We start from the raw sequence: 288358 nt of genomic DNA on the forward strand, positions 1-288358 counted from the left end.
ACATGGCTTGAATGAAGCTATAAGGAGTTTTCAGAGGTCAGCAGTGGGGCGAACTGTTGACAAGTCTGCCATACAAAAGCAGAGACATGGGTGATGCGTAGGCCCTAAAGCTCCCCTGAGATTCTTCTATTTGTGTTTTCCAAGAAAGGCAACAAGGGTCATTATTCCATACGGTAAGTTAACACGTTCACTCTTTCATACTTGCCTCTTCTCAACCTACTTCCCCCCTCCCCATGCTTCTCAAACTTTCTGGAACTAGATCCCCCCTCAAAGGTCTTTCTTTTTTTGGGGGGGGGCCCTCAAAAGCTAGGCCTGGCACCTGATTGATAGATGCACGTGGAACTTCTTATATACTAAAGCTACCCATCTGAGAGTGTTACAGATGATATCTCTGATGGGACAGGCAGGCATGTAGCTGTATGCCCGGTTTTCCTTTTCATGTTTTTTTTTTCTTGCCTGTGCTTCCCTGCCTTTCCCCACATCTCTAACGAAGGTGGTTTTGTATTTTCTGATTTATCTTCTAATCCAATGATGGAATGGATGATCATAATAACAAAAATCTACTTTGAAAGGAAGCATAGTACATGACCTATAGATCAGGGGTGGCCAAACTGTGGCTCTCCAGATGTTCATGGGCTACAGTTCCTATGAGTCCCTGCCAGCATGATAGGGGCTCATGGGAATTGTAGTCCATTAACATCTGGAGAGCTACAGTTTGGCCACCCCTGACCTTTAGGCTACCCATTAGTTATATAGCTAAGATATGACTAGGAAGATAAAAAGCAAAGATAACTTCAAAACAATTGTTTATTTGATGATCACTTGCCCAGTACGTAAATTTGGCGACAGGCAAAAAAAAAAAAAAGGTAACATGGCATTATTTAGCAACAGGCTATAATGCACTCTGATTCTACTGAGATCAATTACATTTTGATCATTTATTGTACTAAGATCTGGAAGCCAAATTGAATTTGTCTTGCCAAATGTAGTCTCCAAAGAAGCTGCAGTATAGTACCACCGCTTGTACTGTGCGTTTACCTTTTTGTCAATCTCTGTGTGATGCCTTGAATGAAGTTTTCGGAATTGAGAATGAAATCACACTTTACCGTTATGAGCCATTTACATGTCTGTCTGTCTCTTAGATTTTGGAACAATTGTTAGGCATCTTCCTTGCATCTGGTGGTTGGCCCAATGAACTTCCAGGGGTCCACCCTCGCTCAATCAGTCTGGTTTTGGACATGGGGCTGTAGTTTGTGGACAATGACATTCCTTCTGATGTCCTCCTTTACCTGTCCACTATAAGGCTTCATCAGGGAATCTTGATTCAACTTGACTGATGGCTTGTATTTCTGACTGGGCTGATGGCTCAGGTGTGGGAGGTTCATTATCAGGAGATGTACCTTCTGTAGAATGTCTCTCCACTGCCCTTTGGGGGGTGGCAATAGTGACACTGTCTGCATTTGGGCAGAGAGGGGGAATAAATTCTGTATGATGCCCTTTTGCTGCAAACGGGCATTAGATTGGCACCACCAACATGGCAGCTTTTTTTTTAAGTGGAGGAGATGCTTCTATTCTTCACATGACACATGGTATAGGAGTCACTACCATAGACAGCCCTATACAGACATCTGTAATAATTGAATAGTAAAAATTGCTTTTTATTTACCAAAGTAGCATGGTTAAGCCGTGGAATTAATTTCTCAGCACTCAGATCTTGCTCTCTCCCTTCCCCCCCTTCAGGCCAGTACTTGCCAATATTAGTTCCTGGTTCCGACTATGGGAAGAATGTTTTTGGCTCAAATCAAATAGACACATGTTATGCGATCTGTTTTTTATTCTGAAACAGGGAGATTTGGGGGAAACTGTCTCATCCATGGAGGAAAAGCTTTACAGACTTTTAAAAGAGAAGTTGACACCATGCTTTCTGATGCTGTATTGTGCAGATAGTGTCTACTATTGCCCTCTGCAGGATATTCCAAGAGCTACAAAATCTTTCATCAGAGTGGAGGGAGGTGAGCAGTGGAGTGCCACAGGGCTCAGTACAGGGTCTGGTACTTTTCAACATTTTAATCAATGATCTGGACAAGGGGGTAGGGGGCTCCTCCTTAAATTTGCAGATGACACCAAATGGGGAAAAGTAGCAAATTACCCAGCAGACAGAGTTCAACAAGATCTGAACATGTTGGATAAGTGGGTAAATGAGAACAAGATGCAATTGATAAGGAGAAGTGTAGAATTCTATACCTTGGTCACAAAAATGAGAAGCATGCATACTGGTTGGGAGATACACTTCTGGGTAGCAGTATATGTGATCTTGGGGTACTTGTGGACTGTAAACTAAATAAGAGCAAGCAGTGTGATGTGGTGGTAAAGAAGGCAAATGCAGTCTTGAACTGTATTAACAGAGGCATCATGTCAAAATCACAAGATGTCATAGGCTCATTGTATACTGCATTGGTCAGACCCCACCTAGAGTATTGTGTGCAGTTATGGAGGCCTCACTTGAAAAAGGATGTGGACAAAATTGAGAGGGTTCAGCGGACAGCAATGAGGATGATCCAGGGCCTGGGGACCAAGCCCTATGAGGAAAGGCTGAGGGATTTGGGAATGTTCAGACTGGAGAAGAGGAGACTGAGAAGGGACATGACTGCTGTCTTTAAGTATTTGAAAGGTTGTCACCTAGAGCAAGGAGTGGTTCTTGTTGGCAGGAGAGGACAGGACTCACAGTAATGGGCTTAAACAATATGTAGAACAATATTGGCTAGGTATAAGGGAAAAAATGTTCACAGAGTAGTTCAGCAGTGGAACTGGCTGCCTAAGGATGTGGTGAGCTCCCCTCACTGGCAGTCTCCAAGCAGCAGCTGGACAAATACCAATCCTGGATGCTTTAGACTGATGAGCAGGGGGTTGGACTAGATGGCCTGTATGACCCCTTCAAACTCTATAATTCTTCCCACTCTGAAATTCAAGTTTCATGCCTGTTCTGACTATACTGTTACAGCTCCAAGTGCATGATGCTCCTCACCCTGCAAGTACTGGTTCAATGTGCTCATTTTTTGGGATCCTGAACTTAGCATTTTAAAAGCAGCAGTAGACCACACATCCAGAAGGCACTCACATTCTTCTGTCACTGAAGCAGTTGACTTCCTCTGTCCCAGTTTCATGGAGGTATGGTATGATTATTCCTTATGTCAGGAGTATTCAAAGTTTTTATCTTTGAGAAATGTCCACATAAAATTAGCTGAGAAGAAACCCTTGAATATTTGCAGGGGGTGGCTTCCAAGGATTCTGGGAAGTATTCTAGGAAGCACTCATTGTGTGCTGTCCAGGTTTGCAGGGCCTCATTATCATGGCCAGTCCCACCCACCAAATTGTTGTTACCGGCAGAGATTTATGAGTTCTCAAATCAAACTGGAAACCAAGGAAGGAGCATGTCTGTGTAGTATTTCTCTCCATTCTGGTTCCCACACTCTGCATCCAAACCATGCCCTGAACTTCAAAGCTGTCTCTTAGCAAAGTTAGCTAAGGCAGTAGGTATGGGCAGGAGCATCTCCTCCCAAGAACAACCTGTTCCAGACTTTTTGCTTGTTTGCTTTTGATCACCGAGGCAACAGACCACTTTCTGCTGACTATTGTAAATGGACAGTGTGTTCTGCAGCACACCTAGCATTGTAGTTGCTCATTTTATGGAAGATATAATTAGGCAAACAGGGTTGCCAGCCTCCTAGTGGTGGCTGGCGTTCTCTTGGGATCAGATCCCCCGGCAACAGAAATCCATTCAACTTGGAGAAAATGACTGTTTTGGAAGGTAAACTCTGGCATTAGCCCCTGTCGAAGCTCCTCCTCACCCCTCTCCAAACCCCGCCTCAGCAGGCTCCCCCTCCTAAAATCTCCAGTTGTTTCCCAACCCAAAGCTGGCAACCCTATGTGAGACAGTGTCTTCCTGGAATTTTTTCTGCATTTTTGATCTTCTCATTGATGAACTCCTGATAAATTTCCAATTGCTGCATGATGTTGTGTGGAGACTCCTGAGAAGCAAAGTTCTCCAGAAAGGGAATAATAGAATCATAAGATAATAAAGTTGGAAGGGGCCATAGGGGCCATCTAGTCCAATCCCCCGCTCAATGCAGGATCAGCCTAAAGCATCCAGGATAAGTATCTGTCCAGCTGCTGCTTAGACTGCCAGCGAGGGGAGCTCAACACCTCCTTTGGTCCTTCAGCTGATTCCACTGCTGAACTACTCTGTGACATTTTGTCTGGTATCGTTCTGGTTGTTGTTAGGTGTGAAGTCGTGTCCGACCCATTGCGACCCTATGGACAATGATCCTCCAGGCCTTCCTGTCCTCTACCACTCCCCAGAGTCCATTTAAGTTCACACCGACTGCTTCAGTGACTCCATCAAGCCACTTCATTCTCTGTCATCCCCTTCTTCTTCTGCCCTCAATCCCTCCCAGAATTAGGCTCTTCTCCAGGGAGTCCTTCCTTCTCATGAGGTTTCATCTTCAGGATCTGGCCTTCTAAAGAGCACTCAGGGCCGATATCCTCTAGGATTGGTTTGCCTTCCAGTCCAAGGGACTCACAAGAGTCTTCTCCCGCACCAGAGTTCAAAAGCCTCAATTCTTTGACGCTCGGCCTTCCTTATGGTCCAACTTTTGCAGCCATACATTGCAACTGGGAAGACCATAGCCTTGACTAAATGCACTTTTGTTGGCAGGGTAATGTCTCAGCTTTTTAGGATGCTGTCTAGATTTGCCATAGCTTTCCTCCCCAGGAGCAAGCGTCTTTTAATTTCTTTGCTGCAGTCCCTATCTGCAGTGATCTTGGAGCCCAGGAAAATAAAATCTGCCACTACCGCCATTTCTTCCCCATCTACATGTAGATGTATTTACATGTACACATCTACATGTATCATTCTACATGTAGTTTAAACCTATTACTGCGGGTCCTCTCCTCTGCTGCCAACAAGAACTATTCCCTGCCCTCCCCTGACAACCATCAAGACAGCAATCATGCCTCCCTCAACCTATAGAGGTTTCAAACCCAGGAGTTGTGATTCTGTGACACTCACAAGGGTCACGATCCATGGGATAAACACCATTGCTATCGAGGAAACACTGACAGTCATTAAAGAATGGGCAAATTTTTACATTTCTTTAGGGATGGCCTGGTCACTAGCAGGAGACTGGGTAAGGCAGGAAGGACAAAATTTGAGTGCAAAATCATCTACCTTGAACAAAACTTTGTTCTGTTCCTGGGTGTGCATGAGGAACCTGTTTCCCACCACCATCTTTTGAAAATATTCTTGGGAATAGTTCCTTATGTAACTCATGGAGTTACTCATGCTGAGATTCAATATGTGTTTTCTAATTATGTTTTGACTCTGCAGCTAGAGTGAGGGAATGATTGAAACCCAGGTTAGCCACAGTTCAGCATACTACCATTTCTCAGGGGCTTTACGCACCGGGATCTTTGTAGCAAATTGGTCACTGAATGAAAAATCGCCATTTAAAATAGTGGAATTCGTCGTTATGCATACCTGCCTTTGTAGTGGAATCCAGTTGCGTTTCGTAGCGTTTCCCACAGGCTTCCGGTCTCGGCAGAAATCGCTAGAAAGGAAGCGCTATTGCCGAGCTCATCCCGCCCCTGGCCGTCAAGCAGCCAATGGGCAGCCGTTAGCATGCTCCCAAACAGCCCCTTTCCCTTTAAGGAAGGTTTTTTAAAAAAAAAAACACACCCATTGTAACGAATCTGTGTAGATTCGTTGCAACGGAGAGACCCATCCAGCTGCCTGGGGTGTTTGAGCTGTCGTTTGATCGTTAACACACTGCCTCGAGTGGGAAAAAAAAATCCCCCCTCCCCCCCTCTCATGGGCCCGATTTTCGGCTTAATGACTGTGTGAAATGTGTGTGCTTAGTGACTGAAGGGGAGGGACTGAAGCCGGGGAAGCCTCTGTTTGAGCTGTCATTTGATCGTGGCCACGCTGCCTCCAAGTGGAAACCCCCCCCTTCCCCCCCCTCTCACGGGCCCGATTTTCGTCTGAATGACTGTGTGAAATGTGTGTGCTTAGTGACTGAAGGGGAGGGACTGAAGCCGGGGAAGCCTCTAAACTGAAAGAGGCTCGCTGGTGCGTTATCCCCGCTCGCTCGGAGAAAAAAAAAATGGCGAACAGTTCGCCGGAAGTTTGGAGGACAGGCTCAGGAGGAGGGACTTTGAAGAAACCACAACAATGTTAACGCACAGGTCTTTTTCGCTAGTGTTGCAGATTGGTTGCAGGAGTGTATCGCTTTCCGGAGGGTGAATCCACTTTTGGGGATTCCCCTGAAAGCGCTACAAGGAAGCGCTTTTTGCAGATTGGTTTCAGATGTGTGGCAGATTGTCGACGACGTTGTGCAAAACAGCAAATCAGTAGCGTTTTCAATTGGCAACCATTGTGCTATTTTGAAGGCGTGCAAAAAGCCCCTCAGTGTGGGCTTCCTTATAACACAGAGATAGACAAGGATTACGCTTCCATCCAATCACATATACATACTCAGCTCCTTGGAAGCCATTTCCCTGTGGCACAGTCTCATCCTGTTCTGCCCTGGATAGCCCATCAGATCTCAGAAGCTAAGTAGGGCCAACCTTGGATAGTATTTGGATGGGAGACCTTCAAGAAACGTAAGGGGTCAGGACACAGAGGCAAGCCATGGCAAACCACCTTTGCCTGGCTACCTGGCAGTCTTTGGATCTCTTGGCTACATTACACATGCTGTATGATAAATAATAAAATAGTAATGTCTCATCTCACTGAAGAATGAATCTCACTATTCTAATTATGTTGGCAGGGCTTTTTAGACCATTAGTCTCCATACCTCATCTCAAAAATCTTCAGTTCTTTCCTGGGCCCATTCCGCACACAATAGATAATGCACTTTCAGTGTGCTTTGGCAGCTGGATTTTCCTGTGTGGAACAGGAAAATCTACTTCTAAAGTGCATTGAAAGTGTATTATCTATTGTGTACAGAATAGGCCCTGGACTTTCTGAACTTTCAGAACTGGGAAGCTACTGAGAATGGATCCCATAGTATAAATTAACCATCATTCCTCACTTCTTGCAGCTTCACTAGGGTCCCTAAAGGTCCAAATGTATACCTGAAAGGTCTGTCTGCATCTCTCCTCCCAACTCAAAACTGGTTTATTAAAACTGTATATCATGATAACCATGAAGGCCAATTCCTGTCTGGCACAAAAAAGCCTAACTTCCAGTTTTTAATGCAGTTACAGAACAGAACGATTGTACTGGGGATGTGTTATATGGAACATTTCAGTGTTCGATTGCCAACAGTTCAGGAGATGTGTTTCAGGCTGTTTCTTGTGTACAGAGCGAAGGAAAGCCATTGCTGCCTTGCATGTGAACATTAATGGGCTCTGTGTGGGCCAAGTCTTGTGTGTAGCCATCATGGGCAGTCCCACAACAACCCAGTTCTCTTTTGATGTGACAAAATAAATAAAAATACAACTGCTGAGGTAAAATAAAATTGTTTTTGCTGTTAGGAATTACAGGACAAGTACATATTCTTGGTAGCAACAGATTATTCTCCCAACTATATTTTGCCATATCACCAGTTGGGTCTGATTTCAACATCTTGATGTATTAACAGAGGCAGGGATATGTCTGACCCATAATCTATGAAATGCTAATTGATTTCCATTCAATCATTGACCCAAATAACTTGTTAAGAATCAAGCCAAACTGCATATGCAATATCCACACTAGCCTACATAAGGTACCTGTTGCTAGACCCTAGATGTTTCCATGCTACATTGGTACTTTCAGGCACTTTGTGATTGTACCAGTACTGCTGGGCACTCTGTATTAGCTCTGCTACTGGTTCTACTGGACACTAGTACATTGCATTAGTTCTGCTGGGCTTCTAATCCCCCTTGCTTGGATTGTGATTCTGTGTGTTGTGAGCCTAGGTTCTCAGAGGAAGAGTCTTGCCTGGAGCTATCAGCTTTACCTGAGCTTAAGCTGGATAAGAGCTTACCTCAACCAGATGTTTAATAGGCAGAGAGCTCTGACCAGCAGGAGAAAACTAAGTTGCGGACAACCCAGGACTTAGATTCCAAAGTTGTTGCAGAAGCCCCTCATTCCTCTGCCCAGTCTCCAATTGAATCTCCCTGTTCTGTCAACCCACCTGGTTCACTCGAGCCAATTAAGCAATGCTTAAGGTCTAAATGCCTGAAGAGAGCTTCATTCTAAAAGGCATCATGCCAGTTTAGCAAGGCAGTTACTTACTGCAGAAGTTTGAGTCATCACAGGATGAGTACTGAGAGGCTACTGAGATCTTATATTAACTTGGGGCTAGGAGGCCTCTGTTGTGGAAGGTGGGTTCTATGGTATATTTACCTTGTTGAGGTTGCTTCCCTCCCCAAACCTCACCCTCTGAAGGCACCATGCCCAAATCTTTAGGAATTTCCCAACTTGGAGATGACAACCCAACAGCTAACTAATCTCTATAGTTGGGAGACACATTGTAATTTCAAGAGATCTCCAAGTTGGCAACTGCAGAAGGAGAGATGGAAACAGGAAAAGGCTACAGGGGCTTGCAGAAAGGGAAAGAGGAAATAGTGGGGGATTTGGAAATGAGATGCCTCTTACAAGTCCTTGTGGGGTACCACTTGTTAAACCTCGGTTACAAGACCAGAACATTTCTTCCCCCAGACCGTTGGCAGCCCTGTTTATATTGAAAGAGTAATCTTTAAGGCAGGAAAGTAATTAAAAACCCATATTCTTTGAAATGAAATTCCGGTGAGGTACTTCTGCTATGTCCTGACTTGGATGGCCTAGGTTAGCTTGATCTTGTCAGATCTTAGGAGCTTAGCAGGGCTGGTCCTAGTAAGTACTTGGATGAGGAACCACAAAGTCCAAGGTTACTACAGAGAGGCAGGCCAGATGTTGTGCAGGCAAACCACCTCTGTTTTTTACTTGCCCTGAAAGCTCTCTGGTGTCCCTATAAGTCAGTGGAGGCTTCATGGCTCTCGCCACCCGTCAGGAACCCAAAAGTTGAGCTGCAAAACAATATTAAATATCATTACAAGTATTTATTAAACAAAGTGTGCTGATACAATATATTAAAAACAAAGTAAAAACAACACATACCTAAGTCTGTGGAGGCTTGATGGCTCTTGCCAGCACTATTCCTGCTGCAGCTGGGCCTTAAACTGACCATCCCTTCGCTGGTCTGAAAACCATTGAGGCATCTCTTATCTGCTTTTGCTTTCAAAATGCTCTAATGATTCTCCTCAATCAGAAACTTGGTTAGCATAGCCAATACAGGCGGGTTGCTCAGTCTACTTTCAAGGGGCATTCTTTCGGTATCAGTCTGTGGTTTCTGCATTACCCAGAAGGACAGATTATCTAGGCTGTCAGCTATTTTTTCTTGTACACAGAATGCCAGGCTGAGGCACTTTTATTACTGTCTTAAAAGGTAGCTGGAAAATCATGCGCCTTTTTACTGCGCCAGTAAAAGGATTTTTATTATAAGCTACTGCTCACTTTTCATTTGTCTTTCAGTGTCTCCATTGGCAATGCCATCTGATGTATTATGAATCCAGCAGTAACTCATTCATTTCTGCTTAGCTTATTTTATGAATTTGACAGGGTTCCAGGCACGGGGGTTGAATGGGTATAGATATGTGCCAGTGTCAGGGATGAGATAAATACTAATGATTTGTCCAAAATGCTTGATTTTCTTTGGGGTTCATATCTGCAAAAATTTAACAGAAGTTAGAAGCAGAAAGATTTATCAGGCAATCCCAGCATCTTGAACTGTTTCAGTTATTATTTCCCGTGGAGTCTGAATAGATGACCAAGGATATGAACTTTTTAACTGTCAAGAGGAGACAAATATGCTCTGTCTCTCATTAGAATGATGGGAACTAATTTGAGTCTTAGTTTTTGACTAAGCTTGTAAAGGCCTGTTGCACCCAGGAATACAGCGGGTGCTAGAACACACACCTGCGCTGTGACCTTCCGGGTGGCTGGCCCTCTTCCCTCCCGCTCCTCACTCGATCTTGCGATCCACTGTTGTAAAGTGGTTAAAGAGCAGCAGTCTCTAATCTTAAGAGCTGGGTGTGATTCCTGACTCCTCCGCATACAACCAGCTGGGTTGCCAGCTTCCAGATGGGGTCCTGGAAACTTTGAGAAGATGACAGAGAGAAAGACAGGATGAAAGAGCGAGGGAGGGAAGGTAGGAAGGAAGGCTGCTTTGGAGGAGCCCTGGCCTTTCTACCCCCATCCTGTACAACAGTGTCTACTCAGGTCCCCACTGTCCCCATCTTCCCATACAACCTCACATCTTCCTAAGGTCAGGCTGGGCAGGCCATAGGGGGAGTGGGCTGCCACTTTCCTGCCCACCCCAACTCCCAAAGGCCAGACTGCTCAAGGAAGGCCATAAGGATGTGCTGCCTCCTTCCCAGCCACCCCCATCTCCCAAAGGCTGGGCCAGGCAGGGAAGGCTGTGGAGGGGTGGGATGCCTGCTTCCCATCCCTCCCACACATCTTCCAAAGATCAAGCTGGCTGGGAAAGGCCAAGGGGAGCAGCCTCTTTCCTAGCTACCCCGCATCCCCCAAAGGCCAGGCTGTTCAAAGCACATCATAGTGGATGGGATGCCCCCATTCCACCCACCCACCCCATCTCACAAAGGGCAGGCTGGGTACAGAAGGCAATGGGGGATCTGCCTCCTTCCCTTCCCCAGATCTCCCAGATGACAGGCTGGACAGGTAAGGCTGTAGGGGAGGCTGCCTCCTTCCCATCCCCTTACATCTCCCAGGCTGGGTGGGGAAGGTGCTGGATGCTCCCTTTGAGGCGAGGGAGGGTGGGTGAAAGAAAAGAGTGCTCTAATCAGTAGCTACAGGGCTATGGAGAGGTGTTGTGAGTCCAGGTCCTATTACAGAGGAACCCAGCCAGATTTTCAAAAAGTAGAGAGCTCTGACAAGTAGGAGGGAATGGAGCTGCAGACAAATCATGGTTTAGATTCCAAAGTTGTTGCAGGAGCTTTTCATTCCTCTGCCCAGCCTCTAGCAGGAGGTCCCTGCCTTGCCAGACTACCTGGTTCACCTGAGCCAATTAAACAATGCCAGCTATATGCCGGAAGAGAACTCCAGTCTAAAAGGTACCACACCATGTTAGCAAGACAGTTGCTGACTGCAGAAGACAGTGAGTCATCACAGAGTGAAAACTGAGAGACTGCTGACAGCTTATATTAACTTGAGGCTGGGTGGCCTATGTTGTGGACCTGCCCCTTGCAGATGTCCTTGGACTTCCTGAACAAACCATTGGCTTCCTGGACTGAATTAAGACATTGATTGTATTTTGTCTGTCCCTTGGCATTCTGTTTTTGAAATACTGATTCTCTCTGCCTTCCTGTGCTAGCTCATCTTGCTTCTTTCCAGTAGAGAGCTGAATCCTGAGACCATCATTGGCTTTGCTCCAATGTCTGAGGGAGATGGAAGGTGGTAAGAGGCTGGGCAGCAGAAGAGCCTTTCAGAGAGGCTGATACCTTTTCCACCCAGCAAGCAGCAGGAAGAGGACATATAAGCCCCATGATTGGCCCTCATTGGGAGAGAGCTCTCTCCCTATTGGCAGCACACTCCCAAAGAGGGCCAATCAGGTAGGAAGTTAGTTGTCTGCATGTAATTTGAACTGATTGGCCTTCATTGGGACAATGCTTTCTCCCTAATGGTGACACCCCCAGGGAGGGCCAATCAGTGCTCTCTTCCTATCTGCACACAATTTGAACTGATTGGCCCTCATTGGGACAGTGCTCTCTCCCTGTTGGCAGCACATCCTAAGGGAGGGCTAATCAGGTAGGTAGTTGCCTTCATGCAACTTGAGCTTTATTATGTTTAGTGATAGTGATAATGATTAGTGATAATAGTGATAATTTAATATTTGTTATTCTGTTACCTGGTTATCCAGTTTAGAATTTACATTGATCAGGAGGAGAGAGAGGGCATCTCCCTCTCCCCCCTTTCTCTCTCTCCTCTCTACTTCCCTTCATGGGATGGCTGGATGCTGAGGCATTGTGGGACTAGGTGTAGCATCTTAGGTGCCTCAGGAGGCACTAGGGCAGACAGGGGAGCAAGGTTTTCTTCTTTGTCATTCATGTGGGCCTTCTACAAGGTCAGCCTTATACTACCAGTGTGGTGTGGTGGTTGTCAGACTAATTAGCAGAGTTTAGATATGTAAAAAGGGGTGAAGCACCAAGTTGCTTAAAGAATAAAATAGTTTGTATTGTGATGAGAAACAACTATATATAGAAAGAAGAGAGGAGAGAAGCCAAGGGTCTGTTGTCTGCAGTCATTCTGCCTGTTCTATTCTGGAGGCAAAATACAAAAGGTACTCTAAGGTAACTTCTGTGCACAAAAAAATCCAATGTTATTAAGTAAGTTATGCAATTAAAATATATTTGAGATTTAGCTGAAGGTTTCTAAAGTCCAAACATGAGAAAATTAGTTGCATATACTTATACATATTTTTATCATATATGTAAGTGAAGAGAATGAGAAACAATTATGAGTTTATCTAATTATAATAAATCCAGTAATAATACTGAATGGAAACATTTTTAAAAAAATAGCAGAATAATTATACTGTGAAAATATAAATAGGTCACACTTAGATTAAATTTATGATCTGAAATATTTTCCCCCTATTTTTTTTGTATGTGCATTTTAGTCATGCTCTGAGCCAAACATTTTTACATGTACAGGAAAGCTTAACATGAAGAGCTTTAGAGAGTTCATGTGTTAAGCTGAACCCAACATTGGCTTCCTTTGTGCACAGAGGTTATCAGGGTACCATTTGTATTTTGCTTCCAGTCTGTGCACTCCCTTTTCTTTTTTGTCTGTTCTGGAAACAAGCAGGAAGGAAGTATGCTCAGAGGAGCAGGAAGTCTCCAATTGAGCTAATCAGGACACTGAAAGAGAATATTTGAAAAATACTGGGAAGTTCCTGATCTAAATATGATAACTACACATCTCCCCTGATGCCCCCTGTAGGATAATTTCATGTATGCTGTTGAATCATAGACACTGCAGATCTTGCATATTACAACAAGTCAAGGATCTGGGATACTCAGGTTTGAATCTCTACTCTGCCACGGAAGCTTGTTGTGTTATCTTCAGCCAGCCACCCAACCAGCTTAACCTACCACAGTGCATTGTGGTGAGGATGAAATGGAGGAAAGGAGAATGATGTAAGTTGTTTTGGGTCCCCACAGCGGAGGACATTGGGGTATAGTGTGGTTTAATGGTAACAGCATTTACAGTGAACACATGTACAATTTGAGTACAGTCTATATGGGCATTGAGTAGTTCTCATGTTATGTTCAGCACATGTGAACTGAACCTTCCCTCCCCCCTTACTGAGGTACTGGTCTTTGGTTTCATTGCAAAGTGAAATTATGTTGGGTCTCACGGACATCCACATGTATATGTAAGATATGTGCACTCAGTGTAACATGTGCATGAGGCTGGTGTCAGATTACCTTCTGGATTCATATCATGGATTCTTTAGGCTAATGCTGCCTTGAGCAGGGTGTTGGACTAGACAACCTGCATGGCCCCTTCCAACACTATGATTCTATGATTCTTTGTTAGGATCTGGAGGCTCAGGTTAAAATTTCCACTTTGCCATGGAAGCTGGTTGGGTGTACTTCGTCTGGTCACACATGATTAATATCCTTTACCTCACAGAGTTGTTGTGAAGATAAAATGGGAGACTGGAGAATGATGTAAATGAGGACAATGATCCCCACTGAGTAGAAAGGCAAGGTAGAGATGGAAAGTAAATAAAGTAAATAGGCCAGCAGGGTCAATAGAACCTTGTCCCATACAGTAAATGGATGAGGAAGAGAAGGCGGAGGAAGGAAAGGAAACTGAATAGTTTTGATAACAATCTAACAAAAATGATTTTTTTAAATTGACTAATTGGGAGCACATAGAGCCACCAGAGGGCTCAGTGGTAGAGCATCTGCTTGGTGTGCAGTAGGTCCCCAGTCCAATCCTGGGCATCTCCAGTTGCAAGGGCCAGGCTGTAGGTGGTGTGAAAGGCCTCTACCTGAGACCCTGGAGAGCCACTGCCAATCTTAGTAGACTAGGCTTTCCCAACCAGAGTTTCGTGAAACCCTGGGGTTTCTTGATGGCCCTGGAAGAGTTTCCCAAATGGGTGGGAGTTAATTAATGTTTAATATTTTTAATGTGATAAGCATTTATCAGTGAAGGGACGATATATGATCATGTCAACCCACCTGCCCCCCCCAAACTGGCCAATGATGGATCTTGAGGGGTGGGGAGGGGCCCTGGGTAGACATGTACATAGCTATGCTTCCCAACCATATTCTGCATGATCGTGCCACTTCTGGGGTTTCTCGAAGCCTGAGGAATGTTTCAGGAATTTCTCAGTGGTAAAAAAGTTGAGGAAGGGTGGAGTAGACCAGGGGTAGTCAAACTGCGGCCCTCCAGATGTCCATGGACTACAATTCCCATGAGCCCCTGCAAGCAAATGCTCATGGGAATTGTAGTCCATGGACATCTGGAGGGCCGCAGTTTGACTACCCCTGGAGTAGACAGTACTCAACTTGATGTGCTACTCCTCTGATTCAGTATAAGGAAGCATGTTCATCATCGTATGTAGGAATCTTGTTTTTAATGGTATCCTTGCTTTCTTACAAACACGGCAGTCTTGTTGCTCCTCTTCTTCCTGCTTAGCCAAGAAAGACTTTGTGGCTAATATTAGTAGCCCTAAGCTACTGAATAGAGCAAAATAGCTGAACATGCAGTTGTTGTTGTTGTTATTGTTGTTGTTATTATTATTGGATTTCTAGCCCGCTGCTCCCCTAAGGCTCGCGGCGGGTGACAACATGTAAAAACACCATAAAACCCGTAATACATAAGAGCACCTAAAAACAGTTCCAATTCTTCTGGCAGATTATTCTCATCTTTCCAGCATCTTAGATATCTTGTGCTCTTGAACAGGTTTAAAGCTGTTTTTAAAAGTTTAATAAGACTTATTAAAATTAAATCAAAGGGGATTGGCTGAGCAGTGGGGAAACATCGTCAAAATAATGAATAATCAAGGGCTCACCCTGTGTGTGTGATTGTGGACGGAACAAAACAATTTCTTTAACACGTTTCCTCCCGCAGCCCTGCAAAATCTTCTGTTTGAGAAGGGAGCTCATATTCTGAAAGGTTTCTGTGGCAAGAAAGAAGTCCCTACACAGATGTAGAGACGACATTCGAAATGTTTCACAGATCCCTGCTGTTGCTATGGAAATCAGCCCTTTTTAAATCTATGTGCAAATGCAAGCCCTGCAAACTGTCTATGGAAGCAAAAGGTGTGCAGGAGTCAAATTATTTGTTGTGCATTATTCCCTCATGACCTCAGTGCCGTCAGGGGGTAGAGAAAGATGATTAACGTCTCTAAAAGGAGCGCTGTATCATCAGGAGGGGATTTGCAAGCCAAAAAGATCCAAGCCAAGAATATTTGCCTGGTGCCTTTTCTGTGTCATGTATAGTAGATTAGTTGTTAGAAGTAGTTAAAAGGCACTATCAGATGAGGTGGAGTAAAGTACATAACAGCAGTGACCAGCACATAGTATTGGATATGGGGAGAGAGGAAGGCAGAGATGTATGGCTGTCAGTGGTTTTTCTCAGAAGTGCAGGCAGGAAAGGACAGCTGATGCACCACCCCAGTGGAACACTCATTCATCCAACCTAGGGATAGTTTGAAAAACAGGGCTTTCCATTTGTGATGTGACATGGCTCTCTCACTTGAAGAACCTATGACTCAAAGCCTAGAAGGAATATTTCTATTGTGCAAAGCACAGTTCCTCTTTTCCTGTATGGTAGATGCTGTAAAGTCCACTGGCCTGAATCTCTCCAGCTCTGTCCCCTGAAGGTTCTCCCTGGCTTTCAAAATGACCATTACCCTTATTGTGTTTTTGTGTTTGTATGCACAGCAGAGTAATTGAAGGGGAAGAGAAAAAACAGAATTAAGGGACTTGCTGTACCTTTGTTTTTGCCCAGGTTATAAAGTTCCTGATACTAATACGTGATAGACAGTTCTGCTAGACACTAAAGTGATTGGCTACTTCTGTGTTTCCTTGAATATGAGGAAATAACTCTTAGATCTCAATCTGGGACTCTTTTAGAGATCCAAAAGAACTTCAGGATTCAATGTTTCCTTTGTCAGACATAAGACAATAACTGATTGACTTTGAATCAATGAAGCCTTCCTATCAAGCAAGGCTGGGTGTCCCCTTCTGCAGGAAGCAGGAGTGAGGGGATAAAGTGCTGTTTTTTGCTTCTCTGTGAAAGTCGCAGCTGTATTAAGGCAACCCTTGCAAGGGGCTTTCAGGGCAAGTGGGAAGCAGAGATGGTTTGCCATTGCCTTTCTCTGCAGTCTTCCTTGGGGGTCTCCCTTCCAAGTAGTGAACCAGCTTAGCTTCTGAGTTCTGATGAGATTGGGCTACATAGGGTTGCCAGCTCTGGGCTGGGAAATACCTGGGGACTTTGGGGGTGGAGCTGGGGGTGGGTGGGATTTGGAAAGGGGAGGAACTTCAAAGCCATACAGAGAACTGACCTCTGTCACCTGCTGGAGATGAGCTGTAAAGCTGGGGTATCCCAGGTCCCACCTGGGGACTGGCATCTCTGGAGCTATAGCATGCCACCTATCTTCACTCTGGATCCTACTTAAAGGAAGCAAAATAGCATAGCCTTGGGGAATAATATTAATAGCAACAACAATTAACTGAGTAGTTATTTACTTCTCCAGAATGTTCAAAGACTTTCCCAGGCACCGCCTCAGAAAACCCTGCTATTCTCAAACTTCGACTGGGGACAGGAGGCTGTGACTTGCTTGTTACCCTATTTCCCTGTCTAACTTGGGTGTTGCCAGATTGGATGTGTGCTGGATTTTTGAGTTGAAATATAATTCTCAGGCATGTGGGAGTCCAATTTAGATTTGGAAAGTAGACTTAAGCTTTTCTCCCATGCCATTTCCCTTATCTGAAAGGTTCAGAGACCTTCTATTTGACCCCTTGTAGAAATTAACACATACCCCTTCATTACACATATTTCCCTAACAGAGGAAATAAAAATTCCATGAGTTACTTTCATGTCAGGAAAGTGGCGTGTGTGTGTGTGACTGAGGGAGAGAGAGAGAGAGTGAATGAGTGACTTAACCCCCCTATTCTCATGAGTTATGATCCAAACTGGGCTAGAAGCATCAAACGTGGAACTTTCAATATCTGTTTTACCTGATCCTAGATCAACAGGATCCAGGATGGACCTAGAAAGGTCTAACAAGTAGTTAGGTCCTAGAGAGGTCATGGTAGGAGAATTATGGACAGCAGGGACTTCCTGATCTATTTCATAGTCATAACTCTACCAATTTCCTATATAGTAACAGGAAAGGTAGAACAGAGCTACCTGATTGTCTTTGTGACATCTGCTATGTGTAGCTGAGCAATATTTAGACACTTAAAAACAAGCTGCAAGAAACAGACCACATTTAAATTAGAACTGGGAAGCCATCCAACTCAGTTCCACAATTTTTTCCCACTTGGGACTATTTCATTTATTCTCAGTTTTACTCCTAGCATCTTAGTACTGTTTTGCTCCTTACTGGGAGAAGGTGGCATTTACATCTTCAGACACTCTTCTACATCTTCTCTGCAATGTCTGAAGGGGAGATACCTATGCAAGTGTGTAAGAAGCCTGTATTCAGGAGGCTGTGATGGGAGACAGATGGTCTTTTGAAAGGAATTCAAGTCAGCATGACTGAAGCATTATCCGTCACATACAAGTACATAGGTTTCTTCTGCCTCACTGCCATCTCTAGTCAACCAGGCTATGCAAATTTTTGACACAACTCAAAAACCTACCGAACCTGTTTGCAGGGGGAGCAGTGAGATAAAAGTACACACTGCTGTGCACAATTGCATCTTTTCTTATCTGTTCCACTATATATGTCTGGTAAGGCCTTGGAGGAGGAGCATGTCTCATGGCTTAAGTGCCACGTAACACCCACTCAGGGCAGCTGTCCCGCCTCTGAGTGCCTCCTCCTCCAACTGGCTTGCTTGTCTGTCTAATGGCCAGCCAATTACCTTCTGTCCCCCACCCCCTCCTCCTTCCATTTCCCTCTGAGGCTTGGAGGCTGCAGATCCCTGCCGCATGAGAACTGCTCATGCCAGTGAGTTCCCTAACAGCTGCCTGCAGCCTTTCCAGGTCCTGGGGGGAGAGGGAAGCCATCCACAGAGTTCTTCCACCCGACCCCACCCTAATCAGGCACCTATTGTATTCCTGAATGCAACAGGCTTGTCCTCTAGTGTTGCTATATTTTTGGTAGCTGCTTTGTGGCCCCTTTATAGCAGTTTACTATATGAGGAAAACTCAGAGACAAATAACTTTCAGTTATGACCAGGGTAGACTTCAAGGCTAGCTGAAGAACAGAGAAGCATTTGTTATATATTTTAAAAGTCTGAGTTTTGCCCACAATCAGTCACATATTGGTGGGGTGAGTGTTAAAAAGTGAGTTTTACCTAAGCATGGATGGGTCTATTTGGTGTGTTCTTCTCTCTTTCTACCTTCTCTCTTTCTACTTTCACTAGTCTAGAAAAATCCCTGTCTTAGTGATTCCTCAGCCAGTTGTGACTTTTTAGTTTTCTGTGTAAATGGAGCTTTGAAAAGAGAACCCTTCAAACATGTGCCACCCACACCTGCAATCTGAACGGCACAACCAGGGACCGCTGCACCAGGGAGTCTGTTTCTCATGGCTTTCAGTATGGACTACTCCGCATTTTCCTTTATGGCACCAGCCCTTGGAGGAAAAAGTAATACTACAGCTCCTATTTTGGGATGCAGAATAAATGAGGAGGTGCAACCCCCCCTCACAAGATTACATTCCTCTTAGAACAATAATCTTGCTGATGGTGCACTTCATGTCAGAGAAAGTTCAGCTGAAATTAATCAGCAGAGAATTTTTACCACTCAGTCTTTAAACTTCCTATTCACACCCCTCTCCATAAATCACACATTTAGATGGTTTCCTAGACTTAGCAATGGCACTGAGATAGAAAGTAGGTCATACTCTGTGCACGTTATTTATTTGCAAATGTGTCTCATTGGTAACGAGGAAAATGGAGGCTGTTTCTGTGGTTAAAGTGTCCCTTTTTGTGCCTCTCAGAGATATTCTGGGATCTCACAAGGCAGGAGAGCAGTCGCCACAGCAAGATTTGGACTGCAAGCTATGACATGGGCAAATGAATGCTAATCTATATATATTTATTTAAAAACCACCTGCATATAGAGAACTAGTTATCTGAGAGGAAGATTCCAACCTAGCCTTTGCTCCTCTCCCAAACATGGCAGTTTTTACTGCGTTAAGATGGAAGAACATGTAATTCCCCAGTGGCAAGCTGATACTGAACAATGAAGAAAGAAGTTGGGCTTGCCCAATGCCATACAGGATATAATTTTAGAATTATTATTCTAAAGTATCTCACCAGAAATGTTGACCATTCTGCAGAACAAGGATAAGGTAAACAAAGGGACCGTGTGCCAGCTCCTATTAAACGACAGTGACCCCGATAGTACAAAGATGGTTGCCAGATTTTTAGAGGGTGTCGTCAAGGCTAATTCCAAATTGTTTTCTTAATAGTGTTTATTTGTTACTTTATACTGTCTGATGCGGAGATTTTTGCATCCATCTTTCAATATATACTGTTTGTTCATGTTTTACATTAAAGGTTTCAATGAATTGATTGATTGATAGAAGTTTTAACCATCTGACCGTAAGGGAACTAAGCCCAAGGCTACATTATTATTATCGGAAATGGTGCTGTTGTTGCAATGTAGGCATCATTTGAAAATAGATATTTCTCCCTGGGCAAATGTGTCCAGTTGCAAATTACTGCTGCAGGGCAATAGTAATGCAATATCCAATGATGCGCAGGTGCAAGCCCTGAAACCTGAAACCAATGCTGTGTGAGTCAACTATGTGAATAGTTGAAAATCTGTGATAATCGAAGGCTGCAAATTTCACCACATTCAACAGTTGCACTTACAGATGTTCAAAGTTATGATCGGCTGTGATCTGAACAACCATGAACACTGCTTGAACAAGTTTGCACTGGTGTTTTGCAAAATGGCACTTGTGCAGATGCTGCCAGTTCAAACCGATCAGCGGGCATTTGTATCACTGGCGTCTACTTAGATGAACACCAAATGGTAGGATTCTATTAAAACATATAATTTACGCTTGATTGATTGATATGATTTGTGACTGATTTAATTGTCTACCGAGTACAGCAGTCATGCAGCAAGAACTTGGGCTGTGTGGGAACATGCAGACAGAGAATACTGACTGCAATTTGCTGCACTGCTAGGAAGCAACCTGCCAAACAACTGTGAACAGTATTTACTTTATTTATTTTTTTGTGTTGATCATCAAAAATTGGCTGCCTGTTTGAATATCCTTAGTGACTATGTGTTTCATGATACTGTTGATCTCTCAGTTAGTTGTAGTACAATTTGCTCAATTCCTGATTGGTCAATTCCTACTTCTCTTCAATCTTCTCTTACAAGGGAAATCGTGCTCAACATGGCAAAAGCCAGCTTAGTGTAGTGGTTAGGAGTGTGGACTTGTAATCTGGTGAGCCAGGTTTGATCCCACGCTCTCCCACATGCAGCCAGCTGGGTGACCTTGGGCTTGCCACAGCACTGATAAAGCTATTCTGACCGAGCGGTAATATCAGGACACTCTCAGCCTCACCTACCTCACAGGGTGTCTGTTGTGCGGAGAGGAAAGGGAAGGCGTTTGTAAGCCACTTTGAGACTCCTTTGGGTAGAGAAAAGCGGCATATAAGAACCAACTCTTCTTCTTCAAAATCATTTCATGTGATGAGGGATGGGAGTTGTGGCCGAGGATCACTGTAGGGTTAGTCCATAAACATGTCGTTTCTTTAAATGAAACCAGATCTTCTGGGCAAGATGAATTGCATCCAAGGGTACTAAAAGAACTTGCAGCCTCTGTCCATTATTTTTGACAATTCTTAGAGAACAGGTGAAGTGCCAGAAGATTGGAGGCAGGCAAACGTTGTCCGCATCTTCAAGAGGAGGAAAAAGGGGGATTCGGGTAACTACCGACCCGTCAGTTTGACGTCTATAGCTGGCAAAGTTTTAGAACAATTTTAGAACAAATCATCAAACAGTCAGTCCTTGAGCAGTTAGAGTGGATGGCTGTAATTACTAAGAGTCAGCATGGCTTTCCCAAGAAAAAATCATGTCAGACTAACCTTTTCTCTTTTTTTTTGAGAAAGTTACTACCTTGCTGGAACATGGGAATGCTGTGGACATTATTTACCTTGATTTCAGTAAGGCTTTTGATAAGGTTCTTCATGATATCCTTATTGGCAAGTTAGTAAAATGCGATATGGATCCTATTACTGTTAGGTAGATTGAGAACTGGTAGACAGATCACACCCAAAGGGTGCTTGTTAATGGTTGATCATCCTCTTGGAGAAGAATGACAAGTGGAGTGCCATAGGGATCTGTCCTAGACAATCTGTTGTTCAACATATTCATAAATGATTTGGATGAAGGAATAGAGGGGGTGCGTAATAAATTTGCAGATGATTCTAAATGGAGAGGGGTAGCAAACACTCCAGAAGACAGAATCAGGATACAGGGTGATCTTGACAGGCTGGAAAACTGGGCTAAAATGAATAAAATGCATTTTAATACCCTGTGAGGTAGGTGAGACTGAGAGAGCTCCGACAAGACTGCTCAGCCAGAACAGCTTTATCAGTGCTGTGGCAAGCCCAGGGTCACCCAGCTGGCTGCACGTGGACGAGTGGGGAATCAAACCCAGCTTGCAGGATTAAAAGCTGCTGCTCTTTAACCTCTACTCCATGGCTGGCTGTCTTGCAAGGAAAGGAATAATCTGAGGCTCAAATTAGGTGATATGGGAAATCCCTCTTTGCTGCTGTGGCCAGCATCCATGCATCCAATTTATTATTCTCTCATAGCAACAGAAATTTTAGAAATGTGTGATGTGCCATCACCAAATTGGGCATTGTCTTCCCCTATAGTAGCCAAGGATGTAGGTTGGGGGTGGAGGGAACCCAGTGTGGGAATGTCATGTGATGTTTGCCTAACAAGACATTGCAGTGGGAGGGAAGAGACTGATTTGTGCCTTTACCCTTCCAAGCTGGAGACCTGAGGAGAAGGAGCGAAATTGCATTGCTTACCGTTATGTAGTGCAGCATAGGTAATGTGCTGTACATCTCATGATTATACTCTAATCTGTCACTTTTCCTCATCCTTTTTGTGATATTTGTACTACCCGACATGCCAATGATCTGGTTTTGCATTTGCAAATAAAATCCCCATGCAGTTCACAAATGTAGGTCAGAGTATATGACTTTAAATTAAAGCTTGCTTTGCCTCCACTAGGCAAAGCTTGAATTGTCCCCAGACTTTATACATCTGAACATTCTTGCTCAAGGGCAATGGGGTTTTTATACAGTTCAAAAACCTCAAGTGTGAATGTTTCACTCCCTTTCATTTTTGTATCCATTTTTATTTTGTAATTGCATTTCTCTCTCTCTCTCTCTCTCTCTCTCTCTCTCTCTCTCTCTCTCTCTCTCTCTCTCTCTCTCTCTCTCTCTCTCTCTCTCTCTCTGTGTGTGTGTGTGTGTGTGTGTGTGTGTGTGTGTGTGTGTGTGTGAGAGAGAGAGTGCTTTAAATAAGATTCTTGCACAGAATTGTGCCAAGAAGTGCTGAGCCCCACCAATGCCCTCTGGATACTATTTAACTATTTAGTATCCATTGGCTTCAGTGAAAAACATGTACAGCTAAGAGTTGTATCTTCCTCCCACATTGGAAGCAATTGTTAGAGAGCATACCTCTCATTCAGTGGATTTCCTGTGGATAGGTGAGTTTCTGGGGGAGAGAATGCTTATATGCAATGAGATGCCTGTCATTGTCTGAAACTCGGTCTTGCCTCTTTGGAGGCTTCCCAAGTCCAGCTTTCTTTCTTCCTCTCCTTTAAATCTGTTTTTTTTTTGGCTCATCTTGTTCTCCCCAAAGTATTAATATTTTTTCACTCCATGTATAATGCTTTACATTTCAATAAACAAGAAGTTACGTGAAAGTAGCCACAGCTAACCCTTCGGTGCCCCAATGTAGCAAGAGAGAACACAGAAAAATAAGAGCTCTATTTTATACCCCGCTTTTCACTTCCTGAAGGAATCCCAAACTGGCTTACAAACACCTTTCCCTTTCTCTCCCCACAACCGACACCCTGTGAGGCTGAGAGAGCTCTGTGAGAACTGTGACTGGCCCAAGGTCACCCAGCTGGCCGCTGGGTGGAAGAGTGGGAAATCAAACTCAGTGCTCCAGATTAGAATCAGCTGCTCTTAACCTCGACACCCATCTGGCTTCAGGAGAAGCACATGGAGTTACAGGTGGTGGTGGATAACCTGCAGGCACCTGCAGGAAGGCTGGCAGTAGAGTAAGCAAGGACAGAGCCTAACATAAACTTCCATTTCTTCTGCGTATTCTTCTTATACAGATATTATTCTTATTTATATGCATATTATTTTTGAAACTTGATGAACAGTCAGCAAAGGAGGGACAGAGAGAGGATGCAGAGTTGGCATTTGACATATCCAGAAAATAACGTCAGGCTAGGCCAGGCCAAGCAGAGTGGGTGGATGCCTTAAGAACAGCAGGCCAATGGTCAGGAGGGGATACATCCTGGCTTACCTGGGAAGCCAAAGCAGGTGAAAGTGAAGACAGTGAGAGCTGGTTCATGTGCCACAAGACTGACCAGGCCCAGTTACTGACTGAGGCAAACGTGCACTGAGAGAGGGAGAGAGGGATGGCCAAGCAGGCACAACTACTCCAAGGCAGGCAGACAGGCAGCAGTATAGTGTGGGCAGAGTTGACAATTTGGGAGTCTCTTCCAAATAGGCAAGGCAGCAGCAACAGATGAAGCCTTGGGAGCGCTAAAGTCAGCATGGCAGCATTAACAGAATGGACAGATCTGACTTACGGGAGACCAAAGAAAAGGCAGTCAGAACAGTCAAGTGAAGGTGGCACACCAGAGGAACAATGCCAGCCCTCAAATTAGCCATTAGCCATCACGGGTGGTCTCATGGCCCTCACTTCTTCATCTCACAGGGCAATCCCAGCAGTTTAGGAAGATGAAGAGGTCTACCAACTCACCTGCCTGACTTGAATTTAGGGGCCTCAGGGATTAGAATTGAGTGGCTTCTTTCCATCCTGGTGAAAACCCGTCTACACTAGCATGGTGCCAGTGGTTAAGAGTGGTGGACTGTAATCTGGAGAACTGGGCTTGATTCCCCATCCCAGTCCTCCTCCACATGCAGCCAACTGGGTGGCCTTGGGTTAGTCACAGTTATTTTAGAGCTGGCAGTTCTTTCAGAGCTCTCTCTGCCCCACCTCCTCTGCTGTGGGGAGAGGAAGGGAAAAGTCTTTTCATTACTCCTTTAGGTAGTCAAAAGCAGAGTATGAAAACCCCAGCTGCTCCTCCTCCTCTTCTTCTTCTAGTTTTGCAGCGGCTTCATTTCCAGAGTGTGAAGCTCACCTCAGCCCATTGAGCCATGAGGAGAGGCCTGCACAGCTGGAGAGATGAGGCACCCAGCTAGGTCTCCTGGGGGTTGCCAGGCCTGCGTGGCCACAGACTCCAAGGGCATAGGTAGGAGGTGGTGGGGGCAGCAGGGACAAGCCCTCCTTCAGGGACACCATGAACACACCTCTCCCTCTGAATTCTACCCAGCCCCACTGGGTACACCACAAACACACCTGCTCAACAGGTGCTGTTGCTGGAGGTGGAGTCCCCCTACTGAACTTTGGCTCCCTGCAGCAAGGGCCTTCTTCCTCTTCCCTCTCACCTCTATCCAGCTCCCCAGACTGGGAGTGGACTGTGCCCTCAGCCCCTGTCCCCCATGGCCTGTGCCCTCAAAGCTTGCCTTGGGGAGGCCCAGCAATCACTGTGGCTGTCCATGGTGCTGCAAAGGCCGCCAATTCTGTTACTGGGAATGCTAGTGGTGATAGAGGAGGCTCTTCCAGGTTCACTGGCTTATTCTCCCACTTGCCCTCTGCCTCTGTGCTTTATGTACCTCTTCCCCACGTCAGACTTTCAGTGGCTCAGAAAAGAAGAGAAGCCCTGAAGTTGCATGAGGCCCCGAAGTCCATTCTTCCTCAGTGGTCCCAGTGGCTTCGCTACTTGCTTATGCAGCAGTCTCTGCATCATGTCCACTATCTCTGCCATGTAGTGTCGACTCCCCTGACTTACTGAGGAAGCCTGCCATCTCTTGGCTCTGAAGCTTTACTACAATGACGACCTTTCACGGATGCATGAGCAGAACAGCTCTTAGAGTTTTCTCAGCCCCATCTACCTCACTGGGTATCTGTTGTGGGGAGAGGAAGGGAAAAGATCCTTGCCAGCACCTTTGTAACTTCTTTGGGTAGTGAAAAGCATGGTATATAAAAAAATCAGTGCTTCTTTCTGTCAGATGAGATCCCCGTATTGTTCATCCTGAAGGTTGTGCTGAGGTTTAAGTGCCACGCAATCTACCTGCCCATCTTGATTTTTTCATGCCAGGTAATGCTGCATGAAAAGCCCAGAACATCTTTCTCTGCTATGAAATACGTAGGCGAAGCTTTCAGCATTCAATTTTGTTGTCATTATATGCAATGGCAAAAAAAGAGAGATAATTTCTGAAATATCCGCCTACAGGGAACTGATAGAATCCTACTCGTTATCAAATAGTATATTGGATATTCCAATTTCTCCCATGTTTTTGCTGAGTTACTAGGTTGGATTCTATACTTTGAGGATGCAGAATTCCCATTCCACATTCTCCATTCCATGGTGGTTCATTGCACTCCTCAAAATCCTGCTCCTGGGGCAGTGGACCCTCAGGGACAGCTGCATGGGTCCTGCAGAGGGTGTGCACATGTGGGTTTGGTGGGAAGGGTAATCTCTGGGAGTCTCAAACAAGTGGAAGGTTCTCTTTAGCAATCAAAATGAACCATGGGCTTCAACTCCATCTAAACCCTGGAATTTAGTTTGGAAGGCATTAGTTCATTATAAAATAACATCTCCATCCATTCTAGTGTGGACATTTAAGCAAAAACAAGCATATTTTTACTGCACATTGCAGAGTTGCACTAAAAAGATCATGGCAGGAATAGTGAGGACAGTGTAATCGTTGAGGTTAGATCCTGACCCTAGGTTATCCTGCCAACAAGGTACCAGTTCTGGGGCAAGCTTTTTAGGCACAGAGAAAAAAATCCCCAAGGAAAAGGCTCAACAGCAGAGCTTAGGCATCATTAAGGACTGTCAGCCATATGGCACTTGACCACGTAAGATTTTGGTATGTAGTTGATAGGCTTTGAAGAGTGAGTCACCCCCACCAGCAATAGTGGTTGCTCCTTCCCCTCCTCCGCTCTCTGACTTCCTCCTTATTCTTATCAATGGAGTGTAAACCCTCTTTTCATGTACTTTTTGGCATTTAGTAAAAGTTCACTCAGGAACATTCCAAGTAAAGCCAAAAGAAGAACTTTAGCTTTAATCTCTCTCTCTCTCTTTAGATATATTATCTAATATGTATGTGCATGTGCATGTGCATGTGCATGTGCATGTGCATGTGTGTGTGTATATTGTTCTACTATGTTGCTTGCTATTACCACTGCATTACTGTTAAACTGAGTTATCTGTATCATTTCTGTTTTATATGAACCACCCTGAGCCTTCAGGGAGGACGGTATATAACTATAATAAATAAAATTTAAAATATCATTATTATTTTTTTAGAAGAGGACATAGAAATGAATAAAGGGGTTGAATGTCAGACTTATTATGTATATATGTGAGTGTCCTGCATAGTGCAGGGGGTTGGACTATATGACCCATGAGGTCCCTTCCAACTCCATGATTCTATGATTCTATATAAAAATAAATAATTATGTAACACAAGGTGTGTGAAACAAAAAGCATTTATCCCCAACACCACCTTCAGTTTAGATTCTGAATTCCATAACTAATGTTATCCATCTACCTTATTTACATCTACATTTCATATTTACTACATATTTGGTATTATATATTTTTCCACCTTTACCCACTCAGTGTAACTTGTTAAAAGTTAAAATATCAGACTACAGAAAGAAAATCTGTAATATGTCTCATAATAAGAAGGCAGGGGATATTTCTGCTCAGGATCCACTTCTTTAAACATTTATATTCAAAATGTTACATTTAAAACTTATTCTTGTTCTGCTTCTGCATATCAATATATATGTGTACATTTTTTGAACTACTTATTTTAAATTTGTCTCCTGCTTGCATAATATTCAATCAATCTCTCCTCAAATTTTGTGATTGATCTGTTTCTCAGATGAGTTGTTATTTTTGCCATTACTGCATATTCAGTGAGTTAATTTTCCCATTCTTCCACCCTGAGTCTTTTTGAAAAGGGTGGAATAAAAGTTGAAACACAAATAAATAAATAAATCTAGTTTCCACTTTGCTGCATAGATAATTCTAGCCACTGTCACTGTACATTTCAGTCTGCCATTTCCACAGAAGTCCCCACAGCTTTAATACCTCAACTGGCTGCTCATGCTGTCTGTTAAATCTTTGCCATGTACTTTCATGCAAATGCACCCATGCGCAACATGCAATTTCTCTCTCTTTTCTTTAGCAATCTTATTGGCAGCCATTTTATAGGTAAGATTTTTCTCATTTTAGAAATACCTGTCAGAAGCAGAATAACAAGCCATACATTTACAGCACGAGCAAAAGAATGTGTTTCAATCGAGCAGTTCATCTTGCTTAAGAGCAGGGGAAATGGCCTTGAAGAAAGGAGTAGGGCTAGAATTCGACATCTCTTGATTTCACATTGAAGTTAATGTTGCTGGGACAAACGATCCTGCAGCATAAAAACAAAGGCATTCTTACTGAGCTCTGCACTGGGCTGTTTATCATTCACATTGAACTTGAAGCCTTGAAAGGTCATGCCAGAGGTCACGTCGGTCTTCTTACAGCAAGGATGATACGTGCAGCAATGTCATTCACAGCTATTTGTGACTTTTCCCACTCCAGTAATGTAAACACAGATACACGCACCAAGCTGCCTTCTAGGGAATCAGACCTTTGCTCCGTCAAGGTCAGCATTTTCTGCTGAGACCAGGGGGAGTCAACCTGTGGTCATCCAGATGTCCATAGACTACACTTCCCATGAGCCCCTGCCAGCAAACGATGGCAGGGGCTCATGGGAATTGTAGTCCATGGACATCTGGAGGGCCGCAGTTTGACTACCCCTGCTTTAGACTGTCTGCAGCTCTCTGGCATCTCAGGCAGTGGTCTTTCACATCGCTGAATGCCTGGTCGTTTAACCTGAAGAGGCCAGAGATTGAACCTAGGTCATTCAGTATGCAAAGCAGAAGCACTGAGCCACAGCACCCCCTCCAAATCACAAATAGGAGTTATTCCTTTAAATAGCAGAATCCATGAAGAAGAAGGAGAAGAAGAGTTGGTTCTTATATATTATTATAAGGAGTCTCAGAGTGGCTTACAATCTCCTTCCCATTCCTCTCCCCCCAACAGACACCCTGTGAGGGAGGTGAGGCTGAGAGCCCTGATATTACTACCCAGTCAGAACAACTTTATCAATGCTGCGGCGAGCCCAGAGTCACCCAGCTGGTGGCATATGGGGGAGCGCGGAATTGAACCCGGCTCGCCAGATTAGAAGTCCGCACTCCTAACCACTACACCAAGCTGACCATGTCTAGATCCATGGTGAGAACATGGGGGATGGGTTTCACTGTGCCAAAACCACTTTTGGGAGAAGAAGAATCAGCTTTGGCCTAAATGCTATCTCTTGGTCTTAGTGTTGTTTGGAAAATAAAGAATAACTCTGAAAACTGCCGCCAATATGTTGGATTCATCCCCTCCCCACTATGTAGCCCTCTTTGTACTTAGGGGTACCCATTCAATGCTGCAGAGACCCAGGGATTTCCAACTAGGGTGCCCTGGAGCCCTGGGGTTCTGTGAGCACTCCCTGTTCTTTCATATCCTTCCTTAATGAACTCTGCCACACGTCTGGCTTAGTTCCGGGGCTCCTCAAAGCCTGAAAAATTTCAAGAGCTTCTACATGGTCAAAAGGTTGAAAAAGGCTGCACTAGACTCAGCCACACTTCCCAGTCCTTAAACCACTGCATGCTTGCCTCCTTCCTGGCCACAGTTCATAAGCTTCCTTTGCTATACGGGCTCCCCCTTTCCTGTTTCCACTAACCCGCTTCCTGTCCGGTTGCTGCTTTTCAGCCATATTCATTCACATGTTGGCAGATGTAGAGTTTTTCCAAATACAAATTTCAGCTCTATTTGGGGAAGGTAGTATTTAGAACAGGAACTAATAGCAGGTGCCACAAATGATTCTAAAGCACTTCCACAGCAGTGTGGGATGGTCTAATGTGGCAAGACCAAAAGGGAACAAAAACCCAGCCTGAAAGATCAAGCTAGCAAACTGAAAACTAGAATAAACTACAAGTATCTATTGGGCTGGGCACATAAATAGGATTAAAAACCATGAACAAAAACAACATTATAACAAATCCACATTTACTGCAATCTATAAAATGTTGCACACACATTTGCCAAGATTGACATTAATGATTTACATACGTTATGACCAGTGACAAATGTATTTCGATTCAAAGGGCCTTCAGCAGTCAGGTAAACAACACACACACGTACACTCTTTCAACATAAAATACATAATTAAGGCTCGGCAGATGGTGTATGAGTCATATAAAGTGAAACCTCAAACAATATATATAATTCAGTTCTCAAAGAATATGGAGATCATTGCCAGAAATCCTAATAGTTAAGAACCACCATTCGATTCTGGGTTGAAGTCAAATTCTCAGTGTGTGCTCTCGTGTGTTATAGGTGTGCATTTTATGCGCACACACAAACAGAGCGCACACAGTTCTAACTATACTGAAGACCTCAAGCAAGTTCAGCCCCCGTTTCCTGGAATAAAGAAGCCAGCAGCACATAGTGAAGCACCGACAGTTCAGTGCACCGCGGCCAATGTGGGGAATGCACAATCGTCCCCATGTGACATGAAAACTGACTCTGTAAACAGTGCACAATTTTTAGCAATTAGATATCTATTATGAATACCCAGCAGCTGCAGCTGGGAGTAGCTTCAAGCATGAAGTATTTGCATTCTCTATGTATAGGCAGGTTACACGAGAGAGAGCCGACAGCTGCTTCGGTCAGGTTTATTTGTTTATCTAGCCAAGTCCCTTCTGTTTTTCTGACATCACATAGCGGGCTTGGACTTTGTGGTTTCATGCTTTGATGCAGACTAAATGAATGCTCCTTGCAAAAAGGATCCAACTCTGCTCATGATCTGCCTCTTTCCCTTCCAATAAGAGGAGGGGATGCCGTGTCCCCCCCCACCCACTCCAGAATTGTCAATTTCATTGGAAAGCTCTTTGACTGCTTATATATTGACCCTACAAAGCCATAGTAGGTGGAAATATGGCAGGACCTTGCATGACAACTATCAGGAGCTGAACCATGCAGTCAAATAATGCACCCTTTCTTGGACTGCACCACTGCCAGCTTCAGCTGGGGAATGACATATTTGAATTCTTAGCCATACCAAACAAATATTGGTGGAGGGGAGCTTATGGAAAGTATCTTAGCTGCTCTACCATTCTGCTCTCCCAGTTTGATGTAGTCGTTAGGAGTGCGGATTTCTAATCTGGCAAGCCAGGTTCAATTCTGCGTTCCCCTACATGTAGCCAGCTGGGTGACCTTGGGCTTGTCACAGAACTGATAAAGCTGTTCTGACCAAGAAGTAATATCAGGGCTCTCTTAGCCTCACCCACCTCACAGGGTGTCTGTTGTGGGGAGAGGAAAGGCAAATGCAAGCCGCTTTGAGACTCCTTTGGATAGAGAAAAGCAGCATATACGAACCAAGTCTTCTTCTTTCTGCAGTCCCCTGTGCCTCTCTAGCCCCAATCCACTCATAAGAGTAGAGAAACTCTTTGAAATGTCATGGAACATGGTGGGAAGTATGGACCAGTGGGTTCCCATTTGTTCAAGAATTTGCTGCAGTGCTGCAGCCCTCCCCTCCTGCATTCCACACTCTTCCTTTGATTCCTCCAGTGCCCTGGGAGTACAATGGGGGGGGGGGGTGGAACTTGAGGAGCTGCAAAAATAAAGGATAGGTGGCAAAGATTTCCTCTGTAAACTCCATTTTGCTACTGTACACTGGCCCACTCTATGAAAATATGAAATAACTCAATTCTAAACAAGAATATTGACTTCAGAATATGTTTATTGCTAGAATAAATGCAGTTTGCTTATGAGGATATCTGGAGTGAACAGAACAGATGGCTTAAATGTATAGTTATTGGGGGGGCAGGAATGGCATACTGGGATTAGTGGAGAGCTGCAGCTATTAGCTATGACAGCAAAATGAAACCATCACATTAAAAAATAGTATGTGTTCTCATGCTGGAGTGGATGTACCCTAGGCCTGATAGGGCAAAGACATTACATTCCTATGATCCCATTCAATTCCTATCAATACTGATAGGAGACACAAACATTTAAAGGAGCGGGATAGGTTTCCCCAGAAGAGAGTTCTTGGATTACAGCAGCACTTCAGTGAAATGCATCCACAAATTTGACAGAAGGGATGAGAGTTATTTGCAACAACTGCTCCCTATAAACCTCAGCAAGATCAAAGAAAATCCAATCAATTACCCTGCCCACTCCTACCATTACAAAAATGCGTAATGCTTAACCCCTTCATAACTGGAGCTTTAAGTCCTCTGTTTTTGTTGGCAGATAGCCAGTCTGTAAATGTGTATTGGCACCAGGGGGAAATGGTAGGATGGCTAATATTCTGACGGTGGTACAACCAGCAAGCACACCTATCAGTGCTTATCTTTGTTAGCTAAAAATACTGTTTCCTGAAATTGTTCTGTAGCATTGCAACCAGTGATATTTCAGTGGCTGTTCTGGAAGTGTTAACCACTTCTAGAGGTTTTGTGTTCATTCACACTGTTATGTAGCCTAATAGGTTTTACTTTGCAGCACTGTGATCACTGACTGGCTGGAATCCCCCATGATTAATCCAGAAAGAAGACATGACGCACCGCCAGCGGCCCAGTGCAGCCGCCACCGTGTGGAATTCTTCCCCCCCTTGTTCAAAAAGCATGTAGACTTCTGGATGTAGAGATTTCTACCAAAATGTAAAGACTTCTTTATCCTGACAAGGAGAAAAATATCCTTATAGTTAAAAAAAAAAGTAGGCTTGCCAACTGACCTGGCTGATTCTGCACTTACTTTGTTTATTCCGTTGTGGATCCTGCTGAATTCAGATTGATTTGAACTCAGGTCTTCCTCTACCCCCCCATTGAAACATAAAAGTGTTCTGCACATAGGGAAGCTCAAAAGGGGGGGGGGAGAAAAGCACAGCAGAAGCCTCTTTTTTTTCTTGAATGGTGGTGGGAGAGGTTGGAGACAGCAGAGGAGGAGGAATAAATCCAAGAGGCAAACCTCTGCCAAGAGAAGTTAGGGCTTTCCTTTTAAGGGAAGCCTTGCAACCTGGGAACTAGGAAGTCTTTGAAAAGCCCTGGCCAGTCAGGGCTTTTCTACAGCATTGGAGGCTCTGCAACAAGTTATTTCAGGGAAAGCAGAGAGCTGCACCTTTACTCATGCCATTTTTTCAAATATCGAGGGTTATATCCACTCCAGGATATCGCGCGGGAAAGGTAGGGTCACTCCAGATCAATCATGCTTGTTGCAGAGGAAAAAATTAAATTGCCACAAATAAAAATGGAAATCGTATTCAGTGTAGATGGCAGGGATTGAATCTACCTGGTATTCGAATAAAATGTCCTATCTCTTAACAAGAAGTGTAATAGTATGATATTTACTTCTATACAATGAAAAGCTTCCACTGCCCATTTCTTCACAATAAGCCTCTATTTAAAAGACAGATAATTTATTCTCATGGCCTATTTTCAAATTCTGAAATCAGTGGAAACTGAAATGAATTTATCTTATCTAAAATAAATAAAAGCAAGTAGTTTTTAATTGGTGTCTTTTTATACAATCAAGTTTTAAACTTTTTTGCTGGGGGGTGGACTCTGAAAATTATAAAAAATGTTAAGGCCCAGACTAACCTTTCTGCATAATTAAGGTGACCAGATTGTCCCACTTTTGGAAGGGAAATTGTACCTGGCAAATTGTACTTGTTGAAATTAAAAATATATATATATTAAAATACTATTTTTGCATTCTATATATTCTATGAAACTTTTTGTTGCTCCATATAGACCAAATTTTTAAGCAAGCGCCCCCCCCCCCCCGTCAGTGATGTCCCACTTAACCAATGTTTAAAATCTGGTCACCTTATGCATAGTGGGAGAAGATACAAAGCAAGTGGTTGATAATGTTAACATTAATTTGATTGAACCTCATAATTAGCAACCAATAATTCAATAATATTCATATTAGGTTACCGAGATTTGAGGAACTTTACTATGGCACTGTTAGTTCCTTCTCACTCCCTGTTGTGACAGAATGCATAAGTCAAAGACGTGCCAGGGAGCTGGTGGTCTCAGGATCATATGTAAAAGCTTAGAAATTGGTGTAGAAGGTGTTTTATTTGCTTTAGTCTTCATTCTGTTAGTCTTTATTGTTTGCAGAGTTTAAATATTCTACAGGAGCAAGGCAACAGGCTGCTTAAAAGAACAAAATAGTTTTACTTAGAAGAGAAACAGCTTTGTGGCAAGAGAGGAGAGAGATAGTCCTGGCTAATTGTCTAATTATTGTTCTGCATTCATTCGTTCTGTTCTGCCTGTTCTGGGGGCAAGCAGGGAGGAAGTGTGCTCAAAGGAACAGGAAGTTTCCAACTGACCCAATCAGGATATATAAGGAGGATTATTTGAAAAATACCAGGAAGTTTCTAATCTAACTGGGCCAATACAAATCTCCTCCGATGCCCTCATACGCTTTTGAATCATGCACACTACAGATCTTGCCTATTCCAACATTGATCAGTGAATGAAGTAAGATTTCACTCCCTATTTGCAATATAGGAATATTGAAACTGGCCTACCTTATTGGAGTGTTACAAAGAATACAGAGATAATATGTCCACAGAGAGCTTTGGACATTTAAAATATGTTATCAGAAAGATGAGATGTGTGGTGTGAAGTGCAAAGGAGCATGGGGAGTGTGGGAGACAGATGGCTGGTCTTGGGGAGTGCAGAGATTAGTGGGTTAAATGTGTATTTTAAGTGTTAGAGAGTGATGGATGCTGGCACATGGTTTGTGGCCGAGGGTTTGTCACTGTGAAGGGTTAGGGGTGGTGCGTCCTGTATACTGATATCTGAAATATCAGTTTCAGATAATCCTTTATCAGGGCAAGCATCTTTTCCTTGGGCTTGGCACAAATGTGTAACATCCCCCAGCTGTGCACCATTCTGCCCCATAAGTACAATCCCATGAGATGGATATTTCCCATTTTATGCCTGAAATGTCATGGAGTAGACCATATCATGCTACCCTTGCAGACAGCTTGAGCATGAGCCGTGCCTAGGTCAGCCAACCTCCAACGTGGCCTGGAGTTTCCCAGAATTATAGCTGATTTCCAGACCATGGAGATCATTTGCCCTGGAAGAAATGGCAGAGTCCACAGCATCACATCCCTGCTGAACTCATTACCTTCTCAAACTCCTCCCTCCTTCCCAAGCACTGCTGCCGGATCTCAGAGATATCTCAAGCTGAACTTTGGCGGGTGCACTCTATAGCATTATACCTCTTGCATTATACACCTTGGTCCATTTTGCACAGGTTTAATGTAGCAGGAGTGTGGCAAATTGTAATCGCTACTAATATGCAGTTATGCACAATGTCGTACACAATCTGCCACACTCCTGAAACCGATCAGCAAAAAGCACTTCATTGTAGCGCTTCCAGGGAAATCCCAAACAGTGGATTCACCATCTGGAAAGTGCTACACTCTTGCAACCAATCTGCAACAGTTGCGAAAAAGTTCTGTGCATTACCATTGTTGCGGTTTCAGCAAAGTTCCTCCCCCTGGCTCTCTCCTCTAAACTTCCTGTGAAGTGATCACCATGTTTTTTTCTCGGAGTGAGCGAAGAGCAACGAACCGGTGAGCCTTCATTCACCCAGTGAGGCTTCTCTGGCAGCAGTCCCTCCACAGAGCTTTAAAGCTCGTCTCAAGTCACCAAACACCACACAGCCTTGTTTGCAAGTTCCCTTTACTTTCGGCCGAAAATCGCGCCCGTGCACAGGGGGGGGGGTTCACTCGGGGGAGCGTGGCAACGATGAATCGGAAGCTCACGTGCCAGCTGCCAGCTAGATGGGTCTCTACGTTAGGAGGAAGCAAGGAATCAAGGCATATTCGTTGCAACGTGTTTTTCTTTTTTTAAAAAAAAACATGTTCTTAAAGGCAAAGGGGCTTTTTTGGAGCATGGTAACAATCGCCCATTGGCTGCTCGTTTGATTGATGGCCAGGGGCGGGACAAAGCACGGCAAAAATCGCTTCCTTTCTAGCGATTTTTGCCGAGGCCGGAAACCTGTGGGAAACGATTGAAACACAACTGGATTCCACTACAAAGTCAGGTATGTGTTATGCCAAATACCACTATTTAAAATTGCGTTTTTTCTTTCCATAATCAATTTGCCACATTGATCCTGGTGCGGAATGGGCCCTTGTTTTCCCCAGAGTCCACCCATAAATCTCTAGGAGTTTCCCAAACTGGATCTAGCAACCCTACCCCCATCTGCTGCCAGTGGCCAAAGGGGACTTGGCAACCCTATCTGGTTAGACTCTAGAGGTGCACTCATTCTCCCTCTTTCCTGCCATGCGTCATCATTTATCAAAAACAAAATTACTTAAATACATTCTTCCATAATCTGGCCACAAGAAAAGCTCACCCCCCCCCTTCTGCTCCTTGTAACGATGGTTGCTTAAAACAAAGAAACAAATGTTTTTGTTCTTGAAGAGCTACATGGACAAATATCACTGCAGCGGATTCAGTACTCTTTCAGATTGTGTGACCTTAAAAACTGTCCATTAAGTAAGAGAATGCAAGATTTTTGTTTCTAGGTCTTTCCACCTCAAAGACTGTAATCCAAAAAATATTGTCCTGAGAGTCATAAGTCATCGAATGAAATGGGACTTACTTCTGAGTAGACCCACTCAGGCATGCTCCCTACGTTTCATTGTTACGACAAGGGCAATATTTGTCTGCACAACACAGCTAGCAAGTAATTCAAGTGATTTGCAAGCAACGTTCAATCAAGTTTTATTTGAAAATTAAGTAGAGAGTTGTAATCATCATAAACAGTTATTTTTATTTATCCCGGCTTCTTGGCTGGAGCCTGGAGATTGGTTATCTAACTATATGTGTTCCCAAGTGAGCAATACTTTAATTCTCTGAGAGCCTTGATTACATGAGCAAGAATTCCTTTAGCATGAGATGATATTCTTTTCTCGTCACTGTAAATGATTTATAGCTGATAGCCTATTCTTTCCTCTAAACATTAATAATTCTTTAGGGAAACTTGAGCTCTAGAGCAGTGGTCCCCAACCTTTTTATCACTGGGGAACACTCAACACCTTTTACTGAGGCCCGGTCGGGGGGGTAGTTTACTCTCAACCACTGCCCTAGCACTCTCTGATCGCTATGGTAATGTTTAAACATCCCTTCAAAATAAGATACAGCCACAACAATGAAGTGTGTTGTAAAGCAGTGGTCCCCAACCTGTGGGCCGTAGCCCGGTGCCGGGCTGCAAAGGCTTGTGGCCCGGGAAGCTTCTTACTGCAGGAGGGCAGGGAGAGGGAATCAAGGCTGCGCCCGTGCATCGCGCATGCACGAAAGTGCCGCGTATGCACAATTTTGGCCACGCATGGCGCATTCACAGACCGGTCTGTGGATCAGTTGGTACAGGTCCGCGGCTCCTCCTCGTCCTCCTCCCTGGCTCCTGCCTCAGTGGCTGCCCTGCCACTCTGCTGCCAGCTCACCTTTGGTGCTCTCCAGCAGCCGCCATGGCTGGGGCTCCCCCTTGGCATGGCACTGTGCAGCTGCTGCTGGCAGCGCCCCCAGCAGGCAGTGGGAAGTCAGGGGCACCAGTGGGAAAGCAAGTGGAGCAGGGGCTCAGATGGCGGCGACATCCCTCGGCAAAAGACTACCCCCCCCCCGAGCCTCATTAAAATTATCAAGCATTGACTGGTCCCCGGTGATAAAAAGGTTGGCGACCAGTGCTCTAGAGGACAACAATAGTGAAGGGCTTAAAAAGAGGGCTGTGCCCAGAATGGATCCATTGGGAACTTTGATCCAAATCCTCAAACTAGTCATAGAATCATAGAGTTGGAAGGGATCTCCAGGGTCATCTAGTCCAATCCCCTGCACAATGCAGGAACTCACAACTACCTTCCCACCCAAGAGACCACAATTCCATGCCAAAATGATCCCCCCATCAAATGTTTAACAAATTTTAAAAATATTAAGTAATTAACTCCCTCCCTTTCCAGGTCTTCACGAAACCTGGCTGAGAAAGCCTGCCCTAGTGATTTCCTTTCTGCATGTTTTCATTGTCCTTATGCCATTATCAACAATTTTATTAACATGAAAACACTATGATAATCTCGCACGACAACCCAAGCAAGTTGCCCTTTCAGGCACTGACACCTCAGCCTGATCTAAAGGAGTCAAATGCTCTTCCCACTCAAAGCCTTGAGCTGGGAGTAAGAGCATACATTAATATTTTGAGTGCAATTAATTAAGAGCATGTTAAGGGAAGATGGTTTTTTTCCCTCAGAAAGTACATCCCACATTGAGTAAGGAGAAGGGAAACCACTGCAATTTTCTGGTAATGGAGATGTGCATTACTGTTTTAGATGTATTACTCAACATTTTTGCATTTGCCAACTCATGGGCTCCCTGGGCCCATTAGCCCTCTCCCCCCACCTTCTCCCAACACCTTTTCCTTTCTAGCGTTGCTTACCTATGAGTTGCCTAGCAACCTGCATTAATTCCAAAGCTGGTGACGGTGTTAGTACAGAGTCCTCTGCTGGTTTTGGACTGAGAATGTAGTTTTTATCTGTATCAAACATGCCCTCATAAAGGAAGAGTTCAAAAGGAAGGCCTGTCGACTGCATTTCATGTATTCAGCGAATGTATACACCATCTTTCCATTCCAAATCAAATCCAAGACAGACTCCAGAACAGAAATTTTTAAAAAAGGATGTCCATTAAAAACATTCAGAAAAATACAGCATGGACATTTCAGACATAAACATAATCTTTCCCCCCTTTTGGAATGAGCATGTTTTCAGATTCACACGTCACACATGAAGCTGCCTTCTATTGAATCAGATCCTGGGTCTGCCCATCAGTATTGCCCACTCAGTCTGGCAGTGGAATGGAGACTACCAAGGCAGTCCAGGGTCATGACACAGAGGTAGGTAATGACAAACCATCTCCGTTGATCTCCTGCCTTGAAAACCCTGCAGGTTCGCCACAAGCCCACTTAGACATGGCAGTTCTTCCGCCACTCTTGTACTTTTAATAGTAGTCTAGATGTACAAAACTTTAATTGGCAAAATTTTAACTGGCAAAATGTTTTCTGGCATGACCATAAAGTAATGGGGAAAGCATCAGCTGCAACATGCTGTGGTTATATGCCAAGTAATCATACTCAAAACACGTTCAAGAGATATACCATAAGATGACTTATAGTTGAGAGCCAGCTTGGCGTAGTGGTTAAGAGCACTGGCTTCTAATTTGGCGAGCCAAGTTTGATTCCCCACTCCTCCACATGCAATCAGCTTCATGACCTTGGGCTGCTCAGAACTCTGTTAGAGCCATTCACATAGGGAGCAGTTCTCACAGAGCTCTCTCCGTCCCACCAACCTCACAGGGTATCTATTGTGGATAAAGTGCAGTGAGAAGTGGCGTATAAAAACCACCTTCTTCTAAGCCTCTGAAATCTCCAGAGACCTGTCGTTTTTTTCTTTTTTCTTTAATCCTGTGTGAAAAATGAGGCAACGTAATAATTCACTTCTGTTTCAGGGACTTGCCCTAAGAGAATGGTATTGTTCAGGACAGACAGGTACTAGATCATGAGATTTTAGTAATGGTTTTATTGTTACCTGTTTGTCATAATAGCCTAAGGCTTGCATACAGACACATTGTTATCAATAACTCGCTGACCAAACCATGCTGGAAGATAAGACTTGTATTAAATTGGCAAGCGGTGGCTGCTTTTGTGTAATGCTCATCCAGAGCTGCGTACAACAAGACAATGGGCATGATCCAGCTTTCTCTGTTCACAGTGAGTAACAAGGAGTGGCATTCCAGCCCTGCCTTATCAATTGCTCTGTGTTAACATTGATCTGCCACTTTTTCTGTGTGGGTGTTGGACTATAATGCTGCCAGTTCCAAGTTTGGGGGCAGTCTTTCCATACAGTGCCCCAGAAGTCCCCTTCTGCCCACCACCAGCCCCCTCCCATCCCACCTATATGTCCACACCTGCCTGTGCACCCTTTCTGGAATCACAATCCCTCCCATCACCTGTGCTCACAGCCACCTGGGCCACATCCATGTGGCCCATAATGCTGCTGCTGGTTGCCAGATGTACCACCCCTTGGTGCCACCCCCATGTGCCCCATTAATGCTGGAAGCTGTGAGCACAGGTGGTGGAGCACCTGCAGGAGAGTGGGCAGGGAAGGTCACAGGGACAGATAACAGGGGATTCGTGTGTGTGTGGGGGGGGGGTCAACAGCAGGGGGCCTGGCCAACTGCCACTCCTCAGGGTATGTGGATGCTAGCCCTGCACTGCGGCCTTGTATTGGCCCTGAGTATGGCTGCCAGTTTCCAGGTGGTGGCTAGATATAGCCTGCCATTACAACTGATTTCCACGTGACAGTGGAGCAAATGGCCTGGAGCAAATCGCAAATGGCCACTTTGGAAGATGGACTCTAGACATTATACTGCACTGAAGTTCCTCCCCTCCTCAAACCCTGTCCTCTTCAGATCCATCCCCCAAATAACCAGATGTTTCCCAACCTGGAGCTGGCAACCTTATCACTGAGGTCTACAGGCCTCCAGTGGGCAAGCTATACTCAGGCAACCCAGGATGCCATGGGGTCTTGAGGCAAAAAGAGCTCTTCAGTCAGAAAATCAGAGGAGATCATTAGTCAAGCTTTATAATCTCTCTCTCTCTCTCTCTCTCTCTCTCTCTCTCTCTCTCCCCCTCCCTCTCTCTCTCTCTCCCCCTCCCTCCCTCTGTCTCTCACTCTCACTCTCTCTCTCTCTCTCTCTCTCTCTCTCTCTCTCTCTCTCTCTCTCATTCACTGAGTGGCAGACACTCGAGACCAAACTTAAATTTTAAAAATACATTTCTAGTTTGGAATTGCAGTTATGGTATAGTTCCCAGCTCTGGGTTGGGGCATACCTGGAGATCTTGGGGGGTCGAGCCTGGGAAGGGTAGGATTTGGAAAGGGGAGGGGCCTTAGCTGAGCCCACCCTCTGAAGCAGCCATTCTCTCCCTTCCCTGTCATGGAAGCTTGCTGTGTGACCTTGGGCCTGTCGAACCCTCTCCGCCTCAACTGTGTCACAGGATTGCGATGAGGATAAAAGGTAGTAAAGAAGCATGATGTAAGGCACTTTGAGTCTCCGCTGGGGAGAGAGGCAGGTGATAAACGGAGTAAATAAAGTCATCCCACCGCTCTAAAGCTTGAGAATTCACTTGCTTATAAGGTATCATTCATTCGCCCAGTAACATGAAACAAAATGCTTTCAGTAAAGAGGGTGGCTCACTTTGGTTCTTGTCATGGTTGTGATGTCTGTGGGCAGAAACACAGATCCCGAACGAGTGAATGCTTAATCCCCCGCCCGACAGTGTGAAGTTGAATCATAGTTTTTCTGACTGCACTGTCTACATCCTTAAGGTTCCTGGCCATCTTGACAGGATGACTCTCAGTCTTTTCACAGGCCGCTGCCAAGAAGCAGACTTTGGCAGGCCGATGTCACTTGGCAGCAGCTGAGAATCTAGGCCCGGCTCCAGCAAGAAGCAGCCTGCTTATGTTCCCACGAGTGCCAGTTTTAACCACGTTGGCTCCAACTGAGTGCCTTCTACTCAGGACTGGAACGCTCCCTTTGTCATAACAGGGATACGGACGCAACTCAGCAATGTGACACACTTTACAGAATTATGGAGGCTCTTCTCCTCCCCTAGTTCCTAGTTCATCTAGGCTTGCCATCTTAACGTACTATGCTGGGCTATCTCCCTCTTCCACCAGCTGGACTCTGCCACTGCTGAAATGGGGGTGTATGTGTTGAAGTCTCTTATGGTTAAAACCTGGAAATGATGTTGCCAAGGTTAACAGGCAATGCTGTGCTGTCAGCAGGGGAGGGGGGCACTCTCTAGGATTTCCCCCCCTCCACTTACTCAAACCCAGAAGAGGGTCCAGCATGCTGATTTCGCCAGTGTCAGAAATAACACGGGCATCATGGGTTACACTCTGGCTTCTGGGCAAACTCTATGGTAAAACAATTGACCTCAAACCATAGAGTTTTGCTCAAAACCCAGAGTGTTACCTTTGATGACTCTGGCATGCCAACATTACTTCTGGGAGACATCAACGCATTGTTATGTCCTTCCTTGTTCTAATTTGTCCCAGTGAGTGTGGAAGAGGGATGTGTGTGGGGGAAATCTGGGAGTCACCGTGAAAACAGCAGTTTTGGGGGGATTTTCCATTTTCTGAAACCCCCCAAACAAGAGGAGCAACACCCAAGCAGGGTTTCCCCTGGCCTCAGCAGGAATCTGGCATCCTTAGATGTCACTGACGTTTTAGGATTTTACTGATCTCTACAGTAAACCAGGTTTTAGCAGGTCTCTAGGTATTAGCTGGAAATGACCTTGAAACATACATTGGCATATATATCTTTTTGCCCCATGCATGCCCCTTCCAAAGTCTCACAAGGATTGTATCCATGGGCCTGGGAACCCTAAGATCTTCCCCTGCTTGATGTGCTCAAGAAGCAGTTACAGAAGGGCAACCCCCATCTCACAATAAAGATGTAGAGTGCACCGGATTCTCCATATGCTCCAACAGATTATGTCCTTATACTGCTGTGTCTGCCCCACCTTTCCCACCATGAAAACATTGTCCATGAATCCATTATTCCTTCTCAGTTTTGCCTGCTTAGGGCAGAAGTTGGGGAAGGTCCGCCAGTTCTGTAACTGTCACAGATCTATGGGCTCTGGCACCAGTTTTGGAGCATAGTCCTTTTCAGACCAAGGACAGCCACTCATCAGTGAGCCCAGTGAAGCCCTTCATCTTTCCAGAGGTACCTTTTAATCATAGAATCATAGAATCATAGAGTTGGAAGTGACCTCAGGGGTCATCTAGTCCAACCCCCTGCACTATGCAGGACACTCACATCCCAATCACTCATCTACTATAACCTGTCACCCCTTTGCCTTCACAGAATCAGCCTCTCTGTCAGATGGCTATCTAGTCTCTGTTTAAAAAATTTCCAAAGATGGAGAACCCACCAGCTCCCGAGGAAGCCTGTTCCACTGAGAAACCGCTCAAGGGCAGCCCCCGAAGAGCGCATTTCAATAGTCTAGCCTCAGGTCAGATTTACAGATCAATGTGTTACAATGAAGTTCAGAATGGTTAATAATTAATTTCTGCCCCAAATGCAGCTGCCTGATGGAATTCATTATCTGACCTTCTGGCAAAGGTATGGCACTAAGTTCTTTACAGAAGTTGGCCACTTCTACAGTAATTATTTATATTTATTTATTTATTTATTTATTTATTTATTTATTTATTTATATTTATATTTAATTTTCTTTCTGTAGAAACTGCAGAAACCCTCACTTCTGTGGATAGAGATTTGCCTCTATCCTCCCTTCCCTGTTTTCTTCAATCTCTCTCCCTCCCCCCATTCAATAAAAGAAAGAGAGAAATAGGCTCTGTCTGGGCTTGGCTCCCCCCCTCTCCTTCTGAGTTTTCCCAATCCAGTGCAGAACACTTTTCTGTTTCAATGGGGGGGGGGGGAGAAGAGGAAGACCCGAGTTCAAATCGATCTGAATTCAGCAGGATCCACACCGAAAAAAACAAAGTAAATGCAGAATCAGCCTTGGTCTCCCTCAGCTAGCTGACCTCAGCATTAAGACATCAGGCCAGCTTGGAGATCCTTGCCTCTAATAGCTTATGATGACGCTATGATGACAGCCAACTCTGAAGCCTTGGACAATCTCTTTCAAAAGATTCACATTTCAATTAAACAGAATGAATGAAAGGACTGGATACTGTGCTTTCTGAGTACAACCAGACAGAAGAAGAAGAAGAAGAAGCATTGGTTCTTATATGCCGCTTTTCTCTACCCGGAGGAGTCTCAAAGCCGCTTACAGTCTCCTTCCCTTTCCTCTCCCCACAACAGACACCCTGTGGGGTGGGTGAGGCTGAGAGAGCCCTGATATCACTGCTCAGTCAGAACAGCCTTATCAGTGCTGTGGCGAGTCCAAGGTCACCCACCTGGTTGCATGTGGGGAAGCGGGGAATGAAACCCGGCTCACACTCCTAACCACTACACCAAGCTGGCTACTTACCAGAGAGTTAGGGAGTGGGAGCGAGAAATGAAAACTGTGTATATATTGCTCTGAACGCCAAACAATGCATTAGCCTCTTTTAGTCTTCCTTTATGGATGGGCCAGTTTGGGAGTCACCTTGTGTAATGGTTACGAGCCACGACCTCTAACCTGAAGATCCGGGTTTGATTCTCCACTCCTCCACACGAAGCCTGCTGGGTGACCTTGGGCCAGTCACCGTTCTCTCAGAACTCTCTCAGCCTCACCTACCTCACAGGATGTCTGTTGTGGGGAGAGGAAGGGAAGGCAGTTGTAAGCCGCTTTGAGACTCCTTTGGGGAGTAAAAAGCAGGATACAAAAACAACAGCTCTTCTTTAACAGGACACAGTTCAATATTACCTGACTAAGAGTGATTAAAATGTGGAATTCGCTGCCAGAGGGTGTAGTGATGGCAACAGCAACAAACAGCTTTTAAAGGGGATTAGAGAGATTCATGGAGGATAAGTCTATCAATGGCTGTTAGCCGCAGTGACTGAGGAGAACCTCCATATTCATAGGCACTAAGCCTCTAAATCCCAGAGCCAGGAGGCAACATCAGTGGAAGCCCTTGACCTCTAGGCCCCGTTGTTGGTGCTGGCAGAGTTCCTAACTGTAATAGGCTAACTACATATCTCCACCGATGCCCCCTGTAGGATATTCCTCATATGCTGTTGAATCACGTACAACAGTGGTCCCGAACCTTTTTATCACTGGGGACCGGTCAACGCTTGACAGTTTTACTGAGGCCTGGGAGGGTTAGTCTTTTGCTGAGGGATGTTACTGCCTGAGCCCCTGCTCCACTTGCTTTCCTGGCGGTGCCCCTGACTTCCTGCCGCCTGCTGGGAGGCGCTGCCAGCAGCATCTGTGCAGTGCCACACCAAGGGGGAGCCCCAGCCATGGGGGCCGCTGGAGAGTCAGCGGCAGAGTGGCAGGGCAGCCCCCGAGGGCAGTAGCCGAGGAGGAGGACGAGGAGGAGCCGCGGCCCGGTACTGACTGATCCACAGACCAGTACCGGTCACCGGACTGGGGGTTGGGGACCGCTGACATACAATACAGATCTTACATATTCCAGCAGTTGGCAGTCCAGAGAAACTGGCTGGCCGCTGTGAGAGACAGGATGTTGGACTAGTCAAACTGCGGCCCTCCAGGTGTCCATGGACTACAATTCCCATGAGCCCCTTCCAGTGAATACATTTGCTAGCAGGGGCTTATGAGAGTTGTAGTTCATGGACATCTGGAGGGCTGCAGTTTGACTACCCCTGAGAAGGACATTTTGTCTCTTCAACCCAGTAGCACCTTTTGGAGTAAGATGGTTATGTGACTGTCAGGAGGTTCTTATCTCTTCAGAGTAGGAGGGCTATGTGTTCAAAAGGAGCTCAGGGAGAATGTTTCAACAAGAAGTAGTCCAGGCTGGCTCATCCTCTGCAAAAGGGCATTAGAAAAAACTTTTCCTTCCCAAAGCAGGTATTCCTATAATCTTATACAAAGTACTGAAGCAAAGCCTGCCGATTCACCCCAGCCCAGATCTTAAAAGCACCAGTGATGAGTCACAAAGTGGCTGATCTTGTGAGGATTTGATTAGATTACAGTGACTGGTTGGGTGGGCAAGGATTGTTCCTTTCTCTCTCTTACCTTGGGCACTGTCCTGTGCCAGAAGTGTTATTCTTTAGTTTGTTAACTTGATTCAAATGAGGGATCTTGGACCACATCTACCCTACCATTCCCCCCAGATGGCCTCCTGTGCTCCATGATGAAACAGGTGAGATTTAGTGGGTGGCCACCTTTTTACAATGTGACCATAGGCTGTTCTCATTCTCAGGTAAGAGTCAGCTTTTCATGCTTCTGACCTTGCCAGTGCTGTTCGCGTTGATTTTGCTTGAAAAGTAGATGGGATATGCAAGATTTGCAGTGTGCATGATTCAACAGCACACCAGATGAGGAATTTTGTAAAACCGCATTTTAACACTGTTCTCATTTGCCCAGTTTTTTAGTACCAAGTCCTGTGATACCCTGCTGCTCACCTTCCTCCAGTCTGGTGAAATACCACTGAAAACTACTCTTTGGATGCAGTTTTCTAACCAGCTCCCTAGCCATCTAATCATCCAAAAATCCAGTCTACAGTCCTCCAGTTTACCCATCAGGACATCATGGGGATCCTTGTCAAAAGCCTTAATATAATCATGGTAAACAATATCAACTGAGTTTCAAGATCTAGTAAGCCCATCACTCGGTCAAAGAAGGAAACCATGTTGGTCTGGCAGGACCTATTGGAGACAAATCTTTTCTAACTTCCCCAGATCAACAAATTGTTCTCCAAATGATTTAAAATCTCTCCCTTTAAAATCTGCTCCGTTATCCTCCCTGTAACTGAAGTCAGACTCACTGGCCTATAGTTTCCTAGGTCATCTCTTTTTTTGAGGATTGGGATGACATTTGCTATCCTCTAGTCTTCTGACACATCTCTAGTCCCCCAAGAGGTCCTGAACTTTGCCTAGCCCAAAGTTACCCAGCTAGATGCATGTAGTGGATTGGGGAATGAAAGTTGGTTCTCCAGATTAGAGTCTGTCCCTTTTAACCACTACACCATGTTGCCTCTCTAGAGTATCCCCAGATTACAGCGCTGCTTCCTCAAGGGGAGCGCAACCCCATCCAGACTAGATGACATCTTAAATCCTTGGTCAGACCTTCTGCCCACTAGTAGCATTTCATCTTGTCAGGATTAAGTTTCAATTTAATATCCCACATCCACACCAGAACTGCCTCCAGACACCAGTTCAGGGCTTCTCCAGCCTCCCAGGGATTAGATGTAAGTGTGAGAGAGATCAGAGAGAGGTCATCAACATATTGGCGAAAACTCAAATCTCCAGATGACCTCGCCCAGCGGTTTCATGTCGTTTACTCAGTAACATCACATAATCCTTTCAAATGGTCAGCAGGGCATCTGGCACAATTTCCCACTGGAGAGCATAATCAGATCTGTTGTGAAAACTTGTTTGAAAACATTTTCCTGTCTCTGAAAAGCAAAAGCTGAAATCAGAGCCATCGTTTTTTACTTGGTCGCTTTTCTGAGATTATTTTCTGTTCCAAGGTCTTGTTGGATGTGGGAAACTTTTGTATGTGTGCATATGCCACAAGTCCTTCCCCACCCCCCTAAGAAAGCTGTGCTCCACACTACCTCTTCCAATCAAAAGTACTATGAAGACAAAGAGTGGAGTCTTTTCTGCCCCTGAACCCACATGGTACACCACCCTCCCAAAGCAGATCTACCTGGCAACTAGAAAAGCAGTGTGTGGAAGAAGGGTTAAGCACTCTCCCACACATGTACGTGGCAAATCATTGTATCCCGATGCTTGCAGTAAAGGAAAGGTTGTTGAACTAACATTATGCGTGGTTGCATTCTAATGTGTAATTTGATGTGTGGAGAGGGTTATGGGGGCCACCATCTAGAACTGAAGATGCTTTTATGACTATTTGTTAGGTTGTTTCATTAGACATCCATCAGAGAAGCGTTTTTTAGTTTGATAGTTTTACATGTTCTTGTGTTACGTTCCTTCAACATCTCAGGTTCTTTGGAACAGAAAGCAGGGCTTGTCAATACAATAAATGACTTAATTAATCTGTAACTTGGAGATAGTAGTTACCTGAAAGTAATATGACCTTGATTATAAATCAACACCCCCCCACTCAAAGTGTTATACATTAAAAATATTATTGTGCATACATGGTGCAGTAGTTAAGAGTGGCGGCCTTTAATCTGGTGAACCAGGTTTTATTCCCTGCTCCTCCACATGCAGCCAGCTGGGTGACCTTGGGCTAGTCACAGTTCTATCAGGGCTCTCTCAGACCCACCTACCTCACAGGATCTCTGTTGTGGGGAGAGGCAGGGAAGGTGATTGTAAGCCACTTTGAGGCTTCTTCAGGTACTAAAAAGCAGGGTATAAAAAACAACTCTTCTTCTGTATTTTGTATGTTAATTTAAGATGATTCCCTATTTTTGTAGATGGTTTCAGAGGGTAGCCAAGTTGGTATGCAATAGGAGACCTAGACTGAAATCCAATAGGGCCTTAGGACCCAAGAAGATTTCTATCATGTACACTTTCAAGAGTCAAAGCTCCCAAAGGTATTTGCTGAAGGGAGTGTTGACTTTTAAAAGCTCAACACCTGAAAACCTTATTGGTCCCTAAGGCACTAATGGACTCAGTTGATAGCACTCAGGGGAGAAATTCCTGGTCTTCCTTTCAGGAAAATAGGGGACGTAGACTGAAATTTTATTAAGGACTGTGCACTAGCCAAGGCTGATTTTTTCTCAGCTATAAATTTTGCATATATTTTTGTTACGGCCGAAATTTCAGCATCAAGTCTACCTTCCACAGGCATCATCCATAGGTCATTTACGAAGACTGTTGTGATTTCAGATTTTAGTGGGATTTCTATAAGAGGGCTGTGTTTCGCCTTTCCCCTTAGAATCACAGGTTGTCATTCATTCCTCTCTTTATATCCAGTGACAGATTCCAGGAAAAATGCAAAGCGAAGCGGTTTGGTATCGCAGTGTGTCACAAAGCCTTTTTAGCACCAGAGACATCATTCTGGCTTCGTAATCCCTTCAGAGAATTCCTTCCAACAAATATAGACAAAGGCCGTCGTGACGGAGGGAGAAAAGGAGGGGCGAGGAGCCCTTTCCTCCAAACTGCTTCCAGTCCACCAAGAGAACGTGATAAGAAAAAGGAATGACTTCCCATAACAGAAAGGATTGCATGATCACTTCTTAGAAAATGATGCTGCAAGCACAGCACACAGGTCATTTGTCCTTTTTCTGGAGTCTCTTGCTCATGCGAAAGTTGGTTATGATACGGTGTGGTTTTTACAGACAGCTGTCCTACTGGCCACTGGACAGACAGAATGGCTGGCATTGCTGAGCGATGTAGTCATTACAAATGGAATGAAGCTCTTGGATTTCACACCGATTCACTTATGCAGTGTGGTTACACTGCGAGAGACTCCCCCCCCTCTCCCCCCTCCCTTCCCCATTCCTATCCTTGACACTAGATCTGGCTAGTTAACATGTCTGGAATGAGAAAGCACCTAGCTCAGAGCTGGCGCGGCTGAGGGCGTACTTGGATTCCCAGGTTGGAAGATTATCTCATTCAGAATAAGTTCTCCCAGAGATATATAAGCTAAACTAGATTGGCGTGTCTCAGCAAAGCTGCCCTTGAGTCTTGGGAGGCATCTTCCCTTAAAGGCATCTTCCCTACACACCCCAGCACCAATGATGATGATGCTGAGAGTAGAAGAGCTGGTAAGTGCTCATGTCTTTTTTGCATCTACTCTTATTGTAAGGTTTGGTAAGACAGTGAATTTGTGTAGAGCACTATGTGTAAACTAGTGCGGAGTCCTGTGGACTGGACCACACTTGGCTTAGAGGAGATTTGGCCTGTTTGGCTTTTGATTTCAGTTGTATATTGATCCACACTTTAGTGGGATATTGATCCACACTTTAGTGGGTTATGGCATGGGATGCAATCGGTATTGGTAAGCATGTGTGGTGGCTCCTGTTCACACTTGAGTTCAAATCTCAGTTCAGCAGGGAGCTGCCTGGTGGCCTTAGGAACTGGCTCTTCCACAGCCACAACCCCCTTGGTGTTACATGTGAATCGCAACAGGGACCTACCTTACAAAGTCGTTGTGAGGATGGCTGATATGATTAAGCGCTTTAAGCACTGAGAGTAAGGGCTATACAATTTTAAGTGTTGTCAGAGGGGGAAATGGCTTAGGTTTAGAACAACATAGGAAGAAAAAGTGACTCTGTGTAGAAACGTGTCAGGCAATGGCTGCTAGCTCATGAAGGGGGCTTTGACTCTTGTAAGCTTGTACCCCCCCCCCCCAAATCTTCTTGGTCTCTAAGGAGTTGCTGGACTCAGATCTAGAATCATCATTGGAAGGGGCCATACAGGCCATCTAGTCCAACCCCCTGCTCATTGCAGGATCAGCCTGAAGCATCCATGATAAGTATCTGTCCAGCCACTGCTTAAAGGCTGTGAGTGAAGGGAAGCTCACCACCTCCTTAGGCAGCCGACTCCACTGCTGAACTACTCTGACTATGAATCCCCCCCTCCCCCCGATATCTAGCCTTTAAACTACTACATGTAGTTTAAAGCCATTACTGTGGGTCCTATCCTCGGCTATCATGCTGTAGTTGGCTCTGTAAACTACATATGGCAAAAGCAAAAGGGTTTGATTCTCCCCCACCATGAGTCAGGGAAAACATTTTATTTATTAGGCTGGTATCCAGCTTTTCACCTTAGTTAACAGGGTAACTAAGAAGCAGCCATTAAGATGTTCTATTTCGCTCTGAAATAGCATCTTGAATCTTGCAAATGTATTTGCATTTGCTGTGCAAAACATGCAGGTTTGCTCCAGATGTAACTGGGAGCAATTCTCGACAGGACAACAAAGTATAGGGAGAGGACCTAAATGAATTAATGGGCTTCTCTGAGATTTATGACCATGTTGTTGAAGGCAAAAGAGAAAGTGCAAAACAGTAGTCTACTGGACAGTTTGATTGCTAGCCCAATGAGTCAATTAATTTATTTTACTGTCAAGTCACAGGTGGCTCATGGAAACCTTGTGGTGTTTTTTGAGGCAAGAGATGTTCAGAGGTGGCTTGTCAGTCTCCTTGTAGCAACTCTGGTCTTCATTGGTGGCCTCTCATCCAGGTTCTACCTGAGGTTGACCTGGCTTAGCTTTTGAGATCTGATGAATCCGGCTGGCCTGACTATGCAAGTTAGGTAGACCAATGAGCGCATTTCCTATAATTACTCTGCAGGGATCTCCTCCAAGCCGGGAGGGATGTAAAAGCTGGACTTGTATTATCTGCCCTGGTTGAGTAGAGGGGTTCAAAATTCTGTCTCAACGTCTGGAAGAAGTTCCTGACAGAGCGGTTTCTCAGTGGAACAGGCTTCCTCAGGAGGTGGTGGGTTCTCCATCTTTGGAAATGTTTAAACAGAGGCTGGATAACCATCTCACAGAGAGGCTGATCCTATGAAGGCTTAAGGGGGTGGCAGGTTACAGTGGATGAGCGAAAGGGTTGTGAGTGTCCTGCATAGTGCAGGGGGTTGGACTAGATGACCCCTGAGGTACCTTCCAACTCTATTATTCTATGATTCTATGAAATGTCCCTGGACATGATCCATAATTATTTCCCATTGACTTTAGCAGCTGGAATCAATGGGTATGAGAAGATCCAAAAAACAAAAACAGATCATAATGAAATTTGGTGACTTCTACTACTAGTTCTTACTGTGGCTTCCAAAAAAACCCAAAAATTGTCAAGATCATAAGAACGGTAGCATTGGCTTCTCATGCCCACTGGAGCTTTGGGTTTGTGTCTCTCAGCTGTGGTATCCACAAAGTGCACAGCAAGCTTCTTTTGAAGTGAAGAGGAGTTTTGAAACTGAGGTTGGAGATGAGTGGGAATAAAACACCCCACTGGACTCAGGGGGGTGCTTGGGGGTACCCAACGTCATGCACAGGTGCTTGTTCACTAACCCATTGAAAACAATGACACTGATATTTAGTCACTGATGTCCATGCTTACAACAAGAGTTAATCCTGTCTGATTTAAGCTGTATCACAGCCTGTGGAATGTGCTAGCCCAGGGGTAGTCAACCTGTGGTCCTCCAGTTGTCCATGGACTACAATTCCCATGAGCCCCTGCCAGCGAATGCTGGCAGGGGCTCATGGGAATTGTAGTCCATGGACATCTGGAGGACCACAGGTTGACTACCCCTGGGCTAGCCGACTGATGCATGTAATGATCACAGTGTACTCATAGGCTAGTCACAGTCCTGCTAAAGCTGTTCTTGAAGAGCAGTTCTCTCAAAACTCTCCCAGCCTCACCTGCCTCACAGGGTTTCTGTTGTGGGGAGGGAACAGGAAAGGTGGTTGTAAGCCATTTTGGGATAGTGAAAAGTGGGGTATGAAAACCCCAGCTCTTAATTTGAAATGAATGGACTAGTTACCTCATTCCAAACATATATTTTGTTATCTAATCAATATGTTACATTATGTTACCTAGATTTACATTGCAATGCTTACGTGTAACCCACCCACCCCAATGCCTATTCTGAACGTTTCACTAATAGGAGAAATCGAGTTCATACATACAAGTGTCCTTTTTCATCCATTTCCACAGAGATTGCATATTACTAGAAACCTGCAGCCAAACAATTGGTTGGTCAAAACAACCCATGAAGCTCAGCTGCCTGCTATTGCTCTCTGACCTCCGTTGCTCCCTGTAGTGTTGCCCGGTCACAATGCAGCAGAGTGACAGCAGACACAAGAATTCCCCTGTCAAGGGATGTATGAGGTTTTAAACTGATGCCTTTCCCTTTCTTCACAAAGTCCGGGCTGCAAACATTCGAGCACTTTGTTCCCGGGACATTTGGAAGGCTCGTCAACAACATTCTTCATCTTCTGTGTGGTCCAGCCAGTTGCCTTTCTCAAATCCCGGATCATCCGTGTTGTCATTATTTCACCTCCATCCCAACATATTCCCTCCCACTCCCCCTTCCTGTTGCTCATGAGTTTTCTCCCTCTGTAGTTTGACAGGGGACGAGACTTGTCCTTGGAATCCTGAAATCTCAGGTGTCCTTTTCCCCCCAACAGGTAACAGGCAAGAAGGCAGATGGCAGAGAAACTGGAGATTTCCTCCTAGAGGATTTCAAAAACGGAGAATATGAAGCTGCTGTGAGGTTAGAGAAACAAGAGGATTTGAAGACGCTGACAGATCACTCCTTCACACGGCGCAATTTGACCTACAAAGAAGAAAAAGAGCTAGAAGCACAGGTAAAAACAAAAACTATTATCTTAGACTTGTGTCACCTTTCAGATAATAATGTAGACAGTTTTTTATTTATTAATTAAAATGTTTTAACCTTACCACCTGAACATTTTTAAAAAAATGTTTTTACCCTGCCTTTCTTTTTGGCTCAAGGCAGCTCCGGTAGATATACTTTGGGAACCAGAGGGAAAATTCCCTTTGCTTATGGGTAGAGTCATAAGACATTACCAGTGTGGTCCTTAGATTCTCAGCATCAACCAATTAGAAACATGAGTTGGACGAAATGAGAGGGGTAGAAGGATGAGTGATCAGAAATGTCTGAAGCACCTTCCCCCCCAAATGATACTCCTGAGTTTATATGAAATAACTAGCAGAAAAGCCCATTGTATCCCTGAATACAATAGAGGTTGGCTACCCCCCCCCCTGCTCTAAGCAGGCCAGCCAAGGCCTGGGGAGAGGCACTCAGGGGCAGTCCGTTCCTGCCCCCTGCTGCAAAGGCCTCAGGCCCTTTTGGGGTGGGAGGAGGTGCTGGTGGGCAGTCCCCCCCTCCTGCCACCACAGCAGCTCTATCAAGCCTCATCATCCCCTCAGGTGACCCTCCAGCTCACAGTCCCGGACCCTCCTCCCAGTTCCTGCTTACCAGGCTGTAACTTCTTTCAAATGGAAGAAGCTGGAGGGGGATGCAACCAGTGGCGGGACATCTTTCCTGATTGGCGGGACATCCTTCCTGAGAGCCAGTTTGGTGTAGTGGTTATGAGTGCGTACTTCTAATCTGGCATGCCAGGTTTGGTTCTGCACTCTCCCACATGCAGCCAGCTCGCCACAGAACTGATAAAGCTGTTCTGACAAAGCAGTGATGTCAGGGCTCTCTCAGCCTCACCCACCTCACAGGGTGTCTGTTGTGGGGAGAGGAAAGGGAAGGCAACTGTAAGCCGCTTTGAGCCTCCTTCGGGTAGAGAAAAGTGGCATATAAGAACCAACTCTTCTTCTTCTGTTCTTTGGACAGATGGCCAATCAGGAATGGGACAGCCAGGATAGCTGACCTGAGTGGTGGTTAGGTGGTTTGTCCCAGCTCCTCCCAGCACCCCTTACTGTCTTAATTAATGGTTACAGATAATTAGTTGCTTTTTCATAGTACCAAACAGTCAAGTCTCTGAACTGGGTGTTGCTGGCCCTGCCTTTGATCTGACTTAGTATTGAGCAGCCATTTATACATTCCTAAGCACAAACTTAAAGTAAAATCCTATGCAGACTTACTCCAACGTGAGCCTTCTGAAACTCTGCATAGGATTGCACCGTTAATTGGCTTATGGGTTGGGTATGCCCAAACTGTATTTCTCTCATGGGTCTATTCATTTAGAGAGTGGCTGAGGGTGGTTGCTATCCCAGTGTAACCTCCCCACCCCAAATGCCTTTCTGCCAGCTTGGGGTGGTTTTGTGCCAAGCAGTCTGCTTTCCCCATCCTCATCACAGCCACTGTCAAGGGCAGCCTCTCCCTACCCTGGATTTCAACGCTTGCCATTGCTTACATACTTGTCTCATGCCTTCTGCTCCTCCTCCATAACTTGATGCTGAGAAAGCCACATAAACGAGACCCTCCCGCCATTGCAAGCTCGGAATGCCTTACCAAAAACAGCCCCCTTAGACTCCCCCGCCCTCCCGTTCCTCTGTGCCTTGTTCACAAACTGCTCACACCATTCTGTGTATTCCTTCTGTGACTAGAGAGCAGGATGGTTTGCTGCTGACAACGATGTAGTCATGTGATCACAACCTAGTCTAATAAACGACAGGACTGGGTACCAAGATTCAGTGACAAACCCAACCATTAGAACAGAGCAAGAGTCCCAGATGAGATGAGAACAAACTTGCTAAAGCAATCCAGGTTCCATCTAGTCTCGAGTCCTTTTCTGTTGGCAGGGTTTAAATATGCACAAGAACAAAATAGTTCTACTAAGAAGAGAAATGTAATGTAATCTGACCTGAGTCTCCAAAGATAGGGTCATAGATAAATAAATTAAATAATAAAAACTATCTATAGAAAGAGGAGAGAGAAGAGACCTAGCTAACTGTCTAACTGTTGTCTGCAGTCATTCTTCTACTTAGGAGGCAAGCAGGGGGGGAAGTGTGTTCAAAGAAGCACAAAGTCTCCAAATGAGCCAATCAGGACTCTGGTGGAGATTATTTGAAAAATATCAGGAGGTTCCTATTCAAATTATGCTAAATTCACATTTCCTCAGATGCCCACTCCAGGACATTCTTCATATATTATTGCACTATGCACCGTAGATCTTGCATTATTCAACCTTTCCCAACACTGACCAGCCAAATGTCCCACAGAAATTCTCTAATGATCAAAACACCCTTCACTAACATACCTGACCTCTGCCCACAGAAGGTCAATAGCCATTGATAGCCCAATCTTTATGAAGCACATGCTGCTGAACCAATGCTAGAAGCACACTTGGGATGCTGTGCCAGAGCAGCTGCATTGTCCAAATCCCCTTACAATCTTTGCAGAAAGTCCTTACAGGGCGGAAGGCAGAGAGGGCAAAGCAAGAACTGGGCATGGGAAGCTTATACCTTTCACCCTTCTCAGTTCCATCTAGGATGAAAAACCCCTACTTTCCCAACTTGAACTGGCTACAATGAACAGAGAACATTGCAGGACAGGCTTACCGTCTGAACCAGGGGTAGTCAAACTGCGGCCCTCCAGATGGCTGTGGACTACAATTCACATGAGCCCCTGCCTGAGGATGCTTCATGGACAACTGGAGGGCCGCAGTTTGACTACACTCTGAACCCATCCTTGAGATTCCTCTGGTGCTTTATTAGAACAAGCAAAACTTGTTCTAATAAAGATATGGGATTGGGGGGGGGGAGGGCGAGAACATAAAGCTATAAGAGTAAATCACATCCATTGCAGACTGAGATCTGTCTCCATAAGTCTTAGTGTAGGAATGTTTTCTTTTAACTGGAACTGCTGGGGATGGAATGTGAGACCGGGATGCCGGCACACCATCTACATGGCAATGAAACAATGACACCTCCACTAATAAGTACATTTTGTAACACGATCATTGTGATTATTCTTCCCACAACCTGGTATTTTTCTCCCAGTGGATGAGAATGATATTAGTGCCTGCAGAACTAAGAGTGAACCAGCCTTCACCTGCAAAGATATGCGTAAACGGCGAAAGCATTAGTAGCGTTTAGTTTCACGTACTTTCCACTTTGAAGTTGCAGATTATCCGAAGCTGTAAAATTAGCATTCTACAGCTTCAGTGTGGATGGATTATCCAACTGCAGAATTACAACACGGTGTTACATCTGATGACAGATCCAAATCCTACATTTCTTGAAAGGGGTAACGTGAAACGACTTCATTGAGAGTCACTTAAAAATAGCTGGGGAATTTCTGCCAGGGTGCAATAATCATTCATCATTTGGGGATAGATTCTCTCGCTCTCACTCAGATTTTAATACTGCCAGATGATTATCCCTAAAGAAGTCTTACTCCTGTGAATCTTAACAAATGTGCAACACTGTCTCATCCGGGTAAGCTATTCCTTAATCATTCATTGGCACCACAGTTTAAGGACCAGTGGCATTAGGATGTATCCGGATTCTCTCATTCAGCACACCCTGTCCCCACAAAACCATAGTAGAATCATAATATTCTGCAGTAATGGGGACAAGATGAAGTTTGGAGGGTTAATTCTCACAGATTATGTACTTGCCATGGGAATCAGAAGTCAGCAATAACGGCGACCGCTGGTGGAGATGGGGAACACTAACTAAAGAGCCTGTGTACATGCCTGAGGGGTTCTGGGAGAGCCAAGCTTAAACCCCCACTTTGTTGTGGAGTCGTGCTTTGTGCTGTACAATAGGATTTGTCCCTGAAAACATGGTGAACTTACCCTGCAGAAAGCAGGCAGCTTGTCATTCATGAAACCATAACATTCTGAAAAGGATAAATGGCATTATGTGGGTGGGAATGTTGTTCCACCTGCTGCATAGAATAACACACCACACAGTAATTGGTAACTTCTCCATTGTACTTCAGCTTCATTATCCTTGGAGCTACATCTCTGCAGTTCAGGGGCCTTTACAGCCTCCAGGCACCTTTGGAGTTCTGGCAAAGGGTGAAAAATGGCTGCTGCAGGAGGAGGAGCCAGCCACAAAATTGCTACCACAAAATGCCAGGAAGTGAGATCTTGGATGACTCTAATACAGGCTCTTTGACATTTCAGGCAGAAGCTCAATTTAACAGGATGCCTTTTAAAATTAACATATTGTTTAAAAATATTTCCTTCCAAACACACTGCTTACTGTCAGTCAGACAGTGAAGATCCATGTACTGTGGTGGCAGCTGCTGCCAAAGCAACTCAAAAAAAATCTACATAGCCATTCAGATCTCCAGTCACCAATCAGAAGTCCAGCTGGCCAATAGCCCTACATGGCCCCACCCACTTTCTCAAAACACCCAGAAAGGGGTCTGTGTGTGTGTTGCCATGAAATTGGGGCACCCCTGCTGCAGTCTGTAGAAATGAACTATTTATATTTATTTCTGTAATGTTTCCACTGCCTGTTCAGTACCTTCACTTACTGCCATGTTTTAGGAATTTCTTTAAATATGACCTTTAAAACAAAACCTAAACCAACAGCAAAAATGTCACTTTTGAGTAGACTGAAAAATATATCAGAAATGCATATTGTATACACACACACACACAAGTGGAAGCTGCAGCATCCAGTGGCACTGTCCAGTTTTCAAACTGCCACCAACACAGGGAAGGCCCTGTCCTTGGATTTAGGTGACCTTACCTCACTCTAGCGCTTGGACTCCAAAGCACAAACTCTGCTATTATATTTTTGTTGTTAATGTTGTTTTGTTTTTATTAATATCACTGTGGTTATGATTAAATGAAATTTATGTCCTGCCAATGTACCCTCACAAAGGCCCCAAAGTGCCTAACAAATTAAAACACACATAAGAAATATACTGAATTGGCAAGAGGACTCTAAGGGAGTAGTAGGGTTGGTCACCTCTAGGAAGTAGTTGGAGATCTGCCACAATTACAACTGATCTCTAGATAAATCAGCTCACCTAAAGAAAATGGCCACTTTGGAAGGTGGAGTCTATGGCATGAAATCTTGCCCCTCCCAATTCCTTCCTCCTTAGGCTCCACCTCCCAAATCACCAGATATTTCCCAGCCTGGAGTTGGGAACCCTAGGAAGTAGGGAATCTCTGAGATCGATGTATCAAAACTGATGTTTGGTTTCGTTTCTGGATAATCAGAAGGTTGCTGTTTCTATGCAGCTGAAGAAGAAGAAACTAGAGGAGAGACCAAAACTTGAAAACTTGGAAGATCTTGAAAAAATCATTCAACTGAAAAAAAGGAAAAAATACAAAAAAGTCAAAGTGCCTATTTTAAAGGAACTGGAACAAGAAGTTATAGTAAGTTCTGTAACAAAATACCTTATTACTATTTTTATGGCATTCCTCCTCCCCTCATAAAAATACCCTCACTGGTCTAACCCTTATTTCTGTTCTCCATCAGACAGGTCCTGTGGACATTCCTATGTTTTTAAAGGCTTCCTTGGAAAACAAGATGCCAGTCATTGAAAAATATTTATCAGACAAAGGGGACCCAGATGCTTGTGATGAGGTAAAATGTTAATTCATTTCTATTTCAGTAGAGAATATATGTAGCTGTTTAATGATCTGGCATGACAGTCCCCAAAGCATCCTGGGAACTGGAGTTTGGTGAATGCACTGAAGATGAGAGAGGGGGGGGTGCAGTCTCCTTTGAAGAAGATTGGATGAGCACCTGTCAGGAATGGGGGGGGGCTAAGAAGGTGGGGGCTGGATTGGATGACCCTTTGTGGTCTCTCCCAGTTCTGCTTGATTTGGATTCTGAATAGAATGCAATGCTCTAAACCCCCTTCTGTTCCTCTAAAAAAAAAACCCTCCAGTTCTCAAGATCCTTTGGGAAAAAGACTGAACAATCCAACCAGTTTGAATAGAGATACACCCTTTTTCTTATAAAATTGCATTCAGAGACTAGCAGTTAAACATAACTTTCTCTGCACTTCTGTCGCAGGTTTCTCCTATGTTTTTTCACAGCTTTAAAATACACCGAAATGCAGCCTTAAGCAGTTCTTTAAATGGATATTCATTTCATATGTCATGTTTATTTATGGCCGTGCTCTAGGGCTGCTGACTCCCACTTGGGAAATATCTGGAGAATTTGGGGATGGAGCCTTGGGGGGGGGCAGGATTTGGAAAGGGGAGGGACCACCCACCAGAGCAGCCATCTTCTCCCGGGGAACTCTTCTCTGCCACCTGGAGATCAGTTAGAATTCTAGAGAATCTCCAGCCCATACCTGGAGGCTGACAACCCTACCTTGTTCTCACAAATAGTAGAAGAAGTGGTAAACCTGTGGGTTCAGATCCAACAGTGTGTGGCCAGGAAGGAAAATTCAGCACAGTTCTGCTTGAACAAGTGCTAGTGCAAGGTCTTTAGCAACACGCAACACTGCAGCACTATTTTAAATTAAATAACAAGGTGCACATGGAAGGATAGAATGTACAACAGATGGTTCACATTATTTAATAGGCTTTTGAAATTGTAGCAGAAAAAATACCTTGCAATATGTCTTGAGCACATGGAAAATATGGAGGGAATATACAGTCACTTTCCCTTACAGCAAGTGGATGGCAAGGAGTGATTTTAGTTCAGCGGTAGTCAACCTGTGGTCCTCCAGATGTCCATGGACTACAATACACATGAGCCCCTGCCAGCAAATGCTGGCAGGTGCTCATGGGAATTGTAGTCCATGGACATCTGGAGGACCACAGGTTGGCTACCCTTGGTGCTATCATTTGAGCAAGGACCGCTCCATGCACAGACATGTTCCATGGGTTGGGGTTCACAACCGAATGCTTGAGGTTGGGGTTCACTTGAGGTTGGGGTTCACAACCGAATGCTTCCCATTCTAAAACTTTGCCATAAATTAGCACGCCAAAGAACCATTTCTCTCCCTGACATGATGTTTTTCTGCGTCCCAGAACAGCATTCACGTGAACCTCCAGACACAATAAGGGATCCGTTGCATTCAAGGCATTGAAATGTAGGCTTCCCTTGATAAAATAATGTTCACAATAGAGATTCAATGACAACAGCCCACAAATGCAGGAAGCTTTTTGTACAGTTATAAAATCCAAGGCACAAACATGCCAACATTAAGCTAACTGAATCCAACTCGAGAACTCAAAGCTTGTGTGTCATTCTTCTGTTTCAACCAGTGCTACTCAAAGACGCTTTGTTTTGGCTCTTGAATGTTCTCATTCTGAAGATCTGATGCTATCCTGACATTCGGAATGGGTGGGAAGGTGGCATGGTACAGCCTGATATTGTCAGATCTTGCAGGTCAAGCAGGGTCAGTACTTGGGCAGCAGACCACTCAAGCAGACTCCACAGAGGAAGGCCATGGCCCAAACCACCCCAGCTTCTCTCTGGCCTTGCCACCCCTTTGCTGAGGCTGTGGGGGTCCCTCGGAATTACAGCTCATTCCCTTACAACAGGGATCATTTCCCCTGCAGAAAATTGCTTCTTTGGAGAGTGGAAAACATGGCACTGTCTACCACTGTGATCACCGTCCTCCACAAGTTCCATTCCCAAATCCCCAGGAGTTTTCTGCCCCGGATCAAGCAACCCTACTCACTCCCCTTCCCCTGCCTATGGGGTTGCCACTGGAGAGCTGACAATGCATGTAAACATATAGCTTTAGAGTCAGCACAAAAAAGATACTTTATCTGATTTGATTACAGCCATAGGTCAGCAATAACACAATCCACAGTCAGCAATGCATAAGAGGAAATACGCACTTTTAGTGGGGAAAAAAAGCCAAATAAACTTTGTTATAAACTGAATTCCATGTTATGGGCGTAGTTAATTGGGGTTTTTATGGGGATTTTATTGCGTTTTAACTATTTATGTTGTAAACCGCCCTGAGACCTATTTGGAGAAGGGCGGTCTAAAAATTAAATAATAATAATAATAATAATAATAATAATAATAATAAATAATAAATAATAAATAATAGTTACTAAAACAATGTGCACAAAATCTGGCCATCTTTAAAGTCATTCCTTGTAAGATCCAGTGAAGCATCGTCTTGGGATTTCAAAGGACCAAGTGTAGCACTTAAAGAGCAGCGGCCGCTAACCTGGAGAACTGGACTTGATTCCCCACTTCTCCAGCTGGGTGACCTTGGGCCAGTCACAGTTTTCTTAGAGCTATCATCACAGAGCAGTTCTCTTAGAGATTTCTCATCCCCATCTACCTCACAGGGTATCTGTTGCGGGGAGAAGAGGGGAAAGGTGTTTGAAAGCCACTTTGAGACTTTCTTGGGGAGTGAAAAGCGGAGTATAAAAACCCAGCTTTTCTACTTAATCTAAAATGCCAAATTGCAGATGATTGTCATGCTTTTTTTTTTAAATGCCACAATTGGCACCTCTTATCAGGCAGGGTCCAGCTATGACAAGAAGCAGATTTTAAGGCTCAAAGCATCACAGCCTGAAAAGGAGCAGGCACAGTGCACGTGCCCTTGGTGTTCTGCAGGGGCAAGAGAGCTGGAATTTCTAAATCCAAACTATGTCTCAGCAGCTGGGTTGAGACCAGGAACTCTGACAGCTCAACTCTATAAGTGTCATCAGCCCATGGATTTCAACAGGCTCGGGGGAGAGAAACTCTGCATAGGTTTGCACTCTTATTCTGTCATCCGCAGTGCCCCCCCCCCACATGGCCCTATGGAGTTAACAGGAAGGGGTAAGAATTTCTGGGATTACAAGAGTGCTACAAGAGTGCCTGAGCCTTTAGACAGCAGTATAAGCAAATGGCCCTGACTTAAGGAGCTTATCACATACATGTGGATGAGAGGGGAAGGGGGGCAGAGGCAAGAGGAGACAAGAGGTGAACATAAGCAAATGTCATTCATAGGCTTTGTTTCAGCAGGGGACGAAGACAAAGGGCTTAATTGTGTGTGTGGAAGAACTCCTCCGAGCACATTAGATAATCGGCAACTGCTGCTTGTTTTCCTCTAATGCAATGAGAACCAAGTGCGAGAAAAGTCCTTTCTCGATGCATTTTATATCTGACATGGATTTCCTCTTTAAACATGGGAAAGCAAACCATTTATCGCTCTTCCGATTCACAGTACAAGCGCACAGCATTACACCGAGCGTGCTCAGAAGGACACCTGGCAGTGGTGGAAAAGCTAGTAGAAGCCGGAGCCCAACTTGAATTCCAAGATATGGTATGTACCTTGTGTGTTGGCACATGTGCATTAGACCCACAGAGAGACACTCAACAACTTCTCAGGGTCACCTCTCACATAGGTGCTCAGTGTTTCCTGAGGCAGCGACTCATGACTTGCATGGGCTATCAAGCCATCCCAAACTAACCATGGAGATCTCAGATGCTAGGCTTTCCATAGAGAATACTCAAGTTTGCATTATCAGTTGCTGGACTCAGGGGACTGCATGCCCCGGCGTGAAAGTCTCGCCATTCTAGCGCTGTGCATTCTGAAGATGAAAAGTGTCCTTGCTGCAGCACATAAAAACAGGGCTGGTTTATCCATGTAGCACATGTGAGCACATACTGCTTGCCTGAGTCAGGTAACAGGACTATCAAAGTCAACATTGTCTACTCTGACTGGCAGCGGTTTCAGGTAGAGGACTTTGCATCACATTTATGTAGCCATGTCAGGGATTGAACCTGAGACTTTCTGCACGCAAAGCGGATGCTTTACCTCTGAGCCATAGTTCCACCCCCCAATGTCTACTTCTCTTTGTCTTATGGGCCCTTTGGGAGATCTGTTATTTGTGCAATGTTATAAATCCACCTGGAAGCCAAACCACATCTGCAGAAAGCCTTTATGTATTCTCACAGCAGCAGTAGAACCATGGCGGAGTGGTCACTCCGCAAGGGAAGTTTTCTGTAAAGGAGGTCTCAGGTGGCTAGCCGTTTGTTGGTTTCTTTACTATTTGGGCCTGTCTCAGACAGTTGTAGTGCTTACTGCAGCTGGAGCACAGTAAGTGCCAAGGACTCCTGTTTCTCAAATTACTGACTGGATTCAACTGTTCCCCTGGAGTAGACCCTGGCTTGCATGGCAGTGTGCTTAAGTTGCTTGAAGGAAGCCCCAGATTATAGCTCCACTTAAAGGAACTTAGACAGCAAGTCTGGGAAAGAACCTTGTTGGAGACCCCGAAGAGCCATTTTCTCCTAGAGTTGTGAACCTCCAGGTAGGATCTGGAGAGTTCCTGGAATTAGAACTGATCTTTAGGCAACAGAGATGATTTCCCCTGGAGAAAATGGCTGCTTTGAAGGGTGGCCTCTGCAGCATTATACCCCACTGAGGCCCTTTCGCGTCCCAACCTCTGTCCTCCCCAGGCTCTGGACCTCAAATTTCCAGGTGTTTCCTACTCGGGACCTAGCCACTCTGTTTGCTCAGGTTGTCAGTCCTGGGCAAGATGCCCCAGTGGTCTTCTCTGTGGAAGGTGCCTTTGTACAAACATTGCTTGGACATCAATGAATCTCCACTAATGTGACCTTTCTCCTTGGGCATAGCTCGAATCAACAGCTATTCATTGGGCATGTCGTGGTGGAAGTATAGAAGTCCTGAAGTTCTTGCTGAACAAAGGAATAAACAGAAATGCCAGAGACAAGGTAGCCGTTATATTATCACAGGACATGATGTGGAATTCCTCCTCCATTCCTTTCATAACTGTTTGTATGTGACTCTGTTTTAGGACAAAATGTTTTGGGGTGTTTTTTTTTTGTTGAAAGAAAGGGAATAGACAAAACAAAAAAAAAGACAATGATAAATATCAAATTAAGGACTATTATATATTGTATCCGTTCCACTTAATATTTCTGGGAAGGCCTTAGAAGAGGAGTATGTCTCATAGCTTAAGGACCACTTAGTGCTTAACCCCCATTCAGGGTGGCTGTCCTACCCCTGAGTGCCTCCTCCTCCAACCGGCTTGCCTGTCTATCCAGTGGCTAGCCAATTGCCTTCCGTCCCCCACCCCTGACCACCACCCCCTCCTCCTTCCATTTCCCTCTGAGGCTTGGAGGCTGCTGATCCCTGCCGCATAAGTACTGCCCCTGCTGGTGAGTTCCCTAACAGCTGCCTGCAGCCTTTCCAGGTCCAGGGGGGAGGGGGAGGCTGTCTGCAGAGTTCTTCCACCCCACCCCTCTACTCTAGAGCCTGTTGGATTCCTGAATGCAACGGGCTTGGCCCCTAGTTCTATAATAAAAAGATAGAGCAATAAGCAACAAAATTTTCCCCCATCTCCTCCTCATTAAAATCTTCACAATTATTATTTAACAAAAGGCTTACTGCTATGTTTGCTACTACATTAACACTTTTCATTATTACAACTTGTTCCATTAAACATCTTATTACCTTTACATACCCACTGTAGCACATTATCATGTAAGCCATAATCAAATATACGATTATACCGTAATTCAAGATCATTAAGAAGGAAACAACAATCATGTACGAAGCAGGATAAGTAGTGCCGACTATAATTTGACTTGGGTCTGTTAGATGACGTTGGATTAAAATGTTAGAACATTATATCAGTATTGTGAGTTTTTAATTTTATATCCCATTTGGTAAGCTGTGACCTTGTTCTGCTGTTAAAAATTTTAAAAGAGGGAAACAAGAAAAGGCATGGATTCCAATTATTCAGCTTCTAGTTCTTTATGAAATTATATATTGTCTGAAATTGTTGCTCATTGTAAATCGAACTTCGCCTTTCATGGCAAGCTCTCGTCTTGCCATGAGTTTGTTGTTGCAACAAACAACAAGCCGCCCTGCTTGCCTTGATGATGCCTTCTTCCCTCCCCCAGTTGCTGAGTACACCGCTGCACGTGGCTGTGAGGACCGGCCAGTATGACTGTGGAGAACACCTCATTGCCTGTGAAGCAGATCTCAATGCGAAAGACAGAGTAAGTGAGTCACAGCCTCCGGCCATCGTGTTCTGCAGCATTTCTCCCAAGAAAGGCAATCTCAAAGTTCTGAGGAGAAACTTGGAAGTTTATCCAGAAGACTACAAACGGTGACACAAGACTCTTTGTTGCTGAAGCTAGGGCTAGGCAAAAGCTTGGAATTAGGGTTGTGTGCTCCAGCGTGCTTCGACGAGCACCGCAGCCTGATGTGGTGCTGGCCGCCTCGGGCTGCAGTGTTCACCCAAGCGGCCGAAGTGCGCCAGAGTGCACAACCCTCCTTGGAATAGGTGCAAGGGCAACCCCCTCTGCAGGCTCACTCTAAGTCAGTCGCAACGTGACACCACTTTCTGCTGTGAACCAGGGAGGATTTCCGTGATGTTGCTCAGTGGGATTATCATAGAAGCGCCCCTGAGAGATGCCGAGGACCAAAGAGCACCCTTTCTCGGAAACATAGGCTACCGATGCCAAATAGAAATTTCCCCCAGATGAAGCGCCTGTTGGGCTGGGGTCATTTCGATGATCTTGAGAAAGCTAGGTGCTGGTTTAATACACACGTCTGAGAAGGCCTGTCAATTGGCCTTATAAGAAGCTACTCACAAATTAGAAATCCATACACACAACTGACAAGCCCACATGCCTGAGCTGCAGATGAAACAGCGAATGGACGCATAAGCTTTCCTTCCTGTTTCCTACTTTTTTACTAGCCACCAGTGACTGGGTCAATGTTTATGTAAAGCATTTACGATATTTCTACAGAGCATCATCAAACACAGGGGTAGCCAAACTGTGGCTCCCCAGATGACCATGGACTACAATTACCATGTGCCCCCTTCCAGCTGGCAAGGGATCATGGTAATTGTAGTCCATGGTCATCTGGGGAGCCACAGTTTGGCCACCCCTGATCTAACATCACACTTGGTTGCAGGCCAAGGAAAATACTATATCACCACCTTATTGCTAGCTTCTCAGCTGCCCCCTCTCCAAAGCAACCTTGGTAGTGCTCAGAGGCCAAACAGAGCTTTAACCAAGAGAATTGCACACAAGGCAATTCAGCGCTGTGGCACTTAGGGTGGAAAATGGTGCCTGATTGTTTAAGTGTTTTCAAGAGGATGCCAAGAAGCAGATTCTGTTCATTCCTTCTGCTCTGTTCTAGGAAGGAGATACTCCGATGCATGATGCGGTGAGACTGAATCGCTATAAAATGATTCGCCTCCTGATTATGTACGGAGCCAACCTAAATGTGAAGAATACCGTAAGTAAACCCTCAGTCTTTAAAGTTATAATAATGCTGAAAATACATAACACTGTATAGGCTGCACTGCACGATAGAATCCAAGATCACACTAATTCATTCTGCAAATCAGAAATGATGATGATGCCCCTGCTGTATCTAGCTTCAGGAGGGTCGCCAAGTTTGTCTACAATAGAAGAACTAGGTTTGAAACCAATAGCACCTGAGGGATGGAGGCAGCTTTGCCTCTCGCCAGCTCATTCTCTGAAATCTTCTTGGTCTCCTTCCTTTCCATTGTACAATTTCTCTGATGGACGAATCTGGCAAAAGTATTATTGTGTCTTTATTGTCTGGCGTGTGTGTAGTATAGTCAGGAGATCCCAGGACTGCCTGGCAGCCAGGCAAGACATTCAGGGGTGGTTGGCCATTCCCTCTCTCAGCAGCATGACCGATCCAAATATGAGCCAGGGTTGACTCTGCTTAGCTTCTGAGATCTGACAAGATCAGCCTTGTCTGGGTGATCCATCTCAAGGGCCAGCAAGAGTTAATTACAGTTTACAGCTAATTTAGACCTCTGAAGAGTTTCTGATCACTGCACTGACTATTACAAACAGCATTTGCATGCCAGTGAGGCTAGAATCATCAACTATGTACAGCATGAGAAAAAACAGCCAGGGAGGTTAGGACCCTCTTAAGCTGCACGTCAAAACTGTGAGAAACCCAGCCCAGCAATGTTCCTGCACCTGAACCAGTCCTAATTGAATTGCAATGAATGCAGTTGAATTTATTTGTGTCTTTCAACTGTGATTGATTCTAGGGAGAGTCAGAACCAAAATAGACGAGACACGGAAGTAAACAACAGCTGAAGGATCTCATTTGGATTGGGGATATGTAGGATTCCCCCAATGAGGCAAAACAGCAGCTCCATGGGAAACTTTAAACTGGGAAAATAGCATTGGAAAGGGGAAGGGTTAAAGCCACAGAGCAAATCAGTCATCCGTGAAAGCATTTAGATTGCTTCTTCAGTTTGGGCCTTAATTTTAAATATCATTGGTGGTATTGTGGCCTGTATATTTTGCTACTGGGCTGGTTTTCGTGGTCTTGACCATTTGTGCTAGCAAACCTGATGGATGGGCATGGCCAGGTACAGGCGAGTGTGCTGCAGGAGTGGATAGAGGTAGGTAGGACCCAGTGCGAAAGCAGAAATGGGCCGAATCGGTCAGCGCTCATGAGGGGATTTGCCCATAATATCGTTCCAATTGTATCTCATCATCACCCCAGAACTTCTAGAAAGGCTGGTCAACCAAAACAGCCAGTTCTAAGTTAAACGAGTAAGTGAAAATTGTGAGGTTGGAAGATTAAATCTCATGTTTATGTGTCCCGTCCCGTCCCCTGGCCCCCATACAGGAAGGGAGAACTCCCATGGATCTCGTTCTGCAGTGGCAAAATGGCACAAAGGAAATCTTCAACAGCCTGAAGGAGAACTCGTACAAGAGCTCCCCCATAGACACATTCTGAACTCTTCAAGACTCAAGTACCAGCCTTGTAAATGGCACCATTTTCACCACGAAGGAGCAACAACGGATTCAACAGGTGTTTATATTGCTGGATTACATTAAGTCACCTTTGTTAGAATTCAGAAGGAACCCAAAAGGAAAGCAAGGACAAAACCATTTTTAAAGGCACTGCTTGAGCATTCGAGTTCCGCAGATTTCAAGTTGCTTTATTTATTCCTATTTATATTTTATATTCCATTCCTTTCTCCCTCTCCCCCTTTCTTGGATAGTGTTTTGTTGGCTGATATTCTCTGTTGATCTTTTCAGTAAGTCAAGTTGGCATCACAGTTAGGGAGAAAGAGAGAGAGAGAGCGCTTGGGTTACTGATGTGCTAATCAGAATCAGCCAGGAGCATTAAAGCTGCTTTTTTAATTTAAAAAAACCAGCAGCAGTTCCGCGTATGTTAGTAGCTTCCCGTCAAGCGCTCTTTTCATTCGAGGGTGTTTGGAACCATTACCCGGTTTCTACTGATTTGTTGGTGTCCTGTTAGAAGCCAGGGCTGGAGAGACAGCGGGAAGGCAGAGAATGCCAACTCCAATTAAGGAGAATTAACGAGGGAACGGTTCTTCTCTTTTGTTGACACTCAAGAGAAGCAGCAACCAAGTCTGCCAATCAAATGCGGCAGGGTTGTTTGGACTACAGATTTCAAAATGGAACGTTTATGCAGGTAAGAGAAGGGCAAGGTAGAAAAGACGAATGAGGGAGAACATGGCTATTCTTGAAAAGGCGAGGTATATTTGTACGGCTCTTTATGCACATTTTTGTATTAAACCATGTTTTAAGATTTCAAACATCATCCTCCCTCCTCTTTTGTCTCAAGAGAATCTGGTTTTACTCAAGTCTTTGTTGCAAAAGAACACAGAGTTCTAATGGCCTTGTTAGTTCCCATTTCCAAAATGCCAGACCGGTCACCTATTGGTCCCCAACCCTCGGTCCGGGGACCGGTCCCGGTCTGTGGATCAGTCGGTACCGGGCCGTGGCTCCTCCTCGTCCTCCTCCCCGGCTGCTGCCTCAGGGGCTGCCCTGCCACTCTGCTGCTGGCTCACCTTTGGTGCTCTCCGGTGGCCACCATGGCTGGGGCTCCCCCTTGGCATGGCACTGGGCAGCTGCTGCTGGCAGCACCCCCCCAGCAGGTGGTGGGAAGTCAGGGGTGCTGGCGGGGAATCAAGTGGAGCAGGGGCTCAGGCGGCGGCGACATCCCTCAGCAAAAGACTACCCCCCCCCTCGGGCCTCAGTAAAATTGTCAAGCATTGACTGGTCCCCGGTGATAAAAAGGTTGGGGACCACTGACCTATTATACTGAGAAGGATCCCCAATGGTTACCTTCTCCACTTCAGGAAGCCACATCACAAACCAGGGACCCCTGCCGTGCTCCTATCCCTGCAACTGTCTACAGAAAGCTCCCAAATGCAAACTGTTTCATTTTCTGCAATCATAAAGCACACGTGTGATTTCTTAGTAACACTCCTGAACAAAGGTGAACAGCAAAAAAGGGACCCAATGCAACACCCGACATCCTCCAGGGGATTTAAGGCGCAATGGTAAGCAGAATCACACCTTTCCAAGCCCGCTGGCTTCATGGAAGGGTGTTACTGTGTACAGGATCACACTGCAAGTTGACTTAAAAAATGCAAAATCCGAAACGGTTGCAGAGACCCTTGACTATCTGTGGCAAACTAAGTTTGAAATATCTTACAGCCATAAATGGCTAAGCAGAAAAGTCACTTAGGAGCTCAGCCCCCCATCTCTCCTGCCTGCTGATGGTAACATTACCATTCATGGTTTGCTGGTTTCAAGGTTACAGCCTGCAAAAAAAAAAAGCATTTCCTCATCTTCCAATAAACAGCCACGGTAGGCCTTTGAGAAACAGCATGCCTCCGACACCAGCCCCTTCCGAGGGTGGATAATTACGTTCCACTTCCCTTCAGGGCCTCATTAGATGGGGCCACAGCCAAATGCAGCCCCAATGGCCTTCCTGAAAAGGCACACAACAGTGGGCAACGCAGACTAAAGAGGGTCCCGGGTTCTTTTCCTTTCACTCCAAGGCTAGTGCTGTTCTTTTCTCCTGAGTGGTCTTTGCTTCTCCCAGCTGAGAACAAAACACTCCTTGCCTCCTGTGCGTAAAGTGCCCTCGAGTCACAGCTGCTTCAAGGGGCTTTCTAGGCAAGCGAGAAGCAGAGGTGGTTTGCCATTGCCTTCCTCTGCCGTCTTCCTTGGAGGTCTCCCATCCAAGTTCTAACCCAGCCCTGACCCTGCTCAGCTTCCAGGATCTTACAAAATCTGCCCATACATTGCCACCTTCCCACCACCTGTCTCCTACTCAACCAGTTTCTGCATGAATTCAAAACTACTCTGTTTGGCGGTGACTCTTGTTCTGTGAATCCTGGTTAGACCTCCAGCTGAAAGGTAGCCAAGAATAGATCCAGGACTCCCCCTGCACCCTACCTTTTTCCCACAGTGAGCGGCAAGAGCAAACAGCCACCTGAAGAAGCAAAAAATGCTTTAAAGGCAGGTCGCTGGAGACTGAGGAAGACAGAAAAGACATCCTGTGTCAGAAGCCAGAGGCCTTATTCCACTTATTCTTGTAGGGGAGAAGCATGGCTGCTATACTGCTGGGCCCCCCAACGGTAGCCTTCCAGTCATTGCCGTAATGCTTCTCGTTAACGTCCCCAGGAATTTATTTCATTGCTCGACTGTGTGTTCGTGAACTGATTAAAAGCCACCGGGGTGCGAAAGCGTTCTGAGTTACAACCATCTCTCGGGAGATTCCGTTCCCAGAAATCCTGCAAGGCAGATGGCAAAAAGGAGCGTGGCGGAATCCCCTCGGTAGAAGGCCTTTATTCTACACGGAACGGAGCCAGACAAATGGTCTTCTGCCCGATTCGGAGTCTGTGGAGTCTCTCCGAGACGCGGCTGACCCCCCCACCAGCAAAGTCACAACAGTATCTGCAGCTTCCGATGTCCACGGTCAGGCACTCCGCAATCTCACTGACGATGCTCCAGCCATGCCAGAGTCTCGGGCTCGGGAGGGTGGGCTTGATGGAAGCCACAGAGAAGACCCGACTTGTCACAATTCCATCTTGGCTTTTTTGGTAGCTGGAGTGGAGTCGTCTTCATCCGGGGGTCGAGGTTTCTTCATTGTGTACACGACTCCACAGGCAGTCTTTCTGGCTTCTGCAATTCAACAAGGGAGGGGGGAGAGACGTAAAGCCCCAGGGCTGAACACTGCTGGACTCACAAAACACCCCCTAGAATGAGATGAGAACTCAGCACTGCAGTGCTTCTAATCTCCTTGACTGAGGGACACAACCTGAAGAGGCCACTGCTACCCCTGCCGTGCAATGCAGAGTCCCAGCAATGCACACCTTGTGGAGAAGAAGGGAGCATGAATGTGACATTGGGAGGGGCAACTTATCTACAAGGCTGCAACCCAGCCAGGGACCCTGTATAAAAGCTGCTTTCCCAGAGCACTGAAATTAATGGGCAAAGTAGTAAGACAGAGATGTCTTGTGCTGGAGTGCCTATCAGAGGGACACAACTGAATGGATAACATAATCATCATTCACTTTATACTTGGTATAAAGGTAAAGTTATCCCCTGTGCAAGCACTGGGTCATGTCTGACCCTTGGTGTGATGCCCTCCAGCGTTTTCATGGCAGACTCAATATGGGGTGGTTTGCCAGTGCCTTCCCCAGTCATTACAGTTTTACCCCCCAGCAAGCTGGGTACTCATTTTACTGACTTCAGAAGGATGGAAGGCTGAGTCAACCTTGAGCCAGCTGCTGGGATCGAACTCCCAGCCTCATGGGCAGAGCTTTCAGACTGCATGTCTGCTGCCTCACCACTCTGCGCCACAAGAGGCTCTGTTATACTTGGTATAAGGATACCTTTATGATCGTTTCTATTAGGGTTATAACAAAAAGGGAATATTATATGTTTATGAGGACTGTGACCTTTATTCCCTTAATTTCACTTTAGCTTTGGCAAAGAGCACTGGAAGCAAGTGTTAAATACCGGGACCCTGTCTAGTATCTTTGTTACATTATGTGAAAATTTGTGTAAATATTTTTGTTTAAGAGCAGAAGGTTTATCAGAGTGATTTGGAACTGAGACATGCAACATAACTATAGCGTTTACACGGACCTGCTTGTTCTGGGATACTTTCACTTTCCCCGTGTACTCTTTTTTGGTTTGGCTTTTGTGGTTCCGGAAGCCGTGGGAAGAAGGCCAAACACAGGAAGACTTAGAAAAAACAATCTTCTCCTGTCTGATGAGAATGTCTAGTTTATGCCTGCAATAACCTTTTTTACTCTGTTTGTCTGAATTAATCTGTCACTTTGGAATGGTCTCTCTGCAACTTTTTACAGCAATTATTAGAATACCAACATATACCACCCAATGGATTCTCTATGCCAAATACCTCACTCCAATTATGTTCTTAAGTTTATTTCCTTTAGGACATAGGGACATGTTAAATCCTTTCCTTGATTTTTTTTCCCCTGGGAAATGCTATAGCTTGGGCTCTGTTTTACAGGCAAATTATGTGTAAAAACATACTGTAAATGTTTTATTGTATTATCATTTTTAAACAATTCCTTGGAAAAATTTCAATCTTAGGTTCCTTCTTTTTTTTCTTTTTAAAAAGAACATATTTTAGACATACTGATTTGTATCCTGAGGTGGAGATTGCAATTCTCACTCATCCCCCTCCTTCCATGGTAGACCTCTGATTCTCCTCTCATTGGTGTAGCAGTTAGCGTGATATAGTGGTTAAGAGTGGCAGCCTCTAATCTGAAAAGCTGGGTTTGATTCCCGGCTCCTTCACGTACAGCCAGCTAGGGAACCTTGAGCTCGTCCAGCCCTGATAGCGCTGTACTCAGAGCAATCCAGTCAGAGATCTCTCAGCTCCACCTGCCTCACAAGGTGTCTGTTGTGGGGTGAGGAAGGGAAAGTGATTGAAAGCCACTTTGAGACTCCTTGGGGTACAGAAAAGGAGGGTACAAAAACCCAGCACTCCTGAAGCTGCCTTATACCAGCCAGACCACTGACCTACGAAGGTTAGTTTTTACTAGGAGCTTCCTGGGGCCTTCCCCATTGCCCACTCCCTGATTCTTTTAAGAGAAGGCCCTAGGGGGTGGACCTGGGATCTCAGGCCTGCAATGCGATCACTGTGCCACTGAGCAACAGCCCCTCAGCTCACCTCCATGAAGCAGGACCGCTCTGCCGTTGGTGGAAACAGCAGCTTTGGCGTTGCTTTCAGACAGGCCGAAGAGCCACCCTCTGCTCGATTCATTAAGGATCCTCACGCTCAAGGAGGGCAAAGAGCTTAAAGGCTCATGGCCAAGCTCCGATCCATCAAGAAGGGCTGCTCTGGCACGGGGGACATTCCTCAAAGGAACCAAATTCCACTTTGTGAACTTCGTTGCTGGTCTTGAATAGTAAAGCAGGCTCCAGATCTCTCAAAGAGCATCCAGCCATCAAGAAGCCAAGTTTTGAGGTGTGGGTGCAGGACTTCATTCAGCCATTGACTGCTGCCCACGTTCAGCCTCCGTTCCCCCCTGGAGGGGGGGGGCGGAAGAACCCAGAATAATTTGCCTCAGAACGGCCAGGGGAGAGGCTATGAGAGGACAGATTTTAAATCACCCAAGATGTGCTAAACAAAATGGGTTTAAACAGCTAATGTCAGAAATGAATCTGGATTAGGCCAGAGAGGAATCTCAGTATGTTGACTCAGTAAGTTATTTGATCCTTCTGTGCCCTGAAGTACCTTCATCCATAAACCTTCCCACCCTACAAGTTCCTTTGATACTCTACAGGCCAAAGTCCTGCCCGCCCTCTCCAGACCCATCCTGTGTCTCCAACTCCTACTTTACTTGGCCTTTTCCTAAGTTCTGTGCTCCCTCTCCACCATCCTCCCCACAAAACTCCAATTCTCAACTCACTGGTTACCCATTCTCCCCACCTTCAGCCACCCTCTCTCTTTCCTTCCATCATCTTTGCCAGCCTTCTAAAATGATTGCTCTCTTGCATCCCTTTCTGCCCACAGCATTCTTCCTCTCTGGGCTCTAACTGAGGTTTGTTCCATGAGACCTTTCACTTGGCAGTCAACCAGAAGTGTTTACTAATATTCTGTTGCCAATGGTTTCTCCTAAGTGGGAAGGCTAGAACAATGCTGCAACACGTTCCCCCCACAAGGCAGTAGGATTTTAAATATCCCCGCAAGCATGTGTGTGTAAAGGATACAGGTTAGCCACATCATAAGGACCTCGTAGTTGTAAAGGCTGAAGCAAAATAAGAATAACAACAACACAAGTAAACATGCAGTAGTAAACTAAAGGAGAATATTACAAAATGATTGAATGCAAGGTTACACAGACTAAATTTGGAGCCCAATCTACCTCCAGTGACATGGCTCCTTAGTTTTAAGTTTGATGGTCAGGAAGCTGGAATTGTGGGTAACAGGCTTCTTTTGATGCTGCTAGAAAAGCCAATACAGCAGTCAATATTAATGTTCTTCCAAATACACTAGAATGTGTGTGCATGCACATGCTCTGGGGGGACGGACCAGCATCAATGGGATGAAATTAATTCAAAAGAAATTCCGTCTCAACATCCGGAAGAAGTTCCTGACAGTTAGAGCGGTCTCTCAGAGGGACAGGCTTCCTCGGGAGGTGGTGGGTTCTCCATCTTTGGAGATTTTTAAACAGAGTCTGGGTAGCCATCTGACGGAGATGCTGATTCTGTGAAGATTATAGGGGGTGGCAAGTTAGCGTGGATGAGCAATAAGGTTGTGGGGGCTGGACTAGATGCCCCAAGAGGTCCTTTCCAACCTTTCCAATGATTTTTTATTAAAACGAAGTTTGAGCTCAGTGACACCTTTAAGACCAGCCAAGATACAAAGTCTGCAAGCTTAACCTTGAGAAAAACTTGGATCTTAAAGGTGCCACGGGACTCAAACTTTGTTCTGCTGCTTCCGACCAATGTGGCTACCCACTGGAATCTATCTCCTTCTTTATTGAAAAACAAAGAAGAGACTTTTTTTTTTAGTATCATTTCCAGCATCTGTTACGGATAGATAAGTTTCTTGTTTTGGTTGTGGGGTTTTCAAGGCAAGAGACTTTCAGAGGAGGTTTGCCCCTGCCTGCCTCTGCATCCTGACCCTGGACTTCCTTGCTGGTCTCCCATCCAAATACTAGACAGGGCCGACCCCACTTAGCTTCTGAGATCTGACCAGATCAGGCTAGCCTGGCCTCTCTAGGTCAGGATAAGGAGCATTTATTGTGTGGAATCAAAGGCCATTTCAATTACAATTAGGACCCACAAAAGGGACCACAGATAAACTGCAGCAAAAACAATGACATTATTATAAAATTAAGAGCATATGAAAACACATTAAAAACACACACCTAAACACCTTTTTTTTACAGATGATCTATTAATAATCTATTACAGATTTACACTCATTTGTGCTCTTGCAAACTTACCTTTTCTGCTGCACTGGACAGAATGATATTCTAGGAAACAAGATACTTGTTTTAGACCAAATGAGATCAATAGTTTAGTTTGAGTAGCAGAAGGCAAACATAGTTCCGCTCCTATTATAAATACCCTTAGTTTAGAAGAATTCGCTTTTCCTGCTTTTTACTACCAGGAGGAGTCTCAAAGCAGCTGACAATTCCCTTCCCTTCCCTTCCCTCTCCCCACAACAGACACCCTGTGAGGTAGGTGAGGCTGATCGAGCTGAGTGAAACTGCTCTGTGAGAACACCTCTAACAGGACTGTGACTAACCAAAGGTAACCCTGCTAGCAGGGACCAACTCTTCGGATTAGAGGCTGCCACTCTTAACCGCTGCACCAAGCTGGGGCCCCTTACCCGGAGCTGAGTGACAGTGGAGTCAGAGAGCAGGCTGGCTGCCTCTGTATTATGCTGCACAGATGTGGGAGTTCTACACTCAGGTCCTGTCCACCAAAGGGCGATACAAACATGTAGGATGCTCCCATAGGTGGAGTGGCCTCCCAGGTACAAGCGGATGCTACATGGAGCATGCCACTCACATCTATAGCACATATGCCTTTAAGAGCCAGCTTGGTGTCGTGGTTAAGAGAGGCGGCCTCTAATCTGGAGAACCAGGTGTGATCTCCCACTCCTCCTCCACATATAGCCAACTGGGTGACCTTGGGCCAGTTACAGTTCTCTCAGAGCTCTCACCTACTTCACCAGGCCTCTGTTGTGGGGATAGGAAGAATTGTAAGCCACGTTGAGACTCCTTTGGGTAGTAAAAAGTGGGGTACAACCCCACCCCTGCTCTTCTTCTTTATTCCAGTCATCAGACAGCTGCTGGTGCCTGCTGAGAAAGTGCTGATCCCTTTCTGCTGGGGAGAGGGGCAGGGAGTCAGAGGACTGATCTAGATCAGGGGTAGGCAAACTGTGGCCCTCCAGATGTCCATGGACTACAATTCCCATGAGCCCCTGCCAGCATTTGCTGGCAGGGGCTCATGGGAATTGTAGTCCACGGACATCTGGAGGGCCACAGTTTGCCTACCCCTGATCTAGACTATGCCTCCACACAGCCAATCAGTGTCAATGGCCACAAAGAGTACCAGCGGCCATCTGCTTGGCAAGACACGTAGCCGTGCACGACTCACTGTCAGCATGACCTCCTCTAGGGCTGTGTAACCTTTCCAGGCAACAGAACTGGGAATTGCTGAGGCAAGGCTGCCCTCTTCATTAGGAGATCATTAACCACACTGAACCGACTGCGTTTCCAGCCAGAGCCGCCTGTTCGTTCCGTCTCCTTACAGAACAAAGGCAGGTGATGCCTACGCTCCATTCCAGCGAGTTAACTCCAAACCGTTCCGGGGGAAGAAAGCAGGGCCAGTCCTCTCACTTCCAAGTCTCACCTTCCCACGGCAGATCTGCATCAGGCTGAGCGCGTTGGAAATCGTGTATCGTCTCATTGTGGAGTCTTTGATGGCAGGCACGTAAGCCAGTTCAAAGTAGATGCCTCGATCCATTGCCTTCACATGAAAGGAAAATAATCATAATTGGAAGGCTGTGACACCGTCAAATCTCAGAACTATTGTCTCTCACTGATGTGTTTTCATTTCTTGCTGAGGCAGCTAAGGGGACGGAAAAATGTTCTAGGAAAAACACACTCGTCATCTTCCCCCCCCCACACACACACAAAAGCAAGATGCTTTGAAATTTAGACTGCTTTGGGTATTCAGCAGAGACTCCAAAATCCAAAAGTATTTTACTCAAAAACCAGGAGGAAAACAGAATTCTGGATCTGCTACAGGAGATCTGGGCTGAGGCAAAGACCTGGCACCTCTACTGTCCCATCCCAGGACAATCCCAGGGAGAAAAGGCAGAACTGAAATCTAGCAGGCCAGGACTGCGGAGTCACACCCGTTCTGGTGTCACAATTAATGTCACATTGCCTCTGCCGCACACAGCAGCGCGCAGTTTGCTTGCAGGAAGTCTGCTGCTTCCCTCCTTCCCTGCATCCTCACAGGACCTGCTGGGGCTCTCCTCAGGCTCCCACCCCTTGCCAGGCTGCTGGCAAAGCCCTCATTGTTATGCACGCTGCCCTCTTGTTATTGGGCAGCTGGAACCAGGAGTGTTGTGGGGAAAACACCGTCCTTCTTGGCCACATTCTCATACCAGTGAAGAGAACTTTTCTTATTGGGGACAATATCTACCCCCCCCCCCCGCCCCAACCTGAAACATTCCTCCAAAGCCATTAACTGGGGGAAAAAGAAGCCTAAGGAAGAAAAACACAAATACAAGGGTACAGACAGAATACAAGTTTTCAGACCACCTTACAGTTGAACTAAGCAAGATCTGCAGCGTGCATGATTCCAAAGGACGTGCAGCATATCCTGCAGGGGGCACCAGGGGAGATGTGTAGTTAGCATATTTAGGTCAGGAACTTTCTGGTATTTTTTAAATGCTCTCCTCCTGCATGTTGACCGTCTCAATAAGAGACTTCCTGCTACTTTGAGCCCACTTCCTCCCTGCTTGCCTCCAGAACAGACTAAACAAACAGGGCAGTTAGACACTTAGGAATCCCCCCGTCCTTTCTATACAAAGTTGTTTCTCTTTGCAATAAAACAATTTTATTTGTTAAGCAGCCTGGTGCTCCGCTCCTCGTGAAGATTCAAACTCTCCCAGCACTCACCACATTAACAGAGGGCCTCTTGATGTAGAAGGGCAGCTTTTCTGTTACATTGATGCACACAAGGTCAACGTCCAAGGTCGTGCAAGCCACCTGAGTTCAACATTGGAAAAGCAGCACATAAGAGCAATTCCTCTCTCAATGACAAGCAAGCACAGAAGATTTATCTCCCGCAGCATCAATAAATACGTGGAAGGCACCCCCAAAGATACTCGGAAGCTACACAAGATGCTGCCCAAGAAGAACTGGTTTCTTGTATCCTGCTTTTTTACTTCCAAACGTCTACCCTGCCTCTCCCCACAACAGACACTCTATGAAGTAGGTGAGGCTGAGAGAGCTCAGAGAGAACAGTGACTGGCCCAGGGTAACCCAGCTGCCTGCCTGTGGAGTAGCCGGGAATCAAACCCAGTTCTTCAGATCAGCGGCTGCCACTCTTAGCCACTACACCACACTGGCTCTCAAAGAAGACAGTTCTCCTTTGGAATACTGCTTTTGCCAAAGGCTGAGTTCCAATCCAAAGAGCTGGCGGCTGGTTGCCTGGCTACAGAGGCAGGATGGCCAGTGCCACACTATGCAGCAGCAGGGCTCTCCGAGGTCAAAGCAGGAAGCCAGCATTTCAAGTGAAGAGGACTCCAACACACAGGGGATAGAGGGTGGGCTCACAAACCAGAGGAGGGTATGCGTAAGAGGGGTGGAACCCCACTGGATAGTTCCCAGACGGATGCTAACTGGTTGCCAACAGTAATCTTCTGGGTCCAGTTTGGGAGGAATGATTTGAACCAGCCCAAAGCACACCCCTTGATAACTAGTTCTGTCTCCTGACAAGATGGCCCAGCTCATTGTTTCCAAGGCTGCAGACAAACTGAGGAGCAACCTAGAGGCATGCCGCCTTTGTTGATGCTCATATGGAAGTCATCAGCTAAAGCTATGAGGCCCATCTATGTCCCCTAAGCTGATTTGAAAACAGACTGACACGAGTCCAGAGCAGATGAGTTCTCCAAGAAGTCCCGGGATTGGTTTGCTACTGTTTGCTCTGCCTAGAAAGGGCAGATTAGAGACATGGCCAGATTAGAGATGAGTTTTTAAAGTAGTGGATGGATGGTCCCGTTTGAGAGCCTTGCCTTAGTGTCTGATTTATGACAGACATTAGTAGTTCAGTTCTTACATGATTTAGAAACAAGTGTCCAGGACACTAGTGGCCTTCACAATTCCTAGGATTCTGTCAAAGAATGCGGCAACTAGAATATTAAAAAAAACCCTTTGCTTTTTAAAGATTGGCTAATTTCCCTGCATTAATTTAAAGTTCTAGATCTTCAGATGGGAAAAAGAATCTTTGGAGAGAAAAGATCGGCTGAAAAATATGCTCCATTATGGCTCATTTTCCACAGTTGCACTTCCTCTGATCAGAGGGGCAATAGCTCCTCCTGGTGGACGACAAACTCATAATCACACCAAAAATGTTGCTTGAAAGTCCAGGCTTGTTATATGCTCCGTAGATGTGGGAATAATATTTAAAAATGCTGTAAAAATTAGGATTAATACTGGTTTCTCACCTTGTCACTTCCTCTTTAAGCAGCTCATGATTAAAACTCCAAAGACAGGGAGACTCATTGGAATTACCCTTTGTCAACATTTCTATTTTAAAGAAGATTATCACTACTGGGTTTTTTGTTGGCACTTTTAAAGGGATTTGAAGTGCTTATTACTGTCCCCATACATTCTGCCAGGGAGTGCTACAATAAACCTTTAAAGTAAGTCAGGAGCTGAGGCTGAGAAAACTGAGGCATGTCTTGAAACTGGCTACTTTCCCAGCTCCACCCTAATGCTGCACCGGCCCATAATTCTCTGCAGTCAGCTAGGTGACCTTGGCCAGTTACAGTTCTCTCAGAGCTCTCTTAGCCCACGTACCTCACAGGGTTTCTATTATGGGGAGAGGAAGGGAAGGCACTTGTAAGCTGCTTTGAGACTCCTTTGGGTAGTGAGAAGCAAGGTATAAAAACATATCTCAATTCCATCACATCAGGGGGGCTCCATCAAAACAGAGGGAACCACCTGCCATTCTATTGTGGTGGGTAAAACCATTTTCCTGCTCATTCTTCAGTGGAACGTCAGATTTCTAATTTCACAGCAGCAAATGTAGCACATTATAAAGAGGGTAACAAAACAACCTCCTTTCCCAAACTAGTTGAAACATCAGTCACATGATATTCTTCATCCACAAAGGGAGGGAAAGAAGAAACTGAACTTACATGGAAGAGTTTCCCATTCTTAGGAAAGATGGCAAAGATGTCATAAAATTTGATGTTGGTAGACGTTGCTCTCTGGTACAGAAAAAAAATTAAACAGTATTATGGAAAATGCAACCATTCAGGATATTTATCATGCTAACCAGATAACAAGAAGAAATCAAACTTTATGGTGTAAAGTGTTCCAATGGCTAAACGTCTCTGTGGACAATATTTGCAGTCACTTTCATTCAGTGCTGAAGCAGCAGTGAGCATCAGGCAATCTTTCAAGACCTTTAATGGAATCTCAGTTCGATAAACACACATACAAAGACCAGGTAAGGTTCTAGCCCTCAATGATCTAACAGCAGCTAAACAGACAACTCATTTATTTTAAAATTTATATCCTGCTCTTCCTTTATTATTACATTTATATCCTGCTGTTGTACAAAGTACACAAAGGCAGTTCACAACTTTAACAAAATTAGAAATTTCAAAACATTAAGAGTTGGTTTTTATACCCCACTTTTTACTGTCCGAAAGAGTCTCAAAGTGGCTTACAATCACCTTCCCTTCTTCTCCCCAAAATAGACACCCTGTGAGGTACATGGGGCTGAGAGAGCTCTGACAGCTCTGTGAGAACAGCTCTAACAGGACTGTAACTAGCCCAAGGTCACCTGGCTGGCTGCATGTGAAGGGGTGGGGAAATCACACAGCTCTCCAGATTAGAGGTTGCCACTCCTTACCACTACACAAAACTGGCTCTCCAAATTGAGTTGCTCTCTAAATCTTACCATTAAAAACAACAACAACAACAACAAGATCACAATTAAATAAACAGAAAAACAGCACTAATCAGAACTAAGCACCCCCAAACTGTTTTGGGTTGTTCCCGACTTAAAGAAGCAGCAAAGGCCTTGCCAATTCACTCAGGCCGCTTGGTTTGCCTCATCAGACCCACTGAAACCAGGGCCTGTTCCGCACATGTTGAATAATGCACTTTCAATGCACTTTAGAAGTAGATTATCCCGTTCTGCACAGGAAAATCCAGCTGCCAAAGCGCATTGAGAGTACATTATCCAACGTGTGCAGAATGGGCCCAGGACTGGCTGCCTCCAAGTGGCCAGGCAGGGAAGGTCTGTCCTAGGCTGATGGTCAGTGTGCCACCAATGACTGGCAGGGCCATGTTACATGTTGTGGACTGATCTCTCTTGCAGAACTCTGGGCAAAGCAGGGCCAGAAGCATCAAGGATTGCTCTCCTGTGCAATTCAACCACCGTACCCAGTAATCATGGGCATCTTAACATGCCACTGAAGTGACTCCAACCTCTTTTAAAAACTCCAAACAAGCATAGATTAAGTCCTTCTTATCTACAAGGTGCCCTCGATAAAACAAATGAAGGAGGCAGCCTTTCTGCTGTGACCCCCTGCTGCGACCCATTGCTCTCAGCCACCATGATCACAGCCAAGCCCACAGTTTGCTCCGTGCATTCCGGACTTACGAGGATATTGCAGTGGGACGGGTCGGAGACGACGAGAGTTAGCCGCGACAAAATCTTAATCGGCTTGGCTTTCCCCTGCAAAGGAAGGAGGAGACCATGAGGAGAGGAGAGGAACTGAAACCACGGCAACAGACTTCCCACTCGTCATCGCAATAAAACGAAGAAGGCTCAAAAATCGATGCCCACACGGATCCTCTTCCCACCGCGGAAGACTAGCATTGCCTTTGCCCTCTCTTTAATCCTCAAGGAGTCTATTTTCAGATAGACAAAGAGTTGTAGCCATGCTGTTCACACCTTCCTTTCCACACAACTCATTAGCTCAAGGACCTGCTTCCTGCTCTAAAAAGGCAAGGAATCATCAGTAATGCCGTTTCTACAGCTGCAGTGAGGCATTTCCTCCCTCCCCCCCCCCCAGAGCTATAGGCCCACTCCACAGACAGGAGTTTAAGCAAGAATGACTTTTAATTTGCAGTCAAAGGGAACCTGAGAGGGGTGAGGTTAGTAACCTTTCCTCTCCACTTCTAAGTACCAGGGCCTTGTCCCCCTGTCCCCTGCACTTAAGTTTGTCTTTCCTTGTATCTCACATTCTTGAGAGTTAGGAGGAGGCACCAATGTAGACAGGGGAAACTTCATTCAAAGAAGAGGGACAATGTTTTGAATGAATGCCCAAGCTATGAATGAATGAATGAATGAATGACCAGCAGGCTTCTTAATTAGAAGGAGCACCCCAAAGAAACAAAACGCTCTCATTGAAGCCCAGGGAGTGAAAGGATGCATGTCTGGCCATACCTGCACCACAGGCAAAGCTGCAAACAGATCTGAGGGCGATAGAGGCTTCACAACTTCCTACAGGGGAAAAAAACACAAACACATCTTTAAACTGTCACAGTTAGGGTTGCAAAGTCCCTTGGTCCGGGCAGGAATCCCCCACTTACTGGATGCACCTCACTCCCCCGCTCCCAATGAATCCTTCCCAAAGGGACTGCTAGAGTAAGTAAAAGATGTGCAACAGGAACCCACAAGCAAGGAAAATGAGAATTCAGAAAAGCTCTGGGTCATTTCAAGTAAGTCAGCATTACCTTTTTCTTTTCTTCATAGTCAACGACATAGTTAATTGCCACAGTTGAATAACCAACTAGAAAATAAAAATACAGACATCAACACAAAAATACAAGGTTTTAAATTTCAACTTTGGGCAAAGAACCCCTTCAGAGATGCAGAACTAAGTTTGGGTCCAGTGGTGCCCTTAAGACCAACCAAGTATTATTCAAGGTATAAGCTTTCATGTGCGAGCCCACTTCTTCAGATACCAAATGTACCTGAAAAAGCGCGCACGCACATGAAAGCTTGTACCTTGAATAAAACTTTGTATCTGAAGAAGTGTGCATACAAATTGTGTTTTGCTGCAGAGAGAAAAACACTAAGCCTGAGTCATTTAAGATTATAGTCAAAATAGCCAATTTTAATAAAGATCCTTAGCGCACACACTTCTAATTTCAGTAATTTCAGGGGAGGGTGGTACACAAATATATATAATAAATAAATACATAATAAATAAATAAATAAAAACAAAATTACTATCATGTTTAAAATACACAGTTTTTTTTTTTTAAACGACATGATTGGCCTGTAAAAGGAGCACACTCTTAAAAAAGAAATCTTATGCATGCAACGAGGAGAGTTCTATCCTGATGGTAGCATCCTTTGCAGAAAAACTGAAAACCATCAGGACTATTTTGGACACGCTCAGTCAGCATAATAGAGAAGCCAGCTTTTAAAAGAAACCAAAGCCACATATGCAGAATGCTTGTGGTCGTCTGGGTGTTTACGGAAGAATGATGCTCTGTCCAGCCCAATGAGCTCGTAAGTGATTGAGTGCTTATAGCTGCTATTAAAGCATTAAATCCCTCTGTGTACGTTAGCTATCTTCTGAACAACTAAAGTTGACCAGTGGGGTACAGTGTCCTTACTAGTGTGTTGCAACAAAATCTAAAGACCTGACATTTAATGGCGCCTTAACAAACAAGACCAACAAACAAGACCAATGAACAAACGCCTTAACAAACAAGACCAACAAAATGCTATTCTAGTATGACCTTTCATAGACCACAGGTTACAGAAATGTATTCGGGAAATGCACTGTGACACTAGATCAGGGATCCCCGACCTGGGTTCCGGGGAACCTTGGGGTTATGTGAGAGCTCTCCAGAGGTTACTTGGCCTTTCCCAGATGTTTGGAGGGCTGCTGCCATCACCAGACCTCTCTGGAGCCCACTTCCTCTGTTGCTCTACAGGCCTAGTCCCTTTCTCCCGGATGGAAACGGAAAAGGATCGACCGAGCGATTGGCTGGCTCCCGCATCATACTTCTGCACCCACATCTCCCAAGGGGCATGTCACCGCTTCCGGGGTTCCCTGAAGCCTGAAAAACATTTCAGGGGTTCCTGAGCCTTCGGGGAGGGCAGTATATAAATATAATAATAAATAAATAAAAAGTTGGACGTTTGGAAAAGCCTGGGAAAAATCCTTTGCTATCCTGATATGAATGGCTTGACCAAATCTACCAAAGAGAGGCAGCTGGTTTCTGGTTCTTTCTCTTCGTCCCGAGCGGCTTCAGCGATCCCGATTGCATGACTCCCGAAGCCGCCCACACAATGAAGAACGAGGTGCCCCCCCCCCGCCCCCGCGCGCACAGGATGTGTGCATTAAAGCCCCGTCGCAGCCGGCGTTTCATCTGCCCGTCCTGCGCGCACGGAGCCCACCGGAGAGCTCCTCCAGCTGCGCATCTACAGCGTGAGCGGCGGGCAAGCGCAGGCGTTTGTCCCCCTGCCCCGGCCGCCCTCCCGACTCACGATGCGCCGCGGACTCCACCAACTTTTGCAAAGCCTCCTTGTCGGGCAAGTGGGGGAGGTTGAGGTCCACAAACCCGGCCATGTTGGATGCACGTGGTGCAAAGCCGGCAAAGAGCAAGTCCCTTCTCCGGGGCTGCGTCCGCAGGCATGCCGGGAGTGGTAGTTTCCTGCCGCGCCCTTGTCCCCCGCGGGGATCGGCGCGCCCTTGTCGTCCCCGCCGCCGCCGCCGGCGTCTGCGTGGGCCTCCGGAGAGGGGCCGGGCGCGGAGCTGAGCGGCTGGACTTGAAACCCCCCGATACTGACCCTGCGGGGACAGAGGGCGATTCTCCTATCGCGCACGGCAGGGTTTAGTAGCTGCAAAGCCCCCCCTAGTGGCGGAAAGCCAGAGCGCCGGTCCCTTTCCCTTTGCGAAACCCGCGTGTCCTTGTTACTTCGCATCATGAGCGGTTCCAAATCAGGGATTCCAGCCTCCAAGTGGGACCTGGGGGTCCCCCGGAATGGCAGCTCACCTCCATACTGCAGAGGTCAGTCCCCCTGGGGAAGGGGGATGCTTTGGAGGGTGGACCCGATTTGAATCACCCAGTTATTATAACAACAAGTTTCATGGAGAATCAACGGACCGACATCTGGAAATAAAAGCATCACCTGTCAATCTCTTGGCACCAGCCCAGTGACTTTCCCCTTGCATTCCCTTCCCTGAAAGGACTGGCCCTTCGTTCCAGTTCTGACCCAAGGCCTTTTGCTTAATTCTCGCTTCTGATCTGGCCACGTCCTCTGAGAAAAAAGGACAGCTTCCCTTAGCTCTGGGTTGCTGCATGCCCCCCTCCCTCAAAAGGGTCCCAGATGGTGCCTTTGCCTTTGGGAAGAGCAGACAACTCTTTCTGCAGAATATATTCTTGAGCATTATTGAGTGATCTTCAGCTCAGGAAACCTCCCCCCCCCCCCCAAAAAAAAAGCCCAGAGGCACAAAAAAGGCTTCATCTACTATATGGAGCGATTACTTCCCCTCCAGCATGACGGCTCCTTTGGCAGCTGGCAGGACACCTTTCCCTTGACAGCTTTACTGTTGGTGTGAGCTGAAGGGCAAGAGCCAAAGGAATCTTTGCTTGCAGCCTTGTGGGAGTCTGGTAGGCAGAATCAGCCCTGGTCTGGAACAATTGCATAACCTGCCAGAAAAGTCTATTGTGTACCTGTTCTCTTGATTAAAATTGAATTGGGGGGTGCAATACACTTTCAGTCCCAGTGTAAGTGTAAAGCGAGGTGCAAATGTTTAAACAAATAGGCCAGAAGGTTTGTGTGGCAGTGTATGTCAGAGTCTGGATGATCCACCTCTGCCTGAGAGAGCTGGGTTCAAATCTTTGTGCAACAATGAATGCATTCACCAATAATACTTTGAGCAAAACCATTTAAAAAGTTTTCAAGTGTTGCATGTTTTGAAAATAGAGATGATAATTTCAGTATTTGCTGCTACAAAGACAATGATGAAGTATTTTGAATATAAAACAAAGGTGTGTAATGGATAGTGTTAGTAGTATATCCCTTTGAAATGCTATTTCTCAGGCCATCTAGATTCAAGTGGGTAGCCGTGTTGGTCTGAAGCAGCACAGCAAAACAAAATCAGAGTCCAGTGGCACCCTTAAGACCAACAAAGATTTATTCAAGGTGTGAGCCTTCGAGTGCAAGCACTCCTCCTCAGACTAAGTCTGGACTGGACTCTGATTTTGTTTTGTCAGGCTATCTTGTTAGGGTTGTCAGCCCCTTGGAGCAAATGATGGGGATGTGTATTGGTCAAAACTCTATGGTAGAATTAGCTTCTACCACAGAGTTTTTGCCCAAAATCCAGAGCATTGCCCCTGAGGTCTACAACATGCCTACTGCACCTCTGGGTCATGTATGTTGCTGAAATGACAGGCATCCCTCTACACCTGGTGAATTTGTAAGCATCCTTTTCTATCTCATTGCTTCTTGTTAATGAAAAGAAAAAGTCCTGGCCAATTCTTTGATACCAGTTAGCTGAGTATCATTCATCCTGCATTCATCACGTAGCCAGCACCGGAAATTTGCCTTCAAACAGTTGTGCCTTAATTCCTTGGCAAACAGATGCATCTGGGGAAAAAACAGAATCTGAAAAAGAATCACGCTCATTTTGATTTCTTTGGGGACAATATTCTAGAGATTAAAAGTTATTTGTTCACGATGCATTCTTTCCTCTCCCCTGTTTTTAGCTTATATCATGACTTTAGGTGAGAGAAGAATGCTGGTCTGATATTTCTCCATCATGACTCATCTTTTCAGTATATATTTTCTGAGTCGCTTAATAGCTGAATTCAATATGCTGTGAGTGGGTGGTCCAGGCACTACCTTCCCTGTTCAAAAGCATCTTGAAAAAGAATTCAAGGCCATGTTCCCCATTCTGCACCTCTGCCTCTGTTTGCCCTGTGTGAACTGAATGCTCTGGGCTGATCCTGCGTAGAGCAGGGGGTTGGACTAGATGGCCTGTGTGGCCCCTTCCAACTCTATGATTCTATGATTCTATGAATTCTTCCCTTGCTTACTTTTCTTCTACCTGTTCCCTCACACGGGGCCCATTTCAGGCTAAGGTTGTTGACCTTCAGTTGAGGCCCACAGATCTCCCCGTGTTACAGCTTATCTCCACACAACAGGAATCAGTTCCCTCCCGTAGAGAAAATGGCATCTTTGGAGGATGGACTGCATAGGATCACATTCTGTTCCCTTTCCAAACTTTGCCCTCCTCAGGCACCATCCACAAATTTCCAGAAATGTCCTAACAGAGTTGGCAAGACTATCACTGTGACGCTTTGAAACTGGATCTTCCAGGCTCTAGTCAGCCATATTAACTGTCACACCACACTGACGTTTAACCAGAAACATGTACATTGTTTAGACTTAGGGGATATTAATATGAAATGGAATCAAAATACCTCAGGGGGTCCCTCTCTGTTGAGAGGAGTGCTCTAGCTTTTTCAGTGGAGAACTCAGATTTTACTTCACACATCACAGGAAAAACAGAGGACGGGAACTGGCTGATTTTCTGGGCTTTTATGTGCACAGCGAGTGTTTGCTTCTCATGTATGCTATGTTCGTCTTTCTAGAGGGAAGTGTTTTGGGCTGTAGAAATTAGTTTCTTCCACTTTCATCAGGTTTATGTTATGGTTTTATGTATCAGGTAGACATTTCACTTTGGTTATGTTATTTTTAACTACCCCATCCTAAGGAGCCATGCTAACAGGTAGTCTGGGAGAATTGGGGTTACCAACTGCCAGGTGGGGTCTGGAGTTATTTGTGAATTATATCTCTTGACTGCAGAGATCCGTTCCTCTGGAGGAAGGGACAGATTTGGAAGGGAAAATCTATGACATCACATCACTGCAAGGCTCCCTCCCTGCCCAATTTGTGGCCTCTCCAAGCACCAACCTCAAACATCCAGGGATTTTCCAACCTTGAACTGATAATCCTAGGAAGAACAAAACTTCCCATATCTGGAACTGGTTTCTCTTGATCCAGACATTTTGCTCCCAGGAGAGAAATGAATGTCTCTCAAGGTATCTTTACTACCAATGTGCCTTCAAATAGGCCATCCTCTGATTTCTTCCTTGGTGTTGTAGGACAAATATTCCTTCTTTCCTTGTCCCACCCAACTTTTAATCATTCGAGCCATTAATGACTCAAGGCAGGACCTTAACTTCAAACCTGAAAATTTAGTCCTGGGATGTTTATCCCACAACTAAGGTTGCCACCTGGCCTGGAGAACAATGTCCTGTTCCTTAAATAGAGCCTTAATGTGTGGAAATGGGCCGTGGAAGCTTTCCATAGCATGAAGAATGCCATCTGGCAAACGTTGTAATGTTCCTTGAAGCCCCAGTTAGAGAGAAAGAGGCACTTTTTTCTGTCTTGAACAGACTGGGTCTCTTAGTGGCAGGATCCCTATGACCAATGGCTTGTGCAGAGGAGCAATCTGAGCAGGTAAATACTAATTGTTTGTCCAGGCCTTGGCAATCTGGAGGCTTCATACCCTCTGCCAGTTGGAAGAGCCAGTTCTTCCTAACTCTCTCAAAGGGGGCTCAGAGGCCTGTCTTCACTGTCTCTGCTCCTCAGGCTTCAGCACTGAGTTACCTCATTCAAATTCCCGAATCTCTGATATCTTCACTCCATTTGTAATGCATTGCTTATACAATGGGCAGGATGCTGGACATCTGGCTGTGGTCCAGTTGCTCAGGGTAGCAGTGAGTGGTCCAAGATGGGTGGTCCAGGTTCTCTTGCACCATTTGTAAGGAGACTACAGTTTTGGGTCTGGAGTGCCAGGCCAGCCTCTGCTCTTTGCAGTTGATGGAGAAGCTTTGGGAAAGCCTAGTCAACATGAAGATCTTTCCCCCCCCTGCATCTCTGAGGTCCCACGGATGGTTTTGTAAATGATGACTATGGCCTCAAGTGATGACTTGTAAAGGTGAATGGGCTATCCCAGACAGAGTGAGTGAAAGAAGAACTTTATTCTCACCTGAAGTACATCCAACAGCCCCATATACTTTCCCCAGGTTTGTCCCTGACTCCTGCTCCAGGTACTGTCAAACAGATAGACACTGGAGGAGTCCTCAGTTGAAGTGGAAATCCTCAAGGGCATGGGGGCCAGTTCAGATACCCATGGGGCATGGGAACAGGGGGCTCAAATCTTCTCATTGCCTGCTTTCCCAACTTGAAACAGCCCCAGGGGGCAAAGTGAAGAGTGATTTCCCAGGGGGCATTTTAGGCTGGGAACCGTGTAGAGGGAGGGGCTTACCCCCCTCTCCCTGCAGGCCATGGTCCTGACCCAAATCCCTCCCCACATGCTTGCAGAATTAAGAGTTCTTACACACACTGACAATCTTCAATGAGTTTCCCATTTGCTGTTATGGTTGCTGATTTACTGCAGTGGCAATGGGGCATCCCATAGCTAGCTTCTGTGCACGTTCTCTGACACAGCCCCTTAAGGCAGCCATTTCTCCCCCAACACCACAGGGGGCAGGGGGCTGAGGTTTAAAAAAAACCCTACTTGCCATAGCAATACATTACATCAGGGTTAGTCAAGCTGTGTTTGCTGGCAGGGGCTCATGGGAATTGTATTCCATGGATATCTGGAGGACCACAGGTTGACTACCCCTGCACTACATGATATCAAGATGTCAGAAGGTCCATCAAGTTGCAGCTGAGTTTTGGTAACCCCAGCATGGGGCTTCTAGTGCCTGTGAGATGCAGAACTGCTTTGCCATTTCCTTCCTCTGCACAGTCTCCCATCCAAGCACAGGCCCTGGTTAGTCTCTGAGGTCTGACTGGGCTACTGGACCCATGCTGCTTTGCCTGCCCAAGTTACCCATAAACACACACATGTCCCTTGGAAAGATCTCCTAGTGGCGTGGGGGGGGGGGGAGAGAGAAGAGGCAAGGGAAATGGCGAATTCTTCTTTCGTGTGATTTCTATTCTTTCCTGTAGGCTCCAGTCAATTCTATCTGTTCAGGAGGCAGGAGACCCTGTATTTGTTCCCTTCATTGTGGAATGACAACACTTGACCGGAATGTTTAACAGACTTTGGAACGCTAGTCTTGTTCTGTTTCCATCTAGGATTGGATGCTTAAAGGTAAAGGTTTCCCCTGTGCAAGCACCGGGTCATGTCTGACCCTTGGGGTGACGCCCTCTAGCGTTTTCATGGCAGACTCAATACGGGGTGGTTTGCCAGTGCCTTCCCAAGTCATTACCATTTAACCCCCCCCCCCCCCAGCAAGCTGGGTACTCATTTTACCGACCTCGGAAGGATGGAAGGCTGAGTCAACCTTGAGTCGGCTGCTTGGATCGAACTCCCAGCCTCATGGACAGACAGCTTCAGACAGCATTTCTGCCGCTTACCACTCTGCACCACAAGAGGCTCTTATTGGATGCTTACCAACATCAAATTTTCTGGCCGGTCCGTGAGTTTGACAAGTACACACATTCATTCACAAAAACATTAAATGAACATTGCTTCTGAACCATCTCGACAACCACTCACAGAGAAATCACAGTTGCCCATTTGTGTTGTTAAAATGTCAAACCTTTACTCATTTGGAATATTTGAGATGGAAGCAATGACATTCACATGCAGTAAAATGCTGTTTTTTAAGTATGCTTTCCACAACCTGTGGGCAGAATCTACAATAATCCCTCTGCCTAAAACTCTTCATTTTATGAGAGACTGTCATCCTAACAATTTGAGGGTATGTACTTCACTTGTTCCCTCTGCATCCTACATAGATCTAGCATGCAATAAATGACAACGTCAGGTATATGCCAAACAGTTATTTCCTTGGGTGCCATGCAGCAGCAACTTAGTCAGTGGAGAGAAAATGAGGATTTGTTTTTTTTGGGGGGGGCAGATTCTTCTCTCCTGTTGTAGCCTCTCAATTTGATCCCTACATGTTAGGTCTACTGACCCTCAATAGCACAATTCGGGAGGTCGGGCAGAAAGATACAATGAATGAGAAGAAAGAAGAGCTGTTTTTTTAATACCCCACTTTTCACTACCTGAAGGAGTCCTAAAGCAGCATATGAATACCTTTTCCCTCCCCCTTCCCCTCCCCACAACAGACACCCTGTGAGGTTGGTGGGGTTGAGAGAGCTCTAAGACAGGGGTAGTCAACCTGTGGTCCTCCAGATGTCCATGGACTACAATTCCCATGAGCCCCTGCCAGCATTTGCTAGCAGGGGCTCATGGGAATTGTAGTCCATGGACATCTGGAGGACCACAGGTTGACTACCCCTGCTCTAAGAGACTTGCTCTGAAAAAGGTCCAAGTTCACCTAGCTGGCTACACGTGGAGGAATGGGGACTCAAACTCAATTCTTCAGATTAGAGCCGACCGCTCTTAACCAGGACACCATGCTAGCTCTCAAGAAGTCATGAGACTCCAGTCCCTCTGCTTGGAGTTCAAGCCATAGCAGTGGAAGGGGCAGTGGAAGTCACTAACTTCCAACCTCATGCTCAGTGCTGGTTTCCTACCCAGGCTCTGACCAGCTTGGCAAGGTTTCTGTATTGTGTCCCCTTAAACTATAAACATGCACATTAAGTTATAGTGTTTATTATAGGCACACATTTTATACAACAATCTTAAGCCCCCCCCCCTCCAGATTTGCCTTCCTGGCCTGTCTCTCTTTCATTCCCCCTCCTTTGAAAAAAACTATTTTCCAGTCCTACATTCCTGCACACTGACTCAGAATTTGTTTATATCAGTAAAACCTTCATGCCGCATTTAAATTGTCAAGATGCAAGGACTTTATTTTGACAGGCCCAGAGAAATTAGTTTTATCACCCTCTTCTTCTGCTACAAAATGACGGCACTTTATTTGCACGCATCTGGGTGATTTCAGCAGCAAAGACGGCAGCTGCAGCAGCTTTGCCACAAGTCAAACAAGAATCATATTTGATAAACAGTACATGCCGGGAATCAATATCATGCGAAAATATGAGATGGCTTCAGCATTTACTGAAGACTTTTTATAAAAGATGCTCAATATTTAGACAATCTCCCTCTCGCTCCAAGCAGAAACAGTTACCTGCTTTATTATTACTTAGTGGGTTATTATCCAGAGTGGCAAGATATTTTTAAAGGAAAAAATCCAAGGAACTACAAAAACCAATTTGTTTATTGTCAGAAAAAGGAAGAGGATTGGGAATGTGGCAGAAAACTGGAAATACACATACAGACTGAAGACAGAAAGGGTCCCACTGGATACGTAGGGTAAGATAGGTAAACAGACATGGAAAAAACTCCTAACTGAGGCTGGAGGGGTGGATTTTGTGTATCTGAGATATTATGCTAGAGTTTTAAAAATACAGTAGAGCAAGGCATTCTTCAGAATTTTTATGCAAAACAGATGAGGAATAGTGTATGGTGTCCCTTCTAACATGTATATGATGCCGGGCTGGGGAGGGTCTGGGGATCAGTGGAAGAGCCTCTAACTTGCAGATTCTCCCAGGTTCAATCGTCAGCATCTCCAGCGACAAGGATCCAGAGGTAGGTAGTATACACAACACTGATTTCAATGGATTAAGGGTGTGAATCTGTATAAAGTACCGTATTTGCCGGTGTATAAGACGACTGGGCGTATAAGACATTCCGCCCAACATTTCCACTCAAAATATACAGTTTGTTACATTACATTACAGTACCTGTCATTGTCATCATTGTATGGCCGCAGTGCGACCGCAGTGCCTCTGGCCTGCCCCTGCATCTCTGTGACCGGCACTAGTGTGCAAGTGAAAGTGCGCATGTGCGCCGTGCTGGCTACTGCGTGATACTGGATGGTATGTAGAATGAGGTGGGCGGGCATTGGGAGGCCAATATGGGCACCGGTCAGGCATCGGGAGGCCACTACGTGCAGCTATGTCTATCCCAACTGGTGCACCCGGCGTATAGCATAACTCACCCACTTGGAGGCATGTTTTTCAGGGGGGAAAAGTAGTCTTATACGTCAGCAAATACTGTATGTAATCTGAATGGAAGCTTCTAGAAGGATAGAAAGTGCTTTTGGCTGTCTTCCAAATCCCAGGACACGAATGGAAAGGTTGCTAGTGTCCTGGTCTCCTAGTCTTTCTTCACAGCACACTGTCCACAGAGAGGGATTTGACCACCTGTTGTTAGAAATGTCCACACAGGCTGTACTAGCAGCTTTTTTCATTGGCAAATAGGGACAACCTTCCACCTTCTGGCTTGAGCAACTGTGTTCCCATCCTTCTGTTTAGAAATGGGGGGGGGGGGGGGCTGGAGTCCGGGAAGAAAAATGCCCTAAGATAGATGAACAGGGAAAGGGAAGGATGGGAAAGAGGTGAACAAGAAGAGTAGCAATTTTATCCAAATTCACCATTATTCCTGTGCGTGTCACTCTTGGGAAACTCACTCAAGTTGTTACTGTTCTACAAATGCTCTGCTGTCTGTTCTCCTGTTCTAAAACATGCATTTCTATGCAGACTGCAAAGGCTGATTTCATCTGCGGCCTCTAGCTACGGATGACTGTCTGCTCATGTATTTCTAGTTGTAAATTCAGATGGGTGTTTGTGGATGATTTAATTTTTGATTTTTATCTGGTGAATTATTCTAGTGAAAATAGCACTCCCCCCGGGGGGGGGGGTGCTTAAAAAACCAAGGACCTGGAAGACACTGCTTCACATGGTACTGGTGGTCTTTTCTTGGCATTACCAATACATTGTTACTTCTAAATAATGAGCCATTAGATGACAAGTTATGCCCCAATTTCAGTGCTGAGAAGCTAGGGAAAAGGAATAACTTTCCCCTTCTTTGCTACTGCCCCCACTGAAAAATCTCCAGGGCTTCTTTAAGCCCCAGTAACAAGAAAACAATAAAAAACAAAGCAGAAAGACCTTTCTCCTTACCCATGCACCATTTTGATTGGATCATGGGCTTGTTGGCCTGTATCTAACCACATTCCGAAAATGTAAAGTCAGTAAGAGGGATTGGTGCTTTCTTTCAATTACCTTCGCCCACTGCAGCCCTGTTCACATGTTCAGTACACTCTTGATTTGTCTTCATTAGTTGTGCAAGTCTCACACTACATCCAATACCTGTGCTGTTGATACAAAGACCATATTTCTCCAGAAACTGATCCCCAGTTTCAGTTATCATGTGAATGTACATCGGCTTTTTCTTATAAACAAATATACTTGCCTTTATGTGAACAGGGATCCTTGCTCAGTTATTCCTCTGGCCCTGGTGCCCCCCAGATAAAGATATGTCAAGGGGTCAGCTACAAACCAGGGCCAATTGGTAGAAATGGTTGCCCCCTTTTAAGAAAATGTAAGCACAGTTAACATTTCCTCCATTGTGTGGTTGCACACAGGCCGCGGATTCGTGTTGCTTTGCTGAAAAGCAGTCTTGAGAAGATGAAATCAAGGTGCAAAATCATTCCAGAGGGTCCCTTTGATCTGTATATGGTGATTACAGTAGACAAAGCTTGATTTTGTGTTAGGAACTGCTAATATTCTTTCTACAGAGAGCTCCATTTAGCATCAGAGAACAGCCTTCTGGGACAACTGGGCATTTTTCCATACTGTCAAGAGTCTTCAGTTCCCTTCTCTAACATGGTAACGTACAGCTGAGTTTATACACTGTGGGTCGTGAGAAATCTTGGTAAATCTGCTGGAATATTAACAACATTTTCTGTATCAAAATTGTTGTGAAATAAAACAGCTGCTATGATCAGCTTACATTGGGAGACGGTTGGTTGGGGAATAACACAATGCATTGTCTGAATTCAGTGGCAACTTTAAAACCCAATTTTTAAATTAAAGATATAAGATTTCATGTGCAAGCACACGTCTTCAGATATCTGAAGCATAGATGCAAATGAAAGCTTAGAGCTTAAATAAAATTTTGTTGGGCTTAAAGGTGCCACTAGGCTCAAACTTTGTTCTGCCACTTCAGATCCACATGGGAACCCACCTGAAACGATGCATGGACTGCTCTTTCACGTTTTCTTTGTGAGCAAAGTACAGCCGAATAGGAACACAGTCTCTCAAGGGTCGCTGGTACACCTCCCATTCATTGCACAAGAAAATTTCCTCCTTTTCTTTCAGGATCCTGAATTGGGGTGCCATGAGAAGTGCAGGATTAGAGTGCTGGCACTGCAGTCCACAGACCATGAATCCACTAAAGCTGCTACCTGTTTAGATGGACTATTTTAATTTTTTGAAAAGATTTTCCTTTTTGGCTTCTGGCCTAGCTTTTCTATAGTTGAGCCTTGCTGCTAGGCAGATATTACACTGAAAGCACGGTTGGTTAATTAACAGAAACACGTGGGAGGTAGCCAGAGCTGTTGGCTTTTATGACCGTCTGGCAACTTTGAAACAGGTCTTCTTGGTCGACATCTATTTTTGCTCAGGAAAACAAATTGGAAAGAAAGGATTTAAAGACTCCTGCAAATTCACACTGTAGGAAGAACAGATTAAATGAGGAGTCTTCAGTAGCCGGTCAGATGTGGTGATCTTGTCATGACTACTGGCAACTCTCATTCCATACATGTTGGGTAATGCACTTTCAATGTGCTTTTACAGCTGATTTTTCCTGGGTGGAACAAGAAAACCTGCTTTTAAAGTACATTGAAAGTGCATTATCCAACATGTGCAGAATTGGGCCAGGGTTTACGGGCAAACAACTTAATGTGACCCTGATGGGAATTACCAGCAGACCCCATGTTTATATTGTACCGAAGCATGCCAAGCTGGCCCTGGTGCCTCTCCCTTCAGTCTTGTTGCTGTGATTCCCCCGTCTTCTTTATCCCACAAGGACTTTGTTTGTATGGGATATTCATAGGTCAAGTTAATTCTGCTATCCTAAACACACTTCCAGGGAAGCAAACCCAACTGAAATCGGTAGGACTATTTTTTTTTTTTTTACTGTACCTGCTTTGAATATATACGTTGGAACAAAGTCTTAATTATATTTTTTAAAAACCTTCTTATCAAGCAATGTGAGATTATACAGTCCTTAAAAATGCAACTGCTCTAAATCATGCAGCTGGTTTATACAGCTGGACAAGGAACAGACATATAAAATTGCCACCAGTAAATTAGCCGGAAAACAGATCCTTTGCTCATCAGGTTTCTATTCCATCCTTCTTCCATGATACTAATGGCAGAACTCAAGCACCTCTTGTTCTCAAGTTTAGCTTCACTACTTCCCTGTGAAGTAGCTGCAGTACTCAGTGAGCAACATAGACAGCTGAGACCTGTGTCTCCTCAGGTCTAGCCCAATGTTCCATATTACTATGCAACATTACTATATTTATTATTATTATTATATTGGTTTTATTGCCTGCCACTATCAGCAAAGCCCTCTCGCACCCGGTTACATAAGATAAAACCTCACAATATAAGGTTAATTTTTTTTAAAAAACAACCTGCTGCCAAAGTCCAAACCCTCATCACCGAAATTGAATAGCCCCTCCCTGAGCCTGAAGGGAAACTAAGGGGGTGTTGACAATCCAGGTACCCAGATGGATAAGCTTGCCTAGCCAGGAGGGGCCCCTCTGATCTTCCAAAGACCTGGTGGAAGAGCTCCATCTCTAAAAGATCCCGCAGGGCCCTTATCTCTTCCAAGAACTCATTCCATCAGGTTGGGGCCTTGGCCCGGGTCGAGACCAGGTGAACCTCCCAAGGGCCAGGCACCACCAACAGATTAGTACCCACAGAGTGCAAAGGGCACAAGGCAATAGGCCCCAGACTGTGAAGGGCCTTAAAGTTAAGAATCAAGAACTTGAACTTGATCTGGCCCACCACTGGCAACCAATGCACAGGCTGGATATGCACCCTCCAAGGTGTTCCCATGAGGACCCTAGCAGCTGCATTTTGTACCAACTGCAATTTCCAGGTCAAGGACAAGGGAAGGCCCACATAGAGCGAGTTACAGAAGTCAATCCTTGAGGTGACCATCACATGGGTCACCATAGCCTGGTGTTCTGGGGACAGGTAGGGCATTAGTAGCCTCACCTGGAGTAACATAGATCACTGAAGAATCAGTTATTTTGCCAAGAAGTAGTGGGATGAAGTCTATGCTCTATGTCTGTTTCCCTCTGAACAAATACCCCCATAAGGCTCTAAGGTAGCTAAGAGCTCTGAGTCTACCTGCCATCCAAACCTCAGCTGGGGAGAGGTGCTCATAATCAGGAGGGTATAAAACATGGGGCCTCAACCAAGACACTCAGAAAAGTTGAAGAAGAGTTAGTTCTTATATGCTGCTTTTCTCTACCTGAAGGAGTCTCAAAGGAGTCCTTTCCTTTCCTCACAACAGACATCCTGTGGGGTGGGTGAGGCCGAGAGAGCTCTGATATCACTGCTCTGTCAGAATAGCTTTATCAGTGCTGTGAAGAACCCAAGGTCACCCAGCTGATGGCATATGGGGGAGCGTAGAATCAAACCCGGCTTGCCAGATTAGAAGTCCGCACCTCTAACCATTACACCAAGCTGGCTCTCAGTGTGAGCAAGAGGTAGGGGGGCTCAGAGCTCTGAGCCTATCTATCATCCATACCCCATCTGGGGAGAGAGGAGTTCATGATCAGGAGGGACTAAATGAATGTGCTCTGCTTAATTGCTTTTAACAAATTCCCTGTCTCTGTTTCACTGCCAACAGCCAACAGAGGAGAAGCTGCAGAGCTGAGCTGATATATAGCATTTTGGTCCCATAGATCAGAATGGGAACTCTGTTGTTAGCCACCAGCAGTGCCCGTTAAGATTTTATAGGCTCCTATTGGTGTTTCAAAGGCCGCAGATGCCTGTTGCCCTTTGCTTTGGAGTTTTGTAAACAGTTTGAGTGCGGACAATCTGTCTGGAAATGTATCCAATCATGAATCTACATAACAGCACCAGTGTTAGGGCATGAATGTTCTTTTAGCAGGGTAAATAAGTCATAGATATGTACATGTTGTATTTTAGGATAAAGGAGATAAAAGGATTTATTTATGGAATGACATATTGTGATAGTGCAGAGGAGAGATAGGGCCAGGCGTCTGTCTACATGGCTACCTAAGAAGAGAGAGAAGAGAAGCTTCTGAGAAGAAGGAGGATATTGCCCTAAGAGTGGCAATCTAGGGACAGACAAGAAAGCACACTTAACAAATAGAAAGGTCCTGAACTCTTTGACCTATCTAACAGTCTTCTTTCTGCCCCCTTCAGGGTCTCCTTCTCTTCTTCTCTTTGTACACCAGACACTGTCTATTCCAACATATTCATGCTGGTGGCCCTTCCAGAAACATCACTTTGCAAACCATGAACCACTCCATTTTTTTAGCCCACTTGCTGGAATGCTCCAAATAGCACTTTCATGGAAGGCCTTTTGTCTTTGGCATCCAGACTGATTGACTCAAGTAACCAAAGGCTGTACAATTCTTCATTCAGCCTGCCCCGTAAGCCAATCCTAAGCCTAGACAGCCTTTGATGGACCAGTCTGAGCTTCCCCCCCCATAACTTAATTACTGCATCTAAAATCGCCCTGCTGTCCTCATTTCACCTTTTGTTCCTCTTCCTGAGTTCCAGACCCTGCACTCTTGAACTAATTCTGCTGCAGATACTAAACTCTGTTGCGCCATATCCTGCGCCATATCAAGCCACTCCAGCTTTTTAGTGGATTTGGCATCCAAGCTTTCCTCCCTAACTTTGTGGATGGCTTGCTTCCTGAACATTTGCTTTCCTCCCTAACTTTGTGGATGGCTTGCTTCCTGAACAGATCCCCACACCCCAGATCCTGGACTTCACTTCAGTTTGGACTTGTCCAAGCCTTCCTTCTGTCCTGGAACTCAGCTTGACAGACTCTTCTGTTCAACACATTTTCCCTTTCACCCTTTATTTCCTCTTAGATTCCCTGTTCACCTTCAGTCAGACAATAACCAAAGCAATAACCTCCTGATTGGTCCATTGAGGTTGGTACTATATACTCCAGCCCTTCTCAACTTTTTTTAACATTGAGAAAGCCCTGAAACAATCTTCATGCTTTGAGAAATCCCAGAAGTGGTGTGACCATGCAGAATATGGTTGGGAAGCAACCTCTCCCTGTGGCCCTCCCCTTCCCCTTCCCTCCTGGCCCAACATTGGTCATATCACCTGATAAATGTTTAACAATTTTAAAAAATACCTTAAAATTAATTAACTCCCACCCATTCAGGAAACCCTTCCAGGGCCATCAAGAAACCTCAGGGTTTCAGGAAACTCTGCTTGAGAAAGCCTGATACACCTTCAGACTGACAGCAGCTGTCCAGTGTTTCAGACAGTGGTCTTTCTTATCCCCTACTGCCCAGTCTTTTAAACTGGTGGTTCCAGGGAATGAACCTGGGACCTTCTGCATGCCAAGCAGATGCTCTGGCATTGAGCTGCAGTCCCTTTCTGAGGGGACGACACTGTCTGACTCAAGATGTGTACAGCAGGGATAGTCAACCTGTTGTCCTCCAGATGTTCATTGACTACAACTCCCATGAGCCCCTGTCAGCATTTGCTGGCAGGGGTTCATGGGAATTGTAGTCCATGAACATCTGGAGGACCACAGGTTGACTACCCCTGGTGTAGAGGATGCTTTCTTTGCCCATTACTGTCCCATACTTATTTGGATAAGGACACCATCTCCAGTGCTGTCCAAAGTTGATTCAGAGAACACCGGAGCCCACCACAATACAGGAACCCCAAAACTAGGTTATCTCTTGGTAAGTGCAGATTTTTTTCTCCCCCAGAGATGCCAGACAGAACCATTCCAAAGAATTATTAGAAATGCGACTGAAATATATAGTTCATTGCAAGTTAGCAAATTTAGAGAAAGGTTCCAGAGGCTGTGAAAACCCACACTGCTTTCCAAACAGCATATGTTATCATGTTACAATGGGAAATAAATATGTTTCATTTAAGTGTTTTCCTTTTGCAAAACTGTGTAGGAGGCTCAGTCTGCCTCTCTCGATAGCCATGTACTTTCAGCTCTCAAGAGAATTCCCTTCCACCCAGTCTTTCTTTCTTTCTTTCTCTCTCCCCCACCCCTGCTCTCAAAGTCACAAAGATGCCAAATCAAATTTTCAGAAAGAAACACTCCAGAAAATTTGGCGTCTCTGATCCGTGCCGTTCCCATGTCCTAAAAAGGGGTTATTTGCGTGGAGACAGACATCACATTTTGAAAGCATTTAAACTGACTCGGAAGCTCCATCCGTATTCCTTTACGCAAGAGCTGCTTCTCACAATAAAAGACCCCCAGCAATTGGGGTTGCTATCCTCCAGGTGAAGCTCCTGGGTAGGGGCGCTCCTGGAACTACAACTAACCTCCAGACTACAGAGATCAGTTTCCTAGTGGAAAGGGCTGCTTTGGAGGGCATTTCTATGGCACCTATGCTGAAGGAAGCCAAATCATGTTCCTCAGCAGGGCTTCATTCCAGTTCTGTCCATTTTTATGCTCAGGGCAGTTGAGCTCACCCTGCTCTGTACTTTATGATCACAAAAGCCCTGTGGTGTAGGTTTGTCTGAGAGACGGTGCCTGGCCACGGCCCTGATCCATGGGGGAAGGACCTATGTGGGGCCCCTGGAAGCTTGGGGCCCGTAGCATGTGCTACATGTATAAACTGGCCCTGCCCACACTGCATTTAACACTGTACCACTCTGGCAGCCCCATCCTACTCTCTCCTACCGGCTCTAGCAAGGGGCAAGGCACAGACATTACTCTTCTGGGCTGGCAAAAACCTGGAGCACAATGAACACAAAAGTGTATAATCGCCTGAGGAGTGAAAGAAAAACTGTTTATTTCTGAAATGATACAAACGGACTCTATATCTCTTGGGTTTGGGGAGATAACTACACAGCCCATTACAGTGGTTCAAAGAAGAAGAGCTGTTTTTTTATACCCCACTTTTCACTACCTGTGAGGTACGTAGGGGCGAGAGGGCTCTAACAAAACTGCTGTGCGAGAACAACTCTAAGAGAACTATGACTAGCCCAAGGTCACCCAGCTGGCTGCAAGTGGAGGAGCAGGGAATCAAACTGGGTTCTCCAGATTAAAGTCCTGCAGCTCTTAACCACTACACCAAGCTGGCTCTTAAGGATGCCTCAATGCTAGACAGGAGATGGCAGGGTCTCCATTAATTACTGTTAGCTTTCCACAATTAAGGATACATCCGCCCATTAATCTCCACTTTTGACATATTTATTTCCTTCAGTATGCCCCCCTAATAAACCCAAACAAATGGTAACCTTATAAACCATGCTTGTTATTCCTGTTGGTCCTTGAATCTGTTAAACATCTCCATTATGCGGTCAGCTAATTTACTGCTCACCCTTTACCTATTTGTATAGATGGTTAAATTCCATTGTATTGTATCTGAAGAAGTGTGCTTGCTCACGAAAGCGTATACCTAGAATTAAATTTGGTTGGTCCTAAAGGTGCCCCTGGACTCAAACTTTGTCCTGCTGCTTCAGACCAACACAACTGCCCATCTGAATTGGACTCCTTGGTGGTAATGGGTTTACTGGCCAGGCCAGCTCCTCTCCGGCAAACGAATGGGAAGCAGTCTCTTTCCCACCTATCCTGGTTGTGCCCATAGAGTGGCCTTCTGTCTTCTACCACTGTCAGTGTTCTCCCATCTTTAAGTGGCTAGAAATAATGGGGTACTGGAAGTGCAGTTGTAACCCTAGAAAAGAGACATCAAGGTGTGACAAAAATAATAAAATGTAATTTTAGACACTATGTCTACTTTCTAAAAAGATGTAGGATCTGTTGTACCCAGTCCTTCTTCCATTCAACAACTGTTCTGGAGGCAAGCAGGGAGGAAGTGTGGTCAACCAGCAGGAATCTCCCGTAGAGGCAATCAGGACACTGCAGGAGGCAATTTGAAAATCATCAGGAAGTTCCCGTCCTTGCTTGCCAAAAGGATTCTGCTGCTGAGATCAGATTTATGAGTGTGCTATTCAGACAATGACACTTTGCTAATTACAGTAACAGGAGGAAAGGCTGGGGACAGAGTCTGTTTGGACAGAAACTAATGCAAGGATCAAATCACCTAATATGCCACACAGACTAAATTATGCGTGCACATAGATTTGAACCCAATAGCACCTCAGAGCCCAGCAAGAGTTTTGGGGTAGAATTCCCTTCATCTAAGAGTTTTGGCTCTCAAAAGCTCCCCTCCCAAATCTAGTTGGTCTGTTAAGGTCCTTCTGGGCTCCAGTCTAGGTCTTCACTTATAGATCAACATGGCTATCTACTAAAACTGTCTGCTTGTGAAGGCATCAATGCATCCCCCACATTTTGAAGAAAAAAAAAATTATCCCCAGAACCCTTGGGTTTTCCCAAGGTAGGCAGAATCCCATAGCGGGGCACTGGGTGAGGCTGTTGTATGCTTCCTCTCGCCCCCCCCCCCAATCCAGGGGGGTGGAGGCACATTTCCTATGAGAAGATCTCTAGATGCACATCGGGGGGCGCTGAGCAGGGGCGCCCCAGATGGTTTTGCCTCTCGTGGCTCCTTCCCGGCTCCGTGTCCACGAGCCGAGGGGCCCTCCTGCGCCACTGGCCGCCCGCTGCGGGAAACAGGGGCTCTGAGCCAGCCGGGCGCCGGTCCCAGCGACGAGGCCCCCCGCCCGGGATTCCGGCCGTGGACCAACGGGAAGCAAGCAAGGCGCCCGCGCGACACGCCTCCGCCTATGCCGCCGTCGGCGAGGCGCGGGCCAGCAGCAGCAGCAGCAGCAGAAGCCGCCGCCGCCGTGTGAGGGAGGAGCCGCCGGGCGGCGAGGCGCACAGCGAACCGAGCGCAGCCCGCGCAAACTTGGCGGCCGGCCGGCCGGAGAGCGGCGGAGGGGGCGTCCGGGGCTGCTGCTGGGGCTGGCCCGGCATGGCCCCTCGGCGGCCGGACGCCTGGGCTGGGCTGACTCTTCCCGCTGCGGAGGCGGCCCCGAGGACCGGGTCTCGGTCGTAGGAGGGCGGCGAGCGGGCGGCGGGCGCTGGGGCTGCGGTGCAGAGGGGCCCCGGGCGGGCGGGGAGAGGAGGAGCGCTGGGCACCGGCGTCGCGTGGCGCGGCGGGCATGCGGGGGGCTGGCGGCTGGCGTCGTGGGCAGCCCTCCTCAATATGGTCCTGGACTTCAACGGCACCAGCAGCAGCCCCCTCCTGGCCGGCCCGCTGCGCTCCTTCGCGCCCGACGCTCCCCGGCAGCTGGGCGGCGGCGGTAGCGGCAGCGGCGCCGGGATGATCGCGGGCGCCTTGCAGCCGACCCGCCTGGGCAAGCTCCTGCAGGGGGTCACGGCCAGCCCCGGCGGCGGCGGCAGTGGCGGCGACGGCGGCCCCAGCGCGATCAGCCCCAGCGGCTTCGGCGCGGCGGCGGACGGCGGCAACGAGACGCAGTGCCTGCTCATCCTGAGCTACGGCAACGTGGAGAAAGTGGTGATCGGGGCCGCGCTGTCGCTCATCACCCTGCTGACCATCGCCGGCAACTGCCTGGTGGTCATCTCCGTCTGCTTCGTCAAGAAGCTCCGGCAGCCCTCCAACTATCTCATCGTCTCGCTCGCCCTGGCCGACCTCTCGGTGGCCGTGGCCGTCATGCCCTTTGTCAGCGTGACCGACCTCATCGGCGGCGAGTGGATGTTCGGCACGGCCTTCTGCAACGTCTTCATCGCCATGGACGTGATGTGCTGCACCGCCTCCATCATGACCCTCTGCGTGATCAGTATCGACAGGTAGGCGCCACGCCTTCACGCCCTTTCCTGCCCCGGACACGGAGGCCGTGCACCCGATCCGCATGCACGTGTGAACCCTCTGCCCCGGAGGGGTTCACCCCCAGAGGCCTTAATGAAAATGGGCTCCTGAAAAACCGGTCTGGGGAATTCCAGGGAAGTTCTGAGAATCTCTGAGCAAATATGACATGTTGCTTAAAGTCCTTTGGTTAGTTTGTTTCAGGACCCTGGGTTGTTCTCAGGTTGAGGAGGACAGGAGGGTAAATAATATTCCAAGGCTTAAAACAGAACCTGTTCATTATAGCAGTGGTCCCCAACCTTTTTATCACTGGGGACCGGTCAACGCTTGACAAGCTTACTGAGGCCGGGGGGGGGGTAGTCTTTTGCCAGGGACGTCGCCGCATGAGCCCCTGCTCCACTTGCTTTCCCGCTGGCACCCCTGACTTCCTGCTGCCCGCTGGGGGGCGCTGCCAGCAGCAGCTGCGCAGTGCCATGCTGAAGGAGAGCCTCAGCCTTGGCAGCCACTGGAGAGCACCAAAGGTGAGCCAGCGGCAGAGTGGCAGGGCAGCCCCTGAGGCCGCAGCCGGGGAGGAGGACGAGGAGGAGCCGTGGCCTGGTACCGACTGATCCATGGCCCGGTACTGGTCCCTGGACCGGGGGTTGAGGACCACTGCATTATAGTATCTTTGAATGACCGTGAATTATTCTTGACTCAACAGTGGATCATGTGCTGGTGTATCTGGTGCAACACAAACCCAATTTGCATTATTTGAATTAGCCCTTCGGACACCTGCAGTGCAGTCCAAAACAGAAACAAGCCCTTTTCAAGTCACTGAAGTCAATGGGAAGGAGGCTGGGAAGGAGGAACTCTATTTTGGACTGCACTGTCGACCCCCCTTTCTGCACACCTTTATGCAGTCTTCCAGGGTGCCTTTATTGGAGTCAAAAGGTGGCCCTGGGCTCTGTTGAGAGAGTGGAAGTCGGGATAATGATTGGGGGGAATCTGGAATAAAAGAAAGTGTAGTCTTGCTTTTATGACTCAACTCTGAAGGGGACGGCAGGGGTTCTCCCATCCGTTGTCACACACAGGAAACTTTACGTCTGGCTCCTTTAAAGATCTCACACCACATGTCCACCTGATTTTGTGGGTTGAGTGTTCACAAGCAAATGAAGTCAGATTTATTTCTCAGTGTTCCATTTTTAGCGGAGGTGTAAGAACTAATTGCAAGGTACTCAGATTCGCAGAGAGGATAGGACACGGACTCACCTAACAGGATGAAACTAACTGGGTGTGCGGTGCTGAAGTTTAAAGTTCGGAGGGAACGGTTTGGACCGTAGCTGAGTCCTCTCCATTCCAGCAGGGGTCTCCTTTGCTTTGTTTTTCTAGCAATACTGGCTGCTGTGCTGTGAAAGCCTAGAGGGAAAGAAAAAAAAGGTGACTGATAGGAAGAAAAGAGAAAATGCCAGTGACCCAACGCCTAGTGTGTTCTTATCAGCTTCAAGCCGTGCTAAGTCAACAAGGTCCATGTGCAATTGTATGCTAAACAGGATGCGTGTGTATAGTGTGGTGGACAGCCTGATTCAGGAAACAAAAGCCATTTAATGCCTTTTAGTCAGACCCACAAAAATGACACAGGATTATGTAGAAGATTTCAAGTTCTCTATTTTGTCTGACCAGACGTCAAAAACTAATAAGCAAAACTGAAAAGGGGAAGAGGGAGAGAGAAACATCTCCCCATCTCCTTTTAAGGCTTCTTGTTTTTCAAATTTGCTTTGCACCGATGCCATAATTTGCAGTTTTTTTCCCTGAGTGAATCATCCCATGGCCATTGAAATGGGTGGATTTAAGGATATGTAACTCTGCTTCGGATTCCCGAGTCTGACTATGTTTCTCCTTAGATACAGGTGGGTGGCCGTGTTGGTCTGAGGCAGTAGAACAGCATTTGAGTCCAGTGCATCTTTAAGACCTACAAAATGTTATTCAAGGTGCAAGCTTTTGTGTGCATAGCACCCTTCTTCAGACACAGCGACACGGGAATCACCAGTCCATGCCTATAGGCCACACAGCACAATGAAGATGTTTGTATCTGTTAAACATCTCCATTATGCCATGTTCCACCTTTTGCCTATATATGTAAATCCTATTTTCTTGTGAATGAGGAAGTGTGCATGCACACAGAAGCTTACACCTTGAATAGCATTTTGGACTCAGACTTTGTTCTGCATTTCTCCTTAAGAACTGTCATTTGCATAAAAGCAAAATGCTGCACACACTGGACAGTTCCTTTGGTGTTCAGCTAATGTTAGATGGCCTTGGCACTGCAATTGACTCCCTGCTTCTGACGTGGCGGGTGGCAGCTCCCAGGACCTGATGTCACTTTAGTTCGTCGTTAAGATTTCTCAAGAATCGTTGTTACTCGAACTCTGCTTTGGTTCCCAAACCGCAAACCTTGGAGACGCAGGTCATTCACAGAGGTGAGACTATACATTCATTGTGTGAAGTATCTGAAAGTAAATATTTGAAAGTCATCGACCTGTTTCATTATTCAGGATCTTTTACCTGTAACCTTTTGGCAGAATGCCTTAATAGAACACAGAACTGGCCGGCGTTTAGTCTTCATAGCAGTATGAAACCTCCCCCCTGCCCCCCCCCCATGATAACAACCTTTCAGATTATTTTCTTCTGTATTTCTCTAAATGATTTATACAGCAGTCCCTCCTAGAAAACGATTTCCTGTAAAGCTGTAAAGCTGTTTCACTGGATATAATAGTTTCAATGAAATATGGGAGAGAGAGTTTGAATGGTGTCTCCACAGAATGGTTGGTCTACCACTAAATACCAGTTGTCTGGAAGTGACATAGCACCTTACAGCTTTGTAACAGATCTATATAAGCCCTGAATGGGTGAGGAATGTGTTGGCAGAGCTTAAATATACTAGAGTGCAAATCCAGAATACCTCCCAGAGTACCCTCTGCCCCCCAGAATTAAATACATTGAGATGGAGCATCAGGGATAGAGATTATTTTACTGCAGTTTATTATTTGATATGTTCGTTGTGAAGATGTTGTACACCGACCTGAACCTGGATGCAGAGAGGGGTGGTTAACAAATCAAATCAATCAAATTTCCAACAGAACGAGGCATCATTGTGACGTGCAAGGCTGACTTGGAAGGCAGCTGAGAGGAAGCCAAGGCTTATTCTGCATACATTGGATAATGCACTTCCATTGTGCTTTGGCAGCTGAATTTTCCTGTGCAGAACTGGAAAATCTACTTCTATAGCGCACTGAAAGTGCATTATCCAAAGTGTGCAGAATGGGCTAGTTTTAGAAGCAACCCAAGAGGCTTCTGGGAATGCTTTGGTTCATTTTGTCCTTGCTGTAAGGACCCTGTGAAATAGATGTGGCAGTTGACAGAAATTTTAAAATCAAACTGGGATTCCTGAGTTGTGAAAATTTGAGAACACTTGTTTTTAAGTGTTTTAAAATTCTTAACTTTGTATACTGATTTTACGGTTGTTACCTGCCCTGAGCAAATTGGGAAGACAGGTTAAAAATAAACATTATTATTGTTGTTATTATGCTGGACTAAATTCTAGAACACCCAGTTTCAAATCTACACTGTGCCATGAAGCAAACTGTATGACCTTCTGCCAGGTATACACTTCTAGCATTACTGATTTTTTGGGGTGGATTGACCCTTATACCCCAGTGGGTCCATGGCCTGACCCTCAACCTAGGCCTGGCCAGCCCTGTGCCCAGTGTGGGGATGGCAGTACCCAGCCAAGCAAATACAGAGTAGTGAAGAAAGGGCTCAAATGAGTCATAGTGGAGTGGGCCTAGCTGGGCAGGCAAGGAGGCTTTTTCTCTGTTCCTCCTTTGTGGGGGTAAAGGGAGGGTGGGTCCCCTTTCCAGGGTCGTTCTCACAGCCTGCCCCTGCCTTAATACTTGCTGAGAGTATAAAATGGAGTGTGTGTGTGTTTATGTTTGGGGAGATATTTGTTACACTGAGCTCCTTGGAGGGAAGGGTAGGAGAAAAATATACTGGATTGATAGTTACCGTTGCTTCTCCCCAATTTTTCCAAATCTAGCCTTGGAGAACTCTCTGTACAGTCTTACAAATGACACTCCGATTCCCCCCCCCCCCCCCCCAGGTTCCTGGTACTTTCAGTCTAAACAGGGAAGGACAAGCCTTTTCTTTCACTCCTTCTGAATATATACGTTGTTTTCTTGTTTAATTCTACCCCCTTTCTTGAATGGTCTCAGGAGTCACATTTCAGCTGCCCTGGAATAGTTCAGAAGCTTCAGATTGGCCACTGTGGTCACAACCAAGTCCAGAGCCATTGCTACTGGTGTCTTCTCATCTTTTTTAAAAATCTTTACTTTAAATACATATGAGGGCTGTTTGGATTTTTGCATTTTTGGTTTGGATTTGTAAAGATTAAAAACTTTGGAACTGTGTGCCCTAATTATGCTATTGTGTTTAGGAAGTGTAGTAGGTTGAAGAAGGTCTGGCTTCCCTGCGTTTGCCGTTTACTGCATTGCAAAAACGATGCACACGGACGAATCCTGCAAGGCGAGCATTGCTCTTATACCTGTGAGCAGAGGCTGCCTCATCCTCCTGAGCTCGGCTGTCATGGCCTTCTGGTTTCAGAATGTGTGGTGGACAGAGCCTGCCGCAGAATGGATGCTGCAGCTTCCGGTCAATCACACGGTGAAGAACCTTGTATGCCACTGGGAGCTGCTTGCCAGTGCTACACATTTAAAAATATGCACAGCCAATCAGAAACCTTATGAGCAAAAGCCCCACCTGGCTCTGCCCACTTTCTTAAAAAAAACACTTGGTAGACACTAGAAAAGGTGTTGGGGGGGTCCTATAGAGCCCATGGACAACATGTTGAGGACCCCTGGTTTTAGCACTACCTGTATAGTTGTGCAAGAAACACTTGTGAAACTTTATTTAAACAATTAAGTGATGCTTTTAAAAAAAATTAACAAATCCTAATCACAGTTTTTAAAGCTGAAAACCACTCTGAGGATGGCCCAGGAAGAGTTCTTTGTGACCGTTATCCAGCCGGTTGCTCCTTTTCCTCTGGCTGGCAGGTGTTGTTCTTCCCAAAGAGAAATTCATGTGTGTGACTACAGTGTGACCAATGCTTTTTCCATTGTGCTGTGGTGCTTAGATTTTTTCTTGATTTCTCAGTCTCCTTAAGTGTGGTCAGGTGAAGGAGACTACTCCTTTTTGGAAGGTGGCACCAACTCTTTGGAACTGCATGGCCAGAGCACCTTTCTCTTTGGACGAGAGGACACTGGAAAATTCCAGCATTTTTGTAGTATTTTCTTTATTTACAAATGTACAGGTGGAAGCAAAGAGTCTCCCACAGAGAGCTGTGGTTTCACTACCTCATGGAAGTTCCCAGAAAGAGAACCAAGCCAGTGTCTGGTTCTCTCATAGTTGAAGTCTGGATTCCAGAGGAGGCTGTTGCTTCACACACAGTCAAACATTCAGCAGAGAGGGAGGGGATTCACTTCCAAGTCAAGATAGATGCTGCCTCAGAGCCATTTCCTAACACTGAGGCCCCTTGAGGAGATCTTGACAGCCATTAAGAGACAATACCATTTGCTGTAAATTCATGGCAATACACATAACAGAAGACAGAATGAAGACAGGAAAGGAAGAAAATGAAGACTGGAAAGGAAGAGAGAACATTTAGAAGTCAATCATGGGTTACTTAGACAGTTTTCCATATTGACCAGAGAGGATATCTGCTGCAGGAGATGGTTTTGACCAAGTGTCAGACCTAGGCAGGATCTTTGTTGTCTGTCTTCTGATGAAACCAGGGGAAATGGCAGTATATGGAAGCTATATGGGCAGGGCTGTCTGTTTTTCTTGTGTGGAGAGGTTGCCATCAGGCAACTGCACAGTCCTATAGGAAAAAAAAATAGTACCTAAAGCAGGGATGGTCAAACTGTGGCCCTCCAAATGTCCATGGACTACAATTCCCATGAGAATTCTCATGGGAATTGTAGTCCATGGACATCTGGAGGGGCACAGTTTGACCACCCTGACCTAAAGCCTCTGGTTTTTCCAAGCTGTGTTCTGGAGAATCTGAGATTTCTCACCAGTGTGTTGGAAGTTCCTCACCAGAGAAAAACCAGCAAAACTTGACAATCTTCCTTGAAAGATAGTCTCTCCCCTTTTAACAGTATTCCCTGTTGGTTCATCAACCAGAGGGTGTTTCTGGGCTATGCTATCGATTCTTCTGGAATCAAAAAAAGGAAGAAAAAAATCCCACTCTGTAAGTAGAGTAGTAATAAGGAATGCATCATAAGGAAATTTAAATACCCATAAAAGGATTAAGTTTACATTGTATAATATAGAACCAACAATAAAAATATAAGCTTTAACTGCAATGTCATTGGATCTGCAAAATGTCTGCTATTCAAACTATTACATGTCAAACACGCAGCAAAGCATACAAACATACATATGCAAATCCTATACACAGTTAATAAGTAGTAAAAAAGTCAACAGGTTACTACATAGTAAATAGATAAGTTAGCCAGACTAAACATGTTCTACTCTTTGCAATGTTGATGAAATGGCATGGTGGGTCTAAAGTAACTCCCCATTTCAGACTTGCCTTTATCACTTATCTGCAAAAACCTTCCTTTTAGTAGAATAACAGACACATGCAATACCCAGCTTGCTGTACCAATCTGCTACTCGCATAATTTCTCTGCAGGATCAAGTCTCACTGTAGACCAACATCTGTCAAAAGTGCTAAGTGTGTGACAAACCAAAATGTTCTTAGAAAAATATATTGATCATCTATTCAACATAGGCATTTTAGAATTAAACTCACAGGTCTTCTTAGGGAATCTAGCCACGAAGTGTATGCATAATGAATCTCCACTAAATGGCCTGGTAAGGCTAAGCTATACACCTAACGGATAAGATGTAGCTGTGTATGTCATGTTCACTTTCTTAAAGAATCACAGAATCACAGAGTTGGAAGGGGCCACACAGGCCATCTAGTCCAACCCCCTGCCCAATGCAGGATCAGCTCAAAGCATCCTAAAGCATCCAAGAAAGAGACATACAGAAGTCCAGTAAAAAATTTTGGTGCTCTATAGAAGTTGCTTATTTTTTAGAAAGACTTTGTATGTGGTATCAAAACATTGTTCCAGCTCATTGTGTTCATCATAGGAAACCTTAAGGGCATAATAGTATTTTATATAAACAATCATATTACTGTATCACCTCTGGTGTAATTCCTCAAGGCTAACCCTAAATTACCTTTCTAAAGCTGAATTACATTTTATTTGTGTTATAATTCTGCTAAAGTTTGTCCAGGATCCTGATGTGGCTATATCTAAAAAAAACCAAAATTGTAAATGTTATATAGTCCAAATTGGCTCAAATAGATGGGTTTTGAATTATATTATATGCATTAATAATAGAATGACCTCTGTATCTTCTTGTTGCTTATTTCTGGCAATTCTTGTGGAACTGGCTCTGCCTCTGGATGTCTGTACAAACTGAGTGTGATCTCTGTAGTATGTACCAGATTGGTGTTCCACAGCAGATGTCTGAAGGTTTCCTGAAAGTTTGAAAACTGAGGCATGTATGGCCAAAATTGGGATGAAGATGTTGGGGATATGGGATTGCAATTTTGTTTTGCAGGTCTAAGGAGGCATTCTAGAGCTAAGATGATCCCCCCCCCAAAATACAAACACACTGTTGGGTTGAATGAATGTTTATATCCCCTGTTTTTTTTGGGGGGCTACTTGGATGGGTACCCCTTTATCAGGGGCAAGCCTATTGACACATATTCCAATCTGGCATGCTGCTATGTTTTTGTCTATAGCAAAGCAGGACTGTAGGAGCAGGTGATATTGGGTTTTAGTTCAATGTTTAGAATTTTATTCAGATTTTTATGTAATATATTGTAATTTGTATTTTTGCTGATGTAGCCTGCCCCGAGACCAATTTTGGAGAGGGGCGGGTTAGAAATCGCCAGCTAAAGGCAGGCAGGCAGGAAGGAAGGAAGCAAGGAAAGCAAGGAAGATTTGGAGCCTGGTGTTCTGAGCTGCCTAAAGTTAGGAAAATAGGACTTTGAGTCTTCCCAAGCATAAAACAAGTTCTGGACCAAATTAAACCCAACAGCTTTCTTGAAGCAAAGATCTGTAAACAAAAACTCTCATACTTTGGTCACATACTGCATGCAAATGATGGATTAGAAAAAAATGATTATGCTTGGTAAGCAGTAGCAGAGGTAGACGGAGAACAAGTTTGGATGCATAGAAAAAAACTTAAAGAGATGTCTGCAGAGACAGAGTTGGATGGCAGGGCTTTGTTCATAAAGTCACCATGAGTTGGAAACGACTTGACGGAACCTGACAACAACAAAGCATAACAACAAAGCATAACATAACATGCTGGTTCCTTGATGTTTTCTCATGCTGGAAAAATAGCTGCTACAGGGAGGAGGGGAGAAAAGCATTAATGAAAAGGGTTACATTCCCACTCCCAATGACTATGGCATGTTCAGATTCCACACATCCCTTCAGAAGCTGGAGATCCTGGTTGTGATTCTTTCATGTCCAGTCTAATTTGGCCGAAAGGAAGGCTGTGTTATTGCAGGAGAAGGAAATGGCTCATCTGATGCCCTGAAAGGGAACAAGCAAGAAATATGTAATTAGTATCAAAGCCCATTTTAAAAATGGGCTTTGAAAGGGGCAGAAGGCAGCAGAGCATGAGAGGGTGGTCGCGGCTCCCTTTGGCCCACAAAGCAGGCTACAGGGAGTAGAAAGCCCCCCCCCTGCAGGGCTTTGCGGCCCGTAGGGAGGCTGCAACCTCCCCCCCCCAGCTCCCTCCCAGCAGGAGCCTACCTGCAGGCCGCAAAGCCCTGTTGCTGCCTCTCTCCTCGTGGGCAACAATGTGGCTGCAGCCACAAGACTTCTAGCAGGCAAGGAGGGAAGGTGGGAGATGGAGGGGGAGGGCCAATCAGGGTGGACCTGGACGGACAGGGCCCCAGACAGTCTTCTCCCAGGAGGCTGTTTCCCAAATATAAGGGAGCCAAATAGTGTTAAGGATGCATGGGGCAAGAAAGGTCAAAGAGTCAGTACCAAAGAGGTGTGAGCAAATCTGCAGATAAAGATGACATGTTGGGGGGGGGGGGAGGATGTTTCCTGTTGCTGTCATCATCTGCAGTGTGATGCTGAAGATTAGATCATTTCTAGCTGGGACATGGCTGTTGCAAAGAGGGAAATTGTGCAGCATGAGGCTTCTGTGGTTTGATCACAAACAGATGAGAAGCACAATCCATCTCCACCCAATCAAAATGTTTGCCAGACGTCAAAGCAACAGGTGGGGTAGAACTTGGAGGGCATGTAGAAGAGCATCCCCTGTGACTTGGATGTCTCTAGCTTGCACATGTTCTGTTATATTCACTCCTGAACTTCCTGTACCTCTGCTTGTCGAAATGACCACCTCTTATTTCCTCAGAAAACACTTTCCTGGGGGCACGTTATTTGGAGGGCTGTAACTCAGACCCCACAAATCCAGTCCTTGGCAGGCAGGTAGAAGAAAGTCAGCCTCACCTACCTCACAGGGTGTCTGTTGTCGGGAGAAGAAGGGAAGGTGACTGTCGCTTTGAGACTCCTCCGGGTAGTAAAAAACAGGGCATAAAAAACAACTTTTCTTCTTCCCGAGTATGGGGTCTCTAGCATGCCAGGGGGAGCATTCTACTCATTCACAAACTGAGCCATTTTATTTGGAGCTTTAAAGTTTGTGATAGTTCGTGATTCATGAACCAGGCAGGCCACAAACTGAACCGAACTGCATTTTTCCAGTTTGCGTGCATGCCTACCTGTAGGTGAATGCCTCCCGCCCCTCAGAAAGCAGACTTAAAGCAGGCAAATAGCTGGATGGTTTAATCCTCTCTCCAATCCCTGATCTACTGTTGAGGCTGATTTACAATAACAGGAAACATATAGGAGAAAAGAACCCACAGAACTATGTGTAGTATACAGTTTTGGGAATCGTTAAACAGAAGTAGGATGTGAGAGTTTTTTAAATAGTAAGCTTTATGGTTCTTCTGCTAAAAGAGAAATCATGAAACAAGGATCTTTGTGTGGTGGATTAACAGTGTTCTGAATGAATAAATACTAACATAGAGTATAGGTGGAAATCTTAATTAGTACACAGTGTTTTTTTCAGCTACAGGGAAGTTGTTAATTACTCATCAAACAAAATTAGAAGTTAATTGGAATTGGAACTGGTATTTCTCCCATTTTTGAGAAGTTCGAAACAGGTTTCTGATGTCCTTGAAATCACATTGTAGAAAAATGTGAGCCTGTTTTAAGTTTATTCTATTAAAATAGTAGGATAAAGGTGGTGAAAATCCAAGAAGGTTTTTTGGGGAGGTGGATAAAGAAAGGGTGGTTGCCTTCTTTGGATGTTTTGCCATTTGCCCAGAGTTTGTATATTGTGGTCATAAAGTTTTGGAGGTATAGAAGGAGCATTAGATATACCTGATAAAATGATGCATACCTTTGCTAATCCCTTGGGGAGACCACTTCCGCCCTCCAGCCATGTAAAGCTAGATCCAGTAACAGTCTCTAGAAAGTTTGAATAGGTGAAGCTGTGTGTCTTGGTGATCAGCGGTAGGATGTCCCTTTCCAGAGTCTCAATCTCCTCTCCTAGGACTTCTGGAGACCAGGGTTGAGAGTTCTGAGTCACTAAAGATCTGTCATTTCCAGAAATTCTCAACCTGCACTCTTCCTAGGTGCTAAGGTAGGATTTTTGTAGGCTCAGCAAGCCCACTCTTGACCATTTTTGTCTGTAGGCATTGCTTGATGATGGGTTTTCCTTTGGCACAGGTGGCTGCCAGTTATGGCCCTCTGTGGGTGATATTGCTGTTAGCATCTCCTTGCAAATGTTAACCAGACATCTGCCACAAGTCATCTGATGGTTCCCCTTGATAGGCTTTCATCTCGTTAAAATTCACACAAAACCTTTTTTTATTACCAGGCTTCTTGAAAATGTTATTCTCTACAGATTTATAGACATTCCTCCTTTAGAAATTTTTGTTTCTGCACAGATTTATAGACATTCCCTCTGCACTCTTTGTAAGTGGCATAATAATGGCACTTGGCATTTATATAGCACTTTTAACTGTTAATGGTGCTTTACATGCACCATCTTGGAATAATTCCTGCAACAACCACACTTTAAGGTAGGTTAGCATAATTATCCACCTGATCTGTAGGAGTGATAATGGCATGCCTAGTGGGATTGTGGTAGAGATGGGGGTTAAATGGGGAGAGGATTTCTGACTCATAACCTCCTATAGTGCTGTCCTTGCCTTCTGACTCCATTCAAGTCAATGGATTCAGAAGGTATAACTCTGTTTTGGATGGGTCTGTTAGCCCACATGTTACACCTACTCTGCAGAACAGGAATCCACATTGGGTGAACAATGGCTATCAGGGTAGAAATTAATCATCAGCATTAATAATTGTGCTTCAGCAGAAGTATTTTAAGATTTGAACAAATCAGTCGTTTTACTTGATGATGGTAGCCATACAGACGTGTTCAACTCTTGGCGATCCTATAGCTCAGCTGTCTCCATGTCTTTTGATCTTTCACCACTTCTTTTAATGGTATAACGCTACGGCCAGTGTCCATTTTGATAGTGTCTAACCACCATGTTCTTTGTTGGCCTGGTTTCATTTTCCCAGTGACCGGTCCTGGCATAATTGCCTTCTCCAATGAGTTGGTTGGCATGATATGGCCAAAGTAAATGAGCCGGAGTTTCATGATTTTGCCTTCCAGTGATATATCAGGCTTTATGCATTCTAGTTCTTTGTTTGTTACTTTTGCTGTCCATGGTTCAAATGAATCAATAAATGGTTATTGGAAATATGACAGATCAGACTAATCTACAGTTGGTAGTCTGGCTTATGCCCTTGCTTTTCCTTGTTTGGTTCAAGCTTATTATTTAATTAAATTGCTGCAATTAAACTAATGTGTTAAACTCATTTTATAGATCCCAAACTGTATTAGGGAGATCTTAAGGGCCATTCTGCACCAGGATCTATGTAGCAAATTGGTTGCGGAATGAAAAAACGCCATTTTAAATAGTGGAATTTGTCGTTATGCACACCTGCCTTTGTAGTGGAATCCAGTTGCGTTTCTATCGTTTCCCACAGGTTTCCGGTCTTGGCAAAAATCGCTAGCCAGGAAGCAATATTGCTGAGCTTTGTCCCACCCCTGGCCATCAAGCAGCCAATGGGCAGCCGTCATGCTCCTGAAAAGCCACTTTCCCTTAAAGGAAGGTTTAAAAAAAACACACACACACGTTGCAATGAATCTGTGTTGATTCGTTGCAACGGAGAGACCCATCTAGCTAGCAGGTGGTGTTTGAGCTGCCATTTCATCGTTGCCACGCTCCCCCCGAGTGAAAAAAAATACCCCCCCCCCGCACGGGCATGATTTTCGGCCGAAAATAGAGTGAAAAATAAAGGGAAAATAAACCAGCAAACGGGGCTGTGTGTTGCTTGGTGCTTGGTTACTTTAAACAGTTCTGGGGAGGGACTGCAGCCAGGGAAGCCTCACTGGGTAAACGGAGTCTCACCGGTGCGTTGATCTCCGCTCGCTCGGAGAAAAAAAAATGGCGATCGGTTCACCGGAAGATCAGAGGAGAGAGCCAGGGGGAGGGACTTTGCAGAAACCGCAACAATGGTAATGCACAGAACTTTCCTGCTAGTGTTGCAGATTGGTTGCAAGAGTGTAGCGCTTTCTGGAGGGTGAATCCACTTTTGGGGATTTCCCTGAAAGCGCTACAACGAAGCGCTTTTTGCAGATCGGTTTCAGGAGTGTTGCAGATTGTCAACAACGTTGTGCATAACAGCAAATCAGTAGCGATTTCAATTTGCAACTATTGTGCAATTTTGAACGAGTGCGGAATGGCCCTAAGAGTCCCACCGTGAACTGACTATTAACCCCTCATGGACTTTCTACCAAGAACACACATGGGTTTGCATGCCAGCAGCATGATGGGCCATTTGGGAAGGTCTGTGCTATATATTTATCCACTCTTTCAGCTCTGTGTGATGCAAAGAAGAAGAAGAGTTGGTTTTTATATGCTGCTTTTCTCTACCCAAAGGAGTCTCATAGCGGCTTACATTCGCCTTCCCTTTCCTCTCCCCATAACAGACACCCTGTGTGATAGGTGGGACTGAGAGAGCCCTGATATCACTGCTTGGTCAGAACAGCTTTATCAGTGCCACGGTGAGCCCAAGGTCACCCAGCTGGCTGCATGTGGGGGAGTGCAGAATTGAACCTGGCAGGCCAGATTAGAAGTCCGCACTCCCAACCACTACACCAAACTGGCTCTTACTAATGATATAGCACAAGTAATTTGCATCACATCTAGGATGGAGGTAAGAGAGTTGTCCGTGGTCCTTCCATTTGCTTGTGTGTGCATGCTGAGTAGGTAGGATTTCCAGTCTCCAGGTGATGGCTGGAGATCTCCCAATATTATAGCTGATCTCCAAGGGACATACGTCAGTTTCCCTACAGAAAGATGGATTTGGAAGATGGATTCTGTGGCATTGTATATCCTTTAACATCCATCCTCTCCCCTAACCCCACCTTTCTCAGGCTCCACTCCCAAAATCTCCAAGTATTTCCCAACCCAGAGCTGGCAAACTTAGGAGTAGATGAATGGGGCTCTGTTAGGAACCGTGCAACTGCTGTATGGGCACTTGCATGTGTGTGTGTATGTGTATAAAGTGCCGTGAAGTTGCAGCTGAGTCACAGTGACCCCACTGGGTTTTCAAGGCAAAAGACTAACAGAAGTGGTCTGCCATTGACTTTAGCCCATCCAAGTCTTGGTTTCCCATCCAAGTACTAACCAGGGCCATCTTTGGCCTATAAATTAATGCATTTTTAGGCTGCATGATTTGCATGAGCATAAATCCCACTGAGATCTGTAGAACATTTCCAATCAGACTTCCATAAGGATCAAATTGTTCAGAAACAAACAAACAAAATATCCCCTGGTAATTGTAAATTTAAGTCGGTATCTTCATGTTAGAATAATGTCCTGATGAAATGAGTTAAACGTTTGATGGTTATGTGGTTTGTTTCAGATTCAATGATAGGTAGCTGGAGAAACAGTTATTTCATGGCATCCAGGTTCTTGTTTGGTTTGGCTTCATGGAACAGTCAGCAGGAGCCTGGATGTGAAATTTATGTCTTCTTGCGGTTAGCACAGATGCAGGAGAGCGCAAAGCAGTTGCTTGGAGGGCAAGGAAAAATATATATTTTTTAAAATGTAGAATACTTTAATAGAAGGATGCTCTCACACTAGAAAACAAATTTGAGAGAGGCTTTGGAAGTAACTACCATTCACAATATTACTCATACATAATTATTCTTATTTTTTTATTCCATTTATTACTGTGGCTGGCTGCAGCTAGCTACTTTGCATTTCTGCCAGACCTGTGTGAGAGAGAGTGCATGAATGTTTGAAAGAATTAATTATATGAGTAATTCTGCCTGTGTCATTGCAAAAGCAAAAGGTTGGAAATTGGAATTCTCGGCTGGAGAGATGAAACCAAGAAAGAAACAAGAGTAGCTCCTCCTCTATGCATATGGTGAGGTTCAAGTAACACCTTGTAATTTGCCTAGGATGACAAAGCTTAAGAATAACTGTGTACTCTCAAGTAGCAACTGATTCGTGTTGACCCCATGACCACAGAGATTTCAAGGCAAGAGACAAGATGTGCTGGTTTGTCATTGCCTCTCTTGGCATAGCAACCCCTGTCCTCCTTGATGGTTTCCCATCCAAGTACTGAGCATTGCTAGTTCTCCTTAGCTGCCCTCCTAGGCTGGGCTATCAGGTTGCTGTGGTTGGTTGCCAAGAGGGCTTTGCATTTCTTCCAGACTCCCCCCCCCCGCAAGGTGAGAGAGAATACAGGAACATTTGAAGGAGTGAACAAAGCTTATGTGCCATTAAACCCCAATACTTGAATTTTGGACTGGCCCCTCTCAGTTCAGTGGCTCTAAGTGTGCTTATCAGGGAATGTGCCCCACTGAGTTCAGGAAGCCTACTTCTGAGGAAACCTATATGGGATAGGGCTTCCAGGGTTTTTGACTTTGGGCCCTGCAACTCTACAGAATGATCTCTGTTCTCAAAGGACTGTAATGCTTCCTGGATGATATCAAATTGCAAGGAATCCTGCTCTCTAGAAGGGCAGAGGACGCATTTGCATAAATATGTACTTGTAGCTTATTGAAGAAGAAGAGATTCAGAGAAAGGCAAGTAAAAGACTGCTGAAAGGGAGGCGGGGGAATGAAAGGTGAAGGGAAGGGCATAATAAGACCATGTATTATATTAAAGCAACAATAGGTAATTTGGCTGTCTTGCTAGAAGCATGCGTGGCATATATGAAATGCAAGACAGCCAACAAATGGTTTTCTTTTTCACCCCTGGGGTTTAATTTTCACAATACAGATCCCTGAATTTATATACTGTTGGCTGCTAGCATCCATGGATGGACATTTCTCTGTTTGTTTTATCACTCAGGGGAAGGAGTGAAGTCCCGCACCACAGAACTGTTCCTCTGGGACTACCTGGATTCTGAAATGAAGCTGATACCTTGCATGCAACGGAACCATTCCAGTATTCAGTGGGATAGTTTAAAAAGACCTCTAGAGAGAATGCCTTTTAGATAGCAGATGTAGATGCACTACATCTACATTGAGAGCCAGTTTGGTGTAGTGGTTAGGAGTGCGGACTTCTAATCTGGTATGCCGGGTTCGATTCTGCGCTCCCCCACATGCAACCAGCTGGGTGATTGTGGGCTTGCCATAGCACTGATAAAACTGTTCTGACTGAGCAGTGATATCAGGGCTCTCTCAGCCTCACCCACCTCACAGGGTGTCTGTTGTGGGGAGAGGAATGGGAAGGCAACTGTAAGCCACTTTGAGCCTCCTTCGGGTAGGGAAAAGCGGCATATAAGAACCAACTCTTCTTCTAATCCTACTAAGATTGCTCAGTAGGGTTGCCAGCTCTGGGTTGGGAACTCCCTGAAGACTTTGGGGTTGGAGCCAAGAGGGGGCAGGATTTGGGGCAGGGAGGGACCTCAAAGGAGTATGATGCTGCGGAATCCATTCTCCTAAGCAACCAGGGAGAGCCAGTGGCACCTTTAAGACCAACAAAGTTTAATTCTGGGTATAAATTTTCATGCTAAACCAAAAAAGGAACAAAACCCAACCTTAACAGGTAGGAACTCAAAAGTTGAGCTGAACAATAAAAATAATGTAAAATTTGTTGGTTGTTTATTATGGTGCACAATTAAAAACAGAATAAAAACTTCTTAAAAACTATACCGAATCAACAGCACATAGAACCAAGGTCCAAACGCGTTTCGACCCTTCCGGGTCTTCCTCAGTGGTCAAGATTATAATAATTCACTCTATATAGAAATATAGAACTCTCTATAATGTATAGCTCAATGGTTGAGTGGGATCTGTAATGTGTAAATTTTATCTTTTTTGCCTTTTTGGAGACAAATTCCTAAAGTCACCACTCTTCGCTATCATTAAGTTCAGTACTCAGAGTGTAATCTCATGTGCGTCAGAAAAAGCTATAGCTTTTGGTCCTTGGTTCTATGTGCTGTTAGTTCGGTATAGTTTTTAAGAAGTTTTTATTCTGTTTTTAATTGTGCACCATAATAAACAACCAACAAGTTTTACATTATTTTTATTGTTCAGCTCAACTTTTGAATTCCTTCCTATAAATTTTCATGGGCATCCACACCTGAATCTAGAACAATCTACACACCTGAATCTAGAAAGAATATTGTCAGTATTGAATGTTAAAACTCCATCTTGGATAGAGGAAACTATCCAGCCCTTTTAATGGACACTTTATGAATCTTGAGTACTTTTAAGCCTCTAATTAGTATGCTTCAATCTATGTTTTAATTGTGTTAGTTTCGACTGTTATCATTTGTACCCTTGCAATCTGGCACCTTCATTGTCAGGTGCCTTAAGTCAGAGGAGGTAAGACAAAACAAAAGAGTTCTAAATAAAGAAATAAATAATGGGATATTATTAGCCTGTTGAGAGAAGGCAGCATGGTATAGCCCAGCCGTATTAGATTTCAGGAGCTAAGCAGCATTTCTGCTTGGCTCGGAGATCACCAAGGAAGGCTCTGCAAAGACAGGCAGTGGCAAATCAATTCTGCTTCTCACATGCCTTTACAGTTCCTTGCTGGGGTCTGCCATAAGTCCGTTATGATATCATGGTACTTTAATACATATTTATCAGGTGATGCCATGAAAATATTTTAATTGTCCATTAAGGATCTCTGAAGAGATCTCCAAGCCTGTTAACAGCTGTAATTCTGGAAGAGGCTTGTTTAGAACCAACATCCTAGCCTATAACATTGCATTTGGCCAAGTTACATTTTTGCAGTTCCCAGGTTGTTCCATTAGTTAGATCTCGTGTGCATCTGTGTATTCATGTCTGTCAGCTTTGTACTTCAGTTTCACACTTGGTATTATTTTACCTATATAACAGTAGACTCTTGCTGAGCAAAGAAAAAGCAGGGTACTGTTTCATGAATAAGCATTGGTACAGACTTCTCCCTTCCAAAAAAAGATGCCAGTTTCCTACTTCTGGCTTAGGATGGGGTGCTGGGTAAAGGCAGACCTCCAGACATGACATCTGTGCTTAAAGATCTGCTTTTAAGTCATAGTGAAAAGCTGGTGGGGGTGAAGAAGCTGATCTGCAGGGAGTCAACACTGTTTTGAAGTTGAAACTGCTCACTGCTTGCTGCTTTTTTGAGATAAGCAGGGGAAGTGGGAATCCTGACAACTGTGGGGAATATTTCTTTGTCAAGATACCCAAATGGCTAAGCAGTTATCCTGATGTGAAGCTGCAGATGTTTCAGGCACATAGCCTGACAGTCAGTTCACAGGATTATAAATCGATCACTAATGAAAAAGTTATGAAAATGCGTTGGTCTTGGGAGGCCTTTGCATTGGTCTGTTTTCATAATGGAGTTTTCCCCCTTATTTTTGAGTAAACAAAGGAGGCAAAGCAGCTATTTGAATTATATTGATACTAGCAAGAAAGCCCATTGCAACCAGGAATGTAATGGGCGCTAGGACTAGGGGACACCAGCAGGCGCAGATATCTCTCCCTCTCCCTCTCAGCAGGAACCATAGCAGGTAATCAGGGCTGTTTGTAGCAGAGAATGAGGGCTCGTTTGGGTGGCTTTCTCTGTCCCTCTCTCTCTCCCTCGCAGCAAAAGCCATAGCAGGTAATCAGGGCTGGTTTGCAGTTTGGCAGGGCTCTCTGTGTCTGTCTCTCACACGCTGGTTGCTACAGCGTCTGAGAGCAAAGCGGCTAGCGTCCAGGAAGGGAAGGCGGGAGCTAAAGGTGCAGGGCCAATCAGGGTGAGGCCAGCTTTGGAGATTCCTGTGCATCATTTGTATTTGTCGTTCCAGCAGAGCTGATAACCCTTCTATATTTTCTTGTGGTTCATGGATTTTCCACCTGGAATTCAATCTACTTGGAGCAGGTGTAGAAATGACCTCAATACAGTGTTACATTGGCCAGTCACCATGACACACCTCTGTGAGTTTTTTTTGGAGGGAGGAGGAAAACCTGTCTATACATTTGCTAGTAAACAGCCAGGAATAGATTATCAAAAGACTAACAGTTATTTTTTAAATGTCCTCTTCAGTGTACACATATGAGTCACGCAAACATATACATACACAGAGATAATGTTGTCCAGACATGCCTTTGTAAGCAAACTATTGCTACACAGAGTCATAAATACACAAAAAGCTTTGAAACTATTGAGAATGGTAAACAGTTCCTGATAGAGCCAAGGTGTGTGCATTTCATTTGTATCTGCTTTCTTTCAGCTGGGCTTTTCTTGTATCAGAATCAGTACTTCGCATGGCAGGAAATGGACTATTCTGGAGTTGTCTTCTCTGCCAGTTTCTTATCTTCTGTGTCAGTTGTTTTATGAATGCTTTTAAGCGATGACCATAATGGGGATTAAAGAAAACGGCTTTCCCAACTTGCATCCATTAGAGGAACATAAGCTTATATTTCATTTCTCTGATAATGTCACTTTCAGCTGCGGTGTTCCTTTCTGGCGGCTTTTATAATATCCAGGCAATAGTGCACTATGAATAACACAATAGCGTAATCGGTTTACGGGTATATTTCAGATTATTTCCTGAAATTCCTGTGGCCGCAGTTCTCACAGTGGCAGATAATCCATTCTACATAGATGTAGGTCCGTGATAGAAGAGGCTAGCCCTTTGCTTTTGTTAACTTTAGGGAGAGGGAAATCAACCTTATCCTGCATGTTTACAAACCAGGGCTGCATCCACAGGGCAACCATTTTCCATGGTCTTTCAGTTGTTGCTCTGAATGCAGAGGCATTTGCAAACACGATGGAGTGCTTACAAGGTAATTTCCCCCAATACTTCCTTTTCACTAGCCCCATGGCTGCCATTTCCTTACCATCACTAGAGGACTTTAAAAAGGTTTTCTTATTGACCAATCATTGCAGTACTAACCTACAGCGATATGTCAATTACATTCAGTTCTGGGCCGATCATCTTTAGAGTTGGTAATTGACATTCCACTATAGTTTTAAACATATAGCTTAATGCTATAGCAGTGTGCTGTTTGCTGGTTCTTTTGGAGGGTTTTAATCATGGAAAAGTCTACTGGTGGATTTAAGAAAACGATTGTTCCAAATGGATCCTATCTAGTGAGGAAGTTTTTAAAAAGGCATTTGAATGTGCTGCAGTCAACTTAGCTGGAGCCCTTTTATTGCAAGGGGTTAGAATAAGGGCAAGTCCTTGCAGAAAAAGTAAAAACAATAACAATAGGTTTTAAGCTGTACCAAACATGGCTCAGTTATACAAATGCCACTACAGCATTTTATAAACCTTCTCTTTGTTCTGCTGTCTCTTATTTGGGGCACAACACAACTATTTTTCACGGATGGTCTCAGCAGGTCGGATTCTAGATAAATACATTCAGGTCAAGGTAACCTTGTAACATGTTTGTTATATCTTTATGGATAGCAAAGCTTCTATAATGACCCATCATGTAGAACTGGGTGTGTTAGGAACGACAGCAAAAATATAATTTTTCATGGTTCAGCATTAAATAATTTTGCAGGCTATTATTTTATCTTGGAGGTTTAAGAATAAGGGAATAGAATGGCTGATTTTGATTAGATGTACAGAATTCCTCCACTCTAGTATTCTAGTATTTTCCCTCCTCTTTTTATATATAAAAATAGGTGAGACTTCTTTGGTTTTTATCGTGTATTCCAAATGTTCCAGTGGAATCACAAACTTCTGTGGAACCATGTTAAGAATCAAAGTTCCATGAATTTTTTTCCTGGGGGGGACAATTAACAGCCTTTTGTAAAAATAGCATACACGGTACTGTTCATATTACAAGATGGATCATGTTCTTCATTGTCAAATGCTCTGCAGACAACTAAAACTTGAAAGCATTTGTATCCAAAAAGTTGGTCCCTATAAATATCTCCTTGTCTACATTCCATCTCATCATTCTTTTAACCTACATAGCTAGGACAGTTGCTATCCCAAATTGCAAAATTTCTCAATAACTTAAAAATAGTCACAAAAACTTCAAAAACTGAATACAAGGCATTGCACTCGGTGGGAAAAGCTAAAACCTGTTGTTTCCCTTACCACTGTAAAAGGTCATGATATTTCCCAGCAATGATTGCTTTATAACAGGTCTCTGCCCTTTCTATATGTATTGATATAAAGACACCCTAACTCATTTCAAAATTCTGTGACAGATAAGAAGGGGCTGCTGAATGGAGACTCTTGACAAAACTTTTCTCCCTCATGAGATTAAGGTCATCTTCTTTCAAGGTATGCTCAAAGAATGAGAAGCAGAAACTCATCATATAGTGCTTGAAGAGGGCATGACACAAAAAGGTCACATCTGATTGTCTAGTGCTGGTGACATTGATTATTTGGGTTGAGCTACTTGGTAAGAATGTTCTAGAACCAAGGAGTCACAGAGCAGACAAAGACCACAACTAAGTTAGGAACACAACATTGGGAATACCTCAGAAGCAATTAATTTAAGCACGTTTTACTTTGGGTTGAATTGTAGCTATGCTCTTTTTCAATATAAAGCTGATAGAATGCTTGATAGATTTAGTACATAATGAATGGTGTATTTGAAGATGTTTACGAAGATTTAGAAACGTGAATTTTAACAATGACATTTGGCCTGTGTCTTTTATGAGAACTGTATAACCTGAAAAAATTTAGAGTCCGGGGACACCTTTAAGACTAACAAAGTTTTATTCAAATTATGAGCTTATGTGTACACGCACACCTCCTCAGATACAGTGTCATGAAATAGAAGTAATCAGTTCAAACATATAGGTAGAGTGTGAGAATAAATTAACATACATCATAATGAAAATGGTTAGCAGGTTCCAGAGATAAATAGGGAAAAACCAGCAATTTGGATTTGTTTGCATTCGCTTAAGATTGAATTGCATGGGAAACATTTGGCCACAATAAAAATGTAACTGTCTACATTAAGAGAATAATGGACAAACAGTAAATTGCTGACAGCAGTTAGCTGAGATCTTGCCCTTTTGCCTCCTGCTTATCCCCACCCCCCTCTGGATTAAGCATATTTAAACTGGCTCTAATTGACCCTCATATTTCCACATGGCAAAGAATCCCTGTCCAGATTGGCTAGTGACCATGAGTATGTGCGTATGCTGTTCAGCTAGAGCAGAGGTGACCAAAACTGTGGTTCTCTAGATATTCATGGACTACAATTCCCAGGATCCCTGCCAAGGGGACACACTGGTGGGGGCTTATAGGATTGCAGTCCATGAACATCTGGAGAGACACAGATTGGCTACCACTGCACTGGAGCAATGGACTTACTCTGTTATTCACAGAGCCACATTCATATTTCCTAGGGTTGTCAGCTCTGGGTTGGGAAGTACCTGGAAACTTTGGGGGTGGAGGTGGGAGTGAGCAGGATTTGGGGTGGGGAAGGACTTCAGTATATAATGCTATGGAGTCCAACCTCCAAAACAGCCATTCTTCCCAGGGGAACTCATCTCCTTGATTTGGAGATGGGCTGTAATTCCAGGGGATCCCCAGGTCCCACCTGGGCACTGGCATCCTTAATTTCCCTTCAACCAGAAGAGTCACTTGGCTACTGAATACACTGTGCATTTCCTCACCAAACACACACAAAACCATAATATAAAAGGGGTTTTATTCCCCTCTTATCGCTACCCGAAGGAGTCTCAAAGTGGCAAGCCCATAATGCAAAACTCCTTGCAAGTTTAAAACTTAGAATGGAGAGATATTGGAATCACCCTACCTGCTGCAACATCGTTCAATTTAAAGGGAACTTTTAACACAAGGAAGCATTTATGTACATTTTAACCATATTATTAAAGACTTCTGGAGAACTTGAAAGTTGGCACACGGTTTTGCATCATGTTCAAATTTCCAGCCTTTCTCCTTACGGGACCTTACTTCAGATACACAGTTGAGGTTCAACTGTAGTGGTGAGTTACTATTCTATATTTTAAAATGATCTATCTTGAGAGCCAGTTAAGAGTGGTGATTCTCTGCTCCTCCACATGGAAACAGCAGGGTGACCTTGGGCCAGTCACAGTTCTCTTAGAGCTCTCTCAGCCCCACCTACTTCACTGGGGAGAGGAAGGGAAGGTCATTCTATTTCTGCTAATAGGACATAACCATGAAAAAAGAAGAGTCTGAGCATCAATTTTCAGTTGATCTTTGTAAGAATTCCATGTTGTACATCTGAGGACAGAATTTTGTTGATTCTTAAAAGGAAAAAAAATGCACTCACTAGTGAACATTTCCTTTTCTTTTGTATTTTTATTTTTTCCTCCTGGAAGTTTAATGTTGTTGCATGAACAGTACATTTTGAAAAATAATAAATTTAATAGTATCAGCATTTTAAAGTGTTCTTTTCATGAAGGAACTTTAAAATTTAAATTTAAATTGGTTGAAGGAAAAGTAAATTGTATCTAAATACTCCCATAATTTGGTTGGCTTGCCTAAACCAGTGTTTCCTTTGGGTGAATGGCTATCTTGGTGTGACATTTTTGGCCTCTTCACCAGAAGGGGGAAATCGCTAGATGATGACATCATGATCAGCTGGTTTATCTGTGGGATTGAAGTTGCTATGAAAAGCCAAAGGAGAAAGCCAAATGTAATATAGGGATTCTGTACCCAGTATGCTGCAGTCTCTTTAAAAGATATTAAAGTAAAAGAGTGCAAGCTATTGCACCCATTTGCTTTAAGAGGAAAAATGTACTTCCTGTCACTTTGCAGAACAAAACATTTGATTTTTAACATGTACACAAATTTACATAAATATGTGCACAGAACATTCAGATGCATTAATGACAGGATGTGTAAACAGCTACCATCTGCTTCCAACACCTGCCATAACTAGTATAACTTCACCTCATAGATCCTTTTCAATGTTGCCTTTTCCCATTCATGAGGTTTGAAGTACAGAACAATTCTGTAGATCCAGCTCCAAATTTTTCACCTCTCCATTAGCCTGTGTCCTGAGTTCCCAAAGAATCCTGGGTCATAAAGGAAAAGGGATCTGGCACCGGCTTTGGTCCAGTCCAAAATTGCCTTCAGCTGTAAGTTGTACTATAACTTTTCTATTATGTTTTTTCCTTATCTTTGGTTAGGACAGTGACTGAAAGAGCCCGGAAATCATTCAGTGCTTCGATCTTTGTCTTAAATCACAGTTTAAGGCAAATAAAGACAAAATTAGGGGGTACACTTTGTTTGAATACTGTAAAAGCATGTCTGGCTGAGGGAATTTTCCCAAAGGACATTTTGGTTTAAATCTCTTCTGGAAAAGCCCTCGGCAAATACAAGCAGGCCAATTATAGGCCTTTATCCAATCAAGTAATTTAATGGGTAGTGGCAGAGTAACTACAGATATTTCCAGATGACATGGATGCCCGTGACCCATTTCAGTATGGCTTCAAGCCTGCCTGTAGGAAAGGGATGTCTTTAATGACTTTAATGAACAACTTTAGCTTGTTAATGGACAGGGGGAATGCATTTCTCTTGTTCCTGCTGTGAATTTCTATGGCTTTTTATATAGTAGCCCATTCCATCCTGTTGAGATGGTTAGAAATCAGAAGTGCTCAGGGAGCCGTATTCAAATGATTCCAGTATTTTCTGATTGTATCTGGAAGGTGCTTAATCATAAAGCTGAATTTGTTATTTGTTATTTGGGATCTACCTTGTAAAGTCACCCAAGGTTTGATGTTATCCTGGATCCTTGTTGATATGGGTATTCAGCCATGAAATGGGATTGTCTTAAGTTTTGATGTGTGTGATTAGTATACTGAAGACAAAGCTGCATATTTCTTAATTAAGCCACAGGAAGCGGTTCTTTCGCTCCTGGTCCAGTGCCCGGATGCCGCAGTCAGTTGGCTGAGAGAGAAAAAGCTGAAATTCTGTCTAGGGTGTAAACTGCACGGAGCTTTTACTACAATCCCAGATTGATTCAGTCCCTGCCCTCTACACAGAATGCGATTTCCGTTTGGATTTTGGGCGATTTAAATTTTCCTTCTGCAGCAAGAAGGATTGATCCAGACTGACCCTACCTTTATTGTGCGATATCTTAGAGTGCTTTTAATGCTCAATATCCAGATTGGGAAACCAAGCTCCATGGTAGAGAACCTCTAATTGGCCACACCTGGTAATGTGACAAACTTGCCTTAAAGGAGAAGCCTCTAATTTCTCTCAACTTCTGTCAGTCCTGGATTTTCCTCCCTCCTCTGCCTTTTTCGATCTTCTCCCCCACCCCTCCAAGAAAAGAAAGAGGCTCCCTGCCTGGCTTCTCTCCCTCACCTTCAAGAAAAGAAAGAAAGAGGTTTGGCTCTCTCCCCCCCTTCTGAACTACCCTAACCACATGCAGAAGACTTTCCTGTTTCAATGGGGAGGGGGGGGGGAGAGGAAGGCCCCAGTTCAAAGCGATCTGAATTCAACAGGATTGACAATGGAATAAAGAAAGTAAGTGCAGACTCTGCCCAGGTTAGATTAGAGGGGGTTGTTAAATCTCTAAATGCTTGTTGGTAAGGCTGATTTTCTGCAGGGAATCGCACTACCTGCATCTTCTTTGACATTCTGGGTAGACACCAAAGGTTTCCCTCCCAGTTGTTCAAAGCCCACAGAAGAGACACAGTATGGCAGCCTTTCTTGTAGTAACCCAAGGGTTACTTCAGAGCCCCAGCGCTGTTACTGCATTTTGGGGGGATTTAATTTTTTAAACTAACTTGGGGAGGATTCAGGAGAACAGAGTGGTTTTCTGCTCATATGTCTGAGGTGTCCTTGTTGAATTCATATACAATGGAAAAGAAATGGGAGGGAAGTGCTGAATTTGCTACACTCCCCCCATTGGCTCCTCCCATTTCCCCCCTCTCAGAATTTCTTCTCAGAGGCCTGCTTGCAGAAAATGGCTGTAGGAAGGCTGTTGCAAGCAAAGGGATTCAATGCCGCAGAGTCCACCCTCCAAAGCATCCATTTTCTCCACAGAAACTGATCTCCTTAGTCTGGAGATGAGCTGTAATTCCAAGGGATCCCCAGGAGGCTGGCATCCTTAACTGAGAGCTACAGCACAGCCTGCACCTAGATTCCTCTCTTCCCAGGTTTCCCCTTGCCCCGGCAGCCTTTTCTGACCCTGGGCAAATGTCATCTCAGGTCTTGCTAGGATTGCCAACTCCCTGTGGGTGCCTGGAGATCCCCCAAAGTTACAACTAATCTCCAAATCACACACAGATCATTTCCCCTGAGGAGAATTGCTGCTTTGCATGGCAGGCTTTATGACAGCTGAGACGAATGCTTCCTTGTATTGCTCAGGCAAGGTACTGTACACACAGAAACGGAACTAATTTCTTATTTAGCAAGCATTCTATATTATTAGTGATGCCATGCACATTGTAAACATGTGAATTCTGGGGACATGACAGGGAAGCGTGGCCAGTCGTCATCACTTCCAGAGATATTTGAAGCCTGAAGAGTATCTCAGGGTTACTCCATGATCAAAAAGTTAAGAAAGGCTGTGGTATGTTATTGGATTAGGGCAGGGGTAGTCAAACTTTGGCCCTCCAGATGGCCATGGACTACAATTCCCATGAGCCCCTGCCAGCGAATGGACATCTGGAGGGCCGCAGTTTGACTACCCCTGGATTAGGGCTTCAGAACCCTGGAGTCAGCTCCTGGGGAGGAAAGCTATGGTAAATCTAGACAGCATCCTAAAAAGCAGAGACATCACCCTGCCAACAAAAGTGCATTTAGTCAAGGCTATGGTATTCCCAATTGCAATGTATGGCTGCGAAAGTTGGACCATAAGGAAGGCCGAACATCAAAGAATTGAGGCTTTTGAACTCTGGTGCTGGAGAAGACTCTTGTGAGTCCCTTGGACTGCAAGGCGAACAAACCGGTCAGTCCTAGAGGAGATCAGCCTGGACTGCTCCTTAGAAGGCCAGATTCTGAAGATGAAACTCAAATACTTTGGCCACCTCATGAGAAGGAAGGACTCCCTGGAGAAGAGCCTAATGCTGGGAGCGATTGAGGGCAAAAGAAGAAGGGGACAACAGACAATGAGGTGGCTGGATGGAGTCACTGAAGAAGTAGGTGCAAACTTAAGTGGACTCCGGGGAATGGTACAGGACAGGAAGGCCTGGAGGATCATTGTCCATGGGGTCGTGATGGGTCGGACACGACTTCGCACCTAACAACAACCCTGGAGTCAAGCCTCTAGTTTTCCATGAAGCTCAATAGGTGCTTTTGAGCTGTCACTGGGCACTGGCTTACTTGTTCCTTTTCCTCCAAGCTGGCAGCACTGCAACTGGTAGGCTGACACTCATCATAGTTGCCATTTTAGGGTCCAAGTTTAGAGGTCTTTGAGGCCCTGGCAGAGTTGCAGGTTCTGCTTGCTCCTGGCTGTTGCTGGGCTACCAGGAAATTTTCCTGTAGGTTCAATGGCTTGTTCAACTTATCCTCCCCCTGTCCCAGCCAATTAAATATTTCTACTACCATAGCAAACCATAGCTTTCAGTTGCATTCAAACTTTGGTTTGTTTTCATTTGCAAAAGGATTCCAGTGATGTCATCCTGGAAAGTAGACATGAGCTTATTCGTATAATGGCAAACCATGACTTAATGCAGGCTTTCTCAACTGGGGTTTCATGGAACTTGGGGGGGTTTCTCGATGACCCTAGAAGAGTTTGGCTGATTGGGTGGGAGTTAATTAAATTTTAATATAGGCGACATGACCATTTTTAGTTGTGTTAACCTTCTACCCCCTCCCCCCCCCCCCGGCCAATGATGAGCCTAGAGGGGGATGAAAAGGGGAACGCTCCCGGTCATTAAAATTGTTGCTGGCTGTGGCTTGTCACACGTCATAGCGCCTGGAGTCCAAAGAGGTAAGTACTCTAATTTTAACAACTGTATAGGGGTGGTAGTGGAAGGGGGTGATGGAGTGGCAGATGCCTGCCACAGCCTTGTTCCTGGCCCAGTGGAGTAGACTGCTGGGCTGTTTATGGCAGGGGGGTGATGACCTCTAATGTCACATCCATTGTGAATGTCTGGATGATGCCACTTCTGGCGACATGTGACTTCTGGGGGTGTGGCTTGGAGGTATTGCCTGCTGACATCACTTCCAGGGTTTGTTGAAGCCTGAAGAATGTTTCAGGGGTTTCTCTATGGTAAAAAGTCTGAGCAAGCCTGGTTTAGAAGAAGAAGAAGAGAAGAGTTAGTTCTTATATACTGTTTTTCTCTACACGAAGGAGGCTCAAAGCGGCTTACAGTCGCCTTCCCATTCCTCTCCCCACAACAGACACCCTGTGAGGTGAATGAGGCTGAGAGAGCCCTGACATCACTGCTCGGTCAGAACAGCTTTATCAGTGCCGTGGCGAGCCCAAGGTCACCCAGCTGGCTGCACGTGGGGGAGTGCAGAATCGAACCCAGCTCGCCAGATTAGATGTCCGCACTCTTAACCACTACACCAAACTGACTCATGTTATGTTTGAACCATGCCCCTAACTGAGAAGTTGAACTCTGGCTAACCTCTGGTCAGGTGACATAATAAAGAATGCTTATTTCCTTTGCAGTGTTTTAAATTTTTTTTAAAATCCAGGCTAACAGCAACAGATTTACATTGTGTTATTTTGCTGGAGAACAAGTTGTAATACAAATAATTGATCTTAGCGGAGTCTCTGTTTCCAGACATCAATAAATATTTTTAAATTAAACATGCCAGTGGTTTGTTTTAACAGTAATCAACTATTTTAAGGGGGGAAAGCTCCTGTAAGATTTATAATGTATGATGGAGGACAAAAGTCATTATGTTGTTCCATGGAAAATAGTTATGAACAAACAAAAGGAGTCAGGAAGTACATTTCCCCCAGAAAAAGATATTAAACGTTATAAGAAGGAAGATTACCCAGTTAAATAGAATTGCCAATTTATTTAATACATTTCTATTGTGTTCTTCCTCCAAGGAGCTTGGGGTGGCATACATGCGGTGCTTCTAACCTCAACCCTGAATCTACCTTCCATTTTAGAAACTTGGATTTAATACAAGTATATGTTGTTTTATGTAGAATTGCTGTATGTATATAGACCAAAGTTTTCCTCTCTATCAATGGATGGATCAATCAATTCGTATATTTATATCCTGCTTTCTCCTGGCTCAAGGTGGCTTTTAATACATAATTAAAATACCAATAACAATAAAATCCCAGTCTCCCAACCTAATAACATTATTGTAATTTATACTCCATTATAAAAACTCTAATGAACAAAATAGACTTACCGCATCTTCTGAAAGTTTCTGAAGCTGGTGCCTTCCTTACCTCCTCAGGTAAAGTGAGAACAGCCATAGAGATAACCCAGGTCCATGTCAATGCCAGGTGAGCCATCAGAAGGTAGTAAGTTGAAGGTGAAAGATTGTAACTGGCCCAGGGGGACCTAGGAGGTGATATGGTCCTTTGGAGAACTGTGTTCCAGTCCACTAAGGTATTAGTAGCACATTCAATTGAACTGGACAATAAACCAGCAGCCCTTGAACCTGTTTTAATACAGGCAAGTTGCATTCCTGATAGCTATCCCCTAACAACAGTTGGGCTGCTGTATTGTGAACCACCTGCAATTTCTGTGTTGTCTCCAGGGCAGCCCACTGTACAGCATTTTATGGTAGTACAATTGGAAAGCAACAAAAGCATGAATTAATGAGGCCAGGTCAACTGAGTCGAGGAAATGCGAGAGTAAGTGAACTAAATGCACCTGGGAGAAGGCAGTCTGTGTTCGTTTCAAACAGCAAGGCTCTAGCATCCTGAGCTCTTAATTTACTCTGCAAATTCCAACTCCACTCCATCCACCACCAGTTGATCCAAATCTTCTGAAGTCTAAGCTTTCCTGACCTGTCTCATCTGATTTTAACTTCAGCTTGTTCTGTCTCACCCATTTAACCGTGGCCTCAAAACACTGTTTCAAAGCTGGAACAGTGCATCCGAAGAATCATAGAGCTGGGTGTCATGAACACACTGACAACATTCGTCCTCAAAGCTATGAATGATCACATGACAACAGATAAGTATTGAAGAGCATAGGGGACAGGATGGAACCCTGAGGCAGCCATGGGGGCATCCCATTGGTTTTGCTCCCCCGGCGGAAGTTCTCTGCATCCAATCACACACAAAGACCAAACCCACCAAATGGCTATTCCTCTTCACTCCCTATTCCAGCTAGTGAACAAGGGTGGAATGAGCATCAGCAGAGAAGACTGGCTCCTGTCCCGTTTTCAATTAACATTTCTACTAGCACAGCCACCATTGTCTTGGGTTCCAAAGCCAGGCCTGAAATGGGTCAAGGGCAGGTAGGGGGTTGATACTGGTTTCATAATAAATCTGGCAAGGTCTGAGGGGTGGTGGTGGTGGTTTACTTCAAAAGATGTGGGGAATGCAAACCGAGAATGCTGTTGCATTGCCTCTGACATTTTTTGGGTGCTTCAAGTTCCACTGAAGCTCCCCCTCTTGCCTATTGTGGGATGCATTTGAAGACCTAATTTAAAAAGTGAGCCAAAGGACCATTTGTGCGGTGGTGCTAGGAAGTGCTGCTGCTGCTGCAACCCTTCTTCCTGCATTCAGGGTAGATGCATGGAGGATAGGCCCGTCAGTGGCTACTAGGTGTGGCAAGTGAAGGGCATTCAGAGGTGTTCTGAAACCATTTGCTAGGAGGCAACATCAGGAGATAGTCTTGGCTTCCATGCCCTGTTTTCTGGCCCTTCAGAGCTGCTTGGTTGGTCATTGTGTGACACAGGATGCTGGACTAAATGGACCAATGGTCTGGTCCAACAGGGAGCTTCGTATGTTTTTATTCAAGCTGTTAGGTAACACACCAGGTCTCTGTGCTGAAAGCTGGTAACCAGGAATGCTATATGCGGAATGGCTCAGTAATTGTCAGGCTTTCTCTGGTCCAAATTTTTTTTTTCAGCAGCAGGCAAACTACTGCCTCTTTTAGTCCCTCTGGGAATTCTATTTCAAGGGAGAGGTTGATTATCTCCTGGAGGGAGGGGGGGCTTATTCTTATATCTGGTGTTTTTAGTAGCCAAGATGGGCAGGGGTCTAGTGGGCACATGGTTGGTCTCACTGCTGTGAGCATCCTGTCCACTTCAGTCAGTATGAGTCATCTGTATTCTCTCCAAAGACAGCCAAGGGTTCTCCAGTTCACATTCTGTGTCTGAAGATGGAGGGAGGTCACGGTGGAGTGTCGAGATTTTGTCTGCAAAATGACTGGCAAAGGCCTAACACCTGATATCCAATTGTCTATTGTTTTGTTGTCCTTCCTCTAGGGCAGTAAGAGATCGAACTACCCTAACCAATGTGCAGGACATGAGTTAGCAGGTGTGATCGTAGCCGAGTAAAAGTTGCATCTCACTGACTTCACCACCATCTCATAGGCTCTTAACTGCATTCTATAAGATGTTCCCAAGGCTTCATTGGGAATCTTCTTCCAAAGTCGCTCTAGTCGTTTCAGTTCCCATTTTTTCTTGCGAAGCTTCTCAGTGTATTTGAATCCTTTATAAATTGTTTTGTGCTACGCCAGATCTGGGAGAGGGGGAGGTACCAGGTCCAAGCTGTTTTGAGTCTGCTTGAAGACCCTCAGTGTTGCATTTTCTAACTGATAGGAGCCCCTGAGCTTCAATTGGTTACAAGCAAAGGGCTGCTGCTGGCAGGGAAAGTTGGCAGTCTCTCTGTCTACACATGGATCTGCTTAGTGCCTGTGCTCAAATCTCTTTGTATCCCCCTCCTCCTGGATTCTGCTACTTTAGGTCTATTCAACCCCTGTCCCATTTTGCTCAATTATTTTGCATATTTTATAATTACTTTGTTATTGGATATTAGGTCTCAGATGCAAAGGTCCCTGTCTCCCTTTCATGCTGACTGCATCTTGGAAAGAAATAATAGTTGCAATCCTGTGTCATTTACATCTTTATAAAGAACTTATTGTAATGAGAACATAGTGCAGTAACTGGCACTTAAAAAAATATCGTGCTTTTAAGCTGTGTACACATTGTAACGGGAAAACATTGCATCCTAAAGTATAATTATCTTTAATTATTTTCTCCCACTAATGAATGTAAAAGCTTTTCGAAATTTCACATAGTAACTATGGTTGTAAATCTAATTTGTACAGATGGAGCTTTGAGTTAATTTTCCTTTTTCTTGGCACAGTTATGCTCAAAATGTGCTTTCTGTTATATTTTACTTAAAATATAATTTACAATGGAACACCAATCAAATATAGATGCAGTGCCATCATAAGCAGAGATTTACCCTTCTAAGTCCTTTGAAATCAAGGGGAATGCAGCTCTCCTTAGAGAGGCACTAATAAAGCCATGGTTCTACCTCACTGAGAGAAGTCATCCAAGGATGGTCAGTTCATTCCTCTGCTCACTCAGGTAGGGCTATTCCGCAGATCAGTTGGTACCGGTCCGCGACTCCTCCTCGTCCTCCTTCCTGGTTGCTGCCTCGGGGGCTACCCTGACACTCTGCCGCCAGCTCACCTTTGGTGTTCTCCGGCGGCTTCCATGGCTGGGGCTCCCTCTCAGCATGGCACTGCGCCCCCCCAGTGGACAGTGGGAAAGCAAGCGGAGCAGGGGCTCAGGCGGTGGTGATGTCCCTCGGTAAAAGACTACCTCTGTCCGGGCCTCAGTAAAATTGTCAAGCATTGACCGATCCCTGGTGATAAAAATGTTGGGGATCACTGCCCTAGGTAATCCACAGCATTCTAGAAATACAAAGATTATTCTTTTTATTGTGAGGCTGACATGCAGCCTAATCTAGATGGCTTTTTGCAGATTTTTTTGCAGCGTTCTGCAGTTTTTGCAGTTTCCGTGAAACTGTGCTTTAGATCACAGGGTTTCCTAACCAGTTTGCTCATATTCTCCCAGAAGAACAAAGACAAGTAATGAATGAAGCAGCATATATATTTTAAATGGGTCAGTTTCCAAAGATAAATATTGTTATAGTTTTATCATCCAAGAAATTAGGTAGGTTGAGCCGATTTTATTGTACTTCTCATTTGCATCCTAGGGAATAATTTAAAAATCTTGAATCAGGAGGGTAGCTGTGTTGGTCTGAATTAGCAGAACAAATCTTAAAGAGCCATTAAAGATGCAGGAAGTGAACACGGTTGGATATGAAAATGGCCATACAGGGAGGTTAGAGAGGGGCAGGTAGGTCTATGGTCGGGGCCAGTGCTAGAGCCACTGTTACGGGTCCCCTCCCGGTTGGAACAATTTACATCAGCTCCGAACATCTGGCCCCCTGTTGCCTCTGAAGCTATGTAAAGGATATAATTTTTCACCATCTTGAATTTTGAATTGTGTAATTTGGGTTTTTTTTAATGGGGGTTTACTGTGCTTTATCCATTTCATTGTATGTTGAATTTTTATGTAACCTGCCGTGAGCCAGTTTTGGGAGTGGTGGGCTAAAAATTGAATAAATAATAATGATGATGATGATGTCATCTGTTCAGTCATGTCTGACCCTCGGCAATTCCATAGGAAAGCTTCCACCACGTGTCTCTGTTAATGGCCGCTTCTTTTAGTGGGCTCGTGGTCATCCCTGTGTCAGCTTTGATCGTGTTGAGCCAGCGGATCCTTTGGTGACCACATTTCCTTTTGCTGCTGACCATGCCAAGAATTAATGATTTTTCTAATGAGTTTGATCGCATGATGTGTCCAAAGTAAGTGCACTTTAGCCATCATATTTTTCCTTCTAATGACATAGTTGGTTTGCTCCTCTCTAAAACTGTCTTGTTGGTAATTTTGGCTATCCATGTATTTGCAGCATTTGTCTCCAATACCCTAATTTGAAAGCATCTATTTTGCTCCTGTCTTCTTTCTTTGGGGTCCAGCTTTCACATCCATAACTTATTATGGTGAAGACAATGATGTTGACTAGCTGGAATTTTGTGTTAAGGCTGTTATCTTTTCTTTTCCATAATTGGCTCATGCTTAACATTGTGTTCTGGCCCAGTGTTATTCGCCGTTTGATTTCACAGCTGCATCCACCACTTTGAGCGATTATAGAGCCAAGAAAGATGAATTCATCAATACTTTCAATGTTCTGATTGTCAGTCGTGACTTTGGTGCTACTGCCAGTAGTTGTCATGATCTTGGTCTTTTTAATATTTGGGTAAAGTCCCATCTTTTCACTTTCTTCTTTTAGTCTCTTTATCAGGGTCTTCAGATCATGTTCCGATTCTGCAAGGAACAACAACAATAATAAAATAATAATAATAATAGGTGTTTAATTTTGAAACACAACTTTTGGAACACTTGTAGAATTTTCTTTTTGCCTGGGCTTTCCCTACTTCTTGGTCAAAGCTTATATTAAATAAATGGTGGGTTCATCAGGTCTCCAACACCCAGCTTTTCTATTTAGCAACTAGCAAACACTGAACGCCAAAAAAACAACCACTGAGAGCTTATATACAGTTTGAGGCATCCCGCCAAGAACTGTGATTGGCCCTTAATGGATGTCTTGGACTGGGCCATAAGACCGTACAATGACTGCAAGGCTTCAGGCTTCCAGTGAATCTGGACTTTCACACTACTAGTCCCTGGCTCCAAGCTTGCTGACTCTGCTAGGCCACTTACACAATGGCTTATTTATTTATAAATGTGGTGTATTTTTATCCTGGCTTTCCATCAACAACATTGTGAGATAAATTATGCTGAGAGAGGGTGGCTGACCCAGCGCCACCCGTGTGCTTCCGGGCAGCGTAGTGATTTGTTGCTGGAAGATTTGGGCAATATTCCCTCAAGTTAGCAGAGTGCAAAAGCAGCAGAAGCTCACTGGGCGGGCTGTATGCATGCAAAAGAGAAAACAACAAAACAAGCTGAGACCTCTTTACTTTCTTTCAGAGTAATATAAGCAGTTTATTAAGGAACTACATTTCTAGGTAGTGCAGGCGATTCCTCATCAATTCTGTCTGTCTGGGATGGATGAGCCACGTCTGCATCCATGGTGCCAAAAATGGGAAACTGGCTTGGTGTGCGAGGGAGGGTTGTAAAAAGGAGCAAGGAGGAAGGAAGCTCCCTGAGGAGTATCAGTCTAACAGCAAAGGGGACAGCAATAAAAGAAGAGAGGCAGGGAGGATGCTAGGCCACTGGCCTATCTCTCTATCTCTCTCTAAAACTCTCTCTTAGCCCCCTCTGAAGTCCGAGACTAAGGGACATTGCAGGTTCTTCTTCAACAATTTGAGATTTTCCAGATCCTATTCCAGCAGTTCAATCACTATCCCACACAGATGGTGACACCCGTTGTGATGGTGACGCTGTCAATTCTAATCCTAACTCTTTCCCTAACCCTCACTCTTCCCTGCATTGTCAGGGCAGGCTGTGGCAGCGTCCATGAAAACAGTAACGCAGGAAAATGACACAAAAACATTTTTGTCTTCTTGTCTTGGAATTCAGAAGTAGAGGAGAGTGACTTGATTGTTTCTCACCTAGCATATCTCATGAAGTTGCTTCTGAGCTAGGAGCTTTAACCCTGCGGGCTTTTCGGTGAAGGCCCTGCCTCCCCACCAGGCCTACAATCTTTCCTTTAGCCAGGCCCGCTCCAAAGAGGTCAGAAAACAGCCCAGCCTTAGCTTGATTCATCTCTCATTTGCTGTGTTCAGTATAGCTCCGGCTAAGTAGTCCAACTAAGTATGGCTATTGCTTAAGAAAATCATTTCTTAAGATCAATGCCCCACCATTCTGGGTATGAGTAGTACATTGTCAACTTCCTTCCTCACTCCTCCTGTAGTAAGGGAGGGCAGGGGGGTTCCGCCATGTTGGAATCTTTTTAATGGGGGTTTTATAAGGCTTAGTAACCTGCCATGAGACGATGTGGAAGTGGTGGGGAATAAATCGAAATAATAATAATAATAGTAATAGTAATAATAGTAATAATAAAAGACAGAGAGTTAGAACAGCTTCCAATGATAGTAGTTTCTTTTCCAAAAGAGGTGAAAGCTACAGATATTAATTTATAGTTCATTTGCTACTTATGGTGTGAGGAATGTTCACTAAACAAAAAAATAACCAGCTGCAGCGATACTGGTAAGAACATGGCCTAGATTCAGCCGTAATAGTATCATAAATTTTCAGGACAAATATGTGTTGGTCTTATAACCAATACTGTTACAATCCAGTAAGGGGGTGGGGAGCATGTATATATTTCACAATAAATCTTCACACGTTGAAACAATCTGCTAAATAAAGGCAGCTGTTTAAACAGCCCAGCACTCTAGGCGCGTGTAATTTGTAATGTGGGATTTTTCTCTTGGCAACCATCTGTATATCTGACATGGGCTACAATCCATCCAGTTCTCCTGCTGAATGTCACAAAGCAATTTTATGTTGTCTCTTTTTTTACCTCAGGGGAAACCATTCTGTATAATTTGTAGTGAAGGGTAATGGAAAGATGACTGCAACGTATGTGGAGCTATAAGAATTTGTACAATAAGGAGTGACAGAAACGAGTAGACAAGAGAAGGAGAACTCTTGAGGCAGAGACGGAGATGTGTGGTGACAGAACATCTGTGGTAGTTTGGGAGTTAAAATTAAAAATGGCATCAAAACGCCATGTGTGAGGAAATAAAGGGCAATGCGAAAACCTGCTGTGAACCTGCCTTCATGGCCAGCTGGAGATTATAAATTGCTTTGGAATCATAACAGAATAAAGAAGATTCTCCGAAATGGCAGGTCTAAAAGACAGACATATAGAGTGAAGTAAAAGCAGCAAGATTAATAGGAATCCATGAGCACTGAGTGAGTGGGGCATTTCCTGGGAAACAAGTCTTGTTGGATAACTTGGGACTTACTTCTGAGTTGGCCTGTTTAGGATTCTTCCCTAAAATGCAGGAAATGAGTGAGCAATAAGATATATATTTTAATGCTGTAATGAAGTAAATGTAGGAATACATCCAAGACATTTATAAATCCTTTTAAGAGATGGTTGCATAGAAATAACTTGGACTCATTATTTATAGTTAAATTATTCCCTTTCAATCTGGCTAACATAGAGCTGTTGTGGGGCTAAATTGAGCTCCTTTAAGAAAGGATAGGTTAAAATAAATAATTAGGAACCCCCTGCTACAGAAAGAAAATTACAGCATAGCAGCTATGGCTGGGATCCACAACATGGTGTGCCTGGGCGCCATAGTACCCACCAACAGCTTTCCTGGTGGTATTTTTCATAGGTGGGGTCAGATAATGCCTTTGCCCAACAAAGCTGCTGATTGGCTACTGCAGATTTGATTGGCTGTGCAGATTTTTAAAAACGTGGATTTGGCAGCAGTTGCCCCCACAGAACAAGAATCTTCACTGTGTGACTGAAAGTAAAGTTGCAACAGCCATGCGTGCGTGCGTGCGTGCGTGCGTGCGTGCGTTCGTTCGTTCATATACTGCCCTTCACAGTGATATCTTTGGGTGGTGTACGTGGAACAGCAGAACTAGTACACTGAAATATGTATAACAATATGGACAGATGGTGTAATAAACAAAACAGACAGTCAAGACCTGAAACTTTGTGCACATGGTAATGGATCAGGTCAGAAGGGGAGACAGTAGCTGGGTGGCAGTTTTAGGTTGGGGTACGTGGAGTGTCAGAGTTGCTTGACAGGGGTGCTGGGTTCAACCGAAAGCCTGGTGGAAGAGTTCCATTTTGTTGACCAAACAGAATTAGTTCTGACAGGGCCTTAATTCTGTTGGGGAGCTTGTTCCACAAGTTTGGGGCAATGGAAGAAAAGACCCTGGCTATGGTCAAGGCCAGGTGAATCTTCTTGGGGCCAGAGGTCACCAATCTGTTTGAATGGACAGAACAAGATGTTCTTTGGGGAGTGTAAGCAAGCAGATGGTCCTTAAGATATGCAGGATTCTGATCACGTATGGACTTGAAGGTGAGTACCAATATCTTAAACCTGCTCTGCTATCTAATTGGTAGCCAGTGCATCAGCTGTAGGATCGGGGTGATGTGATCTCTCCATGGTGTTTGAGTGAGAACACAGGCAGCTGCATTTTGGTTCAACTGCAGTTTCTGGAGCAGGGATAAGGGAAGACCCATGTAGAGTAAGTTGCATTAATCCAGCCTAAAGGTGAACGTTGTGTAGATCACTATGGCTAGGTTTTATGGGGCCAAACAGGGAACTAGTAGCTTGACTTGGTGGAGGTGGGAAAATGCCAATTGTGCTGCTTTCGTGACTTGAGCTTCCATGGTTAGGGAAGCATCAAGGATCATGCCCAAGTTCCTAACCCATTGTGCCATTTGAACTTGCACATTGTTTAGGTTGGAAAGGCACATTTCCTGATTTTGCCCTTTCCCACGTATCCAAAGGACCTTCATCTTCGATGAGTTGAGCTTCATGCAACTATGCTGAAACCATTATGACTGACTCTGCTTCCTATGGCAGCCATTTTGTGGCTGTACCCACCACAATATCTCAGAGTTACAAAAGTGCCCATATGCTCAAATTTTGGAGGGACCCTCAAACTATGAGAAAATTCTACATAATTAATAGAACAGATATAAAAATGAAAAACAGAAGAAAGGCCATCTCAGTATCATTGGAACGTTTTTGCCACAGGGTTTGAGAGCTTTTTAGTAGGAAGCTAATAGCAGTTTATAGCGATTTTTAAAACAAGCTTATCTGGAATAGAACACACAATTAATCATTGTAGTTCTTCAGCACTCTGGAACTGGTTAAGGTCAGAGACTGGCTGCAGCTAGGGTTGTGCGTGGCCGCAAACGCAGCCAGCACTGCGCCGCAGGGGGGGGAGGCGCCGGCATGGGCACCTGCATGTGTGCGCCGAGTTATGCACAGGTACCTGCGCCTCCCCTCCCCCTGCAACGTGGCGCTGGCTGCATCAGTCTGGAACAGCTGATTTGGACACCGCCGCATACAACTCTAGCTGCAGCCATGTACATACTGAGGGTAGACTCTATAGTATTCAACCCACTGAATTACCTCCTATTCCCAACACTTCCCTTCTCCAGGCTCTGCCCCTAAATCTCCAGGAATTTTCCAACTTTGAGAGCTCTAGTACCTTTTGCCACTGTTCCTGCAGTGCTGTGCAACCCAGTCCTAAATTCTGCAAAATGGTTGCCTTAGAAGAATTCTTTTATTTCCTTTCTTACATAAATCATCTCTTGATGACTGTCATCTAGTCCCAAGGGATTTTCTTGGCAGAATGAAAACCTTCCTTGCCATAAAGGTCTTGGCAAGTGGCTTTGTGAGAGGCTTGTTTTGTATTATGATAAGAACAAATTCAGCCCAGTCATATTCTTGAGAGATATTTCAGTGCAAGCAGAGTTGAATGTTGTTTTCAGGAGTGCTGCTGAGGTAACAGGAATGGTGGTGGTGGGTGCCTGTGGGTGTTGTATGAGAGAACTGCTGGACAGGGGAACTGAATGAATAACCAAAAAGCTTAAGAAGATCTAAATGCATAGGCCCAATAATTCTGATAACTGAGTTAAAACATTAAATATTAAAAGAGATTCAAAAATATGCATGTATTTATTACAAAGTGAATTAAAAAAACAGATATTGGCCCTCAATTAAGATTAAATTGTACAGTGACAACCCAAAATGACCATTATTGACCCGGACCATATGTAGGACTCTGTGCATGTGACCAGTCTCAGAATACAGGAACAGGGGTAAAGGAGGTGGAAATGACCCCAAATTCAAATATGTTGGAGAATACTACTACAGCACATTTTTGGTTTTGGGTTGTTTGGTGATTCTCCCCTGCAGGAGTCCCCTTCTGCCCAGTCTTCATGCTTCCCTCATGAAGTGTCCTTTCAGGTGCTAACAAGGCAGAGGGGAGATCTAGTACTTCATATGTCTTCTCGTAATTCTTGAGGGCCACTTATGCTTGAGGTAATATATGAGAGAGCTCATTTTCCACTGTATATGGCTAATAAATATATGCACTCCCTTGCAAAGTAGATAGTTTAATGAAATCCCTGTGTTAAACAAGAATCTTAATTTTCAAGGTCAATAGTACATATACATATTGAGATGAATTATGTTGAGGTCGCTTGATTGGTGACTGTTTAATCTTTCCAAACCATCATCTATAATGGGAATAAATACATTACAGGAACCAACTGGATGCATTTTATGTAGATTTAATGTATTTTAATCTCAAATGACATTTGTGGGACTGGTACAGTTTTGCACTTATGACTTTCTTAAAGGCTAATGCATTTTAATTATTTCGGTATATTTGCTCCTGTGATTTTTAAAATTTCTTTTAATTTGAACACATTAAGTAACTCCGCTGAGTACTTCAGAAATATATATTGGGGGCAAGGCTGACCTGAATTTGGGACTAAATTTAAACTTTAAGCAGTATTCATTGCTCACATGAAAATATTTATATATAAAGGACCTTGGTGCTAGGAAATAGCTAGATATAATGGCCATTAACGATAAAACCAAAGGGGCATTTGGGATGATGATTCTTAGGGTACAGCAAGGTGTGTTGGCCCTAGAACTGTGTCTTCAGATACAATCACTGCCAACCACTGGGAGATGATTGGAAAGTGAGAAATGGCTGTGGGCTAAGGCAAGCCAAGTAGCCATTGCTGAACTCTCAGCCCGTGCCACTCAGTTCAGCAGTGTCAGTCCATAGGCGTTGATTCACCCACTGCTTCCTCGTACAAAATGGCAGCAACAGTGCAGGAGGCAATTTGTTAGCTGACAATCATTGTCGCTGAAAGGTTTGATTGAAATGCCCCTGAACCCCAGCTGAGTTGCTGGGGTTTGGTTATTTTGACACCTGGCCACCTAGGACAGCAGCCCATAGAGAAATGTCCTCATAAATTCAATGACCAGCCTCTCCCTGAACTACTGTACAATAGAGGAAGTTTGGCAAGTGGGAGGGAACACTGAACCCCTCTTCTGTCTCCTCAGCCACCTTCCCCGGTCACTTTTTCCGCTTTCAGCTGGGCTGATTTCCATCCTCTAGAGGAAAAATAGCTGAGGTGAAAGGGTTGTAGTGGGAAAGCATCAAGGTAGAAGGAGCTCAGTATCCTCTCCTGCTCACTGCCTTTCAATTTCCTCCTCTTCCATCCACATAATATATTTCTGGTAAGGCATTGGAGGAGGAGTGTGTCTCATGGCTTATTACCCACTCAGGGTGGCTGTCCCGCCCCTGAGTGCCTCTTCCTCCAACCAGCTTGCCTGTCTGTCACCTTCCATCCAATCACCTTCCATCCCCCACCCCTGCCTTCTCCTTCCACCTCCCTCTGAGGCTTGGAGGCTGCAGATCCCTGCCGCATGAGAGCTGCCCCTGCTGGTGAGTTCCCTTTCCAGGGCCCTCCAGCCTGCAGCCTTTCCAGGTCCTGGGGGGAGGGAGAGGCCATCCACAGAGTTCTTCCACCACCACCACCAGTCTAGCACCTATTGTATTCCTGAATGCAATGGACTTGGCCCTGGTCTTGTACATTTCTACACCTCTACTCAGTCATAGTCTGTTTTAATTTCCTTTTTTTTGGCACTTCTCTAAAATTGTAACCTTTTCATGTGCTGATTTTTTTTTGCCTCTTGGATTTAGGGAGGCCTCTACCACCTTAAAAGTAGAGAAGAGAGGCAGCACTCTTCCCACGTTGGTAAAAATTACCTGATACCACTCCTTGCCTTGGAGTTCTAATCTCTCCCACAGATCATGCCCCAGAGACAACATGCTGCGGGAGAAGCAGAAAACTGTAGCTATTTTAACCACAGTTCTTTTTTTAAATCATTTGTGAGAAAGAATTTATATAAGCATGCTTACCAAATTTAAATTAACAGGTCTACAGATTATGCTAAATGTGTAAAGGCGCTTCAAAAAACCCTTGGAATGGTGATTCTGTGATAGCTTGTAGATCTTGAAAAAATAAATGTTATTAATTTTATCCTTCTGTTCTCACAAAGGCTACCTATTTCATAAGGCATTATGTGGTGTTTTGGGTCATGAAATTTCCACTATGTTAGACTGCTCTTATTTCTTAAGGGGAGAAAATGTTTCAACACATTTTATTTAATTTAGAGATGAGGATTAAAGAAGGCTTTCTTTCTTGCAGTGAAATAACCGCAACCTAGGTTTAAAAGTGATTCTGAACTAATGAAACCATGGGAGAGATTTGCAGGTTCTAAATAGCTCTTACATGAAGCATGACTGGATAATAGCAGGAAAATACCTTTATTCATTTAAAAAGGATGAAAACATTTAATTTCCTTTCAGATTTATTTTAACACGTTAAACACAACTAAAGCATTATAAATATCAAAGAGGAATATTTCTAGTTAAGGTGCATTGCATAAGAATGACTATGCTTTGAAGAATTTTCTTCTATGGAAATTTGAAAAGTGCAGTGTGATTGTTCTTGAAGAAAAGTACAAACGTGTTGAGTAGGATGAATGCAAACTGCTCCTGAACAAAAAAAACTGGACCATGTGTCCCCCTGAACCAGAACTCAACCATTCTGTGGGCACCTTTTGTTACTTCCAGTTGGGCATTTTGAAAAACTGTATCGTCCACAGGATTTTGTCCATTAATCATTCACTTTCTGGGGTTTCCTCTCTGCTTCAAACCTAGTTGAGTGTGATCTTTTTGGAAAGATCGTAGTCAAACATCTTGTACACTGTGTTGACAGGATGGTGTGTATTATAGAAAGTCCTGCCCAAACTGGTACCAGTTGCTATATTATGATCTTCTAGCTCCTCTGGGTGCCTAGAATTCATTAAAAAATTGTGTCTAGAAACAGAAATGTATATCCTGCCTGCCCCATTTCAAATTGAATGTTTTTATGGAACCTCACTGGAGAGCCAGCGTGGTTTAGTGGTTAAGAGTGGCAGTTTATAATCTGGTCAGCTGGGTTTCATTCCCCCACTCCTCCACATGCAGCCAGCTGGGTGACCTTGGGCTCATCCCATCTCTAGTAGTGCTGCTCTGATTGAGCAGTAATATCAAGACTCTCTTGGCCTCACCTACATCACAGGGCATCTGTTGTGGAGAGAGGCAATTGTAAGCCGCTTTGAGACTCCTTTGGGTCATGAAAAGCCTCTTCCCGCACTCACATGGGGGAGCATTTGGCCCAGTGCGCCTCATCTGCCTGGATTTGTGCTCCTGCATGGGAGCCAGGGCATCGAAGTTCCCAGTGTGGAAACAGTTGGGTACAACTGCACACATTATTGAGAAGTTGTTGCATGCCTGATGTCTGGGCAAGCAAAATGTTTATCACTTTGGCCTGTAATGTTACCTGTCATGGAGGGAGAGGATATAACATTTACTTCTATTTCCTCTCCTCCCCAATCTACAGTCCCACCTGGAATCACTGCAAGCAAAACATTTGCTACTGTGCTTAGCTGCTAGGACTCAAGAGATCAGAATAACAATCAAAGTGTAAGCAGAGTTTTAATATGCAAAGAGATTGGAGCACCAAGCTGCTTAAAAGAATAAAATAGTTTTATTTTTAAAAAGAAACAACTTGTGTGTGAGAGAGAGAGAGACCCCCTAACTAACTCTCCAACTGTTGTAATTGAGTCTGTTCTGGAGGCAAGCAGGGTAGAAGTGTGCTCAAAGGAACAAGAAGTCTGCAAATGAGCCAGTCGGATGAGAATATTTTAAAAATATCAGGATGTTCTTAATCGGACTATGTTAAATACACATCTCATTACCCATCTCCTCCAATGGCGACTGTAGGATATCCATATATGCTGTTGAAGCATGCATGCTACAGATCTTGCCCATTCCTATAAGTTTGACACACATCCCATTAATTTTTTTATTTGGGGAATGTTCAAGGCTTCTTGCTGGACACTTTTGCTGGAATGGAACGAATTACTGTAGAGCACTTAGAACATTAAAAAGGAAAGTAATTGTTACATATAAGCAAATTTGAATCAATACACACTAATCATCAGTTTATATAGGAGCTTCTATTCCAGTCAGTCTCAACAGGGGCTATAGGGGGCCTTGGCACATTTGAAGGTGGCCACAGAATGAAAAATGTGAGAAGGGTTTATGGGGGACCCTGGTAACTGAACCGATGGAATACTCTTTTTGTCATGTATGTCACCATTAATTGCTAGACAGTTCAACCTTCGTCTATGGAAAGAAATAGAAATCATGTAATCCATTCCTTCGTGTGTGCTTGAATTAATGCATTCAAGGAAAAAAAATGAATGTGCATGCTTCTCTTGGTTGAATGTCCTAGAAATTCATCCCACTTTTCTGTAAGTGAAGGTACATGGAGTATAGTGAGTTCATTCTTAGCTTAGCCCTTTTTTTAGTCTAACACAGGGGGCCAGCCTACTGCAGGGAGCCCTGGAAACCGAGAAGAACTCCTTAAACATCCATGAGAGTAGCTGTTCTGTCCTATCAGGGTGTTGGCCTAGAAGCACAACACTATGTGTTACATTTGTTTAAACAAAGCAAATAACATGCCATTGTTTTTCAGTTATTTTTTTCTTTCTTAAAACAGACGTGGCTTTATCCACAATCAGGCCTCAGCTGTGTAATAACTCAGCCTCCTTTTTTCCTTTCTTTTTTCCAGATATCTTGGCATAACCCGGCCTCTCACCTATCCCGTAAGGCAAAACGGGAAGTGCATGGCTAAGATGATCCTCTGCGTGTGGCTGCTGTCTGCTTCGATCACCTTGCCGCCTCTCTTTGGCTGGGCTCAGAATGTCAACGACGGCAAAGTGTGCTTAATAAGCCAAGACTTTGGTTACACGATTTATTCCACTGCTGTGGCTTTCTACATCCCCATGTCCGTCATGCTTTTCATGTACTATCAGATCTTCAAGGCGGCCAAGAAGAGCGCTGCCAAACACAAGTTTGCTGGCTTCCCACGGCCTGAAGAGAACGAAGGGATGGTTTCCGCAAACGGAATGGTCAAACTGCACAAGGAGTCAGAGGAATGCACAAATTTTTCGCGGCTGCTTAAGCATGAACGGAAGAACATTTCCATCTTCAAAAGGGAGCAGAAAGCGGCGACTACCCTTGGGATTATTGTCGGGGCCTTTACTGTTTGCTGGCTGCCCTTTTTCATACTTTCCACTGCTAGACCCTTTATTTGTGGAAGGTCCTGCAGCTGTATCCCCTTGTGGGTGGAGAGGACTTTTCTGTGGTTGGGTTATGCAAACTCTCTTATCAACCCCTTTATATATGCTTTCTTCAACCGGGACCTGAGGACCACCTATCGCAATCTGCTGCAGTGCAGATACAGGAATATCAACCGTAAGCTATCAGCCGCAGGAATGCATGAGGCCCTGAAGCTTGCTGAAAAACCAGAATTTGTGCTGTAAGGTCATTCGTCATCTATTACATTTATTCCATAGTTTCAGATATATGGACAAGAGGATCTTTTTAGTAAGGGCAGGTCTCAGAGAATTTCAGTTTTCTGCTAGTTTGTCATAGCTTCCCAGGAAGAAGCTGGGAGAGTTCTAGTTGGCTGAGAATTGTGTAGGAGAAAAAACTACACCCACCACCACATACACCCAGCAACAGCTCCTGAGAGTTTGGTATAGGGTTGCCAGCTCCAGGTTGGAGAAAAATCTGGGGGTAGAGCCTGCAGAGGGCAGGTTTTGGGGAGGGGAGGAACTTCAAAGGGCTGTATTGTTCTACAGCCCACCTTCTAAGTGGCCATTTTCTCCAGATCCCTGTTGCCTGGAGATGATTCCAGGGGGTCCCCTGGTCCCACCTCGAGGCTGGCATCCCTACTTTGAGGGGAAGGCGGGGGGGGGCACTACTTAACCAGTGTAAATGTAATTATAAGCATGCCCTGGAGACAATAACTCCAAACTTTGATCAGCCATTGGAGTCCTGGAATATCCAGAGTCCTTGCATTTAAGCTGCTTTCTTTTCAATGAATGCAACTCTCAAAATGTTTATAGAGCCATCAGTGTGTGGCTAGAGATTAATATCCTGTCACATATTTTGTTGACCACTTGTAATGTTATCAGATGAGCACAAGCAACCACACACCTGAGCGTCAAACTATGCGGACAGCTGGTTTCTATAACATTCTTGTTATTCCACATTTATGATTCCCATGAAAGCCGGACATTACACATGATTGTGATTTCTTGTACTTTTCAGTAAGTGGCCATGACATGGTAAGAAGTTACATGTAGGTATGGAGAATTGTGGCAGAATGATTAGATGCATGCCTATTCTGTATGGGTTTCAACAAACAAGCACTAGGCTTTAAAAAAAACAAACCGACCCTGTTTTTCTGAATTGGAACTTGGCATGCATTCAAAAAAGACGACCAGTTTGGAGAAAAACATAAATAAAGAATGGTTTATAGATCACAATTTGTGAGTGGAATTCTGATGTTATTTACACTGGAGCAGCGTCTTAGATGTGGACTCGGCCAGCATTCCTCAGAGGGTGCCCTTGCATACTGTGCTGCCTACCAGCACCTTCTGTAGTGCTCACAATGCTTTCTAGGAAGGGAGTGGGGCCATTGTAAAGTGGGGCCTGTTATTGGCTGGTCGTTTTTACATGGAAGGGTTTTCTACAGCTGGAACAGGGGCTGCAGCCACTAGAATATCAGTGGTAACTGTTTACAACTGGTAAACAGCCAGGCTTATGGTCCCATTTCCCCTTCAGAGGTTCCTTTTAATTCCATTTTACTCTTTCTCCCTTCTCTCCCCCTCACTGCCAGGCCTTCCCTTAGTTCTCTTTATTCCCCAATCTCTGCACCCTCACCCCTTGGGTTTTCCTTCATTTCTGTTCTGCTCTTCTTTTGTAAAGTGAGGAGAGAGGCCTTGTGCTTGCCTCCTGAGGCAGCTACTTCTTGTTTGGCTCTGCCAGCTGTAGGGTAGCCACCTTCAGGCAGGGCCTGGAGATCTCCTGGCATTATAAAGGTAAAGGTATCCCCTGTGCAAGCACTGGGTCATGTCTGACCTTTGGGGTGACGCCCTCCAGCGTTTTCATGGCAGACTCAATACGGGGTGGTTTGCCAGTGCCTTCCCCAGTCATTACCGTTTACCCCCCAGCAAGCTGGGTACTCATTTTACCGACCTCGGAAGGATGGAAGGCTGAGTCAGCCTTGAGCCGGCTGCTGGGATTGAACTCCCAGCCTCATGGACAGACAGCTTCAGACAGCATTTCTGCTGCCTTACCACTCTGCGCCACAAGAGGCTCCCTGGCATTATAACTAGTGTCCAAATGAAAGGCATCAGTTTCCCTAGAGGGAGTATGTGGACTCCATGTCATTAAACCCCACTGAAGGCATCTCAGCGTTGCCAAGCTTCCCCCCCCCCACCCCCATCTCTAGGAATTTCACAACCTTAGCCAGCTGTGATAGCCATTTTGGGGTGGCGCGCTCCACCATTTCTCAAAATCCCAAGGGTTGAGTGGGATAGGCTAACAACAGCAAGGCCAACCAAGATCAAGTAGCATTAGAAGGGTATTACTCTGCTGAGGGGCTTACTAAGTGATTTTGGGGGTTCAGAGGTCAGCAGAGAGGCTTCTCTGTTGCCAAGGCTGCACATCTGAAACTTTGCAGCACTTTATACATGCACTTTCCTGTAGCACTTTGGTCATTCTTCTTCCCTTCCGAATTTCCTAATTTTTTCATCCATTTAGTTTTAAAAAAAATACTTTTCAGTTTTGAACTAACTGCAAGTAATGCTGCAAGGGAGTGTTGTGATGTCTATCTCTTTGAGACCTGAGTGAGTGGCATTCAGGTCCTGAACTTTAAAAGGGTATTTGGCCTTTTGACAGGCCTGCATGCTGTCTCCTGAACAAAAAAGTAGCTTAGCTTGAAAATGTTGCTTGAAAATATTGCTCTTTGCTGCCCATGGCAGAGAGCAGGCAGCAAGAGCAGGAAAATTTATGAAGTCTCAAACATGGCTGAAGAACTGCATTCAAATCAGGACTGCCAGGCTATGTGGGGGGGGGGGAGACCCCTGGGCAGCAGCCCTAGTTGCTCACCGCTACTCCAAGTGGCAGCAGGAGAATCCCCCATCCCAGCAATAGGAACTGGCAGACATTCTATGATTTTGCCATAGCATTTTTATCAATTCCTAGAGCTAGCCTACCTCACCACATTTCCTCAGAAGTGACAAAGCTGACCATCCCAACATATTTCCATCATTGACTCCATCTAATTCAGATTTTCCCCAAAGTTAATGCTGGAGATGGCTAATACTTTATATTCCTCATATTTTATCCACTACTCGTCAGTCAAAGGGTTTTACTATATCCCCAAAGGTTTTCCTAAAAAAAATATAATGATTGGATATCTGCTGAGGTACAAGAATATATCTCGCCACCCTGAGCTGAATGTCCCAGGCTAGCCTGTTCTCATCAGATCTGGAATGCTAAGAAGGGTCAGACCTGAGGAGTACTTGCATGGGAGATCAGCAACAAAGTCCTGGGTTGCTGCACAGAAACATGTAATGGCCAACTGTTGTCCTCTGTTGTCCTTTGTCTAGAAAACACAACAGTCACCATAGGTCAGCCCTATTTTAATTTCTGAGATGCAATTATTACCCAACACCGAAATTGATTTGTGTATATCCATGCTTGAATTGCATCTGTATGTACCTTGAATGTTTCCATAAATGACTTCTGCAAGCATGAAGTTGGGGGGGGGGGGATTCCAGTGTTCACTTTTTAAAAATCAAGTTTCTGGCCCTTAAGCCTGCAGAGACAAATCTGATTTCAAGCAATGTCTGGAGGAATCCCAGAAATGTGTCCCTAGCCAAAACAACAAACACACCTTGGTTTGCTAATCTGTACAAGACAAATTATTATGAAGCAAATGGATGCTGAAAAGGACCTTTAGCTGTGGAACAGTAGAAGCTGAGGCAGGGACTCATGGGCTTAGAAGGGTGTACCTCTTCTTAGGATTGCATTTTGAGGCTACAATCTTAGGTACGTTGACTTGAAAGAAAATAGTGGCATTTATTTCTGTGTGCACTATATTGTGATGTAGGAATGTTACAGCTAGTATACATGAGTGTTTTTGCCTGTGACATGTTGGAGGCTATGACTTTATAAAGTGCCAGACAATTATGTGTTGCAACTATTGAAAACAAAACTCTGCTTAGGATTTCACTGCTTGCATGGACGCGCATGCCTTTACATGCATTGGGACTGAGAAGGCACTAAACCCTGAAGAAATACCGCTAGCACTAGTGATTTTAACAACCCGTCTCCCAAAAATGCAAAAATAGCGTCAGCAACAAGCACCAGAAAAGTGAATCAGCCGAGGACAGCTGCATATCTGTCGTTCCCACCCTCCCCTTGTTTGTTTGCTGTGTAGTCTGAGACAAAACTTTGGGGAAACTTGAAGATACCCCCACTATGTTTTAAATGGCTTACTTAAGCAAGATTCTTATTCAAGAAGACAGAAGAGAAGGTCATCTGCTTTTAATTACGCTGTTCCCTCTAGCCTAAAGCACAATTAGTCTCGCACAGCTCGGGGCACAGGATACTGCGGGGACACTGGGAGTCAGGTTAGCTTTGAGAGCTACCTAGCCATACTTGCCACTTGCTATCTCGCTTCACATCAGGGAGCAACCAGGGGCAAGCCTGTGTGGAGGGAGAAACGTGAAACCATCCCTGCAGTGTTATGCCCACCCTTGCACCCACTCTCCCCTCTCCATTTTCTTCTCCGAGAATTTTTTTTAAAAAGCTGTGGTCCATGTTATGATACTTTGCATAAGTTAAAAATGAAATGTTCCCTAACGTGTCCATGATCTTTTTGGGATCAGGCAAGCAAAACACAGTTCTGTTTGTGTTTTCTGGTGGTAGGGAATGAACGGGGAAAGGGGGGGGGGCGTGCGTGATGAAGCCCTCTACCAATCAGCTAGGCTCTTTGTTTTTAAGCCTACTGTTTACACACAATGACTCTTCAGGGTCCAGTTGCCATGTCCAGCCTCTCACACCTCTACCCAAACATAAATAGAGTCTGAAACACCACAAATCCCAAGAAGGGGGGGTATGCTTTATTGTTGTAGCATTTGTCCATAGCAATGTGGAAGTGTTAATTTTTTAAATTAAAATGCATTTACATTGTGACATTACTGCACAGCTATGAGGAAATGCACTCCCCCCCCCCAAAATGGAGGGGGGCTCAGGGGGGACAGAAATTTGAGTCCCTGAGACAACCCACTGTGCTTTGATTGGTGGCTTGCTGTGATTGACAAGCCGAGGAGCAGGGGTGGGGGAAAAGTTTGGTTTGTTTTCCCTTGATGCCTCATCAGGAGACAAAAAGCCACGACAAGGTGGAGGGAAAATGTGGGAAGTGTCTTCCATAAGGAAGCTTGCAAATGCATGGCTTACAACCACACATTTGCAATCAGGAGGCAGCGTGAGTTTTGCGACTGTGTGCAGAATCAGTTAGGAGTCATGATGTGGAGGCAGGAAATGGCAAACCACCTCCAAGCATCTCTTGCCTTACTGCCAGGCAAGCCTCGGATCACCTGGCTACCCTACACACAGGCCATCCAAAAAATAAACAATGCCTGGCTGGGCTATGGGTAAGAATTTTCTTGCTGCAGAACAGCAGGCTTCCAGGAGATGGAGATAAAAAACGAAACCAGGGTCACTCTAGCAGAGCATCCTTGGACACTGGGGCAAGTTCTAATCCTTGGTTTGCCCTGCCCAGCAGCCAGTACAGGTATGCATGGTCAAGACGGTGGTTCTACTGCTAGAGGCACCATTAGGCTTTGGGCATTGATCCATGATGCTGTCCTGCAGCTACGGATCGGTTAGTCACCCATCTAAGTGGGTGCCCAGAAATGTCCAACCCTGTACACAAAACAAGCTGAGGACTAGAAACTGGTTGAAAGAGATTCTTAGTGCTGGCTGAAGAAAAGGTGCAAAATAGTTGGTGTCTTTAAATTTCTGGGTTGAGCTGCTCCCATTAATAGGGCACAAGAAGTAGAAAGTGGAAGATGTAGAAACTTATTTTTCATAAGTTTCATCAATATGTAGACCACATAAGAGCCTAACGTTGGATTTTCTCCTCCTCTACAGATGGTATTTTCCTGTTCCGTATTTTATGGGGTGAGAGACAAGCCAAATAATTTGAAATAAATGTGCTGCTGGTAGTCCTTGAATTGCAATTGCTTATCAGTAGTACCCTTCAAATCTAGCTTTTTGACAGGAAAGTAGAAACACATCGTGTGGAAAGAATTACTGTAGTTGCATTTAACATTTGTGCACAGTTATTGTAGGGTTTGTCATGCATTGATACTTGTGGAGGTCATGATTTTGTCCTTTATGACTGTCTATGAGTAAAAATATTCAGCTCAAAGAGAACTGGAGAAATGAAGGACGCCAACATACTTTACAACGGCAGCTGTCCTGATTGAGCCAGTGTTGTGGCTCCTTCCCATTTTAGCATTATCTCCTATGGAGTAGATATTCATGTTCCTTTCATTGCATTGTGTCTCCTTGTATAAATGCTGACATTTTCTTCCTTCACATTCATTATTTATGTGGTGTTAATTCTAGTATTTATTTTGTAATTGTATTGGCTGGTTTTTGTCATGTACACATCCATCAGTGTGGCATTTATGTTACACAATTTTATGAATTTTATTTCATCTGAATAATGACTCATATTGGTGTTGCTTGCCTTCTGTTTAGAGGTTGAAAGGTCACTGTTTGTTTCATTTCCCCCTTGATTGGAAATTCAAACCAGGGGCTTCTAGATTCTAGTCCAGCAGTCACCACCACACTGCATTGGTGTGTGAAGGAACCGAGCTAGCATAACATAAAACCCCCTACAGCAGGGGTAGTCAAACTGCGGCCCTCCAGATGTCCATGGACTACAATTCCCATGAGCCCCTGCCAGAGTTCGCTGGACATCTGGAGGACTGCAGTCTGACTACCCCTGCCCTACAGATTATGATTGGTGAATTCTGCTCACTGATTGGCCAGAGAGCTCTATGGTATCTGGCCAGATCAGTCTTAAATCCAGAACATTCTACTTGAGGTAAGTTGAAGCTGTCTTCCTGAGCCTACTGCCCTTAGCTTTTTGTCCTGCCCAATTTTTCACACTCTGGAAATTGTGACACCACCCTAATTATACTGGAAGTATCCCAAGGTGGGGCTATGGCTTAGAATAGACTTTCTCAACCAGGGTTTTGTGAAAGCCTGAGGTTTCTTGACAGCCCTGGAAGGGTTTCCTGACTGGGTAGGAGTTAATTATTTTTAAATATATTTGTTAAAAATTGTTATTCACTGGATAATATGACCATATATGGTCATGTTAACCCCACTCCCCCATGGCCAATGATGGGTCTGGAGGGGTTGGGAAAGGGAGAGGCCCTGGATGGGCATGTTCACAGCTATGCTTCCCAGCCATATTCTTCACAATCACGCTGCTTCTGGGATTTCTTGAAGCCTGAAGAACATTTCAGGGTTTTCTCAATGGTAAAAAACTTGAGAAAGGTGGGCTTAGAACATCTGCTTAGTATGCATAAGGTCCCTGTTTCAATTGCCAGCACCACCAGTTATAAAGATTAGGTAGGAGACAATGTGAAAGATCTGAGACCCTGGAGAGATGCTGCCAGTTAAGAGTATACAATGCTGAACTTGATAGACCTATGGTCTGATTCAGTTTAAGGTACCTTCATACGTTCATATTGACTTGGAAGTAAATTCCATCTTCTCTCTCTGTTTTCCATCTTAGTATTCACTCTAACAATATATTCCTCTTGGGGGGACCTTGGACTACTCCTGTTTTCACTTCTCCATCCTTTCTCTTTTGCTGCCGCTGTGCCCTTGGGATTTGCTGCCTCCCAGCATCTGCACTTCTCTTTCTTTGATAGGCACTTCAGCAGTTTGAAAGTGGGTCATGTCCCCTGAGCCTTTGTCCTCTCTCCTCTGTGCTCTGTTGTCTTTTGTGACCGTCCCTTACCCTAAAGGTCTTGTTTTAGATTATTAACCTGCAAGGTTTGGATGGTTGTTTTTAGTTCATTCTGCACAGCACCTCTTAAAAGCAATTTATAAATAATTCATGTTATTTCATAGTTTATTTAAAGTATTTGTATCTCTCATATAGTAAAACAGTTACTGAGGTAGCTGCCAGTTTCCCATCATTATGACATTTAAATTCAGTCCATTAGTAATGTTTTGTATCCCATAGACCTGTTCTACTAACAGCTGGCCTTCCGGTTGGAGGAGCCCTTGCACTTGGCGGAAGAGACCCCATGTGCCAGAGGAAAGCTTCTTGTGGCACTAGTAGAGTGGAGCTGTAGGATTCAACCCAGTGTTTCTTATCAGGCACCAAAGCCAGCCAGGTACACAGCTGTGGAGAAGGAGCTCAGAAGACAAGGTACCATTACCAAGCAGATCCTGCCTCTGGTGGGCCCCATCCATAGCTGAGACAATGAAGGTACACAGATTAGAGTCTCCATTAACGGAAGCAGGTGGTCTTATACAAACATCTCTTCTTTCCCCCCCCCCTATGAATGCATCAGCTGCCAATTTAGCTTTTGAGACTGATAAGATGTTTCCTATATCTTACACCAGCCAGCAATCTTTCTACTAATTAAAAGTTTCTAAACCATCTTCAAATCTCAGTACAGTAACAGGATGTGATCAGAATATGCATGGCTATTTATTACCACAAGATATGCAGCACTCAACATTTTCCAAAGACAGTTGTTTATATCTAAAAATGGTCATTATTAAGTACAGTGAAATATAAAAAAGTAAAATATAGTGAGTGAGTACCAATAAGGCAGTAGGCAACTTGGACAGTGATTAACATAGGGTTGCCAGTCCTTAGTTGGGCCTGGGGACCCCCCCCAGTTTGGAGCCTGTCTCCCTGATTTTCAGGCTCTCAGAAACCAGAAGAACTTACCAGGCATGGGGACAAGAAGCAGGAAGCAAATGTGACATGCTGACATGACCCAGAAGCAATGCAGACATGTCAGCAACATTGGGGGGGGGGGGCGATGCTCTGGTTTTGAGGCAAAACTGTATGGTAAGAGGCTAATCCTACCATCGAGTTTTAACCCAAATTTATAGCATCAACGTCGATGTCACTTCTGGGTGATGTCACCATGTTGTATGAATTTTCAGCACTCCTCCCCGCTCCTGCGTATCCCCATCTCCTGCTGGCAATTATGAGGAACTGTTTTTGACAGATTATTCTTAGGTACCAACTTCAGCCTGGGAAAGTCCTGGAGGTTTAGGAACAGTGCCTGTGGTGGGGGGGATCATTGGTGAGAATTTCACCACAGAAATCTGAAGCTTCCATTTCCCCCAGGTGGACTGATTTCTGTGGTCTGAAAATCCTGGGGGGGACTCTAGGCCCCATTGGAGGTTGGCAAACTTATTCTTAAGTTGCGTGTTTTACAGTATTATAAAAGGATGTAACATATACCAGGGTAATGGAAAACACACACACACACAAGCCAAGCTAAAAATAAAGTTACAACTTTACCCACTGTTTTATGGTATTCTCAAGACTAAAAGTAAAAACAACACTTCTTGGTTTCACTTTCATCAGCCAATATTTAATTTCAGTATTTAATTACTTTTGCTGAGCTGGGAAAGTTGGAAATGTTTTCATTCTTTTGGTTATTTTAATGAGATCATAACGCCTAATCAGGAAGGAAAAAACTCTCAGTGATGCTGGAGAATCAGTCACAAGTGCAATTTGTGGACAGAATAAAATGGTTAGTTGTCTCTGTGGATAGACTTGTTGCTTGTATGCTATTCTTTTTATGGCTGGTCTTGGATCGCAACAGAATAAATACTGATTCTGACTTAAATTGCCTACTCTGGATTGGGAGATTTCTGTAGATATGGAGTATGGGGAGGGAAAGAACTTCAGTAGGGTAAAAGGTCATCGAATCTGCCCTCCAGTGCTGCCAGGGGAACTGATTGCTGTAATCTGGATATCTCTTGTAATTCTGGCGGCTCTCCAGAACTCACTTGGAAAGTGGCAACCCTGACATAGAAGTTGGGAAAGATAACATAGTTTGAGGAGTTCTGGATCAGATTTCCCTCCATCCAATCAGATATAAAGTCATGGAAGAGTTTTTACAGGGTGGGTGGGTCCAACATATCCCTTCCACTTTCCTTAGTACCAGGAACCTTCTGACACACAGGGCAAGGCACCTATTGCTGGTGAGAAACACTACAACCAGCAAACCAGATCTACATAAGTGCTCATCTTGTACTCTTTTTAAAGCAATTTTGCAAGACTAACAGATTCCCCTGAAGAAGCCTGTTGGCAAAATGTGTAGGGAATTTTGAGAATTGCAACTAATAAAATATTTTTTTCTTGATTTTGCCTTGGCTTTATTATTTCTTTTTAATCTCAAAGTCAGCATATGATGTACCACTCTTTAGGCAGGCTCAACAATTTCCAGTGAAACTTTTCCATTTAAACATAAGAGCTCAGCCGTGTCTGCTGCACTGACTGGCTATTAGGTCTAAATGGCATCGAATGGCCAAACAAAACTGGACAAAAGTCTGCTAAATGTTTGGAGAAGGTGCCTTCGGTAAACATTGGTTTGGCAGTTCTGAAGCAGCCTGAATTTGTGCCAAATTTTGGCCCATGAGCCTGTTTGTGCCCATCCCTACTTATATATAGCTATGCATAAAGCCATTGTGATGATTTACATAGCATAGAGCAGTAACATGGGGTTTGCTTTTTAGTTTTGTTCATTAAATATAATTCAAATACAATCTATTTAGGGCACTAGAATATCCCTCTAAATGTGAATTTTGGAATCTTCCTGCATGAGCCCATAATAAATAGGAGTTAAATAAATAGGAATTTCTAATCCATAATTTTTTGAAAACCCTCATTCTGGACTGTCATGGACTGTAACTCACTCTTAATCATGCAGGGAGGGAAGGTGATGTGATATAGTCTGATCTCATGAAACCTTGGCAGCTAAGCAGGGTTAGTACTTGGAAGGGAGCTCACCAAAGAAGACTCTGCAGGGGAAGGTAGTGACGAACCACCTCTGCTTCTCACTTGCCTTGAAAGCCCCTTGCTGGGGTTGTCATAAGTCATTTTTGACTTGACAGCACATATGTACATTCACAAGTGCACATAGGAATCAAGAGCATGAATAAGCTTGCACTGCATCAGGACAGCTGCTGATTGCCGATGTGCTTTTTCCTTTTATGGCAGCACTATGATGGGATAATCTCCACCTATGAGACTTCTCTCTTCCTTAAAAGCTCTACAGTAATCAGGATCTCTGCCATCCTGCTTGTAGATTGCTTCCTTGGTGAAGGACTTCCAATGCATTTGTTCATCCCCTGAAACTGTCAGCAGCTTAATAGCTTTCTGACTCACATCTGTGTGGGTCTCCATCCGCTATTCAGTATCTTGACAAGCGACAGGTTGCCATGCCTAATGTTCTGTGGTGGGGGAAAACACACTAAACATAAGCCGAAATGAAGCAATTTCTTCCTTTCTCATAAGCCTTGACTTTCTATTTGACCTTTCTTTTTTTCAGGAAAGACCACTCAGGAGAAACTTTTCTTATACAGAAAGCACAGGGACAATAAATCAAATAGTCCTCTCTAAAGCCTAAAATAGACTTGACGTTCTTTTCATAACTTTCAGAAGAATTTGCCTTTGTCTCTTAAGTAACTCTTATATCAGATAAATGATTTTCAAAACAGCTGTGTCTTATGGTTCTCACTGATCACTGATAATTATGGTAATAAAACTTTCTTTCTGCTCTATTTTATTTTCCTGTTTACTAACGTTGTTGTTGTTGTTGTTGTTGTTGTTGTTGTTATTATTATTATTATTATTATTATTCCCTTCCGTATGAAACTAGTTTTGACCTTGGATAAAACTACATGGTTAGTTAACTTCATTTCTAATGTTTTCTTTTTAATTCAAAAGGAAGTTGTATGCATCATATCCTGATGGGTCATCTAGTCCAAACCCCTGCACTCTGCAGGACACTCACATCCCTGTCGCTCATCCACTGTAACCTGCCACCCCCTTAAGCCCTCACAGAATCAGCCTCTCTGTCAGATGGCTATCCAGCCTCTGTTTAAAAATTTCCAAAGATGGAGAACCCACCATCTCCCGAGGAAGCCTGTTCCATGAAAAACTGCTCTAACTTTCAGGAACTTCTTCTGGATGTTGAGACAGAATTTCTTTTGAATTGATTTCATCCCATTCGTTATGGTCCAGCCCTTCGGGGCAAGAGAGAACAACTCTGATCCATCCTCGATATGGCAGCCTTTTAAATACTTGAAGATGGTTATCAAATCCCGTCTCAGTCATTTCCTCTCAAGGCTACACAGACCCAGCTCCCCTATGTTCTCTGGCATATTTCTCCTGTGGTTCTGTGTCTTCATAAGGCTGTATTTTAATATACCCTAAAAGAACTGGAAACGAGGAGCAAAATGATGGCTATCCTAACCATTTTGGTAATGTGCTTACTTACTCCCTTTTTTCCTGTAATATCTACTTCAAGTTGTCCTGTATCTTGACATCTTTCCAATATGCCTTTTCTCATTCCCAGTCATCATAATTGGCTAGCAGGGATGGAGGAAAACATATTGTAATGATATCAAGATCCAGTTTATATGAAGCTAGATTTCCCAGAGGGAGGAGTAAAGAAATGAGCTTATCGCTGCCATTTTCAGCTGAGTCTGTGTTTGGCCCTAATGTAATGTGTACATTACAGCCAAATCCTGAATCTCGGTTCTTCTGTGTAACTGGAGATGAAAGGGTCTCCCCATGCCCAGTAAATATCTGTTTCCATTTCCGAGTCTTCAAAGGTTAACAGGTTTGAATGACTGGCAAACGAGTATAGTTGACGAGATCTAACTGCATTGCTCCCCTGTGAATGAAAGAGGAATCTGATGTGTTGAAGAAAATTGCAGCACAGGAAATTGCAAGTTCCTCTAGTTTGATTCCGTACGGTCCTGTTTTTCCTACAACTGGAGAAAGTGGAAGGATTTGGCCTTAATTTTCATCACTGTGATAATTTAGAACATGCTATCAACAAGCAGAACTAAGAATATCTTTAGAATTCCCAATTGTCTCCATTAGATTTTTAGGAATCTTGCTATTTTTTCAACGTCCACAAGGAAATGTTTTAAGAAAAAGAAGAGTTGGTTCTTATATGCCACGTTTCTCTACCCAAAGGAGTAGCAAAGTAGCTTACATATGCCTTCCCCTTCCTCTCCCCACAACAGACACCCTGTGAGGTGGGGCTGAGAGAGCCCTGATATTACTGCTTGGTCAGAACAGCTTTATCAGTGTTGTGGAGAGCCCAAGGTCACCCAGCTGCAGGTTAGAAGTCTACACTCCTAACCACTACACCAAGCTGGCTCTTAAATGTATTTATGTGTTATAATTACAGAGATAAGGTTAATTTTGCTAAATGTAAGATTTTTCCTATAAATAGATTTTTATTGAACATGACCATTCTAAACCCAAAAGAAAAAACTTGGTACTTAGTTTATGTGGAGGGAAAACTTCCTTCTCACATTTGGAATGTTTTTAAAAAATCTTATAGATACAGTATAAGTTGGAGCTACTCATTGTATCAGTGCCTGCTTCCAAATTCACATTTGCTGAGATAATATGAATGCTGTGGTTATGGGAAAATTCGCACTATGTATTTGCCAGCTAACTTCAGAAATCCCCCCCCCCCGACCTTTGAGGCTGTTTTCCTTCAAGGTTGTTTCCTTACTTGAAGCTCAAGGGATTGGGGGGGGGATTAAAAGAAGGGTGAAAGAACTATCCGCTAATGTTTATTCTTTGAAAATTCATCTCTTCATTTGCAGTACAAGTAAAGCTCAGGATGGGGGACTCCATGCTTTACATGTAATGTGTGGTTCTGCTTTTAAGAGCCAGTTTGGTGTAGTGGTTAGGAGCGCGGATTTATAATCTGGTGATCTGGGTTCGATTCTGCACTCCCCCACATGCAGCCAGCTGGGTGACCTTGGGCTCCCCACGGCACTGATAAAACTGTTCTGACTGAGCAGTGATATCAGGGCTCTCTCAGCCTCACCCACCCCACAGGGTGTCTGTTGTGGGGAGAGGATATGTAAGCCGCTTTAAGTCTCCTTCAGGTAGAGAAAAAGCGGCATTTAAGATCCAGCTTTTCTTCTTGACATCTATCCTGCAAACAATGTTGTGGGGCCAATTTCTAAAAGTCCCTGCAAGTCAATACATGGTATGCCTTGACATGATGCAGGCCTGCCTGAAGTCAGATTGGCGGTGGTTTTGGTGATGGTGGTGGGGGGGGATTCTTCCGGTATGTACTCTATCAGCAAGAGCAATTCCAAGTCTGTTTTCACACTGAATGTTTTGTACATTCTATTTTCTTTGAACAGGAGGAGCACTGATTACTCAAGAAAAAAGAGCCATGATTTATGACTGAATCAAGACCCAAGCAGTCATATACAGAGAAGGAAAGGACAGCACTGAAGATCCAGTCGGCATGAACAAACTGATGGGTTAATGAAAGGCACTGTGGGAGATAATGTTGTGAAGAAGGTCAAGGAGTTTGGTATATTGTATTAAATGTACTTCTGCTGAACGCGGTGGTGTCTCTTTCTCTCTCTTCTCCCCCCCCCCTTTTTTTTCTTTTAAGGCAGAACAAATGCTCATTATAGACAAGTGCACCTTTCTTTGTTTGAAAATGGCGCTAGCAATAAGCTAGATAGGAAAGTTATAATGGTTTGCCGATTGCGCCTATCAGGAGCCTGGGCAACCTAGCGCCTGCAGTGCTGCTGATACTTATGGCAACGTTGTCTGAGAGAGCTATGCTGGTTTCATATGTGCATCAAACCTCTGCACACACTTGCATGAAACACGGATTGTGAAAATCCCTGTGTTGCCCCCTTCAGCCCACATGATGATGATGGTCGTGTATTAAGAGGGGTGTTGCTGCCAGCCTCCTGATGTGTGTGATTGTCACATCTGGAAATAGGAGAGATTTCTCTTATATGTGCCTTACTAGGACGGGCGTCCAGCCTTTGCAAACAGCCCCTGCTAATTGTTTGCAGCCCTTCCAAACAGGCAAAATGTTGCCGTATTTCTTCCCGTTGACATGACAACAGTTGGAAAGTGTGCCAGAGAAGGGCAAAGTATAAACCCAAGGAAGGGACTGGAGATGGAGCAGATTTTCACATTTAAATATCCGTAGAAATTAGAGAATTCTTTCATTTGCTTCTGAGATAAGGAAGGCAAAACAGGCACAACTTGGTACCTGAAGAAGTGTTCTTGCACATGGAAGCTTCTTATGCCTTGAATAAAACTTTATTGGTCTTAAAGGTACCCTGGACTCAGACTTTGTTCAGGTACAACTTTGTGTTCTACACTAGTTAGGATTGCCAGGTTCCCTTTGACTGCCAGCAGGGGAAGGGAGGTGGGGTTGCCAGACCCAGGTAGGGAAACTCATGGAAATTTAAGAACTGAGCCTGGGGAGGTCATAGACCTCAGTGGTGGAAAATGCCATAGAGTCCATCCTCTGCTGGGGAACTGACCTTGGTAGCCTCCCTTCCTCCTCTCTTTCCAATTACCCCTTCTTCTACGGATCATCCTGGGAAATGTAGTCCCCTGCAGGTTTCTCTTACATAAAATTTCAGGGGGCAAATATGCAAGCACAAACAGGGGGAAGATACTAGCTATCCTGGTTTTCTATTCTTTTGAGACGAGCTGTTGCTATTAATTTTCAGGAAACATCTGCAATGCAGAATGTATTTTGTGGGACTACTAAGTTGTTTTCCCTCCCATCCCAACACCAGCAGTGATGCTTTTTGGTATACTGGCCACAATCCTGAGAAAGTTTGCCAGGTATATTTATTATTGGAATTAATGCAGTTAAATTATTAGTTAACTAACTTGTTGCATTTATTTCAATGGTGCTTTGGTGCAATTGAAATTCGATGGAGTGGGGCTGATGTCTGGTTGAAGTAGAAGGGGCACAGGAATGATCAAATAGGCCAGGTGCTTGTCAGAGATGGTCATTGCATGGTCCTAAATGAAAAAAAATTCTGTTTCATTATTTGTCTTTTACACTGAAAAGGGGGTTTGCGGGAATCATTGCTTGTTATTGAACTTCTAAGAAAAATATGAGGTTACAGATAGATTGTTGCTGACTAAACCATAAGCAAAACCAAGATATATGTATACATCCATTAATTTGTGAGTCTGTTTGCCATTTTTAATGTCACCTTTGGATGTATTAAAATGTATAGAGTACTTGTTCTCTGTTAATTTGCAAATTATAAGAACAGTAGTTGGACTCCAGGAGCTATCATACTGTGTGTTTCCAGTTTTAACATGTGAAAGACCCCTTCAAATGGTTTATTTATTGCACTGAATTTCACAGGGTCAAAGGTACCATTTGCTCGTCTGGTGATTACAATAAATGATCCCAGGCACCCCTGCTGATGCTGTTAGACAATTTTATGAGGCACCCATCCTGTACTTCATTGTCAGAATGAATTACTGTGAGTCCTGAAGATTTAAATGAATGTCTTTTGTTAACTGAGACTGATTAGAACAAACAGATCTGAACAAGAGTGACAGAATGAGTAACCTTCAACTTTGATATTTTTCAATTAGAAAGAAGAGATGTTCTGATCAGATTCAAAATGGGGCTAGTTTTATTATACTAATCTTCCATATCCAAGGTGAAAGTGAAGGTTAGATTACGAAAGAGGAGACTGAGATGAAAAATTTCTGTTGTTCCTTACTCTGTGTTCAAAGTTAGGTGGAGATGTAAAAAAAACAACAATTCATGCAAAAATTAGCACTAGTTTCAGTAAAGAACTAGAGATACCTGCAGACATTTGTCTGTTTGGCAAGGACATCTGAACATACCAAATTCAGATCTAAAGATCTAAGGTCTAACCGAGGCCTGCACAACTGAACACCAGTTACTTCGACCTTGTAGGGGATCTTTGTTTTGCTGCCTGCTTGGAATCGGAAATTTTGGGGGTGGACAGAGTCAAACCATGGTGGGTCATAGTACATAGACAGCTGCATTGTGTTTGACTTTGTAGGAATGTTGTGCAGTTTATCAGAACATTTAGGATCTGGGATGGAAGCTTTTCCTTACACCAATCTCTAATTCATACTGTACTTCTCTACACTACAATTTTAAACCGGTTTGGCAATCATACTTTGGCCCCAAAGAGCCATAGTTCTGTGATTGGGCTAGGATTCTGTGAGAAAATTCTCAGCATTGTCACCAAGCTGTAGTCTCCAGGATTCTTTGGGGGAAGCTGTGTCAGCGAAACATCTGAATAACAACTATTAAAGCTTAATATCTAAAGACGGGTCCGTGCATTTCACTCCGGAATGGTCATGTCCTTTCTGTGTGTGTTGATGTTACAATTTTAAATAAAATTCAGTGTTCCAGCATTAAAACCATTCCATTCCTAAATGTTTTGAGAGGATATTTTCTTCTCCTGAATCAAAACCCTTTAACAAATATTTATTTTGTTTTTATTTATTTATTATTTGATTTCTACCTCTACCTCCTCCCAAGGACTCATGGAGGAGTACAAATAAAACCATAGAAACCCCTTAAAACACTATAATAATAGCACAACAAGAAAGGCAGAAACTCTCTATATCCCCCCAACAGCCACCCTAGGCGGGGTTCCCAAATAATATGGGGACCTGATCCCACAGAGGGGCCTGGTTGGTCTTAAACCCTGGCCTCACTCAAAGACCTCCGTCTTTCAGGCCCTGTGGAACTGTGAGAGCTCTGACAGGGCCCTCAGCTCTTCCGGGAGCTTGTTCCATCAGGTAGGGGCCAGGACTGAAAAGGTCTTGGCCTGGGTTGAGACCAGACAAACTACATTGGGGCCAGGGACCTCCAGCAGGTTGGCACCCACAGAGCAAAGAGCCCAGCAGAGGCATAAGGATACAAGTGGTCCCTCAGGTACGTAGGGCCCAAGCTGCGGATGGCATTGAAGCTTAACACCAAAACCTTGAACTTGATCCAGGCCAGAACTAGTAACCAGGGCAGCTGCCATGGTACAGGCTGCAGATGTGCCCTCCAAGGTGTCCCGATTAGGACCATAGCAGCCACATTCTGCACCAGCTAGAGTTTCTGCATCAAGGACGAGGGCAGGCCAGCATAGAGCAAGTTACAGGAATATTGCTGAAATGTTGCTGAAATGACCCAGAATTCATTTGCAAACAAGAAATAAATGCCAACTAGTTTTAGATTTGAACTTGTAGGGTAATTCTTTTGAATCAATTACTTTTGTTTAATGATTTTTTACAATACAATCTGAAATAACTCCCAGATACTTCAATTTAATGCAAAATGATGAGAAACAGATGCATTAAACATATAATTCATTAATACACAATTCCTTGCTTCAGTTATAATCCTTGGCCAAATGACAGTTTAGTTTTTCTACCCTATTGCTCATTCTGGATTAAAAGGAACATTGTAGTATTGCTTCTCAGAATGCTCCAACATACAACATTTAAATTAAATTGCCATCACTAGGTATAAAAATGTAGTAACATGATATTCTTCCTCTCTGTGGTCCTATATATGGGTTCTGCGTATAAGCAGAAGCAGTCTTGAAAATGCTCCAGACCAGGGTTTTAACCAGGAAAATAACTGGTTCGGCTGTCTCCTCCCATGAAGAAAAGAGTTTGAATATTTGAAAATGCTCAAGACCAGGGTTCTCGCCAAGAAACAAATGGTGTGAGAATCAAATGCCAGGCGAGCACTGTGCTCCGTACTGGACTTCTGGCCTCCTCATGCTCCTACCCAAAAGATGGGTCTGTGGATGCTACACAAATGTGTTTGTGCGTGTGTGTAGACTAACATGCAAGATGGTAAAAGCACCCAGTAGAGAAGAAGATGCATAACAACCAGAAATGACAGAAATGACAGAGGCTGCACCCTGCTTTTGTCCATTCCTATCTGTTGCACAGGTCCCCCCTGGCCATCAGCAGGAGAGAGGAGGGTTGGGAAACTCCTGGAAATTTGGAGATAGAGCCTGAGGAGGACAGGAATCTCAGCAGGGTACAATATCATAGAGTCCACCCTCCAAAACATCAATTTTCTCCAAGGGAGCCATAGTCTGGACAGTTGATATTCCAGGGGATCCTCAGGGCCCACCTGGAGGCTGGTATCCCTATCTGGTGCACAGGTCCCCCATGATCATCAGCAGGGGTAGGGGGGGGGGATTGCCAAAGCCAGGCTGGAAAACTGCTGGAGGAAATAGATGTTGTAGGGAGGAGGATATGTTGCATGGACCTAGGTTTTCCAGCCTCCAGGAGGGACCTGGGAATACCCTGGAATTTCAGCTCCTATCCATATTAATAAGATTAGTTGCCCTGGAGAAAGCGGATGCTCTGAAGTGGGGGGGGGGCTATGGCATGTGCCAAGAGATGCCAGCCTCCAGGTGGTAACTAGGAATCCCCTGGAATTTCAGCTTCACTCCAGCCTACAGAGATCAGTTCCTCTAGAGGAAATGGCTACTTTGGAGGGTGGGCTCTATGGCATTGTGAGGGTCAGGGATGCTAGCCTCCAGGTGGGACCTGGGGACCCCCAAAATGACAGCTCCTTTCCAGACAATTGAGTTAAGTTATCCTGAGGAAAACAGGTGCTGGGAAAGGCTCTGTAGCATTGCACCTAGGGTTTCAAAAAAAGAAAGGAGAGAGGGAAGGAGAGAGGGAGGGAGAAGTGGGGGAAGGAGTCACTGTGTGTGTGTGTGTGTGTGTGTGTGAGTGAGAGTGAGAGAGGGGGGAGGGGGAGAGTGAGCAGAGGCCCCTTGCCCCTCCCCCCAAGTAGAAACCCAGAGCCCATGTAAGTCTCCCCCCAATTTAGGAGAGACAGAGCATGCAAGAGCCCTGCCTCTTCCGTATTCATATCTGTTTTCATTTTGTCCATGTCCCGCAAAAGAAATTGATAAGATAGGAGAAGTAAGCAATATTTGAGCTTGCATAGGTGATGGGGGGGGGCAACCATTAACATTCCACTAAGATGGCTACTGGATTGTAAAAGAAGCTTGAAGAATCTCTATTTTACAATTTCAAAAAGCATGTCCAGTGTGAAACTGGCCAATAAGGAGAGACAAACCATATTGCTCAATCTAGATGATGGAGGAGTGACCTCTGAGGGACAAAAAAGGGTGTGGTTTGGGGGGAATTAGAGGCAATCATGATGCTTTTGAATTAGCTTTACCTTGGGAACGAAGTAAGGAGAAAAATGCCATAAAACCACTCTCACAAAATGCAGGGAAACAGCAAGTGGAAAGCCAACTGAATGATGGAGCACACACAGAACAAAAAAGAAAGTCTGACACATGCATCCTGTATCAATGGGGCAAAATGCAGAATGCAAAAGAAAACCTGATGGGAATATACAGTGAAAGCAAAAACACCACTGTACAAAAGGCCTCCAAGTTCCTTTTAAAATTTCTTTCTTACACAAAACAGGGTTTAAAAACTTAAAATCTAGCAACTATGTAGGATATTTTTTTAAAGGAAAGAAAACATCATAAAGACAATAGTGATGGCAGATCCGTACATAAGTGTCTATAAACAATTTGCAAACATCAAAAAACAAGTCTATACACAATTGCTATCTTTATGTCATGTTCTCAGTTTATTGATTTACTGGAGGTGAGCCTTTAATTTTTCAATGTTGTAATATGAGTCTTTTAGCTGTAATAAGGGCATGGAAGGTCCACTACTGGTGAACATTGGTTAGTCTCCAAGAGGCAGGTAAAGGTAAAGGTATCCCCCGTGCAAGCACCGGGTCATGTCTGACCCTTGGGGTCACGCTGTCTAGCGTTTTCATGGCAGACTCAATACGGGGTGGTTTGCCAGTGCCTTCCCCAGTCATTACTGTTTACCCCCCAGCAAGCAAGCTGGGTACTCATTTTAACGACCATGGAAGGATGGAAGGCTGAGTCAACCTTGAGCCAGCTGCTGGGATTGAACTCCCAGCCTCATGGGCAGAGCTTTCAGACTGCATGTTTGCTGCCTTACCACTCTGCACCACAAGAGGCTCTTCACCACAAGAGGCTCTTAAGAGGCAGGTAAGAGTGCTCAAAATCAACTAATATCCTAATACAAAATTGATATAATATTATGAACTGCCACGTGTCAGCTTGCTGGGAGTGGCGGTATATAAATTCAAATATAAATATATAATAAATAAATAAATTTATTCCCAGAAAAACCAAATGACTGAACATGCTGAAAGCACACATTTAAGGGGCACATCCTGCAAGCTATAACACCAGCAATTGAACACTTTACTAACTTTTACTAAAGTGTCACTGTCATGCCATTATAGACTGTTATCTAGTTGTAGAAACTACAGGCGACATGAGATCCATTTTAGCGTTAGACTCAAATGCATTCCACTCAGAGAGAGGCACCACACAAGAGGCCTCTAAAAGAGCTCAAGGCAGGCTTCCAACTGCAAAGAGTGATCCCAACATTTTGTACAAGTGAACAAGTCAGCCTGATGATATAAATTAAAGTAAAGGAAACCAAATCCTCTCTCATTGAATAGAAGAAATCCAAGGCAATGAGGAATCCCATATAAATTTCCAAAAAAGTATTAATTTTATGAATATATCTGCAAGCTGCATAGAATGGAATTACACATAAAATAAAAAATAATCTTAGGTGTAAATATTCAACTTGAGAGTATCTGCTTTGTCCCATTGAGACCTGTTTAAAGTTGTCCATCTGCCCAAATACAAAGATATACCATCAGTTAACTTGTTAAAATTTAGCATAGTAAATGCATAATGTCTCTAGAAATCAGTATTTCAAGATAAGTAATGATATCTGGGCACCATTGAAAATGTCCACAGTCAAATAACACTCCATTGTCTCCATGTGGCATCAATTCAGAGGGGCTTTTCGCACGCCTTCAAAATCGCACAATGGTTGCCAATTGAAAACGCTACTGATTTGCCATTATGCACAACGTCGTTGACAATCTGCCACACACCTGAAACCGATCCGCAAAAAGCGCTTCCTTGTAGTGCTTTCAGGGAAATCCCCAAAAGTGGATTCACCCTCCGGAAAGCGCTACACTCCTGCAACCAATCTGCAACACTAGCGGGAAAGTTCTGTGTGTTACCATTGTTGTGGTTTCTACAAAGTCCCTCCCCCTGGCTCTCTCCTCTGATCTTCCGGCGAAGCGATCGCCATTTTTTTTTCTCCGAGCGAGCGGGGCTCAACCCACCAGCGAGCCTCTGTTTAGAGGCTTACCCGGCTTCAGTCCCTCCCCAGAGCTGTTTAGTCACTAAGCACAGAGAAGCCCGTTTGCTGATGTATTTTCCCTTTATTTTTTACACTGTTTTCGGCTGAAAATCGAGCCCGTGAGGGGGGGGGATTTTTTTTTTTACTCGGGAGGAGCGTGGCAACGATGAAACAACAGCTTAAACACACCTGCCAGCTGGATGGGTCTCTCCGTTGCAACGAATCAACACAGATTCGTTGCAATGGGTGTGTTTTTAAAAAAAAAACCTTTCTTAAAGGGAAAGGGGCTGTTTGGGAGCATGCTAACGGCTGCCCATTGGCTGCTTGATGGCCAGGGGCGGGACGAGCTTGGCAATAGCGCTTCCTTTCTAGCGATTTTTGCTGAGACCGGAAGCCTTTGGGAAACGATAGAAACGCAACTGGATTCCACTACAAAGTCAGGTATGCATAATGACGAATTCCACTATTTTAAATGGCGATTTTTCGTTCAGCAAACAATTTGCTATAAGGATCCCGGTGCGGAAAGCCTGAGAGTTTGCCCTATTAATTGAATATCCAGCCAAGTCTCCAAAGATATCAGTCATGTTCATTAATGCAGGAAAGGAAGACTGAGGTTCCAAAATAAATAATAAAGATCATCTGCATATAGAATAATCTTAGAGAGTTATTTATTGAGCCATAATATTATTTTGCCTAATGCAGAGGTTCTGAACATAGAATAGGAAACAGAGGGCAACCCTGTGGGCCATTTCGCACGGCTTCAAAATAGCACAATGGTTGCTAATTGGAAACGCTACTAATTTGCCATAACCCACGATGTCGTAGACAATCTGCAACAATCCTGAAACCGACCCGCCAAAAGCGCTTCGTTGTGGCGCTTTCAGGGGAATCCAGAAAAGTGGATTCACCCTCCGGATAGCGATACACTCCTGCAACCAATCTGCAACAGTAGCGCTAAAGACCTGTGCGTTACCATTGTTGCTGGTTCTTCAAAGTCCCTCCCCCTGGCTCTCTCCTCCAAACTTCCGGCGAAGCGATCGCCATTTTTTTTTCTCCGAGCGAGCGGGGATAAACGCACCGGCGAGCCTCTTTCTGTTTAGAGGCTTCCCTGGCTTCAGTCCTTCACCTTTAGTCACTAAGCACAAACCACTTAAAAGCCCGTTTGCTGAAATAAAGTCCCTTTATTTTTTACACATAAATTCAGCCGAAAATCGGGCCCGTGAGAAGGGGGGGGGGATTTTTTTTTATCACTCGATGCAAACGATCATACAATCAAACGACAGCTCACATTAGGCAGCTGGATGGGTCTCTCCGTAGCAACGAATCTACATAGATTCGTTGCTATGGGTCTGTTTTTTTTAAAAAAACCTTTCTTAAAGGGAAAGGGGCTGTTTGGGAGCATGCTAACGGCTGCCCATTGGCTGCTTGATGGCCAGGGGCGGGACGAGCTTGGCAATAGCGCTTCCTTTCTAGCGATTTCTGCCGAGACCGGAAGCCTGTGGGAAACGCTAAAAAACGCAACTGATTCCACTACAAAGGCAGGTATGCATAACGACGAATTCCACTATTTTAAATGGCGATTTTTCATTCTGCAAACAATTTGCAACAAAGATCCCCGTGCGAAAAGGCCCTGTCTATTTCCCTTCTCAAGAGGGAATGGTACAGAAAATATGCCTTTAGTCAACACCCCACACTTGGAAGATGAATAAAGAATTTGAATCTTCTTCAAAAATTCATGAATATAAAACCTAGTCAATGTAGCAAAAATGAATGTCCAATATATTTTTTTTCAAAAGCTTTTGGAGTATCACGTGAAACAATGGCAAGTTGATCAGATCTGCTACTATTTAAAACAATCAGATTGGTAACCAGTCTAAGATTATCAGAGTTTTTTCCTACCTTGCATAATTCGTAACTGGTCTATGAGTACCAGAGTTGTAACAATCTTTTGGAGTCTGTTAGCAAGAATAGCAGTTAATATTTTAGCAGTTACATTTATCAAAGAAATAGGCCAAAAATGTGCACATTGACAGGCTTGGGAATCATGGTGATACAGACCCTGTATAACAACAGCTGCAAGGTGCCAGACTCAAAAATATTGTTATAATATCGATAACAGTTTTTGGGATTAAGAAATCTGTGATAAATAACCTTCTTGGTCCTGGTGATTTGTCATATTCATTATCACTATTTTTATTTTGTACATGAATAAATGTTCTGCAAGAATGTATTGCTGAATAATTATCTAAGCATGGGGAGAGAAAAATATTTCCAAATCACTTTCAGCAAATATGTTATTTAGTTCATACGTAACCTTTTGCATTTCCCAATATAGATCTGGTGGGGTGGGATATAGCAAACAAGCTCAGAAGATATTTCCATCTATCCTTCAAAAGTGGAGAAGGCATTTAAATGATCTGACCGTATTTTCCAGCTTCACTATGTATTACTTGAAAGTTAGATAGGGGAACTGAAACTGCAAAACACACACATTGCCCTTTTCAACCGAAATGGCAATTGCACATTACTGAAACAATTGTGTGTTCCCTGGGCCCCCACTGTTTGAGGTGCCAGATATGTCATGCCGGGAAAGGGCTTATGCTTTCAAATGCCCTTTGATGCTAAAGATTAAATTATATATAAAAATGACATTATCTGACTAACAGATCTTCCGTCAGATTATTCTGAAGGAGTATACATAGGGCCGAATCTGCAGTTATATTTCCCAATGCGACTTGATTTTAAAAAGTAGTCATGGGGACGCTGCTTTGGATCTGTGCCAAGATACTGGAAATGAAGATGCAAACTGCCCATCCTGATACTATTTGACCTTTTCATTTGAAGTAGTAGTAATAATAAAATCTAATATCATTGGCCAAAGGCCGTCACAATACACAAACAACCATAAAAAGAAAACACACACATGCAAAATACCCCAAATAACAAATATATATGTTAAAACAATTAACATATTAAACAATTAACATGTATGTTAACACAATTAACAGCTGGATCAGACACACAAGGATCCAGCTTACAGCAGATGTGTTAAAACAAAGAACTCTAGCTATATCCCCCAAATTCAGACATACAGAGTCTTGTAACTTTTCTTGTAACACCTTTTGCTCTAATGTCTAGTGGATCTGTTTAAAATATGGATTATTTTCTTTCTCATTGCATATTTTTCCCACTTCCTGTTTGCACACATCTGGTTTAGTTTTCAAAGGGTACAATCTTATGCAGAATTACTCTACTGTAAACCCACCGAAACAATGGGTTTACTCTGGCATAGTTCTGCATAGGATTGTATTGCAAGACAGCTATTCAATTTGCAACAAAAATGACCATGAAAATTGTATGGCACCTAACACACTTTCAGAGGACTCTGATATCAATACTACAGTTAGAGGTATTCAGATAATGTTACCTATAAACTTGGGGCCCGTATGAATTTTGTTGCACATTACTTTGTATTTGACACACATCTACAATTTCCCTAAACATCAGGACAATTTTTTAATGTTCAAAGTTGAAGAAAAATAAAGGAATATTTTAAAGAGATACCTTTTCCTGTTATCGTCATATGTTAAATTCCCCTGCTTCAAAAAGACAGGGACAATTAAGCTATAATTTGACAAGAATAGGACTCTGGGCAGTCATTGAAATAATGGAATTCATGATCCATTGTCTATAGGAACTATACCAAGAGCATCCAATAGGCGGAGTTAATGTGGAATTGAAATGGGATTTTGCATATGTTTGAAATTCATGTCCATTTAGCCCCGCTAAAATAAAAGGAAGCCTTAGTTCTAGACGTAATTGAAGAAAAGATTTATCATAACAAAAAGAAATTGCGTTGATTACTATGCATTGCATACTTTCATGTGGTGAAAGCAGATAAAATGCCCACGGCTATGATATTTGCCTATTAATCTGAAGTGGAATTGACATGTGCTCAGAACAATATCAGAGGTTGAAAAGGAAAGCAAGACAAAGAAGAGAAAATCCCATTTCCCATTTTAAGCTCCATCTCCAATTCCAGTTTCAAGACACTAGCAAGCTGGACAACTACTACCCAAGGACCTCTCCACATCTTTCAAAAGTCCACAGGTTATTTCTGGGTCAACCACAAGATCAGGCATAATGTAGGAGTTCCCTACTAAGAACTCAACTCCTAGGTGTGTGGGGGCCCAATTCAGTTGGCAGGCAAGGGGCCACTGGGAAAGAAGACACGACTCCAGTTCGTTGGCATTAAAATGGCCACAGCTTTATTTTACCCATGCAGAGGGTTGGAGGCAACAAGGGAGTGAAGCTGACCTATGCAGTCCGCTGACTGCAACGCCCGAATAAGAAAACCCACAGGGAGCCCATCAATTTTCCCCGCTGAGAATACGGGTCTCCCATGTGGGTCTGCCTAATCCTGGGAGCTGATCACAATGTAGGGCCAAGGGGCGCAAACCACCTTGGCTACCTTCATGGTCAACTGGTCATGAACGAGCTACCCAAGCCTACCCTGCAGGGTCTGCTTGCGGCTCGTTACCACCACCTCTTTAAGGAGGCCCCAGTCACCGCGGGGAGACCGATTGCACACCGGCTCCCCTCTAACAGCTTCATTCTCTTGTGCCAACATCCGCTGTGACAATATATAACTCAATTTCACAAACAGCAGAAAAAAGGGGAGGGTGGGTGGGTAGCTTGCCCCGCGCGGCTGGCAAAGAGGCGGGAAGGAGACAGGCAGCGTCCTAAAACGACGCTCCTAACCCCGCCTCTCGCTGTGCGCGCTGCCACCGCAGCGCTCCAACAGGCCGAAACAGCTCGGCCGCCGGAGCCGCACTCTTCCCCAGTCCCCCACCCGCCAACCGGCCGTGCGGGTAAGTCCACGCCGCCCAATTGCGATCTAGATGTGTGGGATGAAGATGCTGCCCCTCCAAGTCCCTTTCCTGACTTGAAACTGTCCTGGTGTGCTATGTGCCAGACTAGGGATACCTGTGAATGCTCCCTTAGTATTCATGGAGCCTGCAATTGGGGAATTTGTAATGCAAATCTGAAAGTCCTAGTGGCAGATCTGGAAAGAAGCCAGATGACTTCATGCAGTGCAGACTCCCTTACTTTTCTCCTGAAGGAGTTTGTCTTTGGGGCATTTTATATGTTCAGCCTTATCTGTAGATCTTCTCATTTTAATGTAACTATGTTTGTGTGCATATACTTTTTCTAAATTTTGTTGTAATAGGCACAGATTTCTGTTTTCCCTGCAGGGACAAGATGTGTGGGAAGGATTATAACTATCAGAATTATGTTGATGTACAGCAAAATACTTCCTTAGATTCAGGGCTACTTGAAGTGATACAGATCTCCTTACATCAGAAAGAAAGGAAAATTGAAAGTATGACAATCCAGGAAAGGGTTAAAACTTGAGATGGTAAAAGAAGATGCAGGAACAAACCGTGAGTGACAAGAAAACGTGGAACAAAACAACCCACTGGAAAGAAGAGTAAACAAGAACATCTCAACCAGGTGTCCCCCAAATTATGCTTTCCTAGGGTCCGCCAAGAGGAAAGTTTTGTCCAACAGGGAATCTGATTGGCCATTGGAGATCTGATTGGCTGTACACATTTTTAAAAAGTACAGCTTTGGCAGCAATATACCTAGTTTATATGTTCTATGATATCCCCTGTAGGATATTTCTCATATACAGTTGCATTATGCACACTAGAGACCTTGCATATTCCAACACCCCTTTCTTAACTTTAAAGGATCCCAGAGTTGAAGTGAAGCAAGTTACAGGCTACTTGTTCCTCTTTAGACTGGACTGCCACTGGTTGCCTGAGGGAATGCATCTGTGTGTTACCTTCTTTTGCTTCCAATAAAAAGACTAGGTGCATGCTCAGTCCTCCTCCTCCATTTTTGGATGGCGTTAGGGAAAATATGCCACCCTGAAGGTTTTTTATCATTATTTTTGCACAAACCCTGATGCTCATTGACCAATTGGAAATTCTGAACTACTCTAAAAGAATGTGCCCCTGTAAATCTGGCTCCACTGAAACCATCCTACATGTGTTTTTCTATTGTCTGTTCTATGCCATTATTTGTGGGCAGCTCATCAACTCACTTTTTTCTAAACAACAAGGACTTGATGATGAGACTAAGATCATTTTCCTATTAGGAAACCAAAACTCTCAAGGTATTGATTTGGTTGCCAAGTTTGTACAGCTGGCTACGAAGTCCCTTAACTGTAGAACCATTAATGTTTTATAATGTATTTTTCTTCTTCTTCTGTCATCTTTCTTTATATGCCAATAAAGGTTTTCTGATTCTGATATTACACATTACTAAGGAAGTGATTCAATTATTGCAAAGGATGTCAGCACGGGAATATGTGTGTGTGCATACAGACTGCCCTCCTGGCATCCACATAGCCTCCCCCCTTCTTTGCTTCCTTTCCAACCACTGTCCAACCTATCTTTTATCTACTGCCTCTTCAGCTACCACCTTTCTTCGCAATGGGGACCCAAAGCAGCTTGCATCAGTCTCTTCTCCATTGTATTTGACAACAACCCTGTGAGATAAGTTCAGCTGAAAATGTGTAACTTAACCAAAGTAATTCCAAGAACTTCCACAGCAAAATCGCGATTTATACCTGGGTCTTCCAGATTTTAGTGTGACTCTAAACACTGCATCACACTGTTTTATGGTGGTGGCTTCTATAGAACAGTAGCAAGCATCTAGTCCTGGGTGAGTTATGTAGGTTGTGTGGTATCAAGCCACCTGATGGTTACTACCAGGTCTGAGTCCAATGAGACTTTCCTCATACAGCCCTTCCCCCTCCCTGTACCTTTTATTGACAGAAAGTTGGAAAACTAGCCAATATTGTATTGTTGCCTAGCAATGGCCACCAAGGGGCATTTGTTTCTTAAAGCGACAGGCACCGCTTCTATTATTTGAGTGTGTTTTAGCACCCTCCACTTTTTAGTTTCAGGGTTTTTTCCTGAAAACTTGGGACTTTTCATGTTTGTAGAAAGATCTATCTTCTCAGTTCACATGTCCAGGCTCTGAATTTAAGTATCCATTGATTTGTCCAAGTTGATAATTTGATATATTGATATCACTGGAGAGAACTTTGTAAATCATTAATTAATCAAGTTGAGAGGCAAGTAGAATGCTGTGTTGCCCAATATGCTATGTAGGATCTTCCAAGAAGCTTAGGGGATTCCTTTTCTCACTCTGTTAGCAGCCAGAAGAGTGGTGAATGTCAGAATGTTGGAGCTGGTAAGTCAACTGTTAGAAATGGAGCTGCAGAATAGCACTGAGCTTTATTTCACCCTTACATCAAACAAATCAGTCTATTAAGCCTCTTGGGCCTGGAGGTGTAACTAAGGGCTAGGAAGCTGCTGGTATCAAATAACTCTAGATACCTGAAAAGAAAGACATCTGAAACTATTATTCCAGATACTGAGATGACACAAAAAAATGGTGGCTTTTATTCCTATTGACAAGCAGCAACCAGTTCCACCTCTTGACCTTGTTCCACCTCTGTATGTGCATCTCTTGGCTTTTGAACAAGATGAATTTCAAATGCACTCAAATGTACCAGTTTTGATTGCAGACTCTAGCTAGTTTTGTAACTGGAATAATGATGATGATCATAATAATAGGACCTCCAATGTACATGGTGCCTTAGAGTCCCATAAGTATAAAAGGATGTGTCCCTATTCCAAGAAGCTAATCGACAATCTAAATTTCACCAGTCACAGACAGAGCAGTGGAAATTGTCTTCTACCACAATTCTGCCTGACAAACTGTCATTGAACATGGTTATCCTCTGAATAAATGGCAATGAAATTATCTAATTTTTGGCAATTACATTTGATTTTGCTTCTCGGATCAGGGTGGGGGTTTGTTTGTCTGTTTTGCCATGTTTTCTTTCTGTACCTTTCTTTTGCTTGCCCCAAAGCTGCAAGAATGATTCATTCCCACAGAATTGGTAAAAGGGGGCTTAATAAACAACCTTGCACCATTGTTCTTCTGTTAGTTTTGAATGTGCTCATGAGAAGACTCCACTTGCTAAATGACTGAAGTTAAGTTCTATATTGCTTCAAAACCATTTTATCATTGTGAAGTAACACTGTGACCTTTTAAATAGCAGAGGCTCATTCACAGGTCCTCATCAAGAGCTCTCCGTTTTTTGGGGCAGGATCAAAATGATGATTGTATAAGAGGCACTAAGTGAATGATGCCTTATTTCTGTCACTCAGCTTCCCTCTTCATCCAATTAATATTTACACAGCAATCTGCAGAATGCCTACGTGGGAATGGAAAACCTTTCCTGTCATAATGCAAAGCACATGGATCATTGTGCTCAAATGATCCATTGACAAACCAGAGGGAAATCAATATACAGGGGGATAGGTTAATTCCTTCTAAGCTCAGCACACTTCAGAACAGGAGATAAATGAAATAACTACACAATACATAGCCAGTGAGTAGCTATGATAGGATATTCTAATACAATTTTTAAAGGTAGTCAGAGCCATACATGAACATTCCACAAATCTAATGTAATGTCTTGGGCCATAGGATAGCTTCTTCCACGGTTATTCTTCCCAGCAGTTTTAAAAAATGAAAACCCAGCTGGGTTCAGGGTTGGAGGGCTCCCAGGGGAAGTAGCTGCTTAGCAAATTGGTATGGGAGGAACTCTTGTCACATCTTGGAACCTAAGCAGGGATGACCCCAGTGAGTACTTGGATGGGAGACCAGCAAGGAAAACCATGGTTGGTGTAGTGGTTAGGAGTGTGGACTTCTATTCTGGCGAGCCGGGTTTCATTCCCTGCTCTTCCTCCACATACAACCAGCTGGGTGACCTTGGGCTCGCCACAGCACTGATAAGGCTGTTCTGACCGGGCAGTGATGTCAGGGCTCTCTCGGCCTGACCTCCCTCACAGGGCGTCTGTTGTGGGGAGAGGAAAGGGAAGGCGACTGTAAGCTACTTTGAGACTCCTTCGGGTAGAGAAAAGCGGCATATAAGAACCAACTCCTCCTCCTGCTGCTGCTGCTTCTATGCAGAGGCAGGCAATGGAAAACCAATCCTGAACATCGCTTGCCTTGAAGGTTCAATGGGACTGCTGTAAGTTGTCTATGACTTGATGGGGGTGGGGTGGGGGGAACCAAATGAGGCAGCACCTTGAACTCAGCCACTGGGAACATATTAACAGTTTGTGGAATACTGTGGAGAATAATAGAACATACATTCTAAAACTGACACCATTAAAAAAAACAGTGAGGTTCTAATTAGAAACCATAATTTGTAGAAGTGCTATCCAGTTTTAACACCATAAAAATGAAATTTATGTTCTCACTATTTATTTATTTATTTATTTATTTATTTATTGATTGATTGATTGATTGATTGATTGATTTTTAAGTTTATATACTGCTGCTCCCCGACAGGTCTCTCGGGGGGGTTCACATGATAAAACATTAAAATACAATAAGGTAAAGGTAAATGTATCCCCTGTGCAAGCACCAGGTCATGTCTGACTCTCCAGCATTTCCTTGGCAGACTCAATACGGGGTGGTTTGCCAGTGCCTTCCCCAGTCATTACTGTTTACCCCACAGCAAGCAAGCTGGGTACTCATTTTACTGACCTCGGAAGGATGGAAGGCTGAATACAACATTGATCCGGCTGTTGGGATTGAACTCCCAGCCTCAAGGGCAGAGCTTTCAGACTGCATGTCTGCTGCCTTACCACTCTGTGTGACAAGAGGCTCTTAAAATACAATAAAACCCTATAAATGTCCCAATTAACAATTAAATAGTAAGGCAGCGGTGGTCGCATCCTCTGTATCCAGTCCTAACCCACCTCGTTCAGCCAGAGGCCATGTCCTCTTCCAGTGAGAGTGGGGGCTGATCTGATGGACTTTGGGGATACACGTTGGAATGCCGGAACTCTGCCCTGGCCTCAAACATACACCTGGCAAAAGAGCTCTGTCTTGCAGGCCCTGTGGAAAGCTGGTAACTCCGGCAGGGCCCTTAGCTCTTCTGGGAACTCATTCCACCAGGAGGCCAGGCTAATGTCTCAGGGGCCCGGGACAACCAGTAAATTCATACCCGCAGAGCGAAGAGCTCTGCGGGGGGGAGGGGGCATAAGCAACAATAGATCCCCCCCCCCACCAGGGAGGGTTTTCACACAACCTTTCATTCTGCTTTATTTTGTTTGAGTTAATAAAAATCTCTTAAATTGCATAAATGCAAGCTTCATGGTTATTCTATAGTGACATTAAAAATATTTGCCTTTTTGCCCATAATGGACTTTTCTTTGATTCCTTTTTTATTACCATGCATCAGGGGTCCCCAAACATTTTGAACATGTGGAAATATTTGGAATTCTAACAGAGTGGTGGGCACAGACACACATCTAAAAAGGAAGTCCAGGTGTTAGAGAGAAGAAGGATGAGTTTTTAAAAAATGTACATGGGGAAAGAGGAGTGAGAAGAAGAAAACCAATATGGAGCTAATATTATGCCATTATTAAATCTTCTTTATATATTTTTGTCTAGGTCTCTATATTTTATCTGATATGGAAACTTCTGTTAGTTTTTTATATTTTTCATGAAATGTTTTTCTTTGCAATACCAGCTCCTAAAATTCCACTTTAGTGTCCTCTCTTTTTATACTTTTAAAATTTTAGCATAGCACTTCCTTGGCTGCAGATAAAACTGGGGATGGGGGAGGGAGTTAAAGACATAAGAGCCTAATAAAAGGGTATTAATTTTTGAATCCTATAATTTTGGAGTGCCTGACTCACAATGTTGAAAGCTTGAAGACAGTGACCTTATTAATCTCCTCCTCCCCTCTGCATTTTCCCTAGTAAGATCTAATGAAATAGAATCAGTTTCATTCCTTTTTATTGTGCTATAGGAAAAGAAACACAACTGGGAAGTGTACTGTGCTAATTCAACTCACAAGTATTTCCAAAGAAAAAGAAACAGCAAAGCTGTTAGTTTATGATCTGAGGCCAAATCAAATGTGAGCTGGGAATCAGCTCCCAAGCAGCAGTCTTAAGCTTTCCCACACAGCCCTGCAGTTTTATTTTTATGATATTGCCCTCATGAAGCAGCTACTTAATTGGTCAAGATTATCTATCTACTTCTCATGTGTGGGCCAATCTGCAAAATAGGATTGGGCCTATGCTGATGGAAAGCAGATTCTTCTCCAAACTCAGGGGACCTCAAAATCTGTACTACTAGGCAAAAACTCGGATATATTGACCGTACAATCACAAACAGACTATAACGTCTAAACCCTTTGAAATCAGTGGTTTTAGAAGAGCGTTATTTTCCTTAAGAATGCACTGTTACCCTTCCCCTCTGGTAGGCATTCACACTTTTCCAACAGAAATTGTTAAATCTCCAGTCCAGCAGGATGTCTAAAATTAGCTGCTTGCATTATCTTTCCCTATCTAAAATGTCAACAAACTTATAACATCTCTAGCTAATGCTGTGCTAAAACTGCTGTAAACCCATAAGATTTTTTAAATTTCTGTGTGTGGAGGGGGGGGGGGAGAGCTAGACTATAGACAACTGCACTCTGAAGCATTGGTCAGTAGAGGTTCAAATTTATCTCTAGTGTTTCTGTCACTTCTTACCATTTGCCAGTTTCTAAGACTAACCAGAAAATCCACCAGACTCCTCTGACTCTTGAAAGTCAAATCAGCTAGAACGATGAATAAGTTGGCCCACTTTCTCTAATATTTCTCCCCCATGCTCTAAATCTAGCGATATGAGTTCATCACTAAACTTAGAGCATGGGGTGAAGTAATTGACAGAGAAAGGCTGAGGTACAGACTGGAGTCTTTGAGATTAAAGAGAACAAATAAATTTATCACTATGACAAATCTCATTTTAAATACCTGTACTATTTAAACGGTCATGACTGGGGAAGGCACTGGCAAACCACCCCGTATTGAGTCTGCCATGAAAACGCTAGAGGGCGTCACCCCAAGGGTCAGACATGACTCGGTGCTTGCACAGGGGATACCTTTACCTTTACCTTTTACTATTTAAGCTGTAATGATTGTTATTTAAGTTGTGTCAATTGCTACTAACTAGGAATATTCTAAACCTGTCAACCCCAAAAGATCAGTTTTTTTAAAAAGAACCCAAAAAGAGGACAGATACCAAAGAGTACAGATACTTGCTAACTCTGAATGTAAGAGATAATTTGCTGCACATACCAGGAGAACATTAGAGAAAGTGGGCCAACTTATTCATCATTCTAGCTGATCTGACTTTCAAGAGAGAGAGAAGGAGTCTGGTGGATTTTCTGGTTAGAAATTGCGTCTCTTTGCCTGGCAAATGGTAAGAAGTGTCAGAAAAATTGGTTATAAATTTGATCCTCTACTGACCAATGTTTTGAGCTTAGAATTGGGACATTCTTTGTGATGATGCTCACTGGTACTGACTACCAGCACATTTTGAGGGGGGTTTCTCAAGTCCTGAAGGAGGAATTGGTGGAAATTATTTTGCGTAATGGCACAAGCTAGAGGTTCTGAACACAGAATAGGAAAAAGAGGGCAGCCCTGTCTATTTCCCCTCTTAAGAGGGAATGGTACAGAAAATATGCCTTTAGTCAGCACCCTACACCTAGAAGATGAATAAAGAATTTGAATCTTCTTCAAAAAGTAATGAAAATAAAACCTAGTCAATGTAGCAAAAATGAATGTCCAATATATTTTGTCAAAAGCTTTTGGAGTATCACGTGAAACAATGGCAAGTTGATCAGATCTGCTACTATTTAAAACAATCAGATTGGTAACCAGTCTAAGATTATCAGAGTTTTTCCTACCTTGCATAAATCCTAATGGGTCTTTGTGTACCAGAGTTGTAACAATCTTTTGGAGTCTGTTAGCAAGTTAATATGTTCGCACATTTATCAAAGAAATAGGCCAAAAATGTATACATTGACCATGGTCTTTGACGGGGAATCATGGTGATACAGACCCTGTATAACAACAGCTTCAAACTGCCCGACTCAAAAATATTGTTATAAAATTGATAACAGTTTTTGGGATTAAGAAATCTGCAATAAATAACCTTCTTGGTCCTGGTGATTTGCTGTATTCATTATCACTATTTTTATTTTGTACATGCATAAATGTTCTGCAAGAATGTATTGCTGAATAATTATCTAGGCATGGGGAGATAAAAATATTTCCAAATCATTTTCAGGAAATTCTTTGCCTTTAATATACAGTTCCAAAGAATAGAATTGAAATTGTATTTCACCAGAGGCAGTATGTATTGCATTCTTCTAATTTCTCACTAGATTCTTCCCATTTGTATATATTAAAAAAAAACCCTACAAACACATGATGGAAAATGTCAGCAACAGCGGACCTTGTACACCAATGAAGGGGAAAGGATGGCTGCAGGTGAAAAATGACCTTCATGTGAAGGGTGGAGTGACCTTCCAGGGGCGAGTAAAGGGCCAGGGCAGGGGAATCCAAGGGAATCTGTGTGCTTTGTAATTACCTTCAGCTTGGAAGGAAAGCAAGGGGGAAAACTAGCACAAAACTAATGTCAGAAAACCTGGGGAAACAGCAACCGGAAAACAAACTGAGCATTAAAGGAAGGAAAAGTTGTGCAGAATGAAAAAGAAAACCTGACAAAAGTGAGAGGGAAAGTCTGGGTCCTTATCAGAATGTTATAGCTGTAAAAAGCCCACCATTTGTAGGGACTTCCCATGGGGGGGGGGCGGAGATACCAGGGGAAGATATATGCAAAGATCTGTACCCCAAACCCCAGTCCTGTCGGTGCCCTGAGCAAGTGTACTTAGCTCAATAAAGGAAACTTTTACTAAAATAAGAGCTTACTCTTTGGCCTAGGTTCAGATTCCCTGCTGAAGAGAACAAAGCTATTTTAAATGTTATTGCAGTACTTTCTCCCAGGACCATAAATGGTATTTAATTAAAATAGCCTTTCAAAAACCACCAGTTAATTTGCTACTACAGTGTTCTTTCCATAAATGTCTATTAAATCCTATACATTCTGCATTCCAATAGGAATTTGTCTTTTGCATTATACATGGAATTATGTAGCATCTGTTCATAAACACACAGCAATTAACACTGGGACTGATGAGTGGTACCTTCTGTTAAATGGGCTATATAAAAACATGAACACATCACTGGGGACTCAGATTCTTTTGCTTGGATTGCAGCATTTTATCCCACAAAGATCTTCAGCTTTATAGCTACTGAGATGATATAAGTACATACTGCCCAAGGGAGATGAGGCATCCTAGTTTACCTGTACAACCCTTTTCTTCCAAACAGTCAGAAAGCTAACATTAGATCCTTACAGCATCCAAGAGAGGTGACAGTACATTTTCCTATGCTTCTAGCCAAAGACAGCTAATGTGAATAATAGCTAAATGTTGGCTATTAGCCTAAGAAGCTCAGTTTCAAATCCCAGCTCATCTATCAAGTTCTCTCTGAAGACCTTTGTTCTCTGTTTTTGTTAGTGGAATAATAACCAGCTTCAGAAGATTGACATTACTGGAAGTGAAGGACTTTATGCTGTCTTTTCACCTCAGATGGTTGGGAAATGGTTGTAAAGTCAGGGCAGACTTATTTTTGTGGCATGACCATTTTTAAAGTGTGCGATTTCCAAAAGCAAAAAAAAAATAGGAATTCAATCATCCAGAATCAGCATGCAGAACTTGGAAGGGTGATGGGGTAGCGGGTGAGGTTACGTCAGTTGAGTGATGGCAAAAAATTACTGGCAAAAGCCAGAACTGAACTCATAACCTCTCTGTTTCCAGGCTACTTCCCTCCCACCTAAGTCATTAGAAAAGCTGAGAGAAACATCATCTATCAGGGAAATGAGGCTTTGGCTGTCTTGTTGGGCGTGGAAGGGAGGGGGGTAGACGGCTGCCTGCAGCTGAACTGAGTCTTTTGCTGCCTCCCTGAAAATGGAAGTCGAGGGAGGACAGAGTAGCCTGTGATTGACAGCATGCAATAAAGAGGAACCCAAGACATTAAACGCATTGCAACTTTGTACAGGGTAGGGTGGGATGATCGGCAAGAACTGACACCTGAGAATAAACACAGAAACTCAAGGACACACTTTCCTGTTCGCATAAACACACCCATCGCCAACTGGACCAAACCGGAAGTTTATTTAAAATGCTAACTCCACCCCGCCCCCTGCACAACCTCCCTCCCATTCTTTTTTGGGGGGGTGCTGCATCAGAGATTATTCTCTGGAAACATGAGGGGAGGGACAGAAGAAAATGTTTATGTGCAGAGCTGTTTACACAACTACTGAATTAACTCAAGCAACATCCAACACTGTGAAAACTGAATGTAAATGAGAAGTGCAGAAAGGGCCATAGATAGGCTCAGACACAGAACATCCTTTCCCGCTCTGCTCTGCAGCTGTCTCTTTGATGCGTAGCATGTTATGCTCAGGAAATCTTCCTTCCTTCCTATTTCGACGCCTTCCTTCCACATGTTGCCCGATGCCTCCATCTTGGTTTCATAAACCATAGGAGCAGGACATGGATTCCTGCATTTCCATCCATCCTAGTTCGACTAGATTAGACCTCCATCTCTTCACTATCCTGTCCACAATGGAATTCCTTATACTAAAAGGCTCGTATTTGTTCAAAAAGATAAGAGTCTCTGTTTGTTACTTTGATTCTTGCCAGCACACACTCTGCTGTGCTCTATATCTTGAGCTCTCTGCTAGCTTACTGGAATTCATAATACTCCAACAGTCATGAGATTGACTGTGAACAGGAAAATGTCTCCTTCTGAAGACAAATGCATTCTTGGCATCAAGAAAGGCATCACATCAGAAGTGCAAGATGTCATAGTCCCACTGTATATTGCAGTCTAATTCTAATTTCATGGGCATACACAAAATCTCTTGGCAGCCTGAAAGAAGGGGACCATTGACTGATAAATTACCATTTTCCATTATATCCATTGATGGATCCATTGGGATCCATTATCCCAAAAGGTAAGTTCTTATAATTTATGTATACTGGCTGCTTTATGTAGATATTTTATCATTATATGTTTGTCTTACTTAGACTCTAAGGATGACCCAGTGAGGATTGAAACACATCAGGTCTTAGAAGTTCTATGACCTAAGATCATAAAATTTATAGGATAAATTTTCAACCATGGCCTATGGGCTTTGAATGAGTTTTTAACTTTAAGGGTATTTTGTAAGAAAAATTGCATACAATAAATGTTCACATATTTTTGTAACTTGTTGGCTTGGTTCACACAGACATTCAACCTTCTAGGTCGTAACTTTTCTAGTTAGGTTTTTTGTTCTCTGTCCCCTTCTTTATGTTAAACAGAGGAACAGTCACTGAGTCATGGTTCTGCCCCCTGCAGTCTGGAGCGGGACACTACACATTACCATCTCAGCACTCAGCCAGCTGTTTGTCATGTCGTTCGCCTGCATGCCTGCAATCAGAGGTACTAATTGCAAAGTAGGGTGACTATCATTCAGCTTCAAATGCAAGTACATAAAAGCCTGTAGTTACTAAAACATGACAGTGGCAGAGAAATAAGGTTCTTATTACCAGAGTCAGGATTATGATGAACACAATCCATGAAATACCTTAAAGCCCTGAGGCAAGCCCATAATCACGTACTAGAAGCAGTTACTTAAGTGATAATGAGTTAGTTCATGCTTAGACCAATGCATTCAATGGGGGGGGGGTTAAAGAATATTTCTTAGGTAATTCTTCCATTCCTGTGACCCTGGAAGAATGAGAGGCTTACATAAGAAGAATGGTAGGTTTTTATACTCCATTATTCTCTACCTCACGAAGTTTCAAAGTGGCTTACAATAGCCTTCTCTTCCTCTCCCCACAACAGGCACCTTGTGAGGTGGGTGGGGTTGAGAGAGCTCTAAGAGAAAAATGACTGGCCCAAGGTCACTCAGCAGGCTTCCTGTGGGGGAGGAGTAGGGAATCAAACGCAGTTCTCTGGATTAGAGGCTACCCCTCTCAGCCGCTATATGGCACTGGCTCTCATAAGGTCCTGTTGAGGGTCTTTGTGGGTGCTACTGAACATTGCTGAAAAGTGCTCTATGATGAAAGTCATTCTTTGGACAACTGCAACCTCTGGCAGAATGTCTCCATATGCTCCTAGTCTTTATCTGAGAGCTGGATTTTTACCCAGGTTGATGAGGGTGCTTGGGCCATGTTGCTCATTAGGACCGTTTATGCACTGGAGGTTTCATGCCAGGCTTCAGGCTGGAGTTTTAGTCGTGGCAGGTTGCCCCACCTCTTCCTGCACCCACATGGGGGAGCATTTGGCCTGGTGCATCTCATCCGCCCCCAATCTATGCTCCTGCACGGGAGATGGGGCAGTGAAGTTCCCAGTGCATAAACGGTCTAGGTGATGCCTAATCACAAAAAGATTTGTTTACTTACTGCTTCCTGGAATTTCCAGTGAATGGTGCTAGCACAACCCCAACTCTTGCTGTCCTTGATGGGAAGAATCTTCTCATAGTCACCAGTGTTCCAGATGGAGTGCAGCCCCCTTGAACCCATCTGAGTTATGACTATATGGAAACAGCAATGCCCAGGTACCCTTCTGTTATGGCTGGGAACTGTGTTGGGAACATTTCAGCTGGGAACTATGCTATCCTGGTTACCATCTGTTATTCCTGAGGTGCAGGCCATAGCCTGCTATTGTCAGTAGAGAGTGGGGGGCACATTTCCATTTAGGTAAAATTATTCCTGGAGGAGCAGACTGTACCTACTGACCCCACCTTGGCTGTTATCCAGGGCCTAGTCTGCACAAAATAGATAATGCACTTTCAATGCACTTTAGAAGTAGACTTTCTTGTTCTGCACAGGAAAATCCAGCTGCCAAAGCTTATTGAAACTGCATTATCCTATATGTACAGAATGGGCCCTGGTTTGAGGAAAGAAAGGAAAGTCTAAGGGGAAACAAGTTGGAACATGTAATCAATTTCCAATTTAGGATTGGTCAGTGGAAAAAGGAAACCAGGCCAAAAAAAAGGGCAGTGGTTGAACATGATTGGGGTGGACATGGGCCAGAACATTGCATAGCTAAGAGAGGCAGTATGGGATTGTCAACAGCTGTGCAATGGGATCACCAAGAGTTGGACATGACTGAATGGCTGACAACAATTTAGGGTTCTGGAAAGGGGAAATTTCTGATGAAGGGGTGATTGATAGGACAAGAAGGACATGACAGCATGGTGCAGTTGGTTAAGAGCGGCAAAGTCTAATCTGGAGAACCGGCTTTGATTCCCAGTTCCTCCTCCTTAAGGATGATGTTGGGCTGGCCACAGTTCTCTCAGAACTTTAAGCCCCACCTACCCCACAAGGTGCCTATTGTGGGGAGAGGAAGGGGAAGCAACTATAAGCCACTTTGATGAGACTCCTTGGGGTAGAGAACAGTAGGATATAAAAACCAGCTCTTCGACAAACCATATCAAAGCCTCCTTCTCAAGTTAATTTTTTTGATGAAAATTGTAGTTGAGAATGCTACAGATTTTGCATCCAACATTTTGAGCTTACCTTATTTGACTCTGACAATTAGACATGAGCTGATCAATGAGTCTTTTCGATTCAGGACCAAATGACTCAGACACTTGCCAAAAAGTTTTGCATTGTTTTCCCCAAAACTGCATATACCAAATACTTAGCAGCCTTTATTATCATTGCTAAGGGGTATTTATGCAAACACTGAGTGCAAGGGCTTTTATATATGACTGATGATGGACCTGATTTGTGACCAATTTCACTCTATATGCATTCTCCGACCCCAGCAAATGGAGAGCTTTTTTCAGGCTTAAAAAATAATCTACAGTTGCTAATGTGCTAATGCACACTAATGTTCTAAAATCTATTGCTACAATCTTCTAGCTTTTCTGAGTTCCCTGTTGGAAATGAAAGCTGGAAATTCAGACAAGTAAGTAGTTCATGGCACTTGATTGTCAGAATATTAGTGCACTTGAAAAAAGCCCCCCCCCCCCAAATCCTCCAGATGCATGGCAGAGTGCACCTTATTTAAACCCTTGTCTGCTGAGCAGACTAGTGGCAAAAGAAGGCGAAGAAGGAGAACTCAAACGGAGTTTGTGTGGTGGAGCATGCATGAAAACAAGATTGCTCTGAAAGAATTCAGTTTGATTGGGACACACAAACCAGACAAATCATGTTTGGATTAGCAGATATGCAATTATACTAACACACAAAAGGAGAAACAAAGAGAAGGAAATGGACTTGATCTGGAAAATAAGGGTCAGCAAGATTTATAATTACTGATCTGGATATAGGGCATGTTGGGAAGAAGCAGAGCAACACAAATGAACCTGCACTCCATTTGGGAGTTTGGCGGTATCCATACCAAGAAATCTGGTCACCAAAGAGGTGTTTAGGTGGCCTCAGAGGCTAGTAGCCCTAAAATCTGGCTCCCTATTTGCTACTGGAAAAGAGGGTGTGAATCAAACTGCTTGAGCAACCTGACTGCTAATTTTATACCATAAACACATTCAGTTAGCTATTATGACTATGCAATCTTGCCTGAGTTGCCTTTTTAATCTCAAGGTATCTTTGTTTTCTCCTTCTTCAGCTTCTTCTAGTGATATCCTCACTAGATGCCAGTGTAGTGATGTGGTAAAGAGCAGTGGCCTCTAATCTGGAGAACCAGTTTTGATTCCCCATTCCACATACAGCCAGCTGGATGACCTTGGGCCAGTCACAGCTCTTTAAGTGCTGTTCTTAGAGAATAGTTCTGTTAGAACTTTCCCATCCCCACCTACCTCACAGGGTGTCTGTTGTGGGGAGTGGAGGGGAAAGGTGTTTGTAAACCACTTTGGGACTCCTTCGAGTAGTGAAAAGCAGGGTATTAAAAATCAGCTCCTTATCTTCAGGACTGTTTTTGTAGTCAAAAATTTAAAAAAACTTTTTATTGGATCATGGTATGAATGTGTTATTGTGCATGTGCAGACCAAAACTAAAGGGGGAGGCATGATGGGACGTGGGATCTCCCACTCTCCTGAGAAAATGCAAAACCAATTCTGTGATTAGAGTCCTGACCGGTGATGGGAGAAAACCACAGATGCAGAATGTCACGTACAAATTCAGTGTCCATGTTTAGAATCTGGTGCAGTAAGAACGTGCAGGCAAATCAGTCCTCGATTTAGCCAGCCTTCTGCCACCTGTTGCAGTGACATGCAACTTCTGCACTTGCTTCCAAGTGTCCTAGCATTTTATTCATTTATTGTTGAAAATATTTATATGCCCACTTTTCTTGGGACATAAGACGAGTAATAATAATATAAAACAATTTGATAAAACACATTAAAGCAACAGATATAAAAACTTCAAAAACTGTGGGCTAGGCCTCTCTGTTTTACAATCTTGCCAGAAAGCGGGGTGGGGGAGAGCTTTGAGCCCCCCTGACATCTTCACTGAAGTTGTTCTAAAGGCCTCCAGAGGACATTGGGAGAATGCTGCCTTGCAGGACAAGGGTCCATATATCAGTCAGACTGTTTCTGCACTGGGAACTTTGCTGCCCCAGCTCCCAGGCGGGAGCACAAACCTGGAGTGGATGAGTTGCACTGGGCCAAATGCTCCCTCGTGTGGGAGCAGGAAGATACGGGGCACCCTGCCCCAGCTCAAACTCCAGTCTGCAGTCTAGCACTGAGTCTCCGGTGTTGAAATGGCCTCAGAGAGCCAAAGTTATTTGTGAGTAAAAGTGGGGTCGGCAGTAATCCCCACTCTGCCATGAGAGTCACTGGTTCACCCAGTCACTTTCTCACAGCGTACCTTACACCACAGGGTTATGGCAAGAATGAAATGGATGAAGGAGAGAGATGAACCTCTCCCTGAGCTCCTTAGAGGAACAGCAGATTGAGAGAGAGAGGAAATAACTCAATAAATCTGTTTCATATATTCTGTGAGTATTCTGTACCTCATAAAACAAGTTTTGCTTCTGAAAAATACTTCTTGTAGAAAGTACCCAAGAGCAGAAATTGAGGAAACTTGTCTCTGCTAGATAAGGAAATAAAAGTAGAAGGGAGGCACACTTTTCATCCTCATTGCTGTGCTTATGGTGCTGGGTTTTCAGTCACTTTTATAACCTGAGTTTTTATTGGCTTGCTAATTTGAGTGGTTTCATGGTTTTTATGATTGCGTTATGTTTTGTCTTGTGAGCCACCGCAAGCAGGTTTCTGAAGAGGTGACAAATAATTCTTTCTAAATAAACAAATGCTTTCTCTTGCTCGTTCTTGTAAGCCTGAACATTAAACACAGAGATACTCCAAACTCTAATTCTGCATAGGAATCTATCTATGACTTGCAAACAGTCAAATGTTTCCATGTCACCAGCTACGGTCCTGTGATACAGCAACCTGGCCTCTCTGCAAAGAGAACAACTGCAAGCAAAAGAAATATGAGTTTTCTGCTACTTGATCACAGAGAAGCTTCCCTGCTATTACACAAGCCAGGGGATGCGAGAACTGGTGGCTTGAAAACATTCAGCCATTAACGCGTGTCGCCAGTCATTATCAGCAGTAGCTCTGCACAGAATACTGATACTGAAAGCAGCCTCAGTGAATAATCCATTACGGGCTGTTTTCTGAATCCCCTTTGGCCCTGCAGCAGGACAGCTTTTTTACAACCAGCAGAAAAATACAGTAGAACCCTGGTTTCTAGTTCCTGTTTGCATAACTTCCAAATATTTACAATTTGAAAAGTTCCTCGTGTGATCTTGTTCAGCTCATATCAGATGCCGACTGCATAGTTACAAAGCCGCTTGCACGTAAAAAAATGTTGTATTTATATAGGAAAACATTTATAGCTACTGGTCCTCTTGGTTCACATGGACCAACATCCATGCATGCCTAAGCACATTCATGCACCACAGTGTGGCCCTTTGGCCCATTGGTTCAGCATCTGCTTTTCATGGAGAAGGTCTCAGGATCAATCCTTTGTATCTCCAGTTAAAGGGATCAGGTAGTAGGTGAAGTGAAAGACCTTTGCATGAGGCACTGAAGAGCAGCTGCCAGTCAGAATAGACAATGCTGATTGTGATAGACCTATCTGACGTAGTAGCCCTATGTAGACAACTTATTGGGTTCATTGAATGCACAGGAAGAGTAGGCACAAGCAAGCTGGCCCTGTCCTCTGACTGCACACGATCCTCAAGTAGTCTGCATGGTGTGAATGTGCAAAGGAAGTGCTTATGCTCACCCTCTCTTCCCTTGATCAGCTCGATTCCAAAAACAGTATCCCTGATAATGGGCAGGGGGTGTGCACATATACTTCCTGTGTGCTTTTGCTCCTTGCAAGCCACTTGGTGATCACAGGGAGATGGGGTCTATGACCAGCATACTCATGCCTAGTCTACTCCTGTGACACTGAAGTAACACACAGAGCCTCCCGTGACTTGGGGCGAATTGGGTTTATTTTAAACTATAAACCTTTCCCACAGTTACCAAGTATTTTAAAGGTAGTGAGTGTTTTCTGCTGTGAGGTACGTTTTGTGGAGCACAACAAAATATGGAGGTCACTGAGATAGGAACTGCGCATTACCCACAGAGAAGATTTATGTATTTGCAGACTGGTTTGCAGGAACAGATCTACAGTAGAGGACTCTGAATGAACAAAAGGAAAGCCTGGCCAAGGCTCATTAATTTAAAGAGTGGCTTAAATTTTAAAGCATAAACAGGCTTTTACCAATTAGCCACTAGACTGTATCTGAACACACACACAGGATTCCACCCATGCCAGCCTGCCCCTACTCAAGAGTCAGACTAAATGGCACAAGGTCTGCTCCATGCCAGAAACAAGCTTAATAATTGGATACTCTGTTAAGGCTGCCATGAGCCACCATGGGCCCCTGGATGAAGATTCCATCTGGATCCCCCACTGTTACTCAGATTGGAGGTCTCCTAATTTAGATGGTAAAATTAGCTCTTAATTGGAGACTTGGGGAGAGGGGTAACATTGGGATCTCCACCCATGTTTCTTTAGAGAAACCCCTAATAACCAGTCAAATGTAAAGTAGAACAGTATTTTATTGAGGGGAATTTAAAGGAGTACAATAAGCATGCAAAAATACATGAAAACACACAAACAAGGCTGTCAAGGAATATAAGAGGTGAAAAAGGGAGAGAGTATTTTAGGGAAGGGGAGCCCCTAAAATAATGTGTTGATGGGATCTTCAGTGTTTGACAATGACTTTAAGAAGCATGTGATGGAGTTGTCCAGAGAAGGACAATTCTCTGAGATAAATCCTTGATGAGTTCCCAGGAGATAAACAATTGCAATATTTGCTTTACTCAAGTTGAATTCTTGGTGTAAAGGGTTTCTTGATGACCTCCTTGATTACCGGAGGGGATGCTATTAAGTTTAGGAAGGATGTTAGGAGTTGCTAATTGAGGTGAGCAGATGTCAGGAAAGTGGAGTTGAGAAACTGACAAGGTTAGTTATCAGTTTTTGAGAAACCTATTAGGATAATAGGTTTCTCAAAAACTGATAACTAACCTTGTCAGTTTCTCAACTCCACTTACATCTTCTAGGGGTGTGGAGGACGGTAGTGAGTTGGCCTCTCATTCTCACATGATCTAGACTAGCCTTTCTCAACTGTTTTACCATTGAGAAAGCTGTGAAACATTCTTTAGGCTTCAAGAACCCAAAAGTGGCATTATCATGCAGAATATGGTTGGGAAGCATAGCTGGGTATACGCCCACCCAGAGCCCCCACCATTCCATCTCCTCCAGGCCCATCATTGGCAAGCTGGATTTGATTCCCCTCTCCTCCACATACAGCTGTTAGAGCTGTTCTCAGAGAGCAATTTCTCTCAGTTTTCTCAGCCTCACCTACCTCACAGAGTGTCTGTTGTGGTGAGAGAAAGGGAAGGCAATTGTAAGCTGCTTTGAAACTCCTTCAGGTAGTGAAAAGTGGGGTATAAAAGCCAATTCTCCTCCTCCTTCTAATATTATTTAGCATGCTATTAAAGGAAGGGTGTTTATGGGAGTCTATAGACTCCCTCTCAGTTTGAGGAGGAGTATGATGCCTCACTCCATGTGTTTCTGCTCAAACCCAAATATCATCAGCTTCTTCTGGCTCTCCATATGGAAATCCACTAAGTGGTGTTTAGGCAGGCAATATCAAACCACCTGCAAAGATCTCTTGTGCAAAATTGTGGGCACTGAATTTGTGAAGCATGTGTACATTACAACTTCATCAGTTTTAGGTAGCCTTGCACTGTGTTTTGTTTTGGCGTGCATATTGTTCCAACACTAAAGGTAAAGGTATCCCCTGTGCAAGCACCGAGTCATGTCTGACCCTTGGGGTGACGCCCCTTAGCGTTTTCATGGCAGACTCAATATGGGGTGGTTTGCCAGTGCCTTCACTGCATGTGAGTAATTAGTGCTTAAATCCCAAGACCACTTCATGTGTTCTCACCATCCATCATGCTTAGTTACTGATGAATAAGCAATATCCTAGGTTGTCATTCTGGATAAAGCTAGGAAAGAAGTCGGACACTGCCCAGTCTCAGCACTCACTCTGAAGAGACAGTCTTATTAAACTTTTATGCTTCGGTAGAGGGAGGAAAGCACTGCAGGGGTGCCTCATCTCTCTACACTTCAGTAAGATAAGTATGACTTCTTTCACGCCATTCACAGCATGTCAAACTACAGTCTTAAAGGCAACAGCCTTCCTTCCCTGTAAAAATCCATTTGTCTTGATTTTTGTAGTGTTGTTTTGCCTTCAAGGCAGCCATCAGGTTTGCAGGATCTGCTTTTTGCCTTGCCCCTACCAGGAAGACGAGAGAAGGCTCGCTCCTCAGTGGCATCGTTGGGTAAGCAATGGCTGGTTTGTCTGGCTGCCCTTTCCTGCCAATGTACGGTGTTGTCCTAAACAGAGTTAAACTCTTATAACTTCACGGATGCCAGTGGGTGTATAAATCTGATTAGGACTGCCCTGCCCAAATACATTTGGGATCCCACTTTTTAAAACTGGATGAAGTGACGAAGGAGCCAGAAGTGCAGGAATACTGTTAATATGCCGTTGTTGATAATTGAAATAATGGGGATGTTTTATCTTTCTGGAGGAGGAGAGCTATAAGGGAAGGAGAGAGCAAAATTATTTTGGAGAACATGACTTTTCAAAAGAGAACTTTTTGGTGGGGATCTGGAACCAGGAAATGAATTCTGGGAAGAAAACGATTTGAAGAGAAAATTATTGGAGAAGTTTGACATTTGGGGCTCCAGTCTCCCTTTTGCCATGCACTCATGTTTGTGGGCACATAGGCACAATTTATGTAAAGGGCTGTTGTTTCCTCTTCTGTGATATTGCTTTGAATTCATCTTCTTAATGGGCTTTTCCTTACCCCATTAGAAAACATATGCTATAATAAATGCACCAAATGATGCGTTTTCTCCAGAAAGGCAGTAAAATGATTTTGAGTTTTCCGTTTGTTTCTTGACATTCAGCTCAGGGCCCAAACCTCTCTTGGAGCGTGAGTTTTAAGGTTTTAGAGTTTAATTAGAATTTAGTCATGAGGTGCTATAAATCATGATCAGGGGAGTAACTTGGCTGGAATCCACTGAAATCCCACCAGATGACATTGGCAGGGTTTCACTTGTTAATTGTGTTTGGTGCATACCAACTTGGAGACAGCTGCAGGATATTCAACTAACTGCAGGTCTCTAGCCAATATAATACAGTGGAATGGAAAAGGTAAAAGCCCTGCCAGTGCTGAGGTGGCATCTCTTGTACCCGTTTCATTTTCAATCGAAGTTTTAAAATGTGAACAGTCAACGTGGCGTAGTGCTTAAGAGCGGTAGCCACTAATTCGGAGAGGAGGGTTTGATTCCCCACTCCTCCTCCATGTACAGCCAGCTGGGTAACCTTGGGCCAGTCATAGTTCTCTCAGAGCTCTCTCAGCCTCACCTGGTGTCTATTGTGAGGAGAGGAAGGCAAGGCAAGTATAAGCCACTTTGAGACCCGTTTGGGTAGTAAAAAGCGGGGTACAAAACCCCCAGCTCTTCTTCTTCCTCCTCATTGTTGTAATTAAGACTCCATATATGTAGGCCTTTCTGCTTCCCTTCCATTGTAGTTCTGTGTCCTAGGCTGGCAGAGGAAGGGAGAAGAAGGGTACATCTAGACTCTTTCTGTCATGACTCGTCTGGCACTAAGATTGTTAGATGTTGTTTTTTGCTCAATAATGGTTCTGATGCATCTGGAAGATGCAGAGACTACCGATTATTTGTGTTCACACAAGGGATGGCTACAGATGAGGGTAATTATTGGGAAAATGCACAATCATATGAATAAGCCAAGCATTGTAAATTGATACTTCATGACAGTGCACATAACAGTAGGGTACCACCTTTCATGTTGTGTTTTTAATTAGGAGAACAGGCACTTGACAGAGGAAGCCTTCCCTGTTAGGAGATTTCTCAATGTGGAGTGAGGCTGTTTTTTTCAACCTTTTGACCATGGAGGAGCCCCTGAAATAATTGTTTAGGCTTCAAGGAGCCCTGGAAGTGATCTGGCTACACCTCCCTGACAAACATCCCGGAAGTGACATGTCACTGGAAGTGACATCACCATCCCACATTAAAAGACAGGCTTGAGGAGAACTGAGGGAGGGAGAGACAGGAGGTGGTTTAAAGTGGGAGTAGGCATGCAGGCTCCGCTCCCTCCCAGGCATATAAACCACAAGGAACTCACTCACACATAGGCCTGATGGAAGAGTGTTGTTTTGCAGGCCCTGTGGAACTTTGACAGCTCCATCAGGGCCGAGATTTTGACTGGCAATTCATTCCACTGAACACCAGACAGGAACCAGGGCCCAATGGTCTTTGGGGCCAGAGATTACCAACCAGTGGGTGTTTGCAAAGTGCAGTGCTCTCCAGGGAACATGTCTATAGAATGAAAAACGAGACCTATGCAAAGCTTTTGGGAAATCAACTAACACCTGTTCTTCAGCAATATCTATGTTGGAGCATTAAGCCCCGTTTTAGAAAAGGTTCCTACTTACACTATAATGGGGAAGGGGTGGGGACAACATGGATATGCCTTTTCCCCCAGTGCTATTGCCCTCTCGCCATCTTCTGGGCATTTTCTCTTCGAAGATCCATAGAAATGTAAAAATATGCGAAGAGCAGGGTCTTTGTTCATTTATAAATGGTTCTGGCTGGCAGTGGCTTCAAGGCAGGAGCCAAACCTGAACTGAACAAATCCTTTCAAAGTGATGTTGGCAGTACAACTGATGGTGCAAGTCAGTCCTGCAAGGATAGCACTGGGGCTTTCTTTGCCAGCCAGCAAAATTATTGTGTTGATATCTGGCACTTTAGTTTCAGAAGAAGAAAACCCAAGCACTGTAGGAACAGGATATATGGGGACTTCTTTCATGAGTCATGTTACAAATGGCATAACATAACAACCAGTTGTAAGAAAAAGGGAACATAGTAGTAGTGGCTGAGTTTTCTATTGTGCTATGAACTTTGGGCAATCGATTTTTTTTTCATAACATCCATGGGGAATTTGTTCTTTGGGTTGCCAGCTGACCAGGAAAACCTGGTCTGGCCTGCTCCTGTGTTTTCTTAACAGATGCCTGGCTTGAAGCAGTGAGCAGATGAAGCTTTTCTCTTGATGTCAGTAAATATCATCATCATCTGTGACTATATGCAGATCAAATTGTTGTTAAGGAGAATGGGACTGATGAAATTGGCTGCCCTATTGGTTCATACTGTTTGGTTGGCTGCAGACCCTTGGCTGTGTGGGCGTTGCATTTTTTAAAATTTGTGCATTCTTTTGTGATTGATTAAATGGCAGGCAGCCCCTCAATCACTCTTATGGCTTGCCAGGTACTTGACAATATATGTTGGCCTCAGCAGCTAACAGAAATGTGAGATTTCTTGAACTCTAGGTCTGCTGTAAAAAGCTGGGGAGATATGTTCAACTTGATAGGTCTAGAAGCATTGTGGAGTTGGCCACCATGTCGACCCATTCTGTGAGGGTGTCTGTTGCTGAGTGACAAAGGTCACTTTGCAATTAGTAAAACAGCTTTCCAACAGCATCCATTTTGCGTCTTCAAATACAAGAGGAACTGTTTAGCTGATGCCCTATTCTTTGCAGTTTTCCCAAGTAGGACTTACTGTTCTTTCCCCACATTTGTTTATAAAACAACTGCTGGTTGAATCATATGCCTGTCAGTCCTCTAACTGACCTACAAGAAGTGGAACGAGAATGGAGCAAATCCGATTGACCCAGGTGAGTCAGGTAAAAATTCATTTAAAAGTTTCCATTAGATAGTTTTCAAGGGGATTTCCAAGGATTCAGTAAAAACATGATTGGGTGGATGGATGGATGGCGCTTCTATGCCACCTCTTCAGAGTCCAGCTTGAGGGAGATTATACAATGTTAAAAACAAGGCATTGAGAACAGGAATAATGGTTCCAGTAGAATAAAGTCACTATGTTGCATTCTGTCCAACAAGGAATGAGCTACATTTACCATGGTCACTACAGTAACAAAGGCCTTCATGAGCTATATGCCCGGAATGTCTCAGTGCTTTCCATCTATGTAGAACTCCAGGTCAATTTGGCCTAGGCTGTTGCAAGTCTACAGAGAAGAACCAATAGATGCAGGCAAACGTCTTTTCCTTTGGGCTACAGAACTGAGCTGGCTCGAAAAACCTAACTGACTGCAGCTTTTCATTCCCAGTGAAGTCGGCCATCCTGAAATGAGTGGGCTAACTTTACAAGATGAAAAACTAGACAGAAGAATAATGAAGTCAGCGCTCGGTGTGAACTCTTCCATTATTCTCCTCCTGGGAATTTCAGATAACTGTTTATTGCTTAAGCCTCTGCAGTTTCAATTACATTTATAGATGCAAAGTTTATTGGGCCTTTTCCCTTCCTTATTTTGCTATCCACGATAGGTTATGAGTCACTGCACTCATAATAGGATGGTAACAGATTATAGAATTTCCCATTCGCTACCTTTTCTTCTACATGTGTCAAGGCGCACAGTCATGTAAACATCTAGATTTATTCTGGGAGCCTTGTCCATAATGACCTCTAACTCTATTCTGATTTAATCAGAAGTTTTTCACCCCTCTACACAAATATGTACTGTATCCTACTTGTGGTGAAACTACTGCCTGACTTGGAGTTATGTCATTCTTTCCTCTGTTAAAAAAAAAAAATCACAGCAGTCCAGGCAATAGAGGAAGGAGACCTCACAGGCTCTTTTCCAGATGGTAGGAGGAGGAGACAAAGAAGATTTGGTCCTTATATGCTACTATTCTCTACCCGAAGGAGTCTCAAAGTAGCTTACGTTTGCCTTTCCTCTCCCTGCAACAGACACCCTGTGGGGTGGGTGAGGCTGAGAGAGCCCTGATATCACTGCCCAGTCAGAACAGCTTTATCAGTGCCGTGGCGAGCCCAAGGTCACCCAGCTGGTTGCATGTGAGGGAGTGCAGAATCAAACCCGGCTTGCCAGATCAGAAGTCCATACTCCTAACCACTACACCAAGCTGGCTCCCAAACCATTTTCTCCACCCTTTGATGGTCCCCCTAGCATCCTGTATCTTTCTTCCTGCTTGGGTAGGCAGTTCTGAAGTGAAAAATTACTGGAATGGAAATTATGAAATGGCTTCCTCTCAGCCGTCTTCCATTCAATTATAGCCTGTCGAAGGCAGATTTCAGAGGCAATCTTTTTTTAAAAGGGGGAAAGATGTGTACATGCATATTTGTGGCTTCACTGTTTGAGGAAGGGAAGAGGAAAGACTTGGAAAAGGCAGGTAATACAGACCTATGGCAAGTCTTGGCATGGGGTGGTGCTTCTGCTGTCTGGGGCTTCCAGCATCTGTCCCCCACGTTTGATGGAAGATGGACACAGAGGCTACCATTTGTAACCCTAGAAAGCAGGTCATGAGGCAAAGCGAGCCCAAATAGAAATAGGCAGCAGCAGCCAATGTGGTGTAGTGGGGAACCTTTTGGATTAGATATACAGTGTGGTGTCATGGTTAAAAGCAGGGTCGGTTTATCCATGTAGGATGTGTGTCATGTGTTACAAGCCCTGTGCTTCCAGAGGCCCCATGCAGTGCTTTCCTCCCATGGATCAGGGCTGTAGCCTCTCTCCTTCCCCTTCTTTAATGACACTCAGAGTGGCACCCCTCTGCCCCCTGTCTGGCTGCTTTCATGCAATTTCAACAAGGGGGTTGAGTTTTACAGACTCCTGACATTGGTGCCTCTTGGTATAGGTGCACTTCTTTCTTCTGGGTCCAGGGCAAGAAATGGTGATCATGTGGTGGCCTAGCAGGAGAGTGCCAGCTGGCCACCAGCATTAAAAACAAAAACAAAAAACACCAACCCTGTCTGCATTAATTTAATTTCCCTATTCTTACAATGACTGACTTAAAAAAAAAACAACTATCTATTGACAACTCTGCATTTGTAATCCTTCCTGTTTGATTTCTTTCACAAAAAGAGTAAGGCTAATTTTGCAGAAATCTCCCTGGTTTTGGAATTCCCAGGAATCTGGATTCATGTTACTGTTCCACAAAATTGTGGCAAGGCCCCCAAAAGTGGTTTTTGTGTTCACCTTGGGCTCAGGAATTTTGTAACGCATCCCCCCGTACCAAGACACAACCCAGCCATGACTCTGCAGCATTAAGGATTACTGTGCATGCCTGAAGCTGGTCAGCATGACATTCAATGTGAACATTAAACAGCAACAACAAGGTGATCCAGTGTGGGGGCTCAACTTATAAGTGAACAGAGTCAAATCAATGTATCAGGCAGACATATGTGTCTCAAAGTTCTCAGTGTCCCTGATATATTTTTGAACGTCTCCAGTCCTAGATGCAGTGTTCAGGCCCAAAAGGCTGCTTTTTTCTGCCATATACACTGTCCTTGAATCATGGCTGTCATTGAATTGTCTTTTGTAAATCATGATTGTATTAATGCTCTAAATACCCCACAGTGACCTACAACATGAAATTAGAGCTCTCAAAGCAATAAATCACTCAATTCATTCATTATTCTCACCAGAACAATAATTATTTTAATAAAATGTCCTGTTCTGCAGCATTCTATTATCTGAAATGTGTATTCAGAACAAGCACCAGTTAAGCTACATTAATTATAATTATCCTTATAACAAATTGCTTGACTTTGTAAAGTTGATCCTTTAAGCATACTCGAAATAACGTACATCTGATAAAACCTCCCCACCAAATAGAAGTAACGTACAATCAGGTATGGATAGGGTGTGCTATTATAATTACACTGTTTTCCTATTGTCATTACTCTTAAACAAATGTCACCCTCTGCTTTCATTCTTACAATCGCTAATACAAATTAAAACCACAAGTCTACCTACATTAAGGTACATTCTTGGAGTTCTTTTGTGTAAACCAGTTCCTCAACTTTAACAAGCTCTAACTTCTCAGTTGGCACAACCAACGTTTTCAGAAAGTTGTGTCTTGGGGTGTATTATGTGCTCTCACCGCCATTTTGGCGTCATCTATCAGGTTCTGCACAGTTGACAGCAATGTCCGGGCCAGTCATGTGAACAGGGCTCAGCGATTTGGGTCTTCTCAACAGAATTGCCACAGATGAATGAACAGTTAGCTGGCACTGTGCTTCAAAACCCAGCCATTTGACTGAGACCTGATATAACAGGAATTTCCTGCAGAACTGGCACTCCGTCCCAATGTATTGTTGATTCTGTGGGAAAGGACCATACAACTGGGCTCTATCTACATAGCTGGACATTAAACCATTAAACAAGACTCATCTTGATTTAGTGGTTACCAAGCTGAACAAATGTGGAGGTGGGTTAAAAATCAGGTGGAGTTGCTCACATAACTTACACATATTGGGGAAATGTCTAAGGAACACTTTAACATAGTATGTAGACTACTAGCCCATAAATCTCAGATTGACTGTTTACGCACTGGAGGTTTCATGTCAGGCTGCAGGCTGGAGTTTTAGTCGTGGCAGGTTGCTCCACCTCTTCCTGCACTGACATGGGGGAGCATTTGGCCCCGTGCACCTCATCTGCCCCCAATTTGTGCTCCTGCACGGGAGCTGGGGCACTGAAGTTCCCAGTGCATAAACGATCATTGTGACTCGCTACTCTTCTAGGCAGTAGGTCATATTCTTTCCCTATATGCCTTTTTTGAACTTTCAGGACCAGTTCCTTGAGTTGCTATATTCAAGTTATAACTCCTCCCTCATCTATTTTATCAATCTATCCCCCAGTCTTCCCTCAGCATAATTAACTTGTGCACTTCAGCGAAGAAGCCCATCTCCAAGGGTTTAAAAGTAGTCACAAAGTTTACCTCCAGCTAAATCTCTAAGCTATTTTTGGTGTAACGTTTTGCAATGTTCCACCCCACAGGAAATATAGCCATTATGTTCTTGTTTTTCAAGAGAGTATATTTTCTGGCCCATTCTGGCATTGGTGCTTGAGGGTTGTTATACAACCCAAATTATATCAGATATTTTGGTGCACATATTTGAGGTCCAGCTATTTTAGCATCCCATCCACAATCAAAATCACATAAAGCATTTCAAAGAATAAATTGAGCACAGCTGAGATGAAAACAATGTCAACACTAGAGATTTCTTTATTGTCCTTCAAAGCTGTTTTATGATACTAATTTGATGATGGTTTAAAATGAATCTGCTGTAGAGAACAAGATAGTTTACACTAGGGAAAACAGAAAGTGCTGAGGATATGCATCCCAATGACTCCCAGCACATTCTATTTAATAACAGCATAATGGCTGTTTTGGCTTGAACTTCCCATTATTATATCATACTTTGGATCCTAAATGTTCCCTCTTGTTAGATGCCACCTGAGTGGCTTAGCTTATTTCTAGGGCCTGAATGGTCTATTTTACATATCTATGTAAAATGGCAGAAAGTGAAGAGGAACTAAAGAGCCTGTTGATGCGGGTGAAGGAGGAGAGTGCAAAAGTTGGCTTGAAACTCAACATCAAGAAAACGAAGATCATGGCATCCGGCCCTCTCAATTCCTGGCAAATAGAAGGGGAAGAAATGGAGATAGTGACAGATTTTATTTTCCTGGGCTCCAAGATCACTTGAGATGGGGACTGCAGCAAAGAAATTAAAAGACGCTTGCTCCTGGGGAGGAAAGCTATGGCAAATCTAGACAGCATCCTAAAAAGCAGAGACATCACCCTGCCAACAAAAGTGCGTTTAGTCAAGGCTATGGTCTTCCCAGTTGCAATGTATGGCTGCGAAAGTTGGACCATAAGGAAGGCCGAGCGTCAAAGAATTGAGGCTTTTGAACTCTGGTGCTGGAGAAGACTCTTGCGAGTCCCTTGGACTGCAAGGCGAACAAACCGGTCAGTCCTAGAGGAGATCAACCCTGACTGCTCTTTAGAAGGCCAGATCCTGAAGATGAAACTCAAATACTTTGGCCACCTCATGAGAAGGAAGGACTCCCTGGAGAAGAGCCTAATGCTGGGAGCGATTGAGGGCAAAAGAAGAAGGGGACGACAGAGAATGAGGTGGCTGGATGGAGTCACTGAAGCAGTAGGTGCAAGCTTAAATGGACTCTGGGGAATGGTGGAGGACAGGAAGGCCTGGAGGATCATTGTCCATGGGGTCGCGATGGGTCAGACACGACTTCGCACATAACAACAACATGTAAAATGTAGGTACATAATTTTTTCATTCCTTTCCTTTCAAAATCTATCCAAATTAAATGTGTTCATATTTGAAATGCAAGGTCAGAGACATTTGTATTTTCAAGATGCACAAGTCTTAGCAACATAATCTTTGTATTTCTTGAAGCCATGCTGGATAGGAATGAAAGCTTGAGATATACCTGGAGACCAAAGTTACAATTTATGAGCTAATTGAAAACGTCTTGAATCATGTTAAACTCTTGCAGACTAATTTGTTAATTTCAAAATGAATAATAATCTTATAGTGAGCCCAGGTTAGCCCAATCTTCTCAGACCTCAGAAACTAAGCAGGATTGGCCATGGCTAGTATTTGGATGGGAGACCAGAGTCGTAACGTGGAGGCAGGCAATGATAAACCAGCTCTGAACATCTCTTACCATGAAAACTCCATGTCATTACCATAAGTCAGCTGCAAGTTGATGCTAAAAGACAACAAAACCTATTTCAAACTGGCTGAACCAAAAATGTTCCCATTAGGCAACTGTTGGAAGGAGAGGGCTCCAACATATTAGTGGCATCCAAGTGACATTGTCAAGCACAAGCTTCCTGTTGCCACAAATAGCTGTTGCTCTGGTACCATTTTCGTATTTAAATTGGTCTAAATTGGCTCTGTTCTGCCCTCCATGATGCCATGGAGCCAAACCACATGTTCATTGCAATATTACTTTTACTACAAAGAAAAGGACCAATTTTTAAACACACATATTGGTGCCAAAATTGCAACTGACCAAAGCCAGCAAAAACTATCTCACAGAAAAGCCATGCTTTGTGTAATAAGAGTCCTCCAGGAGCCATTTGAACCACTTGAAAGCCATTCTTTGTGCTGAAAAACTTGTTTCTGATCTAGGGATGCCAACCTTCAGGTGGAGCCTGGGGATCCATTAAAGCTCACCTCCAAACTACAGAGATCAGTTCCCCTGGAGAGGATGGCTGCTTTGGAGATGCACAGTACCCTACTGTCCTGATTGCAGATGACAGGAGACAAACAGAGGGAGTTTCTCAACATCAGAGTTCATCTGAATACAACTGCAAGACTCAGATACCAGTTTCCCAACCTGGAACTGGCAGCCCTGCCTTTCATCCTCCACCGGTGGTCAGGAGGACTCAGAAATCCTCTTCATTCAGTTCAGCCTTCATTCCTGATAAATATGGCACTCGAAAGGGGGATAGCAAGCTAGCTTTAAACAGTGACTTTGTAAAGTATAAGCTTCAAATGACTCCACAAAGTATTTCATGTAATAAAAGTGTTACCCTAACCTGGATGACCCAGGCTAGCAGGAACTCATCAGAATTCAGAAGCTATGCTTGGTCACCCCTGGTTATTTCTTGGATAAGAGATCACCATGGAAGCCCAGGTTACTATGTAGGGGCAGGCAATGGCAAACCACGTCTTGCCTTGAAAACTCTATGGGGTCTGCATAACTCAGTAGTAAGTAATCAGCACTTTCCACCAATAAAAGCCCAATCCCATCAGATCTCAAAAGCTAAGCAGGGCTAACCCTGGCTAATATTTGGATGGAAGTCCTTCAAGGATTTGAATGGACTTCCTTCAGGGAACACTAGGGGTCATCCCATGGAGGCAGCCAATGGAGAACAACCTCCAAAAGCCCCTTGCCTGGCTGCCAGACTAAGCGTTGGATCTCCTGGTTACACTACACATATGCCATACAATAAATAAATCAAGAGTTATTTCATCAGTAACAAAATCCTTATAGTCCAATGTGTCTTTGAAAATTCTGGATCCTGGACACTACTGAGAAGGTGCTTTCTTATTTCACTGGTTTGAGGACCGTGCAGTTGAATGAAACTCCCTCTTGCAAGGAACCTCGAAATTACTTAGCTAGAGACCATTACAGCTAAGAGCTCTGGAAGCAAAACATTATTTTGACACTCATCAGACACACCCCCCCTTCCCCCATTCTTCAGATGGGAGCTGCTGGAGAAAGCTCAACAAGCTTTCTGAAATATTTTGCATGGTACTATTGCTACAAGCTCATTTGCAATCTGGGGTTGAGAAGGATGATCAAATGAATCAGTTCAGCCTGGATGGAATGCTTTGCTTGCACTATTTTCTGAAGACTTAAAAGGAAATTAATAAGAAGTTTGCCAGCTGTTTTCCATCAAAGTGGGCAGGCACCAGTTCGGAAAGGTGCATCGCTACTTGCCAAAGGACCAAAAGACAATCATTTTTTGCTTCTATTAAAGCAGGGGTGGCCAGCCATTAGTACTGGTGTCTCAAGTGGCCCAGCCAGCATGCAGTCAGGCTGGCAGAACATTTCTGTAGTTCCATATGAAGCTCTGCTAGGGTTGCCAACTCCTAGGTGGGAAATTCTTGGAGCTCTGTGGACAGAACCTGGGGAGGGCAGGAAAGGGATCTCAGCAGGGTAGAATGACATTGAATCCACCCACCAATGCAGCCGTTTTCTCCAGGGGAACTGACCTCTGGAGAAGAAAAAGAAGAGCTAGGTTTTTAGTGTTGCTATGTATGTAATCCAAGATGTGCTAATACAGGCCACAATGCAAATGGAGGATTGTAAAACAACCAATCAGAGACGCTAGTTGTGGAAACCTTATGGAGTCTGGACCAATGAGCTGTTCCCATTGAGAGCAAATAAGTTTTTTTGGCAGGCTAGCCAAACTGTATATAAGTTCATGGTGTTCCCTTGTTCCTTGTTCAGTTGGTGTTGGATTTAATAAAGAGTCTGTTTTGAATAACTCAGGGTCTGTGTCTACCGAACTCGCAGACTTTACAAGTGTACGCAAGCACTTCTAAATTGCTGTCATGCTCATGGTGTCTGGCTGGCTTTTTAAGCAGTCTTTCAGAAAATAAACCTTCTGGCCCTTATCAAATCCATAGAATTCCTTTTTTTTTTCAGTTGATGCAGAAATTTGCTTATTTTTAGCTTGTCAGGGCACACAGAGAGCCTGTTTAACCCAAAGGATGTTGTCTTGGGGAGGATATTAGCCTGGGGAAGATTAGTGTTCTTTAATACTTTGAAAAGAAAGCTATGTGGTCTCTTGACAGATATGGATGGGAAATTTTGGATACCATCCCTAATTTGAACGAGGGATACAACACAAGGGGAGAGGGGGCTTCTGCTCCCCCCCATGCTATTTTCCTGATCTGAAATGGCCCTGGAGGGCTGCTGCTTGCCTAGCAGTGGAAATTGGTGGCTATGGGTAAGTTTTGCCCATGGGGCAAATAGTGGCTGATGCCTGGAGCCATGACAGTTTGGGAAAATGGTACAATGGGAAGGCTGAAGTGTTCTCTCCACATGCTCTGTGTTTCTGATCTGAATTGGTCTCCAGAGAACAGATTTAATCCCCATTCCATCTGTCCAGTAGAAATGATGACGATGAAGAAGAACAGTTGGTCCTTATATGCCGCTTTTCTCTACCCGAAGGAGTCTCAAAGTGGCTTACAATTGCTTTCCCTTTTCTTCACCCACAACAGACACCCTGTGAGGTGGGTGAGGCTGAGAGAGCCCTGATATTACTGCTCGCTCAGAACATCTTTATCACTGCCGTAGCAAGCCCAAGGTCACCCAGCTGGCTGCATGTGGGGGAGCAGGGAATCAAACTTGGCTCACCAGATTAGAAGCTGGCACTCTTAACCACTACACCAAACTGGCTCTCTCATAAAGCATAAGTAGGCTTTTAGCTGGCTTCTATCCTGCCAATGGCAAACGTTGCAGCTCAACCACTTGAGCAATGAAAGTGTAGGGTTATTATTGGGAAGTATTGTGCCATTTTCCTCTCCCATTGTGGCTATATTAATTGGGCTGCAAGCTGATGTTCAGTGGATGTCCTCACAGTGGGGGGAAAGCCCCCTTTGCGCTGCACTTCCAATGGTGCCATTCTTTTTACCTCTGCAGAGATGGATCTGCATGCAACAAATGGTAATCTAAGAGACTCTCTTTAGGGCTCTGTACTGAGTAATTAACTTTTGAGCTGTCCTGGCATTTCGCTCTACTGCCAAAGCCCATGCATGTGGCCATTTTTGACGTTAGCATGAGCTTTGCTTTTAAAAGCGGAGCTATGGTTTCTCTGCAACAGCCATTTGTAATTAACATTTATTGTGGAGACAGTTGTGTTTTGTTTCTTTTTAATGTTTAAAGGGGGCTGGGGGGCGTTATGTGTCAGGCCAGGAGTCCAAAAAGGTACAGTCTGCTCTTTGGATCTCAGATGGAAGCAGAATCTGTACTTGGGAGAGAGATCTCCAGTGAAGACTCTGTCAATGGCCAACCTCCTCTGCTGCTCAGTTGCCTTGGAAGCCCTTTGCTGGGATTGCTGTAAATTGGCTGTGACTTGACAGCATTTTACAAATAGAAAAGTTTGGAAATATACGATTTCTGTAAATACCCTGTGGCAGATGCCTGATCAGTATATTATAAAGGGGCTAAGGGACAGGATGTCACCAGGGTTTTTTTCCTTTGCCAACTTTCTGTTTCTTGGCTGCATGCACACATCATTGGCTATTGAGCTATCATGGCACAATAGTAATTGTTTGCAACTGGATTATTCTGTCTTGACAAGTCAGTTCAGCAGCAACTGATCACTACAGACCAATGATAGCACAATATCCAAACAATGTATGAATGTGACTGAGAAGAACACATTTCAACAGATCTCTAGGCTTAGAGGTGTGCATTTGGTTTATCTGAGCCAAGAAAGAGAGAGAAAGAGAAAAACAGAAAGAGAGAGAGAGAGAAAGGAGAAAGAGAGAAAGAAAGAGAGAAACCCTTATTGAGTTTTATTTTGCATTTTAAAACCAAGCTCAGATTCTCTGGTTTCATTCAGGTGCCACATCATTAAAGCTGAGTTTATTCATTTTTTTGATGCAGCTTGATTCAGGTTTCCTGAATTGTTGCTGGTGCTGTGGACAGAGACATTTAAACATTAAAGGGAAAGAGAAATGAACATACCTTTTGGTTCTCTCTCCTCTGGGGGTCTTTCCTGCCTGTCTGATTTCCAGGAAGGGAGGGAAAAGTGGCATCTTTGCAGACCAATGGCAAAAGCCCTTTAGAGGGAGCTAGAGTCAATCGTTGCCATACGTTTGGCAAATAGCCTGCAATACATTCTGCAAGTTGCAAGCTTGTTGTTGGCTTCAGCTGAGAACTCCAGCAAACAGCCTTGCTTTACCCAGCTGTTTCCCAGGTATGGAAGAAGAAAAGTTGGTTTTTATACCCCACTTTTCACTGCCTGAGGGAATCTCAAGGGGACTGACAATTCCCTTGCCTTCCTCTCCCCCAACAAACCCTGTGAGGTAGGTGAGGCAAAGAGAACTCTTACAGGACTGCTCAGTCAGAATATTACTATCAGGGCTGTGACAAGTCCAAGGTCACCCAGCTGGTTGCATGTGGAGAAGCCAAATGCTTTTTGGCTCCTCCACCTGCAGGCGCAGCAGATTAGAAGTCTGGTTCACCAGATTAGAGGCCACTGCTCTTAACCAGTATACCAATTTAGGTTTGGCAGGAAACTGCTCTTCCTGTAATTCTTTTGGGAATGGTGAGAGAGCATTAAAGCAAAGGTCTGAATAAGCCTGATTCTGTTGCTGTTTGAGACTGGTTTGAAGACTGTGTGGCTGTATCTTTAGCTCCCTGCTGCTCTAAGTCTGACTTGAATATGCAGCACTGCCTGGCCTGAAAGACTCTGCTGTGGACTTATGATCAACACTGGGGAAGACTTTGATTGTTTAGAAGATCATTTTTTGAAGTGTTCCCCCCTTCTTTTTTATTGTTACTGTTTGCCTTACTGGGTGTTGGGTGGTGTGGGTAGTACTGGCTCTGTTGCGGTTTTCCGTTCTGAGTTTTAGTGTTTGCTTTGGGTCTGCTGCTTGTGTGTTTGTGTGGAGGGGGTTGTTGGACCAATAGGCCGCAGGCCTCTTTTGGGTTGTTTTGACTTTGGTTTCTTGTTTTTATGTTTTTAAGTTTCTTTTATCTGGTTTTGTGGTTTCTTAATTTTGATTAACTTGTTTGGGTTGGGTGGCTCTGTGTTTGTGTGTGGTGTGTTGTGGTGTGGGGATTAAGCCAAAGTCACAGGCTTTCCCCTCTCCTTGATTTGGCTTGGTTCTTTTTAATCTTCTTTGGTTTCTTGGAGATTCTTCTTTTAAAATTTTTCTAGAAGTTTGGTCTTTTTTAGGGGAGTCATGTAAACTGTTTGTTCTGGGTTCGAGTGAGAGTTAGATTGGTTCTGATAACTAGCCTTTGAGTAATAATGTACTGTGTTAGGAATTAGCTGTCCTTGCAAGTCCCTTGCTAGGATTGTTACCTTGTGCTTGACATCCTCCCAGTTGAGTGTGTGTTTGCCACAACGCCCCTTCTCCCTCAGTTCTATTTCAGAGATTCTCTGATGAGAACTTAGTTCTGTTCGGTTGGCACAGAAGCACTGGGCTTGTATTGTCTTGCAATTTCCCTCAATTGGAAACAATGGAGGATGCGGGTACCTTCTTTGGATGCCCATAGAATTGAACCCTGTGGTCCAATCATTTTGGAATTTCAGAATTCTTCTGAGGAGAGGCTCCAGCAGCTATGCTGTAAATTTGGTGTGTCTACCTTGTTCCCCCCCCCCCGACCACTGAACAGTTTTAGGCTAGATATCCTATTAAATGGCTCCATAGGGTATAATGGAGCCGAATATATTTGGACATCCCGAATCTTGCTGAATCCGAATATCAATACTGATATTGGTATTCGGGTATATCAACATATACTGAATCTTTTTGGTCTGAATTTACCTAAAAGCATAAAAATATATATTTTTTGCACATCACTAATCAGAGTGGGTACTCAGTATAACATCTACATAGTATTATATAAAGACTTATTTATATTATAAAGGTATTATTTATATAATACCTTTATTATATATAGTCTACACAATGTAGTAATAGAGTTCATAATTTATTGGTATAGTTGCTAAATACAAAGTCTGAAAAGCCTATGTGGATAAAATTATAACTTTGTTTCCAGAGGCACATATACAGTATATTAAAAAGGAACCAGAGTAACTCTACATGCACACACACAAAAAGTCTTTTCAGATCTTGATATTTCTTAGGATTGCTGGAGTGTCCAGAAACTAATGAAAGTTGTGACCTGCAAGTCTGACATTATTGAGATGGTAGTCAATAATTCATCAGGATAGATGTAATGAACTTTATGGGCAGCAAATGGTTCCTTGATGATAATGGGAGAGATTTGCTACAAAAAAGCTTTGAGTTTAGCATTGAGCAGTGAAAAAATGATCTTGAGAGTTGATGCCTTGCCACAGAAGGTTGATAGAAGATTGTTTCACCTTCTTGAAATATAAGCCATGCCAGGAGAAGTAGCAATTGAACTCATATCCACATTCCCAGAGAGCATATCAGAAAGCCGTCTGGCACTGATTTATTTCTTGGCATCTCAAGGATTTCTTAATAGTCACAGATTATTGTCCTTTAGATCCCATAAATATACAAGCTGACAAGAACTGGCAGGAAAGCAGCCTTGCCTACCTGAAAAGTATGCATTCTAGGCATGACATTCCAGATGAAATTTTCAGTGAAAATTGCAAACAGCACTCTGGAGTAGAATACAGGCAGTTGGGCACAAATGGACAGTTTTGGCATGTCACATCCAACCTATTTTTTCCTCTTTCCTGAAAGACTTTACATCATCAGTATGAACTATTTGCAGCTGCAAATAGTATGGTTTAGGGAAGCAGATAGGAACATTTTGCTCTTCCTATTGTTCTGCATCACTATCTCATCCAAAACAGATTTTAAAAATCTCTGACTAGGGTGATATATGAGCTGTCCTTAGAGCAGAAAAATCTGCTCTGGACAAGATGGAGATGCAAAGGAATAGGCAGCCTAGGCCCACAGCCTTGCTGTGGAACCCCCACATATTTTGCAAGATTTGGGGGTCACATTTTGGGAAGCTTTGCGCTTCCAGTGGGAGCCAAGAGCAGGAGTGAAAATAAAATTGCCATCCTTTGAATTTCTCCCATAGATTGCTGAGTTTTAAATTACCTCGTCTTGTTTCTAAAATGGGAACTATCTCTTTGGAATGATTTGGGTTCCCTTCTTATTTCCAGATTTTGTACACAGAGCTGTCCATATGCATCCAAACAAAAGAACACCCACCTTGATGTGACTGTATGTGACTGGGCTCTCTGCAGCCCGGATCAAGCGGTTCTGACCGAGCAGTAATATCAGGGCTCTCTCAGCCTTCCCTACCTCACAGGGTGTCTGTTGTGAGGAGAGGAAAGGGAAGGCGACTGTAAGCCGCTTTGAGACTCCTTCGGGTAGAGAAAAGCGGCATATAAGAACCAACTCTTCTATTGTGAGCCTTTTATTCCTGTGGTGCTTTATTTGTTCTCAATAACTTGAGTTGCCAATATCCTGGTGGAGGCCAGCAAAGGGTTGCCGGTTGGGAAATAGCTGGAAGTGTAAGGAGCCTGGGGAAGGTGTAGTTTGGGAAGGGGAGGGACTTCGGTTGCATACAATGCTATAAAATCCACCTCCCAATCTAGCCATTTTCTCAGGAGGAATGGATCTCGGTAATCTGAAGATGAGTTTTAATAGCAGGAGATCCGTAGGCTGTACCTGGAGGTTGGCAACCTTGGGCTGGAGATCTCTACACTACAGAGATCTGTATCTTGAAGAAAATGGCAGCTTTGGAGGGTGGACTCTATGATGCTGTACCCTATTGTGGTTTCTTCTCTCCCCAAACCTCACCCTCCGCACAATCCACTGCCCCCCAACTCCAGGCACTTCGCAACCCAGAATTTGGCAACCCTGTCAGGTTGTGAGGGACTACAGTTTTTAAAAGCTTATTGGTGAGCATCAGCTGGGCAGAGACAGGAGAACTGCATGCTGAGGAGAGAGTTAGTCAGATCCGAGTTCAGAACCAATGTGGTGGTTCAGAATCGCAGCCTCTCATCTGGAGAACTGGGATTGATTCCCCAGCTGGGTGACCTTGGGCCAGTTTCAGTTCTTTCAGAGCTCTCTTCATCACACCTATTTCACAGGGTGTCTGTTGTGGGTAGGTGAATGTAAGCTGCTTTGAGACTCCTTCGGGTAGTAAAAAACAGAGTACAAAAAACAACTTTTATTCTACTACTTACAATGTGATTTCAACCTTAGCTGAGAACAGTTTAACACAGAGCACTGAAGAAAGGTTGTCAAGAAAGTTAGGCAAAGGCTCCCATCTAGTGAGAGAAGAAATTTCCCAACCAAATTAAAATAGGGAGTTGGCTCTGAAGAATGAGGTGATCCCTGGTCTGGTGTGGTTAGAAACTGACTTTAAAGAATGTAAGGGTCAGTTAAAAACTCAAGACAAGTACTGGTGTTTCAACAGAAGGGGTCTGGGTAATGGAAAAAGTATACCAGCCTTCGTGAAGCCAAAAGAGTTAGAGAATACTCAAAGAAAGTGGGCTGAAGTGTTTGGGGAAAACACTGGAACAAAAGACTCCCAGCATAAAGATTTACATCACTATGGCCAATTCCACATGGGCGGAAAAGCCCTGAAGCACGGTCATATGGAAGCAGGGCTAATCCCCACTTCCACATGATGACAATGCCAGGCTAGCCCCCTCCCAGGCTTGCCATGGATCAGGCCCTCATTCACCCCATGCAAAGGGAACATGGAAGAATCCACAGTCCTTTTCTCAAAGCAGGGGCCAATGGGTACTGTCCAGCAGCAGGCCCATGTCCTGAAGAGGCCCAAAAATTGAATGCCCCACTTGGCTTCTCGTTACTTCACCATGCTGTAGGGCCAAATGGGGCATTTGGTTCTTGTTTTGTGGGAAGGTGGGGTGATGTTCTCGCACAATCCCCCCTTCCTGTAAAACAGCCCCCTGATGCCCCCCATGTGGTGGGACCTTTCTGCTGTGGCTGCATTCCCATGGTGGACTAGTTCACCACTGAAATGTGCCCCCTATGGGGTCACAGTGCACCACAACACACTGGCAGCAGCCTAGAGAAGCACCATTGGTATGGAATTGGCCTGTGAAAAGCTTAAGAGACTCTCATTAGCTGGAAACATAAGAACTAAAATCTGTCCGTGTACTGATTTTACTTCAGAATTATCTATATTGAGTTAATTCAGAAACTTTACCCCTTATTTCACCTGGCCTTTCCCCACTGTGTGCATTCAGGTTTATCTGAACCAAAAATACACCCCCAGAAAACTTACAGGCATTTCCCAGGTATATTTCAGTTTTCCAAATATCTGGGTTATTTTGGGAGAACTGGAAAAATATCCCTGGAAAATCCCAAATATATTCAGGAATTACCAGCAAAACTGGGCTGCCCAGGAGAACCCCAGCCCAGCCGACAGAGAGAACTCTCCTTGCAGGATAAGCTCCTGGATGGGCTCTGTGGGGCAGTCTGGCCTAAACTGGTCTGTCCAGCCGAGCTTGTGGAGAAAGTTCTCCATTGGGCAGTCCAGTTTACTGCACTGGAAGTGATGTCATTTGTCAGCTATATCTGGGTGATGCTCTGGTGTCTGGGCAAAAATTCTATGGTAGAAGCCATTCAGTATAGGCCACAACTGACATTGCTACACCAGAGGCAATGTAGCCTGGGCTTCCCTCCTGTTCCTATTAAGACCTCTCCACAACCCTCTAATTGCCAGGAGGGGTCTGAGGGACGAACAGATTGCATACTTGCAGCACCATTTTAACCTGTCCTGGCTTTCTAAATCCATTGGCATAACAGTGTGCATCTGTTTAGGAGTAATACTTCTCTGTTCTGGCACAGGCAAATAAAACAGTTGGATTTCTTAATGTCCTGCCTTTCAAAATCTGTACTGTAATGAATTCCTCCTCCCCACTTCTCATCTGAGAATCTTCATGGTGAATAAAATCCTGTGAGTTTTCTGGTCATGGAATGATTTTATGAATGTCTGACAGGTAGTTGGTATTCTGTATTTGCGCTGAACATGAACATTTTGAGGTCAGAATAAACCATTAAATTTTATATTTTACAATGCAATCCTGAACAGAATTTCACTCTACCCAGCCTATTTAATGGAAGATTTCTTTCTAGCCTGAGTGTGGTTTTATTAATATTTAACTAAGGGGTTTCCTTCAGTTGTTTTATAATCTGCTCATAGCCTGAGTGTTGTTTTATTAATACTATTTTAAACTGCTTTGTTTATATGTTGCTCTGGTGTTTAAATTTTTATTGGCTTGTTTTATTGGCATGTTTAGATTGATCTATATTTAGGTATTCTATGGTCATGGCATCATTTGTTCTAAAATCTTTTTTAGTGATTTATTTTTATTGTCTTGATTGGTTTTATTTTACTATTTTCATTATGAGCTACTGCAAGCAAATCTGGAAAGATGACAAGTTTTCTAAAAAAAAAATACATTGAAATCCATGGGTTATTCTATAACTTTGTTTAGGATTCCTCTATAAACTGGACATATTTGCAAATTTTACCTCAATCTGCCTCAGAGAACAGACAGAATTATCATGTTTCTCTCATTCAGGGAACCAAAAATTGCTAGGAGTCGTGAATACATACCTGGGTTACTACTGGATGCTTCTCTAAAATACGATATCTGAGTTTTTCAAAGGTCTGCATGCTAACATTGCCTGATGCTTCCCTTATACAATCTGGTACACCAAGACCTTAACTACCAACTGCACTTATCTCAGTTGGCCTGGCCACGTGGATCTATACTATGGTTGCCTAGACTACTGTAATGCACTCTGCATGGGTGTACCCTCAAAGACAGCTCAAACTCTCATTGGTAAAGGATGCTGCAGCCTGGCTACTATTTGGACGCTATCTGGAGTCATTGTATCACTCCCATTCTACAGGTGCTCTGTTGACTACCAATCAGTCACTAGGTTCAGTTCAAAGTTCTAGCTATCACGTACAATGCTCTTCATGCACCGGACCACCTCTCCTGCTATGTTCCATTAATGGATTAGACACAGATCCAGACTCATAGTGCTTTGAGGTTTAAAAGGAATAATCTTTACTGAAAATATTACACACGAATATATATCATATACGTCTGCTTCGATTTCCTTTATGATTAAACAAAAGTTTTAAAGTAGTTACAAAGAAAACCCATTGCAAGCCCCTATGGCTGGCTTTGCAAGCAGGACTACATGCCCATCCATCAGCAGATGGAGAGAGATGAGACCTTAATGGAGGATTGCTTCCTCTTCACTAGCAGAAGTGCTTCTCTTCTGGAAGAAGAAGGAAGTGAGTGGTGGCTGAGCTTAAACAAAAGGATCTGTCAGCCACATTTGCTAGAGAATTTCCACTCTGTGCAATCAGACTATTGACCATTTGGTGTCACCAGTGAGCACATAGGTACAATTTAACAGTTTAACAGCAACAACCTTTCAGGGTTGACTTCACCAAATTACTTGCTGATTGCAATTCCAACACTGCCACACTATGGAACAGCCTGCATGAGGCTATCAGGAAGGCCCCTATGCTTCTGTTGTTTCAGAGTGTGCAAAACAGAAAGTTTGGGCTTTAAAGTAAGAACACTTGTGGGGATATATGTTAACATTGCATTTTACTTTGCATTCATCAGTGATGCATGGAAATGTGCAATTCTGCGTCACCATGATTTGGGAATTCACTAGTAGTACATGCATAGCTCTGCACCTTTGACAAAGTATGATGTTATCATCATGCTAATTCATCAATGATTGACACAGGAGACCTATATGGACTTCCAAGACCCATAATATGAGAGGCATTTCTGGGATCCAGATTGTAAAATGCAGGCAAGACCTGGGTCCATTTCAGAGCAATTCTATCAGGAGCAGAATACATAAAAAAAAAATTGGCCACATTTCTGCTTCTCACATGGAGATTGGCTTTTGCTTCTCTTCAGCTTAGTTGCCATGGTGGCATCTGTATTTGCTGAGAGTCAACATATGTGTGAGTTAAATGGGGATACATATTTAGCTTTCAAAAGCTAACATAAAGGATCAATTTTTTTGTGTTTGTTTATAACTCGTCTGTGTCCAGTTCAGTTTGGGTTCTTTGGTGTAATGTACAAATATGACTAATACTAGAGGCAAATTTATGAGCTGGGTAAAAATAATGTTGAGTTTTTGTTTAGTTTGAGCATAGCTATACTATGAAATAAAGTTCATTCTCCTTAAAATGTAGTTAAATATTGCTGTGTTCCTTATTGTCTCAGAGGTGGAACAACTTAAATATAAGTGATTTGCATTTATAATGATGCACTGTACTTCACCTGGAATTTACTATTTTAAAAGGTCACATGTTCTCCAACATTAAAGAGGTCAGTAAAATATTTGGATTATTAAGAGCTCAAGACATTATCTTAAGTTTCAGTTGCCTAAGACCTCACTCTCAAGGTATAAACTGGCCAATTTTCTGTTCTGTATTTTTTGAGAATTGTCGTTTTGTAAGGAGCCACTGAGGTGAGGGGAGGGTTAGATCCTATGGAAGTTTCCACTAACAGTGGTGTTTTCTTCCTAAATAAGGAGGTTTGTGCTAGTGGGTGGGTACATGTGCTGGAGGAAAACCGTGCTGAACACATGGCCCAAAGAATTCCCAGCAAGAAGCTACCATTCCTCAGATCATTAAGTAGAGTCCAAGAAAATAGACTGCTATACAACTGCCATGTGATTATGTCCTCTGTTGATTTGGAAAAATGAGTCATGAGGTTTGATAGAAAGACTTCATTGTGAGAGGACAATGAGAATTTGAGAAAATAAGTTAAAATAATACATAATTAAAATGCATATTGCAAGGGGTGGAAAAAGCTTGCTAGCTTTAGTATTTAACAGAATGCATGAGTTACAACTATACCAGGCTAAACCCACTGAAACCAGAGTGTCTGGTTAGGACTGCACTGTGAATAACAGAAAACGTAACGATTTTTAAAATGCCAAGTTGTCTGTGTAAATTAAAAGTGATTTTGATAATATATAGCCCTTCAGAGAAAAACCCGGTGACCTATTGCCATTCATTTTGAGAATATACATACAATATAAATAAAATTTCACACTATTCTCCAGATCCATCAAGGTGTCTCATGAGTTCTGCTACCTGGAAAATTGTCACTCAGCAAATGCCAACATCGCTCTTTGTTAGAAGTTAAAGGTTTCAAAAACTCTTCAGATCCCAGGATTCCTTCCTATTGCTGTGTACAGGATATACCATTTGGATTTCAAGAACCGGAAAGGGTGAAAACCCTTCCTAGGTAATAGAAAAGATTGGACTGTATGAAATCACAACCCCCCCTCCCAACAGAGCATAAAAATATGGGATGTACAATCATCTGATGCAATGATAGTGCGAACTGTTAACCTCTTAGAAAGGTGTATGCCTGACAAAAAGACAGATCGATCCATTCACCCGTTGCCTCATTAACCAACTTATTGATCTGTTTGCCTTGTTAACCATTCCAAAACAATTTAAAGTGTTGCAAAATTACTAGAGGCATTGGCCATGTCATGTGGGTGACCTCGCAGTGAACCGGTGCTGTCTGTAGCTGAACTTTCCCCTATCCAGATTAATTATCTCGAAAAAAGATGCAGCACAAAGCTTTTCTTGGAAGTTTAAAAAAAAGGTATGGTTAAATATGTTCAGGCTCCTTCCAAAGCAGGGCTACTCTTCTCTAAATGCCTCCTGACACCCTGCAGGTTAAGACTTAAGATATAGCCTCAATGTTCTATCATAGATTTGGAGAGGAAAGATCAAGAGAGAGGTAACCAATTAAACAGGCCACCTTGGGCTCCTTAAGGCTCCTAGTGGGAGCTGAGCTTCTCCTGGCTCTGCAATTTACATGACAGAGAAATTTTTATTTTGCTGCCCATCTTCTCCCTACCCTTCCTTCAAGATTCTTCATACACATTGGCCACTTTTTCAGACGCATTTCTGAAAATGCCATTTATATGCCGATCTGTCCCCCTGTTGCCTAATTAACACTTGCCAAGCTATTTAAAGACTAGTTGCAGAAATGTTTAAGGGACTGAGCGTGTCTGTGACCTAACAGGTAATAATGAACCAATACTGTCTGCAGCTGTTTTTCCCTTGGTCCGTTTACTTACTCTGAATGCAGCTTGTCTTGGGAAATGGAAAAGGAGGGCTGAGTGAATATTGAGATGACCTCTCAGGCAGTCTCTGCTGCTCTGTAAATGTTATGTTTGTTGCCTCATATAAGAAGTAATGTCGAGTTAAACTTGATCACTGGGCAGAATCATCCATAAGAGATGGTGGCTCCTGTTTTGGATAGGGATGCAGCATAGTTCACCCGCTGAACTGGGTTGCGTTTTCTTCTGAATCTGTTCACTAATGTTATTTCAATACAAGAAAATACTTTTTTTTTGGTGACATTCCCAGTATTTCAGAATCCCAGCAGGTTAGTGCTTTGTTTAGCAGTGAATGTGAGCCTTTAAATAAAGGCACAGTTTAAGAATCTGAAGGTCGCAGTGCCAGTAATACAAAACCTTCCAAACAAGGAATGAAATACAGGGAAATGGGAAACAATGGGTTGTATTCAATGACTCCATCCCACTAATCAGGGATTCGTCCACTGATGGAGACCAGCCACATGGACTATCTAGTTTCTGCGTTGAAGGCAGGATTACATGATCACTGGATAGTGGAGTTTTTTTCAGTACAGCACTAGTTTTTTTTAGTTTCCAAGACTGTTGAGGCAACAAAGGTGGAAACTTGTCAGGATATCATATTAATGCTGCCAGTCGAGGAATAATACAGAGATTTTTGCTATGTTGGTTCACATAGTTATTCTTTTTGCTCATAGATCTGAGCAGTAAACCTGGTAACAACATTATTTCTGGGGCGGTTCAGCATAAAGCATTGTACATCACAATGGGAAATAAGCAGAATAGATTTTCCCATTAAATGGAGAGATTGATCGACCACTGCTTTATTTATTCGAGGTGGTGAAAATACTAGGGTGCCCTGGCTAGCGTTAGGTGTCAGAGCGTAAGAGTAATGAATGAGACCCATAGGCCCTGCCCCAATTAATGAAGAACAGAAAACAAAACAGGGAGCAGGTGAGTAAAAGAGGAAGAGAACTATTTAGGGATGATCTTTAGGAACAGAAGAAAAGACTGTCTCACAAGTAATAATTTCTTCAGGGGAAATAAATGCACATAATATGGGTGCAATTTTACTCTCTGGGGGTCTCTTGAAGAAGACAAGGCAGCGGGAGTGTCTCCTCTCCTTGCAGTTCCCAGGTTCATTTCCACAAGATGTTCGAATTCCCACTCTGAAGCGCCCAACCCGCACTCTTAACCCCTACACCAAGATGAATAAAAGCAATGCTTCTGTAGTTAGCTAAAGTGGTCATCCCAGGCAATCAGTGATCCCAGAGTGAACATAATGAAATGTTATTCAGGCAATCGTATTTGTCTATATGATGATGTCACTGAGGAAGGTGAGGTCAACTAGGACAGTAAGAGCAGGCCATATCAGTGAAAAGCAAAAACAAATAATTGTAAATGAAAGTGCCTCCCCCGATACCAGAAATGTTTCCCCATACAATGAACCATTGGGGTTCAGTCTGATTTGACTCTCAATATCTAACATCACTCTGTGTGCACATGGTCACTGAAATTGCTGACATATCTTCATGTCTATAGTTTTAACTTTAAATCCTGGTTATTTTTCTTCCTTTTAATTGTATCATGAAATGATGCGAGAAAGGAACACGATACAAAAGAAAGGCTATAGGAAAGCCAAAACTACTTTCATTTGTGTCTAGGTATAGAAGAATTCAATAGGACATATGTCTTGCTCAGGTTACGGAATATAGATTAGTGATGTTTGATATGAAATATTATTCTAAAAATGACAGTCTATCAGGAAAAACAGTAAAGGCAATTGTGTCCATGGAAACCCATTGATTTGCAGCAAGGCCATTTACAAATATGTCCAGAACTGTGGTTTAAGAATCCACTATTAAATAGTGACAACCTTTCTCTAATGAAACCAAAACTAAATTTGTGTTGATCGCTGGTATTGCCCTTATGTTCCTTGTTGAACATATTATAAACCTTGAACGTGCTACTAGGCAACTACCTCATCTGGATTCTAGACCAAATGATCAGACGCAGTGACTAGATGTATATCCAGATCAGTATTTGTGGATTCATTTCAGTGTTTATGTATTAACTCATCATAATGCTTCCTGATTAAACACTAACAATATTCTACTTCCCTTTAAATAAATCAACTGTGTGTTAATGCAGTCAGGCATAGCTAGCAATTAAACCTTAATGGTAGCAATTTTTGTACTAGAGGTAAGCCATACTGGTCTCAATCAGGGTTGGTTTCAGGAAGAATATATATTATATGCAATTTGTTTTCATGGGATTAATAAACCCTCAACAAATATTAAAACTTTGAGTTTACATCCTGTGAGGTAGGATGAGAGCGATCTAATATGATTGCAATGTGAGAACAGCACTATCAGGACTGCAATCAGCCCAAGGCCACCCAGGTGGCTGAATGTGGAGGAGCAGCCCAGCTCTCCAGTTACCACTCTTAACCATTACACCAATAAGGGAAAGCTCAAGTGAGTATGTTAGCCCTGCCCTGACCAAGTAATCCCCTGGGCAGGGGTGACTGTGCAAGGGAGGTGGCAGGACAATCTTTGTGATTGACAATCCTGGTTCTAAAATGTTGCTGATAGTGAATAGGAAGAGTTCAGGTCTCCACACCGTCTGTGCAGTCACCCCTGCAGTCCACCAGGGAATCACATAGAAATAGGCAGGAGGGCCAGTGCCAGAGTGGTAAAAAAAAAATAAAAATCAGAGAATCACAAAAACTGATCGTGAGTTGCTGCCACTGCACCAGGGACTCCTGAAGGATGGGCAATAGCGGGCAGAGCCAGAGGTGGGCCCCGCTCATGCTGCTGCCGCTGGACTTCTGTGCTCCCACTGGACAGCGGCTGCCTCGCCCATCCCTTGTCCACCCACACTCCTGAAATGCAAGGGTGTGAGCAGGGTTCAGAGCCGGGCCTCGCGAGCCACCGCTGCATCCCTTCCTCCCATGGCCTCTGAAGATGTGTGATGGCTGGCCACGGTTGATGCAGAGCCTTGCTTGCTCCACCACTGCCACTTCTGCTGCCCTTCTGCAGGCCCAGCAGTGAGCTCTGCTTGCTCAGCCATCTGTTTTCCTGCCCTCACCATCGCTGCCTCCACTGTGGCCGCTGCTGCCGCCGCCACCACTGCCCCCACCACCCAGATCCCTTATGCTGAACTGGGGGAGGGGGGGTGGGATGGACTGGTGTAGTGTTGGTTTCTACTTCCATTATGCACTAGCCTCGAATGTGGCGAAAGATGTGTTCTGCATCAACAAGGGCCAGGAAAGTGAGGCACTCACCTCAGGTGCATAAAGCTGAGGGAGGCAGAAAAAGTATATTGTGACTAAAATAAATGTTGTTATTATCACATAAAAACAGGCGGGAAGGCCAGTGCCGCAGCAATAACAAGGGCCAGGTAAGTAAGGCAGTTGCCTAAGGCACATAAAGCATATCATGACTGAAATAAATTTCATGTTCATATTTTTCTTGTTATAGGTTTCCCTTTTTACTATAATAACTGCCATGAAAGTATAGAAGGGCACAATATTATATTCCTGCCTTGGGTGCGAAATTAGCTAGCCGTGGCTCTGGTCAGCGCTCTTGCTTCTCCTATGCCTCCCAGTGGGTTCACAGTGACGTGCACTGATCCTTTATTCTGGCTTCTTCAGATGAGCAGGACTCCAGATAGTCAGCTTATTTTAAAGATGTGTGCGATAGCTTTGTGATGCCCTGTCAGTGTGTCTTGTTGGTGACAGGAGCTTCGCTGCCATAAGAATGGTGCAGACAACTTTGTGGCAGATATCTTGCATCTAAACAACCTTGTGTGTAGCTTAGTAATAAACTTCCATACCCCTGTGTGGCAAACAGATCCCCAGAGACATTTTGGATTGTGAAAACTGCATGGGGGAGAATGTGAAGTTGCCTTCTCCTCTCGTGCCATGGTTCTGGTGCAGATTTTAAAACTTTTATTTTATTGGGGGTCTTTGTGACACGCCGTGAGCCACTTGTGGGAGTGGCAGGCTAAAAATCAAATAATAAAAACATAATTTTGGGCTCTGTGCAGATGGAAAATGAAGACCTTCACTCTTGAACTCTGACCGTCAAAGTCATGTAAAGCCATTCCCTAAATGTTAGAAAACAAAAGATGTAGTTAGACCCTAACAAGGAGCATAGCAAAACTGTAGTGAGTACTTCCTCAGAGACTCAGAGCTGGGAAAAGTCAGGCTTTATAGTGTGTGTGTGTGTGTGTGTGTGCAGTTCCCAACTTTCAGTGTGAAAATTATCACAAGATTGCCTTAGAGGGTCCAGATCCAGGGCCTGTGAAAAAAGAATATTGATGTTATTTAATGACTATGGAAGTTTCCACGAAGGGTGCTGATTGTTCTGTTTAGATACACAGTAAGTCTGAGGGAAGTTTATGAAGGAAGAGGAAAAAGAAGCAACAGACAGCTGTGATCTTAGAGCATTTTAGGGGTGTAGGACATCTTCTTTTTCTGGGCTAACTCAATGTTATGCTACCCTGAGGCTCGTTGCTAGCCTGTTATGCTAGCTTGAGGTCTGACTTGAGGCTGGTTGCTACTCTGGTTTTAGAACTGAATCCAGGCATTTAAAACTACCACAAAGGTCCTGTCCTGATTGTGCGTGCAGCATGACAGGACCAGGTGTCCTTGGTGGCAGAGTTTAGATATGCAAAGAGGTGCAAAACACCAGGCTGCTTAAAAGAATAAAGTAGTTTTATTGTGAAGAGCAACAGCTTTGTATAGAAAGAGAGAGGAGACAGAGTCCTACAGTCTAACAGTCTCTGCTAAACATTCTGTCTGTTGAGGAGGCGAGCATGAAGGAGCAGGAAGTCTCCAATGAATCAATCAGGACTCCAAAGAATATTATTTGAAAATATCAGGAAGTTCTCTGTCTAACTATGCTAAAAACACGTCTCCTCTTATGCCCCCTGCAGGACATTCTCCATATTCTACTGAACCCTGCATAGTGCAGATCTTGTATATGCTAACACTTATTTCCAATCCCTATGTTTTTTTTTAAGTGCCACAGCCTGACAGGGAATTCCTGAGGGAGTTGTTCTAGAAAACTGAGGAGCAAGAGAAAAAAAGTTCCTCATAGTTACGCTATAGGGATTTCCCCCCCCCCCCCAATCTCTCTGCTCTTTCAGAACTTCAGTAATGTCTCCCGAAGGTCATCCTTCCCCAGCCTGCAACCCTCCCATTCATCCATCCCCTCCAATCTCCCACATTTGGCCAGGCAGCATTAGGAACTGCAATACATGCATGCACTCACAAGTAGATGATGATAAAGAGCTGTTTTTTATACCCCGCTTTTCACTACCTGAAGGTGTCTCAAAGTGGCTAACCCTTCCTTTCTCCACAACAGACACCCTGTGAGGGAGGTGGGGCTGGGAGAGCTCTAACAGAACTCCTCTGTAAGAACAGCTCTATAAGAATTGTGACTAGCCCAAGGTCAGTCAGCTGGCTGCCTGTGGAGGAATGGGGAATCAAACCTGGTTCTCCAGATTAGAGTCTGCTGCTCTTTAACCACTACACCATGCTGGCTCTCAAGCACATGTGCATAAGCATAATGATGCAAGCATTCATGTGTCTTTATGTGTTTGATGTTCAGCACATGTCAAAACCTTCAGGTCATTATAATGGCACCAGCCAGGCTTTTAAAGAAGCCTGAGAATGAATTTCATCCTCTCTCCATGCCCCATCAAACACTGTCCCTGCAGTGCACAAATATTAGAGCCACGGGAGAGAATGAATCTGAGCAGGAGGGCTGAAAACTTCTTTCAGTGTTTGCTTTACAGGTTTTACATGTTTAGAATCTATTTCCCAGTTCTGCCTTACAGCGGCAATTTGTGGACATGAGCCTGGTAATAGCTGCCCAGTCCACACAGAGTATCATTGGATTGTGGTATCTTGAGGACATAGATAAATTAAGTTTATGTGGCACAAAACAAAGAGGAATTGGGTCACCAGGTACCCCATCCCACCCCACCCTGCACACAAGCACACACTTTCATGAGCTACAGGAAGAAGTCAATTGATTTTTAGGTTAAGGATGGAGCATTCAGACTACCAGCTTAGTTATCTAATGGATTTCTTAGGTATCAGCAGAAGCAATCTTAAGGAAGCCTCCTGTGAAATAAATACCTTTCTCTTTCTCCCAAGAAAGTTCTGGTAAGATTGCAGGCAGAGTGTGTCATCTTTCTAAAGAGGTGAAAATCAACTTCCCTGATGTTTCTGAAGCTAGGTGGGTCGCTTTTGGCTTCTTCTTCAACAGAATAGTGTAATCCCGTAAATCTTGTGTGCTTCTAGTTTGATGACTCTGGTCTTAGCCTGATCTTGTCAGATCTCCGAAGCTAATAAGGTTCGTCACTGGCTGGTATCTGGATAGGAGGCCTCCATGGTCATAAGACGAAGGCAGGCAATGGGAAACCACTCATGAATGTCTCTTTCCTTGAAAACCCCACAAGGACCCCCACTGGTGGTGGCAGGGCATCGGGGGAAATCCCTCATTATGCACGCCGCCACCGCTTGTTGCAGAATGTGTGCTGGATGCAGTTTCCTCTGAGTTCACACAGTTGATGCGGGGCTTGTAATCTATAGCCAGCTCCAGTCTAAGGAATTGTGGGGCCTGCAGCACCAGAACCATTTTGAGACTCCAGGGGCCTTAGCAGAGCACAACTGGTGCTGTTACCTGTGCTGCCAGATATGCAAGTGCAATGCTCCAATATCTAAGGGGGGACTGACACTTATGCAACTTGTGGTTTGCACACATGCTCAATGAGCAATGTACATGATCAGTTCCTAAGCATGTGCATTGCCCTTTTTTCATTCTTGCGATCTGCAAACTGAGTAAGTACAGAGACCCTCTAACAATGTGAAAACCTCCTAACCATACAGGACTACAGGGCCTGTAGCACATGCAACCTGTGCTACATGGATAAACCACTCTGGTGTATAGTGCCTCTGGCATGCTTTCTGCTCCAAGCCAACTCCTGCCAGGTTGCCCCTTGAATTTTCACAATATTGTATCCTTAGGTGCCATTTGTGAGTCAAAATGCCCGAGTTGTGTGCTTTAGGGGTTTTCCTCCATCCCCTTTTTTTCTTTTCTTTTGGAGCTTTTCTGAAAGCCTGGGTTTATAGAACTGTTGTACATGAGCCCATGTTGGGATTTTAAAAAAAAATCAGGATCAGAAGATAAAGATCAAAGTTAAATATATGAATGAATGTGTGAAAGGGTTATTATGTTAAAGCTTTTATCTCCGGGACAGGCATCCTGGATAGTTTGTGCATTCATCATGAATGAAATCTGCAGGAAGGATTTCACTGATAATTGAGATTTGTGGTTTGAGGCATTGACTTTTGTGATCATTCTATCCAGCACTGTGAATCTGAGCTTGTAGGAAGTCATAAAATATTAGTTGTATTATTTTAGAGCCCCAGATGTTTTGGTCTCTGTGTGTTGCCCTTGTCCTTGCACGGCATCTGTAATCCCAATTTAGTATGTGATCATATTGCATAGCTACAAAAATTAGTTTGACATGAAAGCCTTAAAGTACAAGATAGCATGAGGGTAGAAGTATGATAGGAAAACTTCATGTCTGCAAATAGTTTTAATTACAGAAGATTCATTATTTGTTATTGTTTAGATAGGTGGGATGACACCTCAGTCAAAACCGTCCATGCATGTCACCTTGACACAACGGCTATTGCCTCCAAGCACAGTCTATGAGTCAAAGCACATATTATAGTCCCCACAAGGATGCTGCCAAAACTAAGGATAGACATGAACCGGCTCACAAATTAAAGTTCATGATGAATTTTGGCCAGTTCGTGCTTTGTGAAGTCAAGTATGTGGCAACATGAATTTTCCGTGAATGTTCAAACTGTTTGTGGAGGTTTGTGCCAGTTCATGAGTAGATACAGCTTCTGACAGACTGTCTCCACTTATTTAAACTGTTTACCAAACTGCAAAGCGACAGCTTGGAGGGCATGCAGAGGATCGCCCAAGGGAGGTCCCCTGAGACTTTGATGTCTCTAGCTTGCACCGGGTCCATTCTATATGTTCCTAAACCTGTGCTTGCCACAATGACCATTTTGACAGGTGCAGGTTCAGGAGGTTCAGAATTGACTAGTAGGTGGCAACTGTTCCAGTAATGACGCTACCCCAGTTTTTTGGCATAACATTGGCCGCAGCCCTTTATTAACAGAACACCCTCAAACGGAGGGTTGGCCCGATGCCCGTAGGGAAGCCTGAACCCGACAGCCGTCCGGCTAAACAAAACTGTACCGTGGCGCTCCAGCTCCGCGCCTCACTCCCAGCCGGGAGGATGGGATGCTTTCCATAGTATCATCATGGGAAGTCCTTTGTATATGGTGCCCAATTTGGATCATAAAGGGGGCTTCATGAAGCAGTCCCAGGGAGCACTATTTGACTCCCTGGGAAAGCCCAATGTTCCCAAACAGAGCAATCTGTGTCTTATTGCATAAAGCTGAGACTTCTCTCCTTGGGCCCAATTCTGATTTCCTATCAATGTTCATGTATGGCTACTCCAGTGTTTTTTTTTTAATTTTGCTGCTCATTAATGCATTGTCTCACGTATTGGTAGAATTTATGAGCTAGTTTTATAAAGCAGAATGCAATTGCATAACACTTGCAAATATATTGGACAGTATTTTCTATAACCTGATTCCCCATGAATTTTTTTTTAAATCTCATCTTCTAAATTGTTTCGTGATTGTTACCCTTTTCAATTAAGTTATAGCATTTTGGCTTATAGCCAGAAGGCTACTTGAATTTACATCTCAAGACAGTTACTTAACAGAAACCTGTTGTAAGAAATGGTGGATCAAATGACAGGTTTCGATAATTGTAATGTGATGGAAACCAAAGACTTCCAAAGTAATCCTTTCCCCATGCAGGAACAATTCATTTTGCAGCATGAACACCTGTCATTTCTCGTAGTCTTCTCCTTCCTACTCTTTTATTATTAAATTTTGAGTCTCTCACACTCCTATCTCCAATGAAACTGGAATTTTAATGGTCTTCTATATGGCCTTCTTTATTTATTAAAAACACATATGCTTTGCCTTTCTACTGAGTTTGGCACCAAAGGTAGTCTATGAAGTTTTTTTTAAAAAAACTGAAAAACAAAATGAATTACAGGGTGGAAAAGTTACAAAAGAACAAGAAAATTTTGAGTCCCTCCATTTTTTCTCTCTGTCGACAAAATTGAAATCCTTCACCCAACCCTCAGATAGTCCTGCTGCTGCCATGGCTGTCATCTCTGGGAGGAAATGAACCTGAGGAGACTCTTACCTTACCCAATGTTGTTGCTGATTAATCCCAGCAGTTGAGAATAACTATGGGAGGGGGTAGTCTTCCCTCAGGTAAATTAAAGTTCTTAAAGCAGACTAAAACAAAAGCCTAGTAGCACCTTCAAGGTGCCCCCGGAGGGCTGGAGCATCTAGAACCTGTGATTACACTGTAAGTCTACTAGAGACGAGTCCATATAGCCTCTTTGGAAATGTGCAGCTACCAGGCCATTGTAGGGTTAAGACTGGTGGTGACTATGGTTTCAGAGATGATCATAATGGAGGGAGGGAGGAAATGGATGGTTACATAAACTCTCAAGGTATAGTTTCAGGAGCATTAACTTGGAGTACTGGGAGCCAGCATCCATAGCGTCCCCAGACTGTCCCTCCCCCCATATCTGTGTCTTCTATGTTTCAGCTTGTCAGGTTGATTTGTGTTATTGTGCCCTTTTAAATTGTTTTTATGGCTTTGCAAACTTGTGTTCTTTGCTCAAATTGCTTCTGGCTTGCTTTTTGTGGTGGATGCTTGGGTTTTACATTGCTAGAGAATCTTGGGTTGTATAGTAGTTGGGTTCTCTGATTTTACATTTATTTGGCTTGCAATAATGTTCCTGTTTGGATTGGGTTGGATGATTTTCCAGTTGTCCATTGTGGTGATTCTTGGGTTTTATATTAAAAAAAAACATTTTTCCCAATAGGAATCTATGGAAGATGTATGGGGCAAATTGAATTGGACCTCTTGGCCCAACTCAGTTCAGATTTGGAGGTTATTTCAAGGATAGGCACCAGCGGATCTGCTTCCATTTGGATGCCAGTAGCTTTAAAAACAGCCCCTCCCACCCACCTGGAAAGATTCCACATAGGGAATAATGGAATCCAGAACAAACAAGCAAAAACCCATCTGGATCTGAATACCAAACCAGTATTTGGAACATGGGAGAAGCTATATTTTTTACTCCCTGATATTGAGAGCCACCCCCCTCATTTTTTTAGCTGTGGGTCCCTCTCCTGGGCTGCATGCTGCCATTGTCCGGCTGTCACAGTTTAACACACAAACTGAACCACAGCAGTTGGCCTGTTTTGCTTGGCACACAGGGCTGATTCTCTGCCTAAGCAACCAAGACAGCTCTGAAGTCACAGCAAGGCTGCTGGGGCCTGTCATTCTTGCAGAGCAATTCTATCAAAGCTCTCTCAGCCCCACCTACCTCACCAGAACCCTTTCACCAGGAAACATGGGTGTCCCCAAGTGGGAGCTGGAAAGAAGGGTCCCTCATGATGTTAGCAAAGATTGTCTTCCAGCCCAGGTGTGAACAGCTAGCTCTTTGGGCTCAAAGGGCAAGGGGCCCTTTTTCTACTAGCAGCTGTTATAAGAAATGCAGAAAGTATTGATTAAAATGCAGAAAGACCCTGGCACAGATACGTCTCCCTTTGTCATAAGAATGAAGCAATAAACTCCTTAGGTTTCAGGCTGAGAAGAGACCGGGTCCTTTTATGGAGACAAATGGCCAGTGTGTGTGTGTGTGGGGGGGGGGTTGTGTATTATTCTGTGTGGTTTTAATGGGGTTTTTAGTGGGGTTACTGTTGTGGAACTTTTTTTTATATTGTAACCCTCCATGAGCTAGCATGCCAAGAGTGGCGGGTAAGAAATAAAATAAAATATAAAATAAAATAGATGACCATTCCGTACCTACCAGAAGCAAGATAGTTGCCTGGAGATCCCACCTTAGATCCAACGTTAGGCCCATAGAAATGGAAGAGGTGTGTCATGTTATGATCAAGGAAAGGTGATGGTAGCACATGTAGAAAGAAAAGGAGTGAAGTCTGTTTTGATCAGCCTCTTTGTCAAAATGTCATCGTGCTTGCATCCACTCCTCAGAATGGAATGCCAGTTTTTTCCTAAGATGCTCGAGATAAACCTGCTGGGAGGAAACATGTCAACGCAAACTTACAGTTATTTTCTTTAGCTTTCTCAGAAGCACCATAGTAACAGAACTTTCAGCGTTTTGCCACACATTATTACGGTGTTAACAATAAAGATGGAATCTCTGCTGTTTTTAGAACACTTCACCAATGCGTTTATAAATTCAGTAATTAGCCGTAAGCACTTGGCTGAAGAGAGGGTAATTTGGTAGGAATCTACGAATTATAGTTATGAGGGCTTATTAATATATCATGCTACCTATTGTTGCAAACCTCTTCTACTGCAAATCTCAATCTGAATGTATTCTTGAGTCACAAAAGGCATCCATTGATTTCAACAGGACGGTTTGCAAGTACAGGCTTTCAGGTGATTAAGTACATTCTCTTTGGCTATACAGCCGCATGAATAATACCCATATGATTACCCTGAAATAATGACTTTGTGTTAACAGGTTGGCAGGAAGATGCTATTTCCTCATTGTGTGCTGTGGGGAGAAATAATTGTTTCCCATTGCTGTAGGAAGCCTATTCATTTTCCAGGATATATCTGACTTGAAGGGACCTTAAGCAAAGTCAGAAGGTGGCATTGCTATTCTTGTGAGCATTTAAAAATGTTATGTTGCTAAAATTGGATGGCTTTCAGTTCATAGGATAATTATTGAGGGGTATTTTTCTGCAGTGACAGTTCTAAGGCTTTTAGATTTCAGTCCTGTGACAAAAATCAGAACGTGGGGAAGAAAACCATGCCATCTCTGGGAAGTGGATACAAGCAGCCATTTTACAACATACCACACAGATGACTGATGAAGTTCTTGTTAATAGGCAGAACACCTGTTGTTTCTAGTGCTTACACAGACATTGTGTTAAGTGGCTCCCTGAGCAATGACTGAGACAAATTGGAATGCGGGAAAATGGCCTGGGGAAAGGGTCATGACCCCAGTTTGCCCTACTTCCATCCCTCTACAGGCCACAGGAACCAAAGGAAGGAGAAGGAACCAGTCTGCCAGCCATTGTGGCTTGGCTGAGAATTTCCTTTGCTGATCCTGCTTGATCATGCATCTGATCCCTGGCCTAGCCCTGGTCTAGCTTTGCATGCATACCTTGTTCCTCACCCAGCATGGGGCTGTTCTGTTCTTTGATCCTCATTTCCTCCCAGCAAGGGACTCAGGCTGCTGGCTCACAGCAGCAGCAGGTGCTGCCCACCCAATGTGAGGTTACCCTGGGAGAAGGGTGTTCCCACAAGCTATTGACCCACTGGGACTTTTCCTGCTTGCCTTAATGGCTAGTCTGATCTTGGAGAAGGAATCCTGGAGTAAGTTGGCACAGCAGTAGCTGATTAGAATTGGAACCAAACTTTGTGAAAGTTTGAAATCCATAGGACCTGTTTTACATTCACATCCTATTCCTTGTATTTCACAACAGTTTAAACATGCTTACCCAGAGTAGTGTGAGTGGTTGCTATTGTACTGGCATTCCTCTGAATCATGGCCACCCCATTTAGCAAAATATTCAAGCAAGGAGGGTTGTTCTTTTCAGAGTCACATATGACTAGATAAAGCTGGTTCATGTTAAATCATGCAATGGGACCACCAGAATTAATACAGCCTATTCAGGTTCTTGGGCAGAGAGGTCTTTCATACCACCTACTAGCTGATCCTTTTACTAGGAACTACTTGGGATTGAGAGCCTCTTGTGGCGCAGAGTGGTAAGGCTGCTGTCTGAAAGCTTTGCCCATGAGGCTGGGAGTTCAGTCCCAGCAGCCGGCTCAAGGTTGACTCAGCCTTCCATCCTTCCGAGGTCGGTAAAATGAGTACCCAGCTTGCTGGGGGGTAAACGGTAATGACTGGGGAAGGCACTGGCAAACCACCCCGTATTGAGTCTGCCATGAAAACGCTAGAGGGTGTCACCCCAAGGGTCAGACATGACTCGGTGCTTGCACAGGGGATACCTTTACCTTTACTTGGGATTGAACTGCATGGAAAGCAGATACTTTATCACGGAGCCATGGCCCCACCTCAAAAAAGGCCAACAAAGCCAAAGTATGAGAATGACATAGCGCCCACACACCTGAACAGTGGAACATTCACTCTTTTAAAACATGTAGGTTTGGGGAAAGTGTAGTGGAATAGCAGTTCTTGGACTACAGTAACCGGCTACACTATTTATCTATCGTGTGGCATGTGTAGGGTAGCCAGGAGACCCAAAGGTTGGCAGGCAGCCAAGTAAGGGACATACAGAGGGGGATTGCCATGGCCTGCCTACCTGCCTCCATGTCCTGACCCCTACTGTTCCTTGGAGGAACTCCATCCAAATCATCGGAGGCCTCCCATTGAAATACTAGCCAAGGTCAGCCCTGCTTAGCTTCCGAGATTTGATGGGATCCGTCTTGCCTAGATTATGCTCCCAGTGCCACACAATGGCTGGACATCTGGTAACATTTGTAGTTTTAGAAAGAACTGGACTCAAGTGTTTGTGACCTGAGGGTCCTTTACATAAGGACAATGACTTGTGGCCGTAGTTTCCTTCTGGGACTTGCTTTGTATACAGCGCATGGATGGGATTGCTATCTCTGTGTGCTGCTGGCATTCTGCATTATTCACAGTCCCACGATAGCACTATTTGTTTATCAGCTGAGCTGCAGCTGGCCTGGGGTAGCATTTTAACATTCATGAACTGAAATCAGAACAATGTGCTTAAAATGGTTGCATAGCAGAATGTGCCTGCAGATGCTGTTACCCAGCTCTATGAGTTCCAAACGCTCTAATGTTTTGGGAAACTTAAAGGAGGTTCTTGGATCACCCTCAGATCTTCAGGATGTGAGAACTGAACTGCAGGAATATATCAGCAAAACAAAAGTAATCCATCCAAATGTCACTAGGGAAACCAAAAGTAATCCATTCAAGTGGAAATGGAATATCATTTCTTTTTATGAAAAATAAATACTAGCAGATGTGAGTTTTCAGGTGGCGACACTTCTAAGAGGTAAAAACAATTTCAAATGAAGGTTAAATGGAAGCAATTAAAATCCAGTGTAAATAGGACACGTTGGAGGAATACCTAATCTGGGTATTTTTCTGCGAATATAACCCCCCCAAGGGTTAAGCAACAAATCAAGTCTATCCATAAATAGTCTGAATAAATCAAATATGCTTTAACAAATAAAGTGTACTTGGTTAATAAAGCTGTCACATAAAACCCCATAAAGATTGATTTAAAAGACATGGCTTAATAGGATACTGATCCTGGACACATGTTTATTTACATAAGAATAGTGCATTTATGTCCCAGAGGCTACTGAAGAAGACAATGCGGGTGGAACACATCCAGCAACATCTACTGAGCTCCCCAGAACCCCTCCCCATGAACTGAACTCTGACCAACCATGGGATCACAGTGAATATGTTAATGTTGTTGCCACTAGTCACTGTAATGTTATTGCAATCGCTTCATTTGGCATTCTTAAGAATTATACTGTACTTATTATGGATTATACTGCACTTATGCATATGTTTCCCCATGTTTTATGTAAACTGCCCTGAGCTGCGAGGGAGGGTGGTATATCAATATAAGAAAATAAACATAATATATAAAATAATGCATTATGACTATTCTATTTATTAAAGGACATTTGATTTATTCGACTACATATATATATAATTAGAAAAGCTACTATTTTGTACCCTGCTTTTTACTAATTGAAGGTGTCTCACAGCAGTTTACAATCGCTTTCCCTTCCTCTCCCCACAACAGACACCCTGTGAGGTAGGCGAGTCTGAGAGAGCCCAGGGTCCAGGAGAGTTCCCAAGGTCATCCACCCATGTGGTGTAGTGGGAAATCACAAGAGATTTTGTTTGTTTCCTGTCTTTTTGAGGGTTTTTTTTTGGGGGGGGGATAAAAGATTTGTTCGTTCGTTCATTTTTTTTTTTTGCAGTTCTGTTGACACAATGATCTCTGTAGCTACATATTCCTTTTATTTTTCATTTTTATATTTCCCTTGCCCATAGATGGCAAAAACAAGAAGAGGGCAGTATGGGGGCAGGTGTGTGCCTGATAGTCATGGTGACCAACCAGAACACTCTGCTCAAATTCACACCACACCGCAGCATCTCTGATGTTTTTTTTCTGGGCACAGTACTTTCCTGAGTTTGCTTCCTTGTGGAGGGTTCTCATCCTGTACAAGCAGGAACATTCATTGACCAAGCCATTCTGATTAACTAAGGCCTTGTCCGATGATAGCAGCACACTCTTTGCACTCTAAAGCAGAAGGTGGCGTTGGACTATGCAAGCTCTGCAGTGTGCATGTGTGAATAGACTATGAAGAGTGTTCTGCAGAGGGCTTTGGAGGATATCAGTATTTAGCATAGTTAGATTAGGAACTTTCAGATAATTTTCAAATAGTCTCCTCCTATGTCCTAGCTGGCTCATTTGGAGACTTCCTGCTCCTTTAAGCATGCTTCCTCCCTGCTTGCTTCCTCACCAGAAGAATTAATCTAGAATTATTAGATAGTCAGGACTCTCTCTCTCCCACCTCTCTTTCTATATACAGTTTTTTCCTCTTCATTAATAAAACTATTTTATTCTTTTAAGCAGTCTGGTGCTGTGCCCGTCCTTGCAAATTTAAATTCTGCTAACAGATGGGATGGGAGGTGAAGCACAGATTTCTGCACTGAAAACCACAGGATTCCAGAACAGAGGGAGTATACAGGGAGAAAGTTAATGTGTTAAAGAGCACAATTCAGGGAAAGGGAGTGTGATAGTATTTCATTTCAGCAGACTTGAGTTGAAGTATTATATTTCTGGAACAGACTGTGCAGTCATATTGCACGACATCTCTTATAAATGTTTTGGTATATTAGGATTTGATGTGATTAGCACACTAATAATAGGATTAACAGATGGATATATTTTATTAAAATAAAAACAAGAAAGCTGAGATTCTCCACCAGAAACTGTAGAACAACAGCAGATGCACTAAAATCTATGCATAAAGGAATAATAAGCTTAATATTTCTGTATGTCAAAAAATAGAGTCCAGTAGCACCTTGAAGACTGCCAAAGATTTATTCAAGGCATGAGCTTTCAAGTGCACGCACTCTTCCTCAGACTAAATGAACACCCATCATAACTATGGAGATATAAGGCAAAAGCAAATTATGGCAAATTAGTGAACTGTGTGACAATATCCAAATTAAGCCATATGATGATTCTTTACCAAAACAGTCAACCATCAGTCCTTTTGCTTTTGCCTTATATCTCCATAGGACTAGGGGTGGGGGGGGGGCACCCGTGGAGGCCACCTTGGATGTGCACGCACAGGCCTCAGGGGCTGCCCATGACCCAGTGCTGCCCTGGACATGCACCCTGCTCGCTCCACCCTAGATACACGCCTGGTTTGGAATGATTAAGGAGCAGATAAAAAGCTTACAAAGAAGAAAAGGAAGCATCTCCTTGCAACTCAATCCAACTGAGTTCAGTGGAATGTTTTCCCAAGTAAGTATGCTTAGGATGACCCTCGTTTAGTTGAATTTGGTTGGTTGTGATTATAAGTGCTAGGCCAAACAAAATAGTCAGCAAGCAGCACATTCCCTAAGTGACCAGCTAATTTGCATGGGAGAGTTCTCAAGTAAGATGTTATGTTCATGACTATTTTGTCTTGTAATCAGAAGTATACTTCTTCTGAACACTGGCCTGTCATTTTTGCCTATCCCAGTTCTAAGCCAGCAATCATTTTTGAAATTAAATACAAATGAGTTGAATGTTTGGGGCTCTTGTAGATCCTTACCGGTCTTACTGTTGCTAACTGTCTAAATGGCATTCCATCCCAAATACCTTTTTAGGATTAAGTCACATGATTCCTTTCATCCTTCTAAATCCACAGATAACTACTCTGAAGCACGGCCATTTATAAAATCTAAAAATATGCCCATCGGCCCTGATGTGCTGGCTATTATCTAGTCAAGTTGAAGGCTGTTGAAATCACTTTCATTATCGTCATCTCCACTTCTGCTGCTTCCATTCCCGTTTCTACTTAAAGATCCGCAATACCTCCCAAATCCTTGGATGTCCTCCATCCAAATACTTGCCAGGGTCAACCCTGATTAGCTTCTGAGATCTGACAGGATTGGGCTGGCCTGGACTGTCAGGGCATGGCAGTTGCTGCACTAAAGCCAGGTAGGACTGGGACTGTGGTGAAGGCATGCCCACAAACTCCAGGACATGGGTCCACAGGTAACTTCCACAGATAGATGAAATTTTTGTCTTTCTCACCTTCCCCCTATTGCTGCAGCCCAAATGCCCCCATTGTTTTATATAGGGCAGCCTTTCTCAACTTTTTTTAGAGTTGAGAAGCCCCTGAGACATTCATCAGGCTTCAAGAAACCCCAGGAGTGGCACAATCATGCAGAATATGGTTAAAAAGCACAGCTGTGTACATGACCACCCAGGGCTCCTCCCCTTCCCACCCTCTCCAGGCCCATTATTGGCCATTTAGGGAGGGCAGGTTGACATGACCATATATGGTCATTTCACTCAATAGATGTTTAACAAATTTTAAAAATATATTGAAATTAATTAACTTCCACCCATTTGTGAAGCCCTTCTAGGGCCTTCAAGAAAGCCCAGGGTTTCACAAAACCCTGGTGGAGAAAGCCTGCTCTAGGGAATAAGGGACACATAGGGACAGTGTGAAGGAAAAGTTGCAGGGGAGAGGGGGAATCAGTGGCAATCTGTCTGCAGAGACCAATGGCTGACATCAAATCAAAATCATACTTCATATCATGAGGCTGCTCACCTTGGTTCACTGACACTTGACAGTAAATCTTTTGGAGTTACAGAGACTACAATGTGGGCGTGTATTCAGCTATTCCTGACTTGAAAGTACATCCCAAATTTACTGTTTTCTTCTAGTCAGAAATAACCTGCACGAAAGAATGCACTCTCAGAATTTCAGGATACTTCTGGCTTTGGAAGAATGACTGGCTGGCGAGAAAGGAAGAAACCCCTTGCTTCAGCCATCTTGCCTCCAGCTGTACTTCACACCAACCTGGTGGTGAATGGAGGGAGGGTATGAACATTCTAGGCTTCTTACTGGCCTCTTTGGAAGGAGTGTGTGACCACTGAGGCCTATTACAGGAAGCCTTTCACCATTAGGATGATGGTATACTTCACCCTCAGCCTGGACAGGGGTCTACCATGCATTGATTCCAGTGAGTTCTGAATCTAGGCTCAGGGGCCCAATGTGCCCCCATGGTTTTCAATGTGTGGTAGACCTGGCAAAGAGAAGCTGGCTCTACCCCAGAGATTTTTTTAAAGCCAAAATGTGACCCACATGTGACCCTGCGGGAGCTTTCGGCATTCCACAGGGCCAGCAAAACGGTACTCTTCCACCAGGTTTATGGTTGAGGCCAGTGTGGTGAGGAAGATCTGATGTGCTAAGAGTGCTAGTGCTAAGAGGGTAAGCACTAGCTATGTCATTCATGCTCCCTCTTCCCACTTCCCTCCTCTATACAGATTGGGGGGGGGGGGTTAGTGGGTTGAAGACCACCATGCTTTTTGAGGAGTCTGTTTTTACTGTATATATATATGTGTGTGTCTGCAATTGCTTTACTGGGGTTTTACTGGGTTTTTATATGGACAGATTGTGACCTGCCATGAGCTGGTTCAGGAGTGGTGGGTAATAAGTCTAAATAATAAATAAAATACTTAAATACATACATACATACGTACGTACATACATACATACATACATACATACATACATACATACATTCAATATTCAGTGGTGGGATTTTATTCTGGGGAGGAAAAGTGGAAGGCCCATATGATTTCCTTTCTGAAATTACAAAGCAAAATGATAATGAAAATATATGAAAATAAATGAAAATACAAAGCAAAGCTAAAATGAAGCATACAAACAATTATGATCTCATAGGTGCTTGGCAGAACATTCTTAAGCAGGCCTACTCATAATCCAGTTCAGGTCTAGTTAATGGTGCTTACTCCCAGGAAAATACAGGATTGCACGGTGACAGAAAAGATTTAGTATCCCTAGGGCTATCTATGGACTTGCTTATTTTTTGTAATTGAATCTTGTTAACATTAATTGACTCATGAATGGTGTATAGCCCTGATAGCCCTGTGGCCTAATCAGGGTTCTTTTGCCCAGTGTATCACTCCCAATTAATTACACTGAGAGGACAGCTCTTTTAATATTTATTTGACTGCAAAATAATAGACACAGGGAGTTCTCTCCAAATCTGTGCATAGAACAATAGGATTACACAGTGTTAAATACCTTTTCCTTGGAGGCTGGGAAAGATGATGCCCCTTGCAGGATGAGCCAATAGCCTGGGGTCTCTACCTCCCCACTCCAGCTCCTTGGAACACCCTACAGCTGTTTTGCCAGAAACTGCTGACAGGCCCCCAAGCCCCCAAGGATTACATAGTATAATGGCATACTCATGCCTTCTGGCTTGGCCCTGTTCAGAACACTGCCTCCACCAACACATGGGGAAGCCATGTGGAACATACTGCTCTCTTGATCAGAACCAAGGCTCAAATCAATATGCAGAACTATAGTAAATCTCTAATAACTGTATGATCAATCAGAAGGTTGCGATCATTTTCTTTACCAGTAGGCCATCAGCCCCATGTATTTATTATCCAAAATCTGTATTTTGTTCTTCACAGTGGAACCATATACTACCTCAGCATATATAAATGTAAGAAAGGGGGGGGGGGGATGAGAGAAATGGATGTTTTACCTTTTCCTGCCAGCCAAGTTTTCTCCTGCAAATGGTCTCTTGGGCTGTCCCCCCCCCCCCCCAGATTGGCTGGAAGAAAATATCCTGGGAACCATTTGTGAGGAAGAATTACGTTTCCGCTACCTGTCTACCAATACTTTCCTCCTGCACTTGCTTGATGAGGAGGAAAAAGGGTTTGCAAATAAGATATTTCCTTGTAGTGTGTGGTTCTGCCTCAGACATGTATTGAAATAAGCTCTTTCTAAGAAAGTTCATGTAAAAATAATTTGTTATTCTTTAAGGTGAAGGCTAGTTGTTGTTGTTATGTGCTGTATAGATGCTGCCCTGATTTGTTGGCTGGTGATTCTCTGGTAAAGTTTTCTTCTTTTCACCTTTCTTATCATTCTATTTTCTCCCTTTGACACAGAGCATTGCAATACCACCTCCAGCAAGTTCACGGAGGGGCTTCTTTTGCTATATATTTCCTTCTGTCTCTGATAAAAGAGAAAGTGGTTTCAGCTAACTGAGAGGAATGCTGTATAATTCTGATTCCAGACTTGTTTGTTTCCCATCCGGTAGGCACGTCGATTTGGTCCGGTGTCTGATTCAAAGAAGACACAAGCAACATTTAAATCTAATGAACCCCAGAAGACTCCGCATTTTCCCAGAAGTGAATGTTACCATTTTCTGTTAAATGCTACAATATTTATGCTTTGGGAGCCAGCTTAGACAGGAGCCAAGGATCCGAGATGGCAAGAATGGAGAAAGGCCAAACACTGCATTTTGACCAGAAATGAGAAAACAAATCCAAGACTGGCTCTCCCAAAGGGATGCCCATAGCTAGCTATTCCGTGTAGCTGTAAACACACAGGATATAGGAGAAAAATATTTTTTAAATGTAGGAACTCATTAGGGTATGCAGTCACTTACAGACATCTGGGTCCTTACAAGCAGCAGATAAATCTCCCCCACTTCACACAGCAGGTGGACTGGACACATCTTCCTACAAAAGAATAAAACCAAGCAAAAATCCTTGCAGAAAGGTAGGTAGCCTGTCAAAAGTAGATCACCCAAGAACCCCTTTCTTTAGTTTTCTTTGTGCAGGAAATCCCTCCCTCAGTAGAGAGGCATTCAGTCAAATGAGCCCATGCCTGCACTGCAAAGGAAATGAAGTCTGAGATTTTAGTCTTTAAAAGCAACATATAAAGGAGATTCTCACCATAATACAGCAAAACAGAAAAGATGGGTGCAGCTGATATGGCTTTAGGTGTACTTCCAGCAAAACTGCCTTTATCATGAGAGCTTGCATACTTCAGTGGTTACAATGTCAGATGAGGATCTGGGACACCTGGGTTCACATCCCTTCTTGGGCCCCAAAAGCTTTCTAGGGCAGAGTCTGCACTTACTTTGTTTATTCCATTGTCAATCCTGTTGAATTCAGATCGATTTGAACTCGGGTCTTCCTCTCCTACCCCCTCCCCATTGAAACAGGAAAGTGTTCTGCATGTGGTTAGGGTAGTTCAGAAGGAGGGGAAGGGAGCCAAGCCTCTTTCTTTCTTTTCTTGAAGGGGGGGGGGAGGAGCCAAGCAGGGAACCTTTTTCTTTTCTTGGAGGGGGGGGGGGGAGAGAGGAGGGAGAAACAATTTCCCATCTTCAGGCCGCCCACTGTAAGATTTGGAATCACAAGAAGAGCCACAAGAGCCTTAAAAGAGAGTCTGCTTCTTCTAAGGAAGAAGAGGAATATAACCTAACTACAACAGAAAGCAAAGCAGATGAGGAAATGATAGATTGATTCTTGACTACCTACTTTTAATTGTTTGCAATAACTTCAAAAATGAAAAAGCACAGCAGGCTTAATGTTCCTATTAGACAACAAAGGGAAAGTAGGAGGGGTGAACATTAGCTTTGGTGTAAAGCAGGAAACTGACTGAAAAGCACAAATAACATCAAGAGAGTTGTCACCTCTCTTGAGGAGGCCTGGCAATGAACCACTTCTCATTGTTCAATCCAGTTGGTTTGTCCCTGGAATAAAGGCATAGGAGGCATAGGAATGCCACTTCCCAAGTGGGACCGGGGGATCCCTTGGAATTATAGCTCATCTCCAGGCTAAAGAGTTCCATTCCCCTGGAGAAAGAGGGTGGACTCCATAGTATTATACACTGAGGTCCCTCCCTGCCTTAAATCCCACTCATTTCTAGCTCCACCCCCGGTCTGCAGGTATTTCCCAACCCAGAACTGACAACTCTAGAGAGGAAGCACCACTTGTTTTTTCCCCAAAATCATTGCAATGATACTCTCATTGCTCAATGAATCACCATGCCCTTCCTAACTTTTCACATATGAAGCAATAACTTGACAAGTGCCTATGCCCCCAGCAAATGTGGGGTGAGAGGGAGAAAACAAGAAACAGAAAAGGCCCTCTGCAGCATACTGGCTCTTTAAACTTTAAGGGACCATTATTTTCAGTGGTAAATCCTAGCTTCTGAGCTCCAGAGGCCAGATCTATCCCCACGGAAAACAATGGCATTTCAGATACTAAAAGGCTGCTATGCCACAAGCCTACTGGGTTCATTCTAATTAACGGCTGGTAGATCTGGCCTCTGGGCACTGCCGGCCAGGTTTTTGCACTGAAAATAGCAGCACCACGAGCAAGCTGTGCCCAGCAAAAAGCTTTCCAACCTGATTCTGGATGCTTGCAGTATTTATGGTCATAGACCAGCAAAGTCAAAATTAGCAATTTCGCAGTTACAAAAAACCCAAATTTCCAAAAACATGGATTTACTCATAAAATAACAATATATAAAACAAATGACCATAAATCTGCTAAAATATAATTTAAAATATAATTCCCTGGTTGGAAATATAGGGAATTGTTCTAAACACAAAAGGCCCCTGGCTGGGGTCACCACAAGTCGAATGCATCTTGACAATACTTTACACACATATCAGTCAGGGGATTGTTCAGCAGCAGATTCTAGTGAACATGACCACTGTTTTTGTCCCCCCCCCCTTGCCTTGGTGACTAATCTGTGTTCAAATGGACTATTTCACCATTTCCCCCTTATTAGCAGAGCCTGAAGTTGTGTGCACCATCCAAATAATACATCCCATGTACCACAAACAGGCAGTGTGGGAAACCTCCCAGTTCTGCTAATGGCCTAATAGTCACTTTTACAGAGGAACTAGGGAAAGGAGGAGGGAGGGATAAACAGCAGCCATAAGCATGGGTTTTCAGTGCACACTAGGGTACTGTAGGGGAACACGGAAAAATCAGGCAGACTCTTAAAACACCACTTTATTGCAACCTCAGAAGACTTACTTGGCAACAGCCACTGAGAGCAAATTACAAGAGGTGAGACACAGAGCCTTAGACCCCCTGTCTCGGCGTTCATTACATCTAGCTTGCCACTGAATTCCAGTTGCTTGAGGCCAGCAGCCAGGGATGGCATTTGCCTTCTTGCCCTGATTTTGAGCTTCCTGAAAACATCTTTTTGGCTCCTGTGTGGGAAACGGTACACTAAGTTTAATGGCCCTTTGATCTGACCCAGCTCTAATCATGTTTGTTTGTTTGTTTATTTATTTGTTAGATTTCTTGCCTGCCGCTCCCATGAGGCTCGCGGCGGGTTACAATATGTGCACAAACCCCCTATAAAATCGCCCTTTAAAAGCACAATAGGCAGTAAAAATTAATCGAAACAATAAACACAAGCAAAAACACCAGCGACTACCCCCCCATTCTCCCTCCCAGTGGCCGCCAATTAGATGTTCCAATTATTATTATTATTATTATTATTTATTTGATTTGTATGACCGCCGCTCTCGGAAACCGGCTCGCGGCGGTTCACAACATTTTAATACAAATACAATATATTAACCATTAAAATTCCCCATTAAAACCCCATTAAAACCCCATTAAAACAATTAGATGTTCTTATGCATGTGCTGCCTAGCTATCACAATAACTGTCTTCTTGCTCTCTCTCCAGCTGTACTTTTTGTTGGAACATACAAGATCTACTGTGCATAAATGCAGAAAGGTGATTGGAAAATCCTGCAGCAGTAGTAAACAGAACTGCTAGCTAGTTTAGCAAGGTTAGGGACCTCCCCGTATTTCAGGTTGTTCCCTCCTTGTCCCCAATTGGCTTACTGAGGTTTTTCTGGTTCTGCTGAGAATATTTAGTATTTTCCAGACTCCCAGATGGCATAGATATGACAGTCTTATTTCTCTTTTCTATAAAGTGCATTCTTTTCTTCAATAAATTGATTTGGTTTTTAAGGCGCATTTAGACTCTACCTGCACTAAAGTTCACTGATAGCCTTTTAACTGATGGCAAAGCCTGATAGTGCCTATTATTGCTTGTCTAGGTAACCCTACTAGGAACGATTCCGCACAGAGGTGTAAAACTTGTGCCTCCTCCTGCTTGCAAATGCACAGTTGAAAGCTGTGGGTTTGCAAGCTTCCTGACAGGAGACCCCTTATATGTTTTCCTGCTGCCTCATTGTGGCTTTTTGCCTCCTGACGAGGAAAATAATGTGAACTCCCCCCCCCCCCCCCCCCGCTCCTTGGTTTGTCAATCACCGCAAGCCACCAATCTCTGCATCCCATGTTGTATCGGGGACTCAAACTTCCTTCCCCACCCAAACCCCCAAATTATGTGCACAAACCCCCTATAAACTGCTGAGATTGTTTTGAAATAAAGTGCTCTTCCGCATTGATAAGGAGAAACACCACAATACACAAACATTTTAAAAAAACGAACAATTCCATGTTGGTATGGAGAAACTTCTCAACAATGAAACATTCCCTCCTCTTTTGGGGATTCTTCATGTAATGGTCTCTATTTATGTTCAAATAGATTTCTGATAGGCTGGCCACGGTAACTGGACCCTGTTGAGTGATTGTGTGATCGCCGTAAGGTTTTAAAACAAAGAGCACAGATGCCTAGCAGATCAGGAGAGGGCTGCTTCATCACATGCCTCCTCTTTCTTTGATCATGTCCCACTATCAATAAAAGCAAAGAGGAATGTATTTTGGCTGCCCAATCCCAAAATGACCATGCACAGTGATGATAACATTTTATTTTACATGAGGGAACATAGCTTTGTGATTCCACAGCAATGCAGGCCATGCCAATTTTTTAAATTAAAAAATCACAATCAGGAAATGGAGAGGAGAGGGCAAGTGTGAGGATGTGCAAAATGCTGCTGAGACTGTCGCACATTTCTCCCTCCACACAAGCTTGCCTCTATTTGCTTCCCAGATCGCTGGATGGCAAAAAGTGGCAAATCGAGTTTGGGCCATTTCCTTCATCACGGAGCAAATTAGACTAAAACTTGTGGCAGCCACTTGAGAGCTCTGGGTTGCTGCTGACATCATGTGGAAGCAGCTCTAAAACCTGAGAGCAATGAGAGGCTGTCCTGGGGGCAAATTCCTCATGCAGAATTGGTCTAGCACTTATTTGTGCTCTGAGATTGTCCAGCCAAATACATAGTTAGGTACTTTAAAACTAGCTGATCAAAGCACCTATAGAGGCATGGATGGGATGTGAACATTCTTGTTGTAAATCAGAGGCAGAGGGCGGAATTTATGTAAAGTTACACAAGACCCAAGGGGATATGTTTAAAAATAATTGGATGAAATGACAAGGACATGAGAAATTTCAGTGCAAATGGAAGGGGAAACTTCTGCACAGTGTGAATGACAGGCTGTAAATATTTACTCAAGAGAGGAAATGGAAGCATTAAGGCTTTCTCATAGAACCATTACTCATAAATAGGGGAGGGGGGGATTAAATTAAACAGTAAAGCAGGCCCAGAAAATTGTAGAATTGGATAAATCTCAATAGATGAAGGAGTAACATTATTCTCTCAAAATGAAAGCAGGTAAAATAGGAGACTGCGGGTTCAAAAGAACAGCGAGAACCTTTATAAAAATAACACCACCAACCTGTGAGGCTGGTGTATTTTCATTATAGCCTTCAATACACTATTCTCCCAGCGGCTTCATAGGCTTATTTCAGACATTTCAGTTTAGCTTCAGATTTATTACTATGTATTTGTCCTAATAACAAATGAAATAATGAGAGGACCGCCAAAATAAAATTGCTGCTAAGTGATGGAAATGTTTTAGTCAGGTTCTGCAGAGCATTCAGACAGAATACTGTGGCAAACCTTGTGGAGTTAGGTGCCAAACCTTTACTGAATTTCCCAGTTTCAGTTGGCTATTCCATGTTCCTGGCACATGTTTTATTTCCCCGCAAAAGTGGAAGCTAAAAACAGTTTGGCGCTGAAAAGTGGGAAGCTTTTGCCATTTTAAGATGAACAGCTAATAGATTTCTGTAGAGAGTCAGGGTATTCAGTGGTGGGGAGGGGGAGAATTTTCTTTGAGAACAGTGTTGCCGGGTAATAGCACTGCCTTCCATGCTGTCCTAATGCTTGCCTAATGTGCACATTTACAGAAACACCCTGGTCTTCTCCACATGGAGAGGTAAAATACAAATGGCTTCCTGCTGGAAAATGCAGGATGGTAAATCTTGCGTTTGCAGCCCTCCCCACAGGGAGACCCCTCCTGCATTTTCCCTCTTCTCCATCAAGGCTTTTTGCCATATCCCATAGCTCTAAATCCTGAAGCTTATCTTTTAGGTTTTCTGGTAAATGAAAAAGATAAAAAATACGGAGAGTTATTTAGATATTTGACAACGGTGGCAAGGATAGTCTAGGCAAAAAAATTGAAGTTAAAAGAGATGCCCACCATATTTGATTGACAGTTGAAAACATTAGAAATCGCTCAGATGCCAAAATTGACAACTTATGTCGAAGATAAACAAATAGTGGACTTTAAGACAAAATGGAATTTATGGATACATGTCAGAACAATACAGCATCCCCCCTTCCCCTTTTTATGGGGATTTGGATTTATTTGTTCTTAATTTATGTCTGTTTGGATTTCTGAGACGCTGCACATTGTCCCTGGAGCCCAAGAAGACATTTTGTGCTAATGGTCAGCTTTAAAACAAGCTGCTCAGACCCATGTATGATCGGCAGAAAGCAGCCAGATCAACCACCTCCCTCTTTCCCAGCTCATTTCCCACTTCCAGAAGATGCAAACAGGACTGTTTTTGGCTGCCCGAGTTGTGAGAAGGCTGGACAGGTAACTGAAGCCCTATAATACATTTTGTGCTAATGGTTGGCTTTTTAAAAAAGTGAACACATGGCTGAATAACTGGGAGAAAGCTGCTTGATCACCCCCCCCCTTCCTCAGCTCATTTCCCACCTCCAGAAAACAAAAATAGGGCTGTGTTTTGTTTCCCTGATCCCAAGAAAAGTGTGGACACTTTAGAGTAAGGTGACCAGATTGTTCCACTTTTGGAGGGACATCTGAGGATACCTGGCAAATTGTACTTATATTGAAATTAAATATATATATATATATATATATATATATATATATATATATTACAATACTATTTTTGCATTCTATGCGTTCCATGCAACTTTTTGTTGCTCCATATAAACCAAAGTTTTAATCAAGGACCCCCCCCCCACCCGGTCAATGGTGTCCCGCTTTACCAATGTTAAAATCTGGTCAGCTTACTTTAGAGAAGATTTTATATCACCTTGGATAATGTAAGTTTATGGTCCTGCTGCAACATGAACCGTGCCATTAAAAAAAGATTACTCAGAGCAGGAAATGGAGAGGGGAGGGCAGGAGTGAAGGTGGGACAAAGCTGCCGAGACTATCATGTGTTTCCCCTTCCTTATGGTCTTTTCCCTGGCTGCTCACTGTTGGCTCACTGGTGGTTTGCATGATTTAGGGTGGTAAATCCCATTTCCTGGATTCTCCAGATTGTGAGTTAAAAATGGCCAAATCACAACCTGGCTACTGGACAGCCTCAGTATGTTGGTGAAGTCATATGGAGGGGGCTCTATATGCCACCAACATGCCAAGGATGTCCAGGAACATTTTTCTTGTGCAGAAATGGCCCCAATTTTTTGCAAATAGAAACTAGCCACGAATAACCTTCCATAGGTTTTACTTGTTTAGAGATGGAGGAACACAACCCAATATGTTTAGGCTCTGTTTCTTCTAGGTCTATACATCTGTTTCTCAAGATCTCTGGGTATCTAAATCTGCAGATCAGGTCCACACTGAGAGGAAGGATATTTTTCTCTTTACTTGGGTGAACCCCCAGATTTGCAGGAAAATCTAAAAACATGCTTTAAATAACCACATTGGGATTTTGGATTTAAATTTCCTCCTCCAAACAAAAATATTACCAGAAGGGGATCCTGCAGGGAGGTGTCATCCCCTGTTGGGGAGTAATTTCCAGTGATTCTCCCTTCCTTCTGCATTCAATCTGTGAAACATTTTTTTAAATGTATAACTCTGACTCTTGCTGTGCCATTTTAGAGAGGCACGCTTTGTGTTTTAACTGGGCGGGGGGGTTGCTTTGCCTGCACGATTGAACACCTAATAGTTGCTCCATGCAGTTTGCTTTAAAACAACAACAACAACAACAACAACAACACCCCATCCCTGGGAGAAGAGAGAGGGAGCAGGTGCAAGGACAGGAATTAGAAGAGGAGTTAGTGCTACTTCAGCTCCACACATTTCCTTAGCATGTAGCTTGCTGGTTCCTGTAGTTCACGCTTTTTAGGCTGGGGAATCCACTAGCGGTTCCCCAGCTAGTGCTTTAAAACAGAGAATGTAGCTGCCGGTTTGGTGCTTGAATGCTGGATGGCGACATCCTGCAAAATGCCAAAAATATGGCATAAGGTGAACATTTCACTATATTTATCGGGTGTGGAATGGCTCTCATTCAGAGATTTTGCTCTGGATTACACGCTGTAGTTGCCATGGGGATGTCACAAAAAACAGCCAATCATCTTTATCCTAGCTGTCATATACAGAGTACAGTCAACAGGAAATAGATCAAGTCAATAAGAAAGGCACAGAGACTCATAATATGGTGTGTACTCCAGACGCATCTTAAACATTGATTCATTCATGTAAAATGATAAGGAAGACCATTTCATAACCAATAAATCTCCCTGCCATATCCCGCATTACATGTTGTTGTTAGGTGCGAAGTCGTGTCCGACCCATCGCGACCCCATGGACAATGATCCTCCAGGCCTTCCTGTCCTCCACCATTCCCCGCATTACGTGTGTCTTTCTATTTCCTGAGTTTCAAGTCCATTCTGGTTTGGTTTTGGTTTTGTATTTAAATGGCAGCATGAACAATCTTCACATCCAAATATTCTGGACTAGTGGACTTCCTGTCACTAGTCCAACCACATGTACTATTTCAAGGGTTGATAGACAACCCAGTTGAAACCCCATAGTAAACACAGAAGAAAAGGAGTAGTTTGCGTTTTCTGTCAGAAGTTTTGCCTTTACATCATTATGTAGATATGGATGCAATTCTCAGATTCTGAGTTCATAATCATATCCAATAAGACACAAGAGAAATTCTTTTCTTTTTCAACTCCAGCCCCAAGATTTCCTATTTTGAGTAATTTGGAAAGTTTATGAGGTACACTTTTCCAAGTTATACTGAAAAGAGGCAGCCACTAATTTAGGAAATGAGTTTCCAGATTAGTGGCTGCCTCTTTTCAGTATAACTTGGAAAAGTGTACCTCATAACCTTTCAACTTGCTCTCCTTCCTGCTGCTAACCCGACAAGATGCTCCTTTAAGTTCTTCTACCTGTAATTGCTCTTCACATAACAGTTACCGGTGCTATCTGTGTCACCTGCTATTTCATGAAGCGAATGGCTCACAGGTAACCCATGCCTAATTGGATCTTGATGCGAACCTCGCTCTTTGGAAAGGCAATGTTTCTTTGACAAATGTTAACTTACTTCCAAATTAGTGCATAGATGTTTCTTGGTGCAGATGAAATCATAGGCTTTCAGGCTCAGCAGGACATTTCACTGTTCAGGAACCACTGGCTTGTAGCATGAGGTACATTCTGTTTTGTTCTGTGTGGTGATAATTAGGGTGTGAGGGGGAAGCTGGGGGGGGAGGGTGCCTGGAGGAGGGAACCACCAGCATAGACCTAGGTTTAGTTGATCTATCTATTCAACTCAGCTTATTCCCTTGACAAGCACACATGAGAAGAAGAAGAGGAGTAAGCTCAAAGTGGCTTAAGGCTGCCTTCCCTTCCTTCTCCCCACAGCAGACACCCTGTGAGGTAGGTGAAGCTGAGATCCTTCTAAGAGAAGTGTGGCTCAGGGTCACCAGCTGGCTGCTTGTGGAGGAGTGGGGAATCAAGCCCCACTCACTAGATTAGAGGCCACAATACCAGCCTGGCTCCTTATAATGTATTAGGCTCAAGGACAACATTTCTTGAATTTCTTTCAGGAGCTGATCCCAACCAAGATTTCCCTGTTTTCCAGCAGACTTTTGAAAATATGTCAGGATAAGGCTGCCAGGGTAGATATGGTAACACTTCTGTACCACTTAGCTAAATGGAAAGAAGAGAGAATTTCAGCAAGTTCTGTTCATTTGTGCACCTGCTCAGTTTCTTTCTTCTACCCATTTGCTAATATCCATAGAGCAATTGTAATTTCTTGAACTTGCTTTCATTCAGCAGGTTCTTGTGAGTTTTCCAGCATGCCATCCCACAAGGAGGTAGCCTATAGATTTCCCAGTGCAGTTGTAGAGAAGGAGGTTGAGGTTGATTTTTCTCCATCCATTCCCAAGACATATTTTCAATCTCTTTGTTATGAGTCAAAGCCTACTTTTCCACGTGGTTATTAGTAGGACTGAGATGCAGGGCAGCAAGTTCTGAACATTTTCCCTCCAAATGTAAAGTGCTGTCCCTTTTGGTGGCATATTGGATCCCATGACAAAAACAAAAATAGTGAACTGAGTAGATTGTGTGTATGTGCGTGTGTGTATATGTGTGTGTGTTTGTGTTTGTGTATGTACGTGTATGTATGTATATGTATATATGCAGGAAAAGACTGCATCAAAATGGCAAATTTTCTATGAATATCTCTTTCCCCTTCTAATATTAGTTTTCTCTAAAAATTAGAGTACATGACAAATGTCATGGCCTAAATTATTAGCAGCAATTTTTGACTCAGCTCCTCAGACAATCCCCTGATGATGAGGTCACCAGTTTGAAATACAGTGGGAATTTATACCTTTTATTAAAATGTTTTAATATGGGAAACAAACTTTGGTGTTTCTTTGATGATGGAAGCCCACCTTTTTAGCCTATCTTGACACTCTACCTTTAATGGTCCCTTATTGGGAGGCGTATAAGGGCAATATTCCAGCCATCTCACAATTGCTTTGGCAGATGTTGGCATGCCAGACCTCAAACCAGTCCTCATGTTGATCACTGATCAGTGATCAGAACAAACCAGTTAGCAGAATGGACACTGTAAGCAAGTGAATGTGTTGAAGACCAACTGCCATGGAAAGGCTGATGTGTACAAGCTCCCTGAAAATGCTTGGATGTATGCGGCTGGCAAACAACAGAGCCTTCATGTCTTTTGATGCAATTAGAATGCTGGCCTCTATGGTCCTTTGCTTTGATCCAATATGTGGGTTAATTTTCAAAGAAAAGAATAAATCTGTAGGAGGAAAGAACAATTTGACGTGCCTTCATGTGCTCTTACCTACTGAGTTAGTTGCAAGCTAACTTAGAATTTATGTTCTCATGCATGTTTTTTAAAAACAGCTAACATATTGCCATTATGAACTTTCTCTTTTTCTCATATGAGAGGAAATGAATGTATAATAATGAGAATATATTTTCTCAGCAAATGCCAACAGCAGAGCAGTGTTCCTAAAGATTTAATAGCTTAGTGTCCACCCCATGGACAATTAGCCCTATTTGGCTAATTATTAGGACACCTGGTGTGGTCAAAGAGGACCTCTTCTCACTTTTCAGCTATGGAAAAGCTGGTTGGGTCCCATCTTATGTATCCATGACATAAAAATGCTGTGTATGTGCATGCTACATGCATGGCATAAAATGTTAGAAAATGAGGTGAAAAAGAAACAATGGAACAACATTGACAACATTAGAAATTAAAAAGAAACAAAGATTTCCACATTGGGATACACCTAGCTAAAATGCAAGATACACCTAGCAAGAATAATAATATCCGCATTTGGAACTTTGCTGCCGTGGCAAATCCAGGGCAGATAAGGTGCGCCAAGCCAAATGCTCCCCTGTGTGGGAGCAGGAAGAAGTGGGGCAACCTGCCCCAGCTAAAACCTAAGCCTGCAGCCCAGCACGAAACCTCCAGTGTGGAAATGCCATGCAGGAGTTCTTGAGCAGCCTTCAACATCATTAGAGAACAACATCCCATGGCTGCTGTTGTTCTGAGATTAGGGTCAGATTGTGGAGCAAAAGCATCTCTTTAGCTTTCTTGTAAATTTGGAGCTTGAATGGGAGGTCTTTCTGCCATCATGACAGACCATGGTTAGAAGACTACTGTTTTGAAGTGGGACAGCAAGGATCACATTTAAGGACAGATGAACATGGGCATGATCATTCTTCAGAAGAACTCATTTGGTTGGCCTATTGTTTTGAGACATTGCCTTTTGCTTAAATAAATGCCTGATTTAATTGTGACAATGCTTATAGCAACTGTGGGGCAGGAAAACATATGCACAAGTATTCCTTGTTCCCCCATGTTTTTGCAACTGAAGCATGAACAGTCCTAAAACTGACCACTGAGTCTTGATGAATCTCCCCTTCTCTCCACATGTCTCTTTTCCCCACCACTAAAACCTACCATGGAACCTCTGGCTATAGAATCAGGTTATTGAGCACTTAGTGGTTGGAACTGCCACAGTACATTTTTCTTAAGCGGGAGACAAATACACTAGAATCCCGGAAGGTAGAATGATATTCCAAGGACCTGCCTTTTCTCTGCCCTCCTCTTTTAAAATTAAATGGATTTACGTTCTTTTTCTATTCTTGACTACCTGTTCTCAGCTTACAGCAGCACATTTCCATTTTACAAATGTCAGTGTGAAGGAAGAAAGGAGGTGCTTATTAAATGCTTGTTTTTTTGGAACTCTGATACGTTACTGCTTCTGTTCTGTTCAGGAAAGAAGCGTATGTTTACATTGTTGATCTTAGCTTTCCTTTTGTTGATCTTAGTTTTGCTTTTAATGTTCCTTAGAAAGGAAATACACATTTTGTCAGCAAAATATCTCTGTTGAAATTGGTTTCTGTCATGGGCTACATCACTTTGCAGAAATGAAATAGGGATACACAGGCAGTCTCTGCTTCTGAAGAGTTTACAAATCAAAGGAAAGGCAAGAATTATCCAAGAAATGTATCCAAGAACTCAAAACCATCCTGTTGTACAGTGAATAAACGGAGCTCCTCGCCCCTTTCTACTTCTCACCTGCGTCCCACACAGACATTTGCTTGAGGCTGACTCAAAACATCTACAGGTCTGTCCCCCCTCAGACTGAGAGGTCAAACCTACCAAGGGCTTGTCAATGTGTTTGTGTTCTGTTCTAGCTGATATGTTATTGTTATTTGTTATATTGATATCTGTTATATTGTTATTGTTATACTGATATTGTTTTATGTAAATGTTCTATATGTTTTATGTAAACCTCCCAGAGCCCTAGGGAAGGGCAGCATAAAAACCTAAACAAACAAACAAACAAACAGAAAGGTGAATGTCCTGTTCTCTTTCTTTTTTAGGAAGAAGAAGAGTTGATTCTTATATGCCATTTTTCTCTACCCGAAGGAGGCTCAAAGCGGCTTACAGTCGCCTTTCCTTTCCTCTCCCCACAACAGACACTCTGTGAGGTGGGTGAGGCTGAGAGAGCCCTGATATCACTGCTCAGTCAGAACAGTTTTATCAGCACTGTGGCAAGCCCAAGGTCACCCAGCTGGCTGCATGTGGGGAAGTGCAGAATCAAACCCAGCATGCCAGATTAGAAGTCCGCACTCCTAACCACTACACCAAACTTAGCAGAAAATATAATAGTAGTAGTAGTAGTAGTAGTAGTAGTAGTAGTAGTAGTAGTAGTAGTAGTAGTAGTAGTAGTTGGTTCTTATATGCTGCTTTTCTCTACCAGAAGGCGTCTCAAAGCGACTTACATTCGCTTTCCCTTTTATCTCCCCACAACACACACCCTGTGAGGGAGGTGAGGCCAAGAGATATTACTGCTCAGTCAGAACAGCTTTATCAGTGCTGTGGCAAGCCATGCCAAAACTGACAGTCTCCCAGCTGGTTGCATGTGGGGGAGCACAGAATCAAATCCAGCTCGCCAGATTAGAAGTCCACACTCCTTAACCACTACACCAAGCCACCTCACATTCATTTGCCAAGCTTTCGTGCATCCCAAATCCATGTTTTCTTGGTCACTTGCTTCCTCTATATATACAGTTAGGCTGCCAGCCTCCTGGTGTGATCTCCTAAAATTACTACTGATCTCCGGACAGGCAGACATCAGTTCCCCTGGCATTCTCTTCTGACTCATGGCCCCACGAAATACCCTCCCTGGGATCTGCCCACAATTCTCAAGGAATTTCCCAAGATGGAGTTGGCAGTCCTAATATTCACAGAAATTCTTGCACCACGGAGTTCTTGGGACTGGGCTATTTCAAACTGCAGGTAGTAGAATTACCTGTCTTAATGTCCTCTCACTGTCTTCCTATTTATTGAACAATAGTCTATCAACACAGAGGGATAAACTAGCCTTCTAGCTGCCATCCCAGTTATGGTTGTTTGTTTATTTTCTATGATTTCTACTAGGGATTGCCATGAATACAAATTTTGGCTGGTTTGTGGTTTGTGACTTGCAGTCAAAAGACCACAAGAACTCACCCCCCAGCAGCATCCTGGAGCCCATCCGGATCCCTCGCTGGGAGCACAGGTCTCCTTGTTGCTGAGATCCAATCCACAGGACGAGCCAGTGATGCCCTGGAGCCCACCATGTTCCCCTGCCAGGAACGCGGGGCCCCTTGCTGCTGGATTCCCACCATAGGGAAGTGTCCACCTGGAGCGCCAAGAGGAAGCGCAAACTTCCCTTGGCCCTGCCCCAGACCACCAGGCACTGTAAGCCCTGGGGTGCCAAGGAGAGGCACCCACCTCCTTCTTAGACCCACCCCAGGCTACCTGACACTGTGAGCCCCAAACCTCCCCAGCCAGGTTGGTCCTGCTCACAGACCTGCCAATTCATAGGGATGTCCCCAACCTGGGGAGTCGGATGCGCAGACTGAACCCCCTCCAAACAGGCTCCATCCAATGCCAAAACTGCCAGCTGTGACAAAATGAAATTTAAATCATCCAGTGGCCATACAGACATAAGCTTAACAGCCAACCAAACAGGGAGAGTGGGAGGGAAGATGCTTGGGTGGCAAGCCTGGTGCAACAGGCAGGGCTCCTCCACATGGCAACTTTTAAGGGGCCCTGAGCCCACGCCCAGGTGCCAATTGGGCGAGTACAACCCTCTTGTGTAGCCCACCCTTCCTGCCGCCACAGAAACTCCCCCCCACGTGTATTCTTGCCGCTCGCTCCTCCGCTGCATCGATGGCGGCGGCTGCTAAGTCTTTGCTGCTTTTTTTCCTGACATGGATGGCCCAGGTTAATTCATTTTGACAAATCTCAGAAGCTAAGGATGGCACTTTTCATCATCCCCATGAAGAGAAAACAAGGGTAGCCAAAGAACACTTGGTATTAAGCACAGCATAAAACTAAGGCTCAGTCCATAGGTGATCTGTTATATGAATACTGAATCACTACTAATCTACAAAGGAATTATATTTACACAACATAATGAGCAAATTAACTCTGGTATGGCTGAATGGGTGAAAAAAAGCTTCACAAATTATATATTTTCCAGACAGAGATCTTCTGAGTGAATTGGATTTTGTTCATTCGTTTTTTTGTCTTTGCATCTGGCTCTCTGGGAGCTCATCCAATGAGTCTGTTCCCTCAGTCTCCTCCTGGACTAATGTATGCCATTATTTGTCAAAGCTGTATAAAGCTTTAGAGACAGGGGAGGGGGGGGGACCCTGCAAGACTATGGCAGAGCTTGTTGTCAGAGAGGAAAAGCTATTTTTATCTTCATCTCTCTATCTAAAGTATATTTCGTTTCCAGAGTCCTGTGAAAGGGAAAACGTACTGTTGACATAACGATTGCTATCCTGGAGAATCTGTGTATATCAAAGAATTTAACTGAAATTCTGTATGTATGATAGGTTGATGAATAAAAGCAAAACAGGAAGGCTCCGTTACTCTAGAACAGAAGTAGAGCCGCAGTTTGACCACCCCGCTCTAGAATATTTTCCTCCCTTCTGAAATGTAAGCTGAATCAATGAAATGATGGATGCAGATGTGCACTCTGCCTCTACTACTTCTTAAAAACCTTGTATCAAATGTAGTAAGAATTATTTATGAAAGACATTTAGAATACCGAGGGCCAAAAAGATATGATAGTGGATCCACATGTAACATCTTTCTGTTCACGTGCAGAGATGGTTGGGGCTACTGTTAACAGAAAACAGGGCTTATGGATGTGTGGGTGTTATGTGCTGTCAAGTCCCTTCAGTCTTTTCAATCCAATGAATTAATGGTTATAACCTAGATACCCAGGCTAGCCCAATCGTGTCTAGTCTCAGAAGCTAAGCAGGAATGGGCCTGGCTAATATTTGGATGGGAGACCTCCAAGGATACTAGGGTTGTGATGCAGACACAGGCAATGGCAAATCACCTCTTCCAATTTTTTTTGTGCTCTTTTACCACCTGTAAAGTTCTATTTCTTGACACTTCCAACATTTTCCTTTATCTATATTTGGAACTGCTAAGTGACCTCTTTCCTTTTCCCCCCTTTCATATTCTTGGTTTCCTGCCATTCCAAATACATCTATTTATCTGTCTTTGCCAAAGTTTTTCTTCTATTTATATGGATAGCATTTGTAATAAAAAATTAATTTTGGCAAAACATTCACTTTAATTGCTGAAATTCTTTCCAGCTAGGAAATTTTTATTTTTTTTTCTATCTGGAGACATCTGCTTGTATCAGTTTCCAAGTCTTCAGATAATTATTCTTTAAAAGATTAAGATTTTGTCCAGTCAGTTTTATTTCCAGATATCAAATAGGATCATGACTACTGTTCATTCTGTACTCTTTATAATTTCTTCTTCTTGAAGTGTTAAAATTTTTGTTATCATTTGTGTCTTCTTTCTATTAATTTTATATCCTGAGAAGGATCTGAATTCCATTACATATGGTAATGATATTTGTGGTTCCAAAACTAAAACATAACATTTCATTTTAATTTTATTTCATTCACTTTTATTCCTTTACTTCTTGTGTCTTGTCTCATCTTTGTTGCTAAAATGTCTGTTGCCAAGATGAATAGTAAAGGTGACAGACTACAGTCTTGATGTATTCCTTTTTTCAATTGAACTCGGCTACTTCCTGTGCCTTATTTTGCTGCACTCCATTGTTACAAGGTAGTTTCAGATGGGTAGCCATGTGAATCCATGGGCACCTTTAAGACCAACAAAGTTCTATTCAAGATATAAACTTTGGTGTGCATGAACACTTCTTCAGAAGGAAAGGCACATGGAAGCGTATATCCTGAATAACTTATTACACATGTTTTCCCAGTCCCAGACTGGCTATAATACCGAAAGTGATGCTGAAAGAATAATTATCCAAACAGTGGGGTACAGTGAGGTGCAGTAGACAGGAATACCAAGGCACTACACAGTGCCTAAGCTGCTACCCCACAAATGTCTATTTCACATTGGTATCCTAAGGTATTTAATTAAAAAGAACATTTAACCTTTGAAGACAGGTTCTTGAAGGGTATCCAGAACACATGAGTGTCCCTTATACTGAGTCAGACCACTGCTCCTGCCAGAGTCAGCACTGTCTGTTCTCATAGCCAAGGTATTTTTCACTGGCTACTACCTGTTTTCTTTTTAACAGAAGATTCCAGGGCTGAATTTGGGAATTTCTGTTTGCTCTACTAGTGAGAAACAGTCCTGCTTAAGTCCTGCAGAGTCTTCCAGTATCTGTAATAGGAAAAGGAATATTAGTAACAAGCATTGATGAAAACAGGACATTTTACCACATGTATGTCCTGATTTTTAAAAATGTAATGTATAAAACTTCCTTCTTGGGTGAGAAGATACGGGATCCTACCCTGGCTAAAAGTATTGCTGAACTTTTTTCTTTTTTAATTTAGGGGAAGAAGGGTTTTGTTTTGTTTTTTACCAATTTCCCCAGATGTTTTTCTGTTTTGTTGGAAAGAAATAGCTGATAAAGGACATAGTCCTGGGAAATCAATTCAGAAAATTCTACCCTCCTTCAAGATATAAACATAGATATGAGCTGGAAATCTTTCCATTATTTTTAACTATTAAAAACAGATCTCTGGAGTTGGTGAAAGCTTCTTAGGATAAATCCTTAGATAAGTTTCAAGTGTCTTAGATAAGTTTCAAGTATCTTCACTTCCATCCCCCTCCTTAAAAACAACCATTCTTGATTAGTTTAGTTTAGTCAGTACAGTTGCGGGCTTGGACATGAGAGAACTCCATTCAGATTAGAGATGCTCGAACACCCACCAGTTCAGCTTGTGACCTGCTCATGGCAGAGCAGGGATATATAATTTTTTTGGTAACTTGTTCAATATTTTATTGATCTATTAATTGGTGTTGTTTCACTGTATTCCTTACTAAATGTGCAGTACAGTTCAATTGGCTTTTCTGCATGAACAGCTTGCTGCAGATTTTCATAGCAGTCAAGCCCTTAAGCATGACTTTGAATTGGGTATCTGTCTTTATGCACCATTCTCTTTACTCTGATGCATTTGTTCTGCAGCTGCAACCCCAAAAGTGCAGCTTTTTTACATTGGGTTGCAAGGTTGCTGTGGCATGTGTGGAGGGATGCTTTGAATTCTTGTATAGCTCAACTCCCTTTCTCCTCCCTCTATACTCTTTACACTAAACAAATATGAAGATCTTTCTCCATTTATCCATCTTGTCACCAACCACCTGAAAGAGGGGGATCCTCCTCCTCATATGAGAAAGTGGCTAGGATGCAGCTTTATTTAATCTTAAGGAAGCATTTTGCCAGGGAGATATGATCCACCCAGCATTGGAATTTCAGCTCTGTTATTGGTAACATCATGAAGTAAAGATGACGTAATACTTGAACAAAAGTAAGATGGGGAACTTTGTGTATATTTGGGTTCACAAAGAAAGGGGGGGGGTGAGTGTAGCCACTAGGATACAATGTTCATTGGGTAGGAACACAAGTGAACAAGCATGCAGGCACACAGGCACTCAATCACACTCACACAGGGCAGACTGGGAGAGAGGGTGCAGAGATTACAATTTATACCATGAATTGACTCCCCCTGTTCTTCCCTCCCCCTACCATGTGTCCAGGATGCTATGAGATTGTAAATATAAAAGGGCGGAGGTGGAGGGGTATGCAGATTGGAAGGTACAAGTACAATGTGGGTAGGAAAGGGTGGGTAGGAAAGGGTGATGGAATATTTATGTTTTTGATTTAACTTTGGCCTTTGATTGAAGGGGAGGGACAACCACTCAAAAAGGACTTTCAAATAAGCCAGAGTTAATGTGGACAGGATACAAACTAAGGGCTAAAATGAGGGGAAATGATGCAGAAGTGAAAAGTAATCACAAATGAGGAGTGTAGTAAACTTGCCAGGAATGCAGAACAGCTTCAAAAAAACCCGAATGGAAATGCACCGTGAAAGCGAGAGAAACTGTCAATGCAAAAAAAGCCTGATGCCTGTTCTCATACAGCTCAATAAACTTTTACTGGCCAACCATTCTTGATGCATAGGCAATGCAATACACAAATCATATAAATCAGTCTTCAATAAAAGGTGCTTCAATAAATTCTATCCTTCAGTGTCAGTCTAAGTAGTCCTTAGTGATGCTAATGGTCATCCATCAGTTTGAATCTGCAGCATGCACAGTTCTGCCAAAGGCCAATACAAACTCATTTGACAGAGAGTTGCAGCTGCTGGGAAAGAACTGAACAGAATGAGTACCTAACCTGGATAGCTCAGGTAAGCCTGATCCCACCACATCTCAGAAGCTAAGCAGGCTACTGCTTGGAAGGGACACCAGGGAACACCAGGATCATGATGCAGGAGCAGGAAATGGCAAACCACTTCCAGACATCTCTGGTTGGCAGCCAATCTTAGGATCTCCTGGCTATATTACACACATGCCATATGATGAATGAATAAATAGAGTGATTGGCTCATACGTAATCATGACTTTTGCATATGGTAAGTTTGACAGTCGAATATGCTTAACAGAGAAATTCACAACATCTGTCATTCAAATACCATCTCTCTCATGTATGACTAATTGAATAATCACATTGATAAGATGTAAGCTTGAGTTGGATGTCAAGGAAGATATGTGTTGCCACTGAGAAAACTAATCCCAGGATCTAATGTCCATCCTTCATCACGTTTCCACACCCTGCACAAATGGCAGCTAAAGAGATGAAGTGGGGCTGCCTAGGACTGACTGTACAGTTAGGCAGATTAAAGTAGCTATTCTGAGAAGGCTAATTTTGGCTACATAGAAACACTAACAGCAGCCACGTAGAAGTTTACTATGGAGGGCGCCATATACCGAAATGTCTTGGGAAATCACTGGGGAGGTGGAGAAAAGTTACATTGTGTAAGGAGATTATTTCAGAGGTGTATGAGTAAGCACTGGAAGAGAGAAGAGGAGGAAATAAATACATGCTTTTAGTGGCATCTAGAATTGTCACTATAGGTAGGCATAATTTTCTTGTAGAACCCTTCCTTGATAGCATCATTTAGGTTGCATGTTTGTTTCTTTCACTTACACACAGCAATGTACAATCTCAGCAAGAATATCAGATATCTAATCTTTATTACCTGTACTAAGTGTCTCTTTCATTGATTAGTTCCCTGATTTGTTCAGTGTGGACAGAGCTGCCCGTTTCTTTTTTAAAAATTTGTCCTAGTCTTTAACAGCTGGCATAGCTTTGTCTAGTATAGAGAGATGCTATAAGAAAAACTGCTACATTCCTTTGAGTCAAATTGTTGCTAAAGGTACTGGGGGTATACAAATGATGGCATTGTTAGTGACTCCCTTATTTGGGCATTCAAAAGGATAGGCTGGATAGACACATCTTTCCTGGACCATCATATTATGGCTTGGAGGATAAGACATATAGCATGACCTCCCTGCTCCCTTGTTTCCCCATTCTCAACAAACCATAGTTTGTTATTGCATCTAAACTATATACAATGGGCAAACTACAATTTGCTTACAGTCTGAAGCGGGTGTCTAGCAGTATAGTCCTAAGCGGAGTTACATCCTTCAAGCCAGCGATCCTCAACCCCCGGTCCGGGGACCGGTCTCGGTCCGTGGATCAGTCAGTACCGGGCCGCAGCTCCTCCTTGTCCTCCTCCTCAGCTGCAGCCTTGGGGACTGCCCTGCCACTCTGCCACGGGATCACCTTTGGTGCTCTCCAGTGGTGGCCATAGCTGGGCTCCCCCTTGGCATGGCACTGCGCAGCTGCTGCTGGCAGCACCCCCCAGCAGGCAGTGGGAAGTCAGGGGCACCAGTGGGAAAGCAAGTGGAGCAGGGGCTCAGGTTGCGGTGGCAACGGCCCTCGGCAAATGACCACCCCTCCCCTGGGCCTCAGTAAAATTGTCAAGCGTTGACCGGTCCCCGGTGATGAAAACGTTGGGGACCACTGTGCAAAGGTGGACTGGAAAATCAAAATAACCCCAGAAAAGGTAGTCACTGACTCCTCCCTGGCCTCCCACATCTGATGAGAGGGCTAGATGGAGCCAAGGCAGGAGGAGCTCCCCATGCCCACCTGAGATAGCCAAAGAGCTGGATCGAGGGAAAGGTGCCTTCTCTTCCAGTCTGTCAGGATCAGTCCCCTGCTCTCTGCCATGATTGAACCAGGCTGACCAGAGAGACTCCATCTTTGTGTGTGTGTAACCTTTTGTGCTTATAACTCAGTGTAACCATTTGTGCTTATGACTCTGTAGCAATCCTTTGAACCTCTGTCCTCCTTTGGATGCCCCTGAGCTTTTCACACTGCCTTCTCCCCTGCTGTGATACTCTGTTGCAAGTATCCCTGTAAACAGCTTATCTACAAAGTGAGGCGCCAAGTTGACCAAGGCCACGGAAACAGAGACACTCTGGCAGGAAGCCCAGGATGGCACCTGGCAGGGGGGGACTATCCCTCCCATGGGAACAGGGACAGTTTGGGCGGGAGAATTGTATTGATAACTGCTTGCTGTTCCGATATCGAACAGTCTTGACTTCAGGTGTTAGAGTGATCAGAACTACTTCCAATTAAATCTTTCTATTAAATCAGAAGCCTCGTTGTGAGTTTGTCTGCCTTTGACACAGTCGTTTCCCCTAATAATTTTGTGGGACAGGCTTGGCCAAAGGATAGAGGGACACATGTGCTCAGTTGCCAGGGCTAAAGGACTTAGATTCCAGCAATGTGTCTGCATATCTTGATTTTCTAGAAAGGTCTGCTGTTGGTGAATCAGCTGGAACCAATTAAAAACATTGTGAATGGCAGATGAAATTTAAGTGTTCATCTGTAGACACAAGTATAACATGCCCACAGCTGAGATTCTGCTTCAGTTCCTTTCCCTCACCACTCAATAACTACACCCAGCCCCCATGGACAATTCGAATTCAGAAACATTTTGCCTAGCCTGAGTGCAGTCTACATCATGTTTTCAAATAAGAACATACAGTCTCTTTCTCTTTCTCTCTCTCTCTCTCTCTCTCTCACACACACACACACACACACACACAAACATACACTATACAAAAACCACTCCTGCTTTCTGCTTCGTTCCCTCTCCCTCATCCCAGTCCCAAAAGGACCATTAAGCAAGTGATTACCAGCTCAGTAAAAGTAAGCAATTTTCAGTTGTTTTTTTTTTAAACCCACTGCAATTGCAATGCTTTATTAGCAATATTGCAGTTTTGGCTAGCTTCCCTAATCTGAAAGGACTAGGAAAAGGAAGCAGGCAGTAGTAAATGCATCTAAATTTGCTTTTAATATTGATGCTTTTTGAGAGAAAGCTTAGAGGGGGATAATAAACTTACTAAAAAAAATAGCTTTGCGCCGGTTTCTTTTCATATGTCATTGGGAATATATATCATTTGATCAACAGGTATGGAATATTGGCATCACCATAACCGAGATCCTGTCAAAACACAAAATAAAAGTATACAATTTGGGACATTGCCTATATTGGGCTTCAACTTCCAACTATTTATTTATTTATTTTAATTTGGGGGGACTTCAATGTCCACATGGACACACCATCCCCAGGACTTGGCCTGGATCTGGTGTCAACCATGGCAACACTGGGGTTCTCACAATTTGTTGCTGGTCCCACCCATGAGGCACGCCATACCCTTGTTTTAATCTTTGCTGTAGGACTAAAGGTAGATCTGGTGGCAAATAACATTGTTCCATGGTCAGACCACAAATGCCCTGAGACTCAACTAAGGACACCTCCCCTTCCCTGTTTGGGTGACGGACATATTTTAATCTGGCCATGGAGACTTATGGAATCTGAGAGATTCCTGAATGCTCTGTGGGACAGGATGCCCTCTGGCATCTCATTGGCGGCCTTGGTGGAGGACTGGCAGTCCCCCCTGACGTCTGCTATTGAGGGGATTTCTCCTTGGTGTCCTCTCTACCCTTACCTCAAACAAGCTCCTTGGTATGCCCAGGAGCTTTCGGAGAGGAAGAAGGAAATGAGACGGCTAGAATGACTGTGGAGGAAGACTCACAACGAGACGGCAAGGACATCTTATCAAATGCTTATGAAGACATATGAGATGGCGGTGAAAGTGGAGAAGCATGACTTCTTTGCCACGGAAATAAGCTTCTGTGAGCTCACACCCAGCACAATTATTTAGGGTAGTTAGATTTCTTATCGCCCTAAAGGAAGGGCACCAAAACTTTAGTAAATTGGACTTATGCTGTGAGGCATTAGCGAGCTATTTTGTGGACAAAGTCTTGTCACTCCACTGGGATCAGATGGATGGATGGACTCCCCCCCCCCCCAATACATTTTCTAGTTGTTTGGAAGCAGTGACTGGGTGGCTCAGGCAGAGTCATCTGAAATTCAACCGTCCAAGACGGGGTCCTGTGGCTGGGTAGCTCTTCATGTTGATACCATTTACCATTTTGATATCCAGTAAAATCCAGTTCAAGGGTGATCTAGCCCTACTCTCAGGCAACCTACATAATCAGTTACATGTTACGTGACGGCTCCAGATGGCGCGTGCATCAGCTGTGTGCTAGGAAAAGCTAATTTTGCACAATGATCTCTCTTATTGGACTAGGGCAACTGCATTCTCTTGGAAGTGTTCGGATAATGCAAAACCAAAGGAAAAACAGGGGTTAGAAGGATAATACTGATTTCCCTCATTTGGAAATTATGTCTGTTTCCAGGGGAAACATATAGATCATGATAATAAAGAAAGTTGTTGTGACAGAAATCAAGGCCCTTAGACACAAAGGCCCTTAAGTGCGTCTAATGCTTTAATCTTTCTGAAAGGTGCTATTTTATCCCCGTCTTCAGATTAATCTGTTTCCAATCAAATGCGGCTCACCCCATGCCAAAGTGTTTATTTCAGGCTTCTCCAAAGTGCCGATAGAATATTTTGTGCTAAAGGTTTAATGTGAAAGCTTTGGAAGATTACAGCCAAGATTGTATCGCTGCAACATTATCCTTTTCAAGGAAATGGTAAAAACCACGAACTCATTCACCGCAAATAACTTAGGTGACTTAAGTAGGGCTGCTAAACTTTGGCTTGAGAAATTCCTGGGGAGGGCAGAGTTTGGGGAGGGAAGGAGACTCCAGACGGATGGGATACCACAGGCCCTCTGGAGAGCAGGATAGGCCTCGGAAGACACTCAACAGCAGCAGTGGCACCAGAACAACACACAGGCCTCACTGTTGGGACTTGTTGATTTAGTGTCACTGGTGCTGCCAGTCTTTGGAGGTCAGGCCTTCCCTCAGGAGAGCAGGACCAGCCTTGAAGGAGGGGAGCTGCAGCTGGCAGTGGCAGAGCACTGAAGTCCAGCTCTGAGCCCCAATGGTTGTTTCTGTCATGCCACAGCCAGAGCCTCGAAGGAGCCCCACAGCTGCTGCTACAGATAAGAAGGGGAAGAGGAAGGGGGAGTGGGGAAAAGGTGTTTGTGTGAATGTCTGAGAGAGGGAGAGGAGAGGGACCAGGAAGGAGAGGTAAGAGGGAGATGCATGGGGGAATGGGTGGGAAGGAGTCTGTCTGGGTGTGTGGCATGTGTGTGTGTCTGAGAGGGAGGGGGCCAGAAGCAGGGGGTCCCAGAGGAAATATGTGTTCCACATAACTTGTGATAGTTGGACTCTCACTAGATTTTTGACTTTATCAGGACATCAACAATCCAAATCTGGAATGGCCAGAATTGCCTCCTCCAGTATTCTTGACCCGGTCCAGAACTGGAAAAATGGGACATGTTGTCAGGTTGGCAGTATTTGACTGCAAACACCCAATGTTTACAGGGGTTTTGGAGTTCAGGTCTTCTGGAGAAAATGGCAGCTTTGAGGGTGTACCTTATGGCATCACAACCCTCCAGAGCTCTCTTCTCATAGGAGTGTATTCTTTGCCATTATTTCACAATCAACATTGGCAATATAGTTATGAATCTCTCAAGCACCGATTACTGCCTTCCATCTACGGTTGCCACCTTTTTTCAGGCAGGACTCCAGTGCCTTCAAAAGAAGTCAGACGGGAATGAATAAAAAACTCTACCACCTTCACTTGAAGAGAGAGCAGCCATCTGGTGGCTAAGAAGAGCTGGAACTGCCTTTGGGATTCTGGCCACTGTCCATAGAGACCTCTCGGGACCTCACACCACAGTGTCATTAGCAGTAAGGACAAAAGGCACCTCGACCTCGTCTTGCATCAACAAGTTGGGGGAAAGTATTGGAAAGTGATTGCAGGAATCCTGGCTGCTTAAGGATGGCCAAGAATGTCTCAGGGCAACAAGTAAAATGGACCGATATCATCAGCATTCACGGGCTGTCCAGAAATGGAAGGTGTGATTTTGGCTGCTTTGCAGTTTTGCTGCAAGAGAAAGCGACACTACCTGAATCCGCTCCCATCCAAATGAGTCCAAGTGATTGCGAGGATGGGCACTAAGTGCACAGCAATCTGAAAGAGGACCACGTCTAGTGCTGTTTTGAAAGCTATGGTTTAGCTAACTCTGCTGCTTTCTGAACTCACGGAGAGACTATTTTCCCAGGCAGCTGGAGTCCAGCCTCTGATTGCTGGGTACTTTCAGTGCACTACCCCCAGTTTACTTTACCACTAAGAAGAAAGTTAGCCTTCAGGAAACCTGATAAAATCTACGTTGGCTACCCAAACTTTTGCGTTTTCCTATCAAGACATCGACACTGTGACATCGACCAGCTAAGAAGGCTGCATGGCCTAGAATCTAGAACAAGTGAAGTTTTAGTACCACTCTATTCTGTATTGGTTAGACCTCATATGGAATATTGTGTCTGGTTCTGGTGCCTTAGTTCAAGAAGGATATTGACAAGTTGGAATGGATTCATAGAAGGGCCACTCGGACCGTTATGGGGTTAGAATCCGTGCCTTATGGGGAGAGGTTGAGAGAGTTGGGTATGTGTTGCTTGGAGAAGAAGAGGACAAGGGGTGATATGATATCTGTAATAAACTACATAGTTTAGACATGTTGAAGAGGGGGCCAATGTGTTTACTGCAGCTTTAGAGACAAGGACTAAGGGCAACGGGTTCAAATGATGGGAAAGGAGGTTCCACTTAAATGTGAGGAAGCATTTTCTGATGGCAAGGGCTGTTCATAGATGGAATAAGCTGCTCAGAGGGTGGTGGAGTCTCCTTCACTGGAAGTTTTTAGGAGGAGATTCAATGAGTGTCTGATTTTTAAATCCCCGAAAAGGTGTGGGGCTGGCCTGGATGGTGCTCTATGGTTTCTTCCATCTCTGTGTGATTCTGAAGTGTACCAGTGAAATCCCCATTTATTTCAATGAGGCCTGGTCATAAATCTCTCTTGGGCTCTGTACAAACTTGACATTTGCAGAGCAAATTTTACCTTATTCCCAAGGAAGCTTGAACAAAGGCTTGGTTCCCAAAGCAGGGAGAAACTTGCCAAGAGGAAAAGCCTCCCTGTGTCTCTGAAAGAAAATATGTTCAGTCCAGAAGATAAACGGAGAAGGGAAACATACTCTGCACAGTGAAAAAATAATTTATGAGAAAATTTAGCTTGATCTGTCATGGTCGTTAGCCAGTTGGCATCTGAATCGTAGACTCAGCCCCTGGCACAATTTTCACTGAGGTGGCAAATCTGTACAGGGACTGCAGTTAGGAGGAAATATTCTCTGGAATAACAGAATCTTCTTGGTGGGATGCGGGGCAATTTAGAAATGCTCAGCTTTCCTCAGAGGGAAAGAGAAAGCCAGTCTGTGACAAACTGAAGAGTTATTTGGTGTACTTGGACTGTATTTAATGGTCACCGTTGTTGCCTATGCTCTTTATCACACATGAATGGCAAGACTAGCCAAGTGCAGAGGGACAGTGTGGGCTAAGAGATAGAAGGAGCTTGCCCTTACTCACATGCACAAACACTACACTTTTTTACCTTCTGATGAACCAGAACCAGAGCAGTCAGGAGACTTTGGTGGCAGTGATGGTAGGGGAAGAGATACAGACTCTGTTGAGTGGCAACCTATAAAAGAGGAGCTTTCTAAACTCAGGAAGGGATTGGAGAGGTAAGGGCTGAACAAAAACCCACACTTATGTATTCAGTGTAGGGAAATCTCTGGAGCCTAATTTGACCCTCTGGGATTCCAGGGTGTAAACTGCATGGAGCTTTTATTCCAAACCCAGGTTGATTCAGTCCCTGCTGTCTACATAGAGTGCAATTTCCGTTTTGATTTCGGGCAATTTAAATTTTCCTTCTGCAGCAAGAAGAATTGATCTGGATTGACCCTACCTTTATTGTGCAATATCTTAGATTGCTTTCAATGCTCAATATTTCAAGATTTGGATTAGAGAAAGCAGGCTGTTTTGAATCTGGGTTCTCTTCCATGGTAGAGATGCCCTGATTGGCCAAAGGTGGCCATGTGACAAGCTTGCCTTAAAGGAGAAGCCCCTAATTGTATTTTTTCTCCCTTCTCTGCCTTCTTCGATCCTCTCTCCCCCCCTTCAAGAAAAGAAAGAAAGAGGCTTGGCTCCCCCAACCCCCTTCTGAACTACCCTAACCATGTGCAGAACACTTACCTGTTTCAGTGGGGAGGGGGGGAAAGAGGAAGACCCGAGTTCAAGTTGATCTGAATTCAACAGGATTGACAATGGAATAAACAAAGTAAGTGCAGACTCTGCCCAGGAGGGAGGGGTCTGAAGTCTCTGCTCTGAAATCAGCCCCTCCCCTCTGTGTGTGTGTACTGTTTAACTGTTCTTCTCTGCCTCTCTCCTGTGGTGATTGCTTTCATTGTTATAAGGTTAAGTTGAACAAATCTATATGTAAATAATTATTAAACTCACCTTCAGCTTTCTCAGTTATAAAGATGTGTGCCGTATACGTATTCATCATCCACTTTGAAGAAACTGCAGACTCTGCTACATTAAAGGAAGAATACCTTGCATTTGGTGAATGCAATTGCAGGGAGGGATATTACCCCAAAGGAAGAGACAGGCGGTCCCATCTGTAACATTTTGGACCCCTCTCTACTGCTTATGAGGGAGGGCTGGAGGGGAGGCTGAGTGGTGAATACATGACAAGGGGCTCATTTGTTCCTCCCTTCTCAAAAGTGTAGTGGTTTTTTCGGGGGAATCCATTTTTCTGGATTTCCCCCTAAGTGCTATAAAATTCCAATTGTTGCTGGAGTTCGGCGGGAGTTTTACGGTTTGTTTACAACATCATGTGGAACATTAAATTAGTAGCATTTACAAAAGGTAAGACTTTGGCTACATTTAAGTTGTGTGGAATGGCCCTTCTTCTTCTTCTCCCTCATAGGGACAAATCGTTACAATGGGCTTCCCTGGCCAATCTTAGCTCACTCTCAGCTTTGGCCTTTCTGATGATTGATCTACAGTGCCTAGTAACCTGTAAGTACTCTTCTTTAGAGCTCTGTCCTTCCCTCCATTTCCTGAACATTTTCCTTTTCTTTCTTAGTTCCTCTTGAAGTTCTCTGTTCATCCAAATAGGCTCCTTACTGTGTCAAAATGTATTTTAAAAGTATGGTGTTATATATCATGTAAAATGTTCAAAAAGAATAACATAATCGCATTGGAAAATGAGTCTTGATCAGTCAATGTAATCAGTCATTATAGCTTACTGTAATTAAAGGAGCATTGCTTGTATTTTTCTCCTAAATCATGATGTGGACATTTTTCATGGCCATTAGAAAAAGGTTCTAGATCTAATGTGGGGAAAAAAAACAGAGAGAGAGATCTAATTTTAAGAACTGACTCATCATGAGATGTTATTTCCGACTGCATTTGAAATACTTTAAGCATAATTTATCTGGAGTAATAGATGTCAAGATACCTTGGAAATCAAACAGCCTGGAGAGTAGTGGAAATTTATCCCAAACAGAACCTCTTTGCAAGAAAGGCAGTGCAGCCAACATGGTCTTTGGGATGTGCCTTTTCTTTTTGTCTTTGGAGGTTTGACTCATCCTCTGCTGTGCCAACGCGACATCAATATCATCTCTTGTTTAAGTGGCAGGGTGTGCCGACTAGCACAGTTCAGCTTATTTCTATAGCAGGTGCAAAAGTCCTTCCTTACAGGGGAACGAAGGAATGGATAAAACTCCTGCTGCCTCCTAATACACTTTCAGGCTCAGAATTGCACCTGGAGGACCATCTTCACCCATGTGTCTCAGCAGTCCAAGAAGCTCATTTGGAACCATCTCCCTAAGAAAGTGCCCTTCCACTTTGGATCTGTAGGCAGAAGTTCTATTTAGCCCTGCATTTGGAGGTCTGAATTGTGATTTTAAATCTTGTGCTTTTTAAAATGCTTTTAATGTCTTCTATTATGTGCATTTTATTTACGCAGTAAGCCTCCTTGAGCGCCATAAGGAGCTAATAAAGACAATAATGATTACAAACAGATAGACGCCTGGAGCGTAGCACCCCTGATATCACAGTTGTGTGTGGGGGGGGGGAGAGGGGGGAGGAATAGTGTTTGGATCATTGATGCTGCAATTCCGGAAAACAGCAGAATAGAAGAGAAAGAAGATAAGAGGATCACAAAATACCAAGATCTACAAATGGAGTTAGAGCACCCCTGGGAGAAGAAGGTTACCATCACTCCAGCTATCCTGGGAGCCCTTGGAGCAGTGCCTAGAAGCCTCAGGAAGCGCCTGGACCTGGGCATTGAACAAATGACCTTAGCTGAAGAGGTCCAGGCACAGAGCAACAAGCAGGACCCCCTAGGCAGACAACAGGAGTTAGACAGGAGTTAGACTTAAAATGGAGTCAAGTTGAAGGCCTGTTTTTTTTAATCCATTTTGCCCAGGTTCAGAGAGCTTTGGATGGCTGTACAAGATACAGGGTTGCCAGGTCCTCCCTGACCACTGTGGAGGATAGGGATAAGGTAGGGTCAGGTTTTAGAAGAAGAAGAGTTGGTTCTTATATGCTGCTTTTCTCAAAGTGGCTTACAATCGCATCTCTTTTCCTCTCGCCAAAGCAGACACCCTGTGAGGTGGGTGAGGCTGAAAGAGCCCTAATATTACTGCTCGGTCAGAAGAGCTTTATCAGTGCTGTGGTGAGCCCAAGGTCACCCAGCTGTGGGGGAGCAGGGAATCAAACCCCGCTCACCAGATTAGAAGTCAGCGCTGCTAACCACTACACCAAGCTGGCTTAATGGTTAGATAGAGAGATTTTTGAAGGTTAGTACCCACATAAATGTGTGACTGAAAGTTGGGATGATTAGCACTCATGACCTCATGCCTGTCACGTATTTTGGCTCTAAGTCTGCAGAGGCTAAAGGCTGAACTGAAATGCATGGACAAATGCCATGTGGGAGGGGGCTGTGGGAAAGAGGAATAAGGTGAGATTTAATGGAAAATCTAGCAGGATTAACTCTATTATGGTTTTCCTTTGCTGTTCCATTTGCTACTGGGCTGTGATTCTGCTGATAGGGATGGCATGGATCTTACCCCTCCTGCAGAGTAAAGGTGGAATCATTCCTTGTGTCTCCTTTTGAAGCTCAAAGGCTGGGGCTCCCCCTAGGCATGGCACTGCACAGCTGCTTCCCCCAGCGGGCGGCGGGAAGTCAGGGGCGCCAGCAGTAAAGCAAGCGGAGCAGGGGCTCAGGCGGCGACATCCCTCAGCAAAAGACTACCCCCCCCCCGGGCCTCAGTAAAATTGTCAAACATTGACCGGTCCCCAGGATTAAAAGGTTGGGGACCACTGGTTTTTGTGATGACATTATGCTGCTAACAGTGCGTAGATACAGCTGTTTTTGTGCATAGCAGAACCATAGGATCAGCCACTAAACTGTTTTAATGTGAGCTTGTTAAGTGACTGTATATTAATAGCCACTGTAGAGTTTACTTGAGCAGAAAGACATGCAGAAAATGAAGAAACTCATAATAAATAAAACTATCAGTGGGTAGCTTTCTTCCGCAGGAATCCCACACTATAATTTTTGTATTAGATTCATAGTTACCATTTATGCATTTCATTAAAAGCTTTCCTCTTTGGTAATGTGACTGGGAAAGTATTTTCTACCAATCTTCTGATTAATTATTTTAATGTTTTTCAGCTTGGTGTAGTGGTTAGGAGTGAGCTTGGTTTGATTCCACACTCTCCCACATGCAACCAGCTGGGTGACCTTGGGCTTGCCATGGCATTGATAGAGCTGTTCTGACAGAGCAGTGATATCAGGGCTCTCTCAGGCTCACCTACCTCACAAGATGTCTGTTGGGGGGAGAGGAAAGGAAAGGGGATTGTAAGCCACTTTGTGACTCCAGGTAAACAAAAGCAGCATATAAGAACCAACTCTTCTTCATCTCTCTCTTTCTGTTTTTTGTTTGTTTGTTTTTTATAATCTTTTTCTTACAAAGGTTTTTTTTAGGGGGGAGCATTTTGTATAGATTGCTTTAGCATAGCGATCCCCAACCTGTGGGCCGCGGACCACGTGTGGTCCTTCGACTAATTGGAGGTGGGCCCCGAAGGACGCCTTCCCCCCCCCTGTCATGAGTTAAACTGTCAGATTAACTGTCATGAGTTAAAATTTCCATGAAAATAAAATGTTCCTTATGTTCATTGTTGTGGCGTGTCTGTATCTTATTTTGAAGGGATGTTTAAACATTACCATAGCGATCAGAGAGCGTTAGGGCAGTGGTTGAGAGTAGAGGCGTAAACTACCCCCCCCCCCCACTGGGCCTCAGTAAAAGGCGTTGAGTGGTCCCCAGCGTTGAGTGGTCCCCGGTGAAAAAAAGGTTGGGGACCACTGCTTTAGCAGACCTCTCCATTTACATTATTGCCTACCTCGCTCACTGCTAAATTTTAAAGTTCTTCAACAGCTGTACCTAGTACTGCCACAATTTCTCCATCACAGTAATTGTCTGTTTTGAGTTAAAATGAAGTTTTAAGTGTTTCAAAGAAATGTTTAGACACCTCTTTCACCCATGGGAATTCCCAAGGATTTACTTGACACTAGAAGCACATTATCAAATCAGGCTAACAATTAAAAGGGGGGGAAAGAATGACAGGAATGCACAAATTTGGGAGGAATTTAATCACCTGTAATCCTGAGCTTACTTTTTAAAGGAGTGGCCTAATATTTCTTCATTTTCCCCACTTTTTTGGGGGACGGGGAGATATTTAACACGACTTGGCTTTTGTGCTCTTGGAGGAGATCATCTTTTCTTTCTTAAGTCATATTTCGTTCACCTCCTTTTCAGTCTAAGAGCCTATCAATACAACTTTTTGACCTTGGGACACTCATGGATTTTTCATATTGACATTTTGCTGATCAGTTTTTGTCACTTGAGCACAACCTCTAAGGTTGCAACACAGTCTCGAAAGCCAATCTGGGTTTGGCCAGCCTTTTTTGGGATGAAAGCATCAAACGTCTTATGGGCTATAAATTCCAAGGATTAGTTAGCCTCCAAGAATATACCATAAAAATGGATTATTCTTACAAATGCTGCAAGCCTAACTGTGAGTGTGTGTCCAATGCCATCAAGTTGCAGTTGACTTATGGGGACCCAGCAAGGGGCTTTCAAGGCGAGTGAGAAACAGGGGTGGTTAGCTATGTTTTCCTTGCAGCTGTTTGCTCCAACGTGTGCCTAGAGTTCAGTGTTGGGTGCTCAACTCACAGGTGACCATGAGGTCAATTCTGTTTGGCTCACAGGGAAAAGGTGCATTCTCCCCCACACAAACTATTTTCCACATCCAAGAATGGGCCCAGAAGAGCTCCACTAGAGAAAACTTCATGTACCCCAGAAGTCAGGACGGCCGAGTGTCCTGCTATAGTGGAAGACTTCTCGCCAACAGCCTTCTACTTAAAAAAAAAAAAGTAACTGTTTTACCATAGAGTTTTCTAGATATTATTACAGAGGATTCCCTGGAAATAACATCAAACTGTCAGCAAGATCGCCACCATGTCCCTGGCCACTCCTATCAGTACATGCCAAGCCCCCAGTGGGGTAAATAATGAAGAAAATGGCATTAATAGAAGTCTGGCACCATATCCCATCTCACGTTACAGTCCAAATCTGGATCATGCCCTCAAATGCCTAATAGAATATTTGCAAGTGACTGTATGGACCCAGAGGAAAACATAATGTGTAATGAGGCCCTTTAAATGAATGTCTAATTCCTAGAAACTTAGGGTTGTAAAATGTGAATTGGGAAATTCCTGGAGGCTTGGGAGTAGGTTCTGAGGTTGGCAGAGTTTGGGAAGGGTTGGGAAGGGTTACACCCTCAGTGGGGTGTAATAACTTCATATCCACCTTTCAAAGTTATCATTTTATCCAGGAAGACTCATTACAGTTGCTTGATCCAATGAGGCCCATAGAACATCAAAACAATGACCCCCTCTATGCACATGTGGATATATACTAATGGACATATGTAATAATATCTAATAACATCCTCCCTTGCATTTTCTATGCCCCCTCCCATGTCTGAGGACAGTAAGCTCCTAAACTGCAGTGAATAGTGTCTGAAATTTGTTGATTTACAATTTAATGTTTATAATTTAAAAACTGATTTTATGTGTATGTTTTGCAGTATATAAATTTAATTAATAAATAATCTCAGTTGTGATTACGGGAGATGTCCAGACCACACCTGGAGGTTGGCTTACCCTCACCTCAAGCAAGACAGAAGAAATTCATGAACAGTTTCAGTCAACTGTTCTAGGTATAGCAGGGGTAAAGGGATTAAATACCGTACATCTTTACAATGATGCATTAGATTTAAAGAATTATAATTGGCAATTGTAGACTATTTTGAAACAAGACTGCTTGTTGGTGGAGACTTCTGAACAATAGGACTTTTCTGTGGACTACTAATCAATAATTAGACTGCTAACCATAAACTACTTTGAAGCAAGGTAGAAGAGATACTACTGTGGTACATTATGCCTACCCACCACTTCTCGTGTATAGGCCTATTATCAATACCATCTTTGTCAAAAGAGTTTTTTCTGCAAACATCCAAGTTTGGACTTCTTCAGGGGAAATTTTACATGGAATACCTTCCCAGAAAAAATCAAGAGGGCTTCTGCCTCTTCAGCTTTCTGTTACCTGAAACGCAAACACGTGTCCAAGACACGTGTCTATGAGCAGTGGGGAATTGTTTTGTGAGTGGTTGGTAACATGGCGAATGGATCATTTGAAAATGTTTATGGGGTAATGGAAACCTTTATAACTCAAGGTAGACAACAAGTAGTTATAGTAAAATAATGAGGAATCTTTGTTAGAATGAAAATAATTTAAAAAATAGACAACTTATATCTGGCACACTAACAGTCAAGCAGATAGGAAATTAAAAGAGGAGAAAGGATTCCAATCAGTATATTTACCAGTCCTGGAGAAGGTAGAGGCAGAGAGTGACATGATCAGTGTGTAGGGTGTTCTGAATGGATCAGAAGCACATTTTGGTTTGGTAAAGCCAGAGTTTTTATGTGTTTTTGGGAGAGGGGGGTCATCGTGATGAGGGTGTGATAGGGGCATGGTAGAGGCATGATGGAATTTTCCATGTGTGAGAAGTTGGAAAATAGCCTGGCTGGGACTGGAGATGGGTGCTGATGAGCTCAAAGAAAAGTAACCATCATGTCTCAATGGGTCTCTTAGGTTAGGGGAGTGTTTTTCCCTGGCAGATAGGATTAGAGTGAGTCAGAGGTGAGAGACAAATGTTTGCCTCTAGGCAAACATGACTCTGCTGGCCACTAGATCAGCAATACAATGGCAGGGGGGGGTGGAGAGGATGGCAAGACGTGACTCAAGCTGCAGCTGTCATGTTGAACCAGTGGCTAAGAGCAAGCCAGGAGAGAAGATGGAGTCTGGCCCAACTGTGTCTTGGCAGACTTTAGCAGTGTCTGGCTTTGGCATAAGCCTGGATGGTTGAGGGATGCCACTGGTTATTGGGGACAGTATGCCAATCTATAGAGCAGGGTCCTGACATACATAACATATCTTGACAAGCTCCTAGACAGAGTTATTCTGGAGAGCTTCAGAGGCAGCTTGAACCTGGGCAATGTATATTTCTAGAGCAAAGGTTAAATTCACAAGGTATTGTTTGATTTAAAAATATGATTAATGTATTTTATATTTTTTTAATATTTATGTTTATCCAAGGGTTCTTACATCATGGTTACTGCCATGGGGTCCTGAGACACTCAGTGTAAGGCAGTTATATAAATATTGAAAATGAATAAATACAAGTGACTCATCTTTTCCGGGTATACTCGACATTGCCCTCTTCAGCCTGCCTTAAGACCTAATTGGATGAGCTTTGGCTGGCTGCTGCTAGTGCAGAGCCAGGAGGGATTTGTGTATTTGTTTTTTTTTTAATCAACATCATTTTTTCTCTCCTTCAATTATCATCCGATTAAAAGGGGATATGTTGGCGAAGCCATTGTCCTCCGTCACAGCGTTGTCTGGCTGCCACAACTTTGGGGGAGAGTGAGAATTGAAAGAAAGGTGTTTGGATTTGACTGCAGTTTAATAATTGGCCTGATACCATTTCAGAACCGCAAAGGAAGGCTCAAGCTCCCTTGTGGGCTTAAAGTAGTTCAAAGAGACTCCTCAGCATTCCTTGGTGGAGTTCTTACACACACACACATTCATTTCTTAAATTTATAGACTGTCCTCTCTGCCAAAGAGAACTCAGGGTGGTGAACAACCTGTGCTGAACCATGCAATTGAAATCACAGTTATAAAGTTTTAAAATCAATTCTAAAATCTCTACCCATGGGTATAGAACGAGAACCTGGGGTGGGGGGTGGGGGTGATATGAGAGAGAGGCCAATTAAATGTTGATGTTGCCCAACCCAAAATTGGCTATTTAGAAGTTGTTTGAGATGTTATCTTATTTGATTAAAATCATCCTGTATACATTTTGTGTTTCCAGTTTGTCAAGTTCAGCCTCAGGTTCCTTGGGGTTGCCTTAATGTGCTTCTAGCAAACTGATATGACTTTGCTATCAGCATTAATAGTTGTGCAGACTAGGCTTGTACAAAGGGCCCCCGATTCGGACCGTTTCAGATCCGAATCGGCCTGATTCGGACCGATTTGAATTGATCCAAATAGATTCGGAGCTGTCTGAATAGATTCGGGGCCAATGCAAGTCAATGCGGCCATTGACTTGCATTGGAAATCCTTCCCCCGCTTTTCCTGGAGGCTGGGGGGGGGGGAGGGGTGTAAGTTACATCCCTGAAACTTCTTGGGGAGCTCAGGGAGGGTCTTCCCTGACTCCCCTGAAAGTTTCAAGAATGCTGGACCAAGGGATCCAATCCTAGAAGCTCCCAAAGAGCTCCATTGGATAGAATGGAGATTTGGAAATCTCTGGTTTTAACTTGATTTTTCATAGACTTCTATGGGAAATGGTCTTTGGGAGCTCCTTGGATGGGACCCCTTGGTGCAATCTTCCTGAAACTTGCAGGGGACAGGGAAAACCATCCCTGTGCTAGGGGCTCCCAAAGAGGAGGGGGGGAAATTAATTTCAGCAGGAAATTAACCAGGAAATTGGCAATTAACCTGCTGAAATTAATTTCCCCACCTTTAAAGTCTATGGGGAATGGTGTCAGCCTCTTTGGGAGCCATCCCCTTGGTCCAATCTTCTTGAAACTTGCAGGGGAGCTCAGGGAGGGTCTTCCCTGAGTCTGACATCAGGTTTTAATCTACTGATCCTTGATCTATCTCTCTGTGTTAAAATGGCTATGAATTAACTTAAGAATGTCCAAAATTAATACATGACCAACTGTTAAAATCAAAGGTATTCCATGGGGAAGGTGCCAGAACAGAAAATGCCCCTTCTCCAGAAAAAGCCTGCTGTCAACCTTCTGAATAAGGAGGGGACATTAAAAGCTGAACCTCAAAGGACAATTAAAGTGCGGGGAAAGACAATCCACTCAAAATACCCAACTGTTTATTATTTTGTAGATTGAAGCGAGCACTTTTGTTGTGTCTGGAAACTTATTAGCATCTAGTGTAAATCACAGGTCTCCAAGATATAGCCCATGTACTACCAAGTAGTTGGAAGGCTGCTGTGGATTGTGCAGTGCATCTCTTGCACCCCCCTGGAAGACCCAGGGAAATATTCCTCCCCAAAACAAATCTGCTCTTGGGGTTATTTTAAAGTGTTGTTGGATCTCTGGCTGCCCCTCTTCTACCTGCCATCCGAGTTTGGCAAGGATTTCATTTACAGGGTTTGAGTTATAGCCCACCCCCCACCTCCAGGCTAGACTTCTGTAACTTGCTTTATGCTGGCCTGCCCTTATTCTTGACCAGGAAGTTGCAGCTGGTACAAAATGCAGCTGTGAGGGTTCTCACTGGAACACCATGGAGAGCCCATATCGAGCCTGTATTGCAGCAGCTGCATTGATTGCCAGTTGTGTTCCAGATCAAGTTTAATTTCTTTTTACCTTTAAGGCCATCTGCGGTTTGGGTCCAGTGTACCTGAGGGACCAGCTGTCTCCCTATGCCCCTAACAGATTGTTAATCTCTGTGCATTTTAACAGGCTAACGGTTCCAGGCCCAAGAGAAGTCATCCTGGCCTCAACTACGGCTGGGGCCTTTTTGGTCCTGGCCCCCACTTGGTGAAATGAGCTCCTGGAAGAGCTGAGGGCCCTGGTGTAGCTCTCACAGTTCTGCAGGGCCTGCTAGACAGAACTTTTCTACCAGGCATTTGGTTGAGGCCAGCTGGTGGAACATCAATTGGGTCTCCCCTTTTGAACCACCCTGTTTTATGGTGGGAGATAGCATTTCCAACCATTGTGCTGCAGGAGAGGGTGGGGTGGGTGGGGTTAATTTGTTCTGGTTTTAAATTGTATTTTTATCGGTTATGAACCGCCCTGAGCAGGCTGACTGGGAGGGGCAGTATGTAAATCTAATAATAAAAGAAAAATGTGCTTCCAGGAATGTGCTTTCTGGGGAAATGACATGTACATATTCAGGAGGTTCAAACATATATAGAATAGACCTTGTGCAGACTACAGACATCAGTCGCAGGTGACTTCCCCTGGCTGCTGACTACATACCCCTCAAGTTCTGCACTTTTCAGTCTGTCTAGAAATGTATGATCATTTCTGCATGAGGAATCTGTTCCTGGACAGCTTTTGAATGTTGGCAGGTTTTAGAGCACCCTCCAGATGATGTTGCCTGCATCTCGGGGCTGTTCAGTAGCTGGGTCAAGTTTTGTCCATTTTAAACTTGCAATTTCAGGAATTGCCAAAATTGGGTTTACATCCATAAATCAACAAACCACTGGTAAGCATCCAGTGAGCAACCAAGGAAAAGATCGTATGGAGGGGGAAATGTGCAATAGTCTCAGCAGCTTTGACCCATCCTCGCACCCACCCTTCCCTCTCCATTTCCTGCTCCGAGTAATATTTTTTTAAATGGCGTGTTCTGCATTGCAGTGTGACCACAAATGTACATTGTCAAAGGTAAAATAAAATCCTTTAAAGTGACCACTGTCTTTTTGGGACCAGGCAGGCAAAACACAGCCCCTTTTCTGTTTTCTGGAAGTGGGGAGTGAGCTGTGAAAGGCGGGGTGGGGGTGGGGAGTGATAAAGCATCCTTCTCACGATCATACAGCTCATTTTTAAGCCAACCATTTACACAAAATGTCTTTTTTGGCTCCAGGGACCATGTTCAATATCTCAGAAATCCACCCAGACAGAAATAAAGCCTCAAAGAACAGGAATCCCCCCCCCCCCAAAAAAAGGGGGATACTGTATCATTCTGGTATTTCTCCATAGCAACGTTGTAGTGTTGATTTTTATTAAAAATGTATCTGTGTTGTGGCATAATCTCATAACAATGCAGAAGTGCCTTTTTAAAAAGAAAATAATTTTGAGGCTGGAGGGGAGAAAGTTTCAGTCCACAAGATAACTGCTGTGCTGTGAATGGTGGCTTGCTGTAGTTGACAAGCCAAGAAGCAGAGGGAGAAGTTCAGTTTGTTTTCCCTTGCAGCCTTGTCAGGAAGCAAAAAGCCACAACAGGGCAGAGTGAAAACGCAGGAGGGGTCTCCCTGTGAGGAGGGCTGCAAGTGCGAGATTTATCATCCTGCATTTGCAAGCAGGAAGCCCCTCATATTTTACCATTCTGTGCGGAAATGGTCTATCCACTCACAAACCATCACAAATAGCTCCAAAGTTTGTGGGAAGTTTGTGCTGGTTGACCAGCCATGAACTTCAGTTCACAAACTGGTCAAAATACACTACAGACTTTAGTTTGTGAGCCCATTTTTGCCCATTCTTAGTAATAAGAACATCCAGTTCTAAAAGAAAAGTCAAAGAAGATCTATGGTGAGCCAGGGCACTGGAGATTTAAGAATAGATCTTTGTTTCTGCACATTAGGAACATTCACAACACCAATACATATTGTCTGTGTCATTCAAGGTATGGAATGCATTTTATATTTTCTTCAAATATACTCTCAATTCATGTTTTTTGTCCCTCTGCCTAATGGCTGTACATTTCACCAGATCCACAGCTGGATATCTGAATTGTATACTTTTCCAAGTGAGGAAAAACAACATTCTTTCATGTATTTATTCCTGATAATTGTGGTGCAGCTCCTAAGATGAAGAATTCTGGCTCATTTCAAGTCGAGGATGAGTCATTCAATTGTGACTTTCTTCCAGTCACCATTGTGTGTCCACATGAAGCCAATGTGAAATGATCATACTTTTTAGGACACCGTGGCCCCTGCTGTGATATACAAATGTAAGAGTCAACTCTCATGTTGGCAGATGAAAGGTAGGAGAGTATGCAGTCCTTGACATACAAAGCAGCGGATACAAAAGCAGCAAGTGGAGAGAAAGGGGACACAAAAGTAGAAAGAATGCCTTTTTGCTTAAAAGGCGTAATTAGACTATCCTTTTCCCCATGACAGACATAGGGGTCTATGAAAAGGGGAGATTGGCTGTCCTGTCGTAGATGATTACAGGAGTCACAGCTGCCACCCTGTCATTTTCCCACATTAGCATAAGAATTAATCACTCAATGCCTGGGTTTTAAATCAGTAAAGTCATTTACAGAATTGGGCTCCAGTCCTACACACAGGGAGTTTGCTTAAATCCCACTGTGGATTGCAGAGCCTTCATGTCCCTCAAAATTTCGGTTTCCAAGACAGGATCCTGGAAGTCATCAGTTGAGCTTTAGTTTTTAACAACCACATCCATCTCAGCCTTTTGAGCTCTTGAAAATTCTGCAATTCCCTATGCCTTAAACCTACAGCTTGCCTTTAGACATAGGCTCTGTGCTCATTTTCTTGTTTTCTTCCACCTGGTAGCTGGTGGCTGGTAGCTTCCTGCTCTATATTTAAGTCCCTTAAATATTCCCTTTAGTGGACTACTGTCACTTCCCCCTCCTCCAAGAGTGTGAGCAGGATGAGTGGAAATGATGAAACTGCACACAATACACCTCCAAGGCATAGCAATTACATGCAGTAGGGAGTGGCTACGGGACCATGATAAATCCATTTCTGCTGGTAATTGTTTCACAAGTGTACTAACTTGAAAGTAGGTTCGGTACTCTAAAGAACAATTTTATGCAAAGTAACTCCAAACTAAGCTCAGTGAAATCAGCTTACCAACAAATGGTACAGGTTCAAAGTAAGTGGGTGTGATCCATATTCCTGACATCTACCAATGCAATGATTGTCAAGTGTGGAAATGAAACAGCATTTGAATTGTTTCGGCTGTTCATGAAGAGGTCATGGCTCAGTGGAGGAGTATTTTCTCTGCACGCAAAAGGTTCAGTCTCTGGCATCTCCAGTTAAGAGGATTAAGCAGTAGGTGATGAGATGTGAAAAGCCTCTGCTTTAAAACTTTTTTACTTATTTATTAAAAATTTATTTAATTATCAAAACTTTCCTCTGGGTTCAGGGAACGTTGGAACCACAGGGAGCCACAGCTGTGGAGATCAATTGCCAGTAAGAATAGACAATATTGACATTGATAGACCAATGGAATTATTCAGAATAAGGGAGCATCATGTGTCCATTATCTCAGTCCACCTGTCTGCCTCTGGGACCAGCTTGTAGAAGAAAGCACAATAAATCATGCTGTTCCTCTCTTCTATATGGGAGTTAGATTCCACTGCAATTGAACTGATGTTTCTCCACTGTTCCAGTCCTATTGCATGGTGAAATGGGCTAGAAAGTGTCAAGCTTCGTGTGGTGGAGATGGGCCTCTAAAGTGATGTGGTGTGTCTGCGTGGAAGCCTGTTGGTACTACTGCTTGATTTACATGGATGTCCAATTCTTCCCCCTCAAAAAGGAAGGACGGTTGCATGAAGGATATAGCTATACTTCCATGTGAAGAAATATTAGATTTTCTATGCTCTCCTTCAGCCATGAGCTTCCTTCCATGACAACCAGCATGTATTAATGATTATTAATATAAAATGATATCAACACAGCAGCACCAAATAAGAACTGGAAAACCTCACGAATATGCAAAAATCCACCTTGCGCTTAGTTATACCATTGACTTATCAAGGTTAGTATTGTCTTTGAATAACTGTGGATGACGGATAACTCTCTACACCAGGGGTAGTCAAACTGCGGCCCTCCAGATGTCCATGGACTACAATTCCCAGAAGCCCCTGCCAGCGAATGCTGGCAGGGGCTTCTGGGAATTGTAGTCCATGGACATCTGGAGGGCCGCAGTTTGACTACTCCTGCTCTACACCCTTCCCCACTGTGAGGGGATTTTTTCCCTTCCAAAATGCAGCTCCCTGTCCTACTTTATAACTGCTTGGATTTATGTGGCTTTATTCAGCCTTGGGAGCTTCAGGGAAGGGGTGTAGCCCGCTTTTGTTACAACCCTCAAGCCAGAATGACATTGAGACTTTTTCAAACAAAGATGTAAAAGATTTTATTTACAAAAGGGAAGGGTGGTCAGAATAAAGCTTTTTCTTTATACAAAACTGTTCTAATTCAGTTAGAAGTTCTTACGTTATAGGCTGTTATTACTGATGCTATGAATTCTTTTAGACTGAGAGGTTTCCTTACTTTGTTTATCCCCACACACTCCTATTTTTCTTTGAACTTTATCTTCTATTGAGTACCCCTGAACTCTCTGGTTCCTTTAAAGTGGCCACACTGTGCCTTAACTTTCTCCCTTCCTGGATGAATCACAACTTTCTTCCTTCTTTCCTGAGGTGACTGAAGCTCTATCTCTGTCATGAACCAAGGTTACTCTTTTTCTTGAGACAAGAAAAGCTAAGACATTCTTCTTAGAAAAAGAATGAGAGCTTTATTTAATCATAAGAGTACATCTGGAAACTTCATGACTGGAAAATCTATTGCTAAGAACAACTTGCTAGTCTGTGAGAAGTCTAGATATAGACATTCCCCAACCCCAACTGCATTTCAAACTCCCGCTATTTACACTTCCCATGGCTGAAAGGCTTTTATCGTGTAATAATAGGTAGAGCAAACCAAAGTTACAGTTCTCACATCTAGCAGTCAAATGGCTCTCAGGCCTAAGCATTAAAGATATAACATGCAAACTACAGACAACATCATGAAAGACATTCTGGATTTCCTGGGAACAAGCTACATGCAGACTGAGGAACCAACAGGAGGGAGAAAGGAAGAGGAAACAAAGAGAAGAACAAGAGATCGGCTGTGCAGTTTCTTGGGAGTTTGGTTCATCTTTGGCTACAGTATATGATATGGAGTGGGGTACAACATGACAATCTTGCACACTGGTATCTTTGGAAATTCTCTCCTGATTTCCTCTTACAATTAGGCAGGGTTCCACCATATTTTTCTTAGGTTTCACCTCACACTTTGCTTTAACTTGGGAGCAAACACCTGTCTACCAAAATCCACTCTGCCAAATCACTGCCCTAGTTGACCAGACTCTGTGGATTAGCACTGTCAATCAAAAATCCAGTATTCTCACTTGAGTTTCTCCTCAGAAGGGTTTTTCAGCTAAGGATCTGAAACATGCCTCTCTCTGACCAGTCTCAGACTGAACCCCAACTCATCACTCCAGCCCACAGTCAGTATCACTGCTCCCACCCAGTTGTGGTTAGCCAATCCCAGGGCTCAAAGAAGCCTGTAGCCCTTGCTTTCCCTGTCTAGTGAGGCTTTTTAACCCCTCACTATCCATAGCTGTTGTTACAGCATTTGGAACCACCTTTTCCAGGTGCTGTCCATCACACAGTGGCTCTCCAGAGTCCCAGGTAAAGGACTTTCAGATCACCTGCTACTGGATCATTTAAATTGGAGACACTGAGGGTTGGACCCAGCACCTTCTACATCAAGCTAGATGCTCTAGCGCTGAGCCATTCCCCTTTCCCTTACTTATACATTTATAGCTGGTGTTGTTTAGACACATGGTTTTTATTGGGGGGGGGGTCTTCAAGGCTAGGAGACAGCTTTCAGTTTTTCTTTCCCCCTGTCAGGAAACAGTCACACAGAATCTTCAAATTGCTTGTTTGTGCTCAAATCAATAGGATCCCAAGGTGTCCATGGAACACTCCAGAGGTCAATGTATGGTCCTGACTGAGACACTGGGGATGATACACCACTGTAATGACATGCTGCCATGAGCTTAGTGTTAGTACAATTTTGTGGTTGCAAATGAGCTGCTCCAAGGATCTCTTAGGAAAGGGATGGAACTAATAAAGATCCTAAACTGCAGCTCTGTCAGGAGGACATGCAATGATACATAGACATTTAATTTTACTTTAGGTAGAAGGACTAAAGGGGAAAATAGTTTTTTTGAGCTTTTGTTTTAAATTTTATTTTTATACCATGCATTTTATTCACTGGAAAATCTTGGATAACCAGGAAACACACAAAGCATCGATCAGATTACATAAAAACAAGCCACTGAGTGGGCATAATTTGCAAGCGAGATTCTGTTATCAATTGTAAATCTGCAGATGTGATCTATTCATCTAGTTTGACTAAAAGAGAGCTTGTCACTTTGATTTACAGTCTTTTACATAAGCCCTATAAATGCATCTCCTACGAACACATGTGCGCACACACACGGGGGGGGGGGGGAGAGAGAGAGAAGAGTGATGAGGCCAAACCTTCTTGGCAGGGAAATGACAATCTTGTAAAGTTAGAAATAGGTTTTATGGGCAGATGTCTCAAAGGCCTTTCCTCTTCCTTTTGGAGCTGGATCAGCACATATGTTTAAACGTTTGTGAAGCGGGAGACTCAATGCAGGCATGAGCCTTCTTTGCATTTCCCACTAGCTTCAGCATCAGGGCCCATTCCGCACGACTTCAATGTTGCAAAAGGCTTGCAAATTGGAAACACTACTAATTTGCAGTTACGCATGATGCCACACACAATCTGCCACACTCCTGAAACAGTCCCGCAAAAAGCGATTCATTGTAGCGCTTAAAGGGAAATCCAGAAAAGCGGATTCACCCTCCGAAAAGCGCTACACTCTTGCAAACAATCTGCAACAGTAGCGAAAAAACCTGTGCGTTCCCATTGTTGTGATTCCAGCCAAGTCCCTCCCCCTGGCTCTCTCCTCCGAACTTCTGGCGAAGCAATCGCCTTTTTTTTTTCCCTTGGAGTGAGCAGAAAGCAACGAACCGGCGAGCCTTCATTCACCCAGCGAGGCTTCTCCGGCTACAGTCCCTCCACAGAACTGCTTTAAAGCTCCCCTAAGTCACCAAGCACAACACAGCCCCGTTTGCAAGTTCACTTTATTTTCGGCCAAAAATTGTGCCCGTGCACGGGGGGGGAGGAATTTTTTTTTCACTCGAGGGAGCATGGTAACGATGACTTGCCAGCTCACATGCCAGCTAGATGGGTCTCTACGTTAGGAGGAATCAAGGCATATTCATTGCAACGTGTGTTTTTCTTTTTTTTTTAACCTTGTTCTTAAAGGGAAAGGGGCTTTTCAGGAGCATGATAACAGCCGCCCATTGGCTGTTCGTTTGATTGATGGCCAGGTGCGGGACAAAGCACAGAAACAATCGCTTCCTTTCTAGTGATTTTTGTGAGAGTGGAAACCTGTGGGAAACGATTGAAACACTACTGGATTCCACTACAAACGCAGGTATGCGTAACGCCGAGACTGCACTATTAAAAATAGCGTTTCCGCTTTCAGGAACCAATTAGCAACATTGGTCCCTGTGCGGAATGGGCCCAGGTCAATACTTGCCTCTGCCCACTCAAACCCAGAGCTTAAGAAAGGGTTTCCCTTATAATCGGTTATCCTCTTTCCATGCATCTGCTTACTGTCTGGAAGTGATGTATTTGTAACACTACCTTTTATAACTGTTGCTTCTCGAGTTACCAGACCTCCCCCCAGTGGGGTTCTCCACCACCAAGTCCTTCCCCTCAGCCATTTAGTAGCTGGCCAGCAGGGGGAATAACTTGGAGAAAGAGAAAGGCCCAGGGCCTATCAGAATCAGGATATCTTAACTGGCATAAGGATTCAACAGAACAAAAAAATTAACATTTTTATGCCATTACAGAGCTCATGGTCAAAAGGTTGTCTCTTAGAATGGCCGACAGGAGTGGGGCAACTGTCATAATAGATGTAGGATCTGTCTCATTTAACACACTCTTTACCCGATATTTCTAGTCTACACAAAGGATACTTAATTTCTTCAGATGGTTGGCTAGTGAGGGACGGTAATGAGCAAATTCTGGGCATTCTAATAATATATAAGTTAGAGTCTCCATAGAGTAGTCATGGAGGTCTCTTAGAGGGATGAATTTGTTGCAATCTGCCCACGGTTGAATTGGATGGAAAGATATATAAATAGGCTAACAAATACACTCTTTTTAGTGTTTACATCCAAAATATGGAGCTATGTCAGCAAGGTTTTGTATGATAGTGGGATTTCCCAGAACCAGGAAGAACATACACTGTTTACTGAAGACTCTAGTAATCTGGCATTTATATCTTCCTATCTCTGGGTTATTAGTTTCTGTGATACCACTTTATCTTGTGTTAAGAGCATTGAGTTGTCAAGACCGATTGTCTGAAGTTTTTGAGTTATTTTTTTAAACCAAAGAGATAAATAAGAATCACCCAAAAGTTTGAGTAACCAACTGTTTGGCTGGGTGGGATAATAGATCTTTAGCTAATATATGAAGGTCATCAACCAGGCTCTAGTTTCTAGTCTCTGCTGACCAAGTTCTGTGACTAGGGTATTGTTTGCTAGAGTATTGTTTTCAGATCTCACCCCACATGTGCTCCCAGAGCCACAGCCAATCTGGGTGATAAACCAGCTTGGTGTAGTGGTTAAGAGTAGCAGCCTCCTCCACACATGCAGCCAGCTGGGCGATCTTGGGCCAGTCACAGTTCTCTCAGTGCTCCTTCTTCCTGGACACAGAGATGCCTCGGCTGCCTTCCATCACCAACTGCTAAGGCACCTCTTGCTGCCCTGGCCCATACCTCCTCATGTTTGAATTTTTGTCTTGAAAGGTCATTGTGTGAACTTGGGTCAGTCACACACTCTTTCATCTAACCTTCCTCACAAAGAAAACTGAGTCCTCCGAGAGGTTTAGTGAGAACACAATGGAGGAGAGGAGAATTCTGCCAGCCAGTTTGGGTCCCTCCTGGGGAAACCAGTGAGATATAAAGTAAATAATACATTTCCACATCCATGGGAGCACACAGAGGCACTATGTTGGTTATTGCTGTATTAGTATGTGAGTTTGCAGGATCAGACTATGAATAAAGAGCAAAAACTACAATAAATAAATAGGCACTGGGATAAATTTGCAAAAGCTTATTATTAATTCTGAAATCATGTGCATTTTTTAAAAACCCTCAAAGCATGCTCACGGAAATTTAAGAAGTCAGAAAATTGGAATTTAAATGCATTGCCTGACTTCATTACAAATGCCTTTCCTTGCTTTCGTTATTAGCAATAATATCTTCTGTTGCTCTTCTCCAGGATGGCAATTCATTATAACTAAACTTAGGAACTGTCATTTATATGATATGCTACATTAATAAATCTGGGGTATAGGCAGCTGATGGGCATCTCCTTTTTAAATGGAGATAGTATCTATATCTAACTTCAAGAACAAGGAAGAAACTAGCATTTTATTTCCTAGTGAAGCAAGATTGGCAAAAACATGTTAGAATATCGTATGTCGCCTTCTCCCATCCCCCAAACTGTGCTTGCCTTTATTTGTGTTGCTGTAGCAACCCTGCCTACAGATCTTAAATTTAATACAAATGCGCCACAAAACTGTGTTGTGGTTAAACTGGTGTATTGAAAACATTTTAGCCAGATGTTTAAATGAAATAAAACCTGGCCATACTGAGGTATTCAGTGTCTCTCTCACATAGTCATTTTGTTGACGAATAGCTGCCCAAAAAGCAGAGACATCACCCTGCCAACAAAGGTGCGTCTAGTCAAGGCTATGGTCTTCCCAGTTGCAGTGTATGGCTGTGAAAGTTGGACCAAGAGGAAGGCCGAGCATCAAAGAATTGAGGCTTTTGAACTCTGGTGCTGGAGAGGACTCTTGGACTGCAAGGCGAACAAACCGGTCAGTCCTAGAGAAGATCAGCCCTGACTGCTCCTTAGAAGGCCAGATCCTGAAGATGAAACTCAAATACTTTGGCCACCTAATGGGAAGGAAGGACTCCCTGGAGAAGAGCCTAATGCTGGGAGCGATCGAGGGCAAAAGAAGAAGGGGACGACAGAGAATGAAGTGGCTGGATGGAGTCACTGAAGCAGCTGGTGCAAACTTAAATAGACTTTGAGGAATGGTAGAGGACAGGAAGGCCTGGAGGATTATTGCCCATGGGGTCGTGATGGGTCGGACACAGTTTTGCAACTAACAACAACAACAACAAAGCTGCCCAAACAATTAGACGATGTCTTGGATCCAGAGAAATCTTTCCATCAGCAGAAATTTCCTGCCTCTCTCCTTGCACTGCAACCCACTGATCTTCACAGAATATTACTCCTGAGAGCCAGTTTTGTGTAGTGGTTAGGAGTGCAGACTTCTAATCTGGCATGCCAGGTTCGATTCTGCGCTCCCCCACATGCAGCCAGCTGGGTGACCTTGGGCTCGCCATGGCGCTGATAAAACTGTTCTGACCGAGCAGTGATATCAGGGCTCTCTCAGCCTCACCCACCCCACAGGGGGTCTGTTGTGGGGAGAGGAATGGGAAGGCGACTGTAAGCCGCTTTGAGCTTCCTTCAGGTAGGGAAAAGCGGCATATAAGAACCAACTCTTCTTCTTCTTCTAAAGGACTGCAAGAAATTACAGGAGGGTGGGGCCGTATTATAAATTATTGAATCAAGTCTATACTAAGTATGCGTTTTGTAGACACTACAGGACTGGCAACAGGCAGAAGGTTCAGGGCCAGAGACGTGATTCAGATTCAAATTCATTTAATATTATGGTCCAAGACCAGTTTACGGTATAACAGTGGTTTCTCAAATGGTGAAGCGAAGCCATTTTCTTCATGCAGCATAAGAGTACTGGCAAATAATATAAATGGTGGACTCAAAACTGATAACCTGTCATAAACATTTC

General features: G+C 43.9%; 3 protein-coding genes across 5 annotated transcripts; 2 read left to right on the forward strand and 1 right to left on the reverse strand.

The window, feature by feature from the left end:
• Window positions 1-48848: 48848 nt before the first annotated feature.
• On the forward strand, window positions 48849-68242 carry ANKRD1 (ankyrin repeat domain 1). 2 transcript variants are annotated; one of them, XM_077350318.1, is made up of 9 exons: window positions 48849-49089; window positions 52458-52637; window positions 57933-58091; window positions 58195-58302; window positions 61856-61954; window positions 63268-63366; window positions 64561-64659; window positions 65813-65911; window positions 67298-68242. In XM_077350318.1, the coding sequence occupies exons 1-9, from the start codon at window positions 49060-49062 to the stop codon at window positions 67406-67408; spliced, it is 984 nt and encodes a 327-aa protein (XP_077206433.1). In that variant the 5' UTR covers window positions 48849-49059; the 3' UTR covers window positions 67409-68242. The 2 variants fall into 2 exon arrangements, with proteins under 2 accessions (XP_077206433.1, XP_077206434.1); XM_077350319.1 differs by having other exon boundaries at window positions 48853-49089; window positions 57954-58091.
• Window positions 68243-70268: 2026 nt separating this feature from the next.
• RPP30 (ribonuclease P/MRP subunit p30) lies at window positions 70269-84422 on the reverse strand. The gene is made up of 11 exons (XM_077350320.1): window positions 84202-84422; window positions 82431-82486; window positions 82141-82197; window positions 81352-81426; window positions 79874-79945; window positions 77628-77717; window positions 76348-76464; window positions 74931-74960; window positions 73690-73727; window positions 72647-72726; window positions 70269-70620 (listed from the first exon to the last, which is right to left on the reverse strand). The coding sequence occupies exons 1-11, from the start codon at window positions 84281-84283 to the stop codon at window positions 70514-70516; spliced, it is 804 nt and encodes a 267-aa protein (XP_077206435.1). The 5' UTR covers window positions 84284-84422; the 3' UTR covers window positions 70269-70513.
• A 17878-nt stretch (window positions 84423-102300) lies between these two features.
• Window positions 102301-165498, forward strand: HTR7 (5-hydroxytryptamine receptor 7). Of its 2 annotated transcripts, none has more exons than XM_077350323.1 (3): window positions 102301-103420; window positions 147675-148429; window positions 162437-165498. In XM_077350323.1, the coding sequence occupies exons 1-2, from the start codon at window positions 102816-102818 to the stop codon at window positions 148426-148428; spliced, it is 1359 nt and encodes a 452-aa protein (XP_077206438.1). In that variant the 5' UTR covers window positions 102301-102815; the 3' UTR covers window position 148429; window positions 162437-165498. The 2 variants fall into 2 exon arrangements, with proteins under 2 accessions (XP_077206438.1, XP_077206437.1); XM_077350322.1 differs by having other exon boundaries at window positions 102302-103420; window positions 147675-148424.
• The last annotated feature ends 122860 nt before the right edge of the window (window positions 165499-288358 follow it).

This window comes from Paroedura picta, chromosome 8 (assembly GCF_049243985.1).
Source record: "Paroedura picta isolate Pp20150507F chromosome 8, Ppicta_v3.0, whole genome shotgun sequence".
NCBI lineage: Eukaryota > Metazoa > Chordata > Lepidosauria > Squamata > Gekkonidae > Paroedura > Paroedura picta.

What these genes read in the sequence shown, in the direction of transcription:
- ANKRD1 (XM_077350318.1), top strand. Translation starts at nt 49,060, where the DNA reads ATGATGATGATGCTGAGAGTAGAAGAGCTG. An exon ending in TGCTGAGAGTAGAAGAGCTG is followed by an intron (nt 49,090 to 52,457) that starts GTAAGTGCTCAT and finishes TCCCCCCAACAG; the next exon opens with GTAACAGGCAAGAAGGCAGA. An exon ending in ATCTCAATGCGAAAGACAGA is followed by an intron (nt 64,660 to 65,812) that starts GTAAGTGAGTCA and finishes GCTCTGTTCTAG; the next exon opens with GAAGGAGATACTCCGATGCA.
- RPP30 (XM_077350320.1), bottom strand. Translation starts at nt 84,283, where the DNA reads ATGGCCGGGTTTGTGGACCTCAACCTCCCCCACTTGCCCGACAAGGAG. An exon ending in GGTGGAGTCCGCGGCGCATC is followed by an intron (nt 82,487 to 84,201) that starts GTGAGTCGGGAG and finishes TTTATTTTCTAG; the next exon opens with TTGGTTATTCAACTGTGGCA. An exon ending in CAGCTTTGCCTGTGGTGCAG is followed by an intron (nt 81,427 to 82,140) that starts GTATGGCCAGAC and finishes CTTCCTTTGCAG; the next exon opens with GGGAAAGCCAAGCCGATTAA.
- HTR7 (XM_077350322.1), top strand. Translation starts at nt 102,816, where the DNA reads ATGGTCCTGGACTTCAACGGCACCAGCAGCAGCCCCCTCCTGGCCGGC. An exon ending in TGCGTGATCAGTATCGACAG is followed by an intron (nt 103,421 to 147,674) that starts GTAGGCGCCACG and finishes TCTTTTTTCCAG; the next exon opens with ATATCTTGGCATAACCCGGC. An exon ending in GAAAAACCAGAATTTGTGCT is followed by an intron (nt 148,425 to 162,436) that starts GTAAGGTCATTC and finishes TTCTTTGAACAG; the next exon opens with GAGGAGCACTGATTACTCAA.